Source organism: Odocoileus virginianus, chromosome 9 (genome assembly GCF_023699985.2).
Source record: "Odocoileus virginianus isolate 20LAN1187 ecotype Illinois chromosome 9, Ovbor_1.2, whole genome shotgun sequence".
Classification (NCBI taxonomy): domain Eukaryota; kingdom Metazoa; phylum Chordata; class Mammalia; order Artiodactyla; family Cervidae; genus Odocoileus; species Odocoileus virginianus.
The window spans coordinates 69,487,055-69,728,291 of NC_069682.1; the positions used below are offsets into that span (position 1 = coordinate 69,487,055).

Sequence of the window (241,237 nt, forward strand, 5' to 3'; positions counted from 1 at the left end):
AGTTGGTGATGGACAGGGAGGCCTGGCATGCTGCGATTCATGGGGTTGCAGAGTTGGACACGACTAAGCAACTGAACTGAACTGAACTGAGAGAAATTTGGGATTAGCAAAATTGAGCAGGAGATGGTTTCTACTAAAATGCAGTGAAGAGAGAGAAGGGACGCTGCCAAACATCCCACAAACAGAGCAGACTAAGAGCAGATTAAGGACTTCCCTGGTTGCTCAGTGGTTAAGACTCTGAACTTCCATGGTAAGGGGCCAGGTTCCATCCCAGGTTGGGAAACTAAGATCCCACAGGCCTCGCAGTGTGGCCCAAAAAGAGAGAGAGCAGACTGAATGACCTAAGTTAGCTGATATAACTGACTCCTTTAAAAAGATATGTTTCATCATCCTTTACCCTGAAAGGATCATTGGACTCAGGCTTTCTCCAGTTGCAGTGAGCCAGGGGTTCAGCAGGGGGGTACTCTTCACTGCAGGGTGCAGGCTTCTCATCACAATTCAACTCTTGTTGCAGAGCGCAGGCCACAGGCTCGAAGTGCGTAGCTTCCATATTTGGGGCACACAGGCTCAGGAGCTGCTGTTGGCTTGCAGGCTTCGTTGCTCCAAGACACGTGGGATCTTCTTGGGCCAGGGATAGAACCCATGTCCCCTGCACTGACAGGGGGATTCTTATCCACTGTGCCAACCAGAGAAGTCCAGAAATAGAGTACTTATTAAATCTCATGTCTAGTCCCTCAAATTGGCATCTGATAATGTACATTCTGGATAATGTATATAATGGACAGATAATCATATGACAGTACAAACACTTTTACATTTCTAAGAAGTTAAAATGACCTGGATGTCCTATGAATGATTTTAAGAGCAAGTTTTAAAACTTGAACTGTGGTGTGTTTGGGGTTTTTTTTTTTTCAGTCCTTCTATACTTGCTTCAAGTTGTGGTCTTTGAAACTGTGTTCCTTCACTGCACGTTGGATGAGCCAGGGGAATTATTACACTAACACAGAGGCATTTCATTACGTGTATGTAGCTGTTGCTTTATACTGAGAGAAAACTGAAACTGCGGGGAAAGATTAAATAGTAAGCTCTACAATTTTATTTCGGGAAATAGGAGAAGGTGCATTTTGTCTCTGGGAAAAACAGAACATGGAGCTTCCTACATGGCTCAGCAGTGAAGAATCTGCCTGCCAATGCAGGAGACACTGTTCGATCCCTTGTCCAGGAAGATCCCACATGCTACAGAGCAACTAAACCTGTGAGCTGCAACTACTGAGTCCGTGCGCTATAGCCCGGGAACCACAACTACTGAGCTCACACACCCTAGACCCGTGCTCCCCAACAAGAGAAGCCACTTCAGTGAGAAGCCCCCACACTGCAAAAGGGTAGCCTTCGCTCCCCACAACTAGAGAAGAGCCCTCACAGCAAAGAAAACTCAGCACAGCCAAAAAGAAAGCAAGAAATAAATGAAACTGAGCGTGATTTTTCAGCATTTACCCTTGATTCAAATTACAGTTTCAAAATATGTAGACTAACTGTATCTTTTGTCCAGTGTAGATTTTTTTCCCCTGATACTATGGTTCTTTGATGCCTTTTGCATTTGGACACATAGCATATGCTTTATAGATTGGTATCTTGACAAAATAAGTGTTAACTATGTCTCAAACTTCACCCCCACCACCACCAAAATGCCTTATTTAAAAAAAAAAAAAACTAAAACCATACTTCTAAGTCAGAGTCTATATTTTGGTATAAGACTTGGGATGGTTTTTTTTAGTTTGTTTGGGGTTTCTTTAGGATATTTATTTTTTAATTAATTTGTATTAGAGTTGATTTACAATCCAGGGTTAGTGTCTGTTGTACAGAAAAGTGAATCAGCTATACATATATATATATACACATAGATATCCACTTCTTTATGTATATATATATATATATATATACATAATCCATATAGATAGATAGATATCCAGTAGTCGTGTATGGATGTGAGAGTTGAACCATAAAGAAGGCTGAGCACCAAAGAATTGTTGCTTTTTAACTGTGGTGCTGGAAAACACTCTTAAGAGTCCCTTGGACAGCAAGGAGATCAAACCAGTCAACCCTAAAGGAAATCAACCCTGAATATTCACTAGAAGGACTGATGCTGAAGCTGAAGCTCCAATACTGTGGTCATCTGATGCGAAGAGCTGACTCATTGGAAAAGATCCTGACACTGGGAAAGACTGAGGGCAGGAGGAGAAGGGGACGACAGAGGATGAGATGGTTGGATGGCATCACAACTCAGCGGACATGAGTTTGAGCAAACTCAGGGAGACAGTGAAGGACAGGGAAGCCTGCTTTGCTGCAGTCCACAGGGTCACAAAGAGTTGACACGACTGAGCAACTGAACAACAACAACACTGTGTTTTAGATTCCTTTCCCATATAGGTCATCACAGAGTACTGAGCAGAGTTCCCTGTGCTATATAATAGGTTACCAGTTGTCTATTTTACACATAGCTGTGTGTATATGTCAGTCCCAACCTACCGGTTTATTCCTACCTCTGCCTTGGTAGCCATGAGTTTGTTTTCTATGTCAAGTGACTCTATTTCTGTTTTGTAAACAAGTTCATCTGTACTATTATTTTAGATTCCACATATAAGTAATATCATATATCTTTTTTCCTCTGTGTGACTCATTTCACTCAGTATGACAGTCTCTAGGTTCATCCATGTTACTGCAAATGGCATTATTTCATTCTTTTTTATAGCTGCTGGGTTTTTCTTTGTTTTATTTCACATTGAATATATTGAGATACCCAAGAAGTCTGAAAGCTGCAAATAGGTGACTAGGGCCTGACCCAGCCCATCCTGGGCTTTAGATTTGCAAATAACTTCTTTCTGTGAATTCCTTGCCCAGTTTACAGATCTGAAAACTCATCTGATAGAAGGGTTTATGACTACATCTGAGAAATCATCTTCAATGTAAAACTTGCACAAAATTTGCACTGTAGGAATCAAAAATTTGTGGGAAGAACTTTGTTTGGGGCACTAGCTTATATCATTCACTTTTTCTTTTTTTTGGCTGGTCCAAAGGTGTGTGGGTTCTTAGTACCCCAACCAGGTTTCAAACTTGCACCCCCTGCCTTGGAGCATGGAGGCTTAACCACTGGACTGCCAGCGAAGTCCCTCACCTCTTTCTCTGTGATCCATCTCACTGATTATAGCATATGTAAGTTTTTTTCACACTGAAATTATACAGGACTTCCCTGGTGGACCAATGGCTGGGACCACCATGCTCTCAAAATAGGGGACCTGGTGTTTGACCCGTGGTCAGGGAACTAGATCCCACATACCACAATTAAAGATCCTACATGCTGCAACTGAAAGAGATCCCATCTGCTTCAATGAAATAACAAAGAATCTTTTATTCTTTAGTTGAGCCAAATAAATAATCTTTTTAAAAGAAATTATACAAACATTTGGTATAATAAACCTTGTTACCTTGATATTTTAAGAAATGAAACCCTAGCAAGAGAGGATATTGGTCTCCAGTTTTGTTTTGTTTTGTTTTTTTAACTTATATTGATGAGACTGAAGGAGAGCCATATGTCTACCAGGAAGGAGTGTGCTTTGCCACACCAAACGGAAGAGATTTTTGCAAATTCAATTTCAAATTCTCACCTAAGTTTTAAATTTTTTTCAGATACTTCTGAGTAATAACTTCTCCAAGGAGGTGAGGGGAGGAGTTCTGCAACATAGGGCAGGTAGTTGGAAACACCAAAAGATCACAGACAATTAAAGAAACCAAACATGTCAAGTTAAGGAATTCCTTGCTTTTCTATGTTTGGGAAGATGCATGAGTCTGGGCTCATTAACATCATTCCTTTGATATGCACTTCACCTATCTGGGGCCAGTGTCCTGTGTTTTCCCGCATGAGTTCCCTCGGGGCTTGCTGTGGGGAGTGGCTGCAGTCTGACGGCTGCTAGACGGCAGGTGTTCTTTCCTACCTGAGTTCCTTCAGGGTTCACTAGCTCACCACCCGTGGTGGCTGCAACTGTTGGTTACTGTGACATCCTTGTTTACCAATATGGCAGGAAATACTCCATTTCTCAAACTTGAGAGTGTGAAACTCCTAGAAGAAGACATAAAAAGAAACCACCTTGATGCTAGTTTTTGGCAATCATATTTTGGATATAACATCAAAATTACGAGCAACAAAACCAAAAATAAACAAGTGGGACTACACCATATTAAAGAGCTCTGCACAACAAAGGAAACAATCAACAAAATTGTTACCAGCTCCCAAGCTCACGCTATTGGCCCCACAATGGGCCAACTAACTGAAGGAGGAGGTGTTAAGGCAAGGAACACGGCTTTATCCAGAAAGTCAGCAGTCTCGTGTATCAAAATAACCATCTTGTCTTGGTCTGGATGCTGCTTTCTTTTATAAAACAGAGAGAGAAAGGGAGGGAGGAAGGGAAGTAAAAAACCCATTTATCCTGCAAAATAGGAGGGTATGTGTTAATGTCTTCTTTTCTGCAGCCTGTCACGGGTGGGCTGGCTCAGATTGTCTATCTGTGAGCTGAATAAAGGCACTTTAGTTTAATAGTCAAGCAGACGGGCTAGGTTCCCTGAGACAGGCCATTGTGTATGAATATAATAACAAAAGCAAAGGTTAAAGTCAAAGAAACAGATCCAACATGGAGTAAGAATTGGCTCTTCCCTGCAACAAAACGAAAAGTCAACCTATGGAATGAGAAAAAATATTTGTAAACCATATATCTGGTAAAGAGTTTATATTCAAAATATATAAGGAAATCATACAATGCATTAAGGAGGAAAAGCCAAAACATCTTATTTTAAAAAGGACGAAGTCCTGACTAGACATTCATCCAAGAAGACAGAAGAATGAACATAAGTATAAGTGTATGATGTAAGTATATGGAAAGATCACCAACATCACTACTCATTAAGGAAATGTTTATGCTGGACACAAGATTAATGTATAATATGAATAACATTTTGTACATCAGAAACAGGAAAAATGCATCATTTAAAGGTAACTTTTACAATAATATCAAAAATATAATTAAGACTGCAAGACCTGTATGGTAAATACCATAAACCGTTCTTGGCAGGTAATAATGAAAACCTGTATAGATGAACTGTATACTGAAGATTATATTGTAAGGATATCATTCTCTTCAAAGTGGTCTGTAAATTCAATGCAATTCAAAACAATATCCAAGATGGGTCTTTTGAAGTACTTAACAGACTCTAAAACGTATATGAGTAAATCCACCTGCCAATGCAGCAGACACATCCTGGTCCTGGAAGATGCCACATGCCACAAAAGCAGCTGAAACCTGTGTGCTGAAACTACTAAAGCCATGCTCTAAGGCTCATGAACCACAATTACTGAGCCCATATGCTGCAACTACTGAAGCCCTTGCAACTGCAGCCTGTGCTAGAAGCCACTGCAATGAGGAGTAGCCCCCACTTACCACAACTATAGAAAGCCCATGCATAGCAACAAAGAGTGCAATCAAAAATTAAAAAAATAAAATAAAATGTATATGAACAGATTCAAACATGTGCTAATCAGGGAAGGGAAGTGATGCAGAAACAAGGTAGGAGCAGTCAAGAAAAATAGTGCAAACTTGGGACAGAGTCCTGGTTCCTCCTTGAGGAACATGTACAGTATCTTTGAGTTCTTCTTTCGGAACTAAGGCCTACACTCAGGCAGATGATGGTAACTTCAGGATGAGCACAAGATTCCTGGAGGACAACCCACATAACCTCACCACCAACCAATCAGAAGGAAGTCACATACCCTGCAGCCCTCACCCCAAATGTTGCCTATGAAAACTTCTCCTCTCCTCAGAACCTTTGGGGAGTTTGGGGTTTTTGAGCATGAGCTACCAGTTCTCCTTGTTTGGCCCCACAATAAACTTTTCTCTAATCCAAAATAAATAAATAAAATGTGTATGAAAATGCAAAACCCTAAAATAATACAAAATGCAAGCAATTAAGCATGATTTTGGAGCAGGAATATACAGCAGAGTAAAATAAATAGTTCAGGAACTGGACAAAAGAGGAAGTCACCAATAAACGGGTCTAGAGGCACTGAAAAAAAGAAACTGTACCTTTATTTTATACTTTACCAAAAATAATAAATTTTAGGTAAAATGAAGATCATGGCATCCAGTCCTATCATTTCATGGCAAATCAGTTCAGTTCAGTTCAGTTCATTCACTCAGTTTTGTCCGACTCTTTGTGACCCCATGGACCAGAGCATACCAGGCTTCCCTGTTCTACACCAACTCCCGGAGCTTACACAAACTTTGAGTTTTCTCAGATTCATGTCCATTAAGTTCGTGATGCCATCCAACCATCTCATCCTCTGTCATCCCCTTCTCCTCCTGCCCTCAATCTTTCCCAGCATCAGGGTCTTTTCAAATGAGTCAGCTCTTTGCATCAGGTGGCCAAAGTATTGAAGTTCCAGCTGCAATATCAGTCCTTCCAATGAACACCCAGGACTGATCTCCTTGAGGATGGACTGGTTGGATCTCCTTGCAGTCCAAGGGACTCTCAAGAGTCTTCTCCAACACCACAGTTCAAAAGCATCAATTCTGTGCTCAGCTTTCTTCACAGTCCAACTCTCACATCCATACATGACTACTGGAAAAACCATAGCCTTGACTAGACGGACCTTTGTTGGCAAAGTAATGTCTTTGCTTTTTAATAAGCTGTCTAGGTTGGTCATAACTTTCCTTCCAAGGAGTAAGCATCTTTTAATTTGATGACTGCAGTCACCATCTGCAGTGATTTTGGAGCCCAAAAAAATAAAGTCTGACACTGTTTCCACTGCTTCCCCACCTATTTGCCATGAAGCGATGGGACCAATTGCCATGATCTTAGTTTTCTGAATGTTGAGCTTTAGCCAACTTTTTCACTCTCCTCTTTCACTTTCATCAAGAAGCTCTTCAGTTCTTCTTCACTTTCTGACGTAATGGTGGTGTCATCTGCATATCTGAGGTTATTGATATTTCTCACAGCAATCTTGATTCCAGCTTGTGCTTCATCCAGCCCAGCGTTTCTCATAATGTACTCTGCATATAAGTTAAATAAGCAGGGTGACAGTATACAGCTTTGACATACTCCTTTTCCTATTTGGAACCAGTCTGTTGTTTCATGTCCAGTTCCAATTGTTGCTTCCTGACCTGCATACAGGTTTCTCAAGAGGCAGATCAGGTGGTCTGGTATTCCCATCTCTTTCAGAATTTTTCACAGTCTATTGTGATCTACACAGTCAAAGGATTTGGCATAGTCAATAAAGCAAAAATAGATGTTTTTCTGGAACACTCTTGCTTTTTTGATGATCCAGCAGATGTTGGCAATTTGATCTCTGGTGCCTCTGCCTTTTCTAAAACCAGCTTGAACATCTGGAAGTTCACGGTTCACGTATTGCTGAAGCCTGGCTTGGAGAATTTTGAGCATTACTTCTATTGTTTTCCTCTATTTCTTTGCACTGATCACTGAGAAAGGCTTTCTCATCTCTCCTTGCTATTCTTTGGTACTCTGCGTTCAAATGGGTATATGTTTCCTTTTCTCCCTTCCTTTTCTCTTCTCTTCTTTTCACAGCTGTTTGTAAGACCTCCTCAGACAGCCATTTTACTTTTTTGCATTTCTTTTTCTTGGGGATGGTCTTGATCCCTGTCTCCTGTACAATGTCACGAACCTCCATCCATAGTTCATCAGGCACTCTGTCTATCAGATCTAGTCCCTTAAGTCTATTTCTCACTTCCACTGTATAATCATAAGGGATTTGATTTAGGTCATACCTGAATGGTCTAGTGGTTTCCCCTACTTTCTTCAATATAAGTCTGAATTTGGCAATAAGGAGTTCATGATCTGAGCCAGTCAGCTCCCGGTCTTGTTTTTGCTGACTGTATAGAGTTTCTCCATCTTTGGCTGCAAAGAATATAATCTGATTTTGGTGTTGACCATCTAGTGATGTCCATGTGTAGAGTCTTCTCTTGTGTTGTTGGAAGAGGGTGTTTGCTATGACCAGTGCATTCTCTTGGCAAAACTCTTTGCGCAGCACTGGAGCAGCAAGCAGCCGAGAGGAGATACCCCATGTCCAAGGTCATGGCAAATAGGTGGAGATAAAGTGGAAACAATGACAGATTTTAATTTCTCAGGTTCCAAAATCGCTGTGGACTGTGACTGCAGCCACGAAATCAAAAGACGCTTGTTCCTTGGAAGAAAAACTATGACAAACTTAGAGTAATTTTGCCATCAAAGGTCTGTATAGTCAAAGCTATGGCTTTTCCAGTAGTTACGTATGGATGTGAGAGTTGGGCCATAAAGAGGGTTGAGCACTAAAGAATTGTTGCTTTTGAACTGTGGTGCTGAAGAAGACTCTTGAGAGTCCCTTGGACAGCAAGGAGATCAAACCAGTCAATCCTAAAGGAAATCAACCCTGAATATTCATTGGCAGGATTGATGATGAAGCTGAAGCTCCAATACTTTGGCCACCTGATTCAAAGGGCTGACTCATTGGAAGAGATCCTGATGCTGGAAATGGTTGAGGGCAAGAGGAGAGGGGGACAACAGAGGATGAGATGGCTGGATGTCATCACTGATTTAATGGACACGAGTTTGAGAGAGACAGTGAAGGACAGGGAAGGCTTGTATGCTGCAGCTCAGGGGGTCACAAAGAGTCAGACACAACTTAGCAACTGAACAACAGCAACAGGTGGCTTAGAGGTGCAAATGTGAAGGTCAAAATTTCTAAAGTCTTACAAGAATCGCTTCTTGGCCTTTTGGCTAAGATCAAGTGTAAAAGTCTTACAAGAAAACAGAACCAATATGTCCCACATTCCTAGGTAATAGAGTGTTGTGAGTTCAAATCTTGTGTTCACTACATAATGGCCATGTGACTTTGTACATATAACTTAACCTCAGCCTGTATCTTCATCTGTAAATGATGATCACAAGTGCACCTAATTCATGGGGTGCATGTGATTATTTAATGAGATAGAAATAGATGTAGATACAGACTTAGATATAACGTTTCAATTAAGCAGTGCTTTTCTTGAAGAAATTGCTATCAAGTTTAGTTACTGTTGGGTTGCACCCAGCAGGCCTGCAAGGCCTGTACTTGTCCAGCTTCAAGACCAAAAAAGAGCCCAAAGTCATCAACAGAGACATCAAAGTTTTAATGGATGGGAGAATCTGTAGGACACTTCACTGTGTGCAGCAGACAGTGGACAGGACATGGCAGCAGACTTCATTCTGGAGGCCAGCAAGATTGAGGGGGCAGAGATCAGTAGTAGTTAAAGGGGAACTTGACATCAGGTTGTCTCATCAGTCACCAGGGAAACTAGTAAAAGGACATGCCTCTCACCACCCTTTTGATAACAATCATTAGCTGAATACTGAGGCAAGTACATAGGAAAGTCAGTCATGTGAGTAGGAGAAGCAGCACTGGTCAAATAGGGGATGTACAGAGAACAATAGAACAGCCATCTTGAGTAACCTGATCATACAGCTACTATCATTACTGTTGTATTTATTACATTCTTTCTGTTGCACCAGGATAAGTCTCTTCTTTGCTGTAGAAGGTTAAGGTGAGGAAAGGAAGTAATCTCTTTAATTCAGTGTTCTGATGGTTCTACCCTCCATGGTTAAACATACATAGAAGCCCTGCATTCTAGATAAACTTGTGACTCACTATCAGGGGTCTAAATCAGCTTGGGACCTTCAGCTTCATGGCTGGATACCCAAGCACTCACTGTCCAACTTGTCACTAGGAAATGCCCAGTCCTGGCCCTTGGGGTAAATGGGCCCAGCCCTCTCAAGTATCAGGCCCAGAATATAACATCAGTTGATACCAAAACTCTCCTACTTGCTACTGGCTGCACCATGAAATTGATCGAGCTGGGATTTCTTCTGGGGCTCTTCACCTTCTCCTTGCTGACTACTCCATTAATGGGTGGTATGACTAGGATTACTGACATGATATGTGGAAAATTCAAAGGTATGAAATTGAAGCAGAAAATAAATCCAAGGACCAATTAAGAATGAGGAAGAAAGAATTAGAAAAAAAAATTGATATGCAGATGGTCCAAGAAGGTCCTCCTTTAGTATCAATACCCATAAATTCTGACTACCTTGAGCTGGGGCATCTACTCTAGGCATCCTGTGGATGTTTGATGAGAAAAAACAAACTGTGATGCAAATAAGTCCTTTCCAAATGGGATTCTCTTTTGTAGGAAGTGCAAAGGACTAAAAGTATTCTGAACTATGGGTTTCACGGTAAATTTCAAAAATTCCAGACCATTCAAGGGCATGCAGGGGGAAGAACTGGAGGAAGGGATAGTTAGGAAGTTTGGGATAGACATGTCCACACGGCTATATTTAAAATGATGACCAACAAGGACCTATGGTCCAGCACAGGGAACTCTGCTCAATGTTATGTGGCAGCCTAGATGGGAGGGGAGTTTGGGGGAGAATGGATACACGTGTATGTATGGCTGAGCTCCTTCACTGTTCACCTGAAACTATCACAGCACTGTGAATCAGCTATCTATGCTGTGCCTAGTTGCTCAGTCATGTCCAACTCTTTGCGATCCCATGGACTGTAGCCTGCCAGGCTCCTCTGTCCATCGGATTCTCCAGGCAAGAATACTGGAGTGGGTTGCCATGCCCTCCTCCAAGGGATCTTCCCCACCCAGGGATCGAACCCAGGTCTTCTGCCTTGCAGGCAGATTATTTATCATCTGAGTTACCAGGGAAGCCCAAGAATACTGGAGTGGGTATCCTATCCCTTCTCCAGGGGAACTTCCCAACTCAGGAATTGAACCTGGGTCTCCTGCATTGCACCAGAAATCAAACCAGGCTTCCCCGGTGGCTCAGATGGTAAGGAATCCGCCTGCAATGCAGGAGACCTGGGTTTAATCCCTGGATTGGAAAGAGGCCCTGGAGAAGGGAAAGGCTACCCACTCTGGTATTCTGGCCTGGAGAATTCCATGTACAGAGGAGACTGGTAGGCTACAGTTCATGGGGTAACAAAGAGTTGGACGTGACTGAAGCGACTTAGCACCACCACAGGCTCTGGGGAAGTAGAGAATACTTGAACATATGGTTACTGTTTAGAGAAGCTTACAATGTAGACATAAAAGACAATGAAGTTTTCTTTCGCAGGTACTATGTACAGGCTCAAGTGCTTCCAGAACATAGGGGGAAAGTAACACTGTAAGTGTAAGGAAAAGTCTACACTGTAAGTCAGACACCCCAAATTCCAGCTTTGTCATTTAACAAATATGCACACTAGTCCACACTCAATCCCATACCATCCCTTAGCTTCAGTTTCACTTGTATAAAATGTGGATCAGAAGAATGCCTGTATCAGAGGATGTATGTATAAAATAAGCTTGTGCATGTCACTACATTTAAATAGGTACTTTTACCAAGGAATAAATTCCAGTCTGGTTGCTTGAGTAGAATGAACAACAATCTCTGGGTTGCCAGTACAACCATGTTGTAGCTGCTTGGACCACTTACTATGTGATTCTTTTTTTTTTTTTTTTTGGTATTTTTGTATTAAATTTATTTATCTCTAATTGGAGGATAATTGCTTTAAAATGTCATGTTGGCTTCTGCCACGCATCTACATGAATGAACCATAGTATACATATGTCCCCTCGCTCTTGAACCTGCCTCCCACCTCCTACCCCATCCCACCCCTCTAGTTTGTCACAGAGCACCTAGCTGAGCTCCCTATGCAATACAGCAACTTCCCATTGGCTATCTGTTTTACCTATGGTAATGTATATATTTCAGTGCTATTCTCTCAATTCATCCCACCCTCTCCTTCCCCTGCTGTGGCCACAAGTGTTATTCTTATCACTAAGAGCAGAAGGTTTGCCTCTGGGAAGGGGACAAGGGGAGAGATGACAGGGTGTGAGGGTGAAAGAGTATTACCTCCAAGATTATGTATCTTGGTATGTATCCTGTTTGAGAAGCAGGCACAGTTAACTTAAATTGGGGACATGGTTAGTATAGTGAGTCTATGAAAACTGGAAGGTAAGCATTGTATGTCCTGTCCAGGCAGTTAACAGGTGAGAAAGATGAGAAGGAGATTGTGCTTTAATATAATGTAAGATGTGAAAGGTGAACATCATTACTTTGCACAAGATAATGGTAAAGGGTTTCATAGGAGGTTCAGTGTTATAGAATCCACCTGCCAAGCAGGAGATGCAGGTTCAATCCCTGGGTTGGGAAAACCCCATGGAGAAGGAAATGGCAACCCACTCCAGTATTCTTGCCTGAGAAATCCCATGGACAGAGGAGCCTAGCAGGCTACAGTCCATGAGGTTGCAAAGAGTCAGACAGACTTAGTGACTCAGTCACCACTACCACCACTGGTAGAACCTCCTTTTTCATGGCTCACCATCTCTCCAAATCACCGCTGAAGACCAGAAACTGGCGTTTTAATCAATTTGCATGCCCAAGGGCAAACTTGTCAGGTGATCTTAATTCCAAGAGAAACCCAAATGTCTTTCAGTGACCTTGAATAGGGTATTTCCAGACTACCGTGGCAAATGTGTAAAGGCCTGTGAAGACAAGCTCTTTAATTCCCCCTAATTCAATGTGAACCTCTCACGCAGATCCCTGCTCGATGTCGATCAAATTTGGCAGCTGCTATGAAGTTCACTTCAGATATTTCTACAACAAAACCTCCAAATTATGTGAAAGTTTTGTCTACTCTGGCTGTGATGGCAATCTTAACAACTACAAACTTAAAATAGAATGTCAACTAGCCTGTGAGAAAGATTTCAAAATGTAAGGAATTTAATGTTATCCTTGGTTATTGGGGAGTGGAAAAGGAGAGGCTCTGAGATCCCAGGACAAATCCTGGCTGGGGAGGGGAGGTGGAATGGTTGTCATAATCAAAACATTTAACAGTTGGGTTGGATCTCATAATCACTTGTCAGTTTCCAGTTAGGAAATCAAAAGTCCAGAGAGAAAATTACAGCCATCCTTTACCACCAGTGCTGGGTACTACACTAAGTAATTACATATATTGATAGAATTTAAAATTAAAATCACCCTAAGATAGGTGTGTATCATTATTTTTATATGGCAGATGAGGAAACAAAGTCCAATAGAGGTAACTAACTGGCCCAAGATCACATTAATAAATGGCATGGCAAGGTTTCTAACCAAATCTGATCATCCAGGGCTGAATCATCTTACATGCACAGAATCACCTAGACCCAAACCTTGAACTCCAACACCTGTGAACTTCCCATAGCAACATGCTGTTTTATAGAGCTAAGCTCCCAGCCCACACCTCACCATTGCCCAGTCATAAAACTAGAAGGAGGTCCTCAGAGCTAACAGGGCTACGGTGTGGGTGATCTCTAGGAAAGTGAGATGGAACATGGCCTTATGAATACTTCAAAAGCAGAAAATTTGTTTTATTTATTCATTTAATATCCCTAGTGACTCTTTGTAGCACTCTTTGTAGAAGACAATGGCTAAGTTTTGAGGGAATGAAAGAGAGATTAATGAAGAATGAAAGTTTAATCAGTGGAAGTAGAGGGACACTGAAAGAGATGCCATCCTCTGGGCTTTCCCTGAGATAAAAACGACCCAACGTAGTACAGGGAGACTTTGCAAGACCTATAACCTGTTTCTTTGTTTGTTTTGCTTAAACAGGTTTGCTGAGGAAGAATAAAAAATTCTGGAGCTTATTGATACACCGTCTGAAGCAAAGCTGTGGGGAAAATCAGACCAGTTTTAAGATCTTTGTAAACTCCATAATCCTTGAAATATGCATCCGTTTACTGTTTTCCTAATGTTAGTGTTGTGTTTCCTGAGAAATAACTGTATGATCATTAAAATGAAAGAATGTTGTGTGTGAGCCCTTCTTCCTCTCTGCATATCCCACCCTACCCCCCACCACTTTATCCAGAGCTGGAATGTGAGCTGGTTGTAATCTATTACTCCCCACTCCTTCCTGAACCATTCCTCATGCATATAGTCAATGCTCACACTGTTGGAGATGTGATGAGCCAAATCTGGATAGGTTTGTATCACTTCACCTCTCAGGTTGAGTAGTTAGTAGAACCAAAGTACCAAATCTACACTACTCTTTGTCCTTGAAATCAAACCAAGCAGTGACCCTGAAACTCAAATGAAATGTTCTTGCACTCATAACAAATTTTTCTTCGCAGTGTCTTCTGATTCATATTCACCAAGCCAGGAGTCCCAATTTGTTTAACTATCTTCCTGATATCATCTCTATTTATCACGGTTATTGAATACTTGGACATTTTTCAGTGCCTCCATCACTGACATTTGACTTGGCTATTCTCAGTCCTAAGAAAAGAACTCTCAGCTTCAGTTCAGTGAGTGTGCTTTAGCTCCCAAGAGAGTGACCATCCTGACACTGTTTGCCAAGTCTTCTGAACACAATGCTACAAGGTTCCACATGACCATGATCTTCCCAGCTGCAGGACACTCAGCTTAGCCATCTCATTTCTGAATTTCTTTAGGCATCCCTTCTGTGAACCCCTTCCCTGTCTGTCTTATTGATGGAGTCCAATCCTTCAACTGTGAATCACATCCTGTAGCACCAGTTGCTCGTGCCAATGTCGGGGGCATTATGAACCAGCGAAATCTTGTCACTAGACATGCAAGTTTGGGTCTCTGCTCAGTCTTAAGAATAAGAAAACAAGTCCGCTAAACTGAGACCATTTTCTGCAAAACTTCTGATTACTTCAAGATGAGACTCTCATCCAGACAGGGTTTACTCTGAATATATGCACATTCCAACTTAGGTAAAGACTCTAGAATTACAAATCATTCTTGAACCCCATCAGCTATAGGAGACATGCTATGGAGCCTGAAATATAGGCACTGGGCTAATCTGATTGGTCCACATAAATGAGAGTTCTGAGATTTTCCTATTGTGAGACATGAAACTGGGTGTCCCAGAGTAGAAGGTTTGTTGGGTACAAAAATGTACAACATATTCCCTTAGACTGTCTGCTTCCTCTTCCAGTCAACTCCTGGAAAAGCCAGAGAAGTGGGGGGGGGGGGGGGGGGGAAGGTGTGTAAATATTAATAACTAAACTCAAGACTAAGAATCCTTTGAGGAAAGAGGGCAGTTATACCTTGGGGAGGAAAGGATATTTTGATGCCCAAGACATGGGCACCAAAAGTGGAAGAATTACTTGGATGACGGCTTTTAACTTGTGTTATTCTCAACACAAAAATCTGAGTCTGTCAGTGTTTCCCTTGTCTCCTTGGCAAAGCAGTAACAGCGCCAAGATACTACAAGGGCAACTGAGATAACATGTGTGGCCCCAGCGCCCAGCTAGAGTAAGGTGTGTATAAAAACAAGTGCAATTGGACTTCCCTGGTGGTCAGCGGTTAAGAATCTGCCCGCCAATGCAAAGGACACAGGCTCAGATCCCTGGTCCAGGAAGAGCTCACATGCTAGAGAGCAACAAAGCCCATGTTTCCGCAACTGCTGAGCCCATGCACCCTAGAGCCAACGTTCCACAAGAGAAATCACTGCAGTGAGAGGCCCACACACCACAACTAGAGAATAGCCCCAGCTTGCTTCAACTAGAGAAAGTCCTCATGCAGCAGCGAAGAACAAGTGCAGCCATAAATAAATAAATAAAATAAAAAACTGATGCAATTGGACTAACCAGACACAGAGTTTATTGTTTTGTCTTCTTCCTATACGCACCAAAGGTCCAACTGTCACGTACATATGTGACTACTGGAACAACTATAGCTTTGACTAGACAGACCTTTGTTGGCAAAGTGATGTCTCTGCTTTTTAATACACTGTCTAGGTCAAAGTTTTTCTTCCAGGGAGCAAGTGTCTTTTGATTTCATGGCTGCATTCACCATCCAAAGTGATCTGGGAGCCCAAGAAAAGAATATCTGTCACCATTTCCACTTTTTCCCCATCTATTTTCCATGAAGTGATGAGACCAGAAGCCATGATTTTAGTGTTTTGAATGTTGAGTTTTAAGCCAGCTTTTTCACTCTCCTCTTTCACTTTCATCAAGAGGCTCTTTAGTTCCTCTTCACTTTCTGCCATAAGGGTGGTGTCATCTACATATCTGAGGTTATTGATATTTCTCCTGGCAATCTTGAGTCCAGCATGTGGTTCATCCAGTCCAGCATTTCACATAATGTACTCTGCATATAAGTTAAATAAGCAGGGTGACAATATACAGCCTTGATGTACTTCTTTCTCAATTTTGAACCAATTTTCTGTTCCATGTGGAGGCTGAGCCAAAGTGGAAAAAACACCCAGTTGTGGATGTGTCTGGTGGTGAAAGTAAAGTCCAATGTTGTAAAGAACAATATTGCATAGGAACCTGGAATGTTAGGTCCATGAATCAAGGCAAATTGGATGTGGTCAAATAGAAGATGGCAAGACCTAACATTAACATTTTAGGAATCAGTGAACTAAAATGGACAGGAATGGGTGAATTTAATTCAGATGACCACTATATCTACTACTGTGGTAAGAATCCCTTAGAAGAAATGAAGCAGCCTTCATAGTCAACAAAAGAGTCTGAAATGCAGTATCTGGGTGCAGTCTCAAAAATGACAGAATGATTTCGGTTTGTTTCCAAGACAAACCATTCAGCCTCACAGTAATCCAAGTCTATGCCCCAACCACTAATGCCAAAGACGCTGAAGTCAAATGCTTCCATGAAGAACTCCAAGTCTTTCTAGAACTAACACCAAAAAAAGATGTTTTTCTCATCACAGAGGACTGGAATGCAAAAACAGGAAATCAAGAGATACCTGGAGTAACAGGTAAGTTTGGCATTGGAGTACTAAATAAGGCAGGGCAAAAAACAGGGGAGGATAATAGTTGTAATTAATTTCAGTCAATTTCAGCCCTTAGGGGAGTAGCACCTATGTATTCTCCACCCCCAGCCACATGACAGACAACTGTGCACGTGTTCCTGGAGAAGTTTAAACACAGCTGTGGCAGCTGACTTGGGCAAAAAGAATTCTGTTCTCCAAATATCAGGGATCTATGCTCTGCCTGGCAATTCTCATCTCATAAAGAAGCACCTCCTCTCATTGTTACAAGCCCTTCCCCCTCTGGTCAAAGTGACTTCGAGGGCCAGTGCCCTTTTCCCTACACTTCATTTCTCTCTTTCTGGGAGCCAGACATGTAAAAAATAACTACGTATATAGGAAAAGTTAGAAAGTGAGAATGCATGTCCGGAAAGGGCTCAGAAAAAATGTGAAAATATTGTAAGTTTTCATTTCAGACTGATCCTCAACATAGGGACAGACTAAAGCAATCAAAAACAAACAAAAACAAAACAGCACTCACAAAAACAGCAACAAAATAAAATCACTCCCTAGGGAAGGTAGAGATATGGATTTCCAGAGTTACCACATTATTAGATTCAAATGTCCAATTTTTGTAAAAAAAAAAAAAAAAAGAAAAAAGTCACAAGGCATACAAAGAAATATGAAAGCTTTTTTAATAAATCAATAATAATTGTCCCTGAAGAAGATCTGATGGAAGATCTTCTAGAGAAAGATTGTTTGAGACAACTGTCTTAAAGATGCTCAAAGAGCTTTCTGGACCTGGCTAAGGAGGAGGCGCCATCATGGGAGTTGACATTCGCCACAACAAGGACCAAACGGTTCCACGCAAGGAGCCCAAGAGCCAGGACATTTTCTTGGGGCTGTTGGTCAAACTGTACGGGTTTCTGGCCGGAGGAACCAACTCCACCTTCAATTAGGTCGTCCTGAGGAGACTGTTCACAAGCCACACCCACTGGCCACCATGGTTACCCGGATGATCCGGAAGATGAAACTTCCTGGCCGGGAAGGCAAAACAGCTGTGGCCGTGGGGACTGTAACCGACGATGTTCATGTCCAGTTCAGCCCAGTTCAGTTCAGTCGCTCAGTCGTGTCCGACTCTTTGTGACCCCGTGAACCGCAGCACGCCAGGCCTCCCTGTCCATCACCAACTCCCGGGGTCCACCCAAACCCATGTCCATTGAGTCGGTGATGCCATCCAACCATCTCATCCTATTTCGTCCCCTTCTCCTCCTGCCCTCAATCTTTCCCAGTATCAGGGTCTTTTCATTGAGTCAGCTCTTCGCATCAGGTTTGTGTCCAGGAGATGCCCAAACTGAAGGTTGTGTGCTCTGCGAGTGAGCAGCCGCGCCCAGAGTCACATCCTCAAGGCAGGGGACAAGATCCTCACCTCTGACCAGCTGGCCCTGGCCTCTCCCAAGGGCTGTGGCACTGTCCTCCTCTCTGGTCCTCACAAGGGCCGAGAGGTGTAGAAGGCATTTTGGCAAGGCCCCAGTAACCAGGCATAGCCACCCCAAACCCTATGTCCGCTCCAAGGGCCGGAAGTTCGAGCGCGCCAGAGGCCGACGAGCCAGACTTGGCTGCAAAAACTAACCCAAGAGTCTACCTTGTTATTAAAAAGATTTTGGATGCAAAAAATAAATAAGTTCAAGGAACTAACTTGAAGAAAGTCAATACAATGAATGAATAAAATGGAAATATCGATAAAGAGATTTTTTTTAACTAAAAACAAACAGAAAAGAAATTCTGGAACTGAAAAATACAGGAACTGAAATGAAAAAGTCATTAGAGGGATTCAAAGGCAGATTTAAGCAGGCAGAATAAAAAAGCAGTGAACTTGAATGATGATAGAAATTATCAAGTCTGAAGAACAGAAACAAAAAAATATCTGTGGTACATTATAAAAATATATCAAAATACTCATTGCGGGAGTCCCAGAAGGAGAAGTGAGAGAGAAAAGGGAGAGAGAGTTTTTTAAGAAATATGACAGAAAACTTACAAAATTTGGTGAAAGATATGAATATAAATATCCAAAAAGTACAATAAACTGCAAGATGAACAAGATACATATCTCTTATAGATAAACAGATTTTCTTCTCTTAGCCAAATTTTGAGTTCATGAGTGATGAGACCATGTCATCTGAGTCTTCTGTGTCTCTCTACCCTTTCTCTTTTCCTCTAGACCTAGGACATACATAGCCCGTCAAGATTAAATCATAACAATCAGCATGTCTGGAAGGAATTACTCAATGTTCTGAGGTTGATAAATAAAAAAAAAAACAAGGAAATATGTCCTCAATTGCAAAGACTTTCAGCTAGTGAAACCATCATCATTTCTCAAAGTTCCATTCTAGTAGATGAGATCGAATCAAATAATTAGTTAGTGATATTAGCCATACTACTAACTATAGTGTTATGGTATATTATAGTATTATAACTATAGTTACAATAGTATAACAATCAAGTAGTATATAAATAATAAACATAAATAAAAGTACAGCTTTTATAAGTGTTACCAATGACAGGTACATATTGCTATAAAATTATAGAAAAGAGGGCTTGCCCTGATCAGTGAAGCCATGGAAAGGTTAACAGAAGGAATCACAACTGAGCCAAAACCTAATGGATGACACAGAGGAATGATGAGATAATAGAAGAGACAATACCATCTCTAAAAATGTCATGATTGAGAAAGTGACAGGTTTAACAGACTAAAAAACAAATTCCATAAGTTAGGGGAAGAAAGAGTAAGAAGAAGTTTTAAGAAGACAAGATGCCTCTAGAGATGGGAAAACATAAAGTAAATAAATTGACAGGCATTATTATATTTCATTACTTCTTGTATTGGGATATAAATTCCTAAAATAGTCAGGAACAATGTAATATTACTTACTAGGAAAACTATAAAGCTTTCACTAAGTCCATTAAGGTTGGTATTGACAAAAATATAATGGACAAAAAAAAAATCAAATCTAACGGGATGATGAAACCGTTTTGGAGATGGATAGTAATGATAACTGCACAGCAACATGAGGGTACTTAATTCACAAAACTGTACACTTAAAAGTGGTTAGAATGGTAAATTTTATGGTACATATGTTTTACCATAATTTAAAAAATCTAAGTTCATTATAGCAGTATACTTATGTCCCAAAATGATCTAGTATTTGATCCTATTGTAAGAATCATAAGAGATTAATATCATAGCAAATGGGACACAGGGAAATTGGATGTCTCTTTGGTTAAATTTATGCGTAGCTTCTATATCTATTCACTGGAAAAGACCCTGATGGTGGGAAAGATTGAAGGCAAAAGGAGAAGGGGGCAGCAGAGAATGAGATGGTTAGATGGCATCACTAATTCAATGGACATTAATTTGAGCAAACTCCAGAAGATAGTGAAGGACAGAAGAACCTGGTGTGCTGTAGTCCATGGTATCACAAAGAGTAGGACACAACTTAGCAACTGAACAACAACAAAGCTTCTACATCTAAAATTACAGCTGTGATTATTGTGAGTCTATTAACCAGGTGATGGGCTACTCAAGCAAGAGGATCATGATATTTACAAAGTGACATATCTGGTCCACTTGACTATTAGGAATCTCTTCCATATTGATGATCTGTAATGAGTATGAATGGTCTCACATTATGGGTTCATTTATTTCATAAGTTACTCTTGAGCAACAATTATGTGTCATAATAAAATTTCTGTTCACATTTCCTTCTCTAAAATTTTTTCTTAGATTTTTCACCACTGTGCCATGAGGCATGTGAGATCTTAGTTGCCCAATCAGGGACCAAATCTGTGCCCCTGCGTTGAGAACACGGAGTTCCCCTGCCAGGGAAGTCCCAGTTCTCACCAATTTTTAATCTTACTTATTCCACTACCCTTGCAATAAAGAAAGACCATTATCATTTCCCATAAATCCATGAATTAGGTTGTCTTTGCTTCCAGGTAAAGTGGACAAGGACAGATATTTCCTCAAGATCTGCCCACTCAGAAAATTTTCATTCCTCACTGTTCTTTTTTTTTTTTCCATTTATTTTTCTTAGTTGGAGGCTAATTACTTTACATCATTGCAGTAGTTTTTGTCATACATTGAAATGAATTAGCCATCATTCCTCACTGTTCTTCAGGGTAATGAAGTTATAAATGCTGAAGCAGTTGTTTTCAATCAGTCCTAACACACATCCATGGAAGGATTGTGCAAATCAGACAATTTTTTCACCATTAGTTATCCCTGAAGAAACCTCAAGTGTGGATTTCAAATACTGTAACAGCACAACACAACAGGAAGAGGATATTCCATAGGTTAAGAGTGTAAATTGCTTGCTCATAAAATTTACTTGTGCCTTGGGACCATGTCATAATTGGTCTAATATAGACTCCTTCCTTATTTAAAAGGACTTTCAATGGGTTTACCAAGTACTCCAAGCTTTTCTCAAACACCCTTCTTTTGCAAGCCTTTTTCCAGGCAAAGCAAGGAGTTAATGACCCCCACTGTTTTCCACCCTACAAATTTACACCCACTATCTTAGATCCCCACACACTGAAATGGAAAGTTTCATCTTCTCTCCCTGAGGACCTAAAGTTCAGAACATTCACACTTGCACATGACCATATGGGAACTTTCTGTTCAGTTCAGTTGCTCAGTCATGTCCGACTCTTTGCAACCCCATGAATCGCAGCATGCCAGGCCTCCCTGTCTATCACCAACTCCCAGAGTTTACACAAAATCATGTCCATTGAGTCAGTGATGCCATCCAACCATCTCATCCTCTGCCACAACCTTCTCCTCCCGACTTCAATCTTTCCCAGCATTAGGGTCTTTTCAAATGAGTCAGCTCTTCACATCAGGTGGCCAAAGTATTGGAGTTTCAGCTTCAACATCAGTCCTTCCAATGAACACCCAGGACTCATCTCCTTTAGCATGGACTGGTTAGATCTCCTTGCAGTCCAAGGGACTCTCAAGGGTCTTCAACACCACAGTTCAAAAGCATCAATTTTTTGGTGCTCAGCTTTCTTCACAGTCCAACTCTCACATCCATACATGACCACTGGAAAAACCATAGCCTTGACTAGATGGACCTTTGTTGGGAAAGTAATGTCTCTGCTTTTTAATATGCTATCTAGGTTGGTCATAACTTTCCTTCCAAGGGACTAAACATCTTTTATTTTATTTTTTTTTTTCTATTTATTTTTATTAGTTGGAGGCTAATTACTTTACATCATTGCAGTGGTTTTTGTCATACATTGAAATGAATTAGCCATGGATTTACATGTATTCCCCATCCCGGTCCCCCCTCCCACCTCCCTCTCCACCCGATCCCTCTGGGTCTTCCCAGTGCACCAGGCCCGGGCACTTGTCTCATGCATACAACCTGGGCTGGTGATCTGTTTCACCCTAGATAACATACATGTTTCGATGCTGTTCTCTTGAAACATCCCACCCTCGCCTTCTCCCAGAGTCCACAAGTCTGTTCTATACATCTGAGTCTCTTTTTCTGTTTTGCATATAGGGTTATCATTACCATCTTTCTAAATTCCATATATATGTGTTAGTATACTGTAATGGTCTTTATGTTTCTGGCTTACTTCGCTCTGTATAATGGGCTCCAGTTTCATCCATCTCATTAGAACTGATTCAAATGAATTCTTTTTAATGGCTGAGTAATATTCCATGGTGTATATGTACCACAGCTTCCTCATCCATTCATCTGCTGATGGGCATCTAGGTTGCTTCCATGTCCTGCCTATTATAAACAGTGCTGCGATGAACATTGGGGTGCACGTGTCTCTTTCAGATCTGGTTTCCTCGGTGTGTATGCCCAGAAGTGGGATTGCTGGGTCATATGGCAGATCTATTTCCAGCTTTTTAAGGAGTCTCCACACTGTTTTCCATAGTGGCTGTACTAATTTGCATTCCCACCAACAGTGTAAGAGGGTTCCCTTTTCTCCACACCCTCTCCAGAATTTATTGTTTGTAGACTTTTGGATAGTAGCCATCCTGACTGGCATGTAATGGTACCTCATTGTGGTTTTGATTTGCATTTCTCTGATAATGAGTGATGTTGAGCGTCTTTTCATGTGTTTGTTAGCCATCTGTATGTCTTCCTTGGAGAAATGTCTGTTTAGTTCTTTGGCCCATTTTTTGATTGGGTCATTTATTTTTCTGGAGTTGAGCTGGAGGAGTTGCTTGTATATTTTTGCGATTAATCCTTTGTCTGTTGCTTCGTTTGCTATTATTTTCTCCCAATCTGAGGGCTGTCTTTTCACCTTGCTTATAGTTTCCTTTGTTGTGCAAAAGCTTTTAAGTTTCATTAGGTCCCACTTGTTTATTTTTGCTTTTATTTCTAAAATTCTGGGATGTGGGTCATAGAGGATCCTGCTGTGATTTATGTCGGAGAGTGTTTTGCCTATGTTCTCCTCTAGGAGTTTTATAGTTTCTGGTCTTACGTTTAGATCTTTAATCCATTTGGAGTTTATTTTTGTGTATGGTGTTAGAAAGTGTTCTAGTTTCTTTTACAGGTGGTTGACCAGTTTCCCCAGCACCACTTGTTAAAGAGGTTGTCTTTTTTCCATTGTATATCCTTGCCTCCTTTGTCGAAGATAAGGTGACCATAGGTTCATGGATTTATTTCTGGGCTTTCTATTCTGTTCCATTGATCTATATTTCTGTCTTTGTGCCAGTACCGTACTGTCTTGATGACTGTGGCTTTGTAGTATAGTCTGAAGTCAGGCAGGTTGATTTCTCCAGTTCCATTCTTCTTTCTCAGGATTACTTTGGCTATTCAAGGTTTTTTGTATTTCCATACAAATTGTGAAATTATTTGTTCTAGTTCTGTGAAAAATACCGTTGGTAGTTTGATAGGGATTGCATTGAATCTATAGATTGCTTTGGGTAGTATAGCCATTTTTACAATATTGATTCTTCCAATCCATGAACACGGTATATTTCTCCATCTGTTTGTGTCTTCTTTGATTTCTTTCATCAGTGTTTTATAGTTTTCTATGTATAGGTCTTTTGTTTCTTTAGGTAGATATACTCCTAAGTATTTTATTCTTTTTGTTGCAATGATGAATGGTATCATTTCCTTAATTTCTCTGTCTGTTTTCTCATTGTTAGTGTATAGGAATGCAAGAGATTTCTGTGTGTTAATTTTATATCCTGCAACTTTACTGTATTCGTTGATTAGCTTTAGTAATTTTCTGGTAGAGTCTTTAGGGTTTTCTATGTAGAGGATCATGTCATCTGCAAACAGAGAGAGTTTCACTTCTTCTTTTCCTATCTGGATTCCTTTTACTTCTTTTTCTGCCCTGATTGCTGTGGCCAACACTTCCAAAACTATGTTGAATAGTAGTGGTGAGAGTGGGCACCCTTGTCTTGTTCCTGATTTCAGGGGAAATGCTTTCAATTTTTCAGCATTGAGGGTGATGCTTGCTGTGGGTTTGTCATATGTAGCTTTTATTATGTTGAGGTATGTTCCTTCTATTCCTGCTTTCTGGAGAGTTTTAATCATAAATGGATGTTGAATTTTGTCAAAGGCTTTTTCTGCATCTATTGAGATAATCATATGGTTTTTATCTTTCAATTTGTTAATGTGGTGTATTACATTGGTTGATTTGCAGATATTAAAGAATCCTTGCATTCCTGGGATAAGGCCCACTTGGTCACGGTGTATGATTTTTTTTAATATGTTGTTGGATTCTGTTTGCTAGAATTTTGTTAAGGATTTTTGCATCTATGTTTATCAGTGATATTGGCCTGTAGTTTTCTTTTTTTGTGGCATCTTTGTCTGGTTTTGGAATTCGGGTGATGGTGGCCTCATAGAATGAGTTTGGAAGTTTACCTTCTTCTGCAATTTTCTGGAAGAGTTTGTGTAAGATAGGTGTTAGCTCTTCTCTAAATTTTTGGTAGAATTCAGCTGTGAAGCCATCTGGTCCTGGGCTTTTGTTTGCTGGAAGATTTCTGATTACAGTTTCGATTTCCTTGCTTGTGATGGTTTTGTTAAGATCTTCTATTTCTTCCTGGTTCAGTTTTGGAACGTTATACTTCTCTAAGAACTTGTCCATTTCTTCCAAGTTGTCCATTTTATTGGCATAGAGCTGCTGGTAGTAGTCTCTTATGATCCTTTGTATTTCAGTGTTGTCTGTTGTGATCTCTCCATTTTTGTTTCTAATTTTATTAATTTGGTTCTTCTCCCTTTGTTTCTTAATGAGTCTTGCTAATGGTTTGTCAATTTTGTTTATTTTTTCAAAAAACCAGCTTTTAGCTTTGTTAATTTTTGCTATGATCTCTTTAGTTTCTTTTGCATTTATTTCTGCCCTAATTTTTAAGATTTCTTTCCTTCTACTAACCCTGGGATTCTTCATTTCTTCCTCCTCTAGTTGCTTTAGGTGTAGAGTTAGGTTATTTATTTGACTTTTTTCTTGTTTCTTGAGGTAGGCCTGTAATGCTATGAATCTTCCCCTTAGCACTGCTTTTACAGTGTCCCATAGGTTTTGGGTTGTTGTGTTTTCATTTTCATTCATTTCTATGCATATTTTGATTTCTTTTTTGATTTCTTCTATGATTTGTTGGTTATTCAGAAGCATGTTGTTTAGCCTCCATATGTTTGAATTTTTAATAATTTTTTTCCTGTAATTCAGATCTAATCTTACTGCACTGTGGTCAGAAAAGATGACTGGAATGATTTCAATCTTTTTGAATTTACCAAGACTAGATTTATGGCCCAGGATGTGATCTATTCTGGAGAAGGTTCCGTGTGCACTTGAGAAAAAGGTGAAGTTGATTGTTTTGGGGTGAAACGTCCTATAGATGTCAATTAGGTCTAGCTGGTCCATTGTGTCCTTTAAAGTTTGTGTTTCCTTGTTCATTTTCTGTTTAGTTGATCTATCCGTAGTTGTGAGTGGGGTATTAAACTCTCCTACTGTTATTGTGTTACTATTAATTTCCTCTTTCATACTCGTTAGCGTTTGCCTTACATATTGCAGTGCTCCTATGTTGGGTGCATATATATTTATAATTGTTATATCTTCTTCTTGGATTGATCCTTTGATCATTATGTAGTGTCCATCTTTGTTTCTTTTCACAGCCTTTATTTGAAAGTCTATTTTATCTGATATGAGTATTGCGACTCCTGCTTTCTTTTGGTCTCCGTTTGTGTGGAATATTTTTTTCCAGCCCTTCACTTTTAGTCTGTATGTGTCCCTTGCTTTGAGGTGGGTCTCTTGTAGACAGCATATATAGGGGTCTTGCTTTTGTATCCATTCAGCCAGCCTTTGTCTTTTGGTTGGGGCATTCAACCCATTTACATTTAAGGTAATTATTGATAGGTATGGTCCCGTTGCCATTTAATTTGTTGTTTGGGGTTCACGTTTATACCACCTTTCTGTGTTTCTTGTCTAGAGAAGATCCTTTAGCATTTGTTGAAGAGCTGGTTTGGTGTTGCTGAATTCTCTCAGCTTTTGCTTGTCTGTAAAGCTTTTGAGTTCTCCTTCATATCTGAATGAGATCCTTGTGGGGTAGAGTAATCTAGCTTGTAGGTTATTCTCTTTCATTACTCTAAGTATGTCCTGCCATTCCCTTCTGGCCTGAAGGGTTTCTATTGATAGATCAGCTGTTATCCTTATGGGAATCCCTTTGTGTGTTATTTGTTGTTTCTCCCTTGCTGCTTTTAATATTTGTTCTTTGTGTTTGATCTTTGTTAATTTGATTAATATGTGTCTTGGGGTGTTTCGCCTTGGGTTTATCCTGTTTGGGACTCTCTGGGTTTCTTGGACCTGGGTGGCTATTTCCTTCCCCATTTTAGGGAAGTTTTCAGCTATTATCTCCTCGAGTATCTTCTCATGGCCTTTCTTTTTGTCTTCTTCTTCTGGGACTCCTATGATTCGAATGTTGGGGCAAGTAAACGTCTTTTAATTTCATGGCTGCAATCACCATCTGCAGCGATTTAGGAACCCAATATTTAAATAACAGTGCCAATACGTCGCCTGTCTACTGAGCACATTGGGGGGAAATACAAGGCATTCAGCACTCTGGAGCATATTTATTCCTTCATCATAGCCTAGGGCCTCTCCTTCCCAGCCCAGCCACTATTCAGCCTTGTCCTACTAAGGACAATAGAGCTGGTGACCAGGCCAAGCAAAGATGTTGGTCTTGTTGAAACTATAGAACCAAAGCTTTCACATTCCTTTTACTGCAGCTGCTGGCCCTGATCTTACTCCATGCTGTGGAGAATGTACTCCAGCCAACACAAGACAGTTAGCCTCTACCCATGGACTATTAAATTAGATGCCAAGTCTTTTATACCATTTAATTGTACATGCTCAGTCACTCAGTTATGTCCCCTTTGCGACCCCTCCCTTCTTTTTGCGACTCTTTGTGACCCCATGAACTGCAATCTACCAGGCTCTTCCGTCTAAGGAATTTTCCAGGCAAGAATACTGGTGTAGGTTGCCATTTCCTACTCTAGAGGATCTTCCTCATCCAAGGATAGAACCTGAGTCTCTTGTGTCTCCTGCATTGGCAAGAGGATTCTTTACCACTTCATCACCTGGGCAGCCCCATACAATTTAGTTATGAAAGCCTTAAAGAAAGGAATTTTGTCTCATTTGGCTTCCTCAAACAGTATATGACCTAGAAGAGCAGAGAAACTATGTAATTGTATATTGATTACATTATCAGCACAGGGCTGGATTATAATGACACATTAGAACTCAAGTATGCAAAAATATTTAAAGGCTACCGAAAAATTTAAAATGTAAGTTTAACATTTTTCAAAAATAGCATCCTACCTAGATCTAAATCAAGGTTGCTTATATTTGTTGCCACACAAAATATATATTATTAATCACATGGAGATATGGAGTCATAATATGTAACAGAATTTATATAGTCTATGCATTATAAGCGAAAACATTTTAATCCTTTCTTACTCAAGTCCAAGTCCAAAAAAAAGTTAATGCCCTTAGCAAAAAGAAAAATCCTGGCACCAATAAGATTATAGATAAAGATTTGCTCAGTATGAACAAAAATCCCTGAACGTTAAAAGCTTGGATTCTCTAATGGTGGTGGTTTAGTCACTAAGTCGTGTTTGACTCTTGCAACCCCATGGACTGTAATCCCCAGGTTCCTCTGTCCATGGGATTTCCCAGGCAAGAATACTGACATGGGTTGCCATTTCCTTCTCCAGTGGATCTTCCTGACCCAGGGATCAAACCTGGGTCTCCTGCACGGAAGATTCTTTACCACTGAGCCACCAGGGAAGCTCTGACTCTTAACCAGATACTCACAGATCCCAATTCTCCCATTCATGAGCTGCTTCTGCCCACACTTTTAGAAAAGACATCATGACTGAGAGTCCAGCATGTGGAGGGAAAGTTCTGCAAAGAAAACTTGGGATGCTGTTACCAAGTGGAGGATAGCAAGCAAAACCAAAAATATTCACTACATCCCATCCCTTGACTTTTCAACTCATATGTACTGTTTTCCAATCACAAACTTTTTAAGGTTTATGATTAACAAACATAAAGAAACATTTAACAAAACCCAAAAAGAGACTTTTGGCAGTCTCATTCCCTACCTCAACTAACTTCAGGGCTAGGGTTTTACAGGTAAAGTCTCTTATCTTTTAGCATGACCTGAATCCTGCCAGGAAATTCTGCAACCAGTGTATCAAATGGCAAGTTTCAACATCAACCAACAAACCTTAAATAAAATAATAGGTAAAATGGAAAAGAGACCATGTCTGTGCTATGTGTATGCTCAGTCGTGTCCAACTCTTTGCAACCTTGTGGACTAAAACTCGCCAGGCTCCTCTGTCCGTGGGATTCTCCAGGCAAGAATACTGGTAGTGGGTTGCCATTTCCTCCTCCCAGGGATCTTCCCGACCCAGGGATCGAACCCTCTTCCATCTCCTGCATTGGCAGGTGGATTCTTTACCACTGTGCCACCTGGGAAGCCTGTTTGTACTGTAGCTAGGTTTTTTATATATATGTAATTTCATCTATTTTATTTTTGGCTGTGCTGGGTCTTTATCACTGCATGGGATTTTCTCTAGATGCAGCGAGCAGGGGCTCCTCTCTAGTTGTGGTGCCTGGGCTTCTCACCGCAGTGGCTTCTCTTCTTCCAGGGCACATGAGCTCCACAGTTGTGGTTCCCGGACTCTAGAGCACAGGCTCAGTAGCTGAGGCTCACAGATTTAGCAGCTTCACAGCACGTTGGATCTTCCTGGACCAGGGATCGAACTAATGTCCCCTGCATGGGCAGTCGGATTCTTTACCACTTTACCATCACACTCTTGCTGTAGCTAGTTTTAATAATATTCTTCCTCCAAATACGTTCCATGTTGCCCCACCTTTGTCCAGAAACTCTGTTTAACTGAGCTCTTTACAAATTGGGTAGCCCAAATTAACATTCTAGACAGAAGAAATGTGAGCTCATGGTGGGACTTTCTGGACAGTTTTTAATCTTTCCCTCTTTCAGGCTTTCAGGCTTTCTAATTTCATGATCACCTCAATACAATAATGCTCTAGGGCTTCAGAGTCCTTTAAGTGAAGCATTAACCATATCCCCCCTTGATAGTCAGGCTCATTCACTTTAGGTAAAAATATAATCCTCCTTTTCTTGCTTTGCCAAGTGCAAGAGAATTCCAATTGAAGCCATAAATGTGGGTTAAGGAAGCTGTTAGACCACAGAAAAATGAGGCATAGCCAGAAGTGAAATATACATCCAATGAAATTGTCTGGCCAAATACAAACTCTTTCTTCTCTCTAATGGAATGCTACTGGATGCGTGAGTCCCTCAAGCATTTCTCAAGAAACTTCCATTATTAGTTTTCTACTAGACAGAGCAGAAAATGAAATGCCAAAAAATAAATACAGGAAATTTAATGACCCTTCTTGTTTTCTGCCTCTTATCTCTTTCATCTGAAATGTTGCACTATATGACTTCCACTGAAATGGAACATCTCACTTTCTTCCCCCCTGTGACATGCAGTACATGACGTTCACCACACATGACTAGAGAGATACTTCATGCAAAACACCAAGTTATCCAGCATCCTGGAGATATTTTTTCAACTCATTATAGCCTAGTGAAAGTGAAAGTCACTCAGTCATGTCCGACTCTTTTCGACCCCATGGACTATACAGTTCATGGAATTCTATAGGCCAGAATGCTGGAGTGGGTAGCCATTCCCTTCTCCAGGGGATCTTCACAAGCCAGGGATCGAACCCAGGACTCCCGCATTGCAGGCGGATTCTTTACCAACTGAGCCACCACGGGTCCTATTCCAATTAGTTTTGCCATCACCCAGGCTTCTTTTTATTGAAAGCTGGGTTAGTTAGCGAGTTAAGCAAAAATGTTGACTCTGTTGCAATCATGGAGCAAGGCACCTTCAGACTCCTGACCCAACAATGAGGGATAGACATCAAGAATTTAGCTTTGGGAACTTCCCTGGTGCCCAGTGAAGGGGCTTCACCTTCCAATGAAGGGGGTGGAGGTTAGATCCCTGGTCGGGAACCTTGATCCCACATGCCTCCTGGCCAAAAAAAACCAAAACATAAAACAAAAATAATATTGTAGCAAATTCAGAAAAGTCTTTAAAAATGGTTCATACAAAAAAAAAAAAAAAATAGAATCTAGCTTCCACTAGGTAGATCTTAGTTGGAGAAGGAAATGGCGACCCGCTCCAGTATTCTTGCCTGGAGAATCCCAGGGACGGGGGAGCCTGGTGGGCTGCTGTCTATGGGGTCACACAGAGTCGGACATGACTGAAGCAACTTAGCAGCAGCAGCAGGTAGATCTTAAATGTTCTCACCACACACACACATACATGGTAATTATATGAAGTGATCAATATATTAATTTGCTATCGCTTTGAAGTGAAAGTGAAAGTCCCTCAGTTATGTCCAACTCTTTGTGACCCGATGGGGTGTAGCCCGCCAAGCTCCTCTGGGATTCTCCAGGCAAGAATACTGGAGTGAGTTGCCATGTCCTCCTCCAGGGGATCTTTCCAACCCAGAGTATACATCTATCAAAACATCATGCTGTGCACCTTAAATATAATTTTTTAATTATCAACTGAACTTTGATAAAGCTGAAGGGTGGGATAGGCCTGATTAGTTACCTCATGTTTCTATATTTCCAGTTTTTTATCTTCTATTAAACTTTACTGCATAATACAGTGGTACAATTCAGTGTTTCAGAAACCCCATTCATATGCTTCACTCGCCCTATTGTGACAACGTTAACTCTATTTTCTCCTGATAGACTCAGTTGAATGAAATTGAGAAGCCAGAAATAAATTCTTGCATTTTCGATCAACTGATTTCCAACAAAGGGGCCAAGACAGTTTAATGGGGAATTCAATAGTTTTTTTCAACAAGTGGTGCTGGAACAGTTGGACATACACATGCAAAAGAGGGACATTGGACCCCTGCCTCACATCATATACAATAACTATCACAAAATGGATCAAAGACCTAAATATAAGAGTTAAAACCTTACAACTCTTAGAAGAAAACAGAGGCAAATTTTAGTCACCTTGGGTTAGGCAATGACTCCTTAAACTGACACTAAAAGCACAAGTAACAAAAGAAAACATGAAGAACTTGCCTGGTGATTCAGGCAATTCAGGTAATTCAGTTAAGAATCATCTTAACTTGCCTGGTTAAGATTCTACACTTCCAATGCAGGGGGCACAGATTCAATCCCTGGTCAAGGAACTAAGGTCCTACCAGCTATGTGGCCATAAAATAAATAAAATAAAACATTTTTTAAAGTTTTGTGAAATAAAACAAATAGATACACTCAGTTCAGTTCAGTTCAGTCGCTCAGTTGTGTCCGACTCTTTGCAATCCCATGGACTGCAGCACACCAGGCCTCCCTGTCCATCACCAACTCCTGGAGTTTACACAAAATCATGTCCATTGAGTCAGTGATGCCATCCAACCATCTCATCTTCTGTTTCCCTTTCTCCTCCCGACTTCAATCTTTCCCAGCATTAGGGTCTTTTCCAATGAGTCAGCTCTTCACATCAGGTGGCCAAAGTATTGGAATTTCAGCTTCAACATCAGTTCTTCCAATGAACACCCAGGACTGATCTCCTTTAGGATGGACTGGTTGGATCTCCTTGCAGTCCAAGGGACTCTCAGAGTCTTCTCCAACACCACAGTTCAAAAGCATCAATTCTTCGGTGCTCAGTGTTCTTTATAGTCCAACTCTCACATCCATACATGACCACTGGAAAAACCATAGCCTTGACTAGATGGACCTTTGTTGGGAAAGTAATGTCTCTGCTTTTTAATATGCTGTCTAGGTTGGTCATAACTTTCCTTCCAAGGAGTAAGCGTCTTTTAATTTCATGGCTGCAATCACCATCTGCAGTGATTTTGGAGCCCAAAAAAATGAAGTCAGCCACTGTTTCCACTGTTTTACCATCCATTTGCCATGAAGTGATGAGACCAGTTGCCATGATCTTAGTTTTCTGAATGTTGAGCTTTAGCCAACTTTTTCACTCTCTTCTTTCACTTTCATCAAGAGGCTCTTCAGTTCTTCTTCACTTTCTGCCATAAGGATGGTGTCATCTGCATATCTGAGGTTATTGATATTTCTCCCGGCAATCTTGATTCCAGCTTGTGCTTCATCCAGCCCAGCATTTCTCACAATGTACTCTGCATATAAGTGTAAAAAGCAGGGTAACAACATACAGCCTTGGCGTACTCCTTTTCCTATTTGGAACCAGTCTGTTGTTCCATATCCTGTTCTAACTGTTGCTTCCTGACCAGCATACAGGTTTCTCAAGAGGCAGATCAGGTGGTCTGGTATTCTCATCTCTTTCAGAATTTTCCACAGTCTATTGTGATCCACACAGTCAAAGGCTTTGGCATGGTCAAGAAAGCAAAAATAGATGTTTTTCTGGAACTCTCTGACTTTTTCAATGATCCAGCAGATGTTTGGTAATTTGATATCTGGTTCCTCTGCCTTTTCTAAAACCAGCTTGGGCAGGAGAGGGGATCGGGATGGGGAACACATGTAAATCCATGGCTGATTCATGTCAATGTATGGCAAAAACCACTACAATATTGTAAGGTAATTAGCTTCCCACTAATAAAAATAAATGAAAAAAATAAATAAATAAAACCAGCTTGAACATCTGGAAGTTCACGGTTCACATATTGTTGAAGCCTGGCTTGGAGAATTTTGAGCATTATTTTACTAGCGTGTTAGGTGAGTGCAATTGTGCAGTAGTTTGAGCATTCTTTGGCACTGCCTTTCTTAGGGATTGGAATGAAAACTGACATTTTCCAGTCCTGTGGCCACTGCTGAGTTTTCCAAATTTGCTGGCATATTGAGTGAAGCACTTTCACAGCATCATCTTTTAGGATTTGAAGTAGTTCAACTGGAATTCCATCACCTCCACTAGCTTATATTTCATCAAAGCTTTAAAAATTGAACTTTGAAGGGCACTCTCAAGAATGTTGAGAGAATTCCCTAGTGGTCCAAAGATTAGGAGCTCTATGCTTCACTGCAGGAGGCACAGGCTCGATCCCTAGCCAGGGAACTAAGATCCCACAGGTCACACAGTGTGGCCAAAAAAAAAAAAAAATAGAAAGTGGAAAGACAGCCCACAGAATGGGAGAAAATTTTGCAAATCACATATCTGATAAAGGACTAGTAGCCAGAATAGAGGCTTCCCTGGTAGCTCAAACAGTAAAGAATCTGTCTGCAACATGGGAGACCCAGGTTTGATCCCTGGGTCGGGAAGATACCCTGGAGGAGGGCATGACTACCTCTTCTGTACTCTTGCCTGGAGAATTCCATGGACAGAGGAGCCTGGTGGGCTACAGTGGGACACAACTGAGCAACTGACACTTTCAATTTTATTTCAGCCAGAATGTATACAGAATTCTTATAACTCAAAAGTAAAAATGAAAAGACAATAATTAAAACAACCTAATCTTAAAATGCATATAAGTTAAATAAGCAGAAGAACTAAAAAGCCTCTTGATGAAAGTGAAAGAGGAGAGTGAAAAAGTTGGCTTAAAGCTCAACATTCAGAAAACTAAGATCATGGCATCCGGTCCCGTCACTTCATGGCAAATGGATGGTAGAACAGTGGAAACAGTGGTTGACTTTATTTTTTGCGGCTCCAAAATCACTGCAGATGGTGATTGCAGCCATGAAATTAAAAGACGTTTACTCATTGGAAGGAAAGTTATGACCAACCTAGACAGCATATTGAAAAGCAGAGACATTACTTTCCCAACAAATGTCCATCTAGTCAAGACTATGGTTTTTCCAGTGGTCATGTATGGATGTGAGAGATGGACTATAAAGAAAGCTGAGCACCGAAGAATTGATACTTTTGAACTGTGGTGTTGGAGAAGACTCTTGAGAGTTCCTTGGACTGCAAGGAGATCCAACCAGGCCATCCTAAAGGAGATCAGTCCTGGGTGTTCATTGGAAGGACTGATGTTGAAGCTGAAACTCCAATACTTTGGCCACCTGATGCAAAGAGGTGACTTATTGGAAAAGACCCTGATGTTGGGAAATATTGAGGGCAGGAGGAGAAGGGGATGGCAGAGGATGAGATGGTTGGATGGCATCACCAACACAATGGACATGGGTTTGGGTGGACTCTGGGAGTTGGTGATGGACAGGGAGGCCTGGCATGCTGCAGTTCATGGGGTTGCAAAGAGTCAGACATGACTGAGTGACTGAACTGAACTTATATGCAGAGTCCATCATGAGAAATGCTGGGCTGGATGAAGCACAAGCTGGAATCAAGACTGCCGGGAGAAATATCAATAACCTCAGATATGCAGATGACACCATCCTTATGGCAGAAAGTGAAGAAGAACTGAAGAGCCTCTTGGTGAAAGTGAAAGAAGAGAGTGAAAAAGTTGGCTAAAGCTCAACATTCAGAAAACAAAGATCATGGCATCTGGTCCCATCACTTCATGGAAAATAGGTGGAGAAACACTGAAAACATTTTTCAGTGTTGACTGACTTCATCTTTTTGGGCTCCAAAATCACTGCAGATGGTGACTGAAGCCATCAAATTAAAAGACATTTACTCCTTGGAAGGAAAGTTATGACCAACCTAGACAGCATATTAAAAAGCTGCAGCCCATGGGGTCACAGAGAGTCAGACACGACTGAGCGACTGAACTGAACTGAATCTTAAAATTGGCAAAGGGTTTCAGTAAACATTTCCTCAAAGATATACAGACAATAAATACATGAAAAGATGCCCAGCACCCTTGGTCATTACAGAAATGCAAATCAAAATCACAATGAGGGCTTCCTTGGGGGCCCAGTAGTAAAGAATCTGCGTCCCGATGAAGGAGACACGGGTTGAATTCCTGGTCCAGGAAGGGAGCAACTAAATCCACATGCCACAGCTGCTGAAGCCCTCACGCTCTAGAGCCTGTACTCTGCAATAAGAGAAGCCACCACAGTGAGAAGCCTGCACACCACAACAAAGAGAAAGCCCCACTTGCCACACTGAAGAGAAAAAAAGCCCAAGCAGCAACAAAGACCCAGAACAGCCATAAATAAATAAACAAAATTATTTTTTCAAAAAATCACAATGACATACCATTTCACATCCACTAGGATGGCTATAATTTTTTAAAAAGTTAGGCAATAACAAGGGTTGAAAGAATGGAGAAATTGGAACCCTCATATGTTGCTGACAGGATTGTCAAGTGGAGAAACTGCTCTAGAGAGCAGTTTGACATTTCCTTAAAAACTTAAACACGCAGTTACTATGCTGTTGTAATTCAGTCACTAAGTCATGTCTGACTCTTTGCAGCCTCATGAACTGCAGCACACCAGGCTTCCCTGTCTTTCACCATATCCCAGAGTTTACTCAAACTCATGTCCATTGACTCGGTGATGCGATCCAACCATCTCATCCTCTGTTACCCCATTCTCCTGCCTTCAATCTTTCCCAGCATCAGGGTCTTTTCCAATGAGCTGGTTGTTTGCATCAGGGGGCCAAATTATTGGAGCTTCAGCTTCAGCGTCAGTCCTTCCAATGAATATTCAGGGTTGATTTCCTTTACAATCCAGCAATTCCACTCCAGAGTGTACATTCAAAAGAAATGAAAACATGTGTCTACACAAAAACTTATATATAAATTGTTCAAATAAGTATTATTCAGGGAATTTCCTGGCAATTCAATTCAGTGGTTAGGACTCCATGCTTCCACTGCCTGGGGGCAAAGGTTTGTTTCCCCTTTGGGGAACTAAGATCCCACAAACTGTGTGGCCAAGTCAAAAAGAGAAAAAAGGATTATTCATAATAGCAAAAAAATGGAAGTAACCCAAATGTTCATCAGTTGATGAATGGGTAAACAAATGTGCTGTATTCATATATCATAATATTATTTAGCATAGAAAACATTGAAGTATTGATACATGCTACAACATGGATGAACCTTTAAAATGTTGAGGGGGAATAAATATATATATTCTGGAAGAATTCTTCTGGGAGAAATATATATATTCTTTTATATTTATGTTTATTTTAAAAACTGAGTCACTTTGTTGTACAACAGAAATTAACACAACTTTGAAAATCAACTGTATTTCAATAAAATTAAAAAACTATTTAATTGGCTATTAATACCAAAAATTTAAGTAAATTATGATACTTCAATGATGTAATTATTTTGTAAATGTTACCATAAATGTAATATATAAAGACATATGTAAATACATAATTATGTAAATTATGATGCTTAAATGATGTAAATTATGATGTAATCCATGTAGTTATTTTAAAAGCTCAGCAATATAATGTTAAGGATAAAAGTAAGTCCCAGATGCATCTGTGTAGTATGATTTCAATTATGTCTTTATTTTTCTTTTAAATAAGATAGAAGCTCTCTTAGAACAGCATTGAAACATGTATATTATCTAGGGTGAAACAGATAACCAGCCCAGGTTGGGTACATGAGATAAGTGCCCGGGCCTGGTGCACTGGGAAGACCCAGAGGGATCGGGTGGAGAGGGAGGTGGGAGGGGGGACTGGGATGGGGAATACATGTAAATCCATGGCTAATTCATTTCAATGTATAACAAAAACTACTGTAATGATGTAAAGTAATTAGCCTCCAACTAATAAAAAAAAAAAGAAAAAAAAAGAAGCTCTCTTAATGAAACACACTTAATTAATTAAGTGGCATTCTATTTCCTATATAAAGTAAACTGAATAATTTGTTCCCACCTTGGGAGGCACAAGTAGCAGAAGGTTAAAAATATAATTTACCCTCAGAAGGATGATTCTGGCATTTGGAGGAGCAAAGAATGCTAAAACCAAGTAATAGGTTTCTAAGCATATGGGGGAAAGTTGGAGATTGGATGGAGGGGCGGAGAGAAGTGACTTACTTTCTTCAGGTCAGTAAAGAAATTGATCAGGATAGAAATCTTTTCATTTCATCTGTAAATTTTAAATATTCTTCTATTAAAGTTTTTCAAATTTTATTTATATATTTATTTTTTGGCTGTACTAGATGGTCGCTGCTCAGCAGGCTTTTCTCTAGTTTCAGCAAGCAGGGGCTACTCTCTAGTTGTGGTGCTCGAGTTTCTCACTGCAGGGACTTCCGTCACGTTGGAGGCTCTAGGGTGTGTGGGCTTCAGTAGTTGTGGCACATGGACTCGGTAACTGTGCTTCTCATTCTCTAGAGCACAAGCTCAACAGTTGTGGTGCACAAGCTTAGCTGTCCTGCAGCATGTGGGATCCTCCCGGACCAGGGATCAAACCTGTGTCTCCTGCATTGGCAGGCAGACTCTTTACCACTGAGCCACCAGGGAAACCCCTCTAGTAAGGTTTAAAAGGCATGGAAAATGGTTAACAGATGTTTCACCAAACTTACCAGTATAATCATCTCACCAATTAAGTCAGCATTTATGTAAATTGCGTGTATGTTTATTAATGACCTCAGGCATGTTGCAACATACAGTCTGTTTGATATTTCCATTTTATGGAGATTTTTATACTTTTAACCATAAAAATGAGGCTTCCCTGGTGGCTCAGTGATAAAGAATGCATCTGCCAATGCAGGAGATAGGGGTTTGATCTCCGAATTGGGAAAATCCCCTGGAGAAGGAAATAACAACCCACTCCAGTATTCTTGCCTGGGAAATCCCTGGCAGGCCACAGTTCATGGGGTCACAAGGAGTCAGACACAGCTGAGCGACTAAGCAACAACAAACCATAAAAACACATAAACTTTTCCTAGTGAATTTTCATCTCCTCCATGTTTGAGTTCTATACTTTTCACATTCTTTTTTATTGAAGACACTTATTTATTCTCTTTTTCTTAACCATGCTTGCCAAAGTTTTGTCATCTTAATGGCGTTTTAGAGTAGAAACTTCTCATGTTATTTGGCAGTTTTAGTGATTCCATTTTTAATTTGTTCTTTTCCATCACTACCCTCATCTACTATCTATTTTGTCTACTTTATTTTATATTTATTTTGCTATTTTGGTTCCAGTTTAAGTTCAGGGCTACATTAACTGATTTCTCCAATGTTTGTATGTGTTAGTCACTCAGTTGTGTCTGATTCTTTGTGACTGCATGGACTGCAGCCTGCCAAGCTCCTCTGTCCATAGAATTCTCCAGGCAAGAAAACTGGAGTGGGTTGTCATTTCTTCCTCCAGGGGCTCTCTGGACCCAGGGATCAAACCTAGGTCTCCGGCATTGCGGGCAGATTCTTTACCATCCAAGCCACCAGCGAAGATTCCCAATGGTTACATTTATATATTAAAGCACTGATAACAATTCATTTACAGCTGTTCATTATGAAGATGTTGATGTGATGCCGATATCCTGAAATAGATATGACCTCTAGACGTGGATGAGAAATGGTTAAGCTGGAGTTCACCACCGGGCTTTGACAAAACAGGACCTTGCAAGCTTCATGGCTGGGTAGCCAAGAATCTACTGTCCTACACACTAGGCTGATTCTGATTGCACCAAAACCCTGCCCTGACATGGGGCCTAGGGAGATGGAATCAGAGATGGATCAATTCCCCTTGAGAGAAGGAGCTTCACCCCCAGTATATAACACCAGCCCCATCCAGGACTCTTCCTATCTGCTATCTGCAGCACCATGAAGTCTGGATGGATTCACTTTTTTCTGGGCCTCATCTTTTCCATGCCCCTCCACACACGTTCCGGTTTCGTGTTTTCTCCAGCTCTCAAAAGAACCTTGTGTGAAATCGGATATCTTGGAGGTAATGCAAGATAGAAGGGGTAACCTAGGAGTGCACTGTGAAAAGGGGATCTAGCCAGCATCCAGGAAGACATTGCTGGCAATAAGCAGGAATCAAGCCCTCCTTCCGTCTCAAACAGCATGGCTCTTAGAGTATCAAAGGTTGGGCTTTCCATTACGTTCTGCCTGAGGATGAGAGAAGGAGGGAGACAGAAAGTACAGTCGAGTTAAGTTTTTTCCAAGAGATTTCAGTGTGAGAAGAATGGGGACTATGAACATCGGATCGATATCAGGAGTGTCCAGGAAATTCTTTCATTGGTGTGAATATATGTGTGCATGAATGTGTGTGTGTCAGGTGAACTCAATTCTATTTAACACATACATCCAGGACCACTGTGTTACATTCCACAGATACAGGGATGCAGAAGTCATCATTCACAGATTTAGGGCACTCACATTCTACTTATTTAAATTAATTTGCTCAATTCACATTCCTTTTTTTTTTTTTTTTAATTTTTTGGCTGTGCTAAGTCTTCATTGCCGCATGCGGGCTTTTTTCTAGCTGTGGCAAGCAGGGGCTACTCCGTGGCTGCCGCGTGCGCAGGCTTCTCATTGCAGTGGCTTCTCTGGTTGTGGAGCCTGGGCTCTAGGCGCGCCGGCCTCAGTAGTTGCAGCACATGGGCTCGGTGGTCGCGGCACACAGGTTTAGTGGCTCCACGGCACATGGGATCTTCCGGGGCCAGGGATCGAACTCATATCTCCTGCTTTGGCAGGCAGATTAACTATACCGCTGGGGAAGCCCTCAATTCACATTCTAATGGACGTGTATTAAAAATACTTGGAGTAAACAGAGCAAATTCCCCATTGTGGGTAAGGGCTGTGGTTGAACTTCAAGAAGACTGACATTAACTCCTCCTTTGTCTCCAATATGGTCATCATTTCTCCTGCTCTAACCACCGATCTCCATGGTCTCAGTGAGGCCAAGTAAGTCTGAATGGCTAGGCCCAAAGGCGGGTGGCGGGGGTGGGTGGGGAAGTGGGGGGGGGGGTGGTGAGGGGGTGGGAGCGGGGTGTGCAGGATGGGAGAGGACCCAGACTCTGGTGAGGGTGCCAGGGAGCACTTTAAGCCTATCCTTCAGGAGGAGATGTAGAGAGCCAAAGGCCTTTTTAGCTTATGTGTCTGCACTCTATGGAGGGGATACTCAGTGCTCTGACCCGTGTCCCTGTGCGAACAGATGAGATGTTGACCTCTGGTGACATGGAGAGTCAGGAAATGGGATAGATTTAAAATCCGGAAGGAGTACTGGGGTAAATTCAGGGAGCCTCAGGTCTCTCCTTCTTTCCTCTCTAAGGTAGCAGAACTCCCTTACTGTCCTTCTCCAGCTGTGGATCTGGGTCACAGACCCAGGCTACAGACTAGAATCCTTGCTCTGTATCAATACATAGTGAAATTCAGGCTCAAGGGACTCTCCCAGTGTTACAGGGTCAGGCAGATTCACACGGGCTGATGGGCATCAGTAGGCTGAGCCTGTGAGGAGGAGGATGCCAACTTGGCCCCGGAAAAGAAAACCTGACTCCCGGACTCTCCTGCAGACTACTGCAACTACCCTCCTGTGTCGGGCACCTGTAAATTAGCTTTGACCAGATACTACTACGACACTTTGACCTTTAACTGTGAGCCCTTCATCTTCAGTGGCTGTGGAAGCAACAGAAACAACTTTAAACAAAAATATATCTGTGAAAAATTCTGTCTTCCTGAAAGGTAAATCTCTCAGCCCCCTCTCCTCCACTTCCAGTGACACCAAATATTAGTGAACCATGGTTTTTCCAGAAAAATCAAGGAAGAGGTCAGGAGAAATGGAGCAAGGGTGACGAGATATTTTACTTGGGTTGGGAAAAGTCAGTCACAGGCACCAATTTCCAACATCTCAAGTCATTTAGTCCTGATGAAACTTTCAAAATTGTGAAAATTGACGGACTTTCCTAGTGGTCCAGTGGTTAAGAATCTATGCCTCCACTGGAGGGGGCCTGGTTTCCATCCCCACTCGGGGAATTAAGATTCTGCATGCCACTTTTATGGCCAAAAAACAAAACTGTGGAAATTGATGCCCAGGGAGGCTAACAACTTGGAAGAAGGACATAGATCCAGACCCTCTGACTTCCAGCCCCAGTGTGTCTCTACTACCATGATGGCCTCAGATCTTGGAGATTCTGTCCAACTCCTTATGTTTGCACAGCTAGAAGAGAAGTTAATGGGAGTGTCAGAAGAGTAGGTGGTTCAGTATCCATAGTGAATGTCCAAACACTAGACTTGCGCTCAAGAGCAGAGCCATCACTTCATTAATTTGTCTATCCTCAGGGTCTAGCACTTTAGTTGCTCATTAATATTTTATGAATAGATACATGGATCAGGAGAGATAGGAGCATTTTAAGAATAGCTATGAAGTTCTGCTAACATTCGAAAGATTCATGGATTCTTCCAATGTCTGTATGAATCACTAAATTTGTTTATTTTTTTTTAACAGAGACAGAGAAAAAGAAAACACTAACGAGGAGCAAGCAAGTTAACACAACAGAAGGAAGAAACAAGGGAAAAGAAATATTCCTTATGAAGAATTATGCCCAAATTATTCTGAGTAAATAAATTAGGCTATATTGCAAGAAGGTTTTCCGATTTCTTACTAATTTCTTTGCCCAGATTTGCCCTTCACACTGCAGGGAGGGAAGACTCCCTGTTGATGGGCATTCTCATTTCACAAATTGTTGTTTGTTATTCAGTTGCTAAGTCATGTCTGACTCTTTGTGACTCCATGGACTGCAGCACACCAGGCTCCTCTGTCCTTCACTATTTCCTGAAGTTTACTCAAATTCATGTCCATTGATTCAGTGATGCCATGCAACCATCTCATCCTCTGCCACCCCCTTCTCCTCTTGCCCTCAGTCTTTCCCAGCATCAAGGTCTTTTCCAGTGAGTCAACTTTTCACATCAAGTGGCCAAAGGATTGGAGCTCCAGCATCAGTCCTTCTAATGAATGTTCAGTGATGATTTCCTTTAGGATTGACTGGTTTGATCTCCTTGTAGTCCAGAAACTCTCAAGAATCTTCTCCAGCACCACAATTTGAAAACATCAGTTCTTTAGCGTTCAAACTTCCTTATGGTCCAACTCTCACATCAGTACATGACTACGGGAAAAATGATAGCTTTGATTAGGTGGACTTTTGTCAGCAAAGTGATGTCTCTGCTTTTTAATATGCTGTCTAGGTTTGTTATAGCTCCTCTTCCAAGGAGAAAGCATCTTTTAATCTTAAGGCTGGAGCCACTGTCTGCAGTAACTTCAGAGCCCAAGAAAATAAAATCTAGCACTGCTTCTACTTTTTCCCCTTCTATTTGCCATGAAGTGAGGGGATCAGATGCCATGATCTTAGTTTTTTGAATGTTGAATTTCAAGACAGCTTTTTCACTATTCTCTTGCACTCTCATCAAAAGGCTCCCTAAGTTCCTCTTCACTTTCTGCCATTAGAGTGGTATCATCTGCATATCTGAGGTTGTTGATATTTCCCCTCGCAATCTTGATTCCAGCTTGTGACTCATCTAGTCTGGCATTGTAGGATGCAATCTACATTTAAGGTAAAGAAGCAGGGTGACAATATACAGCCTTGTCATGTTCCTTTTCTGGCTTTGAACTAGTCAGTTGTCTGGTTCTAACTGTTCTGGTTCTAACCATCTCTGGTTCTAACTGTTGCTTCCTGCCCCCCATACAGGTTTCTCAGGAGGCAGATAAGGTGGTCTGGTATTCCCATCTTTTTAAGAATTTTCCAGTTTGTTGTGATCCACACAGTCAAAGGCTTAAGCACAGTCAATGAAGCAGAATTGACTTTTTTTAAGGGACCTTTTTAAAATTGTTTTAAAGAGTGACTTCCCCAGCAGTCCAGTGGTTGGGACTCTGCCTTCCAATGCGGGGGATGTGGGTTCGATCCTCAACTGGGGACCTAGGCTACCACATGCCATGATGTACAACCAAACATTTTTTTTAAAAAGAGATAAGTAATAGATGGCTAATTATTTTTTAATTTAAAAAGAAAAGTAAAAAAATTTAAACTGGGAGAACACTAAAAATGGAAACACATAAACTCCATATGAAATGGATCATGATAGAGCAAAAGAACCTTAACCCTGAAATCACAAACACTCATTATCAAGAAAAATCAATAGCAATCTATCTGAAAGCTCGAGAAGTATTGAAAAAAGATAGAAGCTTTGTCATCTAAAACACTTGCTGGCTTTGTTGAAATAAAATTGAAAGTAAAAGCCTTTGAAACCATTGGAAATAGAACAAAAGCCTTGCTAAATAAAAAAAAAATTAATTGATTATTTAAAAAACAGAATAGCAATAAAAAAAATATGTATCTGTGACATACTGTTGAATGACAAAAGAATCACAGGCACTTTGGCTGATTGCTACCCATATCAACACCAGCAAAGATTATCTACGGGCCAGGAGAGATTCCTCTTTGAAATTTTCGGTATGTTTGGGTATCTTAACAGTGATTATGCAGCTTTTTTAAGAGATAACAACCTGGAGATGTGGTACATATATACAAAGGAGTATCACTTGGCCATTAAAAAGAATGAAATAATGCCATTTGCAGCAACATGGATGGACCTACAGACTCTCTACTGAGTGAAGTAAGTCAGAGAAGAAGAAATATCGTATGACAGCCCTTACCTGTGGACTCTAAAGAGACGTGATACAAATGAACTTACTTACAAAACAGAAAGAGACTCACAGACTTAGAAAATAAACTTAAGGTTGCCAGTGGGAGGAGATAGTTAGAGAGTTTGGGAAGGTCACGTACATACTGCTGTATTCAAAATGAATAACCAACAAGGACCTATTGTACAGCACATGGAACTCTATGCAGCGCTATTGTTGCAGGAGCAGGGACCCCTCCCAGGGCCCAAAACCGGGCTCTTGTCTAACACTCAGAAAGGAATTGTCCGAGGAGACACATGCTGACAAAGCAAGAGATTTTTATCGGGAAAGGGCACCCGTGGGGAGAGCAGGAGGGTAAGGGAGCCCAGGAGAACGGCTCTGTCACATGGCTTGCGGTCTCGGGTTTTATGGTGATGGGATTAGTTTCCGGGTGGTCTTTAGCCAATCATTCTGACTCAGAGTCCTTCCTGGTGGTGCACGCCTTGTTATGCCAAAATGGATGCCAGAGAGAAGGATTCTGGGAGGTGGTCGGACAGGTGGTGTCTCCTTTTGACCTTTCCTGAACTCTTCCGGTTGGTGGAGGCTTATTAGTTCCCTGTTCCTTACCAGGACCTCCTGTCCTAAAACAACTCATGCAGATGGTTACTATGGTACCTGGCCCGGGTGGGCGGTTTCAATCAGCGTGCTTCCCCTGACATTATGTGACAGACTGGAAGGGAGAGGGGCTTAGGGGAGAATGGATACATGTTTATGTATGGCTGAGTTCTTTCACTGTTCACCTAAAACTATCACAAGGTTGTTAAGAGGCTATATCCCAATATATAATAAAACGTTTAAAGTTTGAAGAAAATAAAAAGATAATAAACCAGGAAAGGAAGAGGAGATGGAAGAAGGGGAGGAGAGAAAGGAGAAAAGTAAAAACAGAAAGACTGGGTGATCCCAAGTATATAAACAGCTCTGAAAGTATGGGCAACCTGAAGAAGAAAAACAAGAGAGGGACTTCCCTGACGGTCCAATGGTGAAGACTGAACTCTGAATGCAGGGAATGTTGCTGGCCAAAACCTTGGCCTTCCCTGCCCACCAAAGTCGAATGAAAAATACGGAGACAGAGTGTTGAGGAAATAGATAGATGACCTTTATTCTCAGCCCGAGGAGAGAGGCACACAGTAGGCTCACACCTCAAGGACTGTGCCCCGCCCCCCACCTCCATGAGGAACCTAGGGGCTTATGTAAGTCACCGGCTCGCTGATGAGGAGCAAAGGTGATAGGATCTTGATTTCTTCCTCTTGCATTGTTTCAAAGACAGTCATCAACTGGCATCCGTAACCCAGTCATTGAGTCTGGCAGTTCAGGGGGCTCTGTAGCCTCCTTTCTGATATGTTAACTACAAGGGAAAGAGTGTTGTAAGAGTGAGCATCAGATAAGGGATGTATTTAGCGTGGAGTCAAAGGAAAATAAGTGTGAAGTGTGAAGTGGACAGAAAGGCAAATTTAGTTACAGACATGCAGAGTTAAGAGCAGTTAAAGTAAAAAAAAAAAAAAAAAAAAGGGATGTTCAGGCCTGCTCACTGTTCTCTTTAAATTCTTTGTTCTTAGGAAAGGGAAACAGAAAAACTCATTCCTCTTCTTTCCTTTTCACTGCAACAGGGACACGGGTTCAATCCCTGATGGGAAACTAAGATCCCACACGCTGCACTCTGAGTGGTCAAAAAACAAAGAAAGAAAAGAAAAACAAGAGAATAGTAAAGGCCGGATGAACATTTAAGATTACTGAATTAGGCTCACAGACCCTTGAGGCTGAGAGGGGATTTTGATGCTGACAACTCAGCCCTGTGCCAAATGGAATTGCAAGATAAGAGTTTTGGGGGAAGTAGAAAAAAACAGCTTTAGGGAATTCTGGGGTGGTCCAGTGGTTAGGACTCTTTGGTTTCACTGCCGAGAGTACAAGTTTGATCCCTGGTTGGAGAACTAAGATCCTGCAAGCCATGTGACACTGCCAAGAAAAAAAAAAAAGGAATAGCTTTATTATTTTGCCAGCGGAGTTTTATAGCAATGGTTCAAGGGTCAGGATGCTGATAAGGATCAGGTTTTACAGAGGTCCTGCCTTCCTTTAATCCAGCCTCAAGTGGTTTCCTGATGAACTTTTGTAGTTGTCAAAGTTATCAAGCTATGACCTTCTCTCTGGAATGAAAAATGCTTCATTAAATAGTTCGTCTTCCATTTCCTGAAGATTTTAGTTCTGCAGAAGAGCTCTCAGTTCAGTTCAGTTCAGTCCCTCAGTCGTGTCCGACTCTTTGCAACCCCATGAACCAGGCTTCCCTGTCCATCACCAACTCCCCGAGTTCACCCAAACCCATGTCCATTGAGTCGGTGACGCCATCCAACCATCTCATCCTCTGTCGTCCCCTTCTCCTCCTGCCCCCAATCTTTCCCAGCATCAGGGTCTTTTCAAATGAGTCAGCTCTTTGCATCAGGTGGCCAAAGTATTGGAGTTTCAGCTTCAACACCAGTCCCAATGAACACCCAGGACTGATCTCCTTGAGGATGGACTGGTTGGATCTCCTTGCAGAAAACTGCCCCAAGGCTACACTATTGTTTCTTGATGCTTCTCCCTTGTTTCTGCATCCCCTCCTTCCTTGATTCAGTTCAGTTCAGTTGCTCAGTCTTGTTCAACTCTTTGCAACCCCATGGGCTGCAGCACACCAGGCTTCCCTGTCCATCACCAACTCCCAGAGCTTGCTCAAACTCATGTCCATCAAGTCGGTGGTGCCATAAAACCATCTCTTCTTCTGTTCTCCCCTTCTCCTCCTGACTTCAATCTTTTCCAGCATCAGGATCTTTTCCAATGAGTGGGATCTTCACATCAGGTGGCCAAAATATTGGAGATTCAGCTTCAGCATCAGTCCTTCCAGTGAATATTCAGGACTGATTTCCTTTAAGATGGACTGGTTGGATCTCCTTGCAGTCCAAGGGACTCTCAAGAGTCTTCTCCAACACCACAGTTCAAAAGCATCAATTCTTCAGTGCTCAGTTTTATTTTTTTAACAATATTCTTTCAATTTTAATTGGAGGCTAATTACTTTACAACATTATGGTGGTTTTGCCATACATTCACATGAATCAGCCATGAGTGTACATGTGTTCCCCAGCCTGAACCCCCCTCCCACCTCCCTACCCCTCCTATCCCTCAGGGTCATCCCAGTGCACCAGCCCTGATCACCCTGTCTCATGCATCAAACCTGGACTGGCAATCTATTTCACATATGATAATATACATGTTTTGATGCTATTCTATCAAATTATCCCACCCTCGCCTCCCCCCACAGAGTCCAAAAGTCTGTTCTTTACATCTGTGTCTCTTTTGCTGTCTCTCATATAGGGTCATCATTACCATCTTTCTAAATTCCATATATATGCGTTAATATACTATATTGGTGTTTTTCTTTCTGACTTACTTCACTCTGTATAATAGGCTCCAGTTTCATCCACCTCATTAGAACTGATTCAAATGCATTCTTTTTAATAGCTGAGTAATATTCCATTGTGTATATGTACTACAACTTTCTTGCCCATTCATCTGCTGATGGACATCTAGGTTGCTTCCATATCCTGGCTATTGTAAACAGTGCTGTGATGAACATTGGTGTGCACGTGTCTCTTTCAATTCTGGTTTCCTCGGTGTGTATGCCCAGCAGTGGGATTGCTGGGTTGTATAGCAGTTCTATTTCCAGGTCTTTAAGGAATCTCCACACTGTTCTCCATAGTGGTTGTACTAGTTCACATTTCCACCAACAGTGTAAGAGGGTTTCCTTTTCTCTGCACCCTCTCCAGCATTTATTGTTTGTAGACTTTTTGATAGCAGCCATTCTGACTGGCGTGAGATGGTACCTCATTGTGGTTTTGATTTGCATTTCTCTGATGAGTGATGTTGAGCATCTTTTCAAGTGTTTGTTAGTCATCTGTATGTCTTCTTTGGAGAAATGTCTGTTTAGTTCTTTGGCCCGTTTTCTTTATAGTCCAATTCTCATATCCATACATGACTGGTGAAAAGACCATAGCTTTGACTGGACGGACCTTTGTCAACAAAGTAATGTCTCTGCTTTTTAATATGCTGTCTAGGTTGGTCATAGCTTTTTGTCCAAGGAGCAAGTGTCTTTTAATTTCATGGCTGTAGTCACCATCTGCAGTGATTTTGGAACCCAAGAAAATAAATTCTGTCACTGTTTCCACTGTTTCCCCATCTATTTGCCATGAAGGGATGGGACCAGATGCCATGATCTTAGTTTTCTGAATGTTGGGTTTTAAGCCAACTTATTCACTCTCCTCTTTCACTTTCATCAAGAGGCTCTTTAGTTCCTCTTCACTTAGCAACTGTTTGAATCTGCCCTTTGGAACCCAGGGAAGGTCTTGGAGGCAGGAGCCTACTCCCAAGAAACACTTCCGTGCCCGAAGCCCCACATGGTCCTGCTCAGTTTAATTTTCACAAAATTCTAATTCAGAGATCCCCAAACTAGATCACCTATTAGAATCCCCTGGGGAGCTTTTTTAAAATACCTACTAATAAATACAGGCCTCTCTGGTGGTTCAGTGGTAAAGAACCCACCTGCCAACACAGAGATGTACATTGGATCCCTGGGTCAAGAAGATCTTCTAGAACAGGAAATGGCAACCCACTCCAGTATTCTTGACTGGAAAATCCCAAGGACAGAGAAGCCTAGTGGGCTACAGTCTAAAGGGTCACAAACAACAACAACTAACAAATAAACAACAGCTTCTTCAGGTCTGCCCTAGCTTTGACCTACTGAATAAAATATCTGGGATGAGATTTGGAAATCTGCACATTAGAAAGCTCACCTGAGTACCGATGACCCTAGAATCAGGCCAGTGTTAGGGGAACCAATCCTCCACACAGTTGAAAATTTGAATATAACTTATAGTCGGTCTTCCCTATCCTTAGATCCTCTGTATCCACATTTCCTCTCAATCCATAGTACAATATCCTTTGATTCAACCAACCAGCAATGCAGTATTTTGTATCGGAAAAAAATCCAGGGAAACTTCCCTGGAGGTCTAGTAGTTAAGACTCCGCCTTCCAATGCAGACGGTGCAGGTTTGACCCGCTGGTCAGAGAACAGAGATCTCAAATGCCTCATAGCCAAAAAACAAAACACAGAACAGGAACAGTGTTGTAACAAGTTAAAGACTGTGAAAATGGTCCACATCCAAAAAAGAAAGAAGGAAGGAAACATCAATACAACATAACGGATAATGTCCCCAAGATAAATGTTACCAGAAGTTTGGAAGCATTCCATATCATATGAAAAGGAAATTCATAAGGTTAAGCCTTACTTTATTACATGTAATTCAGTAAGGATCTGGAGTATAGATTCAGCTATGTAAGTTTTCTCAAAGTCAATTGAAAAAGGTGGGACTAACTCTGACTTTAGTCTTAACTAGGCTTCAGAAGCTGATGCTGAAGCTGAAGCTACAGTATTTTGGTCATCTGATGTGGACAGACAACTCATTGGAAAAGCCCCTGATGCTGGGAAAGATTCAGGGCAGAAGGAGAAGGGGACGGCAGAGAAAGAGATGGCTGGATGGCATCACTGATCAATGGACATGAACTTGGGCAAACTCTGGGAGGTGATGAGAGACAGGGAGGCCTAAGGTGCTGCAGTCCTTGGAGTCCCAAGGAGTCAAACGCTGCGGGAGATGGAACGAGGCTTCAGAAGTGGTCTATGGCAGACCTCTGCTGCCCTCTGGTGGCCCCGAGCATAAAAGCACCAGCAAAGAATTCTTAGCACTCAACACTTCCACACCCCAAAGCACAGCTAAGCCTGGGGTCCCAGGGGAGGAGCTGAACCTCACCACCACTCTAAATAGGTTTTGACCCCTCACTGAACACACCCTCTTCATCTCCAGTCTGGATAATCACCCTCACAAACTGCTTCAAGAGCTGTTACCTGAGAGTCTGATGGTCAAAGCATAAGAATGTGATGGTAGAGTACAAATGAGGAAGTATGAAAGGGAGAATATGATGCAGAGTTACCCTTGCCTGTCCCTCTTTTTCTTACTTCCCAGACTATCACAGTGGATCCCAAGCCACTAGCCTTTCTCTAGTTTATAATGAGAGAGATCAGAATATCAAAATTAGAATTTTGAGGTCAAACAGACCAAGGTTTGAACTAGCCCTCCGACTTACTCTGGGACCTCTGGGCAAGTTATATAAACATTCTGACCCTCCAGGAAGAGAAAAACAGATACCAGATGATATCATGTATTTGGAATCTAAAAAATGACACAAATGAACACATCTATGAAACACAGATTCACAGACAGAGGGAACAAATGTGTGGTTGCCAGCGGGGGAAAGGATGGAGGCGGGATGGATTGGGAGTATGGGGTTAGCAGAGGCAAACTATTACATAGAGAATGGATAAACAGCAAGGTCCTACTGTAGAGCCCAGGGAACTATATTCAATATCCTGTGATAAAACATAATGAAAAAGAGTTTGAAAAAAAAAGTATACATGTGTGTACCTGAGTCACTGAGCTAGTCACAATAGAAACTAACATACTGTCAATCAATAAAACAAATTTTTTTTTAAATTTAAAAAATTAACTTTCTGACTCTGTTTCCCCATCAGAAAAACACAGCCCACTGTGAGGATTCAATGAGATGGTGCATGGGAAGTTCTTAGCTCAGTGCCTGAATGGGATGAAGTCAGCACTCAAAGTGTTACCTGTTAACTCCTATGGTGGGGGCAGGGGGGTGGGGGGGCTTCTTCATTCTTTGTTGATGCTGGTGAATCTAGATGAGGCTGTCCTCTGCACTGATTCACTTGTCAGAAGGGTCCCTTGCCCACGGGCATGGGTTCAGCCTCCTGCCCCTCTCACCCCATGTACCCCGCTCACCGAAGACATTGCGCCTTACGGGACAGTAGTGAAATCCAGAAGGATGACAAGGAGAGGATGCAGAGGTCCACGTGCTCTCGGGTCACCTGTGGAGCCACGGATTTCTAACACCTGATGGTCAGGAAATGGATGGGAGAAGGAAGACTCACAAGACACACTGGGTCTGGTCAAAGAACGGGTATTGCTTGACCCACACTGGAGGACTGGCAAGTGTCAAAGCCTCAGGAAATCCTGCTCAGCACGAATTTTTAGGGGAGGTCATCGAAAGGATGTGACTGCTGATTGACACGTGCGTTGAACCCAGGCAATCAGAGGCTCCTCCAGCCCTCCCCTGTCTTTGGAATAGACCAGGTGCCCACTGTCCCCACAGCAGGAGTTCTAACGATACAGCCTTAAGAGAGGGATGCTGTTAGGTGCATCTGTACTGTATATGCAGCTGAACCCAGCTAAGACCTCCTAATAAACCTTTTCAGTTTCTGAAGCCTGGTGCAGAGATCTGCTGGCCTTGGGGCCACCCCAGACAAACATGTAAGTTGCCTTACATGTTAGAACTCCCACCTACCAATCCAAGTGGCCGCCTCTTTTTCTCTCCCTCCGAGTGCCCTCTACAAGGGGTTGGTTTCAGATTTCACCTAAAGTGCTCAAGGTGAGCCAGGTGGAAGTTTGAGGGTTAGGGAGTGGGAAGTGTGTGGCTTTTCTACCTGGTCAGATGCTAATTTCAGGGTACAAGTTTACGAAATGGGACCAGGGTCCACGGAGGCCTTCAACCCTCAGAAAGGAATAGTTCTGATGACTTCTTTGGTTTTATAACATGGGAAATAAAGCCCACCGGCCCAAACCCAAGGAATGAACTTGGAGACACGAGGTGCAGTGAGAAGTGCAATATCTGGCGTCTGGTGGGCAGGCACACCCAGGTTCATCATAATGGGGTTTTTATTCTCTCGGCTCCCAAGTCCCTCCCCCAGTTCCTCCTTGGCTGAGTACTACGGGGTTAACAATCTTCCCGAGGAAGTCACCTGGGTTTATTACTTTCCCTTTGCCTGGATTTTCCCATAAGCATCCTAAGGGCTATTACACATTAGCAGGCTGTCACTAGGCTAGTTGTCCTTGAAAATGGGCCAGTTTTAGTTTTTATTTCTTCCAACAATAGGAAAAGCTGCCTAGAAAGGTCTTGGGGGAAGGGGCAGGCAGGTAGGGTGCAAGATGTGAAATTTGGCCTCAATTTCAAAAATGAAATTTGGTCTCAGTTGTTGACCGCCAATGGTTGAGCCCCAACACAACCCCAGTTCAAATTCAGCCCTTCAGCCCTTTCCCCCTCCCCTCTCCCCCTCCTGTCTGCCTCTGCTTCCCCCTTCCCCCGCCCCCTCCCCGCCATTCCAGGCAGACCGGAGGGGCTGGCCCAGATGCAGAGGACGGAAGGTCTGGAAGGCCTCCTCTTCCAGTGCTCCGCCTGAGCTGCACCTGGAGCTCACACCTCCCTCTCCAGTCCTGCTCCCCACCTGGCAGAAAACCATCCTACAGTATTTTAAGACCCTTTTTTTTTTACCACACTGAGCAGCAAGCAGGATCTTTGCTTCCCAACCAGGGATCTAACCTGTGCCCCCTTAAGTGGAAGCATGGAGCCCTAACCACTGAACTACCAGGGAATTCTCTGCAAATATATTAACATCCAACAAGGGATAACTGGTTAGTTATTTTTATGGAGCTCTATTAAAAGAATGTATATGATGGCATAAAAGATCTACAAGATATAGAATCTGATCCATAAAAATAGAATTTTTAAAAAATTATCTTGGTCCAAAGAACCTAAAGAATGTCCAACAAGAGATAATTGGTTAGTTATTTTAATGTGTGTGTGTGAGTCGCTCAGCTGTGTCCAACTCTTTGTGACCCCATGAACTGTAGCTAGCCAGGCTCCTCTGCCCATGGAATTCTCCAGGCAAGAATACTAAAGTGGGTGGCCATTCCTTTCTCCTGGGGATCTTCCTGACCCAGGGATTGAACCTGGGTCTCCAGGCACTGCGGGCAGATTCTTTACCATCTGAGCCACCAGGGAACCCCAGTTATTTTTATGGAGCTCTATTAGAAGAATGCATGTGATGGCATAAAAGATCTCCAAGATACAGAATCTGATCCATAAAATATATAGCAAATTTTCCTGGAGGGGACAAAACACTTGTCTTGAAGCCAAGGGCTGGCCCCCAAGTAAGGTGGGCCATGGTGGGATCATCCAAGCGACTCAGGAAACTAGCCATTCAGCCCAGTTCCACCCCAACCCTCATTCTCCAGCCAAAGAAAAGTCAGCAAGTCCAAAAAGAGGCCTGACTGTCCCTCTCCTGGAGCTGAGACACATGGCTATGGCAAGTCACCCTGGGTTTGGCATCCACCCATCTCCCCCTTGGCTGCACCCAACCAGCCTCCATTTTTTGGTGTTCTCAGAATAGATCGCTTATCCCTCCTAAACAAGTCAATCCCAGAACCCACAGGCACACTCGGACCCCTTTGCTCTCTTTCCTCAACTTAGCCCTCAAAAAGCACAGACAAGAGGGTCAGCACCAGCCTTTACTGGGGAAAAGAAGCGCCACACACCCACTGCCCAGGCCCAGGGTCGGGTTTCCCACAGTCAAGGCAGCCATCGGAACAGAAACAGTGCCGAGGGCAATGAGAGTGCCCAGGGGTGTCACAAGCCCCAGGACAATAGCCTCTCCTGGCTGCCAGGACAAGCCCCCTCGATGTTCAGGACACATCAGATCGACAAGGGCACCGGGGCCTCTGCAAGAAGAAGAAACATCAGGTCATAATTGCACCCTCCTGGCTCCAGCTCCCCAGCATGTTTTTTTCCCCTTCTACACTGGAGAAGTTAGGCAAAGATTGCTCTCACAGGCCTTAAATGGCTACCTGCTTTTCAAACAATCCGGGCTAAACTGGCATTGAAGAGTCTTTATCACGCAGTGACCAACCTTATATTTCCTGTTGTAAAAACAGCCTATCTGGCCCCTTACCCACTCTCTCATATCACCCCCATCTCAGTTTCCCAAACATGTCACATACAACCCACCCTCTGTGTCTTTGGTCACCAGGCCACCCGTCCAGCTTGTTCTCTTGCTCTCCTCGCTGGGTCACATCTAGCCTAGCCTTCAGGGCCCAGATCAAATCCTACTTCTAGGAGAAGGACCCTCCCAAGGAACCACACTTATCTGCTCACCTGTATGCCCATTCGGCCTATACAGGGTCCTGACCTGTGAAACAGAATCTAACTAGACTCTCCAGGGTGAATACTGCCTTGCCCTTCTGGAGTTCCCACCCAGCATGCTAAGCATCACAGCAGTGAAGACTGTTATTATTGATAACAAGGGACTGTACTCACCTAATTCAGAGTCAGACCTAATGGTCCAGGTGGGGTTCGGGGCCCGCTGGGGTGATGGGACTGGATGGGACACAGAAGCGGCCACAGCCTGACTTGCAGCACTTTTCCCCCGGTTGGCAGTTCTCATCGATCATGCAGTTGACAATGCACAGGCCCACTAAGACTTTTGGACAGTCACCGCCCCACCCTGGGGGATAAACAGGCAAAGGTATAGAGACAGGACGGTTAAGTTCCAGTGACTCCAGGTGGGATCCCATCTGGGACTTAGACACAGAGGCTCAGATGAATCCATCCCTGATTCTGACTGGATCTTAATCAAACATCTGGCTGGGACACCTTGAAGCTAGAGGATCTGAGCCCCCGCAGGGCCCTAAGAGAGCATCTGGATTAATGATTTCCAAATAGTATCTCACAAGGAGTTCCCTAGAGGTACCTCACTGGTGGCTCAGATGGTAAAGAATCTGCCTGCAAATGCGGGAGACCTGGGTTCAATCCCTGGGTTGGGAAAGCTCCCCTGGAGAAGGGAATGGATACCCACTCCAGTACTCTTGTCTAAAGAATTTCACGGATGGAGGAGCCTGACGGGCTACAGTCTGGGGTCGCAGAGTCAAATACGACTGAGCAATGAATACTCACTTTTTTCTTTTTTCACTTCAGGACTTGATATCACTGTGGGTTTGGGGTGGGCCTAGGTGGGGTGCAGAAGCAGGGCTCCCACACCACTACCCTCTCCCCTGGTGCCTGGGCTTCCTACTCTCCACCCCCTGCCATGGCCTTCCTCTAGTTCTTTCAATGCCAACATGGGCCCCTTGATCCAGGAGAAGGGTTGCCGTGGCTTGGAGGGGGGCGGGGTATGAGGACTGGAAGGATAAGGATTCTGACTCCCCCAACAAACAAAGAGAAGACCACAGATGGCTCCCTGCCTAACCAGCTCTGGGAGCCCAGGAGCCCAGGATTTCTTCCCCAAAGAGCTGACATACCTCCCTTAATGTCTCCGAAGCAGGCATGGCCACAGCCGGTGCTGCAGCACTTATGTCCCTGGGGACAGGATGTGTCCCCATCACACAGCTCTTCACACGGAAGGGGGTCAGCCGGACATTCACCGCCAGACTCTGCCACAGAAACAGAACACTGGGGCTCAGAGGTACCCCAGCCCAGTGTTGCCAGTTATTTTCATTGGGACTCCAGCACAAAATGTACAAACAAAAATGTAACGGAAAACGACATATTTTCCATTGTGTCCTGTGTGTATATCATAAATATTCATGATTAACGTGTGTATATTTATGTGCATTCATGTATATTCAATGATGATACTTCTTATTCTATGTCTTCTTTTTTTTAATGCTGGCCACAAAATACGAAGTTGATATCCAGATTCAGTTTGAAAAGCACGGTTGAGGTCTAACACACTGTGACAAACACACCAGTTGCCACCCCCATATTCGTCCTCCCTCCGTGCTTACTGTCGTTGACACCAGCACTGCTGGCTGCTGAACGCATGCCCACGGGTAGCCCCCTCCCCACTGTCTCTGGGCTTGACTGGGTGACGCTTTGACCGACAAGACACCAGCAAGTACGACGCCAGCAGCGCGTGTGCATGCATGCATGCTCAGTTGCTTCAGTCATGTCTGCCTCTTTGGGACCCCATGGACTGCAGCTCGCCAGGCTCCTCGGTCCATGGGATTCTCTAGGCAAGAATACTGGAGTGGCTGCTATGCCCTTCTCCAGGGGACATGTTCACAGCCCCTAGACAGACACTGAAACTCCGAGAAGAGAAGCTGTTGGCCCAGAACCGCAGAGTGAGTCAGCGGCAAAGCAGGACGAAACTCAGCCTCTCAGTGTGTAGTGAAGCACTCTTCCTACTACACCACCCCTGAGACAGGTGGGCAACGGGCCAGGTCCACAGGGCAGGCACACCCAAGACGTCACATCCAAACCACACCCACTCAACCGTGACTCACTCCTCTCGGTGTTCAAGTTTTCTAAATGGAGGGGAGATACAGGCCATTTAAGGCTTTGTAGAAAACCAAGACAGGACTGGCCCAGTGCCTCTGAGAAAGAACATATACATATGATTGGACACAGCTGGCTCTGGGCAGCCTGACATGATGGGAAAAGCACGTGCTGGACTCCGAGAGAATGCGTGCAGCTAAACATGTGCACATGCTCAGTCGCTCAGTCGTGTCTGACTCTTTGCAACCCTATGGACCACAGCCCTCCAGGCTTCTCTGCCCATGATATTTCTCAGGCAAGAATACTGGAGCAGGTTGCCATTTCCTCCTCTAGGGGATCTTCCCCAGCCAGAGATCAAACTCCAGTCTCCTGCATCTCCTGCATTAGCAGGCAGATTCTTTGCCACTGAGCCATCTGGGAAACCTCGTACAGCTGAACAATCCAAGGTATAATAACCTAGTATCCTTAGATTTTCTAAATAGCCCCTATTTCACGCCATTTCAGTCCATATTACAACTATGTGTCTTGGTTTTTTTATTCAGAAAATATGATCACTGTTCATCACCACATGTCTCTCCCCACACCTCCCCACCTGTTTGACAAACACCAAAATCCGTCTGACAAGGAACAAAGTCTTTTATCCCCAAGGCTGAGAAGACTGAGCATAAAAACAATCTCCCCAAAAGAGAAAAAAAACAGCAACATAAACGTCTCACCAAATTATACCTTGTACCCTAGAGAGTGGAGGCCTAGAGTCTCAAACTTCCCAAATTTCACCATTTTGCTGGGCCTGACTCTGAAGTAGCTTCCCAGGTGGCCCAGGGGTAAAGAACCTGCCTGCCAATGCAGGAGACAGAGGAGATACGGGTTCAATCCCTGGGCCAGGAAGATCCCTGGAGGAGGAAATGGCAACCCACTCCAGTGTTCTTGCCTGGAGAATCCCACGGACAGAGGAGCCTGGGAGGCTACAGTCCATGGGGTCACAAACAGTCGGACATGACTTAGCGACTGAGCGCACACCCATGACTCTGAAGTAACCAATGCCAGGAGCACCGGGCTACCACTGCTTTCTTCCCCAGGACCAGGCATAGACACCAAAGCTCTACTGTCTCCCAGGCCAGACTTCCTTGAGTTCCCTGGGGATTTATCAACTGTCAGAAGCAACAAAGGGACCCTTGGAGGATAGGCTGGAGTCCTGAGGCTCAGAATATATCCCTTCGGACCAGCGCCCAGTAGGGCCATCCAGTCCAACACCCTATCTGATGCCTGAATCCCTGCCAAGCAATCCCCATCCTTAGCTAGGAGAGCTGGAATTAAGGGAGCCTTACTACCTCCAAGCCCGACTACAGCCAGCCATCCTTATATTTAAGCTAGACAGCCTTAAAGATAAGAAAGTCTTTCTTTATACTCAACTGAAGTCTATTTCTCTCCATTGGCCCTTTACCTATCCCCAGACACCTGGTAAGATCACAGCTTGTGTCACCTCTGTAGACATCCTCTGCCTTTCACTGTCTCAGCTTTGCCAGGCTAGCTGAGCTCAGTTCCTCCTATCACATGGTTTCTAGTCACCTCAGTTATCTTAGCAGGAATCAGGGTGAGAAATACAAATGACAGCCAGAACAGGGATGGTCAATCTAGCCTCTGGATACGCCCAATCCCAAGATCCCAAGCTATCACCAGAAAGGCAGAATAGAAAGCTGAAGCCCAGAAACACTCACTCACTGAGTCTCCACCGCTGCTCCAGCTCCAACCTTCCACTAGGGAAAGACGCCAGCTGCTGGCAGGAAAGTGACATGTCAAAACTTCTTAAGCCAAGAAGGGCCCTGAGTCCTCAAACCTACTCCTTTCTTCTCCTGTAAATAGACAGACAGACATCCAGAAGGGGGAGAGACCAGCCTGAAGTCAATGGTCCCAGAACTGAGCCCCAAACCCCCAGCTTTGACACTCGGTCCAATGCCCTTTAACCCACATCATTACAATCCCCTACACTCTGCAAGGATCACCTAAAAACAAATCAACAAGCACTAGGACTCAGCTCATTTCTGCCAAAAGACCGAGCAGTAGACAGCTTTAGGGGTTAGGAAAACTTACAAATAAACTAGTGTGTGCCTGGAGCTCCCGAAACCAGTCCTAGTTTTGGCAATCCACCGGGACTCAGCATACAGGTGTACACACGGCCATGATTTACAACAGCACAAAAATACAAAGCAAAACCACCAACGGGAAGAGGCATATGACGCGAAGTCCAGAGGAAGCCAGGGGCAAGCTTCCAGGAGCCCCCTCCAGGAGAGTCGCACAGGATGGGCTTCATTCCTCTGGCATGAAGCTGTGACAACGCGGGTGAAGTGGCGTTCTACTGGGGAACCCACTGCAGACTCAAGAGTTTTCCTGGGGACTGGTCACACGGCACTCTCTGCCGAGCCCATACCTCTGTTAATAGTTAGGGTGGCACGAACTCTCTCGAAAATCCAAATTCCCAGAAGTCAGCCAAGGCCAATCTTGTGAGCAGGCCTTTCTGGGAATGTTAACCTTGGACCTGCTGTGTTAGCTCTCTCAGCTATACAAACAGTGTGGAGGTTTCAGGAAAGGGGGGCCCAAACACCCATGGAGCCCACGCCCCTGATCCACACAAAAGGACATGATGCATATGTCCTAATAAGCAAAACAGAGGCTCAGGGGGGATCGGGAGGGGCCAACCTTCACGCAGTGGGAGAGGGGAAATAAGGGACCCAAGACAGACAGAGATTGGCTCAGTCGTGTCCAAATCTTGGCGACCCCACATACTGTAGTCCACCAGGCTCCTCTGTCCATGGAATTCTCCAGGCAAGGATATTGGAAAGGTCTGCCATTCTCTTTTCCAGGGGGTCTTCCCAACCCAGGCATTGAAACTGGGTCTCCCACATTGCAGGCAGATTCTTTACCCTCTGAGCTACCAGGGAAGCCTCTGGGACAACATTAAGGGAGCCAAAAGGGACAGCATTAAGGCCATTATCTGGATCTTCGCTCCAAAACCTTCTCCTCCCAAAGTTGTCCCCTTCTCAGTAAAGAGTACGGCCATCACCCAAAGGCACCAGCCAGACACTCAGCATTCTTCTTGACACTTCCTCTTCCTCATCACCCACATCTGCTAACCAGGCCTGTCAGCTCCATCTTCAGGAGAATTTCAAGGACCTCCCTGGTGGTCCAGTGGAATCTGCCTGCCAATACAGTGGACCCGGGTTCAATCCCTGGTCCAGGAAGATCTCACATGCCCTGGGGCAACTAAGCCCATGAGCCACAACTGCTGAGGCCCTCTGCCGCAACTACTGGAGCCTGCTTGCCATGAGCTGGTGCCCCACAAAAAAGAAGCCCGAGCGCCAAAACTAGAGTGGCTCCCCCTTGCCGCAGCCAGAGAAAGCCCATACACAGCAATGAAGACCCAGCACAGCCAAAAAGAGTAAATAAATTTTTTTCCCCCAGAAAGTACTTCGACTCTGCCACTTTTCCAGGTCTGAGCCATGGTCACTCCCTGCCCAGCCTGCCACAGGGGCCTCTCAACTGGCCTACCACCTTCTACATTTTCCTCAGCCATTCTTCACACACCAGCAGAAAGGTCTTTTTAAAATGAAAACCCAACCAGGTCTCTCCTGCTTTAAAGGCCTCCTGTTGCACTTATAATAAAGCCTTAGACAGAGGCCCTGGAGGTTCCCGGAAAGCCTAGACCTGAACTGGAACTACCCTCCTTCCCCATCCCTCATCTCCAACCACACTGACCTTTCACCTCCTGAAAAAAGCAAGCCCAGCCCCGCCCCACAGGCCTTGCCCTGGCAGTTCCCTCTTCCTAGCATTGCACCCAACAGCCAGCTGCTGCTTCTCAGTTCTCCAACTTAAAATGACACCTCCTCTTTCCCTCGCTTTTCATTCCTTTCGTAGCACTCACTGTGACTGGTGCTTATTATTGTCCACTTATGATTATTTCCTGTGTCTCATATCAGGGGCTGAGCTCCATGAGACCAAGGGCCGTGACTGCCCTGCTCACCCCTGGATGCCCAAATGCCAGATAGTATAGACTGACTCAATGTGTACTGAATCTATTTATAAGCGAACAAGTGACATCTACCAGACATCAGAGAGGTGGGAGGGAATCTGATCAGCAAGGTGCTGGGCATAACACTATAAGCTGCTGGGCATTATTTGGCAGGTTTTGTACAAGCTTTTTATATACATTTCTTCTCAACTACATGACTGGAGAAGGCAATGGCAACCCACTCCAGTACTCTTGCCTGGAAAATCCCATGGATAGAGGAGCCTGGTAGGCTGCAGTCCATGGGGACAGGAAGAGTCAGACACGACTGAGCAACTTCACTTTCACTTTTCACTTTCATGCATTAGAGAAGAAAATTGGCAACCTCCTCCAGTGTTCTTGCCTGATGAATCCCAGGGACAGGGGAGCCTGGTGGGCTGCCGTCTACGGGGTTGCACAGAGTTGGACATGACTGAAGCAACTTGGCATCGGCATCAACTACACGGGATAGACTGAATACTTATACTCTCCGAAAATTCTTATGTTGAAACCAAATACCCAAAGTGAGAGTATTTGGAAGTGGGGTCTTTGGGAAGTGATTAGGTCAAGAGACTGGAGCCCTCTTAAGGGCAAGTAGCCCTTGTTGGCCTTCTGTCACATGAGGTCACAGCAAAAAGAGAGCAGTCTACAAACCAGGAAGCAAGCCCTCACCAGACACTCAATCTTCTGGCACCTTGATCTCGGATGTCCCCATTTCCAGAACTGTGAGAAATAAATGTCTGTAGTTTATAAGCCACCCAGTCTGCAGTATTCTGTTACAGTACCGAGAAAGGACACTGCCTTATCACTCTACGAAATAAATGTCCTTGCATGCATGTGTTTAGTCGATCGTTCATTTCCGAGTCTTTGCAACTCTTTGGAGCCCCCCAGGCTCTTCTTTCCATGGGTTTCTCCAGACAAGAATACTGCAGCAGGTTGCCATTTCCTCCTCCAGGGGATCTTCCTGACCCAAGGATCAAACCCAGGCATCCCTGTGTCTCCTGCGTTGCAGGCAGATTCTGACCTGCTGAGCCATCAGAGAAGCCCTGATAAGAGATAAAGACACTTACCTCCATTGTAAGGATGATAAAAAGAGGCCACAGAGGAGCCAGGCTTCCTATCCATGTTCAAACCCTAACTGCCTCAGGAGAGCAGGTCCAGGGTTCAGCCTGGACCCTCAGGCACCCCAATGTGCCCCTACCTTACCAAACAGACAGCCCAGGAAGCCTCTGGCAAACCAGGGCTTACTGAACGCAGAAGTGGTTCACAGCCCAGAATGCGCTCCCACTGCCGGTCACTGGGTGTAGCAACGAGTCCCACTGGGTGTGTGGGCCAGCCCTGCTCTAGGACTGGAACTGTAGAGAAGCAGTTAACTGATAACCCCGTGGCCAATATCACTTCCCACCAGAGGAGGGACCCCACACAGCCAGTGGGCTCTGGGAGATCTGCAGAGATCACTGTTCTAACCTGCTGAGCTCCCAGGAAAAAAAGCAGCCCCAGCTGGGCTGGCCAGGGCCCAGAGCAGCTCACAGAGGTGCCCGGCTGGGCTGCCAGCCTCACCCTCAGCTGCTACAATTCAGTCATCACCTTCAAACATGGGCAAGGCTGTACCAGGCCCGACAAGCTGCCAGGGAGTGACCCGTGGGAGACAGACGCCCAGCCCTGGTTCCAGACAGGGGCCTCAAGAGTCCTGGCAAGGAGTACAACCCTCTATTCTCTTTTATGGGCATGCTGCCCAAGGGAGCTGCCAAAGCCAGGTGCAGACGATCCCAGTGGGTACAGGGAAGGGGCCTGCTACATGGGGAGATTTGGCTGGCAGGTCAGCCTTCACAAGAACCCTAAGTTCAAAGTAAAAGAAGCACAGATAATAAACAGTCTATTATTTCCTGACAGAAAGCAAAGAACTGGGGCCTCTAGTGATTAAAGGAGAAGAGACAGCTCCCCCACCAAAAAAGGGGAGGGGGCGGCAGGGAAGAGGTGCTCTAGGTAAGCTAGATTCCAAGAGCCAACCTTGAAGACAGAAAGCTGGCTGGGTCTATGTAGCCCAGAGGCAAGATCGGAAAGGAGACATGGATTTTGCCTCTCGAGACATCCTTAGGGACGCCTCCCCAGCAGAGCCAACCACAGCATGCACCGCGGAACATCTGCCCAGCCAGCCAGAATTCATTCCCCTGGCATGGCTCTTGGCACAGGTTCTTATTGGAAGGATATTTTCCTTCTTTCACTGCAAAAGGTATCACCTGAGTTGGGGGTAACTGATAAGGCCTCAATAAATGGGGAATGGAAGCCAAATGCACTTCGGGGACTTTTAGCCTTTCCCAAATTCTTATCTAAAATATTTCTGCAGCCACTTTCCCCTCCTCCCACACCCCCACCATCCACTAACATGCACCCAGCACCACTCAAGGACCAGCCATTCTGCAGAGAGAGAGAAAGGTTGGGCAAACCCAGAACCTCTAGTAAGCCAGACTGGAAGTACTATCTCCTTGTCCAGAGAGGACAGAAAAAGCCAGGAAGACCTATCCTGGCTGCTGCCAGAATCAATCCATCCAGGTCCGTTGTACAGAGGAGACCATCATCTCCCCAAATGAGGAGCCTCACTCTTGGGGGAGGCCAGGGGTGATTTCTCCTCTAGTCATTTTCAGTTACTCTTAGTCAGGGGTCCCAAAGGGTAACTCACCACGCTCTCCTACAGTCACCCTGGATGTCTCGGACCCAAGAGCCATTATTGTCTTCAGGAGGAAGAGGCAGCCCAACATGACAATGATGCTGAGAGCTGAGATGAAAACTCCAATCCGGCCAGACATGTACATCTTGCCCAGAATATCAACCGTGGGAAGGGCAAGGCAAGGGGACTGGCCTAAGCCCAGCCCCAGATCCTTCCTTTTCGCAATAGTTCCCAAGGATGTCTTCTCCTGACAAGAAGAAAAGTGATTGGTTGCTTGTGTGTGGGAACATTCCTGGTGCTACCAAAAGACACATGTGATCAGAATGATCAAACTCTGTACAATGGACAATGATGAGGAATCTAGGGGGAGCTGAGAAAACAGAGGGATAGCCACTGGATCAAAGAGAGCCCTAGAGGGTTTTTCAGGGACATGGCTACAGCTGAAATGAGAGAGGAAAGGACTAAAGACACCACTAAAGAAAAGAACCAAAGCTAATAAAATGCACTGTGGCTCCTGTCCATCATTGCAACCTAGAAAGCAGAGACTAGAACCAACTGCGTACAAACTATTCAAAAACTATAGAAAAGCAGTGTTTGAATTTCTTCAGAACTAACATAAATGCACCAAAAACCTACATCTTGGTCCCTCTGGCATATATGGGACATTTTTGGACTATATGAAGGCTGGTTGACAAAACCCAAAAGAACAGTTGCTGACTCAAGTAATAACGTAGGTCATATAGATTCCCTTTCCCTGACACAGGGATCGAACGGATGTCTCCTGCATCTCCTGTGTTGCAGGAGGATTCTTTAACCACTAAGCCAGTTGGGAAGCCCAGAACAAAGGTAAGCAGTCCAATTCCATAGCCGGTGTTCTTTTATCATATCATAATGAATTTGAACTCAGATCTTTCTAACTGCAAAACTCATGCACCTTCTACTACCCCATATTATGACCTCGTACAAGTAACTTTTGCTACCACATATAAGTAGATCCAATTCTATTCCGGGATGTCTTACCTCTAATGCAGAGCAAAAGGGGATCTGGGGAACTCTACAGCTGTGAAACCCCTGCATCCTCAACCTATCCCAGAATCAACCATCTGAGGAGAGAAGCCCAGGATCTTCATTAGATGCCTTCCGACGCCAAGAGGCAACCCCTGGGGTAAAGGCCTGGAGGGACCGCTGAGTGAGTGTTTACAACGCCAAGGGCCAGACCCCCTCCCCCTCTTGTTGGGTTTTGGGGTCCTCGCATGAGGCCCATCCAATTCTGGGAGCTGAGTGCCGGGCATATTAAAATCTAGTTTTCCAAAGACAACCAAAGACGCCCCTGTACCAAACGCTCCCCTCCGCTCCCCAACTCCAGCCCCGGGAAATCTGCTCCCTTCTTCCCGCCCCACACTTCTCCACGGGCCCTCGCCCTGCCAGAGAACGACCCTGACTGAACACCCCCAGTCACACCCGAAGCGAGACCACCCCCGAAAGGCAGCCGGGCGACCCGACACGCAACGCCTCTAAGCAGCAGCAATCGGACGGGAACTAGCGGTTCGGTTTCCCTGGCAACCCCGCCGCTCGCCGCGTCGCGCTTCCGGAACCTGCGGGCGGCGCGCTCCAATGACGTCACGGGGCCACTTTCCGGCCGGTGGCAGAGTCGGGCTGAAGTTGTGGGGGCCCGGGGCGCCATGGGGGCCACTGGCGACGTTGAGCAGCCGCGGGGACCCGGCGGGGCAGAGCGGGGTGGCCCCGAGCTGGGAGACGCGGGCGCAGCGGGGCAGCTGGTTCTCACGGTGAGGGCGCCCCCGGGGAGGCCCCGACCGGGCCTGGGCTCGGGCCGGGCAGGGCCTCGGGCTCCCGGGACCCTGGCCCGCGGGGGAGAGAACGCGGCGGCTGATCTACCGAGGGGGTTGGCTTTGTCGCAGTCCGACGATCTGGCTTCAAATTCTGTGCCGCCCTCCTCGCTAGGTGACGTGGGCCGGCCCTGTCAAGCCCCTGAGCCCCAGTTTTATCTTCGGGAAGATGAAGATGCTTAGCCCCTGCCTCGTAAAGTTGTCGGGGGGAGGGATAATAAATGCGGGTAAAGCGCCCAGCGCATCATCTGGCAGAGTAGACCCTCGGTAAACACTGGTCCCCTTCCTCCACCCTGTCCTGAAAAGTAGGGTTGGGACTTTGGAGGCAGGAAACTTTCCCTCGGTTCCTCTTCCTCCGCCCCACCCTACCCCAGGGTGGCAGAATCGGTGAAAGCACCCGAGAAGCAGGGATGTCTGAGGTGTAACTTAATACGCACGCTCCACCTCCACGCCAGTGTCACGGACCTCGGTGACATCTGCTCCCTTGGTCCCCACAGAACCCTTGGAACATAATGATCAAGCACCGGCAGGTGCAGCGGAGGGGCCGTCGCTCACAGATGACCACAAGGTAAGGCTAGCCCTGGATGGGACGTCTCTCCCAGGCACTGGCGTGGAAGGCAGCTTTGCGGTCCCCACTGCACAGGGCTAAGAAAGAGTTCATCAGCCAGTAGAAAGAGGAGATTCAGATTCGGTAACTCTGTGTGACCTTGAGCAAGTCATTTCCCCTCCGAACTCAAAACGAGGGGGAGGCGTGTTGGTTAGACAATGCCCAAGGTCCCTAACATTCAATGGCTCTTGTGTTTGAAGCTGCCAAAGAGGCAGAATCACATGGAGGTTATGAGAAACATGGGCCTGATAGTCTCCATCTCAGGGAAGGGAGGGAGCACAAGATGGGTCTTTGGGATGCTGGTTGTGTATGTTTCTTCACCTGTATGTGTGTATGTATGCTAATTCACTTCAGTCGTGTCCAGGTCTTTGCAACCCTATGGACTATAGCCCACCATGGGATTCTCCAGCCAAGAATACTGGAGTGGGTAGCCATGCCCTCCTCCAGGGGGATCTTCAGACCCAGGGATCAAACCCTCATCTCCTGCGTCTCAGGCGCCTTCTTTACATCTAGCACTACCTGGGAAGTCTTGACCTGAGTAGTGATTAAATGGATGTTCACTAAAACTGTTACAGTGTATAGACTTTTACTGTATTAAGTATTATTCTTCTAAAACACTTTAAAAATAATGCCCATTTCATAGAGTTATGAGTATGAAATAAAGTCCTACATCTGTGTGGTTTGCACAGAACTTGGACACATAGCTAGTTTTCAGTAAAAGTCATCTAATTGATTGTTTGGGGGTGGTTTGTTTTTTTCTTTTTCCAGCCACACTACATGGCATGCGCGATCTTAGTTCCCTGACCAGGGATCAAACCCGTGCTTCCTATAGTGGAAGCATAGAGTTTTAACCACTGGGCTGCCAGGGAAGTCCCAAAGCCATCTGTTTTTGTTGTTAAAGGATCTTATGTCAGTAATTGGCTGGGCAGACTGGGAAAGAAAATGTTTGGGACATGCCTCCTGACTGTGGCTTCTTCCCCTCCCTCCCTCTGCAGTTTCACAGATCCTGCCATCTCCATGGACCTCCTCCGAGCTGTCCTGCAGCCCAGCATCAACGAGGAGATCCAGACAGTCTTCAACAAGTACATGAAGGTGAGAAGGATGCAGAGACAAAAAAAAATAGGAATTAAGACTCATGGGTGATCCTTCCCTGCATCACAGTCTCCCTAGCTCTTTCTAGTACCTCCACATGCCTAAAGTTTTCCAATTTGGAATCCCCACTCCAAGAATGTAAGTTTCTCTTACTGTTACCAAAGCAAATTTGGGTCTGCTCACACATGTGTGTGCTAAGTCGCTTCAGTCGTGTGCAACTCTGTGACCCTATGGACTGTAGCCCGCCAGGCTCCTCTGTCCATGGGATTCTCCAGGCAAGAAGACTGGAGTGGGTTGCCATGTCCTTCTCCAAAGGATCTTCCTAACCCAAGGATCAAACCTGCATCTCTTAAGTGTTCTGCATTGGCAAGTGGGTTCTTTACCTCTAGCGCCACCTGGGAAGCCAAAGCAAGTTTGGGTCTGCTCGCCCACATGCAGTAAAACCAGTCTACTGACACAGGTAGTGGTGAAGGAAAGTGCAGCATTTCCTGCTGGGCAGCACCAAGCAAGGAGGCTGGGGGCTACTTTGTTTCTGTTATTGTTATTTAGTCACTGTATCATGTCCAACTCTTTGCAACCCCATGGACTGTAGCCCACCAGGCTCCTGTGTCCATGGAATTTCCCAAGCAAGACTACTGGAGTGGGTTGCTATTTCCTTCTCCACGGGATCTTCAAACCCTCATCTCCTGCATTGGCAGGTGGGTTCTTTACCACTGAGCCACCAGGGAAGCCCTCTGGGGACTAGACTAGTGCTTGAAACACCCAAACTCCCTAATGAGTTTCAGCAAAGCATTTTGAAAGGCAAAGTGAGGGAGGGGCATCCCAGGGTATGTGCTCAGCTCGTGCACAATTCTCTGGTTGGTTGGTGGTGAGGTGGCCATGTAGTAGCTCAGGGATTAACATTATTAACCCTTGGGCTCTGCCCATGTTCATCAAGTAATTCATTTATTCCGCTTGGTGGTGGTTTTAACATCTATTAGACAACTCAGGAAATGTGCATCGGATGCTGTTATTGAGGAGCTTTAAAGCAGAAGATATGGGAGAGGAGTCTGCTCCCTGTCCTCCAAGGCCCCATAGGGTCAGCTCCATTAGTTTTGCCAAGCTGTTGTGAGGATGAAATGACTTAAGTGTAATGTGCTCAGCCTGTGCTTGGAATGCAAGTGTTTTTATTACTTGTTTAATAGATAACCATTGTTACTGTTTAAAATTCATTTTAATATCTATTAATAATCTACACGGCTCTACCTGAATTTCCCACAGATGCTTCAGTCCCAGCATATTAAGGACTGACCTCTTTTGTTTTTCTTCCTAAATCTCCTCTTGTATTTATTCTTTCATTCGAGAAATAGTTACTAAGCGCTTACCATAATGCAGGCACTGTTCTAGGCACTTAAGGATGTAACAGGGAACAAAATGGGCAGCGTCCTTGCCCTCTTTAAATAAATGTGTCCTTTGTCAGGGAGTGCCAGAGAGAAGGGGGAAGACAGTGGCCTGTAGGGAACAGAGGTGCTCTTTCATATTCATAGATTGTGTCTAGACAAGACATTTGAGCAGAGACCCAAAAGAGTGAGGAAGGAACAAGTCATGCATATACCTGGAGGGAAAGCAATCCAGGCAGAGGGAACAAGGGCAAAGGCCCTGTGCCAGGAGCATGCGTGACATGTTCAAAGCACCAGAGTGGCCAGTGTGGTGGGAGCCAACCAAACCAGGAAAGAAGTAGGAGAGATGACCAGACAGGTAGCAGACTCAGCTCAGGCAGAACTGTGAAGCCGAGGTGAGAACGTGAATGAAAATATTACCTGCCACATCAGAAAACAAAAGATGCTGCAGCCATCAAGCCATCTCTTTACAGCCACCCTGCCTGGAGCCCCGAGGGAACTCAGGATAGAAGTAGGATGCCCGCCATCTAGCGGTCAGCTGCTGCAACCACCACCGACAGTGCACCCCGAGGGGACTCAGGCCTGAGAAAGCACAGGATTCTGGCCTCAGGAAGCTAAGGCACACATCAAAAGAATGGTTTCAGTGAGCCCAGACTCCTGCACCTTTCCATACATAGGAAAGCACTAAATTCCTTAACTGGAGATACCTGGTTTTCTTTATTTAACAGTAATCTTTTGATATTCCGACTACCTGCTCTTTGTTGCAAAAACTCCTGTGTCGATATCCTGGCTCCTCACCTTGCCTTCTTGGAGCAGTCTCTCAAAGCTGTCTTAGATGCTGTGTTCCAGACTTAAGTCCTCAGTTTTGTCCACCAAATAAAACGTAACTCAACTTTTAGGTTGTGCTTTTTTTTTTTTCCCCAGTTGACAGAACTTTGGGTTTTATTACAAGTAAAATAGAGGCTCTTGGAGAGTTTTGAGCAGAGTTCATGATCTGAACATTTTTAAAGAGTCTCTCTGATGGTCATAGAGTCGACTTCAGGAGGAGCAGTTAGAGGCTTGAGATGATAGTGGCTTGGGTATTAGCAGTAAGGGTGCCAGGAAAGAGTTGGATTCTGTATGTTTTCAAGGTAGCAAACAGGATTTGCCAGTAATTCAGAAGTGCTGGGTAAAAGAAAAAGAGAAGTAAATAACTCCCAAGTTATTTGCCAGAGGCAGCTATAAAGGTAGAATCACCACTGACTTGCTATGAAGAAGATGGAAACAAGCAGAGGAATCAGGAGCTCAGTTATGAACAAGTTTAAGTGAGATCATCATTCACTTAAAAACCAGAGTCCAGTGGGCTCTGCCTTCCTCCACCTTCCATATTCAGTCCTGGGGTCTTGTGCATTCCACCCCACGCTCTGACCGGCCTGTCCTTCTGCCTTGCCTCTGCCTTGGTTCAGGCCTTCGTTGTTTCTCCCACTGTAATCCTTAACTGCCTCTGTTCTTTCCCTCTTTCAGCCCACCCTCCATAAATCCGGTGATCTCTAAAATGTAAATCCCTTAAAATCCCTCCACGACTTTCCATTTTTCCTGGGTGAAATCCAAATTCCTTTCTGTGGCATATATGGCCCCCTGAGATCAGACCACAGCCACCCCTTGCTGTATACCTAGTTATTCCTGCCCCTGACTTCTGCACTTCGCAGGATGCCCCAAGTATTCTTGTACCTCTGCACCTTTACATATGTAGAAATAAAGAGGTTAAGCCACTAGGTAAAGGCTAAACCAGGATTGTCTACCTCTAAAGCACTTTACTGTTGCTTGTTCTAATGGTGGATACCATGATTCAGGAACTTTCTTTCCTGGACAAATGCTGAATAAACACAATTTGTGGCTTCACATTGTCTGCAAAGATACCTCCTTGCCACGCTTGTTTTTAGAACAAGGTACAAATGACTTGATTACATCACAGCTTCGGATTAAGTCCAGGTTCTTGATCAGCCTCATCAGATCACTTTGTTTAATGGTGTTCCCAAATCTCAGCTACCCGTTTTCTTAAGAATGTTTAGAATAATAACTTCTATAAATGGCTGATCTTGTCCAAGAAATGTTTAATTTTATCAATTTATTCTTGTTATTACTAAATGCACACCCCTTTAAAAAATATTCTAATAAAAAAATATTCTAATAATATAGCTTAGAAAATGGAGAGATGGATGGATAAATGGGATGGGTAGATGGCTTTGTGATAGCAAATATACCTAGTAGACTAGGTGGAAGGTATTAGTATTCACTGATTGAATAAAATTAAAAACCAAAAGTCACTAAAACTCACCTTATAGAATACCAGACTGTTAATAATGACCATGTAGTCTCCTGTATTTATTTGTGTGTGTGCATGTGTATGCATGTTTTAAAAAATACAGGATCATTTTACACAGTTCTGCAATTTGTTTTTTTCATTTAACAATATATTTTGGTCATGTTTCTAGGTCAGTATGTAATAGCTCACACTGATTGTTTTGTAATAGTTGCAGAGTAATCTAGTGTGTGGATGTACTGCAGTTTAGTTTGCTAGTTCCTAGAACACTTGGATTATTTACATTTTTCTCTATTACAAATAGTTCTACATTGAACACTTTGAATGTATATCTTTGTTCACCTGTGAGAGTATTTCTGGAGGATAAAGTTGTAACGATGGAATTGGTGGGTAAAGGAGGAAACATTTTTCCCTCAAGAAGATTTCTCTCCAGAAATTTTGTGCCATTTTGCATTTCTACCAATAGTGCTTGAGAATTCCTTGTTTATTCTCATCCAAAGGTGGCTTACATTTAGCCTACTTAACTCCTTCTACTGCCCACCGCACAGGGCAGTTGTAAAGTACCCACGTCATTTCATTTAGCTTTCACTTAGTCGTTAGTCAGCATTGAGCGCCAGCATTAATCTCCAGGTGTTAGTTTTTTGTTTTAAAGTCAGACTCATCTGACCATTTCACTTAATTTTGCCTGCAGAATTTTCCTCCTAAACTCTTGAGCTCTCTAATCCAGTGCTTTCACACTCTTCTCCTTGGCCTGATGTAAACAATAAAGACATATATATATATATAATGCTAAATATAGGAGACCTCCCTGGTAGTCTAGTGGCTAAAACTCTGAGCTCCCAATGCAGGGGGCCAGGGTTCAATCCCTGGACAGGGAACTAGATCCCACATGCCACAACTAAAACCTGGCACAGCCAAATAAATTTTTTTTTTAATGCTCAATATAAAGTGTACTTCCTCATGGTTGTCTCCCTTGGGAGGTGCATGGGTTTTAAGTTTCAGAATTGTTCTATTTACTGAAGAGAACCGATACTTTATTCTAGAGACATGGACTCTCTTTTAGATGTATTCCCAGTGTCAGTTTGGACCTCACGTCACCTTGTCCCTTGATGTTTTCAAGCTCAAGCTCTCCCTCGTACCTGGTGGAGGAACCTTCTGCCTTTCCTTTCCCCAGCCAGCTGGGGCTGCTGATATCCGGGGACCTGGCCAAGTCTTACCCCTCCCAGCCTACAGATGTTTCTTTCAGATTGGGTAAAGTCAGGATTCAAGTAGGCTTTTCTGCCCACTGGGTCTTTTCTGGCTTCCCTGACCTGTTCATCTCAGGCACTGGCCTTTTTTTTTTTTCTTCTATGGAAGTAAAACATGTACATTATAGAAATAGAGAAGATTTATTGTTGAACAAAAAAAAGAGAAAACAATCATGATATCACCACTTTAATATAGTGTATTCTCACAGTTCTTTTGTCTGTGTTTGCTTTTTGCTATTTTAGGCTCACGCTATCCCAAACTGTTTAATAACTTCCTTTCTTCACTTGACTATATATCATGAATACCTTTTTGTGTCAAAAATATATTCTCCTGTACCTTCCTTACTGTGATTTTTGATACTTGTCTATTTCTTCATGGTATAGATAGCCCATAATTTACTTCAGTTGTACTTGGACATTTAGGTTATCCTTTGATTTTGTACTGTCTACACGTTACTGCTGTGAAGACTCTCCTTTGAGTACCTCCATGATGGTTCTCCTCTGTCAGAGAAGATAAAGAGGGGAAGTAGAGCCAGGGACCTGAATCTAAGTCTGGCTGATCCTGAGGCATGGTCATGATTGCCTTTCCCTTCTTTATGCGTACGTGTGTACTTAGTCGCTCAGTTATGTCTGACTCTTTGCAACTCCATGGACACTAGGCTCCTCTGTCCATGGAATTTTCCAGGCAAGAATACCTGAACGGGTTGCCATTTCCTACTCCAGAGGATCTTCCTTGAACCTGTGTCTTGTGTGTCTCCTGCGTTGGCAGGCAGATTCTTTACCACTGCGCCACCTGGGAAGCCCCTTCTCTTCTTTATAAGGGTAGATTTTATGTACCATTCCCTTCACGTTGATGCAAATCAGCAGGACTTCTGGCCCTGTCTTCTACTGTACTTCTCCCTAGTTCTTCCAGAAGGCAGCACTGAACGTACGGGACAACGTTGGGGAAGAAGTGGATGCTGAGCAGCTGATCCAGGAGGCCTGTCGGAGCTGCCTGGAGCAGGTGAGATCAAAGGGGAAGAGAGATGTAGGCACAGAGGTTAGCCCTCTGGGCTCGGCAAAGACATACGGTCTCATCATCAGTGGTATATGGAAGGAAACCCAGTGAGCTTAGCCAGGGCTTGGAGCTTTGCAGACAGAGGGAAGGGAGGTAGCTACTAGATGCCAAGTACTATGGTAGACGCTTTCATCTGCATGAGTTCATTTCCATCTCAGAAGAAACCTGTACAGAAGGCACATTTCAATTCCTAGTTTACAGATGAAGAAATCGTGACTTAGAACAAGCAGGAGGTAGAAGAGCTAAGATCTGGCTCACCTCTGTAAGTGCGTGGTGACTTGACCCTTCATGTAGTCACAGCCCCTTTTGGTGTCACGAGCACCCCCCCCCCCCCCCCCCCCCCCCCCCCCCCCGCCGCTTTCTGCCTCCTTGCCTCCCAAGGTGTGGTCAGGAGGCATGACGTCATGCCTAGAAATGGCTGTATGCTCAAGATAGTCGTGAACCTGTTTGCATGTGTCAGCTGCTGTTATTAATAGGAACTGTCAACATCACCCAGATTCTGTGCTTGACTGTGAAACCATTAGCTGTCAGAGATGGAATTTGCTTCATGACGATAGCCACAAGGGCAGGCTGGAGTTCAGTCCTTTGGGGTTGGTTATCATGTTGTTTAGTCGATAAGTCATGTCTGACTTGGTGACCCCACGGTCTGCAGCACACCAGGCTTCCCCTGTCCCTCACCGTCATGAGTTGAGAGAATAATGTCTTCTGGGAGGTTGGCTGGCAAGCTGCTCAGGCACAGCCTCAGAAAAGAGCAAGACCAGGGCCTCGAATCTGAGGTTGTTGCCATTCATTCCCCCTGAAATACACATCTTATCTGCCTCAGGACCTGTTTATCCAGAGCACAGAGTGCCTCTTTTTCGTCTCGAGTTCCTCTCGGGGTGCAGTCTGCTTGCAGTGGGTTACAGCTTAACCCTCGTAGAGCTGAGCAATGCTCTTTGTTTTGTTTTGTTCATAAATCCCATCTCATCTCTGGCTCCCTGTCCTTCCGGGTGATTTTATCTACTCCTATGGCTTTGAAGCCAGTGTAGCTGTTGATGATTCTAAACATACAGCTCAGCCCTGAGCTACTTCCCCATTTGCCTTCCTCCACTCTGTCCTCAGAGCAGCCAGCCCCAGGTTTTTAAAGATGAATCGGATTGTGTCTGATCATGGTCCCAAATCCTCTTTTCTATGTGTTTGTTTATTTGCTTGCCATCCAAATCCAGCACTTACATACTAGGCACTCAATATTTATTTAAAAAAAAAAAAAACAGCAGCTTACTGAGGAACATGTTTAACATCAGTACATTTACTTACAGAAAAATATTTAGCATATGTTTACATGGAAAAAGTGAGGAAGAGTCTTACATTGAAATGATAATAGTATTCTGTGGGAACTGAGGTTTCAGATTTTTTTTTTTTAATTTTGCTTATTTACATTTTTGTAACTTTTTAGTAATGATCCTTCATTATTCAGGGTTTTCAAAAAAGGTGTTTATTTGTATGACTATTTCAGGATCCCTTTGTACTGACCGTGAAAAAGTTTTAACAGAGTTTGAAGTTGTATCTAATGGAGGTAGATAGGTTTACCCACCAAAAGAGTGACTGATAACACTTTTTTTGTCTTTTCCCTTCAGGCTAAACTACTGTTTTCAGATGGAGAAAAAGTTATACCCAGATTGACTCATGAGCTTCCAGGGATAAAGGTCAGAGTCCCTGTGTGCTGGTGTTTTGCAGGCAGGACTGACCAGACTGGGAGGCTGCATGGACCACCCCGTTTGTGGGACCAGGTCTGAACAGCATCCTGCCAGGAGGGCTGCTGAGTCCTGGCTCAGGGAGGTGCCAGAGGGTGTGGTCCAGGGCTTCTGTCTTCTGCAGCCCCGGGGACCTGCAGCTCCCGGGCAGCGGCCTCCATCTGACTCCCTTCCCTTCCCCACCCCCAGCGTGGCCGGCAGGCAGAAGAGGAGTGTGCCCTCCGGGGAAGCCCCATTCCCAAAAAGGTGAGCCATCTCCTCATTTTCTGGCTGGGTAAAAGCCCTGCAGCTCCAGAAGAGGGTGGGCTTCCTCAGCGCCCCTTTGGGTCTTTCTAGCATGAGAGGCAGGAGTCTAGGCACAGTCACCCTCCCTGTTCACCCCCGAGCGTCATCTGGCCTCGCAGGGAAACCTCCTCCTTCAAGCGACCCTGGTCCTGCCAGCGGGCTGGGGGCTCCCCCCAGGGCCAGGCCTCTGACGGCCATTCTGTTCTCTGTGGCAGCGGAAGGGACGGCCTCCGGGACACATCCTGTCAAACGACCGGGCCACCGCGGGCATGGTGTGAGTAGAGGCCCGCAGAGCCGCGGGGAGGAGCAGGCGGGGGGCGGGCCTGGAGGAGAGGAAGCTGGAGTTAGCCGCCAGCAGCCTGGCAGACGCAGACTCATCTGTGCAAGAACCCAGGGAGAAGAGTTCTCTAGTCTGAGGGCTGAGGGAAGAAGGCAGCGAGGAGGAGGGTGTTGTATCCTGCTTTTACCCCAGAACAGTTCAGCCCAGCTTCATTGAACACTAGAGTTTTTCTTTAAACACCAGAATTTTGTTTTATTAGTATGTACTGAATGTTTGTGGGGCTTCCCCAGTGGCTGAGCGGCAAAGAAACCTCCTGCAATGCAAGAGGCACAGGAGATGCAGGTTTGATGCATGGGTCTAGAAGATCCCCTGGAGGAGGGCGTGGCAACCCACTCCAGTCTTCTTGCCTGGAGAATTCCATGGACAGAGGAGCCTGGCATGGGCTACACAGTCAGGCACGACTGAAGTGACTTAGCACACACACATGAATGCTTGTAATGTGCCATCACTGGTCTAAACACCTAATACATACTTTTCCTTTTAATCCTTCCAACCACCCTCTGACAAAGGTATAATTAATTCTACAAGTAAGGAAACAGACTCACAGTTACTTGCCCAAAGTCAGACAGCTGATAAAAGGCAAAACTGTACCACATTGCCTCCAGAATGGTCATTTTCAAAGACTATTGAAGGAACAGAATCTTTTTCAAACAGCTTTATGTGGAAGCCTAATACTGATATGTAAAAAAGATAAAGCCTCCCTGGTCAGGGAACTGAGATCCTGCAAGCTGCAGGGCATGGCTGAGGTTTAGGGGTAGGGTGAGGAGAAGCCACACTGATCTGGTTTGAAACCACCAGTTTAGGAGATGGATTAGTGTAATCCTCACACCTTAGACTTGTCTCCTGCCTTAAGCAAATTCATTCCTCACTTACACAAGACTGGAAGTTGCTACTGTTACCTCTTCTGACAGATGAGAAACTGCATCCCAGAGAGGTTCCCGGATTTGCCCACGTGGCTAGATGGTGTCAGATCGAGTCCTAGAGTGGACTAGGACCCATTCTTTTTCCCTTTGCACCTCCTCTCATGGGCACCAGGCAGCAGTCCCCTTGAGGGTGGAGTGAGCGTGTTTGAGGAGCTCCCACCAGTAGCAGCAAGCTTTCTTGCAGTCCTAGGCCCTGTCTCGGAGAATTCACCTTTCCTCTTTGCCTCCAAGCAGATGGAAACCAAAATCCTGTGAACCAATTCGCCGGGAAGGCCCTAAGGTATGATGCTGTGAGCATGGCAGTGACCGCTGTCCCAGGGAGACCCCCATCCAAGCTCTGGGCTCCCCCTTGAGGGAAAGGGGCTGGGGTTGGTGAAGGATGTGTGCACCAGAGCCATTTTATGCGCCCACCTACCTCCCAACTCTAGCTTCCAGAAGGATCCCAAGTAAGGATTGAAATTAGGGGCAAAACAAAGAGTAGACTTGGTCTTTGCCACACCCTTCTCCCTGTAAAAGCTCGATGTCACCAAGACTTATCCAGTGCCTATATGTCATAGGCACTGCCCTACATCTTTGGTATGGATTGCCTCATTTAATCTTTATCACAACCTGTTGAGAGAGATTCTGTTACCTTTCTATGGTTTATGAGCTTCCTTTCCTACCTCATGGCAGAAATTATTTTATCTGTTATCCTACACATTTGATACGCTTGAAGATTCTAAGGACTACAGAGTTGCCCAGAGTCACATACCGAGTAAGTGGCAGAGCTGTGTCAAACCCAAGGTCCAGGGACATCAGTCTGGGTTCTTAAAACTGTTAGGTTCTGTTGCCTCCAGAACAGTTGTTTGCAGACTTTTTTTTTTTTTTTTTTTTTAATATTTTTAACACCAAAAACATTTTGTTTTGGGGTATGCCAGTTAACAATGTTGTGACAGTTTTAGGTGAACAGTGAAGGAACGCAGCCACACACATGCATGTATCCATTCTCCCCCAAACCCCCCTCCCCTCCAGGCTGCCACGTAACACTGAGCAGACTTCCACATGCTTGCATTAGGTGTGTGTTTGTTATCCATTTTAAATAGAGCAGAGTGTGCATGACATTCCCAAAGTCCCTAACTGTCCCTTCCCTTCTCTTCCCACCTCCACTGGCAGCCATGAGTTCATTTTCTAAGTCTGGGAGTCTCTTTCTGTTTTGTAAGTTCATTTGTATCTTTTTTTTAGATTCCACATAAAAGCGATGTCATATGATATTTCTCCTTCTCTCTGACTTACTTCTCTCAGTGTGACACTCTCTAGGTCTATCCATGTTGCTGCAGATAACCTTATTTCATTCTTGTTAATGGCTGAATAATATTCCATTGTGTATATGCACCACAGTTTCTTTATCCATGCCTCTGTTGACGGACACTTCGGTTGTTTCTATGTCTTGGCCATTATAAGCAGTGCTGCAGTGAACACTGAGATGCATGTATCTTTTGGGGTCAGTTTTTTTCTCTGGATATATGCCCAGGAGTGGGATTGCAGGATCGTATGATAGCTCTGTTTTTAAAGGAGCCTCCATACTATTCTCTATAGTGGCTGTTCCAGTTTATATTGCCATCAACAATTCAGGAAGGTTCCTTTCTCTCCACACCCTCTCCAGCATTTGTTGTTTATAGATTTTTTGATAATGGCCATTCTGATGGATGTAAGAATAGAATCTTTTCTTCAACTAAAATCATACGTGCAAGCTCACCATCCAGTCACACATGATAGGTGAAAGCTCCACCATCCAGATTGAGGCTGTGTCCAGCAGAAATGGTCCCCCCATTGTTGTACTGGCCCACTGCCTCCACCAGTGCCCATGCCTGCCTTCTTCACCTCTGCTCCCCTAGAGCAGGTGATCCCACAGCCCCCTAGAGCTCTGTCTTCTTTTCCAGACACCCCTTCTCTCTCTCCAGTGAGTCCTTCCTCCGCAGTGGCCTGTATAAGTGGGCATTCCCCAGAATTCTCTCCATTGCCCACTTCTCCACCTCAGCTTTCTCTCCGGATGACCTAAACGTCTACGCTTATTAGATTTTGGGGACTAGTACTTGCCGAAGTTGCCTTACCTCTTTGTTTGTACCCCACCTTTCCCTCTAGCTTAAAACCTGTATATCCTACTGTCTGCTGGAGCTCTCGGCCTGGAATCTCCGTAGAATTTCAAACTCAGCGTATCCAGAGTTGAAATCAGAATCTTTCTCCCACCCACTTCGACCTTCTCTCCTTGAATCATTGCCTTTTCCTTCCCTTCCCCTCCCTACATCCAGTCCCGGCTGATTCTGCCTCCCAAATACATTCCCTAAAGAGGTCCCTATTCCCTCTTCCTTCATCCTATTACTGCAGCCGTCATCCCTTTTTTTGGCCAAACCGGCATGCAGGATCTTAAGTTCCCCAAGCGGGATCGAACCCATCCCCCCTGCAGTGGAAGCAGAGAGTCCTAACCACTGGGCTGCCAGGGAATTCCCCTTCATTTTCCAAACTGCTCTGTTACAACTACCGCTAAACTGTCCACCCCTCCTGTAGTCGAGCCACTTCACGCCCGTTAGCCGAGTTACAGAAGAGCAAGCCATCATGAGCGCAAATCCAGCTCTCCCTGTCTGGAGGCCTTCAGTGGCTCTCCATGACCTCCAGCATAAACATAAAAAGCCGTCCACATAGTGAACGGGCGCCCCCAGCCCCGCCCGCTGCCACTCTCCGAATGCTCACTCTTTGAGCCGCGCAGGGCTGCTGTAGTTTCTGCAACGAGCCCCCCACCTGTCACCTGCCTGTTTGCGCCACCCCTCCTGCCTCGCCTCTTGCTGGTGTCACCGCCCACCTTGTAATGGTATCATTATCCACACGTGTCTGTGACCCTGTGGAGAACAGAGACTGTCCCTGATTCATCCCCTCGCCCCCAAGCCCCCCATGGCCCACACTGCAGTTTATAGCACAGTGCCCAGTATACTAAAGTATTCAGTTTCTTAAATCAGCTGTTGTTCAGTAATGGCCAAGGATGAGGGTAGGAGAGGGTGGGAAAGAGTTTCTGTCCTGCCCACCAGATAAACCTCCACCTCACCAGCCTCTCTGTCTTTTGCACAGTGGGACCCAGCTCGGCTGAACGAATCTACCACCTTTGTGCTGGGATCTCGAGCCAACAAGTAAGTCTGTAAGGAGTTGGTGCTGAGGGAGGGGGCCCTGAGGGGTCCCCCTGAGCACCACGCCTGCTGGGATCCTCACCACTCATCTGTTGCCTTGCAGGGCCCTGGGCATGGGGGGCACCCGAGGGAGAATCTACATCAAGCACCCACACCTCTTTAAGGTAGGTGAGTGCCAGGAGTCGGGCCGACCCTAGCTGTGGAGTAGGCAGCACTGGGAACTCTCCATGGCCCAGAGGAACCTGGAGTAAAACCTGACCCAGGAGCCAGGGCAGCGGGGTTCTAGTGGCCCCTCTGCCCTTAACCGCTGTGTCTCATAACCTGGCTCCAGTCCTCGTCTATTTGCTGTGTGTCAAACATGGTTTTAAGTGCTACACTTACACTACCTCTTGGACGTGAGTCGGGATTCTGTCTTCTGCAAATCCTTAACCACTGCTGTATTCAGTTGTCTGCGAAATAAAGAGATTGCAGCGGAGCAGCAGTTCTGACATTTCCAAAGAGGGGACTCCTCGCCTGAGCTATGCTTTGGTCTCCACTATTCGAGAAAATAATGAAGCGGGGAGGGCATGAATTCACGCTCTTAAATAAGTTTGTATTTTATCAGTCACAGAAGCATCCAAATGTATTAGAAAAAAGGTAACACGCACGTGGTTCAGGTTAATGGTTTTTGCACCTATGTGCAAGACTCGGTGCCCCTTGTCAGAACAGCTCCTTGGGGTCTCAGAATCATGGGCTCTGGCCTCTACATTCGGTGCAAGTTCAAGTTCTTTAAAGGGCAAACCTACTTGTAGCTTATCAGTTCTATGTTTTGGGATTTTCAACCTATGTTTTGGCCCACGTGCTACTGCTTCATTTTCTTCCCTTGGTGTCTTCAATCCTGCTGTTCCCTTTGATGACCTTCCCCCGCCCCGCCCCCCGACCCCTTTGTCTGCCTGACTGTTCTGTGGGATCCACCTTATCCAAGACCCTTGCTGGCATCATTGCCAAATGGATATGCTCTTGGACCTACTTCCAGTTCCTTTTGTGCAACGGTTAAGAGTATCATCTCAGTCCCGATTCCAGTACTTACTAGCATGTGACCTTGGGCAAGTGGCTCCACATTTCTGAGCCTGTTTTGTCCCCTGTAAAATGAGAAGGATGCAGACTAGCCTTTTGTGGTTGGTAGAATTAAGAAAGAATGCAGTAAAATATAGCCTTTTTTTGTAGTAACTTTTCTTTTTAGTACTTATTTGGCTGCATTGGGTCTTAGTTGCGACTCAGGCTTAGTTCCTTGACCAGGGATCAAACCCGCATCCCCTGCATTGGAAGGCAGATTCTTAACCATTGGACCACCAGGGAAGTCAGTAGTAATAACTTTAAAAGGAATATAGTCTATAAAAACACTGAATCATTGTGTTGTACACCTGAACTTAATATAATATCATGAATCAGCTATACTTCAAAAAAAAAAACAGACCTCCTCTATTAAAAGAGAGAGAGAAACAGAGAGAGATAAAGCACAGTAAAACCCCAGACGATACCAGCCTAGCAAGGGCTCGGTAAATCGTCAGCATTACCAGCGTACTTCCCCAGTTCTTAGACCCATCGTTGGTAACAAACTCATGGCCAGTGGATACTCTCTCTTACTTTAATCTTTTCAGAATAATAAATACAGGGGAAAAAATTTTTGTTTTTTTTACTTTTAATTCTTACTAGTGATGATAAGCATCTTTCCATTCATTTAGAGTTTTTGTGTTCCTTCTGTAAACTGCCCGTTATACTTTTGCCCATTCTTCTGTCCTTCTAAAGGCATTTTGCAAATTTCCTTTTTGTTTTTAACTTTTTTAAATTATAGAAATAATATATAAACCCATTCTTATAAAAGGATTCAAACAATACACTGAAGCTAATAGGGAGCAAGGCACCAAACTCCACTTCACCCTCGACTCTGACTCTTCTCTGCTAGAGGTTACCCCCAGCAACATGGTAGCATTTTTCAGTCCTCTGTGTGTGTGTGTGTGTGTGTGTGTGTGTGTCCTTGTCCTTTAATGATGTTTTGTTTATGTTATTGGTCTTACACTATATATATTGCTCTGATTTTTTTTCACCCCAAAATTCATTCATTCATTCAAATATCTATTGAGTACTGAGCAGTCTCAGACTGCAGAGATACAGCAGTGGGCAAAAGAGACACACACAACTCCTTGCCCTCACAGAGCTTACAGTCTATTGTAGAGCAAGCTGTGTAGCCTGGAGCCAAATCCAACCTGTAGCCTGTTTTTGTCCAATGCAGAGTGATGACATTTTAAAGGGTAATTTAAAAAGAAAGAAAAAAATAAAGATTATGTGACCAGCAAAGCCTAAAGTATTTATAGAAAAAGTGTGCTGACCACTATAAATCTAGGGAATAATACCTTAAGAGATTTGTCCATGTTATTAAGTCCCCCTCATTTTACTTTTTTTTTCAAGATTTATTTTTGACTGTGCTGGGTCTTTGTTGCTGCACAGGCTTTTCTCTGTTTTCGGAGAGCGGGGTCTACTCTCTAGTTGCGATGCACTAACTTCTCATTCCATTGGCTTCTCTTGTTGCAGAGCTCAGGCTCTAGGACACACGGCTTCAGTAGTTGAGGCTCCCAGGCTTTAGAACACAAGCTCAATAGTTGTGGTGCATGGGCTTAGTCGCTCCTCGGCATGTGAGGTCTTCCCAGATCAGGGATGGGACCTGCATCCCTTGCATTGACAGGCGGACTCTTCACCACAGAGCCACCAGGGAAGCCCTTCTTTTTTTTTCATTTTATTTATTTTTGGCTCCACTGGGTCTGTGTCCACCCTTCTCTAGTTGCGGCAAGCAGGGTCTGCTCTAGCTGTGGGCCACGGGCTGCTCATCACAGTGGCCCCCTTGTTGTGGGGCACAGGCTCTAGGTGCCCGGTCTTCTGGGCTCAGTAGTTGTGGCACACAGGTTTAGTTTCTCCCCGGCATGTAGGATCTTCACCGACCAGGACTGAACCCATGTCCTCTGCGTTGGCAGGCAGATTCTAATCCGCTGGACCACCAGGGATGTGCTGACTCCTTTAATTTTAACAACAAGCCTATAAGTGTTAATACTGTCTGTTTTACAAATGAAGAAACTGAGTCTCAGAGAAATCATTGCCTCGATTTACACCACCTAATAAGTAGAAGAAACCGAGATTTATGAACCAAGTTTTTTTTCTTTTCTTTCTTGCTGTTTTAACCTGCCGCCCCCTGGAAGCCCACCAGGCCAAACTAGCCACCTCATATGCTCATCTCCAGCTCTCCCCGCCACATGCGCTCCCCGTGGGCTGAGTTCTGAACCCCACAGTTAACTTCTTACCCATGATGCTCTTCTGCCTCCAGGGCATGAAGTGTCCTGACTTTTGTTTTAGAAAATTTGGTCACTTTAATAGCCACATATGTTGTAAGCCATCTCCAATCACTTCTTCAAAGAGGAGTATAGCTCTCAGATATAGTCACCAGTCTGACCAGTTGCCAGAGGTGCTGTGTTTTAAGGAAGGAAAGGGAGGATACTCTGGTTTCTCTTGAAATAGAATAAATCTTTGCCATTTACTAAAGATTTCTGTAGAGAGAAACAACTCTGAATGTTCACTCTGTGCCCTGGGCAGGGCTCATCTTTAATGTTATGGTGGTGGTTTAGTCGCTAAATCATGTCCAACTCTTGGCAAACGGCCACTGTAGCCTGCCAGGCTCCTCTGTCCATGGGATTTCCCAGACAAGAATATGGGAGTAGGTTGCCATTTCCTTCTCCAGGGGATCTTCCCCACTCAAGGATTGAACCTGGGTCTCCTGCATTGCAGGCGGATTCTTTACCAACTGAGTTACCAGGGAAGCCCCTTGATGTTATAATAAAAGATAAAAAAGGAAACGAAAGCAAAGGGAGGAGTTCCTTGGTGGTCTAGTGGTTAGGACTCCATTCTTTCACTGCCATGCCCCAGGTTCAGTCCCTAGCTGGGGAACTGAGATCCCACAAGCCTTGAGTCTTGGCCAAAAAAAAAAAAAAAAGAAAGAAAAATTTTTTAAGGGAAAGGAATTAGAAGTATATTAAATCTCTGGGGATTGGGCCCCCTTCCCTGGCCTCCTGGGCTCAGCCCTGTTTGCTCTGAAGAGGTCAGTGAGCCCTCTCCAGCCACCAGAGGTCTTGTTGGTAAGAAGGCCTCAAAGGCTAAGTGTATATTCTGAACCAAATGAAAAATGCCCATCACACCAGGCTAATGTCTCCCCGTGTGGTTTCATCCCTCACAGTATGCAGCTGACCCCCAGGACAAGCACTGGCTGGCCGAGCAGCATCATATGCGGGCAACTGGGGGAAAGATGGTAAGCACTGTTCACACGTGCCACTGCCAGGGACCCACCCAGCCCAGAGACCAGGGCTGTTGGTGACAGCTTACCTTCAAACCTAAGAGACTCCATGCCCAACAAATGAGAAAGGAGACTTGTAGGAGTAGAGAGGGCCCATTCCTTCGTGCTGAAGACCTCCCTGTAAGCGCTGCCTTTCCTCTCCTGTGCCCGGGTCTCCCACACACTGCCCCCCGCTCTGTGGCCCCCTCATACGTAGTTCATAGTAGCTGATGTAAGAGTGGCAAGTACAAGACACACCTAACACCGCCATCACGCACTGCCTGTTGATAGATCTCACCCTCCATCACAACTCTGCCACCAGACACAGCTTTGGGATCTCTTCTCAGCACTGCCCCAGGCAGCACCCCTTGTCAGAAAAAATTGGCACATGCAGTGAAACTTGTTTGCCACACCTGGCAACCCCTTCCAGAATCACTTCTACTTGAAGAGTTCTCAGCGCAAATCAAGCAACATCCTTAGGAAAATCATCGTCACGTGTATTCTAAAACTGTCATGGAGGGATGTGTCCATCACATGCACTGTCTCTCACCTGAAGATGCACTTAGTCCCACTGCTGGGACTGCTCCTGTTAGAATTTAGTGGCCTTGCAAGCCACTACACCATCCCCTACCTGGATTCCTTTTATTTTCTACTATATTTATGTTACACTCGCTTTCAAAAAGGATTTTAGGAAGCTTACTGTGAACACATAACATAAATAAGAAATAGAGAGGAAAAAAGGAAAGGCAAAATCGAAAATTGAGGCAGGAGCAAGACTAGTTATAAAAAAGGATTGTTGTGTGTTTTGTTTTTTTTAAAAAGGGCAAGGGAATTTTAAGTTACCAGCCTGGGAGACCAGTGCATGTCTATAGGTTTTCACAAATTCAGTTCCTGTGCCCCTAAGATGAAGACAGTCAAATGACTCAAGGGACACACAGTTATTTCTGACCCTAAGACTGGAAAGAAATGCCTCCCACAGAAGACTCTCATGTGATGAACATCATCACCCACGTGGTAAGTTCACAAGAGGGCTCTCCCAAGGCAGATCGTGGCATTGTGCCAAAGCAGTTCTACAGGCCCCGAACCACACAGCCCAGCTTCTGGACAGCAGTGCAGTTTATCGTTGTTTGCCCTTTTGCCTCAGAGTTCAGAACCAGCTTATCTTAGTTCTGGGGTTCACACATGGCTTCCTTCTGATTTCCTGTTTCCATGTGTACTTTGCTGGCTCTCTGGCTCTTTCATTTTTTTTTAATTTACTTTTGATTGAAGGATAATTACAACATTGTGTTGGTTTCTGCCATGCATCAACATGGATCACCCATGGGTACATATGTCCCCTCCCTCTTGAGCCCGCTTCCCACTTCCTACCCCGTCCTATCCCACTAGGCTGTCCCAGAGCCCCAGTTTGAGTTCTGTGAGTCATACAGCAAAGTCCCATATCTGTCTTACATATGTTAATGTATATGTTTCCGTGCCACTCTCTTCATTTGTCCCACCATCTCTTCCTTACCCCGCCCCCCTCCACGTCAATAAGTCTGTTCTCTATGTCTGCACCTCCATTACTGCCCAGCAAATAGGATCATCAGGACCATCTTTCTAGATTCCATATATATGGGTTAATATACAGTGTTTATTTATCTCTTTCCAACTTACTTCACTCTGTATAATAGGCTCTAGGTTCACCCACCTCATTAGCACTGACTCAGGTGTGTTCCTTTTTATTGGCCCTTTCATTTTAAAACACCTCAGGGTCCCTTTTTACAAGAGATGGCAGCTATAGATAAATTAGTCACCATTGCCCACTCCCACCCAGAAAGTTTCAACTTAAGTGAAAGATGTCTCAAGGAACTGTTCCCCAGACAGTCTCTCCTTACTGTCTCCATTGCTAAATTATAAACTGTGACTACTGGCCCCTCCCTTCCAGCCCTTACTTTAAGCAGACATTTAATAAAGTGTTAATCGAGTTGGACTGAAATGAACCAGAGGCAATGATGACTCTCCTTTGCTCCTACCCTAGGCCTACCTCCTCATTGAGGAGGACATCCGGGACCTCGCTGCCAGCGATGACTACAGGTAAAACCATTAGTCTCTGCTCTCCCCTCCCCACTGGGATGAGCTTGGACCTACATCCTCCCTTGCTTCAACACTCCTCCTCAATGTCTGTTCTAGAGGATGCCTGGACCTGAAGTTAGAGGAGCTGAAATCCTTTGTCCTGCCCTCCTGGATGGTTGAGAAGATGCGGAAGTACATGGAGACACTCCGGACAGAGAATGAGCATCGTGCTGTCGAAGCGCCTCCACAGACCTGAAACCAGGTCCCCTGGTTACACTTGGCAGCCCTCCTCCAAGGCCCTTGTACCCACATGGCTGAGGCCACTGCTGGGACTGCTCCTAGATGGATCTCAGCAGCATTAAGCTATGCCTGGTCTAGTTTGTAGTGACTCACTGCAGAGCGCCCCCAGACTGGCATGTGGTTCTATATTTGTAAAGTTATTGGGATAAGAAGCAATTAAACAGTTTGTAATAAACACAGATGGTGAGCCTGCTGTGAGGTCTGCAAGTGGGGGCTGACAAAATATCAAGGGCTCTATAGGAAGTGGGTGTAGGAAAAAAGGACCAGGCACCCTCACCACAGCAAGCCCAGTGACCCGCGAATATCTGCTTTGTGAGATGAAGCTGGGGACACCATGGATTTTGCCAGTCTTCCCTGTCCCTCTGTTTCTGTTTCCTCACCCAACTAAAGCGTGGAATAGCAGAATGTGATGGCTGGCACCATGGGAGGTTGATGACAAATCAGAAGAAAAATGTAAGGTGGCTTTTATTACCCCCATTTTATAGGTTAAAACTAAATTTTGTGCCCAGGGTAACGCAGCAAACTGTTGGAGAGGCAGCCAATGAAGCTGTTTTCCAATAAGGACTCTCTCACTCTAACCATCAGCTTCTAGTTTTTTCCCTCACCTGAGTGTTCAGACACCTAAGGCCCCAACCAAAGTGCCTAGGACATTAATAACAGGTGGAGGAGCTGGGGTTTCCGGTTTTAGGGACGAGTGTGGCTTCCCAGGTGGCATACAGGTAAAGAATCCTCCTGCCAATGCAGTAGACAGCAAGAGACACTGCTTTGATCCTTGAATTGGGAAAATCCCCAGGAGTAGGAAATGGAAACATACTCCAGTATTGCCTGGAAAGTTCCATGGACAGAGGAGCCTGGCAGGCTACAGTCCGTGGGGTCGCAGAGTTAGGACTGAGAAGCGCGCACACAAACAAGATTGGAGACCCTCGGTAGTGGAGTGCCGGGTGTTGCCGACTGTAGCCAAGTATTTGACCTACAGGGATTCATCCCACGTGGACGTCTTCTAGGCCCTTTAATGGTCGGCGTTTTCCAGAGGCGGCCAATCCATTATAGGTTCGTTAATCAATGACAGCGTCTTCTGCCAATCGCCAGTGAGAAGCCCGATTCTGTCGCCCAATAGTAGTACGCTGGTAGGTGGGTCTAGCGGTTGCGCGGTGACATAGCACTCTGGAGTGCCCCATTGGCTGGATCAAACCCAAGCGAGCCACTGATTGGTTAGCGCTGCCGAAGGGTTACAATTCAAACGCGGGCGGGCGGGCCCGCAGCACTGCAGTTGCAACTGTGAGTTCTTGCAACTGTGAGTTCCGCAGTACCGCTTATCTCCGTCTCATCGCCGCCCGGATGGCTTCCCAGAATCGCGACCCAGCCTCCGCCAGCGTCGCCGCCGCCCGTAAAGGAGCCGAGCCCAGCGGGGGTGCCGCCCGGGGCCCCGTGGGCAAGAGGTGAGTGGTGTGGAGGTAACACCCGCCGGGCCTGGCACGCCCTGCGCATTTGGGGCCGAGAAGGAAGACTTCCGGGCCCCCCCCCCCCCCCCCGCCTCCTGGAACGGGTAAGATACGGGAGTTAGAGAGACACGCCAGAAGCTCTCCTGCTCTTAAGAGACACTCCCGAAAGAGGACGGAAGGGGTAGGATCGCTGCCAGGGTCCTCTGTCAGTGAGCCGAGATGAAGATACTCCGGCGATCCTCGGTGTTTAGGCCGGAGGGCGGCGGGGGAGCGGGGTCGGGGAGGAAGAAGGGGAGAAATTGAGATCCGGAGAGAGACGCCAGAGAAGTAGATGGGGTTAAGAGTAAGCCAGATCCTCGAATTAGGAAGGGTGAGGGCTCAGTAGTACCCTCCTATGGAAATGGAGGTGACTGTTCCCCCAGGTGAGTCCGACTTCAGGGTGGAGGAAAGCCTCCGTGACAGCTGCCCCAGAGACTGGGATGGGAGGAGGTACCGGGAGTCCTGGCCCATCCAGACCCCCAGGTGACTCCAAGTACTCTTTTTGCAGGCTGCAACAGGAGCTGATGACTCTCATGGTGAGTGACTGGTGCCCAGATCCCCAACCAACTGGTCTACCCTCCCACCTCCTGTCACTTATCAGTGGCTTCCTTTCCTACATCAGGCTCTTTGGTAGTCGTGGGGATAAAAAGATGAGTCCACCTTTCTCTCTTCTGGAAAGAAGTTAATCCACCCCACCTACACACCTTTTCTTCTGCAATCTCTACTCCCCAGTACCATCCCCCCACAGTGAAGCTGTACCTAAAATACAGCTCTTGTACAAGGCCCTCTCCCTGTCCTGCCTGGCCCTACTTCCCTGCCCTAAGGTTTGAAACAAGTGAAAGTGTTAGTAGCTCAGTGGTGTCCCCCTCTTTGCAACCCCATGTACTGTAGCCTGGTAGTCTCCTCTGTCCAGGGAATTCTCCAGGCAAGAATACTGGAGTGGGTAGCCATTTCCTTCTCCAGGGGATCTTCCCACATTGTGGGCAGATTCTTTACCCCCTGAGCCACCAGGGAAGCCCTCAGGTTTATCCACACCTGTCTCTCCATCCTTCTTAATATTCCTAATCCTGTCATACTTTGGAACACTTCCTTCCTGGACTATGTTTTCTACATTAACCCTAGATACTCAACTCACATCCTTCAATGACCATATTGTTCCTCTTCCCAGTCTGTGAATAGCTTCTGGGCTTCATCTATAACCAGCACTCAATAGCATGTTGAGGGAATTCCCTGGTGGTCCAGTGGTTAGGACTCAAAGCTTTCACTGCCTTGGACCAGGTTCCATCCCTGGTCAGGGAACGAAGATCCCACAAGCCAAAGAACAGCCAAATAAAATAGCATGTTGAACTGAATTCCCACAGCATTAAAGGTACAGAGCTGCCTTCTGCTTCCCTACATAACATCTCCTTTCTTAGCCTGGCGATGAAACTCCACAATCCCAGTACTCCCCTCAGGAAAGCATTTCGGTTTGGCCAGGTTGCTTTTATTTTGGATCAAAATGTGAGGTTAAGAGAAAGGGGTTCACTGACTGGCCCCCCCCCAGGAGCGAACTCTTCCAGCCCAGCATGTGTTGTGTTTGCTCCCCAGATGTCTGGCGATAAAGGAATTTCTGCCTTCCCTGAGTCGGACAACCTCTTCAAATGGGTGGGGACCATCCATGGAGCCGCTGGCACAGTAAGTGCAGGGTTGGGGGAGGTGAGTGTGACTCAGCTGAGTCTGGGGAGAGGTGGGAGGTGAAATCCAAGTGCCAGGTCTGCTTCACCTTTTGCCCGGCAGGACACTCCCCTGTGTCTGCTGGGGTGCCCTGAGCCTGTGGCCCTGGTCTCCCGGACTACAGTGAGAGGCTGGGTGTAAGGCAGCGCTCTCCATCTGAGATGGCTTACAGAGGACCAGACAGCAAAGACAATTGAGCACTTAGGCTGGTGGGCCTTAGACCAAAGGATCACTGAGGACCCCACCAGATACGAGAGAAAGCACCAGACTAGTTTCATGCTTCGTCTTTTGTCGAGTCTCAGATGAACTTAGGGGTCCTGGCAAGTCCCTTATGTGGGGCTTGGGCTGGGAACTGAGGCTCGGGGCGGGAGGGTTACCCTGCGAATCTCTTTCTCCAGGTATATGAAGACCTGAGGTATAAACTGTCCCTGGAGTTCCCCAGTGGCTACCCTTACAACGCGCCCACGGTGAAGTTCCTCACACCCTGCTATCATCCCAATGTGGACACCCAGGGTAACATCTGCCTGGACATCCTGAAAGACAAGTGGTCCGCCCTGTATGATGTCAGGACCATCCTGCTCTCCATCCAGAGTCTGCTCGGAGGTGACTGCCCAGGCCGGCCCCTCCCCCAGAACCTGGGGACCTGTCAGGACTCCCCTGGGCTGCCTCTCCTAGCCACACCTGATCCTTCTTTTCCTCCACCCACAGAGCCCAACATTGATAGCCCTTTGAACACACATGCCGCCGAGCTCTGGAAAAACCCCACAGGTGGGTCCTTCATCCTGAGGGCACCGGACTATCCCTTCCCAACCTTCAGAAGCTCCTTCAAACAACAGGAGGACTCCAGTGACTTGAGAATGTGTCCTGATGTCTTAAGGGGGCCAGGCAGGGAGTGGCAGGGTGGGGGGCCGGGGAGGGGGTAACCCACTTCCACCTCTTCCTTGATGTGTCTGGTTCTCCTATTTGCTATAAAATCAGAAAAACCAACCCATTCCACATTAATGGAGCTTGGGGAGATTTTCAGTAGAAGGCAAAGCTTTGTGCAAATGTCTCTCAGGGCCCCTAGTTGCCTCCCCTGTCCCTGGGAGCAGAGCTACCCTCTAGAAGCAGAGTCCATCCAGGAGACCTGTCTGGGTGACCAGCAGAGGGTCAAACTGTTGTGCTGGGAAACCCCTCCCAGCTCCCCAAACTCCTCCCACGTGTGTATTCTTGCTGCTGTCTTGCCCACCTTACCCCTGCCCCCATCACTCACCGAGACCTGCCTGTTCTCTTCCAGCCTTTAAGAAGTACCTGCAAGAAACCTACTCAAAGCAAGTCTCCAGCCAAGACCCCTGACCTGGGATGTCCAGCTCTCCTTGTGTTGTCTTTTTTTTCTTTTTTTTCCTTAGGCGGTCTGTCCATGCCTCGATTTCTGTACAGGACTCTGTCTTATCTGTGGTGTCATTTTTGTTTTGTTTCTGTTTTTTAAATTAAGTGTGGTTAAACCCTTGTGATGAATATATTAAATAAATACATTTTGGGGTTTTTATAGCAAGTTGCTGTTTTGTCATTACCCAAGGGTTGGAAGTGCCCAGGGTTAGCAGAGATCAGGTTTAGGGTTTGGGTTCTCTGCTCCACAGCCCAGGGAGTAGAAACAGCTGATAGGCTGTAGGGCTGAGCAAGGGAGTGACAGGATTCCCTCCCTTGCAACCTGAGTTATTTTATGATTCTGCATCTGTTTCCTCATCTATAAAACGGGTATCACAAAATGCTAGTTTCTGGGAGTTCCCTGGCAGTCTAGTGGTGAGGAGTCAACGCTTTCACTACTGCAGCCCAGGTCCAATGCCTGGGAATAGATCCCAGAAGCCACACAGCGTGGCAATAAATAAATACTAATTTAAAAAAGAAAAGCACCTCCAACTAATAAAAATTAAAAAAAAAAAAAAATTAAAAAAAAAAAAATTAAAAAAAAAAAATATTTTCACTGATTTAGACATATAAATATTATTCAAAGATGAACAACAATAATGTTATATCTTGATATTTTTTCTTTTCTTGTATAATAGCTTTCTCTGGAATTAAATAATTGCATTGCCCTTTCAAAAAAATAAAAAAAATAAAAAAAATAATAAAAAAGAAAAGCAAAATGCTGATCCTATGGAGTGGTGACACAGACCAGGAATACAGGTGTTGTCCCAGTTATGTTGCAGATGAAGCTGAGCCAGATCTTAAGACTGAAACAGATTACAGTGTGTATGTGTGTGTTGGAGGGGATTGGAAAGAGGACCAGACACCCACTTTATGACAGTAGATTTTTTTGACCCTGAAGAAGGAGCAAGAGGACATTCAGGTGACCCTACAGCCGGCCCAGGCTCTCAGGAGGCAGCCAGGGGAAGTTTTCTGGATCGAGGTTGCAAGTCACCCCCTGCCCCAGGTCCTCCACTGATGGCTCCATCTCCACTGGGGCACATTCACCTGCTCCATCTCCCAGCATTTCCTCTGCTGTACCACTGGTCCAGACCCCCAGGCCCTTGGGCCATCTTTCCACTGACCCACCACAGGCCTTTGGGCCCCTAGGAGGAAACCCCTGTGTTGACCAGCTGGGTCGCAGCAGGCTGAGGTGCTGGGCCCCGCCCAGGTCCCGCAGGAAGATCTCCGTGAGAAGCTCAGGTGCGCTCCAACAAGGCCCGAGTGTTGCCCTGCTCACGCAGCCTGGTCAACTGTGTCTGCAGCTGCTTGTGCAGGCCTGGGGTAGGGTAGGAGGAGGAGACAGCAGGAGACAATCAGGAAGGTTCTCACCCACCTTTTCCTCTTAATCCAGCTAGCCCACATCCCTGTGCCCTGACCAAGCTGTCACATGTGGAAAGAAATGTGGTTGGAACTTAGATGTCCTCTGATCAATTTCTTCATCTCAGATTGTGCTGTTGGCTCTCTTCTTGGAGCTTAAACTCCTGTTGCTCAATCTACCTGCTAGTAAACCTGCCCAGGATTTTATTCAAATACAAATTTTGATTCAGTCGGTCTGGGTGGGGCCTGAGGCTCTGCAGTTCCAATCAGCTCCCAGGGGGTATCATTGCCATTTAGTTAAAGGTACAGAGCAGTCTTCTCATGGTGTGTTCCTTCCACTTGTCACCGGGATCTGGCTAGAAATGCAAGTTCTAGCCCCAGTAATCTGTCCAGATGATTCTGACACTCTCAAATTGAAAATCACCAAAAAAATAAAAAGAAAATCGCCAGACCAGGCTTCCCTGGTGGTCCAGTGGTTCAGAATCTGTCTGCCAATGCAGGGGACACAGGTTCGACCCCTGGTCCAGGAAGATCCCATATGCTACAAGGCAACTGAGCTCGGTACGCCACAACTACTGAGCCTACATTCTATAGAGTCCGCCAGTCACAACCTCTGAGCCCACGCATGCCCTAGAGGCCATGACCTGCAACAAGAGAAGTCACTGCAATAAGAACTCCACGCACTGCAACCAAGAGTAGCCCCGCTTGCTGCAACTAGAGAAAGCCCGTGCGCAGCAACAAAGACCCAGTGCAGCCAGAAATAAATAAAATTAAAAAAAAAAAAAAATCACCAGGCCGGGAGACGTCTGAGAAGAGCAGAGCTCAGAATCTGACACTGGTTCTTAAGTGCTGGCCAAGGTGGATGCGTCTTTGCCTGCCTTAGGAAGCCTCTTTATGTGCTTTCATAGATCGTGGTGTCTGACCCGCCCCCCACCCCAGATGGTCACGTGGCCTACAAGTGTCAGTCACAGAGACCCAACTCTACATTATCATTCAGAACTAATCCCTCCAAGAAAGTAAAACTGCTTTCTTGAACACTACTAGGGCTGCTAAAAGAGGAGGGAGTCAGTCTGGGCTGCTGGTGGAGACAGCTGCAGATGGAAGAATGCCAAGCGGAGACAAATAGCTGAGCGATGACACTGAAACTCTGGCCTCCACTTCACGCCTTGGCATCCCAGTGTCACAAGTCAACAAATCTCTTTTTGGTGTAAGTTAGTTTGACCTCGGCTTCTGACACTAGAGCAGGAAGTATGAGAAGGTGGTCGTGGCTGCTAAATCGCTAAGTCACGCCTGACTCTTGTGAACCCATGGACTGTAGCCTGCTAGGCTCCTGTGATGATCGTCATTCACATTCATTCAGTACAGCGGTTGAGTGCCTACAAGGTAAAGACCCCAGGTTGGGGGCTGGGGATAAGGCAGGGAAGAGGACACAGTGCTGTCCTCAAGGAGAATGAAATTTAGGGAACAGACAGACATATCAGTGGGGCTTCCCAGGTGGCTCAGTGGTAAAGCCTCCACCTGCCAATCCCTGGATTGGGAAGATCCCCTGGAGAAGGAAACAGCAACCCACTCCAGTATTCTTGCCTGGGAAATCACATGGACAGAGGAGCCTGGCAGGCTACAGTCCATGGGGTCACAAAAAGGCAAACACGATTGAGTGACTGAATCCGTACACAAGCAAAGGCATGTCAGTAGCAGGAATAAGTGGTGGTTAAAGTAGAACTGTGTTAGAATTCCTGATCCACTCCCATATTACCTGTACACACTTGGGAACTTAGAGCAAACCTCTCTGTAAAATGGAAATAAGGGCATCTGTCCCAGGGGTTGTGTGGATAAATGAGACAGTGAGCAGCACACAGTAGGCACTCATAGGGATGATTACTAAACTCCAGCACAGCTCCTGGCTGGAAATACCATCCAGGAAACATGAATGAGTCAGAAAGGGGAGAAGAAAACACAGAGTTGGAGAGAGAGGGCTAGAGTGATGAATAAGAGTTCAATGTTTCAAGATGATAACATTACTAAAAGGATTGACTGTATGCTGACTGTGCTAGGCTCTATTCTAAGCACTTGGTACACATTAACTAGTCCTTCCAAACCTCTGAAAGTCGCTCAGTCATGTCTGACTCTTTCGGACCCCATGGACTGTACAAATGCATAGAATTCTCCAGGCCAGAATATTGGAGTGGGTAGCCTTCTCCTTCTCTAGGGCATCTTCCCAACCCAGGGATCAAACCCAGATCTCCAACATTGCAGGCGGATTCTTTACCAGCTGAGCCACGAGGTAAGCCCAAAGATAAGTCTGTCATTGTCCCCATTTTACAGATTAGGATAGGGAGCAGAGAGTGGTTTGTCACCAGCAATGAGGATTCAAACTCAGCCTGACCAAAGCCAAACTACCACTGCACTTAATTAGCTTCGTCCCGACTCTCACTATCCTTGAGTTGTTTCCAAAAGAGCTCTGGACGCCAGAGTGCAGCCAGTCACCGCACGGATCAAGGAAGGACGTGATGGTATCTGAGCTGGGTCTTGGTATCTTGGAGATGGCATCTGAGCTGGGCTGCAGGATTTGCCAAGGCAAAGGAAGAAGGGCAGTCCAAGGAGAGAGAACAACGTGTGCACAGGCCCGAGGGCTTAAAAGTGCACCCACCTCCAGAGCAAAAGAGAGAGGCCGGAGCCTCTCGAGGGGAGGGGCAACGGTGAGAGGAGGGGACTGAATCTGAATTTGATTCTAGAAGCAGAGGGGGCCCTGGAAGCGCCAGGCGCCGCACGGCCCCTCGGCTAAGCTGTCACGCACGCTCCATCGCGAAACTTCTGAGGGCACGGATCGCCACCTCGGGTTCCCGAGTCCCGCTGCGCTCGGACCCGAGGACGCTCAGGCGGCTCCAGCCTTGCCGGCGCCCTGGACGGTGGCCCAACCAGGCGGCCCGGGACACTCGATCCGTCCCCGTCCTCCCCTCTACTCAGGCCACGCGCTTTGCAATGTTTCCTTTTATTCCTTCCAGACACATCCCCAGACGGGGCCGCGCCTCCCTCCCGGGGCGGGGAAACTGGAGCGGCCCGGGGGGCAGTGCCGCCCACGCCCGAGGGCCGCGCGGTGTCGGTGGCTGCAAGGGCCAACTTCTTACTGCACGCCCTCCATCATCTTCAGGAACTCTGCGGGAAAGGAGACAGAGGGGCGCTCACGAGTCTCCCCGCGGCGGACGAGGCCGGGCAGCTCCGGCCTCTTAGACGTGGCGCCCGGCTATCACGGCTGCATTGCACAAACTGGCCCCGCCCCGCCCCGCCCCGCCCTCAAGGCGGAGGACGCCAGCCTGGGCGCGAAGCTGCGGGGGCTCTCGTCCCCGCGGCCCCAGACCCTCACCGTCGAAGTCAATGCGGCCGTCGTTGTTCTTGTCCCCGTCCTTCATCAGGGATTCGAGCTCCTCGTCTGTCACGTGCTCTCCGGAGGCCCGGAAAATCTCCGCCAGCTCCTCGGCGTCGATGTAGCCGTCCGCGTTCCTGCGGGCGGGTAGGGCCGGGGGGGGGAGCTCAGGGCTCGCAGGGGCGAGCCGCTCGCGCCACGCTCCCCGCCCTCTCCTGCACCCCTCCCCCGCCCCCCCAGAACCTTCGGGCCCTGCGGGCCAGATTCAGACTGCTGGGCGCTTGGCTGCTCCCAGGGCCCCCGACGCACCTGTCGAAGATGCGGAAACACTCAGCCAACTCCTCCTCGCTCTTGCCCTTGGCGTCCTCTTTCATCTGGCGCACCATCATGACCAAGAACTCCTCGAAGTCGATGGTGCCGCTGCCTGAGGGGAGCGGGTGGTGAGCGGGCCAAGCCCTCGCTGCCACCCTCTCCCCGCCGCCCACCCTCCCACCCCCCAAGGGCCACCCGCTCACCATCCTCATCCACCTCCTCGATGATGGCGTCCAGCTCCTCTTTGGTGGGTGTCTGGCCCAGCATCCTCATCACGGTGCCCAGCTCCTTGACGCTGATGTCCCCGCCGCCATCCGCGTCGAACATGTCGAAGGCGGCTTTGAACTCTGCCAGGGCGAGGAGGGCAGAGGGCCGCGGTGAGCCTGGCGAGACTGTCAGCCTCACATCCACACACTCTCTCCCTGCCTGCCCAGACACCCCAGGTTCGCCCGCACCCCGCTTCCCAGCAGCCAGCCCTCCCACCCCCACTCACCAGCGATCATCTCCTCGCTGAGGTAGGACCGGGCCTCAGCCTGCTGGTCCGTCTGCAGAAGACACGGGCCATCAAAGAGCCGAAGGGGCAGCCCGGAGTACATTCCTGCCTTCACCCCGTTCTCCTGCACCCCAATTTCTGTACATGCCCCCTAAGTGCCTGCGAGCAACAGCTCCCAGTTGCCCCACTCTGGGCATGCCCCCACAGCACCCAGCCCCACTTTTGAAGAACTGGGGATTATGTCTCGCTTGTCAATCAGAGATCAAGTTAGGACCGCCCCCCCTCCCCCACCTTCCGCGAATCATTAAATGTGGCCTCATCTCTTCTCAGCAGCTTTTGGGGGATCAGCTGGAATCAGCCGAGTGAGAAGGCTTTGTAAAGTGCCAGCACGATTCCAGCATGGTTTTCCAGTTTCCCCTACCTACTCATCACGCCTGGTACTTTAATAGGTGCTCAATAAATGTTTGTGGTCACACAAATAATAATGTGACGGAAAGTTACTGAGTACTGACCAAGGGTCAGGCCATAGACCTGGTACCACCAAGGAGTCAGGCACATTCCCTCCCTCTGAGAACTTACAGAGACAGAGGGTGTAAGCTTCCTTCCGACGACTCAGTCATCGGAGTAAATACCACTCGGTGCTGGGCAGAGTGGGATGTTGGCCTTGTGGGGGTGACAGATGGCTCTGGAGAGTTCCAGTCACATCCAAGTCCAGCCACCCAGCCAGGGCTCTGGACTGAGGCTGGCCGTGAGGGAAGTAGCTGAAGCATCCTAGGAGTCCTTTAGCTGGCTGGCGGGGCCTGTCCTCCTGTCTCCCTCCTCCCCTCCCCCTCCCCAGTCCTGAGCCAGAAGGGCAGACTATTTTTAGTCAGGCATGGGCAACAGCAGCTGCCCTCCGGGTCTAGTTACTCCTTGAAGAGAAGCGGGGAGGGCTCTGGGTGGAGAAGCACAGCCTCAAATCCCAGCCCCTCTCAGGGAGGCTGACATCTCTCTAATCCTGCTGTATCATCTTTGGCCCCTTGGAGCTCTGGGGTCCTGCTCCTGAGCAGGCCTCCTGTCTTCCAGAGCGGGGCTTTAGCAAGGCTTCCAGCCCATTCTTCTACCACCACTCACTGCCTTGCTGGATTACCCCCTCTCCACCATGAGCGAGACAAGCTGAGGCCCCTCACAATCCTCTGATCCACACTGCTAGAAGCCTCAGAAGATCTCAGGGAACCAGGATGCCTGGAGGATGGACCCCTGGAACGTCCTCACTAGCCCTCCCCTTCTAATACAAGTCCAAGGCCGTCTTCCAGCCTTCCTCCCAGACACCGGGGTTCCAGGAGCCTTCTGATTCCATCTTCACACATCCAAGTGACTGCCCCACCAAGCACCCAGATCTGAAAGATGCCCAGAAGAGCTCCAGTGAGGGCAGAAAGGAAGTCCCTTCTGGTCCTTACCATTTTGCGTGCCAACCTGGACTCCACCACTGCAGGTCACCTCCGTACACCACCACTCAAAGATGCCCTGGCCCTCTCTAGCCCCTCAGATTTGTAGGGGCACCCTCTCCTCCCACCTCCCTGCTCCCCAGGACCGATGCCCTGGCCAATCAGATCCTGGGGTCAGCGAGCCACCCCCTCCCAGAGTCCTAGCCCATTACCTAATTTAGCCAAGGGCCCTTGCAGAGAAATTTAAGCCTCCGAGCAGGTGGCAGGCCTTGACGTCCTAGATTCTTGTGAGGAGAACCCGCCCTGCTCTGCCGCTCCTAGTGAGCCCCCTACCCTGCCCCCAAGAAGCACACTGGCTCCAAGATGGGTGAGGAAGATCAGGGTAGAGGGAAGTGAGGCAGCATAGTAGCATGGAAGAGCACAGGCCTTGACGTTCAAAACCCAAGATCCAAGTCCTGTCCCTACAAGCTGTGCATACGTGGGCAGGTGGCAATGCCACTCTGAGCTTCAGTGTCCTTGTGTGTGAGATAGGGACAGTCATAACCTCCCTCCCAGAGAAACCGTGGTAAACAGGAGCCTGGGTTTAAGTCACCAGGCTTGTGCCAACTACTTAAAGTCAGTGCTTTGCAAGTGGAGTGTTTTGTCTTTGAATCAGAGACCAGAGGGGGACGGGACAGGAGGAGGGAAAATTGACAGCCTCTGCGACATGCTGCACATGTGCTAAGCGTTTTAATCATCTGATCTCACCCAATACTCATCCTGTGAGGTAGCAACTATGGTTATTCCCCTTTTTACCGGAGAGCTTTGTAAATCATAAAGCTCTATAGTCACGTTGGGGATTCTTATTCATCCTGACTGAGGGGAAGTTGGGGCAGACAGTCCTCCAGGGACCTGTCTGGAAGGAAAAATGAATAGAGGGGCCCAGGAAATGGGGTATGCACTTGGAAGAGAAAGAAACATCGAAAGTAAATTCTTATGTCAAGCTTACCTTGTCCAGGAAAGGAGGTTTGGGGACTCACTTTTTTAAGGGGGAAGGGGAACCAGAGGAGGTTTCCCTAAGTAAATGCAGGTATAGCTGGCCCTTTGCTGGAGCTCAAGGAAGAAGTCTGGAGGAGCTCAGCTGGCCTTCTGGAGAGTGAAGGGGTGGGTGGATCAAGTCAAATACGAAGGGAGACCACCCTGAGAATCCATGGGTCCACCAGGGTGTTGGGATGGGCAACATTCATGGACTCTCATCAAGTAACAGAAAGAGCACGATGATGACTAAACACAGGGTCTGGGGCCAGGGAAAGGGGGCTGGACACCAAGGAAGGTAGATGGACAGTGGCAGCTGGGCTGTCTTCTTGCCCTACATAGATATTCCCAAGGAAAGCTCAGTGGAGCCAGGCCAGGCTAAATAAGGCCTCCCCCAGGCAGGCCCAGGGCCAAGGGGCGATGCTTGTGTCCAAATGTGCCTATTTGGACACAAACATTGGAATCACTTGATCCTTTAGGAACAGAGTATAGAGAGTATAGAACTCCCAGGAGTCCTTTGTTCATTAGTTTGTTCTTTAATTTATTCAGGGAAATAGATGACGTCCAAACTCAGTGTGGCCAAGCAAGGTCCCACTGACCCTTCCATCCTCATTCCCCACCTTGCATGTGGTTCTGCTCTGGTTCAAGCTAAAATGCAGCTCCAAACACCACCCTTTATAGCCCTCCAAGCCCTTGCCCATGTAGGTTTGTTGGTTTTTTTTGTTGTTTTTTTTTTTAATATTTACTTATTTGACTGTGCCGGGTCTTAGTTGAGGCATGTGGTATGTTCGATCTTCATTGAGGCATGCAGGATCTTTAGTTGTGGCCTGTGAACTCTTGGTTGCAGCCTGTGGGATCCAGTTCCCTGACCAGGGATTGAACTTGGGGCCCCCGCTCTGGGAGCGCAGAGTCTTAGCCCCTGGACCAGGAGTGAAGTCCCTCGTTTTCTTCGTTTTAAAAATGGATCATTCTTGTCCACTAACAGCCTGTTCCCCAGGAGGTTGTAAGGGTTAGATATGACCCCTTTTCAAGTGCCTAGAACCGGGTGGAGGATACCGTGAAACGTCAGGAAATGAGAGCCCTGCCTCTTCTGCACCAAGGGATGGCAGGGAGTGTGTGTTCCATTCAAAGCCACCCCCCCACCCTGCTCTCCTGCACCATTTAAAAAGGGCAGGAGTGGACTTCCCTGGTGACGTGGAGGATAAGAATCTGCCTGCCAATGCAGGGAATGTGGGTTCAATCCCTGGTCTGGGAAGATTCCACATGCTGCAGAGCAAACAAGCCCATGCTCCACAACTACTGAGCCCTCGCTCCAGAGCCCGCGAGCTGCAGCTTCCAAGCCCAAGCGCTGCAGCTACTGAAGCCCAGGTGCCTGGAGCCCGTGCTCTGCAACAAGAGAAGCCACTGCAATGAAACGAAGAGTCGCCCCTACTCGCCACAACTAGAGAAGGCCAGGCGCAGCCAAAAGTTAAATAAAAAATAAAAAAAAATTTTTTTTTCCATAAATTAAAAAAAAAATTTAAAGGAGGAGCTACCATCAGAGATTTTATTTGATCATATGATATAACTAGCAGTATCTGCCCTGCTAGGGACTGATAGCTAGGCCTTCTGACAGGAAGGGACAATAAATTCTTGACCTACAGCTGCCTTCTGGATAAAAGATAAAAACACAGCTCGTTAGAGGAATTGCTGAGATTGCAACTGACATCGTGAGATAAAAAACAGGATGTGGAACTCAGGAGACCTGGGCTGCAAGGCCCCACTCTCAGAAACCTCTGGCAAGCTGTGTGACTTCAGGCAAGTAACTCAGTCTCTCTGGGTCTGTTTCCTCATTTGTCTATGTGCTATGTGTGAGGCAAGCTCAAATGAGATTGTAAGAGCGTGTGAACATTGGAGAAACAATAATCATTGTGTAACTGATGATCCTCTTAGCCCCTGCTCTGAGCTAAGCCCTGGACTAGGGTCCTTTCCGAGAGTTGCAAAATTCGTGCTTCAGCTCTTATTCTTGTTTTACGTATGAGAAAACCTAGGCCACTCGAGTTTAGATTCCATCTCAGATCACATGGCTTCTCCTGGCCTCGGCTTCCTCCCAGGAGAGATAGGTTTCTGACTGCCGCGCAGTGACTTTGGAAAGTTAAAGAGTGCTGGGTGGAAATGAGAGGACAGTCTGCGGCCAGCAGACTGGGTCTCCGGGAGGGGTGGGCGGATTTAAGGAGGGCGTAGGCCCCTCCGGATTGGGGACGATCCCGGAGGAGGCCTGGCCTATCCAGGATTCCCACAGCCCTCCTGGAGCAAAGGGCCCGGGATTCCCGGGCGGCTCCGGGAGCGGGCGGGGCGGGAGGCGGGCCAGCGGCAGGAAGGGGCCGGAGCGGCGCTTGGAGCGGACTGGGCCGGGTCCGTGGAACCCGGTCGGCCTCGGCCAGCCTCCGGGAGCTGCAACCGGGAGCGGGGCGCCCGGGAGTGCGCCGCGGGGGGGCAGGAGGCAGAGCCGCGGGGACAGCCCCCGGTCCCCGCAACGGGCAGGGGCGGGACCTCCCCGGCGTCCCGCCCTCCCCGGCCCCAGGCCCCGCCCCCTCCCGGCGCGGGGCTGGGGTCCGCCTCTCGCCCCGGCCCGCGACGCGGCGTCGCGCGCTCCCCCCGGGGTGCCATGGCCTCGCGGCTCCTGCACCGGCTGCGGCACGCCCTGACCGGCGACGGCCCCGGGGAGGCGGCGGCCGGCCCCGAGGCTGAGCAGTTCCCGGAGAGCTCGGAACTGGAGGACGACGATGCCGAGGGCCTGTCGTCCCGCCTCAGCGGCACCCTGAGCTTCACCAGCGCCGAGGACGACGACGAGGAGGACGGCGAGGACGACGACGACGGTGACCCCGACCCGGTGTCCGCTGGCGACCGGGTGGCGGGAGAAGACGCAGGCGAGTGCGGGAGGATGGAGGCGGGAACCCTGGGCTCGGTTAGGCCTCCACCCCAGCCGCGTTCCCGAGTTGATCCAGCCGAAACTCAAGACACTTCTTTTAAGTGCGTCCAGCTGCCTCTTGGCTGTGTGACCTTGAGAGAGTCACAACACCTCTCTGGGCCAAGTTCCCTTGTGTCAAATCACTCCCATCTCAGGGTTGTTTAGGGCATGAAATGTACAGTCTGGGATACAAACGGTAGTACTGTGCTAGGGATGTTTTGGGTGTGGAAATGTTTATTTAACGCCTCCTGTCTGCCCGGCAGGTGTTTGGCTCCGGGTCCCTCTCTGGCCCTCCGTTTCCATTTATGTCAGTTAGGGATAAAGCCTTTGTCATTCTTTGGGAGGAGTATGAATGAGGTCAGGGCACCTAATTTACATCGTATGTGGCCCCAGGCCCATCCTGTGCTCAAGCAGAAAGGAGTCCCCCACCTGATGGGCAGCGGGGCAGTCAGCTCCTGACCCGGCAGTTGCAAGATTTCTGGAAGAAGTCCAGGAACACCCTGGTACCCCAGCGGCTGCTCTTTGAGGTGACCAACGCCACCGTGGTTAAGGACCCGCCCTCCAAGTACGTGGTGAGTGAGGGTCCAGGACCCTGAGCTATGAATCTTAGAAGACCCTGGCTTAGAGAAAGTAGGGGAAACTTCAGCATCCTGGGTGATCTGGCTGTGTAGTTATAAATGGCTGCCCCATTTGACAAATGGGGAAACTGAGGCCAGAAAAGGGCTGTAACTTGAACAGATCCTCAGGCAAATGAACCTATCCTATCCCGGTTTTGAGACTAAGAACTACTGTGCATGTCCTCTGCCCCCCGGACTTTTGCAAACTGTCAGAAGATGCAAGATATATGGGGAAGAATATCATCTGAGTCAGACTTGAGACCAAGTTGGCATTGGTTGGAAAAATGGGTTTGGGATCCAGATCTTGATTCAGATCCCAGTTATTACCAGTTGTTTGACTTCAGGTGAGTTGTGAAACCTTGACTAACCCGTTTTCTCACCTGAACAATGGGAATAATGCAGGAGTTAAATGAGACAGTACACAGAAAGCCCTTAGCATTGTGCCTGGCATCTTGAAGTGCTCGATAAATGATAGTTCTGTTATTACTATTTTACTTTGGGTTGAAAATGTCAGGCATCTAGGGCCTGTTGTGGCCTCTCTGCAACCACGAAGAGTCAGTTCTCCAGCACCCACGCCTGTACATAATAAGCTTGTCTGAAGGACTGGATTTAGGGGATTGGTATGTGTGTGTATGTTCAGTCGTGTCCGACTCTTTGCAGCCCCATGGACCATAGCCCACCAGGCTCCTCTGTCCATAGGATTTTCCAGGCAAGGATACTGGAGTGGGTTGCCATTTCCTTCACCAGGGGATTGGTGGATTGGGGTAAAGATCAATCAGTGGGGGGGGCTGGGGGGGTGCGGGCTGATTTCCTGACTGTGGAAAGGAGAAACACATGGAGGATGCGGTTGGCCTGGTCCTGAAACCCAGCCTAACCTGGCTGGTCATGGCGGCAGCAGCTCCCTGCCTCTCACTTCCCTCCTCTTCCCCACCCTCCTCCATTTCTGACTCAGCAGGAAGGGGGCCTGGAGCCCTGTCCCACATCTGGACTTCTCCACCCCTCTCTGAGGCTCTTAGTGAAAAACGGGCCACGCCCACGGGGCAGCTGCTCCAGTTTCAGTGGGGATTGACTGATGATGGAGTCTTGAGTCGCAGAAGTCCTGGCTGGGGGTCATGCGCAGGAAGGGGGCGCAAGGAGCAGCTGAGAGACAGGGAAGTTGGGAGCAGCTCTGGGAAGAGAATGACAAGATAGAGCTAAGCCTGGCCTGGGAGAATCCCACAGGAATCAGGAGCCTCTTGGGCTACAGTCCATGGGGTCACAGAGTCAGACATGACTGAGTGACTAGGCAACAAATCCTGCTTCAATATCTCCTGGAGGTTAAGAGCACAGGCTTTGGAATTGGGTCGGCCTGGGTTTGAGTCCCAGCTGGGTCATTTACCAGCTGTGTGACTTGGAGGAGGTCTTTAAGCCCTTGGCCTTCTCTGGGAGCCTGCTTCCTCAACTGACAGAGGTACAGACACTTTCCTCGCAGTGAGGTTGTGATGGTGAAATAGTGGCTGTGAAGAACTCGGCAGGGTAGTGCTCAGTTAATGATCCTCACTATTACCTGTCAATAGGACAACAGAAGGATCAGATAATGGATCCAAAATGGGTTTTTGTCCAAAAACGACAAATGAAAATAAAAGCTAGATGAGCATAAGGGGTCACTATAAATGAGGGCTTCCTGAAATGTGTTCTGCAGAAAATTGGTTCCCTGGAATATTAATAACTGTCCCTTTAAAGAAAAAACAAAAGCTTTACAGTCAATATGTAATGTTTTGGGAATGCAGTTGAAGTAGAGTAAAATAAGTTTCTTTATTGTTAAACTTTCTAATCCTGAATACTAATGTAGACTGAATCTTCCAGAGTGAGCAGGCAAACCTGACTGAGCAGGGGTGGCTAAGATTTTGGCAATTTCACAGAAAGTAAACTCTGGGTTTGGTGTTAGTACACTTTTAACATCTGTGTGTGTGTGTGTGTGTGTGTGTGTGTGTGCGTGCTCAGTTGCGACTGATTCTTTTTAACATCCAATGCTTGCTAATCCCCTTTTTAGACCTGTTAGCTCAGCATTGTTATATATTAAGCCATATTTGGGTTCTCAGACCTGGTGGGAAGCTTAATGGTCATCTTGTTCAGCGTTTCGCAAACCTCCATCACCCTCACAATTTTTGTCCTATCTAAATGCTACTTTGACCATTTGATGCTTATCATTTTTCTTCAAATAAACTATTTTTTTTTAAATAACTTTAAAAGACAACTTTACAACACAACTGTATATGGGAAGCCTGACTCACTTACCATAAAGAGAAGATAACTATAAAAATGAAAGCAGTGAAAGTGTCATTAAAGTCTGGCTGGATGCTGCTGCCTGGAGGTGGCACTGACAGATTCTTTCTGGCTCTTTTCTAAAAATGGAGCTGAGAAGGGCTTTTACGAACCAAACTGAGAGCTTCTCAATTTGTAGTCAGAAAGATTCAGAGAGAATGAGAGGGGGTATCACCTTCTGCCTCTATTGAAGTGTTATCCACTCCAGTACTTAACACCTAAACATCCCAGGGACCGACGTTTATGCCCGGCCCACACCTGAGTAAACAGTGAGCTGGGCCAGCGCTCCATTCACTAGAGTGGAAGTGGACCCAAGAAGGGGACCACCCTGCCTGATTCCCATAGTGAGGGAGCATCTGACCCAAGAGTAGAACCTGGCTCCCAGTCCACTGTGCTTTTCACACTGGTCCCTACTGGGGCTGTCTGAAGACCTGTGTTGAGGGTCTGGATTGGAATAACCCGGCCATGTGGAGCCATGTGTCCAGAATGGAACAAAGCTACAAGCTGGTCCCAAAGGTTGGCCTGGATTTCAACGCACCACTAGTTTTCCAGAGGGGCTGTCAGAAGAGCTCGCTTTCCAATGGGAGGGGCTTCCCAGGTGGCACTAGTGGTAAAGAGCCCTCCCGCCCAGGTAGGAGACATAAGAGACCTGGGTTCGATCCCTGGGTGGGTAAGATCCCTTGGAGGAGGGCATGGCAACCCACTCCAGTATTCTTGCCTGGAGAATCCCATGGACAGTGGAGCCTGGTGGGCTACAGTCCATAGGGTCACAGAGAGTCCGACAGGACTGAAGCAACTTAGCACGCACTCCCTGAAAGGGGGTGAAGGGGGGCAGCCGTCCAGACACTGAAGCTCATCTCTGTCTTTTTCTCTCTGTGCTGCCTTGGGCCTGGGTCATTTCAGACGAGCCTCAGGTAAGATGAGACTGGGCTCCCCGGCTGCAGCCCCGGCAGCTCCCACCCTCCGGGCTGGCTCGATCTCCAGGGTGAAGGGAAGGGGTGGAGGAAGAGAGTTGAAAGTGGGGGTGGGGGGTAGGAAGAGAAGGGGCCCGGGGATACCGTGCCTCTGCCCTGACCCCTGCCCTCCCTGCAGCTCTACACCCTCGCCGTGATGGGCCCGGGGCCACCGGATAGCCCGCCGGCCCAGATCTCCCGCCGCTACTCGGACTTTGAGCGGTTGCACCGAAACCTGCAGCGGCAGTTCCGCGGCCCCATGGCTGGTATCTCCTTCCCCCGCAAGCGCCTGCGCCGGAACTTTACCGCCGAGACCATCGCCCGCCGCAGCCGGGCCTTCGAGCAGTTTCTGGGCCATCTCCAGGCTGTGCCCGAGCTGCGGCAGGCCGCGGACCTGCAGGACTTCTTCGTGCTGCCCGAGCTGCGGCGGGCACAGAGCCTCACCTGCACCGGCCTCTACCGCGAGGCCCTGGCGCTCTGGGCCAACGCCTGGCAGCTACAGGCCCAGCTGGGCATCCCCTGTGGTCCAGACCGACGTCTGCTGACCTTGGCGGGGCTGGCCGTGTGCCACCAGGAGCTGGAGGACGCTGGGGAGGCCCGGGCATGCTGTGAGAAGGCCCTGCAGCTGCTGGGGGCCAAGAACCCGCACCCTCTGCTGGCCCCCTTTCTGGAGGCCCACGTGCGGCTCTCCTGGCGCCTGGGCCTGGACAAACGCCACTCTGAGGCCCGGCTCCAGGCCCTGCAGGAGGCAGGCCTGACCCCCACACCACCCCCCAGTCTTAAAGAGTTACTCATCAAGGAGGTGCTGGACTAGCGTCACCTAGACTTAAGGCCACTGTGGGAGAGGCGCTGCCCCTGGATGGGGGGTGCGTTGGGGGGTGGGTGAGAACACGGACAACTGCTGAGAGGCTCCCTGGGGTGCTGGGAACCCCGAGAAGGTCCACAGAGAATTTGCAGCAGACCAAGTAAACGCGCTGCTTCTGTTGAGCTGCACTCAGGACAAGCTGGGATGGTGCAGGGAGAAAGTCTGATGCTGCCTCTCCAGCTTATGAATACCTGGGGGCCGTGACCCAGGTCAGGGTCGATGGTCTGTCTTCCCACAGGCCAGCCTGGCTGAAGGGCTAGGGATTCTGGCCCTGGAGTCCTGGGGTTGATGGCTGGAGGGAGGGCTGCGATCCTGGCCCAGGGGGATTAAAGGGCAGCAGCTCCAGTGGTTCGAGTCTCTTTATTTGGATGTCCCGGACAGAAGGCCCAGCCCTGGATGGTAATCCTGTCTCAGGAGTAGGGGGAGAACAGAGATCCTTGAAGCCCCAGGCCCAGCTGGCACCTCTGGCTACAGATTGCTCTTTGGGTCCTGGGGCTTAACTCGGATCACGCCCTCCTGGGCACAGGACACAGCCAGGACCCCATCCTGACGCCACAGCCGCCCGTGAACCAGGCCCCGGGAGCCACCTGCAGATGAAGAGAAGAGTCTCAATGGCCTTCTGTCTCCTGCTGCCCAGCCAAATGCGCTCCTTTGCAAGAGGTGCAACTCAGGTTGGGCCACCCCATGCCAGAGCCACGCTTGATGGTGTGGTCACTCCCAATCTCCAAGCACCCCTTTTGAAGCCTATTATGGTTGCTCAAGGGTGTAACTCCTCCCAAGGGAGCCCCACCTGATGGTTTAAAAGCACTTTCATGTATCTGCTGACTTCCTCAAGAAAAAAAATCCCAAGGGGAGAAGTTCTGCGAACAGTCTGGTTCAGTAGTTCAGCTAGGTGGATCTGTCCAACCTCTGGCCACTTGTGTAAGGAAACCTATCAGTTCCCTTTCTAATAAACCTGGTCCTCCCGGCCAGTCATTCATATTTAAAAAAAAAAAAAAATCTTCCACAATCACAGGGACAAAGTGGCTCAGGGGAGAGGATATGAAGCCATGAGGAGCCTAGGCAATCCCCTCCACATGTGGAGATTCTCCCTTGCTACCTAGGGCCAAAGTCTGATGTTTAGGAAGGGAACTGCTGGTTTCTTTTAAACACAGTACAGCCCACTTAGTTCTCACGGTAGCCAAGTAAAGCAGGCCTTGTCCTTTGTTCCAGATGATGACACTCAAGCCCAGAGAGGCTTGGGAAGTTGGCCTTAAGGACCAGGTCAAAGCTGAACCCAAGAGACCTACCATCAAGGTGTCTGTTCTGTGCTGTGATGCTGTTGATTCCTGAGAGTCCCTCTTCCCTGAGTATAAAGAGTCCCTTAAGTTTTGTCCCTGTTTCACAAAACAAGGCTTCTCTTCATTTGAAATGCACTTCCTTGGAAAGTAACCCAGGGCTCTGAGACCAGGCACTGATGAACGAGTCTGGGTTTCTTGCTTCACAATAGAAGGAGGGTCCAAGCAGTGGGGCCCCTACACGGCCGAGGGCCCCAACCCCCAGCCAGGCTAACTATCAGAATCACTTAGGGAATCTTCGTAAAAATACTTTCCTGGACCTCATCCAAGCCTTGCAGTCAGAATCTTGGGGATCAAATCTGGGAATGTTTTGAAAAAGCTCTCCCGAGAGGTGGAAGGATAGGCCCCCAGCTTTGGATCCGTCTGCTCTGGTGCAACCCTATGTGTGTAGATGAGAAAACTGAGCCTCAGAGCGGAGGTGGGACTTGCCCAGCATCACACAGAGCATCTGAGGTGGTTCTGGGACGAGCACTGAGCCTCAGATAAAGTGACTCATGTCCCCCACATGTCACAAAAATGAAGAGCTGAGCAGGTGTCCTGCCCTCAGGCCGCACCCTGTCATTTTGAAGACAAGGATGATGCAGCCTGCGCAAGCAGGAGAGGAAGTAATCTGTGCGGCACTCCACAGAAAGAGGGTGGGACAGCATCACCCAAGAAAGCAGGCTCCCTGCCCTCCCCACCAAAGGCGCCAAGGTCAGCACCCTCGTTCCGCTTGACCCCAATACTCACCGGCCCAGGGGCTCTCACACTCATACAGCATCCAGTGGTCAGCTCGGAAAGGGGCATGGAACCACATGGTGTGGTCCAGGGAGACCATGAAGTCGACCTCGTACTGCCAGTGGTGGGGCAGCACTGCTGTGCCCAGGAAGGCATAGTCCGAGATATAGGCCGCCACGCAGCAGTGCATCTTCATGTCGCCCTCGCCTGCAACAGGTTCCGGTCCCATCAGCCCTGGACTCCTGGGCTTTACAGCTCAGGATCTGCAGGGAGGTAGGTAGAAAGGGGCTGCCGTGCACAGATGTGCATACTCTTCACAAGGGCACCTGGCCCAAGGGCGTGTGTATGTGATGGAGGCCAAGGGAGACAGAGACTGGAGGAGGGCAGGGGTGGGTGAGGACTGAAATCCTCCCCCCGTCTCCCACCCTGAACCTTGAAAGTATCTTCTTCCAGCTTTGCACAAAGGCACCTTATGCTTAGCAGGGGACCTGGAGAAGAATTTCAGCCAGGTGCCTTGCCTTCCCCAGGAAGGGCCCACTTGAGGATTTCCGTCACCTCCCCATTCTCCCCCTGCAAAAGGCTGAGCTCACTTCTCCATCAGTCAGATAAGGAAACGCCCACAGTGTGGGAGGACCATGCCCAAGGCCACCCAGGGCAGAGAAGGTGCAGGTCTAGACCCCTGAAGAGAGTTTCCTTTCAGGCCATGGGGTCCCACTTACCAATATAGCCCTGGGCTCGCACCCAGAACATCTGTCTGGGTTCCATTTCCTTCAGCTGGCCTAGAGTGGGTGGGTTTACCACCTTGATCTCAATGGGCACCTCCTGGGCAGCAATTTGGTTCAGCCCCACTCTGTACTTCTCCTGGAGCTTCGGGTCCCTGAAAGTAAAGGGGAGAGGGGTGCGGAGAACCCGGAAGATAGGGAGCCTGTCTGAGCTGCCTCTTCTGACCCCACTCATTCCTCCACAGGAACTCCTGACATCCCCAGACCTCCCCTCCTCTCCAGCAGGCAGGATAGGACAGTATCTGCATCCCTTCTTTGCCACTGAGGAGCCCCATGGCCTGCTGCAAGTTAGTCATCATCAGCCTTTTTTTCCCATCTGCAAAATGTGGATGATGACAGTCACCTACCTCATAGTTAACACTGGGGAGGAGACAAGATAATGCATGAAAAGCCAACATATCATCGAGCCATGGGGCTACCCTGTAATGGGCCCAGCTCCAGGCAATTCACACCCATGAACTCAGATGCTATCATCCCTGCCCTCTGAGAAGTGGAGTAAACACAGAGGGTGCAGATAGCCAGCTCAGGAAGTTCATGGGGGCAGGAGTTAGACCCAGGCAGTTCTGGCTCCTCCTCGGTTCCCGTTCTTAACCGCTTCTCTATTCTAACCCTCAGGAAACAGGCTGCCCTACTTGGACTGACTTACCTAACCTGAGCCACTGGGGACATTGTCTTCGGGGCAAGGAGCCCAATTCCAGGGAAGCCCCTTTGCCGCAGGGACCACCACCCCTCATGCCCCTAGCGCTCTTCCCCAGTATTTCATTTCCTCCCCTTTCCCCTTGAGTCCTGTCTGATGGTACCTTCTGTGATGATGGCACATTCTAGTCCACTGTGGTGGCCACTAGCCACATGGGGCTGCTGAGGGCTTGACATGTGGCCAGTGTGACCAAGGTACAGATCTGAATTAATTCTGTTTATTGTTAATAAACTCAACACAGCCCGCTGTGGTTAGTGGTTTCCTTATGGGAGACATGGTTCTAGATTCAGGGACCTTTAAGAACAATGTCCTCCTTTCATTCTCAAAGTTTTTTATTTAATTTATTTTTGTCCGCGGCATGTGGGATCTTAATTCCCCTAACAGGGACTGAACCCAAGTCCCCTGTCGTGAAAGTTAACCACTGAGCCTCCAGGGAGAAAAGAAGAGAAAGTGAAAGTCGCTCAGTCATGTCCAACTCTTTGCGACCCCATGGACTACACAGTCCATGAAATTCTCCAGGCCAGAATACTGGAGTGGGTAGCCGTTCCCTTCTCCAGGGGATCTTCCTGACTCAGGGATTGAACCCAGGTCTCCTCCTCAAATATTTTGGAGCTCTGACCACACACCAGGCTCCATGTTTATTCCTCTCTGTCAAGAGTGGCGTAACTACAATTTACTGAGCACTCACTGAGCGCCTTGTTATCACTTATCTCTGTCATCCTCACAGCAGCCTTACGAGGGATTTTATAGGGATTTCAATGGATTTTATAACTGATCACAAGCTCAGAGTGGGAAAGCAACTTGCCAGACTCACACAGCGGTCAGTGACAGAGTCCAGATCTGAGCCTAGGCCTTTCCCAGGTTCAGAAGCACACCTGCTCCGTCACACTGGGCTGACTCCCCTGCACGGAGCACTAGGCAGTGGAGCTCTCCTTACTACTCAGCTGTGAAGCAAGCGGGGCAGAAACAATGACCCCATTTTTCTTTTCTTTTTTTTTTTATGAAGAAGAGGAGAGGGAGGAGGGAGATAGAGATGAGCAAGAGGAGAAAAAGGGGGACTCAAGAGGAGATAGACAGATCTACGCAGTTATCTGTTCCCAAAGTGTTCTCCGTAGCCCAGACACCCACAGAGATTCACAGGATTGGATTGGGAAGAGAAGGGGGAGGGAGGAAATAGAGGTGATCTGAGGGAGAAAACAGAGAGTCAAAAGTGGGAGAGAGTAATCAACACACTCCTGAGTAAAAATGGGTACTGAATATTGGATTCCTAAATGTCCAGTATTGATATCAAATACTGAAAAGCAAAGATTAAAAATCTAAAGTGGAGGTTAGACTCTTCAAAATACAACATTAAAAATAAAAACAAAAAATTTTAGAAATATATATGAAGTTCGGTTTAAAAATAGGGCCTCTTTTTTTTTTTTGCAAAGTTATAGTGAAATGAAAATGAAAATTAAGGAGTAATAGAGGACTTTAAAAGAAAACAAGAGAAAAAAATTTTTTTTCTAATTAAAAAAATAGTAAAAATATGTGAAAATGAAAATGAAAGTTAAGGAGTAATGGAGGAGTAATAGGGAATTTTAAAAGAAAATAAAAGAGAAAAAATTTTTTAAAAAGAAATTTTTTTTTCTTTTTAATTAAAAAAAAAAAGTAAAAATGTATCTAGGAATTTCTCTGGAGCTGTTGCAGTCAGTGTGGGTTTGGTTCCAATGACCCCCATTTTTCATATGAAGAAGCAGGCTCTGAGAGGCTGGAGACTTGGGCAAAGCTACACAGCAGGTGGACACCAAGAGAGGTGGAGCCTTGGCAGGAACCTGTGGGCACCTCTGTCAAGTTTATGATTAACCTCCATATCTGAACCTTTATTCCTTTTCTTGTTCAGAACGTGTTCTCCTCAAGACTGAAGAGTGTCGAGAGAAAGGTGGGAACTGTAACTGAGCAGGACCCTGTGGGGCCTTCCGGGGACAGGTCTTCTCCACTTCCTTGGCTTTCACTCCTCTCTGGGGTACCCAGGTAACCAGCATTTGATTCACATTTCCTGAGTTGTTTTTACAGCTGTGAAAACTCCTCACGAAATGAAGATGTTAACTACTAAAGATTGTGAGCACACAGCCCCAGGAACCTAGGGACTGATGAGGTTCACCCCTGAGACACTGCCCTGTTACATCACCATCAGCCAATCAAAGAACTGTGCATGAGCTGATCACGCCCTGCAGCCTGCCCCCATCACAACATCTAGCTTTTTTCTTCCTTTAATATATATCTATTTATTTTTATTTGGCTGTGCTGTGTCTTAGTTGTGACAGGGGGGTTCTTCCATCTTCTTTGCAGTACTCGGGATCTTTTTGTTGTGGTATGGGGATCTAGTCCCCCAAGCGGGGATTGAACCAGGCTCCCTGCGCTGGCAGCATGAAGTCTTAACCACTGAACCACCAGGGAAGCCCCGAGCTTTTTTTTTAATTGGAGGATAACTGCTCTTCAGTCATTTTAGTTTCTGCTGTACAACAACATGTATCTGATAGGGACAGAGTTAAGGGGCAAAACAGGTGATTCTATAGTGAATCCCACTAGGGGACTGTGGGCTTCCCTGGTAGCTCAGCTGGTAAAGCATCCACCTGCAATGCAGGAGACCCTGGTTCGATTCCTGGGTTGGGAAGATCCCCTGGAGAAGGGATAGGCTACCCACTCCAGTATTCATGGGCTTCCCTGGTGGCTTAGCTGGTAAAGAATCCACCTGCAATGCAGAAGACTAGGGATTGATACCTGAGTTGGGAAGATCCCCTGTAGGAGGGCATGGCAACCCACTCCAGTATTCTTGCGTGGAGAATTCCCATGGACAGAGGAGCCTGGTGGGCTACAGTCCATGAGGCTGCAAAGAGTCAGATATGACTGAGCCCCTGCAACTAAGCACTAAGGGATTGTTAAGTAGAATAAGTATGGGAAACCCTGATAAGTTAACGATTACTCAAGAAAGCAGGTTTGCTTAGCAACAAAGCCATGCAACAGAAGCATGAGACCTGCCCCCCAAACAATGAGACCCATATCCTGCCCAGTGAGCTCAGTGAGTTAATGATCCCTGGGACATACTCTGTGTACCCGTGAAAAACAGTCATTTGTGGATCTAGCTTGACCACGCAGGGACAAGAAAACTTCCCTGCTCAAGCTGAAGGAGGAGCTGATGTTGGAAGCATGACACCTACTCAAGAAAGACAAAGACGTTCTTCTCTTCCTTCCCACTTTTCCTTCGATTATAAAACTGTAGCCCAGTAAGTTCTCAGCGTGCGGCATCTCTCCCACCCACTTATAAGCCTCACAAGTGTCCTCTTCTAATATATCACTTATCAATCACTTTGCCTCTTGCTGAATTATTTTCTGTGCTGAGCCATAAAGGACTATGGTACCGAAGCTCCTCAGAGCCCCTGAAATGACACCAAACGGTTTCAAATCAGCTGTAAGTATACCTATATTCCTTCCCTTCCACTCCCCCCAAGTCCCAGTCTTGCTTTTTAAAATGCTAGTTGGGATCCACTGAAGGACCCTGTGACCCGCCAATGGGTGGCAACTGCGGTTTGAACACTGTCCTGGAGCCTCCAGGTCTCTCACCTTAAATACTGTTCAATGAGGGCCTCGTGGCTAAGCAGCTCCTCCGGCGGGGACACAGCAGGCATGGAGAACTGGTGCTGCATGGGGCTGGGCTGGGCTTTCTGGAAGGAAGCCTGGCAGATGAAGATGGGCCTGCCATGTTGCACGGCCTTCACGAAGCGCACAGAGAAGCTCGCCCCTGTCCGCGTCCGCTCCACCTGGTATAGCACCGGCACCTTCGGGTCCCCTGCAGCGGACACGATGCTCACAGTGAGCCCCAGCGAGCCCTGCAGGCCTGCTTACCTGATGGTTCTCCATTTCTTTTCTGCTCAATAGCTACTGACTGCGGCCCACTGGGTCCCAGCTACTGGGAATACAGAGAGGAACCCTAGACCCTGTCATCAAGATGCTCCTGGTGCAGGCAGAGCTCCTGTCCATCAATAGCACGGGACAGAAGGGACGCTGACAGATTCCGTGCATTTGAAGCCTGGCTCCGCCACTCACCAGCTGCAGCTGTGTGACCTTGAGGAAATCACTTAACCTCTCTGAGCAGTTAACCCATCTGTGAAATAGGAACATCATAGTGTTCATACCTCTCAGGGTTTCTTTTTTTTTTTTTTTCTCTCAGGGTTTCAATGAGGGTAAATTAGTTCAGAGTTGTAAGGTGTTCAGAATAATATCTGGCACACAGTAAGTTCTCTGTGTTTACATAAAATACTCTCAGCCTTTGTCTTGTTCCACCTGTGACTGGGATCTTGTCATGAGCACAGTACCATTCTTCTAGATCAGGGGTCAGCAAATCTGGTCTGCTGCCTGTTTTCTTTCTTTAAAACACTTTTATTTATTTATTTTTGGCTGCACTGGGTCTTCGTTGCTTTGTGAGGGCTTTCTCTAACTGCTGCGAGGGGCTACTCTCTAGTTATGGTCCTCGGGCTTCTCACTGCGGTGACCTGTCTCGCTCCCGAGCACGGGAACTAGGCGCTGGGCTTCGTTAGTTGTAGCACTCAGGCTCAGTGGTTGCAGCGTGTGGTCTCAGTTGCCCCTCGGAACGTGGGATCTTCCCAGAGCAGGAATTGAACCCATGCCCCATGCAATGGCAGGTGGATTATTATCCATTGCACCACCAGGGAAGTCCCTGCTGCCTGTTTTCTTTTTGTTTTTCTTTTCTACCTTCCGTTTTTTTTTTAGAACAGGCAAAGGTTCTTTATTCAGAATTTAGTATATCAAGGGAATCAGCCACAGTTACGTCTGTTTGGCAGAGACTCAAAGGCAGACAGAGCGGGAAAGCTTTATAGTTGGGGGGAGAAAAAGGCTTCTGGTGTGCCCTGCTTGGACACCGCTGGCAAGGGGAAGCTACAGGCAGGCTAACCAGAGGTGGGAGAGCCTATGTAACTGGTGCAGGGCGCATGTTTGGCTTTCCCTGGTTAGTCCTAAGTTGGAAACAGGGGTAAAAAGTAGGGAAGCTCTCGGTTATTCACCAACTCCTGGCCATTAGGGGCTGATCCTTACAGGGACTATGGTTTGGCTTCCTAGACTGACTGCTAGACATGTCTGACTTCCTCCAAGCCTGACTTGTAGATAGTAGGCTGGCTTCCTGCGCTAGATGCTACCAGTTGTGGCTCAGAGTACTTTTTTTATATACGGTTTGGCCATTGTCTGATAGTCATTCTCCCAGGAAAGGCCTGCTGTTAAGTCAGTTCCTTCATTCTTAATGCAAATGGAAGTCACCTGGTCCTTCTCCTTCTATCCGCTCTCTCAGTGCAGGAGGGGAAACACTTGCCCCAGGGTAAGGACTACTAACTCTCAACAAACAGGCTGGGAAGGGTTTTTAGAGGGAGAGCGTCTTCCTGGTGTCCCTGAAGTCCTTTGGTCTGAGTCAGATGACCTTGGAGAACACTAACTTCTAGGTGGAAAAATGCCTTGGGGATGATTTTCAACTTTGAGATGAAAGAAGCAGATCTAGAGAAGTGTTGTTTCCCCCACCTTGTCCAGGTGGGAAGCCCCCGCCAAGCACCAGGGCTCATTCAACAGCCATAAACATGCCTGTAACACCTTGAAGCCCAGCAGGTTTGCTCAGGTCTGCTAGCCGGCAATGCTAAAGGGCATTTTTATCAGAATGGGGGCTCCTCAAGGCCTTAGTGGAGTGAGAAGTGGCAACCCACTCTGGTATTCTTGCCTAGAGAATCCCATGGACAGAGGAACCTGGTGAGCTACAGTACATGGGGTCACAAAGAGTCAGACACAGTTGAGCAACAGAGCATGCACACAAGGCCAAAGGCCTTTGAGAAGGGTTTCCCAAGAGTCCAGAAACTGTAGATAGCTACATGAGCAGTCTGATTTCAGGGGTTTGGAAAGAGGCCTCCCTTCCCTACCAAAAAAGGTTTTTCATCCAGTCCTTGGGCTGCAGCTAAAATGCAGTATTTTCTGCTACTAGTGATTTACCTTTCAGTATGAATGAGTTCTAGACCTGTTCTCTAAAATTTGTATTGGAACAGAGCAGGTAGGCTCTGCTGTATATTGAAGGAAGAGAGATAATGAGTTATGGAGTTGAGTGCATTTGTTACATTAACCTGAAACAGATAGCCAGATATTTCGCCAGAGAAGATATGTTTCTTCAGGATCAGCAGAGAATTGCAATTCAAGGTCTGCAACCATAGCGAGCCAGGTACAAGCCCCCTCCGAGCAAGGGAAGGAGACCGCTTTTATAGAGGGGGGATAGGAGGGGCTACAGTACAATGTAATTGGGAGGGTCCTAGTAAACAAGGAGCCTGTGGTTTTCCATTGGCTGATGCCTTGCCAGAAAGGAGTCTTTCTTCCTCTTTGGCTCCGTTGTCACAGGGCACGAGAGCACCCTCTTCTCTTCCAACTCTCCTGAATGGAGGTTTCCATTTAATTTTTTACAGTTAAACTATGGGATCTTCTCATGTTGGTTTCACATTAACTATGCCAAGTGGGTCTTATCCCAAATGTATAGATGGGGAAATTGATGCCATAAATAACAGTTTTGGAGAATACAGCCAAGCCCATTTGTTTATGTATTTTGACTATTGTTTTGCCCATAAAATCGAAAATATTTATGATCTGATTTTATAGAATGTTTTTTGAATCCTGCTGTAGAATCTTCAAGCTCTAAACCTATACCAGGGCTTCCCTGGTGGCTCAGCTGGTAAAGTAATCCACCTGCAATGTGGAAGACCTGGGTTCCATCCCTGGGTTGGGAAGCTCTCCTGGAAAAGGGAAAGGCTACCCACTCCAGCATCCTGGCCTGGAGAATTCCATGGACTCTACCAAGCCAGATGACAGCTATCTAGAGAAATACGTTAAAAATATATATATATATACAAACAAAAACCCAAACTCACATTCTCTCCTAGGCTTCAAGAAAAAGAATTGATACGATAAATGGCAAAGAACCAGACCCCAACCTCACAGTATCTTTTAATTAAAAATATCACTGGAGGACTTCCCTGGTAGTCCAGTGGTTAAGACTCTGTCCTTCCAATGCAGAGAACAAGGGTTTGATCCCTGGTCAGGGAACTAAGGTCTAAGATCATTGGAGCAACGTCACTGTTTATAAATCTTGATGTACCTGGTAGAGGGGGCTTCCCTGGTGGCTTAGCAGTAAAGAATCCAAGTGCAATCCAGGAGACTCCAGTTCATCCCTGGGTCGGGAAGATACCATGGAGCAGGAAATGGCAACTTACTCCAGTATGCTTGCCTAGGAAATCCCACGGTCAGAGGAGCGTGGCTGGCTAAAGTCCATAGGGTCACAAAGAGTTGGACATGACTTAGCGACTAAACAACACCCTGGTAGTGGGTCACGTCAGAAACTGAGAGCTTCCCTTTCTGCCTTGCTGCCAGGAAGCTTGGAGCTAACTTTTGTATAAAACTGTGATGATATGCCTTAGCCTAGTATTCTGACACAATCATTTCCCCCCCAAATCCCAGTCTCCTGGCCCTTTAATTTATTACTTTTAAAACTTTTGCCCCAAATGTTTTATTTTATTTTATTTTTCAAATGTTTTATTTTATTTTATTTTTCAAATGTTTTCTTTTTTCCCCACACTTTATTTTCTTGCAGACTATATTCCATTACAGGTTATTAAGATACTGAATTCTCTATGTCTACAGTAAATCCTGTTGCAGATCTATTTTATGTATTATAGTTTGTATCTGTTAACCCCATACTCCTAATCTGCCTCAACTTGTATTTTATTTTTTAAATTAAAGAATTTATTTTTGGCCACATCACATGGTTTGCAGGATCTTAGTTTCCTGACCAGGGATCAAACCTAGGCCCTCCACAGTGAAACCATGGAGTCTTAACCACTAGGCCGATAGGGAATTCTGACTTTTAACAGCCAATTATTTTAAGCTGTCTTCTTTCAAGAAGTAGAAAGGGGATACAAATAACTGGTGATTATTAGGATATAGCAGTGTTGGCACCATTCATTTCATGCTGCTCCTGGATGGAGAATTTCCAAGGAAGTGGATGCCTCCCCAGAACCTGAGATGGGCTCTACCATGGTTTGGAATTATTTCCCAAGAGTGAAAGAGCACGGAAGGAGAACAAAGCACAGAGCTTGGAGTCACCCAGCCTCATGTTCAAATCCTGGCCTTGCCTCTCTGAGCATTATGGAAGCTGCTTACATAACCTCGTTGGGTCCAAGGTTCCTTACACATAGAATAAACACCCCTCAGGTTTACTGAAGAGGATCAAACAAGATAATGTAAACAGTTGTGCACTGTAACATGCAAATTGTAACCACTCCCATAAATTCATCATCAAAAAATAATGGTAAGTACTATTTGTGGAAGACTCACAACTTGCCAGGCCCTGCACTATATACTTCACCTACAAAGATTAAGAATTGTTTTCAGAAACCGGATAATGAAACTGGTTCAAAGGGATCAGGTAATGCCCCCACTTTCACAAAGTGAAACAAAACTGTCTCACTGAGCGAGGAGGATTACAGTAACAAAAGGCCAGTATTTCTGGAGTTAAGCTGAGGGAACCAAGGGCACACAGGCATGTCTGCTTCCAACTGGAATAAAGGTTAAGGGCAGGGCTTATAAGCATTCAAATACTTTATAGCAATGACTGTCAGGAAAGGCCAGGAAATCTAAAGGGGTGGGGAGTGACGGAGAGGGGAATATAGTATGAAAAGGTATATTTACTATTATACTATTCTATATTTGTATATATGCTGGGAAAGACTGAAGGCAAAAGGAGAAGTGGGTGACAGAGGATGAAATGGTTAGATAGCATCACTGACTCAATGGACATGAATTTGAGCAAACTCTGGAAGATAGTGAAGGACAGGGAAGCCTGGCAGGCTGCAGTCCTTGCGGACACGACTTACTGAGTGAACAACAATTCCATGTTTGTAAAATGAAGGGGGGAAACCCACTGTCTTTTTTTAATACAGGTCACATTTCATAAAATTGCATAAATTCTTCTCAGTTGATGGGACCACGCAGTAGGCAGAGAGTCTTAAAACTGGGAGCATCTGCTTAGGAGTGAGATTTTTATGTTTCTCAAAAGAGCATGGGCTTTAAAAGATTATGATCTTTCTTTGATTTGATCCCAGAGTTGTAAGCTAGAACAATCTCACTTGGCCCAGGCCCTCCTGCATTTTTCAGGTGGAAAGAAGGAGGGGGTGAGGAAGAGTGCTCATCCAGCACCCAGCACTCAAGGGCACCCAGCAAATCAGTGACAAAGCTCCACCTAGACCAGAGGTCTCTTGATTCCCAGGCTGGTCTCTTTTCCAAACTCCCAGCAGAGATTCCAAGACTTCTCTGAGGAACCAGCACCAGGACTGACACCAGACGGTGTGTAAAGGATAAAGGGCAAAAGACCCACTGGGAACGTTAAGCACCAACAATTACCTAGTATGTCAACAGCTACTGGGTCTAAGGTTCTTCCCGATCCCTGCCCTTCTTCCTCTAGGCTCCCCTGAGGGTGATCAACTAACCTCACCATCCCTCTCCCCTCCCCTTCTCTCCTTCCTTCTCCTCAGTCACCACCCCCATCCCTCAAGGCCAGAATTCTTCTGCTGGGCCACCTGGGCTGGGGTGGGGTAGGGAGGAGTTGGTTTACCTTTCCGTACAAAGTAGCAATGCAGGGAATGCACATGGACATCTTCACTCACAGACTTGGCTGCAGCCACCAGGGCCTGGCCCACGATCTGACCCCCAAACAGACGCTGGGTTGAGGGTACCCAGTAATGCCTTCCTCTGTGGGGAGAGGGGGACAAGAGGAAAGACTTGGGGGCTGAGCCAAATCCTACGGCCTTCAATGAGCCTCCAGTGCAGGAGTTCTTAACCCGATTGGGGTTTGTGATGCTTTGAGAATCCGGCGAAAGCTTTTCCCTAGACAAATATCCTAACATCACTCTACCTACAAATCCAAGGCCTTATCTGTGGACTTAAGTTAAGGGTCATGAACCAATCCTCATATTTTACACTAGGAGAACAGGGATCAGAGAGGGACACTGACGTGAGCAAGGTCACAAAGTTCAAAAATTGCCATCCTGAGCAATATCTGGGTCTTTTGATCCCAAGTCCAATATGTCTTCCATTGCCCATATGTGGGTAAGACACAAACTTGTCTCAAGGCCTTGCGTAGACCAAGATGAACCCCACAACCTGCAGGTGGACTGCATTAGGTCTGCCACTTACACCCCTCAACTTTGCTAGACCAGTTCTTAAAAGAACTAAATTTAGAGCTTGGAGGCCCTCAGACCTCACGTCTAACCCATTCAGTGCACAGATGAGGAAACGCAGCCCCTAGAGGTAAAAAGCCTCCCCAGTGAAAGATTAAGAATTAATATTAAGTCTCAAGCTTCCCACTGCCCGGCCCAGCATTTTTCGTATCAGTTCAGTTCAGTTTTGTCACTCAGTCGTGTCTGACTCTTTGTGACCCCAAGAATCGCAGCATGCCAGGCCTCCCTGTCCATCACATACTCCCGGAGTTTACTCAAACTCATGCCCATCGAGTCGGTGATGCCATCCAGCCATCTCATCCTCTGTCGTCCCATTCTCCTCCTGCCCCCAATCCCTCCCAGCATCAGGGTCTTTTCCAGTGAGTCAACTCTTCACATGAGATGGCCAAAGTATTGGAGTTTCAGCTTCAACATCAGTCCTTCCAATGAACACCCAGGACTGATCTCCTTTGGATGGACTGGTTGAATCTCCTTGCAGTCCAAGGGACTCTCAAGAGTCTTCTCCAACACCATAGTTCAAAAGCATCAATTTTTCGGCGCTCAGCTTTCTTCACAGTCCAACTCTCACATCCATACATGACCACTGGAAAAACCAGTCTTGACTAGACAGACCTTTGTTGGCAAAGTAATGTCTCTGCTTTTTAACATGCTGTCTAGGTTGGTCATAACTTTCCTTCCAAGGAGTAAGCGTCTTTTAATTTTATGGTTGCAGTCACCATCTGCAGTGATTTTGGAGACCCAAAAAATAAAGTCTGACACTGTTTCCACTGTCTCCCCATCTATTTCCCATGAGGTAATGGGACCAGATGCCATGATCTTAGTTTTCTGAATGTTAAGCTTTAAGCCAACTTTTTCACTCTCATCATGTAAGGTACTGCAAAATTCCAGGCAGTTATTTGCAGTTGGTTAAACGGGGGTGTGTGTGGGGGATTAAGTTAGTGCCTAAAACAGCTTCCAATAAGCCAGGAGGAGCCTTGGAAGCTTGAACTGTTACATCCCCAGTTACAGTCAAGAAATATAAGTGACATCAGGAAGGAAACTGGCTCAGGACTCAGAATGAATAAGGAGCTACTAGACCCCACCTAGTGGTGGTGGGGATGGAGTATGTAAAATGAAAAGATAGTGACTATGCAACTAGCTGCGGATAAGTTTGTCCCCGCGGATAAGTTTGTCCCCTCGGACAAATCACAGCCCTTTCTGGGCTGGCTCTCCCAGGGACCTGACCCTTCCTGGGGAGGCTGCTGAGAAGTATACCTCGGATCACCACTTTATCTGACCAGATTGCCAGGACCTCCCAGGGATGAGGTGGCACAGAGCCCCGTGCCGAGGAGGAAGCTGGGGCAGCTTCTTCAGGCACAAGTTCCCTCCCAATTACGGCAGAGGCATCGCGCACAGAGCCCCCTCTCCTCCCGAGGGGTACGAGCAGGGGTAGTGGGGCTGCAGCAATCAAGACCAAGAGACTCTGACCCGATGCGGGGGTGCGGGCCAGATGCGGCCGGCTACCTGTAGAGATCCTCATCCAGCGGCTCGAGGTTGAGCACGCTGGTGACCAGGACGCTGCGGAGGTCCCCGGGTGGATCGCCGCCGCCCTGTTCGTCTTCCAGGTCCTGAGGGGGCGACATGTAGTTCACCAGCTGCCGGCCCGGGTCCTTGCGCTGGCGGGGCACACGCGGACACCTGAACAGAACGCGCAGCCTTGAGAGGACTCTTAAGTGACCGGAAGTCTCCCCCAGGCCCTAAGAAAGAAGGAAAGCCTGAATCCTGTTTATGGTTGGTCGGTGCTTCTGTCATTCTTCGGATGGGCGAGCCCATCTGCTCTCTAGCAATTGGGGGAAATGAGTGCCAGTCCGGTGAACCCCTGCTTGATTGGATATGACGGTGAGGGGGCGGAGCCTAGAGACGATAATTAGGGCTCAGTGTCATTTCCCCTCTTGTCTGAGAGCAAACCCACCTAACCCATGGTAACCCCCTCAGGCCGAGGGATTCTCCTGAGCTCCGTAACAAGGCACCCAATAGAGGCCCGCTCTTAAGGCATCCTGGAGACCGCCAGCCTGTAGACCTTCCTAGGTGACCTCTGATCCCCGGTGTTGATCTTAGTGCAGCCCCTGGGTGGGCCGAGGGGGCGGCCATGGAGCTAGGGAGCTGCTTCAAGACCTACGAGGACTTCAAGGAGTGCTTCAGCGCCTACAAAAAGCAGAATAAGTGTTCCTTCATTCTCAGGGACTGCGTCTCCGTCCGGTACCACAACCTCAACCATGGCACCTCAATCCGCGAGGACATTCTGTAAGGGCGTGGCGGGGGCGGGTCAGGAGGGTGGGGAGGAGGCCGGACAGTCCCCAAAAGGAGGGCGGCCTGGAGGAGGGAGTGCACCTGGGCGCCCCCCACCCCCACCCCGCCCCGTCTCTAAACAATTCCACATTAAGCACCTGCTAGGTGCCTGGGAAAAGCGCAAAACCTCCACAGGCATCGCCTTTTGACCACCCACGTCACCTCCACTCATTCACTCCTTCATTCCCAGCTTTTCTGGAATTCATGACGACTGCAGTTTATCCCATTTTTTGAGCACCTGCCATATCCCAGACACAAAGTATGGCCTTCACAATGTATAAAAATGCCTTGGCGAGAATTTTAATCAGGTCTTCTCTTTACAAAGCAGTAGCACTGATTGGTTGTTAGATTGGTCATTCATTCTTTCATTCTTTCCTTAGTTCTGTAAATGGTTCTCGGGTTTTCAAACACTTCCCATGCCCCAGGAGCGTCCTCTATTCTAGGTACAATTTCACCCACAGGGGTTTATTGAAAATCACAGGCAAATGTTATTTTTTCCCATTTGGCAGATGAGAAAAGGCGCTTGGAGACTAAGTTAAGGGTTGAAAAACTCAATTGCCTTCCGGACTCAGGTGAAACAGCCCCGTGTAAGAAAACTGAGCTTTTAATTTAACTGTAGGAAAAGGAATGATGAAATAATCAACACCAGGTCTTTGTGCTAGGGAGAATAGATGTGGAGAATAGTCGTGTGAACTGGGCAAAATGGAGAGCAGGCCAATTAACTCCAGCTGATGGCCTCCATGTGAGAGTGAAGATCCAGTGTTTCCAGATATGGGGCAAATGGAGTTAGCAGTCCAGGCTTTATGTGAATGTGTCCACTTTTTAAAAATTGGAAATCAATTCACATGTGAACATGCACTCTATGGGCCAACTCTGAGAGTCAAACTGTATCTGAGTTTGAGACCTCCAGGTTGAGACATTTGGCCAAAGCTCACTCTCTCGCCAGGCAGGCGGTGTTTTTTCCCCTGCTCTGAAGTCCAGTGCTGTGCTGGGTACAGATAAATATGAATAAGTAACTAAAATTGCCCTCAAAGAGCTTGAGATGGCATAGTACCTGGACTAGTGTGTGATAAATGCTTTATTAGATATGTGCAGAGGAAGAAGTGACAAGTGTCTGGGAAGACAGGAGGGGCTTCACACTGGAAGTAATGGTTTCTGCTGGGCTGTGAATGAAAGCAGAAGGCTAGTGCACAAGTACAGTGGTTAACATCAAGTATCACGGAGGGGTTTGACTAAAAGGAGCTGTGGAGTGAAGACACAAATACATGAAAGGATGTGGCGTGTGTGAGAAACAGTATAGGATGCCGTACCTGGCAGGCGGTCGTGTCAGTTGCAGTTCACCCATCAATCAAAGCTTCCCTGGTGGCTTCACTGTAAAGAATCCGCCTGCAACGTGGGAGACCTGGGTTCGACCCCTGGGTTGGGAAGATCCCCTGGAGAAGGGAAAGGCTACCCACTCCAGTATTCTGGCCTGGAGAATCCATGGACTTCGTATAGTCCTCGCGGTTGCAAAGAGTCGGACGCGACCGAGAGACTTTCATAAATAAAAGGTCTTCGAGCTTCCCTGGTGGTTCAGATGGTAGAGAATCTGCCTGCAATGCAGGAGAGTGGGGTTCGATCCCTGAATCGGGAAGATGCCCTGGAGAAGGTCATGGCTACCCAATCCAGTACTTTATGGAGAATCCCATAAAGTATGACTGTGAGGTGTTTGGACTTTGATCTATGCCTGTAGCATCTTTCTAAGCAGTGAAAGAATGCAAAAAAAAAAAAAAAAAAAAAAACCCTGCTTCAAACTGCTTAACAGTATAGGCCAGATAAAGTGCAATAGCCTTCCCGTTGCCCTCTTGATTAAGTCCAGGACTATTATTAACCCGGCTTGCCAGACCATCTAACCCTTTTGACCTCCCCATCTTGCACTGCATGTTCCATCCTCACCAACTCTTACTCCATCCATGATCAGCCCCTGTCCCAAGCCCATAGCTTCCTAGTCCTTGCACTTAACCACTTCTACTGGTTAGAATAACCTTGTCCATCACTTATCTTAGCACTCTCTTCCTTAAACATCAGTTGTGTTGTATACTATCCTCTCTGTTCTGTATATCCTGAACTAAGATACCTAACATTTTTCTTTAAATTGTTCTAGTATTCAAAGAAACTTTAGAACCAATCTAAGTAATAGTATATAAGAAGTAACAGTATGGTGGCCAAAAAATAGTGTATCTTTTATAAGTAGCTACTAAACATTCTTGTGTTATCTGCAGTCATTTTGGACCATTTGTGGAAAACTCTGTCTTAGCTAGTTGTTACTTTTCCTTCAGATACTAGCATAATTTCCAAAAACCCTTTCTTAACTCCCTGAAGGTTAGGTTCAGTGCTCCTATTCTGTGTTCTGACAGTGTTTGTTATAGCTCTTTGCACATCCTTTTGGATTATAGTTTACAGAAGTTTCCCTGGTTTGCTGAGCTCTTTGAGGGAGGGACTCTGGTTTACTATTTTTTGCATTCTCACTGATTGACACCATGATGCTTGCTTAGAATCAAGTCCAAACACCTCATAAATGCACCTAGACACCCTTCAGGTGGATCACCTCCAGGGTCTAGCACCGGGATTGTCTCACAGCAGGCCTTCAGTAACCGTCGAATGAATGAGTCAAGTGTTAAGTGTATAACTCATCAAAACTGGTGCTGCAGGGACTCAGAGAAAAGCCACAGTGGGCTGGGGAAGTAAGAGAGAAGGAGGCTTGAGCTGGGCCCTCAGAGACAGGGAGGTGTCAGGAGGTGTATTTTCTGTCTGCTGCTGTAACGAATTACCACAAACAGCGATGAAAGCAACATAAATTTAGAAGCTTACCGTTCTGTAGGTTAGAAGTCAGGCACAGATCTGACTGGGCTAAAACCAAGGCATCAGCAGAGTTGTATTTCTTTCTGGAGTCCCTGTGCATGCGTGCTAAGTCACTTCAGTTGTGTCTGACTCTTCACAACTCAATGGACTGTAGCCCTCCAGGCAAGAATACTGGAGTGGGTTGTCATGTCCTACAGGGGCTCTTCCTGACCCAGGGATCTAACCCAAGTCTCCTGAGGCTCCTGTGTTGCAGTTAGCTTCTTTACCTCTGAGCCACTGGGGGAGCCCCTGGAGTCCCTATAAGAGAGTCCATTTTCAAGCCTTCCAGCTTCTAGAAGCTATCCACATTCCTTGACTCATGGTCCCCTTCCTCCATCTTCAAACCAGTAATGGCTCATGTAGTCCTTGCATCATATCACTCTGACCCTGCTTTGTTCCATCTCCTTCTCCGGCGCCCTTTCTGCCTCCTCTTCCATTTTTTAGGATCCTGTGATTATATTAGGCCTGCCCAGATAATCTAGGATAATTTTCCTTTTAAAAAAATCAGGTAATTAGTAACCTTGATTCCACCTGCAATCTTAATTCCCCTTTGCCATGTAACCCAACATATTGACAGATTTTAGAGATGAGGCAGTTGGCATCTTCAGGGGCCCATCTGCCTATCACAAGAGGGTTAACATCCTGGAGGGAGAAGTGGTGTGTGAGCTAGTGCATTTGTTAACACGCTGTCCTTGGAAGGCAGTGAGGAGACATACTTGACTAGAAGGAAGATTTATGCTGGAGCAGTACCAAAAAGAATGGCAGGGACTTAGCTAACAGAGGTGCAGATTGGTTTTATTTATTTTTGCAGGTTGAACAGTTTGTAAAATGAATTTGTTTTCGAGTGGTCAATATAGTCATTTAATTTTTTAAAAATTTCAAATTACATCAAAGTTTGCAAAAGGCAGTGTCCCTTCCAGTATGTTATCTAGAGACAACCATTCTTATCTTCCTGACATACTCTGAGCTTGAAAAAATATATCTTGTGTGTACATATGCACCTTTAAAAAAAAAACCACAGGTGACTGGCTCTTTTTTTTTTTTTTTTTTTTTTTTTTGGCAGCAATGCACCACATGTGGGATCTTAGTTCCCTAACCAGGGATCAAACTCAGGCCCCCTGCATTGGAGTCTTAACCGCTGGACCACTGGGGAAGTCCCTTGCATACTACTTTTACATATCATTCTGCACCTTGCTTTTCTCACTTATCAATGTATTTTGGAGATTATTCCACATCACTCCATTGTATGAACCATTTAATTCATTGATTTTGGAGATTGTTAACTGAAAACTTACTCCATGCTAGTGTCTGGAAACAGTGTTGAAAAACATAAGTTGAGTCCCTGCCTTCATAGAGCTTGCCCTCAGTCAGGGAGACAAATATTAAACTCTAATTGCAGAAATAATGATTTCCTTAGAATAGTAATAAGAGGGAATTCCCTGGCAGTCCAGTGGTTAGGACTCTGCAGTTTCACTGCCAAGGGCCCAGGTTCCATCTCTGATCAGCCTCAAAGCCAGTCAGTCAATCAATCAATAAAATAGTAGTAAGAGTCTAGGAAAGAAGTAGTAAGAGCCAAAGGAAAGTCTAAGGTGCCAGGTGGGGAATGACAAGGAACTTTAATCTTGTACGTAGTGTGGGTGTTAGCTGACACTTGATACCAGTGCAGGCTCTTGGGGAGGAAAAAACAGCCATCCCTGATGTTTTGTGGAGATAAGTCTACAAAGCACATTCACCTCCTTACCTGACTTGGCCCTCTGAATCTGCTTGTCAGAAGTAGGTTTCACTCCCATTAAATGAGTTAATACATGTAAAGTGTTTACCACAAGGCCCACTACACAGAAAATATTCCATAAATATTATTGCCTTTATAATAATGTTATTGTGCAGGTGGGGGAAACGGCCAGGAGAAGCTGAGTGTTAAGAGGACTAAAAGTTCTACCTCTCTGCTTTACATTAAGGCTCCTAGTTCCGTTGTGTAACTCTTTGAAAGCGGTTAGCCCCTAGCTCCTGTGTTCTTAGGCAAAAGGGCGGAGAGAAGGTAGATAGTCAAGGCAGGCAAGGAGCAGAGGCCCAGGTAGTCAAGACTTGGAAGAGGCCAATAAGAGAGCCTGCGACAAAAACCATCCTCAGCCCCCAAAATCACCTGGTGGGAGCCGGGGAAGTCTGAGTTTGGGGTACAGTTACAGTCAAGGAAAATAAGAATGTGCAGAAAGGAGTGAGCAAGTCGGAGCAGGGAGTGGGGTAAGATTTCTTTCTTTTTTCTATTTTGGCCACACCACGAAGCATGTGGGATCTTAGTTCCCCAACTGGGAGTTGAACCTGCGCCTCCTGCATTGGAAGCGCAGAGCCTTAACTACTGGATTGCCAGAGAAGTCACAAGATTTCCAGAAGTTGTAAGAAAACATCAAGGTGTTACCTGAAGATCAGACCCATCCTGTTTATTGCCACAGCTTGAGGTTCCCTCCTCAACCACTGGGTTGTAACAGCATCCTGGTATTGATTCATTCAACAAATTTCTAGTGAGAGGTAAAAAGGTTTACCCCTCCAGGCTTGAGCTAGGGTTAAAAAGATTGAGTGAATTGTGGCCTCTACCCTTGAGGATAATCATATGCCAGAGCTAGTTTGGGAGGAGGTGAATTCTGAGCAGCTCAGGCTTTCAGCAGAGCGGGACTGTCTGCTTGTTGGGGTATTGTAAAGGGTGTTCTTGGAGCTTGTGTTGGATACTGGCTCTGTGCCAGAGTGCACTGTGTTAGGCTTTTTGAGTGATGTATGGATGTGTGGGATGAGCACTTCTCTTGTGGGACTGGAGGGCAGGTGGGGGAAATGTTTTCAGGGAGTAATTTAGCAGAGCAGTGTTTCCTGCAACCAGGCAGGCGAGATGATTTTCAGTGTTTATGTTAATATCTAAACATAAAGATCCTTATTAAATAAAGTGAGCTGACTCAAAGAAAACCATTTGAAAATACTAATACAAAGGTTATAGGAATGGCTATGGCAGATGGAAAGAGGGTCGGTGATTCCTTGAAGTTCAGGAAAAACTGGCATATCTGTTAAAAGTGAGAGCTCTGAAGTCAGAAAGACAGGCTTTAACTCTGACCAGGAGCAAGACTTAATTTCCATGACACCGTTTCATCCTCTGCAAAATGAGGAGGATGTGGTGAAGGTTACATAAAATACATGTAGTGGTTTAAGCACAGTAATATTTGCCAAAGTCATAGCTATAGTACATGACAGAAAATGGTAGGTATTTTTAAAAGAGTCAGAGAATCATGTCATGGGAGTTACTACTAAATGACCCAAAATCCCAATCAACTGGGAGATTCTGTGATTTTTATGCTCAGTTTCCCTTCCCCTATTTTTATGTATGGCTGTTACTGTGTTTTTCTTTTTGTTATGTCTTTGGGGGATTGATAGTCTTCAAACAGTCCATGAAGTAGTCTTTTGTCTCTCTCCATTACTATTCAGTCTGGAACACGTTCCCAAAAATAGTGTTCAAAAATGGTAGCTATTAGACTGAAGACTGTCGACCTCAACATGAATCTGTCATAGGTATACATATACATATATCCCCTCCCTTTTGAACCTACCTCCTCTGCTAAGGATTTTACAGACATCTTTTATTTAATCCTCATCACACCCTTTGAACTAAGCTTTTGTTATCTGAGTTTTCATTTTCCACATATCCCTGATGGCTCAGACGGTAAAACATCTGCCTACAATGCGGGAGACCCGGGTTCCATCCCTGGGTCGGGAAGTTCCCCTGGAGAAGGAAATGGCAACCCACTCCAGTACTGTTGCCTGGAAAATTCCATGGGCAGAGGAGCCTGGTAGGCTACAGTCCATGGGATCGCAAAGAGTCAGACACTAATGAGCGACTTCACTTTCTTTCTTTTCTAGTCACTAGGCTGTGTAGGAAAGCAAAAATCATACCAACAAACTAGCCACTTTTGAAATTAGTTACTACTTAGTCATTCCTTCTTGCTTGTCTCCACCAATTCCATCAACATCTTTGGTAGTCAGTTTCTGGCTAATGAATAGATGGGGTAAACCTCAGGATAATACAGTGCAAATAAAATTGATTGCAGACTGAAATAGCACGTCTTCCAAGAGCTGTGGTACTTGGTGAAGTCCCTGAGAGTCATGATAGAGATATCTTTACATTCCCCACAGCCTTATGCCAGCTGACAGATGGAGAAGGGAAATCAAGGACAGTGATATGATACAGACTTGAAAAGCAAAGGATTTTCAGAACAAAAAACTAAATTAGGCCCTTAGGAAACATGATAAAGCACAGAAATATTTTGGTAAAATTGACCTTTACATATGGCAAAAGTGAGCCAGGAAATAAAGTATAAGAATGTTTGGGGAAAATATATCAGGAAAAAAAAAAAGTTGACTCTTCAAGTGGTTCTTTGATTATTTTAAGAATTGGCAGACAGCCACCGTTATAGCTTGTTGTTCAGTTGCCAAGTTGTGTCCAACTCTTTGCAACCCCATGGACTATAGCACATCAGGCTTCCCTGTCCTTCACTATCTCCCAGAGTTTGCTCAAATTCATGTCCATTGAGTTGGGGATGCTATCAAACCATCTCATCTTCTGCCACCCTCTTCTCCTTTTGCCTTCAATATTTCCCAGCATCAGGTCTTTTCCAATAAGTCAGCTCTTCGCATCAGGTGGCCAAAGTATTAGAGCTTCAACTTAAGCATCAGTCCTTCCAATGAGTATTCAGGGTTGATTTCCTTTAGGATTGACTGGTTGGATCTCCTTGCAGTCCAAGGGACTCTCAAGAGTCTTCTCCACCACCACAGTTTGAAAGCATCAGTTCTTCAGTGCTCAGCCTTCTTTATAGTACAACTCTCACATCTCTACATGACTTAAATTTCATTACATATAATATTTTCATAATTTTCATTTCATTTTTTAAAGATCTGCTCAAATCTTTTTTTCTACTATTTTCTATAAAACATGGATTCTGAAAATGCCTTTTGGGCTGCAATTAACTGAAAATCCTGACTCAAAATGCCTTATTTCTTAGCCCAAAGAAGGTGATTGTTTCAGCGACTCAGGCTTTTCCTTTCTTTCCACTCTGCCATCTTCAGGTCTCAGTTTTGTCCTCAGGTTGTCTCGCCAAATGGCACATATGTAGGAGTCACATTCAGAAGAAAAAGCCTGCCTTGATTTCCTACAGACTTCCTATCACGTTTCTTTGCAGAATTGGGCCAGTATCCATGGCCGTTCTTAATGAGATTACCTTAACTGGCTTAGACCATCCCTGAAGCACTTGGCTGTGTGGGAAGGAATGACAACCTGAATGAAACTGGCTTGAAGGAGGGAAGGAGGGGGGTGGGGGATGTTGGATTAACTACCAACTGATCCTGCCTTTTTTTTTTTTAATTGAAGAATAGTTGAGGAACTCCCTGGTGGTCCAGTGGCTAAAATGGTTAGGACATGGGCTTTCATCACCACGGACCCGGGATTGATCCCTAGTCAGAGAACTAAGATCCCACGAGCCTCGAGACGTGGCCAAAAAAAAAAGAAAGAAAGAAAAAAATAGTCATTGTACAATATTACCTAAGTTACAGGTGTACAATATAGTGATTCACAATTTTCAAAGATTTCACCCCATTTTTGTTATAAAATATTGGCTATATTTCCCATGTTGTACAGCATATCCTTATAGCTTATTTTATACCTAATAGTTTGTACCTCTTAGTCCCCTCCCCCCTTGCCTCTTCCCACTGTTAACCATTAGCTTGTTCCCTGTATCTGTGAGTCCACTTCTTTTTTGTTATATTCTCTAGTTTGTTATATTTTTTAGATCCCACATATAGGTGATATCATATTGTAAATCATCTTTCTCTGCCACAGCCTTTTAAACAAATTCACTTTTGTGCATGCTAAGTCACTTCAGTCGTGTCTGACTCTGTGTGACCCTATGGGTTATGTAGCCCACCAGGCTCCTTTGTCCATGGGATTCTCCAGGCAAGAATACTGGAGTGGGTTGCCATGCCCTCCTCCAGGGGATCTTCCCAACCCAGGGATCAAACTTGAGTCTCTGACATCTCCTGCATTGGCAGGTGGGTTCTTTACCACTAGCGCCACTTGGAAGCCTGAACTCACTTTTAATCGTGGCGACTATTCTTGAATCAGGTACTGATTATTCAGAAACCAGTGCTTTGTTATTTCTGTATTTATAGATAAGATTTGGAGGCTGAGAGGAAATGAAGTGACTTGTTCACTTTCATACAGCTAAGTGGTAAAGCTGGAAATTAAACTCAGATCTTGAGTCTTGTTCCTAACTCAGATTATATTGTCTAAAATGGCTTGACTTCACCTGTAAAAATTCTGTTCATTGCTTGAGGTGCAGTTTACATGCAGCAAGGACACAAATTTCATGTGAAATTAATCAAAAGCTTTAGATCTGTTCCAATCCCCATAGTCAGGGGGAATTACTCTTTATTCAGTTATAAGTGTATTGCTTGTATCTCTGTTTAACCTTTCACTTAGTTCTGACTTTACTGATCATCTGTGTACTAATGTCCCTGCTCAACAGACTTTGACAGAAGAGCCTAATTTGTCTCTATTACCTTCTGAGCAACTAGTATAGTGTTTGGTACATAATAGACTTAGTATATGTTTGAAAATAAACAAAGGACTTGTCCAAAGTTACAGTTAATAACAGTGCCAGGATAGAAGCCAAGTCACCCGGCAGGACTCTCCTGGGGATCTTCCTAATGTGCGCTCATGCTGTAAGATGAATTTTCTGTCATGCAATCACTCATTTAACGTGTGTATTCTGAGCACCTACTCTGTGTCGGGTGCAGTACTGGGCACTGGGAGTACACTGCGGGCACATTCCAGTTAGAGTAGATCTAACTACCTACAGAGTAGATTGGCTGACTTCCTCGCTTCAGGTCCTGGCTGAGCATGCTGGGCTAGAAGCACTAAGGGGGATTCAGAAGTATAAAACCCTATCCCTGTCTTAAAGAGAGTCTGTGCCTTCACTTGGGAAATAGAAATAAATATAGATTAAAATGACTACAGTGCTCCAAGAATTCTTCTTAAAGACTTGTGTATTTCACTGTGTGTAAATTACAGCTCAGTACCAAAGATTAAGGGAAGCAGGAAAAAATGACAGAGGCTTTAACCTAGTGCCCCTGAAGTTTGAAGTGCTTGATGCCAACAAGCGCAGTATGTTTGGAGATCTTTAAGGACACTATTGAACCTGAACAAAGTATTGAGGGTCAAGTTGAGAAAGATAAAAATGAGAATTCAGAAGGAGAAGTATTTTGGAAGAAGACAGGTAACATAATGGTTAACTACATAGACGGTAGCCAAGCAGGCTCAGTTCAAATCCCAGATCCTCCAGTTTTAGCCAGAGGATTAAATCCCAGATTCTCATGCTCGAGAACCTCTTTTTTTTTTTTTTTTTTTCTGAGAACCTCTTTAAGGCTGTTGTCCCATCTGTAAAATGTGGTTGGTAGAATCCTTTTATTAGTATGAAATGATGCATGTAAGGGGTTTACATGGAGCCTGGTATATAGTAATCCTTAATATATGCAAAAGTGGGAGAAATGAATTTAAAAGACTTAACATATTGGATGGAGAAGGAAGAATTAAAAGAATGTTGATGTCTCCACCCTAAGATGTGCCGTCGTTAATGAACCAGGAAAAGGGGGATGATCTTTATGGTTGGCACTCACCAGTGTCTTTGTTTTTTCTTTTTTTTTTTTTTTGACTAGGTTAACAAGCATGGATTATGAGCACATAAAGTCAATACAATGTGATGAGCTAAGATCTATGCCAAGATGTTGAGCCAGCGGAAGGGTAGGGCCCATCCTGAGGGCTTGGGGGAGGCCTCCTAGGAAAGAAGGTAGTTGCACATAGTCCTGAGGATGAGTAAGCTCTGAGATGAGGACAGGTGGGTAGGGCATTCCAGACAGAGAGACAACACGAGCAAAGGCACAGAGATGAGACACAGTATAGGGAAGCCGGGGAGCAGTTGGTCTTTCTAGGGTACAATAAAACAAGGTGGTGGGGGCAGTGGAAAACAGGTGGGAGAGTCAGAAGGAGGCTGTCCCGTGGTCATACCTTGCTGGCCTTGCCATACCACCCGGCTGCTCCCTGAGCCAGGGATGACATGGCTGTCCCCTGCAGTGCACACAGCAGGTGCAGGCATTTTCAGCCTCAGGCCCCTCCGCTGTGTTATTTCAGGCCAGACATCCTGTTTCTTTAAGCTTGCCCCCACAGGGTGAGCAAACAGGTCCAGCTGGATTAGAGTGTTTGAGAAGGGTTGTTGAGATACCAAGGTTGTGTCATGTCATGCCAGGGGCTGAGATTTTTTTTTTCCTCTCCACTAATCTTTGGGTTGGGACCTCTCTGAAGAGGCAGGGGTGTGACCTGTCTCACCCACCTGTGGTTCCTGAGTCACTCAGCCAGCCCATCTTTGACAAGCATCTGCTGAAAGAATAGCATTTGTGCTAGGTGCTTAGAATATGCTGAGGATTGATTTACTCTTGCCACTTGAAAACAGCCCCATCCAATTGGAAAAGTACTGCATAAATGCCCAAGAATAGGTCACAAGGCTTAGGAGCTGTAATAACAGTAGATGACTCCTATTTAGAATAAATAAAAGGCTGAGCCAGGCCCCGGGCTAAATATTATGTCTGTGACTTATTTAAATCTTGTAACAACCCCATTTAGTTTTATTTTATGATGTTAAGGAAACTGCTTACAGAGAGGTGAAGTAAGTTGCCCAAGGTCAAACAGCTTCTGAGTGGTAGAGCCTGTATTCAAATCCAGAGAGCCAGCCTCCAGCCTCCCCACTGTGTAACCACTACTGCTACCCAGAAAATCTACTAAGCCTTTTGTTTCAAATAAATTCTATGAATCTTAAGTAAGGAGCAATTTCTGTGGCTCTAGGGCATCCATAAAGGTTTCCTGGAGAAGGTAGGACCTGATTTGGGCCTCGAAGATAGAAAGCGGGGAGAGAACAGATATTCAGTTTAATTACTGTTCTCCTTTGAGTAGGCACGTTCAGCCTAGAACAGCAAAGCTCCAGAATCCCAGGGATTATCTAGCCTCAGGGTTCTCACTCTCAGGATGTAGATGTTTTTCTTTAAGTCAAAGACGAACCCAGATCTTTCCTCTTAGAGAGGAAGCCCAGATTCACCCTAACCGGAGACTTCTTTTATTTTTGCTGCCTGGAGGAGAAGGCAGAGAAAGCAATGGCTCCCTGAAGGCAGGAATGAAAGGACACTTTAGACAGCAGGTAACCAGTTCTGCTGTTGCGGCTTATCTATTTCCCCTTGTATGGTTGCCTCAGATTGACAACTACAGATGGGAAAATGAGAGTAAATAAAAGGAGTTGGAGCTTAGAATTTATGTAGATGCAAATGAAGGGTGTTTTAATTGGATGGGGTCTTGAAGAAAGACTTGAATACTTTGGGACTGGAGAGTAAACGTAAATCTCTCTCTCCCATATCCTATACCACACTGTGGTCTCCAGGAAATGTATCAGGCACTGTGAGTCCCTACACGGCCTTGACTTGTAAGAGAAAAATGGGTGGTCAGCACCTGTTTCATTGTTATTTCTGCCTTCCCTAGATATGTGCAGGTGAAATTTGTCTGTATTCGGACCCAGTCAAACAGGAAGAGAGCAACAGAGGCAGACATGTGCCCGGCATACTTGCTCCTGCGGTATAATGAGAAACTGGATAGACTAGTTGTCAGTGAACTCAACACACAGCATATACACATTGACTCCAAAGCCATGGGTCCTAGAGGAGATGCCCCTGGCAAATCTCAGAAGAAACTCCAGTCTGCACAGCCCGCGATCAACAAAGACCTCGGCACAGCTGCGAAGTCCCCGAGTGAACCATCGTTTTGCTTAGACGAGGTCCAAATACCCACCAAGCCAGAGAAGGAGGGCATCACTCCTTCTGACCTGACCAAGATAGCCAAAGTGATGAAGAACTTTCTTAAGGTGGATGTGGGTTCCATGGCCTCCTTCAGCGTGGGCAGCAGCCAAGACCTGGACCGGCTCAGCTTCCAGAGCAGCAAGATGAGTGATCTGTTTGTCCGCTTCCCAGAGAATCTCTTGCTGCACCGGGTGGAGAACGTCCAGGGCCACATCCTCTATGCTTTCCTGGTGGAGAGCAAGGAACGAGAGGGGCGGGTGGTGCACTTTGCGGTGCTCAAGGCCGAGACAGCCACCTCCGTGGCCAAGATGCTGAGCATCTTTACAGAGTTCAACTCAGATTGGCCCAAGGTCAAGGTGGTCTTCGTGGACCCGTCCTTCCCTCACCGAGCCGTCCTACAGGAGGTCTTCCCTGGTGCCCGCACCCTCCTCTCCATCTATCACACGACCCGGCTCTTGGAGAAGAAGCTGCATCGTAGTTCCGCAGATCCATCCTTTAAACGGCTCATGAAGGAAGCCCTGCGGGAGGCCGTGTTTGTCACCTCCGAGACCAGCCTGCAAAATCTCTGCCAGATGTCTCGGGCCCTGCTCGATGAGCAGCTCTTCAGCTTCCTGCAGGCCCACTGGTTCTCCTGTGAACTGCTGTGGTACATGCACGTCAGGAAGGGCCTGCACGCCTGCAGCACCTACATGGACAGCCTGGACATCGTCACCAGCAAGGTGTCGAGCCTCTTCCGGGAGCAGCAGTCCCTGCTGGACTGCATCCTCCGCTTCATGGATTACATAGACTTCTTTAACACCAAAGGCGTGAAGAACTTGCCCACCGCTCCCCCCAAGTTAAAGAGAGCCCGGTCAGCAAGCACGGCCCCCAAGTCCAAGAAGCCTTCCGGCGTCTGCAGAGGGAGCCTCAGCAGGCCCCCCGTGCAGGAGGCCAAGCCAGAGCAGGTGCAGGGGCCACCGCGGCAGCCTCCCCCGGGGCAGCCCTCGCAGGGCGGCATGCTGGCTTCCTTACGCCAGAGCAGCTCTGACCTGGCCTACAAGCTGTGCCACAACGAGTGGGCGGTGGTGCAGAGCTCCACGCACCTGGTGGACGTGGCCGGCTACGCCGTGGATGTGCAGCTGCTCGAGGACTCCCACCAGGTGAGCAAAGACGGCCGCAGCTGCAGCTGCTCCTTCCAGCAGCGGTACCACCTGCCGTGCCGGCACATCCTGGCGCTGCTACACACCAGCCAGAGGCCGGTGAGTGAAGCCATGGTGTGCCGCCGGTGGCAGAAGAGGTACCAGCACCTCCTCGGGCCCAGCGGGGAGCTCCGGGACCCCATTCTGATCCCGGAGGACGCAGGCCAGCCAGGGGAGCCAGGACGGAACGACATGATTCAGGACCTAAGCAGGGAACTCGCAAACCTGCTGATGCAGAGTGAGGGACCAGAGCTGGAGGAGCGCTGCTCCACGCTGCGCAAGATCGTGGACATCTGGGCGGCCCCCCGCCAACCTCCTGAGCCCAGTCACCAGCCGGGGGACCTCAGGGATGTGGGCCGCCTCCCTTTCCTCTGGGGAAAGCAGGAGGAAGGGGAGGGGCTGGATCCCGCTGCCACCACCATCCACGGTTGAAGCACTTGCCCTGGCACACTAGGCCGCCAGCCCCTCTCCCTAGCAGTCTGAGAGCTCAAAGCAGGCAGGACATGCTCGGGATCAGCGTTTTAACCAACGTCTTTCTAGGTAGGGTTAGGAAAATGGTTACAAAAGGAAGAAGAGGAACCCTACTGTGTGACAGTCCTTTGAATCTGCCCCATTTCTGCCCTGGCTTTGGTTTTCCTTGGGAGCCTCATTCATTGTTCAAGGCCAAAGTTATCTCCATGCAGAAAGGTCATTCCTCTTTCTCCCTCAACCCCTGAGATCAGATCTTATTCACTTTACAGAGATGAAACCCAGCCCCAGGATAGGGGGAGATAAAACGGACCTGGTTTCAGGGACTAAAGGGAAGGAGGGTGCTACTTGGCTGTTGCTGCTCTTTACAAAGAATTTATTTGTACCTATTTTTATTCATATTAAAGTTTTGTTTTGTTTCTGTTCTTTAAATAAAAGCAAATAAGCAAGAGAAATATGTTCTGCCTGAACAGGGAAGGAATCTGATGGGGGTTGTGCAGCCAAATAGAGTCCGATGTCTCAAATTCAATGATGAGCGTTCCACCCCTTGCTTCATCCTCTTCCTGCAACCAAGTCTTCAACATGGACTTCAGGCTGCCTCATATTCTAGCCCAAAGAAGCCAAATAGATTGGGAGGGAAGAAACCTGGGTCCAAGACTTGATTGCCCTCAACTTGCTGGGGGACTGTGGGCAAGTCTTTAATTTCTTTGACCCCAGTTTCCTCATCTGCAAAAACTAATCTGTTGGCCTGTTCCAATTCCAGTTTCCCTTCTAGATTCAATGGAGGTTTAAGCACCAACACAGACTTTTGTTGTTGTTGCTAGTTTGTAATCTTAGTCACCTAAAGCCTGGTAGCTTCCCAGTTTTCCAAGAACCATCTTCAATGGAACCGAGGGTCAAAAGATGGTAGTCAATCCTGCTTCTTGCAGTAGTTCGCCGTGATCTTAACAGTCACAACACTATTCTGGATCTTGCCTGTAAAATACTGGAGGGGTTGGGCTGAGCAACACCCAAGTTCAGCTCTCTCAAGAAGATCTCGATCTCCTCAATTCCGAGAGTTGGGCCCCTCGACCCTTGTTGGAGAAGCAAAATTTGAGACCCGGGCCTCAGCTTCCCGGTAAGACAGAAGACACAGTACAATCACACAGGCACCACTTCCTACCCTCCTGGGGCTTTGGAATTTGACCAGAAAAGAAAAAAAAAAAAATCTTGAAACACTGCTATTTATTTTCTTTTTGCTTGTTGGCCTCTGTGGGAGTTTCCATAGTAACCCGCCCCTCCAGCCCTCTTCCCAGACGTGTGGTTCTGCAGCTTCAGCTCCAGGGCTCAGACTCCAAAGGATGCTGGTGTCTTCAGGCTTACATTGGTTGCCGCCAGCCGAGCCCCTCGTAACCCTGGTAACAGCGCCCGCCCACAAATCGCTGGGCTATGATTGGTCGTTGCCACAAAGTCCGAAAGCGAATTCTTCAGGCCATTGGCCCGAGTCACGGGAAGCTGGCGCCGCGGTTGGTGAGCCTAGAGGTCAGTCAGAGTCAGAGGCAGGGTCAAATAGGGAGAAATGGCGACCGAGCCAAGCTGTGGGTGAGTAATTCCTTCAGGGGTGGAGGTGTGAGGCAGCTGGTGACCGCAGTCACCATGACACAGCCCCCAAAAGGGTGGAGGTTGACTTCTCTTCTGGCTCTGGCCAGACCCCGAATGCGAACATCAGACATCCACATCCTGCCACCTGGGTTAGAGGTGAGAGGTCAGAGGCCGCATCCCCTCTCTGTCTCTGGTTTTCTACTGTGGCAAGCAGTCAGAATCCCGAGCCAAAGACTCAGCTTCCAGCCACTTACTGAATGACGGTAGGCAAGTCACTTAACTTCTTTGAGCCTCAGTTTCTCATCTGTAAAATGGGGACAGTAACCCGGGTTGAGGGGCTAAATAGAGGAAACATTTGAACAAAGTATTGCAGTTAATAGAGGGATTTACGTAGAGGGAGGAAAGACTTATGAACACTTGTTAACCCCGTTTTCGGTTGAAGGGATTGAGGCTAAGAGGGAATCACTGGCTTGCCCAAGATCACACAGTAAGTCTGGGGCAGTTGCAGTTCTCATGTATATACCAGGACCAATGAAAGAATGGAGGCCAAGAAGTAAATACAAAGTGCTGTACAAATGTTTTAAATATTTAAGGAGAAAAAAGGCAGCTCCGCCCTTGACACTCACTTAAATCTCTGGCACCAAATCCTTCCATGCTGACTTCTTACCAATTATGTCTCAGCTCCAAGTCATCCTCCCACCACCCAGAGACAGCTTCCTTGGCTGCCTTGGCTAAGGCATCCCTCCCTCCTCCAGCCTACCCTTACCCCATTTTAGGGTCTTTGTAAATTTCATTATCTGATACATCCTTGTTTGTTTACATGTTTATTGCATATCCCCAGAACAGTGCTGATACATAGTTAAGGAATAAAATATTGTCTGGATGAATAATTGAAGAGCCAAGCCCCTACTGTCTTCTTATATCTCTTTTCTTCTCCATAGGCCCATCTTTGGATTAAGATCTGGGGTCTACAGCCCAGCCTCAAGCCTTGACTTAGTTGGAGCTTTAGAGAGTGGGAGCCCTCTGTTTGGCAGCTGCACAGAGCAAGTATTTTGACCTTGGCATTGAGACATTTCCCATCTCCCCCATGGCGCTGACAGTGCTGAATGAGCTCCTGATTGAGGACCCAAGCCCACCTCTGCTGTTCTACCAGGTTAATAAGACTGCCCAGTTAGAGACCCTCAACTATCAGAGCTGCTTTATGCAGAGGGTCTTTACCCATTTTCCCGAGATCTTATTTATCCACCGGACCTATAACCCGAGGGGCGAGGTGTTATACACCTTCCTGGTGGATGGACCCCGGGTGCCGCTGGAGGGTCATCTTTCCCGGGCAGTCTACTTCGCCATTCTTGCCAAGGAGGATGCCGAAGCCTTGGCCCAGATGTGCCAGGTGTTCAAGAAGTTTAACCCAGCATGGGAGAGAGTCTGTACCATTCTCGTGGATCCCTACTTCCTCCTGCTGCCCACCCTTGCTATGGAGTTCCCGGCAGCTGAGGTCCTGCTCTCGGCCTTCCACATCTGTAAGTTCCTCCAGGGCAAGTTCTGTCAACTGGCCCTGGAGCAGCCGGTGGAGAGGCTGCTCCTGACCGCCCTGCGGAGCACCATGTGCTCAGCCACGGCCGGGAACCTGCAGAAGCTGTACACGCTGCTGAGCACCTGCATCCCACCGGCCCAGCTGCCCGCGCTCCACTCACACTGGCTGCTCAATGACCGCATCTGGTTGGCCCACCGCTGGAGGAGCCGAGCCGAGAGCAGCCGCTATTTTCAGGGCCTGGAGGTCACCACTCGCCTCCTCAGCCAGTTCTTTGGAACCACCCCAGTGGTGGAAAAAGGCATGAGCGCCCTGCTCCGGTACCTTCGGCAGAACTCGGGAGACAAGGTGAGTTTCAACCTGGGCCTGAGTCCCCCGAACCGTTACACCCCCTTGGAGGGCAGTCCCGAAAGCCCCAAAGTGGAGCAGTTGGTGGAAGCCCGCATCCAGCAATCACTTAATGCCATCTGCACGGGGCCAGCCGCCCAGCTCTGCCTGGGCGAGCTTGCTGTGGTCCAGAAATCCATGCACCTCATTGGCTCGGGTTCCGAAAAGGTGAACATACAGATCCTGGAGGACACCCACAGGGTGCAGCCCCAGCCCCCGGCCAGCTGCAGCTGCTACTTCAACCAGGCCTTCCGCCTGCCCTGCCGCCACATCCTGGCCATGCTCAGCGCCCACCGCCAGGAGCTCCAGCCCGACATGCTGCCTGCTGAGTGGACAGCAGGCTGTGCCCCCAATCTCGGTGACATCCTGGGCAGCATGTGGAGCGAGACCCTGGAGAAGCGCTTGGCTGTAGCTCTCCTCACGGAGGAGGTGAGTCAGCTCCTGCTGCATTGCAGCCAGGAGGAGTTTGAACGGCGGTACAGCACCCTGCGGGAGCTGGCCGACAGCTGGATCGGCCCTTATGAGCAGGTCCAACTCTGATTACCTGTGGTGCTCATCCTTCTGTATCACTCACATCCCCCTCCCACACCTTCCCCCCAACACTCACACTGCTGTCCTTCCTCGGACCCTCCTTCCAGAGAAGAAGCACGAGGGTCTTCTCTTCTGCAGCCTGCTACCCACAACGTGTCTAGATTCCTAAAACAGGAGGCAGCGAAGCTGTCCCGTAAAGGGCCCGATAGTCAGTATCCTGGACTTTGCTGGGCGCTTACAGCCTGCTGTATGTTCCTGGTTCTTTGTCTTTGCTGTGTGGGTTGTTTTTGTTGTTTTTTTCCCCCAACAACCTTTTCAAAAAGTAGAACCCGTTCTTAGCTCAAGGGCCTTCACAGGTAATACCTGCTCTAGGATAAGAGATAAGACAGTGAAGATCAAGACTGGGACTTGGTAAGAGCTTCCACAGTCATGAGGTGACACCCTACCCACAGAGGAGAAGGCCCCCCAGAGGCTGAGAGCCAGGCTGTCAGCCTCACCACCCGCCACGCCCCCCGATCCTGAGGTCATTAAAGTGAATGCTGTCTGTTTTAGCACTTGTCCAGTTTTTTGTCTCGTAGAAGGAAGTTTAGGAGATACTGGGTTGGCCAAAATGTTTGGGTTTTTCTGTAAGATGTTAGGAAAAACCCGAACGACCTTTTTGGCCACCCCAATACTATAGAACGACTAGATTTTATAGTCTGACATTACATTGCAAACCCTGGTTTCTTCCCTGTCTGCTTTCTGAGGCCGGGTGCTGCCTTTTACTTGCTCTGGGACTTGAGGCAAGCCTCAATTCATTCACCTGTAAAAATGGAGCTTTCCCGGAGCACTGGTAGGATGAGAGGAGACTGGGCATGTGATGGGCTGACACCCAGTGGGTGCTCAGAGTTAGTGTTAATAAGAGTCAGTGTTCCTTCCTTGTCTGTGGTCTCATCACCTGCCCTCAGCAGAGTGAGAAACAAAAGGCAGGAGAAAAGTGCACGTTGCCTAGGGCTTTGCGCAAGAATTCTGATGGGAGTACCAGAATGGTACGAAAGAAGCTTCCACTCTCCAAGCAGGGCCGCCTACCTCGGTAATTCTCATTGTAACTACTCTGACCAAAGACCCATCTCCCAGCTTAATGGTTTCTGGGAACTTCCTGGGGTCTGGGCCCTGAATGGGCCGGTGTTTGTCAGAGTGGCTCAGACCACCACCTTATTCCAGTCCCTGCCATAGGCACCACCACCCCTGCCTGCCCAAAAACCATACGGAGAAGCCACCCTATGAGTCTGGTGCTATTTCATCCAGCTACAAGTAGGAGCCAGGAGGCTGGCCCCTCCGGGATCTTGCTAAGGCCATTGGCCCAGAGGCTTTGTGGGCCTGCGCCTGTGCCCACTGGGCCCTCTCCACAGCCCCCTCCGGCTCCAGATGGGCCATCATGAAAGCTTGAGCTGCCCGGATCAGGTCCTCCTCCCGCAGGCCCGGGACGGGCACAGTGGGGATGCCAGCGATCATCATGGCCAAGGTCAGGATGCAGATGTCGGGCTGGGAGCTGGCCTCCTTCCCCCCTACTTCGACAGGCATCGGCGGAGCCCCAGGTGTAAGCCCACACAGCAGCAGGGGCGCAGGCATGCTGGGGCCGCCCAGCTGAGGGGCTCTGCTTCTGGAGTAGCCATCCTCCCGGCCCAGGCTCTCCGGCTGCCTCGCGGCGGGGAATTTGTGGCAGTACCAGTTGTACTCCTGCCTCGGTGGCTCCCAGCCAGCGCCCCCAGGGGCCGGGCCCCAGGCCTGGGCAACAGGTGTCACCTGCTCAGCTTTCTGGCTCAGTGGGCCTTGTCCGCCAGAGGCCACCACCCCTGGCTCTATAAGACTATCGAGGCCGAGAGATGAGCCCGGAGAAGCGGCCCCACCTGCAGAGACAGGAATGGGATGGAGTGTTATTCTTGGTCTCGAAGGAGGAGGCCCTGAGGGGCAGGGCACAGGAGCAGAGCCCTGGGATCGGGAGCAATTAAGACCAGCCCAAGAGGGCAGTCTGGTGGTTGGGAACTGGGTTTTGCTCATATCCACACCCCAAATCAGTCCCTAATGCAGGTAGGTGATGGAGCCATGTTTGTTGAATGAATGAATGAACAAGTGGGTGGCTCTTGGCAAGGACTTTGGGAATGGCTTTCTTCAAAGAGAACTGACTCCAGGGCAAGCCCAACAATGCCCAGCAGAACCGCCACCTCCCCAGAGCCAGGACTCAGGTTCTCAGGAACTTGTACACCCTCCAGTTCACGGGCCCCCTCACCTTGGCCAGAAGACGGAAGACCTGGCTGAGTCTGTGGAGACATGAAATAGGACATGGCTGCCCCAAAGCCCCTATTTGTGAGGGAACAGTCATCTGCCTCCTGTCCTACCTTCTCCACCCTTCTAGAATGTCACCTCATAGTCCTTCCCTTTTACACCTGGAACCCACCTCACAGGATTGACCTGTTCATTCTAGAACCTGTGTATGACAATGGATGGTGCTGAAAGAGTGCTGGACCAGGAACTGGGCATTCTAGGTTCTTGCCTTTACCTTGGACAAGTCACCTGGACAGTTCTGTTCCTCGACATCTTTATCTGTAAGATGGGGAAATGACTGCCCACTACTTCACCAGAAGTTATGAAGGATCAAATGAGATCATCTGTATGAAAGAAGTGATCAGAGATACAAATAAAGGAATCGGGTGCTTTGTGCCCTGCAGTGTGTGCAGAGGAAACACCCTGTATTCATTCATTTGCTGTGTGTCCTTGGACAAACACATTCCCATCTCTGGGCTTCCACTTTCCATCTGCGAAATGATGTAGTTGGTCTAGGGCATTGGTTCTCACCCCAGGCTGCACGTTAGATTCTCTTGGAAGCTTTTAGAAATCCTGATGCTCAGCCTTATCCCAGGGTTAACTAAATCAGAATCCCAGGGTGAGACCCAGTTAGCAGTATTTTTCTAAGTTTCTCAAGTGGTTACACCATGTGCCAAAGTTGAGACCTCTGCTTGAGGGAAATGCCTCTCAACCCTGGCTATTCCTTAGTATCTCGAGGGGAACTTTTGCAAAAACAATGTCCTTTGACAAATCAAATGAGAATCTCTGGTATCAGGGCCCAGAGCGCTGGCAGTCTGTCTTAGATCACGAGTAGTCAGGCTAGGAGTCACAGGTCTAGGTGATGTCAAAATGCTCCCTTTCTCTCACCTGCCCTGCTGACCCCCAGTGATTCTAAAAGAAATGCCCCTCACAGACTTCAGGGGCAAGGAGACCCTCCAAGGATCGGTGGCAACATCGGCTGTGTTTATTTCCATCCTGGCTGGCAACAGCGTGGCCAACTTCAGGGCAGGCATGCCTCTGGGGCCAGGATGCACTCTCATGGCCCTGCTCCAGGGCGGTGCAGGCCTTCACTCATACTTGCAGAAATCCTTAAGTCCTTTGGGCAGATGGAGCCCATCAATGGCCAACCGGTGCACCACGCTCCTCTGGATCACCAGGCGGCACAGGGTCTGCAGGGACGGCACTGTGGAGAGAAGGCTGTCTAAGGCAAAAGCAACGGTGGGGGGTGGGGGTGCCGAGACCCAGACCTAGGTCTTGGTCCCTTCACTCTCAGGCCCAGGCTGGCTCGGGGCCGTTTAGGTGATTGAGATAAGCACCTCTTGTGCAGCACTTTCCCAACAGCTCTGTCTCCTTGCTAGCATCACCCTGCTCCCTTCCCCTCCCTTAGCAGCTTCTGAGGGCAGGGGTAGCATCTGATAAACCTGGGCAACCCCAGCCTCCAGCACAGATCTGGCACAGAGAGGGTTCTCGCCTACTAAATTCATAAAATGTGAATTCAGATGTATGGCTTCCCAGGCGGTTCAGTGGTAAAGAATCCACTTGCCAACACAGGAGCTGCAGCATCTGTGGGTTCGATCTCTGGGTCAGGAAGACCCCCTGGAGGAGGGCATGGCAACCCACTCCAGTATTCTTGCCTGGAAAATCCCATGGACAGAGAAGCCTGGTGGGCTGTGGTCCATAGGGTCGCAAAGAGTCAGAGGCGACTGAGTGACTGAGCCCGCATGCAAGCTCAGATGTATAAATAAAGGGCTTAATGGTGCTATCATGAACCAGACCTCAGGATTCAGAAGCTCTCACCTGGGGTTTAGAGGTGATGCCTTTAAACTCTGTACACTCAAATCGATAAGTATTTGTCTAATACACATAATTCTCAGAGGACCAAAATCTAAAATTGGTTTCGAATTCATGCCCTAGGTTAATACAGGAAATATTGGCAAAGTCAGAAAGGGGATTTAGAGGACATCCTAATCGATCACAGCCAAGGTGGATAAATCGAGGCCCAAAGCCAAGGGAACTGACTTGTCCAAGGCCACAGGCAGAGGCAGAATCTGAAGTCAGACTCACCCCTCCACCTTTTTTTTTTTTTTAATATTTATGTATTTATTTGGCTGTGCCAGCTCTTAGTTGCAGCATGCAAACTCCTAGCTGTGGCATGTGGGATCCAGTTCCCTGACCAGGGATGGGACCCCAGGCCCCTGCATTGGGCGCACAGAGTCCTAGCCACTGGTCCACCAGGGAAGTCCCAGGTTCCCCAACTTCTAAAGCAACGCTGGACAGACCAAGGCCTTGCCAGCTGGTTCAGAAGTCCTAGCAGGTTCCTGTCCCCCCTGGGGGCCAGGAGGGGTCGCTGCCCAGGGGGTGGGATACCTACAGCCATACTCCAGTTGGACCAAGCGCACGCTCTTGGTGGAGGCGAAGACGTCCACCACCGCGTAGAGGGGCTGGGCGGCTGGCAGCCCCCGGGCGCTGGGGCCCATGTCCTCGCCGTTGATGACGATATGCATGTCAGCCGTGCCGTCCGGGCGCGGGCAGAAGAGAACGCCCAGGCGGCTGCGGCGCGCGGTCGGAGGCAGCACATTCAGCTCATAGAGCTGATCCAAGAGGTGGCTGTACAAACCCGGCCGGCTGCGGCCGACCAGGCGGTCGCGGGGAATGCGAAACTGCTCGATGCAGAGATACGGTTCCACGAGGAGGGCTGGGGGACGACTGGGGGCCAGGGCCTCTGCCTCTGGGCGGCCCTCCCGGGGCACGCGGTTGTGATGGCGCGTGATGGCGAAGACCCAGGTGTGCCCGAGGCTGACCAGGTCGGGTAGCGAAAACTCGGGTACGGCGGCCAGACTGGCGGGGTCCAGCGCTGTCAGGCCGAGGCGCAGGTGCCCGCACCAGCCCAGCTCTTTCTCCTCGATCTCAACCAAGAATACCTGGCCGGGGGCCAGCGGCTCGCGACTGAAGCACACGCCGTGGGCGAAGCTCTCCACGCGTGTGGCCCGCGTCCCGGAGAGGTCCACGCGGATGTTGGCACCGTGCACTGGGTGGAAGCGGGTGGGAGGGGGCTCGGGGCGCGCCGGTCCCCACGGCGCACCCAGCCCCACGGGGTCGGAGACAGCAGCCATCTCCGGGCCGTGGGACAGACCGGCGGGCGCCGGGGGCTATTTTGGGCAGCGGACTCAGATGGTGAGCGCGGGAGGGGGCAGGTGCACCATGTAAGGTATTGCCCCCCGCCGACTCCCTTCCCCGAGGCTCTGCCCAGGGGTCCTAGCGCCGCTGGCTCAGCCATCCCGCCTCGAAGCGGGTCCCGGGATGCTCGGGGTTCCCGGCCGTCCAAGCTTGGGTCATCTGACCGCCGGCGCCCGGGATGAGACCTGCCTGAACCAGCTGACCTTCGCCCGGGTAGAACCTCCGCCGCCCTCGTCCTGCCCCCCGCCCCCACCCCAGGTCCCTAGAGGCCAGAAGTGGGCAGGAGGCGGTCCGTCACGTGACGCTTGGGCACACGTGACTCGCAGTACACATGACTTCCCGTCGCCGGGCCGGCCCCTCCAGAAGAGCAAAGACGCGAGGGAGCGGAGGTGAGAGGGATCCCGGGGCTGGAAGGGATCCTGGAGCGCCCCGGGCGGGACGCGACGGAGGAGGCACGGCGGGTGGGAGCTGGGGCAGGGAAGGGGCTTCCCTGGAGGGTGCGCCGCCAGCTCCCCGCCAGGGGCGGCCGAGCAGCGAGCGGGCGAGGCAACAGCCGGCACCCGCTTCCTGCCGCAGATGTTCCGAGCCGCGCTGTGGCCGCCGGTCCTCCTCCTGCTGCAGCTGCTGCTGCTCGCCTGCGCGCCCGGGGGCGAGGCGGCCCCCGACCAGGACGAGATCCGCTTCCTGCCCGGGCTGGCCAAGCAGCCTTCTTTCCGCCAGTACTCCGGCTACCTCAAAGGCTCCGGCTCCAAGCGCCTCCACTACTGGTCTGCAGCCCTGTCTCCCAGGACGGGGTTGGGAGGCGGGCACTGCAATGCCCACCGTGGGGGGAGATGATGGTGGGGGGGGGAGGGTGTCCTTAAGACCCCTGAGGGATCGGACTTCCCTGGGGGTCCGGTGGTTAAGGCTTCAGTGCTTCCAGCTGCAGGGGACCAGGTTTCCATCCCTGGTTGGGGGACTAAGAGCTCGCATGCTCTGCCGTCAGATTAAGAAGGAAAAAAAAAAAAAAAGATCCCTGAGGAAATCCAGGAGTAGGGAAGGCTGGAAGACTGAGCCGCATGCAGTCCCCCGCACCAGCACCCATGCTAGCCTGACTCGCCCCCAGGTTTGTGGAGTCCCAGAAGGATCCCAAGAGCAGACCTGTGGTTCTGTGGCTCAATGGAGGGCCAGGCTGTAGCTCCCTTGACGGCCTCCTGACAGAGCACGGCCCTTTCCTGGTGAGTGGAGAGCAGTGGGGTCACCCCCTGGTCAGGGGCAGGGAGGGAACAGTTCCCAAAGGAAAAGGCCGGGGAAGAGGGAGAAAAGGACTTTGTGGTCTTTCAAAAAACATGTCCCTTTCCTGAGCCTCGGTGTCTTCATCCATACCTCTGACTTGACAGTTTCATATCTCTCGGGGGTTTTGCCTGGTTGTGCAATACCCAGCAGGGTGACCTTCCCCCACCCCCCCACCCAGCCGACTCTTGGAATTTACCATCTCTTTCCTCCACAGATCCAGCCAGATGGTGTCACCCTGGAGTACAACCCCTACTCCTGGAACCTGGTATTGCCTCCCTTTTGGGTCCTGGGTAGGTGTCTGGGCAGTTGGATGGGGAAGGGAACAGCCCTCCTCAGCCCATTTCCACTTCCCCTCTAGATTGCCAACATGTTATACCTCGAGTCCCCAGCTGGAGTGGGCTTCTCCTACTCCGATGACAAGTCTTATGCCACCAATGACACAGAGGTAAGTCCAGTGTCTGCCCACGTGTCCCAGTCTCCCTGGTTGGCATGATGCAAGGAGAAAAAGAGCATGTTCTTGGAGTCCATTTGTGGCTCTGTCACCAGCTTTGTGGTGTGGTCTGTGACAAGTCACAGGCTCTTGCACAAACAGGGTGGGTGGGTGTTATTATCTCTGAGATTGTAGCTCAAGCACCACCACTTTCTGATTCTCTCTATCCTGCCATCTCCAGGTCGCCCAGAGCAATTTTGAAGCCCTTAAAGATTTCTTCTGCCTGTTTCCGGAATACAAGGGCAATGAGCTTTTCCTGACGGGCGAGAGCTATGCCGGCATCTACATCCCAACCCTGGCAGTGCTGGTCATGCAGGACCCCAGCATGAACCTTCAGGTGCAGGGAGGCTGCAGGAGGGGAGGGAGGCCTAGCCTTGTGGTTTGCAAGGTCAAACAGGTCCGCTCCTCCATCCACCTCTTGGGCAATCCCCTGTGGCAGGTCTTGGGACCTCAGGTCTGTCCTCCAGGCACGTGATATCCCAGGTCCTAACTCCACTGCTCTCTGAGCAGAGGGTCAACTCCTCCGTCCAACTCTTTCTTCATGAAACCCCTTGCCACTCTCTGGCCCCTCTGGGCTGTGTGCCTCCCCTGACCGGAAGCTCACTCATCAAGCTACCAGCTCCATTCTTTACACTGAGTGGCCTCCCCCGCCCAACCACTCCCACAAACCACCCTGGATTTCAGCTTCTAGACTGCTGAAGGTTTGGGTGGAGGTCAAAGGAGGCTCTTCTGCCTCACGTCCAGATGAGCTGAACACCCTGGGTGTTTCACAGGGGCTGGCGGTGGGCAATGGACTCTCTTCCTATGAGCAGAATGACAACTCCCTGGTCTATTTTGCCTACTACCATGGCCTTCTGGGGAACAGGTATGGGCGAGGACCCCTGGGCAATCCCTGGGGCATGGCGGGTCACAGGGTCTCAGGTCTGTCCTCCAGGTACAGGCTATCTCGGGTCCTGCTGTGGTTTATGAGCAGAAGTTGGGGGGCCGGGGGGGGGGGTGGATGGGGCTGGGGTTGCTAGAAGGGTTTTGGTGCAAAAAGATGAAAGGATCTTTCATGTAAAGATCAGAATGTAAAGGAATGAAGGAGGGCTGGCAGGATGGCCCCAGGGCAGCCAGGTTTGGGAGCTACATACCATGCCTTCTGATGTCTTTGTCCCCAGGAAACAGGTCCCTTGGGTCCAGGCCCTGACGGGAGGTTGAGAAGGTGGGGTACTTGCCTTCTTTGGCCCACCATGGGCCTAAGCAATTATCATTCATCTCTTACAGGCTCTGGTCTTCCCTGCAGAAGCACTGCTGCTCTCAAAACAAGTGTAACTTCCACGACAACAAACAGCCAGAATGCGTGACCAATGTGCGGTTCTGCCCCGGCCCTGCGTCACCCCCCACAGCCCCCAACCCCCAGCTCCCTTTGTTTTATATCCTGCTTGGTGGTGTTTAGTCGGTTGTGTCCAACTCTTTGTGACCCCATGGACTGTAGCCCACCAGGCTCCTCTGTCCATGGGATTCTCCAGGCAAGGATACTGGGGTGGGGTGCCATTTCCTTCTCCAGGAGATCTTCCCAACTAAGGGATTAACCCATTTCTCCTGCATTGGCAGGCAGATGCTTTGGAGTGCGGGTGCGGTCCCACACCACTGCCTGTGACCTCCCTATGAGGGGAAAGGGCGTCTCCCTCATCAGCGTCTGATGTGCCATGGCTGTGCTCAGCAATGGCGACGCAGATTGTTCCTCCTCCAAGAGTCCCTCTCGAGGGAGATCGTATTATCCACATTTTCCAGATAAGGAAGCTGAGGCCAAGCATGTGGAAGTCACAGTGCTAGGAAGTAGAGGCGCAAGGATTCGGACCCTGGACTAGCAGATTCCTTTCCCTGAGGCTCAGTTTCCGGGGCGTGGGGGAAGGATAATGACCAGGCCAAGCAGAAGAGCAGTAAACCCTGGGATGTGGTCCTTCCCTGGTGGTCCAGTGGTTAAGACTCCTTACTCCCAAGACAGGGCATGCGGGTTTGATCCCTGGTCCATCAGGGAATTTAAGATCTCATGTGTCGCATGATAGGGCCAAAGAAAGAAAAAAAAAGTCTTGGGGCGCTGTTGAGGAAGTGGTGGGAGGCCAGGATTCTGTAAAGCATGGCAGCTTGGGGGTGTCATTGCAGCTTCAGGAAGTGTCCCACATCGTGTCCAGCTCCGGCCTCAACATCTACAACCTCTACGCTCCATGTGCTGGGGGGGTGCCCAGCCAAGTAAGGTAGGCCCTGCCAGGTGCCCCGCGTGCCAACCCCAACCCCATCTGGGGGCCCAGGCGCCCATTCCCCCCACTGCACTTGCAGGTATGAGCAGGACACTGTCACGGTCCAGGATCTGGGCAACATCTTCACCCGCCTGCCACTCAAGCGGGTGTGGCATCAGGTGTGCAAGGGCCAGGCTTCCTCCCAGCAGGGACGGGGAGGGACGGCAGGGCAGGGAAGCCAAGATCCTGACCCTCTGTGCCCCCCTCCCAGATGCTGCTGCGTTCTGGGGAGAAGGTGCGCCTGGACCCCCCCTGCACCAATGCCACGGCCCCCTCCAACTACCTCAACGACCCTCAAGTGAGGAAGGCGCTCCACATCCCCGAGCAGCTGCCCCGCTGGGACTTGTGCAAGTGGGTTTCTGTGGGCGCTCGTGGCCCGAGAGGTGGCAGACTACTGGGGCTTGCGGGCATCAGAGAGGTCCCCAGGCATCCTGTGCCTAGGGTTTCTCATCGAGGACACCATGGGCGTTCGGGTTGTGACCATGAATTGTTCTAATAGGGAGGTTCAAGGTCCCTGACCCCCGGACTGACTGATTTTCAGCCACTTAACTCTTTGACAGCCACACTGGTTGTTAAAATGTCAGTTGCTCACACTGATCTTTAGCAGACAGTCCCATCTCCTGCCCCTCCCTGACTTCAGTACCACCCCAGCTGCCCGCAACTGTCTCCTGTGACACCTCCAAGGGGGAAGGTGACCACGGCAGGGGCCAGTCAGGTCCGTTCTCATTGGCGAGCACGAGCCCTTATGCCTTAATGCCAGAGGCACCCCAGCCACGGTAACAAAGCGTCCCTGTGTGTTTCTAAATGGGGGTGAGTTGGGGTCCTCTGGATTCCAGCCCCACCTCCCCTCATCTAGGTGAGTCCCAGAGAGGTTACATGCCCACGGAGGGGCTGGATCTCAGCTGTCTGTCTCTTTTGGGCTGGAGCTTGGGAACAGGAGTGGGTAGGGGATGAGGTCTGATCTGTGGTCTCTTTTTCTTCCCCACCCTGGACCTGGCCTTCTTGCCCATGTGGCCCTGCAGCTTCCTGGTGAATATCCAGTACCAACGTCTCTACCAAAGCATGTGTTCCCAGTACCTGAAGCTGCTCACTGCACAGGTGAGTGGGCGGCAGCCACAGCTGGGTCCATCAGCAGCCTCAGGACCCTGGAGCAGCGTGGCAAGGCGGGGGCTTCCTTAGGGCGCCGCTCGGGGCAGAGGAAGCTGAAACTCCCCAAAAAAGTAACGTCACTTGCCCGAGAGCCTGTGGTCAGCAGGGTCAGGATTTGAACCTGGCTCTGTCCCCACCTGATGCTGCTCTGTGGGAAGAGTCTGAGGGGTCTCCATCAGTCAAGGAGCCTTTAAGGTGAGAAGAACTAGTCAGATCTTGTTACAGAAAGGCAAACAGAGGTCTGATCTGGGAGAGAACCTTGTCCAAGGTCACCTAGAAGATATAGTAGGTTACCTAGGAGATGCTGGCTGAGCCAGGACAGGACCAAGTTCTGCAGAGCACAGTGGGCAGTGTGGGCTCTGGAAGCACTAGCCAGGTGACCCTGGGCGTTTCTCACATATCTGAGGCTTGATTTTCCCATCTGTAAAATGGGGTTACTAATGGTATCATGGTAAAAGGCTTCATAGGTAAAGCATTCAGTAGGGCTCTTGCCCTGTAGGAAGTGGTCAGAAAACACAAGGGTTTCCTGGTTTATGCAGTTTAGCTGGATTCTTTGAATTTCCCAGTGGGTAGGGCTTGAACCAGGGGAGGGCTGGCATCTGGGCTTATTCCAAACCCCTCATTTTGCCCCTTGTGCTGCTTCAGAAATACCGGATTCTGCTGTACAACGGCGATGTGGACATGGCCTGCAACTTCATGGGAGATGAGTGGTTTGTGGATTCCCTCAACCAGAAGGTGAGGCAGGGGTCCCAGCCCCAGGGTCGAGTGGGTGCGGGGGAGGGCAGACTGGCTGGGACAGACAGAGAGAGCAAACCTGGAGGCGTTCCCGGCCCCTGAGGCCTGGCCAGTGGCTGCGAGCAGAGGCAAGGGGGCAGCTGCAGGCCGCTAAGTCTTTTCCTGGCGGGGCAGATGGAAGTCCAGCGCCGGCCCTGGTTGGTGGACTATGGGGAGAGCGGGGAGCAGATTGCTGGCTTCGTGAAGGAGTTCTCCCACATCGCCTTCCTTACCATCAAGGTAGGAACTTGATGAGGACCAGGGGGCAGGGAGAGGGTGCAGCAGGACCTGCTTGTCCTTTTCTTCCGAACTTTTATGCTGGGTTACCATGTGGCCCCTGGAAGGGCAAGTTCTGGGCAGGGATGGGATAAAGGGAGGGATCAGAGGAGGAAGGTCATGGGCTGGAGGGATCCTGTAGGATGAAGGAAGCACCCAGGGGCAGGGGTCGTCCAGGGAGGGAAATCTCACAAAGCTTTGCCCTTCAGGGCGCCGGACACATGGTCCCCACCGACAAGCCCCAGGCTGCCCTGACCATGTTCTCCCGCTTCCTGAATAAGCAGCCATACTGAGAACCCGGGGACCCGCCCCCGCTGCCTGATCTAGCCCTTTCCAGCCTCTCCTGCCAGAAGAGAGGGCCCCTTTTATGCAGAATGCCCCTGTGGGGCAGATCCCTGCTTCCAGAACGGCTCCCACCCCCCTCCATTGCCCTGTGCATCCCAGATCTGGCCCCAGTGCCTCACTTAGACAGTCTGGGGGGAGCTTGCACTTTATAACTCACCGGGGTGGGGCCTAAGCCCCTCCCCGCTGAAAGAATTGCCCTCACTGCACTGATCGCATCCCACAATCAAAGCTCTGAACAGCCCCATGGGGAGAGTGGACGGACTATAATTGATGGATTGACTGTGATTATGGAATTAAATTTGGTACAGTTTAAAACCCCGTCTTCTCTGTGGCACTGGGGGTTATAGAGGACACTAGAGGCTGTGATGGGGCGAGGGAGGGGATGAGAGGTGGCGGAGTCCTGAATGCAGCTGCCTGGGTAGGGGCTGAGGGCTCAGACAGCTGCCGTGGAGGGTGGCGGGGCACTGGATGTTCGGGGGTCCCTGGTGTCAGCAGGCCGGTTCTTCTCAATCACCTCTCGCAGCCCTTTGGCAAAGTGGAGGTCAGCCCCGATGGTGAGGAAGCCCTGTGTGGGGGGCGGGCAGAGAGAGGGGTCTCTATTCCATTCCTGAGAATAGAGTTTAGAGACACAGACAAGAATCCCTGGTCTCAATCTAGTGGGAGAGGCAGAGCACCAAAGCAGTTCTTACAACTCTCTGTGATGGGTGCTGAAGTAGAGGCTGCAGGCGCACAGCCTGTGGGGGTCCAGGAGGACTTCCTGGAGGAGGCAAGCTCTTAGTTAAGACCTGAAAGATTAGTAGGCATTGGGGATGGAATCAGGGAACAGTGTTCCAAGGTGAGGATGCAGCCTGTGCAAAGGCTGGAGGAATCTGATGTAAGGTTGAGATGAGAAGAGATCATTGAAAAAAATAATTAATAAATTAATTTTTAAAAAGATGCCGTTGATGAGGGAGAAACTGGGATGAGGTCATGGAGGGCAGAGGAGAGCTGTAGAGGGAGGGGAAGGCTCTGCCCTCCTTCCCCACGGTGCCCCTACTCACCGCGTGGTTTGTCACCACCTCACGCACAAAGTCAATTCCCTCAGGGAGTGGGATCTGCACTCCACGCCAGGTCCGCTCTGCGGGTGGGAACAGTCAGCTCAGTCTGAACCCACCCAGCTCCTCCCCTAACCTCTTCCCCACCCTCCTCACAGCCCCCCGACCCTACCATTGAGCATGGGCATCACTGCAATCTGCAGCAGGGTCTTCAAAGGGGTCTGCAGTGGTATCAGCTGGGAGTGGGGAGACAGGAAGTCAGGGCAGTGAGGAGGGATGGGCTGGCCTTCACTGCCCTCCCCAGACCCCAGCCTTGTGCTCATGCCCCCCGTTCCCAACTCACTGCCAGTGACTCCAGTGCAGATTGGTTTGAGTAGATTCGGAACCTATGGGGGAGAAAGAAGGGTCCCGTGGGCAGGGGCCCTTCCCCAGGCCATCCAGGCCTACCTACCCAAAGCCCTTGAGCTTCCGTCTTGGATGTTCTTCCACCCACACACCTTTCCAGGGGCTTCTAGAACTTTCCAGGTGTGCATCCTTGGGTGAGTCGTTGCTCCCTCTTCAGGTCTCCTTTCTCCAGGTCTGCTACCTTTTTGTTTTGTTTTGTTTTGAATCTCAAGTCTACTACTTTTTATTTGTAGAGCACCTCCTATAGCCAGACTTTTGCTGATGACTTTCCATGTGTTGGGGCTTCCCTGGTAGCTCAGACGGTAAAGTGTCTACCTACAATGCGGTTCAATCCCTGGGTTGGGAAGATCCCCTAGAGAAGGAAGTGGCAACCTACTCCAGTATCCATGCCTGGAAAATCCCATGGACCGAGGAGCCTGGTAGGCTACAGTCCATGGGGTTGCAAAGAGTCAGACACGACTGAGCAACTTCACTTTCACTTGCGTGTGTTGTTTACTTTTATTTAGCAAAACTGTCAGTGCTTGCTTCCTGCCAGATACCAGGCATGTTAAAAAGCTAAATACTGAACTATTTTTAAATGCCACATGACTTAATCCTCATAACAACCCTAAGGAATAGGCACTATTAAACTTTGCATTTATAGAGGCAGCACATGAGGCCCAGAGAGACTGATTTGCATAAGGTCACACACCTGGCAAATTCCAGAACCTGCCTCTAGAATCTAGGCTCTTAAGCACTACACTGCGGTATCTCACTGGAGCCCCTAGAACAACGCTGGTCCAATAGAACTTTCTGTAAAGGGTTCTACACCAGCCACACAGTAGCTACTAGCTACCGTGGTTATAGAAATAAGCAAGTGAGGAACTATTTCATTATAATTAAATGTATACAGCCACCAGTGGCTAGCGCCTGCTACACTGAACAGCACAGCCTTAGACAGTAGATGCTGCTGTTTTCTATATTTAATACATGAAGAAAACGAAGCTTAGAAAGATAAAAGGACTTGTTTCAAGATCACAAAGCTAAGTTGTGCCAAAATCTATGTTCTTACGCGCTTTGCTGTGTGACAGTGGGTGTGTCATTTAACCTTGCTGGGCCAGCTGGATCATCTCTCATCATACCTGCTCTGCCTGCTTCTGGGTGGTTGAGGTTGCAGAGAAATCACACTGTAATGAAACACTTGATGCGTTAACAAGACCCTGGCTCTCGGGTGGCTGATAGCTGTGACTGAACTTTAGCTCCCCAGTATCACTGGGCAGGTATGCCTATCCTGAAGGCACTGATGCTCAGAGAGGTTACGGGCTCACCCAAGACCCTCAGACACCTGCCCACCTGCGCAGGTCCAGCCGGGTGCGCAGCGCCTTCCCCCAGAGGGCCATCTTGGCGCTGAGTCGGGCATCCTGGGCGGGAAAGCGGGGAAGGTGGTGTTACCGCCTGAAAGGGGGCAGCGGCCCCCCTCTCTGGCCCTCTGCATCCCCTGCCCTGGTGTCCACACCATGATCATGCTGGACAGCTGGACCTCGGGCTGGTTGGGTGGCACCAGGGCGATGGTGACACTGGCAGTGACAGAGACAGTGGTGCCCGAGGGCTTGATGGTGCAGCGAGGGGGCTCCATGACCCGCAGCTCCAGCTTCAGCGGAGAGTCGATCACCGCCGGGCTCTGGGGACACAGCAGGGAGGGCCGGTCAGGTCCTCCCTGATGAGTCCCTGGCGAGGAGTGGGGAGTTTCTACCCTCTGGGAGCACACAGATACAAATGGGAAGAAGCGATGGCTTCCGGAACCCTCCAGGACTGTGGCCAGCCTCTGCTCAGACAAGGGAATGTCTCATTCCAGGAATGCCTCCTTCCTTCTCTTTCTGTTTTCCCATGTTCTCAATATTCAGGACCCGATCCAGACTCCTCCAGAGCAGTCTCTGCATTAAATACCCCAGGGAATTCCCTGGTGGTCCAGTGGTTAGGACTGCCTCCAAGCAGGAGGCGCAGGTTCAATCCCTGGGTCAGGAAGATCCCATGGGGAAGGAAATGGCAACCCACTCCAGTATTCTTGCCTGGAGAATCCCATGGACAGAGGAGCCTGGCTGGCTGCAGTCCATGGGGTCGCAAAGAGTCGGACACAACTTAGCGACTAAACCACCAGCACCAGCAGTGGTTAGGACTCCGTGCTTTCACTGCCGGGCCTGGGTACAATCCCTGTTCAGGGAACTAAGATCCCACAAGCCACATGACTTAACAAAATTAATAAATAAACAAACTCAGCCCCCTGCTGTAACTCTTTTCTTGAAACTTACGGCACTATTTCTTCTGCAGGCAGTGTAGTGACCAACTGCTTACTTTTCCCCAAACACTTCACATGTGTTCGCTCATTTAAACCTCACAGTAACTGTGAAGCAGGTATTAACTTATACCCACTTTTGAGATGGGAAAATTGAAGCACAGGGAGGTTACGTAGGCTGTCCAGGTTGTGTTACTCAGTTGAAGAACTGGAACTGAGACCCAGGCAATCATGTCAACAGTCCATGCTCTTAACAGTGCTTGGCCACGGCGATGATGCCAGTGATGACGACAAGGATAGCATTCATAGCAGCTGGTGTTGTAATTATAAGTATTAACACATTCAATCCTCATGACAACTCTGGGAGGTGGCGTAGTCGGGTAAACTTGAATCACCGAGATTCATACCCAGGTTCAAATCCCAGCTCCGTCATTTTATAAGCTAGAACCAAGGGCAAGTCCTTTAATGATCACTGAAGTAATGGACATGGGTTTGGGTGGACTCCGGGAGTTAGTGATAGACAGGGAGGTCTGGTATGCTGCAATCCATGGGGTCTCAAAGAGTGGGACACGACTGAGCGACTGAACTGAACTGAAATATTTCTTTAAAAATTTTAACTCTCCATTAAACAAGGGAAAAGAAGCAAAAAGGATAATACCCAGGTCTCCCACATTGCAGGCAGATTACCATCTGAGCCAGCAGGGAGGCCCAGATTAATATTTCAGTTGCTGTTAAAGCCCCTACACTGACCTGCCTTGGGTTCTCAGCCCACCTTCATCCTGGTTTCATGAAAGAGACAAAGCAAGAGTAGACCTTCCTTGCAGACCTGGGACCCTTCATAGACTCTGGCCACGTGGCTGTGGCCACCGGCGGGAGGCCGGGCCTTCTGTCCACTCAGTGGCCGCCGCTGGGGGCCCTGCTCGCCTTGCCAGTCGCCTCGTGGGTGTACACTTGGTGCGCCCACCCGCCTGGCCAGGCTCCCACCTCCCACCCACACTCACCATCAGGATGATGCTCCCGAAGTAGGAGGCCCTCAACACCATATCCAGGTCATGAGGCACCTGCGCAGGGGAATCGGGGGTAAGGCAGAAGCCCGATCACAGGCCCCCACCCCACAAACAGATCCCGGCTTACCTTGTCCCCCACCAGTGAGAGCGTCAGAGCTCCTGCCCGGAAGTAGCTCTCCAAGGCAGAGTCGAAGAAGAACTCGGAGAAGGCCACGTACACCATCCGCTCTTCCTCCTGCAGCTGGGGCTCCACCGCCCGGTTGGGCAGACTCCAGTTGGCCTCAGTCAGGGGATAGAAGGCCCCCTGGGGTTGGAGGATCAAGGTCAGGGCCAGGCAGGCTGGTCTAGCACCCAGATGTCTCCAGCCCTGAGGGCATGGTGGAGGATTGGACCTTGTTGTTGACCTTGAGGGGACTCAACAGGTACTTTTCTTAAAAAGCATGGAAGGGAGGATAGCTGGAGTGCTCCAAGGGCGCAGTCCCATCCGACTGAAGGAGGGACCCAAGAAAGGGTTCAAGGGGGAGGTGGCCCGAGTGGGCCTTGAAAACTAGATGGTAATAATGATGGCAACTACTGCCTACATGTGTGGAGTACTTCTGTGCTGCTTACCTGAACCAACTCCTTTAATCCACGTGACATCCCATGAAATGATCTTTTCTTACTGTGTTATTTCCATTTCCATTTGAGGAAACGAGCACAGAAATGTTCAGCCACTGGCTTAAGATCACACAGCTAGTAAGTGGCAGAGCTGAGAGCCGACCTTCAGGCATTCTAACTGGACTCTGCTCTGAAACTCTGCAACACTCCATTAGGAAAAGCAATGGCCGTGGCCACAGACTAGTTGAGTGGCCTTGGACAAGGGACATGGCCTCCCTGAGCAAGTCTCCACATCCCTAAAATGAATAAAACATTAGGACCTGGTTTACAGGGTTGTGAGAGGAGGGAATGAGATTGTGTATGTTAAAGCAGAATGTTCAGTTTCTTCTGGGAGAAAAGGGGGAAGACAGTACATGAGCAAAGGCCCTGAGATAGGAAGCGAAGGGCATCCTTGGGAAAGAGTAGCAGTTTCCCAGGTGGCGCTTGTGGTAAAGAACTCGCCTGCAATGCAAGAGATGTAAGAGACATGGGTTCAATCTCTGGGTCGGGAAGATCCCCTGGAGGAGGGCATGGCAACCCACTCCATTATTCTTGCCTGGAGAATCCCATAGACAGAGGAGCCTGGAGGACTACAGTCCACAGGGTCGCAAAGACTTGGACACGACTGAAGTGACTTAGCACACGCGTGCACACACACACCCCTGCAAAGGTTGATGTTGGAAAGGTGGGACCAGACACACACACACACACACACACACACACACACACACCCCTGCAAAGGTTGATGTTGGAAAGGTGGGACCACACACACACACACACACACACACACACACACACCTGCAAAGGCTGACGGTGGAAAGGTGGGACCAGACACACACACACACACACACCCCTGCAAAGGCTGACGTTGGAAAGGTGGGACCACACACACACACACACACACCCCTGCAAAGGTTGATGTTGGAAAGGTGGGACCACACACACACACACACACACACACACATACACACCCCTGCAAAGGCTGATGTTGGAAAGGTGGGACCAGACACACACACACACACACACACACCTGCAAAGGCTGACGTTGGAAAGGTGGGACCAGACACACACACACACACCCCTGCAAAGGTTGATGTTGGAAAGGTGGGACCACACACACACACACACACACACCCCTGCAAAGGCTGACGGTGGAAAGGTGGGACCAGACACACACACACACACACACACACACCCCTGCAAAGGTTGATGTTGGAAAGGTGGGACCACACACACACACACACACACACACCTGCAAAGGCTGACGGTGGAAAGGTGGGACCAGACACACACACACACACACACACACACACACACACACACACACCCCTGCAAAGGCTGACGGTGGAAAGGTGGGACCAGACACACACACACACACACACACACACACACACACCCCTGCAAAGGTTGATGTTGGAAAGGTGGGACCACACACACACACACACACACACACACACACACACACCTGCAAAGGCTGACGGTGGAAAGGTGGGACCAGACAAGATTGACAAAGCTCTAGTGTCAGACCCAGGAGTTGAGCCTGAGGCCATAGCATCTCCACCAGTGGAGTGGCCACATCAGAGCTGTGCTTTAGGGGAGAAGGAGGGGTCCAGCTACACACAGCAGCTGGGCAACTCACCCGGAATTCCATGTCCAGGTTGCTGGTGGAGGCCACGGGGTCCTTCAGGAGGGAGTAGTCGATGCCCACGAGCTCGTCCACAGCACCGCGCACTGCGGGGAGGGGCTGGAGTCATGCAGGGCCGTGTGGTGCTGGGCTGGGTGCTGAGGCTCCCTGGGCCTCAGCTGCTTCCCATAGAAGGGGGATTAGAATACTTCCCTCGTAGGGTGCTTATGAAGCTCAAATCAGTTTGACTAAGAGTGGAAAGTATTTAGTGCCTGGCGTGCAGTGGTCAACAGTGTTAGCTATTATTATTGTGGTCTTTGTTGTTCTATTGGTTTGTTTTTGGCCGCACTGCTCAACTTGCTGCATTTTAGTTCCCCAACCAGGAATGGAACCTGGGGCCATGGCAGTGAAAGCGCTGGGTTCTAACCACTGGACCACCAGAGACCCGCCCCCCTCCCCCGATTATTATTATTGTTGTTGTTGTTTGTTGCTACTACTACATAGGTTTCATCAAGTCACTAAATAATATGGCAAGGGAGAGACTTCCCTGGTGGTCCAGTGGCTAAGACTCTGTGCTCCCAATGCAGGGGCCTGGGTTCGATCCCTGGTCAGGGAACTAAGATCCCACATGCTGCAATTAAGAGTATGCATGCTGTAACTAAAGATCCCGCATCCCACAATTAAGACCCAGCATAGCCACATAAATAAATAAAAAGAAATTTAAGAAATACTCTAAGATGGCAAAGGATTCCCTTCTCTCATTGGTTTGGTTTCCCTACCCTCTCCTTCCCATCCTGTGCCCCATGCATGTGACATGATGATCTCATCGCTTAGGGAAAGGGAAGTTATGTTAATTGAGCTCCTATTGAGTGCCAGTGTTGAATACAAATGAGGCCCCCACAGCAGACACGTATTAAAGATCATGACAGCCATGCCCTCAGTCAACCCTCACAGCAAGCCCTGAGGAAGTGTCATCAGCCAAGCAAGGGAACCGAGGAGGGAGAGAAGTGAGTACTGACCACAGGAAGTCAGTGGCAGAAGCCACCTTTGAACCCAGGGCTGTTCTGTCACAGGGCGGGGAAGGGGCCTCCTCGCGTGCTACCAGACAGCTGTCCACCGAGCCTGCTCCCCACCCCAGTGCCAGGGCGGAGCCCAGAGCTCCCCACCCCATCTGCACCAGCTCACCAGGCACAGTGTCCAGCAGCGAGTTGAGAAGCACAGTCCCTGCGTGGTAGAGCACGGGGCAGATCTGGGAGGTGGTGGCCAGAGTCAAGATCTTGGCAAGAGAGGGCACACCCACCCACCCCCACCCCCCACCCCCACCCCTGTTGTCCTCCCAACACGCCCCCTCCATCTGCCACTGCCCCCACCTGCTGGTTGAGGAGGAAGCGCATCCCTGAGGTGATGAACGTGGAGAGGAATTCATACACCTTCCTGTGAGGAGAGGAGAGGCCAAGTGAGTCCAGACTCTGCCCTCACTCCAACCCAGTTCTGGGAGAAATCACAGTGATCAGAGAATGTGGGGGGCGGGGGGTGGGCAGAATACCTCTACTTCAACTTAATTTACCACCTCTTTATTGGAGTTTTCATTAAAGATATGGGCTCAAATTCCTTCTCCAGACTTGTTCTCAAGACCTCTTCTCTCACCCCATGCCCCCACCAATCAAATGAATGGACCCAGAGTTCTTCAAACCTCTGAGCATCCTCAGCTCCATATCCTTACTCCTGTCTTCCCTAAGCCTCAATGCTCCCACCCTGTATTTTCCCGTCTGGGCACAGATGCTTCCTCTTCTAGACAGTCCTCCTAGATTGTTCTTCTCTGAAATCCTCCTCCCAGAATACTTTCTTGGTCCCTCTCTCAAGGCCCCGATGACAAATGTTTCGTCCCTCCAGCCAGGCTCTGTGTCCTTTCTGAATCCTCAGGGCCTGGCCTACACTTCATTTGTTGAATGAACAAAAAAATTGTGTACCAACACCGGATAATAAATCCACCATTTTCTCTCCCCCACCTTCTTTCAGAACCAGCACAAATTCCCCTTCTCAACCCCAACCGTGGAACTATGTTATTATTTTTGTTATTAGTAGTAAGAGCTACTGATTGTTGAGAACCCAGTACATGCCCACTGTATACACTAGGTCCTCACAGTGGTTCTTACCTAAGTGGTGAGCCCATATTATACGTGAGGTACTGTTATAAATATTTTTACATAGATTAAGATGAACAGTCCTCACATCTCATAGAATAGGTCCTATTACCATCCCCATCTTAGAAAGCTTCAGCAACTTGCTCAAGTTCATAGCCAGGAAGTGGTGGGGCTGAGATCTGGACCCAGTTGATCTGATTCCCAAGCCGGTGCATTGTGCATTGCACTAGGCAAATGGGCTGTGGGGCTGAAACAGGGGGCACTAGGATTGGGGACAGGGCTTACTTGAAGGTTCCCCCAAAGGCTGCGTGCATTCTGGAGACAGAGGCCTGGCAGGAGACATTTGACACTTTGATCCGGCCAGTAGGATCCCGGGAGAGTTGCAGAGCGGTGTGGATGGATACGCCCTCGGCAGAGGCATTGATATAGCCCCCATCATAGCTGTGGCGGGGGTGGGAGTGTTAATGGTCACTCCAGCGTGGAGCTTAACCCACTCTTTACTGCCCTCCTCCTCAACCCCCACCACCACCATGACCGCTCTTAATAAGGCTTATGTACTTGTGCACAGTTCACCCGACTGTGAAATGGGTATGATTGCCGCTTTTGTGCAGATGGAGAAACTGAGGCTCAGAAAGGCTAAGGGAGTGCCCACAGCTCCACAGTTCCCCCCGGCTTCCCAGTCCACTCTCCACTCCCCCAGGGGCGCCAGGTCCTCACAAGAACCAGTAGAGGAGCTGTCTCCGGAAGCGCAGCCCCCAGGAGGCATTGTTGATTTGCAGCGCCAGCTCCTGGTCTGGCTGGAAATTGAGCTCAGAGAATGTCAGCTGCAGCTCTGTGACCTTCACCCTGTGTGGGAGGTCTCAGGGTCAGATTTGGGACCAAGAAAAGGGCATCCCACCCAACAGTAGTGAATTCATTTGCTCCTCTTCTGTTCCAGGTCGAGGGAAGCTGGGGTGAGTGGAATGAGTTCTTCCATTGCCCGTCACGTGCCCAACCTGGACCTGGGTGGCTAAAACTTGTACTTGAGTGGTTCAGAGACTAGCTACTCCCAATAAGTGCACTTCGCCCTATCTAAGAGAAGTCCTGGTGCACTTCCCTCCCCCACTCTGGGATCGCTAGACCCTGTCCCCACTATCCCAGACCATGGGCCTTTATCTCCTGTTCCTCTGACCTCCCCTATTAGCTCCACCAGGGTACCCTACACCCTACTCTCATCCATGGCCAAGTTTCTTGACTCCGCCTCTAGGGCCAGCCTCAATTTCACAGGTTTGGCTTCGCTTTTCTTGGTCCCGCCTACTTATAGGCCACGCCCATCGGCTTGGTCCCGCCTCCGTAGGCGGGCTAGGCTTTATCTTTTCCGGCCTCATCCTGTTTCTTAAGTCCTGCCTAGGAGATCGGGCCACGCCCCCAACCCACTCCCCCCTCCCGTCTCCAGAGACTCCGTAGGTATTTCCTAAGCCTCCGCCCCTGCCCAGGCCCCGCCCCTTGACCCCCACTTACTCAGAGATGTTGTAGAAGAAGTGGCCCTCTCGGCCCCGCAGGTCCGGGATGGTCACGGTCTCCAGCTCTTGTTCCAGAAAGCGCAGCCCCTCCTGCTTCACTGAAGCCGCAGTGAGGTCCTTAGCTCCTGCACACACACACACACCCCTCCCCTCCTCCCCCCACCCCGCACCCCCGCGCCTTACCCAGCTCCAGCGCCTTGGAGGTGATGCGGATCTTGCAGCCGGGGAGCTCGGCGTGAGCGCCGGCCAGCAGCACTAGGATCAGAGTCCCGAAGAGGGCCATGGCGAGCGGGCCTGGGGATGGGGTGGGGATCGCAGGAGTCATCCAGGCCGCTAAAACCCACTCCTCGGATGGCCAACCAGAGGAGGGGGATGGCCCGGCCCGGTAAGCTTGAGATCACTCTTCGGGGAACTTGCAACCAGTAACACTGCCTCCATTTGACAGATGCGAAAACTGAGGCTTAGGCGACGTGCCCTCTGACGCTCGGAGGATTTGGGGCAGCGGGTGAGAGCAAGGGCACCTTCTCGGTTCCCTCGTGCAACCGCCGCGTGACGGGTCTGGATCTCCCGGGGATCAAGCCCCCACCCCCCACAGCAACCTCCCCTTTTCCTCGGTGGAGGGCGGGTGCGACTTGCACGTTACCGTGGGAACGGCTGCACGCGCATTCCTGCGGGGTGGCTTGCGGTCTCCTAGGCCGCGAGTCGGAGGAGCCGAGGGAGCGAGCGGCCGACCCGACCTCCGGCTCCCGGGGCTCCCAGCTCCTCCAGGTCCTAAATCCCTGTCGTCGGGCTTCTGCCTAATGTCCCCCACCCCAATCTCAGCGCTCTCCTTCGGAGGCCCTCTTCCCCAGCCCGGGTTCAGTAGATCAGGGGGCTAGGCGAGGGTCTGAGGGCGGATGGGGGCGCGCCCCCAACTCACTCGCGGTGGAGCTGGTGGTCGGCGCGGTCACGTGGGGCGGCGGGCAGCGCAGGGGATCCGGGCGGCGGGGTCTGGCGGGCAGCGCAGGTCCAGCCGCCTTTATAAAGACGAGCCTTCCCGAGCCCCCCTCCTCTCTCCCACTCTCCCCTCCTCCCTCGGGGATTGGGAGGGGATGGGGCGGGACGCTGGCAACCGGGAGGGTGGAGAGGGCTGTACGGAGCCCCGTGACAAGCCTGGCCTTGTCGAGACAAGTGGGGGACCCAAGCGGGGCAAGAGGGAGGGAAGTGCAGAAGTCAGTCCGCCCAGCGCCAGCAGCCCCTGCTTTGCGGGGCCCTTGGTTCCGTCCCCCTGCCCATCTCTTCCTGTGCGATCCTAGGCAAGTCCCTTCCCTTGGCTGCCTGAGCCTCAGTGTCCTCATCCAGTAAAATGTGTGTGATAATAGGAACCACCTTTTGGGTCCCGGCACGCCTCAAAGTCAATGCCCAAGGCGCGTACTTCCCTTTCCTTCCACAGCATCATCTCAAGACCTCTCTTTGCCAGGCTTCACTGTGGGGAGCCCCCGCCGCCACCCCACCCCCAACTGTCTCTGTGTCAGCAACCTGTGGATCTTCAGGGCCCAGAGACCTCTCCGACTGGGGTTCAAGCAAACACTGCCAGTCCAGGAGGACACACACAAGCTGCTGGAATCACCCTCAGGGAGGCTGGCATTTCCCCAAGGGCTGTGGGTTTCTGGTGAGCCTCTGAAGCTAGGTCCTCTGCACGTGTACTGCCTACAGATGTCCCCAGCTCCCAGGACAGGCTCAGGGCATGCAACCTTTTTGTTGTCAAATGTGTGAAAGTGGGAAAGAGAAATAATGATGGTTCATGTGCATTGAACATGTATTTAAGCACAAAACACTAGTCCAGATATGATGACCAACTCCTCCTATTTTCCCCAGAACTTTCCCAGATTTTGAAACTCCAAGTCTCCCTACCTGGGACCCCCCACCCCCACCCCACAGTCCCAGGGAAACCAGAATGGTCTTTCACCCTGGATCTAGATTAACTTGTTTAATCTTCTGACAACCTGTGAGGTTGGCATTATTATGAACACTCTTTAGCAGGAAACTAGAGGTAAAGACAATTCTTGGCTGCTCTGGGAGCCCATAAACTGTTCATGGCAAGGTGGGAGGTCGGAGGTAGGTGCCTACAGCCCAGTAGTTGTGTCCAGACTCTGTGTCTAACAGATCAGGGTTAAAATTCTAGACTTGCAGCAACATGGATGAATCTAGAGAGTGTCATACTGAGTGAAGTGAGTCAGACAGAGAAGGAGAAATATCGTATGACAGCCCTTATATGAGGAATCTAAAAAGAAATGATACGCAGGGACTTCCCTGGTGGTCCAGTGGTACGACTCTGTGCTCCCAATGCAGGGGCTCTGGGTTCGATCCCTGGTCAGGGAACTAGATCCCATATGCCACAATTAAGAGTTTGGAAAAAGAGAAGAGTTTGCATGCCAAGACCTAAGAACCCACATGCCAAAACTAAGAGCCAATGCAGCCAGATAAATACATATTTTTAAAAATAAAAAATGATACAAATAAACTTACATACAAAATAGAAACAGACTCAGACTTCAAAAACGAGATTATGGTTGCCAGGGGAAGAAAGATCGGGGGAAGGGAGAATTAGGGAGTTTGGGATGAACATGTACACACTGTTATATTTCAATGGATTAAACAACAAGGATCTACTGCATAGCAAGTGGGACTCTGCTCAATGTTATGTGGCAGCCTGGATGGGAGGGGAGTTTGGGGGAGACAGGATACATGAATATGTATGGCTGAGTCCCTTCTGTGTTCACCTGAAACTGTCATCACATTGTTAATTAGCTATACCCCAATACAAAATAAAAGATTAAAAAAAAAAAATCCTAGGCTATCAATTCTTAGGTGTATGACCTTTACTTTAGCAACTCTCAGCCTCAGTTTCTAAAATGGAGACAATTAGATTATTGCAAGAATAAATTAAATAGGCATAGTGCATGTGCTGGGCATGATACATGACACACCATTAATGCCAAATAAATGCTAGCTATTGTGATTAGGGTCAAAGATTACAAACAAGACAGAAGGAGTGTAGGAGGGGAACAGAGAAAGTGCTAAGGATATCCAGAGGAGGAAGTGCCTGAACGCCTTTAAACTCTAGTAACCCTGGCTCTTCCCGGAGTCTGGCTGGAGAGAAAAACCTGACAGATGTTAGTTTTTCTTTCCTCAAACTTTCTTAACTGGAATGCAAATGTCTTTTGTATCATTGTTATCTTTTACAGGGTTGAGCATGCCTGCTAAGTCACTTCAGTCAAGTCTGACTCTTTGCGACCCCAGGGATTGTAGCCTGCCAGCTCCTCTGTCCAGGGGGATTCTCCAGGCAAGAACACGGGAGTGGGTTTGCCATGCCCTCCTCCAGGGGTTCTTCCTGACCCAGGGATTGAACCCCTGTCTCTTATGTCTCCTACATTGGCAGGTGGGTTCTTTACCACTAACGCCACCTGGGAAGCCCCTTACAGGGTCTTGCCACTATAATTCACTGTCCCCAGAGAACCCCAATGAACTTTACATTTTTAAAATGATTTATTTATGTATTATTTAGGGCTGTGCTGGGTCTTCATTGCTGCGCACTAGCGTCTCATTGCGGTGGCTTCTCTTGTAGAGTATGGACTCTAGAGTACGTGGGTTTCAGCAGTTGCAGATTGTGGGTTCAGTAACTGTGGCCCTGCAGCGTGTGCAATCTTCCCAGATCGGGGATCAAATCCGTGTCCCCTGTGTTGGCAGGTGGATTATTAACCACTGGACCACCAGGGAAGTCCCTGGCTGGGGCCCCAGTGAACTTTAAATGTAGCAGTGTGACCCTGGGCCAGTGGTTTAATCTCTCTGTGCCTTTGTTTCCTCATCTATAAAATGAGGACAAAGCACCTCCTTCTTAGGGTTGCTTGTGAGGATTAAATGAGTTAATTAATAAAAAGGACTTAATAAGCACCTGGCATTTAGTAAGGGCTCAAAAACTAGCTACAATTATTAGTGTCATTCAGTTCAGTTCAGTTCAGTCGCTCAGTCGTGTCCGACTCTTTGCGACCCCATGAATCGCAGCAGCCAGGCCTCCCTGTCCATCACCAGCTCCCAGAGTTTACTCAAACTCATGCCCATCGAGTCGGTGATGCCATCCAGCCATCTCACCCTCTGTCTTCCCCTTCTCCTCCGCCTTCAGTCTTTCCCAGCATCAGGGTCTTTTCCAGTGAGTCACTCTGCATCTCCTGCATTGGCAGGCACCATTGCCAATTGGCAGGCACCTGAGCCACCTGGGAAGCCCACAGATTAGGTACTGAGTGGGTACTTGCTGAGTAACTGGACTGGTTTGGGAGCGCTTGAGTATCCCTGGGGAGCAGGCGATACCTGTGCTGCCCCATGTGAGTCACAGTCTAACTGACTCTAAACATAGCCTTGACCTGGGCTGGGGGACATGAAGGTCACCTCTGACCTTGATTCCAGGGACTTGCCTACTCAGCCTGATCCTCTCCATCACATGGGTTCCCCCTTTCTCCCACAATTTGTGACCCCAACCTTCTCACTGGAGAATGAAGTTGGCAAACATCCAGCCAAAATGGAGTCCTTTTTACGTTTCTGTTTTTGTTTTTTTAATTAATTTATTTTGCTACACTGTATCTTAGTTGTGGCATGCAGGATCTCCTTCCCTGACTAGGGATCAAACCCAGGGCCCCCCTGCCCTGCGAGCACAGAGTCTTAGCCGCTAGATCACCAGGGAAGTCCCCCACGCAGAGTTCTGGCAGCCTCCCCAAGTCCTCCCCACTTGGCTTGAGAGATGGAGCGATCAGAATGCCCAATCCCTTTCTTCTTTCACTTCTGTCTTTGAGATGATAAGAAAAGCCTTCCCAGCATTCAAAGTGATAGGAAAGAAATGCTTTTCTAGACTTTATTTTACATCCAGCACACTGATAGGGCAAAAAAACAGTGCTTTGGATCCAGGCCAACCTGGTTCAAATCCTGCTTCTGCCTCTTTCTAAAGCAGAGGTCAGCAAGCCTTTCCTGTAAAGGGCCAGACAGTACATATTTCAGACTTTGTAGGCCCTTTAATCTCTGTTATAGCTCCACTCTGCTACTGTAGCATGAGAGGAGCCTACACAGTCCTTTAAGGAAGAGGCTGCTGTTGGACTGGGCCCACGGGCTGTAGTATGCCTACTCCTGTTCTAGAGTAAAAATTAAAAAGTAAATCTCTTGGGACTTTCCTGGTGGTCCAGTGGTTGAGATTTTGTTTTCCAATACTGGGGTTATGGGTTTGATCCCGGGTTGGGAAGCTAAGATCTCACATGCCTCATGGCCATAAGAACCCAAAACACGAAACAGAAGCCACACTGCAACAAATTTAATAGACTTTTAAGAAATGGTTCATATTTTAAAAAATCTTCAAAGAAAAAAATTAAGCTTTTCTCGTGCCTCAGCTTCCACATCTGTAAAATGGGGATGATTTAGTACCTGCCTCCCCGCCCTGCCGGGTGGCAGTGAGATTTTAATATCATAAAGTATATCAAGTGCTAAATCTAGTACTTGACCTACCAAAGGGCTGAATAAATGTCTCTGGTTATTAGTATTAAGCAATTGTTTAACAAACAAAAAGTGCTTTGCAAATAGGTGCTCAGTTGAACCTTAAAACATCCTACAGAAGAGCTATCATCATACCCCCTTAACAGAAGTGGAAACGGACATCTAGAGAGGTGAAGTAATTAGCTCAAGTCAGTTTGGCTCCAGAGCCCACGCTCTTCACCCCTTCAGTCTGTCATCTTTATTTTTTTAAATATTTATTTATTTGGCTGCTCTGGGTCTTAGTTGTGGCACGCAGGCTCTTTAATTTCAGCACGCAAACTCCTAGTTGTGGCATGTGGGATCTAACTTCCTGACCAGGGATCAGACCCCGGGCCCCTTGCATTGGGAGAGTGTCGTCCTAGCTCCTGGACCGCCAGGGAAGCCCCTGTCCTCTTTCTTTTTGAATGATCCCCTTTAATCCTCACAGCCACCCCTCGAGTTAGCCACTGTCCCTGTTTAGCAGACTGAGATACTGAGGTACAGCAGGAGGAAGTAACTGGTCTTAGTCAATGAACACAGGCTCCACTGACCACAGGATACCAAGTTGGATTTCTGCCCAAGAAGTCAACAGGAGGGTAGCCAGGCTCCCCCCTCCCTCTCCCTGTCTCCAGCTGTGTTTTCTTTGGATCCTTGTGTGGCTTGGAGAAGCTGCAGTCAGTTCATCTCCCTTTCTGACCTTTCCCCTACTCCCCAGTGCCCACCCAAGTGACCCCCCAGGCAATCATCCGCCTCTCTCTCATGAACCCTGCAGGCTCTGTGCCCCCGCTGCTCCGCGAGGCTGTGCCTGGGACCGTGTGATGGGGGCCAGTTGGAATGAGGGGAGGGGTGCGTGGTGGGCGGTGGGGGGGGTCACAGATGTCAAATCAGGAAACCCTGATTACATCTCTCCAAACCACCTGTTTCCAGAATGTAGCTGGACGGAACTGCCCCCATGGGGGCCAGACATTTACCAAATGGACAGAGAGACAGGATGGACCCGGGCTTTCAGGGTTCGGCCAGGGTGGAGCTGTTGACTGCTTCTGTGGCTTCTAAAGTTGGAAGACCTGGTCTTTCGATTGTTCCTTTTCTGTCCCATTTCCTCCTTTTTTGGGTTAAGGAGCCGGCTACATGGTCCTCAGAGGCCCTCTCAGGTTTGAAAGTCAAGGATTCCAAGGCTTCTTTCGGGGTGCTGCAGCCCGGCTCCGGGGTCCTCTGCAAGGGGGCCGGGGTTCGATCTCGGTCAGGGGACTAAGATCCCGCAAGCTGTGCAGTGCAGCCAAAATATATATAAGCATCATCCAAGCCCTCACGTTTCTCCTGATACCTCTCCAGCTCAGCTCCAGCGTTGACCTCGGGCAGTTCACTCATTCCCTCTGAGTTCTTCTTTGTTTTCTTCATGCTCTGCCCTCCTTCCCAGGTTCTACGCCTCTTGTGGCCTGTGAACTGACTGACTCACGGGGCCTCTCTCTGACTGTCCTCTAAGCCTCCTGCCCTTGCTTGTGCTCGTCACCTAGCATGGGCTTTCCAGCCTGTAGGTGATTTAAGGACAGGGTGGAGGGTTTGCAGCAGTGCTATTTAGATGCTTGGCGTTTGTAAGTCAGTAATAAAATTTCAAAGTACCTGAAATTCAGTTCAGTTTAGTCGCTCAGTCATGTCTGACTCTTTGCAACCCCATGGACTGCAGCACGCCAGGCTTCCCTGTCCATCACCAACTCCCCGAGCTTGCTCAAACTCATGTCCATCGAGTTGTTGATGGCATCCAACCATCTCATCTGTCATCCCCTTCTCCTCCTGCCTTCAATCTTTCTCAGCATCAGGGTCTTTTCCAATGAATCAGCTCTTCACATCAGGTGGCCAAAGTATTGGACTTTCAGCTTCAGCATCAGTCCTTCCAATGAATATTCATGATTGATTTCCTCTAGGATTGACTGGTTTGATCTCCTTGCAGTCCAAGGGACTCTCAAGAGTCTTCTCCAACACCACAGTTCAAAAGCATCAATTCTTCTGCATTCAGCTTTCTTTATAGTCCAACTCTCACATCCATACATGACCACTGGAAAAACCATAGCTTTGACTAGATGTACCTTTGTTGGCAAAGTAACGTCTCTGCTTTTCCATATGCTGTCTAGGTTGGTCATAACTTTCATTCCAAGGAGCAAGCGTCTTTTAATTTCATGGCTGTAGTCACCATCTGCGGTGATTCTGGAGCCCCCGAAAAATAAAGTCTGTCTCTGTTTCCCCATCTATTTGCCATGAGGTAATGGGACCAGATGCCATGATCTTAGTTTTCTGAATGTTGAGTTGTAAGCCTACTTTTTCACTCTCCTCTTTCACTTTCATCAAGAGGCTTTTTAGTTTTTCTTCACTTTCTGCCATAAGGGTGGTGTCATCTGCATATCTGAGGTTATTGATATTTCTCCCAGCAATCTTGATTCCAGCTGTGCTTCATCCAGCCCAGCATTTTGCATGATGTACTCTGCATATAAGTTAAATAAGCAGGGTGACAATATACAGCCTTGACATACTCTTTTCCCAATTTGGAACCAGTCTGTTGTTTCATGTCCAGTTCCAACTGTTGCTTCCTGACCTGCATACAGGTTTCTCAAGAGGCAGGTCAGGTGGTCTGGTATTCCCATCTCATTGAGAATTTTCCACAACAGTCTTGTGATCCACACAATCAAAGGCTTTGTTGTAGTCAATAAACAGAAGTAGACGTACCTGAAGAGAAGGGACAAAAAAAGATAGTGACTTTTCATTTTGATAATAAAGATGGGCCACCTCTTTGGCTAAACTTGTCTCTAATACTTCAGGGACCTCCTAAAGGTTGCAAGAAACATCCTGAATATTCCAGCATCTTAACATTTTCTGAGATGCTCTAATACTCCAGTCTCAGGGGCCCACCCCTGGCGGCTCAGGTGGTAAAGAATCCACCTGTGGTACAGGAGACCCAGGTTTGATCCCTGGGCCAGAAAGATCCCCTGGAGAATGGAATGGCAACCCACTCCAGTGTTCTTGCCTGCGAAATCCAGTGGACAGAGGAGTCTGATGGGTTAGAGTCCCTGGAGTCACAAAAGAGTCAGACATGGGTTAGTGAATAAACTACCATAAGGACCCAACATACACAGGCTTTGATCTGATGAGGATGGCCAGCCCCTTAGCTGGGAATCACAAGGACATCACAGTCCCTGGCCTCCCTCCTCTCTTCCACTGAGCTAGATCTCTTTTAGTATCCCCACCTCTGGTTCCAATTCTGCTCCTCTCCCAGTGTTCTCCATCTCATTTCACAGCACCATCCTGGCACCCAGATGCTCAAGTCAGAAACACAGGCCTCAGGATTTCCCGGCCAGCACAGTGATGAGGATGCTGTACTTCCACTGCCAGGAGCCAGGGTTCAATCTCTGGTCAGGGAACTTAAGAGGGCTTCCCCTGGTGGCTCAGTGGAAAGGAATCCACTTGCCATGAAGGAGCTTCGGGAGACTCGGGTTCAGTCCCTGGGTTGGGAAGATCCCCTGGAGGAAAGCATGGCAACCCACTCCACTGTTCTTTCCTGGAGAATCCCATGGACAGAGGAGCCTGGCGAGCCAGTCTATAGTGTGGCAAAGAGTCAGACACGACTTAGCACGCACACACACTGGGAACTAAGATCTTGCAAGCTGCGCAGTGCATCAAAAAAAAAAAAAAGGCACCATCCTTGCCCCCCTTTTCTCCCCTCCTACTCCATGTCAGCAAATCCTGGTGTCTCTCACTCCAGAATACAACCCATATCTACATACATCTCTCCATTTGCACCAACACTGGTCCAAGCCATTTTCCTCGTCTATCTGGACAACTTGATTCATCTCCCTTCATCACTCTCGGGCCTTTCAGTCTAGTTTCCCTGTACCAACCAAAATGATCTTTAAAAAGGAGAAATCCTATCATGCTACTACACTGCCCCCATCCCTTCAAGTGCTCCCCATTGCTCCCAGCATAAAACCTGGACTCTGGTCATGACTCCTGGGAGACGCTAGGTGATCTAACCCTTGTCTACCTTCCTCTCCATCTCCACCATTCACCACTCTCAGGAACGCACCAAACCCACTCAGTCTCAAGCTTTCCGCAAACTCTTCTCTCTACCTGAAACATCTTTACACACAGATCTTTGCATAATCGACTTCCTTCCCTGACTCAGATCTCATGCCACCCCCACTGAGAGGCCCCCTCCCCATCATTACCCGTAATTCTGTTTAATTCTTTATTGTCTGTTTCTTCCAGTAAACTGTTAGCTCCATGGGAGTAAGGAGTCTGACACTTAGTCATGGCTGTAACTGCCATGCCCAGGGTCTGGGACATGGAAAGTGGGCGGTGGTTATCATCTGCAGACCCTCCAAGAGGAGGAGATCTTATCACAGACTGTGTGGCCCTGGCCTAATTCCTTCCCAAGCCTCTCAGCTCCCTTGCTCTTCCTGCTGGCACCACCTAGCTCCTTCATTTCCCCAGACTTATCTGGAGCTGGTCTGCAGCCAGGAATGTCATACTTTCCTAATCTTTTGAGAGGCCTGAACAATCCCTAAAGTGTGGGAGGTGCCCCCTGCCTTGAGATCTCAACAGGTTGTGCAGAATTCAGGACCCCTGAACCCAACCCACTCCCTGGTCCCTTCACCTCACCTTCCAACAAGCCCATCTGCTGTGAGATTGCATGTACCTTTTTGGGAAGTTTCTCGTTTCTTGTCCCCAAGCCCATGTGTCTTCTGGGAGAGGCTGCCGGCCAGCTTAAGCTCCCCCTTGGTGAAGTTGGACAGAACTTCAAGCCGAAAGTTAGATCACTGGTTCTCAACCCATCTGCATGTTAATAATGGCTTTTTAAGCAGGGAGGTTTCTGCTTTGCTTTGTTATGTTTTGAATACCTATGCCTGGGCCCCCACTCCCAAGAGTCTGATTTAACTGGTTTGAGATGAAGCCCGGGCATCTTTAGGTGTTTTTAAAAAGTTCCTCAGCAGGATATAACATAAAAGACGGACAATAATAAGTAATCACAAAAAAAAATAAAAATAATAATAAGTAATCGCAAGGACACAGAGAAACCAGAACCGTCATACTTTGCTGCTAGGAATGTAAAATGGTGCAGCTGCTTTGGAAAACATTTTGGCGGTTTCTTAGACAGTTAAACACAAATGTACTCTATATACAACAATTCCCCTTCTAGCTGTCCACTCAACAAGGAGGAAAACATATGTTCATACAACATTGTACATGAATGTTCATAGACGCCAATTTGTAATAGCCAAAAAGTGGAAACAATCCAAACGTCCATCAGCTGGTGAACAGATAAACAAAATGTGGTCTATCTATAGAAGAGATAAACAAGAATGAGCTACTGATCAATGCTAAAACCTGGATGAACCTCAGAAACATTCTGCAAGACATCTCTGGTGGTCCAGTGGTTAAGAATCAACCTGCCACTGCAGGGGACATGAGTTCGATCCCTGGTCTGGGAAGATTCCCCATGCTGAGAAGCAACTAAACCTGTGCACCACAACTACTGAAGCCTCCGTGCCTAGAGCCTGTGCTCCGCAACAAGAGAAGGGACCACAAGGTACCCCAACAAAGAGTAGCTCTGGCTCGCCTCAGCCTCAGAAAGTCCACACGGAGCAACAAAGACCCAGTCATGTTGTTATGTGTTAAGTCACTTCCGTCGTGTCCAACTCTGTGCAACCCTATGAACTGTGGCTCACCAGGCTCCCCTCTCCATGGGATTCTCCAGGAAAGAATACTGGAGTGGATCGCCATTCCCTTCTCCAGGGGATCTTCCTGACCCAGGGATCAAACCAGCATCTCTTACACCTAACCTGCATTAGCAGGCAGGTTCTTTACCACCAGTGCCACCTGGGAAGCCCAAAGACCCAGTGCAGCCAAAAAAAAAAAAAAAAAAAATTCTGCAAAGCAAAAGAACCAAGACATAAAGACTACAATTCTTTTTTCTTTAAAGACTACATTTTGTATGAATTTTTTTTTTTTTTCTGCCATGCCACACAGCCACGTGGAGATCTTAGTTCCCAGACCAGGGATGGAACCCGTCTCCCCGGCAGTGGAGGCTCGGAGTCCCAACCACTGGACCATCAGGGAAGCCCCTGTGTGATTTCATATGAAAGGGCCAGAGAAGGCAAGTCCATAGTGACAGAAAACAGATGAGCGGCAACCCGGAACTGGGGCATTTGAAGAGGGGTTGACTGCAAATAGGAACAAGAGATCTTTTGGGGGAGAAATGTTCTAAAGACTGAGCTGTGATGGTTGCACAATTGTGTAAATTTACCAAAAATCACCGAATTGCTATTTGAAACCAGTAAATCTCGTGTTATGTAAATTATACCCAAGTAAAGGGTTGCAATCTCTAGATGAGAAGGCAAGTGTTCTAGACACCCCTCAGCTGGGGCCCAGGATCCCTCGGAGTCCTTCCCCTCCTCTGTCTAGGTCAGTGTTTCCTCTGATCTCAGACTTTCAGGAAGCTGCCAGCTGACGCTCTGGCTTCTTTTTTGGAGAAGTCTGGGGTTTAATTCTGCAGACTCAGCTCACAAGGGTGTAAACATCTGGCTCCTGGCTACGCTGCCTGAAGGAGAACAATGAGCATCGGAGGGGATAGGTTGGATGGTGGGGGAGACCACCGCAGGTGCCCTCCATCCTCTCCCTAGATGTCTGTAACACCACCTGGGGATGCTGGGCCCTAAACCAGAACTGGGATTGGATTTGGGTTCCAAGGCCCTGGTACCCATTCCCCGGCAGCACTCAAACTGGACTAATTCTCCAAACATAACACATTTTTTCATACCTCCAGGCCTGGCCATACCCTCCCCTACCTGAAAAATTGTTCTTCCCACCAAACCCATCTCATTGTTATTTCTTCTGAAGGCTTCTTCTTTGCAGCCCATTCCCCTGATTGTCCCAACAGAACCCTTATCTTCCTGTAGTAGAGGGTTTATTCATGTGTCTGCCTCCCCACTGCTCCGTGGGCTCCTGAAGACAAAGAGCCTGTCTTACTTATCGCTGGTGCTCAAGTTTCTGGGGCAGGCCTCAACATGTATCGGGTAGTGGAGAAATGGAAGGGCGGCTCACACCACATCAGACACTCGCTGGGCCACGGAGACCAGAGGAGACGCCCCATTGCCCTCATCTATTCTTGGCCTAAATGGCTTCTCTCATCCGGCCCAGAATGGCCGGAGAGCCACTCCCTGGAAAACCACAGCTCAGGGTGGCAGCCTCTTCTGCAGCTTTCCTACTGCCAGGCCCACTCGCCTTGGAAACTGCCTTAGTGTTTGGGGGGTTTTATTTTTTAATTAATTAATTAATTTCACTGTGCTGAGTCTGAGTTGCAGCATGTGATATCTTTGATCTTCACTGCGGCATGTGAGATCCAGTGCCCTGGCCAGCGATCGAAACCAGGCCCCCTGCATTGGGAGCTCGGAATCTTAGCTACTGGACCACCAGGGAAGTCCAAAACTGCCTTATTGTTACTTCAACTAAAAAACAAGGTCTTGGGGTAGCTGTGGCTTGGCCTTGGTGGGGAGAAAAGCAACCTGGAATAGGGTTGGAACCTCCCTTCCCCAGCTGAACAGGAGGAAAGGCGGGAAAGTACAGCCTTTAGAAAAATGACGTAGCCATAGAACGGGTGACGTAAACTGGTTACAACCAACTAAGTCCAAGATGGTGGACCAGACTTCCACTTGACCTGGAGCCTCACTGACCTTGAGTATTTGTTCATTGTCACACATCTGCATACTAAATGACACACCCACTTGCGCCAGGACTGTTTCAAGGCAGACCATAAAAGGTCAACAAGGGGCAGTGGCCCAATTCCTGGAAATATCCTCATCCCCTTCCCCAAAATAGCTGGACTACTCATCCCACTCATTAGCCTATGAAATTCAGTTCAGTTCAGTTGCTCAGTATGTCCAGCTGTTTGTGACCCCATGGGCTGCAACATACCAGGCTTCCCTGCCCATCACCAACTCTCAGAGCTTGCTCAAACTCATGTCCATCAAATTGTTGATGGCATCCAACCATCTCATCTTCTGTCATCCCCTTCTCCTCCTGTCTTCAATCTTTCCCAGCATCAGAGTCTTTTCTAAAGAGTCAGTTCTTTGTATCAGGTGGCCAAAGTATTGGAGTTTCAGCTTCAGGATCAGTCCTTCCAGTGAATGCTCAGGACTGATTTCCTTAAGGACTGACTGGTTGGATCTCCTTGCAGTCCAAGGGACTCTCAAGAGTCTTCTCCAACACCACAGTTCAAAAGCATCAATTCTTCGGCACTCAGTTTTCTTTATAGTCCAACTCTCAAATCCATACATGACTACTGGAAAAAATCATATCTTTGACTAGACGGACCTTTGTTGGCAAAGTAATGAAACTATCCACCCCTATAAAAACTGACAGCCTGCACCTTGGTGCCGCTTTTGCTTTCTGAGATGGCCCCGCACTGTCTGTGAAGTATATTTCTCTCCAAATAAATCCACTTCTTACCTATCACTTTGTCTCACTGATTTTTTTCTGTGATGGGACATCAAGAACCTGAATTTCATCAAGTACTAAGACTGGGTGTGATCTCAGTTAAAAGACCATGTGTCTGAGGCCACAGTCTGAGTTACACGGTTTCATAACTGCCAGGACCTTGGGGCTTGAAATGTGTGGTTCTCTCTCAGCAGCTTCTTGCTGTAGTGGGAAAGAACAAGGACGTGAAGATATGTGGCACCCTCAGCCTGTATGTTATGTCTTGACTTTAACGTGTAGATGGATTTGTCCTGACTTGAGGCTGGGGTCCTCAGAGGCCCTGATAGCAGGCTCCTGGCTGATACTGAACACTTGACCTCTGTGCACTGGTGCCAAATTGAATCTCAGAGAGTTTGGGTGGAGTAGAAAATAATAAATAACTTTATTGCTTTGCCAAGCAAAGTGAAAGTGAAGTCCCTCAGTCATGTCCGACTCTTTGGGACCCCATGGACCATAACCTACCAGGCTCCTCTGCCCATGGGATTTTCCAGGCAAGAGTTCTGGAGTGGCTTGCCATTTCCTTCTCCAGGGGATCTTCCCCACCCAGCGATCGAACCCGGGTCTTCCGCACTGCGGGCAGACGCTTTACTGCCTGAGTCACCAGGGAAGCCCTTTGCCAAGCAAAGGGGGACACGAGCTGGTGCCCCTCAAAACTGCGTCTCAGAGGGGAGGAGTTTTGAGGAGTTTTATAGCAGTGGTTGAAGGGTCAGATTGCTGATAAAGATTAGGGTGTTTGCTGGGCCTGTACTCCTTTAATCTGGCCTCAGGTAGTCTGCTCGTAATAAGCCTCTCTGGTTCCTTTGATCTGAAATGAAGAATGCTAACATCTTCCATTTGTTGGGGGTTTCAGTTCTGTAAAGACTTCAAAGATATTGTTATGTGTATCCCTTGAGGCGGAAACAGGACTCTGACTTATGGCTGCACTATTGTTTCTTTTTTAAAAAATATTTTACTTATTTGGCTGCATCAGGTCTTAGATGAGACACGCAAGATCTCCGTTCCATCATGCAGGAGCTTTCCTTGAGGCACATGGATTCTTTAGTTGTGATGCATAGGCACGGGCTTAGTTGGTCCCCAGCACATATGATGTTAAGTTTCCCAAGTAATGTAAAGTGAAAGTGTTAGTCACTCAGTTGTGTTTGACCCTTTGCGATCCCATGGACTGTAGCCCTCCAGGCTCTTCTGTCCATGGAATTCTCCAGGCAAGAATACTGGGGTGGGTTGTCATTCCCTTCTCCAGGGGATCTTCCCGACCCAGGGATCGGACCCGGGTCTCCTGCATTGCACGCAGACTCTTTTACCTCTGACCACCAGGGAAGCCCCAACCAGGGATCAAGTCCACGTCGCTTTCATTGCAAGACGAATTCTTAACCACTGGACCACCAGGGAAGTCCCTGCAATATTTTTTCTTGACTGCTCCTCCCTTGTCCCTGCATTGTCTGCCTTCCCTGATTAGAAACTGCTCAAAAGGGCTTCCACACCCAGGGTTCTGCTTGGTTTCCCAGCCAGGACTGGCTATTATCTGGAGGAGCTCTGCTTAGCCTAACCACCTCTCATACCCCAGACCTGCTGTCTATTGAGGCTTCTACAGAGAAGTTGTTGGAGTGCTTGAAAGTCCTAAGATCTTTACTCACCCTGCTCCTCCCCATCTTGGGAGTAAAGGATTCCAGGCTGCTGGCAGTGACTCTGCCACATCGGGCAGCTCATGTTTTTTTTTTGGTGTCCCAAAGGGTGCTGCCTTGGTGTTCCCACCACAGAAACCAGAGCCTGGAATAGAGATGGGGACACCTGAAAAAGTCACCAAGACTTTAACTCGGTGTGGTCTGTTTGTGGTCAGCAAATATTCATAGGCTTGGGCACAGTGCTGGGCCTGGGGAACTGCAGGAGTGACGAGCCCTTGCCCTGCCCTTCAGCAGTCCACAGCCTCGTGGTCGGAGAAAATGAACAAACCCTGAGCACAGGCTGTTAGGGGAATACAGAAGAGGTGACCTTCTGTTTTCTAGGTGCAAGCAAAATTCAGGGGAGACTGCCTGGTGGGGATGACATCTCAGTTAAGATGAAGGCCAAATGAGGCAAAGAAGGGAGGAGAAGTGAGAGCAAACAGCATATGCAAAGGACCAGGGTCAAGAGAGAATTTGGCACAATTAGGTGAATCACGGAGATCCCTGGGACCAAATGCAAGACAGCTGGTTTGAAGGTCCAGGCTGTGAATAACACAAATACATGTGAAGTGCTTGGCTCAGCCCCTAGCAAATGCCCTGCCATAGTAGCTCTCCTTCTATCATCTTGGAAGCCAGGGTAGGAGTTTGAGAATTTATTGTGCAGTCAATGGGGAGACATTCCAGGGTTTTAAGGCAAGGGTGACTTGGTCAGATTTGCCATATGACCAAGCTTAAATAGATTCCTGTGACTGTCTGGTGGATTATGTACCACCAGAAGGACAGATGGATGATCAGACTAGTTTGGGAGCTGATCTCCAAACCAATAGTAACTGAGAAAAGAGGTACACGGTGGGGGAGCTTCAAATATACCCCAAGTGGAAAAGAAAAATATACAGTGGAAGACAGGATACAGCAATGAAAATTAACTATAGCTACACACAACTTAGATGGGTCTTACAAGCGCAATGTTGAACAAAAGAAGGAAACACATATATAATTCCATTTATACAAAGTTCGAAGAACAGGTGAAATGAAAGGATACTCTTTAGGGATGTGTGCTTAGGTGGTAAAACTATAAAAGCAACGAAGTGAATATCGCAAAAGTAGTGGCAACAGTGATTATCCTGTGCTTTGCAATATCTTGACCTGAGTTATATTTAGCAGGTTCACTCAGTGACAAATCATTTCTCTTTCTGTTTTACCATGTAGTCCTCTGCAAGATTTTCCCAGGTGGTGGTGCAGTGGTAAAGAACGTGCCTGTCAACGCAGGAGACGAAAGAGACAGGGGTTCCGGTTTGAAGGACCAAGTTGCGAATAACATGAATGTATGTAAAGTGCTTGTTGCAGCCCCTAGAAAACACCAAATACACTAGAAAAAAGGTTTTAAACTGCTTTAGGTAGTAGAAATGAGGATGGAGAGAAGGGATGAGGAACAAGTTTGGGGAGGTGAAAAGCAGTGTTTAACACTCTTGAGTTAGAAGACCCTCCAAGATATTGAAGTGGAAATGTCCAGGATCACTGTGTGAGCTCAGATAAGACACTTGTCCCAAGACCAAATTTCCTTCTCTGTGAGAGCGAGAAGCAGTATGATTTTAAGGAATCAGCCTTAAGAAGTTTTAGTGTTGAGAACCCTGAGCTTAAAATCCCAGTTCTCTCACTTCATGGCTTTGAACCTAGACAATCACTTCACCCCCTACCCCCACCCCCACCCCCAGCTTCAGTTTCCTCAGGTGTAGGTTTGATATAATCATTTCCACTCTCAGGGTAGAAAGCCATATTAATAACTATACCAGGACAACAGATATAAATCAACTGTCCCAGACAAAGCAGGGTACGTGGTTCCCTTGTGTCTGTCTGACATGAGGCTCTTGCCTGTCAAGCCTCCCAAGTGAACAGCAGGCACTGTGAGGGCAGGATCACTGCACCTACTGTGCCTACAAGGAGCCGGTTTATTTCCAGAGGGCTCAGATCTACTTCGGAGAAGGCAATGGCAACTCACTCCAGTACTCTTGCCTGGAAAATCTCATAGACGGAGGAGCCTGGTAGGCTGCAGTCCATAGGGTCGCAAAGAGTCGGACACAACTGAACGACTTCACTTTCGCTTTTCACTTTCACGCATTGGAGAAGGAAATGGCAACCCACTCGTGTTCTTGCCTGGAGAATCCCAGGGACGGCGGAGCCTGGTGGGCTGCCATCTATGGGGTCGCACAGAGTCGGACACGACTGAAGCGACTTAGCAGCAGCGGATCTACTTGGAGAATCCTCAAACCCCTTGAGGTGATAATAGCTAACATCTATTAGTGCCTCCTTGTAGCTCAGCTGGTAAAGAATCCGCCTGCAATGTGGGAGGCCTGAGTTAGATCCCTGGGTTGGGAAGAGCCCCTGGAGGAGAGAATGGCAACCCACTCCAGTATTCTTGCCTGCAGAATCCCCAAAGACAGAGGAGCCTGATGCGCTACTGTCCATGGGATCACAAAGAGTTGGACACGACTGAGCGACTAAGCACAGCAGAGTTTGTACCATATGCTGTACTGAGTACTTCCACAGGCACCATCCCAGTTAATTTTCACCAAATCTTGATGATATAGACAGCCTTACTGTCATTAGAGAAAACTAAAGCTTAGGAGGTTAAGCTATTCCTTCAAGGCCATACATCTAGAACGGATGAGGAGTTTGGACCCACACTGATGGGAAGCCTAGTTCTTAATTACTCGTTTCAGTACTGCCTCTGGTTTGTGGGCACTCCCAGGTGGCGCTAGTGGTCAAAGGAAAAAAAAAAAAAAAAAAACCCGCCCGACAGTGCAGAAGACGTAAAAGGGCGTTCGATCCCTGGGCCGGGAAGATCCCCTGGAAGAGGGGACAGTAACCACTCCAGTATTCTTGCCTAGAGAATCCCAGGGGCAGAGGGACGCTGGCGGGCTACAGTCCATGCAGTCGCAGTCATACACGACTGAAGCGACTTGGCATGCCCCAATCCCACCGAGCTGCTGGGACCAGGTACCACCGACACGGCTCAGGCTGAGGCTCCACGTGGGACGTGCAAGTCGCGGCAGGTGGTAAGTCCATCTTCCTCAACTACGACTGGAAGATCAGTTTCCAGAAGAGGCCAGAGGGAGGTGGAGCTAGTGTCTTCTGCCCGCCCCTACCCAAGAACCCTGCAGGCAGCCAGCCTTGGGCACCTAGCGATTGCCAGCCTTCTGCTGGGCTAACTTTCGTGGCAGGATTGAGTTCTCTGTGAGGTTTTGCACTGCAACTAGCAACCACCGATATCCAGTGTTGGAAAGTCCTCTGATGGATTTAGTTGACAATTTTCCAACTTTGGCGAAAGCCATCTTTATTCTCTCTCAGGGATATTTTTAATTTCTTCTACTTTCTTAGAACTTGTGCAGCCTCGTTAGGGAAGAAAGTTCGATGTGCATGCAGCCTGCATACGAGAAGTGGTTGGAAAACATCCTGGACTCATGTCCAGAGAGGACAATCGACTGCCGAAATGTGGCAGAACCGCCCCGGAGCTAGGACCCAGGTCCTCCGTGCTTCCAGAAGTTACGTCACCAGGACTCCGCCTCCGGGTAGGCGTCTGAGCCGAGCGCCCGCAGGTTTCAAACCCGGCCCGCGCCCCCTGGTGCGCATACTCTGTTAGACCTTGTAGCCGCACCGCCCACCCAAATCCTAGGGGAACCCCCGCCCCTTACTCCCGGCGGGTGTGCTCGAGGGGGAAACTGAGGCAGGGAGCGTGCTTGTGGGTTCGTTCCTCAGTCCACACCCCAGGGCCTGCAAAGCTGCCTCTTGCCCCTTAGACCCGTCTGAACAGCAGGGAAGGATGAGGGGGAAAGGGAGGGGTCCCAAAGCAAGCGGGGTCTAAGGAGCCAGCCGGTCCTGCCACACTCAAGATGGCGGCGCGGTAGCGGCGAGGTCCCTCAGAGGCGGAACCAGCGCATGCGCAGCGCGGAGTCCCGGCCCGGGACACAAGATGGCGGCAGCGGCGTTGGGGAGGGCGAGGCGGAGGCGGCAAAACGGGCGGTCGAGCAGAACGTGTAACCGCGTCCCCTCGAGTCCGCTGCGGGCAGGTAAGAGCCCCAGGAAGCCATGGTCCCGCCGCGAGCCGCGCCAGGGTCCGAGGTTCCGAAGCCAGGCGGCGGTGGCCCCTCCGGCGCTTTCCGCTTCGGGCTGCCGCTTGCCCCGTCTTTGCCGCCGCCGCCATCTTAGGCCCACGGATGGGCGGCCGAGCCGGTGGCCTGGATGAGCGAGTTGGGTCCGGAGAGCGCGGGCGGAGCGGCCTCTAGGGCCTCTCCGCTGCTGCCGCCGCCACCGCCTTTGTGTCGGGCTCCGACTCTGAGTCGCCTCAGCCCGGGGGCGGGAGCGCGCGGCGGGGCGGGGGGCGGAGCCCGGGAGATGGGCCGGCGCGCGCGCGCCAAACAGCCCGCCCCCGCTGGAGGGTAGGGGGAAGGTGTGCACGCGCTGGGAGTCGGCCCACCCCCCTCTTTCGCGCTACCCTCGCGCCTGCGCACTTCGGGAGCCCTGTGACTCCTCCCTACTGGGTCGGAGGAGTCTGATTGGTGCGTTACTGAATGATCCCGCCCCATCCTCCTCCAATCCTGGAGTCGGAGTCTTTTTTCCTTCTGGTGGGTTCCTCTGGTTGCGCAGATTCAGTTGTTTATCCTTAAGCTGCTGGCACTGTTGAATTGCGGTATGCGTGGGGGTCGGGAAGCCACAGGATAAATAAAAACGTTCTCTTAGTAAGAGCAGTTATTTCCTACTGCGAGTGTACAATGTGCTGGGCTCTACGCATTGAGACCGTAGAGGCCGAATGATTCTTGTTAGAAGTCTTAAAATGGCAGAAGCGTGTGGAACCGGGGTCTGTCCAAACCCAGAGCTGGTTTTTAGCCACGGACCTGCTGTATCCAGATCACCTGGGGAATTAAAAAGCTTTTTCATCATAACAGAATTGGTGAAGATTTGAAGTGGTGTAAAGTGGGAAAATTAGTGATCCGGTTTCCCAGCCCCACTCTTGGGGGGGCGGTGCGTGTGAAAAATAGATATTTGTATACCGTCCCTCCCCGTTTCTCTACGATGTGGAGTGAGGGACAGGAATCTGAGGGTGTTTTAAACAAGTTCCCTGGTGTTTCTGATGCACAGCTGGTTTCGGAAACACTGCTGTGTCATGGTTTGACCTCACTAAACGTTGAGGCCACTAAACTGCTTGCTCATTCTCTGCATAGTTGACCTACTTGGTGCACCAATATCATACAGTATTGCTTGGAGAAAAATATTTCAATAAAGGTGAACACGCTCTGTTGTTTAATGCATTTGCATGTTTTATTGTCTTTAAAATTAAAGACCTGATTCAAAGAAATGTGTTTTTTCACTCACTGTAGGTGGCTTGGGGCCATGCCCACCCCTGATCTGCGATATGTTTGTTCACTTTTGTCTTATTACTGTGGTTGGCCAGACCAGCTTACAATTTGTGGCATCAAATGTCCACATGAAAGCGCAGGCCCTTTGTTAAATATTTATTAAAACTGACAACCGTCAGAGCAGAGCATTAAAGCATGCTCGGGGCTCTCCTCAGCTCGGCCCTGGGGAACTGTGTGGGCTGCAAGTCCGTGAAGGTGAACCTGTTGGTTGTTGAGAAACGTGAGAAGTGCTGTTTTCATCCCCTGAATCCCCATGTCTCCTACAGTGTGTCCTGCCCTGTCCTGGGGGCTCCCAACGTGCTCTCTCCTTGCCTCTCGTGCCGTTGTCCCCGTTCCACAGCATTTCGTAGGTCTGCGATTCTTTTCTTCTCTTTGCTCTGCAGTTGCTGATGCAAGGAATCCCCTGGGCCCCCGTCCACTCCACTGCTGACCAGCCCATCCTCCTGCGCTGTGCTTTCCTGCAGGCCCCCCCACCCACTGCCTCTGCGGGACCCGGTGACGTGGGGGTCCATCTGGCCGGAGAAGAAAACCCTCTCATGCTAGCGTTGCAGACCCCAGAGGGTGAGAGAAAGAGGGACCTTGTTCAGCCTTGAGACCTGGGGGTCTGCCCTAAGGCACAGGGCATCCTTTTCCCCAGAGAACCAAGGAAGCTTCCCTTGGTCGGTAGTTCCAAACCTTTTTGTTATCCAGGCCCCCTTTTGTTGTGTATTCCCTTGCTCCCTGCATTTTTATCTGTCAAACCGTACAGACTAAGTGACCACTTTGCCTTTTCCAAATTAACAATGATGTCTATGACTGAATGTACAATAAAAACCACCACCCAATGATTGCTATGCTATTGTCAACAACATCAGAGCTTCTGATCATCATGAAATAATCAATGCGACCACAATGAGTTGATAAAATTTCAGCAGCAGAGAAAAACCAATGTTTAACTATGCCTTTGTGGTCTTTTTGTGGGTAAACGTTTGGTTTCTTTTGGGTGTAATGACACTGAAACAACTTTAGGAGCATCAGCCTGATCTCAGCTGCCCCCCAGGAGTCTGACAGCGGGTTGGGAACCACTTTGGCCACTGAGGCTTGTGGCAGGTGTGCTTTGGGTGGGGTAATAGGGAATGCTGATCGGAAGGAGCTGACCCTCCTGTAGGTGTTTAAAGTAAGTTTTCACCTGGGGATTATGAAGGACTGAACTCTATTCCTTCTCAGCCTTACTGGTTCTTTTAGCAACAGATTTCTTCCTGCTTTGTAGTTAGGAGGAGGCATCTAATTCAAGGCCATACTCCTTCCTGGGCTGTGCTGTGTTCCAGTTAGATTTTACTGGGTAGGAAAACGGAAGAGGAGCAGCTGCTGCTGCTGCTTATGGGAACAGCTTTCTCAAGCGCAGACTGTATTTCGTCTTGTCTGCCACTTTTGGTGCTCTCTAAACATTTGCAGAATGAATGCTGGTCCCTGGTACCATGCTGAGCGCCAGAGAGTGCCAAACTGGACCCACTTCTGAGGCCTGGGAGTTCTGACAGTCTAATGGGGTGGGGGCAAACTGAGTTGTTGGACCAGAGGATTTGAGTGCTACAATCCTAGGGGGGGGACTCTGACCACCTAGCCTGGGGAAGGGAGGGAAGGAAGGGTTCCTGGAGGATGGAGGACCTAGTGGTAAGCCAGGCAGAGACATGGGGAGAGTATTCCAGGCCAAAAGAGCAACAGAAACGCCCCCATTTGACAGTTGAGGGAACAGTAACTTAGACCTGAGGCTCCTGTGGCAGCAAACTGGCCCTCCAGTATGGGACTAGATCGGCTTCACACGTGTAGGTGGTCACTGGGGCCCTTGGTGGATTGTAATTTGGGTGCAGTTGTGGGGAGCCGGGTGGGGCGGGGTTGACCTCCACACCCTGCTGGCCCTGACACCTTTCAGTCCTCTGTGTGGCAGGTCCGGTGTGGGTGCTGAGATGGCCAATGAGAATCACGGCAGCCCCCGGGAGGAAGCATCCTTGTTGAGTCACTCCCCTGGCACCTCCAGTCAGAGCCAGCCCTGTTCTCCAAAGCCCATCCGCTTGGTGCAGGACCTCCCAGGTACTGGCGAGGGGCCGTGGCGGGGCAGTGGGGTCGGCAGGGTGCCCAGGAGCAGCCGTGACCCTGGCTGGATTCCATGCTTGTTTGCAGAGGAGCTGGTGCACGCAGGCTGGGAGAAGTGCTGGAGCCGAAGGGAGAACCGGCCCTACTACTTCAACCGATTCACCAACCAGTCCCTGTGGGAGATGCCCGTGCTCGGCCAGCACGACGTGATTGTGAGTGCAAGCCTCGGAACAGGGCGGGGGATGTCTCAGCAGCTTCTGGCATCTGGGCCTTCCCCAAATGTACCCTGAGCAGCTGTTAACTCACCTGGCACTGTGTCAAGGCCAGGGGACACAGTGCCCAGCAAGACAGACACACAGTCCTGCCCGCCTGGAAGCTGTCCTCCAGTAGCAGAGACTGTCTGACACAGGAAGATGATTCTATGAGTGGGTGGTGTTGAACTTGTGTTGCATGTTGGGCACTGTGCCTGGGATGCAGTCGTGAGCAAGGTAGATCTGCTCCTGCCCTCGCCTGCTGGGGGCGCCCAGGGACTGCACGAAGAACAGGGTCAGAGCCCAGCAGGGATGCCGAGCGGGTCTGGGGAAGCGGGGTGGACAGGGAAGGCTCCCTCAAGAACCAGCGTGTAAGGTGAGGTTAGTGAGTGAAAGTGGGAAGCGGTGAGCAGTACTGTCTGGGAGCCCGTGAGGACGTGACGGGGACGTGTGGGTGCAGGCCGTCTGTCTGGGTCCCTGTCACTTGGAGCAGACTTTCTTTTCTGGGCACAGTCCACCCCCATTTTGCAGATGAAGACACTGAGGCTCAGAGAGGGGAAGGGACTAGCCCAAGACCTCAAAGCAGTAAGACGCAGAGCAGGACTTGCACCCTGCCCACCGTCACACTCATACTCTCGGTGTCACCACAGGAGTTCCAAGTGTTCAAGTTTCCCCTTTCTTCCTGTTCTGCTTCTTTCTTTTTGGCTGTGCTGTTCAACTTGCGGGACTGTCTTCCCCTTTTAGTTCCCCGACTGAGGCTCAAACCCTCGCCCTCGGCAGTGAAAGCACAGAGTTCTAGCCACTGGACCGCCAGGGAATGCCCCCATTCTGGTTCTTATGCCAGGTGTCCTTTTAAATGGGTCACATGCGTTGACTCCTTAAATCACGCTTTCAGAGGTGAGGTAGAGCTCAGCAGGGCCCACCTTGGAGGGGAAGGCCCTGGCCTGGGGCGCACGGTTGCAGACGCGGAGCCCAGTGTTATCTGCGCCCCAGGCTCTGTGCTCTTCTCCAAGGAGTAGAGGTAGGGGCAGGAGGGGGGCTGGACTCGCAGTACTGGGGCTCTGAAGCCGCCGGCCCCGGTTGCAACTCTGCTGGTCTCGCTCCACCAGTCGGACCCTTTAGGGCTGAATGCAACCCCCCTGCCCCAAGACTCAAGCTTGGTGGAAACCCCCCTGGCTGAGAACAAGCCCCGAAAGCGGCAGCTCTCGGAAGAGCAGCCCAGCGGCAATGGCGTGAAGAAGCCCAAGGTGAGTGTGGGCGGGCCGGGGTGGGCGGGCAGCTGGCAGGCAGTCAGGAGGTGGGGCTCGCAGCGGTGCAGCCCGGCCAGCTCCCCTGACCTCAGACCTTGGATTCTTGCTCCAGATTGAAATCCCCATGACGCCTACGGGCCCGTCAGTCCCCAGCTCCCCCAGCATCCCAGGAACCCCAACACTGAAGATCTGGGGCACGTCCCCTGAAGATAAACAGCAGGCAGCTCTCCTCCGACCCACAGAGTGAGTCCCTGCTGCTGCCCATCCTGGATGGCTGGCCTGCCCAGGACCGTGTGTGTGCATGTGGCGGGGTGGGTGGCGGGCAGGGCGTCCGTCTCCTCACTGCTCTGTCTGTGCCCCCAGGGTGTACTGGGATCTGGACATTCAGACCAACGCGGTCATTAAGCACCGGGGGCCTTCGGAGGTGCTGCCTCCGCACCCCGAGGTGGAGCTGCTCCGCTCACAGCTCATCCTGAAGCTCCGGCAGCACTACCGGGAGCTGTGCCAGCAGCGAGAAGGTACTGCCCCACGTGCCTGCCCCGCGAGCTGGGGCCGGGCCACCAGCGGGAGCCGGGACCCGGCCAGTGGGAGTGGGGGCTCAGCCCGCGGGGACCCGGGGGCTGAGCGTGTGCGCTGGAGGGGCTCAGCTCCAGTAACTGCTGCTCTGTGACTCTGGCCTTATTGACCAACCTCTCTGCACTGGAGTTTTGCCATCTGTAAGACAGCAGTAGTAACAGTGCCTGTGTGAGGGTGCCCGCCTAGCATCCGCAACACCCAAACAACAAACAGTCGTCACCACTCGGCAGTGCTCGCTGTCTGCCAGGCACCGTTCACAGCGTTTCTGTGTACCTGTTACAGGGCATAAAAAGGCGAGCACCTACCCCTCACACAATTACTCCAGGGAGTAAGCGCTTAGTAAACTGTAGCTTTTATTAATAGATAAGCCTGCTTAAACTTGGCTGAGATAGAGAATCCCTCCGTCCCCTCGTTACCCCGTGTTCCCTTTATGAACTGGCAGTTCACAGGACACACTTCAGGAGCTGTTGCCTGGGACAGCTCCTGACATGGCAGGGGCGGCCCCTTGTTTACTGTGGCATTTCCAGCGCCCACACCATGCCTCCGGTGCCGCCCCGTGGAGCCTGCTGACTGAATCCGGACTTTGACACGGTGTCCTGTCCCACAGGCATTGAGCCCCCCCGGGAATCCTTCAACCGCTGGATGCTGGAGCGCAAGGTTGTGGACAAAGGCTCTGACCCCCTATTGCCAAGCAATTGTGACCCGGTGGTGTCACCTTCCATGTTTCGCGAAATCATGAATGACATTCCCATCAGGTACGCGCCCTCCCCCCCCCCGGCCAGGCCAGCCAACCCCGGCCTTGTGGTGTGTGTGCCCAGGCCAGGGTGGGCAGGCTCGCTCTACCTGCTCTCTGACCCAGGTTATCCCGAATCAAGTTCCGGGAGGAGGCCAAGCGTCTGCTCTTCAAGTACGCAGAGGCGGCCAGGCGGCTCATCGAGTCCAGGTTTGGCTCTTTTCTCCTGACCCAGCATGACGGGGCTCCGGCCAGCGCGAGGGGAGGGCCTGGGCCTTTGGGCCTGCCCCCGGGGCCCAGTCATGCCACTTTGTGGCCGGATGGGGCCTGCTCCCTCAGACAGCAAGGGTTGCTCTGTCAGCCTGGGTGTTGATGCCCAAACGCCAGTGGCAGCGGAACGGGAGAAGGAAGGAAGGGGCAGCGGGTACTTAACAGGCGGCCCCTTTATGCGCCCTCAACTGGCAGGAGCGCATCTCCTGACAGCAGGAAGGTGGTCAAGTGGAACGTAGAGGACACCTTCAGCTGGCTGCGGAAGGACCACTCCGCCTCCAAGGAGGACTACATGGTGAGTGGCCCTGGGCAGAAGGCCACTGCCTCCGAGAAGCCCACTCTGCCTGCCGAGGCCGGGCAGGCCCCCACGGCAGCCGCCTCCTGTGCATTTGGCCGACCTTTGACACTCATCAGTCCCCCAACTCATGTCTGTGGAGCTGTTCCTCTCAGCTCCTGGCTTTCTCCCAAAGAACACTTCCATTACGGTTCTTACTAGAATCCTGTGCTTGGCCACACACCATAAGTAGCTGCCTTTTCAACTTAATGAATGTTCAAGGACCTCCCTTTAGATTTTTGGAAAACAGATGGACAGACTGCCTTTGCTTGGTGTGTGTGGCCCTACTGCAGTTCAGGGCTACCACCAGATTCAACCGCCCACTTTAACAAGTCCAAAACAATTCTGTTTTCTGGCCTAAACCCATCACTCTTCAACTCTCCACCAGCACTAGCAATGGGCTTTCTTTTCAGGACCATTTTTCACAAGAGACAAGGTTTCGCACTTCACGATAGTAACTGTGTACTTGACACGTAGAGAGTGATAAAGGTAGGTGACCTCACTAGCAAGAGTGACTCATTTTCACCCATCACTTTGACATGTGCAATTCAGCATAATTACAAAGGCCTACAGTTAACCTTACAAATCGCTGAAGGCTCAAATCCAAATCTGCAGTGGCCAAAGAGCCTCTGTTCTACAGCAGCCTATCTCCGCATAGACTGCAGATGCCTTGTAAGCAGGGATTATGCCTGGTTTGTCTGTTTCCCCAGCAAGTATCGAGATTTGCCCTAGTGTAACCCCGGCAGTAAGTGCTGGCTTTTGTTAGATACGTAACTGTGTACCAAGGGCTTGGCAGATCCTTAATGGGAGTGACTGCATTTAATATTCAAACTGCCTTGTTAGGTAAGTATTTTGTGTTCCCTTAACTGTTGAGGAATAAGATTCAGTGATGCCAAGGGATTTGTCTAAGTGACACAGCTAGTAGGTAGCAGAACCTGTTTCAGGACGAGGACAGTTGGGATCTGACAGCCCTCCCGCGCCAGCCCCCAGAGCCTGACCAGGAGTCTCTCTCCCCCAGGATCGCCTGGAACACCTGCGGAGGCAGTGTGGCCCCCATGTCTCGGCCGCAGCCAAGGACTCTGTGGAAGGCATCTGCAGCAAAATCTACCACATCTCCCTTGAGTACGTCAAACGGATCCGAGAGAAGCACCTTGCCATCCTCAAGGAAAACAACATCCCAGGTAGGGCGCCAGGTGGTACAGAAGGGACAAGTAAGGCTGAGTTTCAAGGCCACGGACTGGCTCGGGGAGGCCCGTTTCTCCGAGCAGTGGGACCTGCTGTGTGACCTTCGGCTCGGGGGTTTCCGCGCCCTCTAGGAAACAGAAGTGATGAGAGAGGGAGGGCTGGAGGTGTGAGAGAGAGATGGGGAGGTAGTTAGGCTGACCTGCTCTTATGTTGCTCTGCAAGCCTCACTGAGGGGTGACACCTAGCTACATGAGCGTGTGAGGATTTGGGGACCTCCAAGTGCTGGGCCCCAGAAGAGCCCTGCGCACGCTATCATGACTGTTAGCAGGCGGGCAGCAAGCCCACAGCTTGCCCACCAGGCCCCAAGGCACGGTGGCCTGAGTCCGCTCAGAGCGTGCTGGCGTGGGCCCCCACTGCTTGCTCCCGCCGGTTGCCCAGCTGTCTCCTTAGTTACCGAACCGTCTGAGCTACGGTTGGGCTTCCCTTGTGGCTCAGCTGGTAAAGAGTCCGCTGCAATGCGGGAGACCTGGGTTCGATCCCTGGGTTGGGAAGATCCCCTGGAGAAGGGAAAGGCGACCCATTTTGGTATTGTGGCCTGGAGAATTCCATGGACTGTATAGTCCGTGGGGTCGCAAAGAGTCGGACACGACTGAGCGACTTTATGTTCACGTCACTTCCCTGAGCTGCAGTTCGCTCCTCCCCGGGATGGGACTTACCTCCCCTGGTCCCTGGGACGCACGTGGGAAGCGCCTGGCCCTGGGCGGGCCGGGGCTGTCCGTGGGTGAGCCCGCGCGCTCCTGCCCGCAGAGGAGGTGGAGGCGCCCGAGGTGGAGCCCCGCCTGGTGTACTGCTACCCGGTGCGGCTGGCCGTGCCCGCGCCCCCGGTGCCTAGCGTGGAGATGCATGTGGAGAACAGCGTGGTCTGCATCCGGTACAAGGGCGAGATGGTCAAGGTCAGCCGCAACTACTTCAGCAAGCTGGTAAGAGCCCCGGCGGGCAGGCGGCCCGCGAGGGAGGCGGGGCCTGGAGCCGGCCGCGGGGCGGCGGCGGCAGCGGCGGCGGCTGAAGCCACTGCTTTCTGCCCCGCAGTGGCTCCTTTACCGCTACAGCTGCATCGACGACTCCGCCTTCGAGAGGTTCCTGCCCCGGGTCTGGTGTCTGCTCCGCCGGTACCAGGTACTGGCCGGGGTGGCCGGGGGCGGGCTGACCCGGAGTGGGGGGAGGCGGCACAAGGCTGAGCCAGCTGCCCCGCAGATGATGTTCGGCGTGGGTCTCTACGAGGGCACGGGCCTGCAGGGCTCCCTGCCGGTACACGTCTTCGAGGCCCTGCACCGGCTCTTCGGCGTCAGCTTTGAGTGTTTCGCCTCGCCCCTCAACTGCTACTTCCGCCAGTACTGTTCCGCCTTCCCCGACACAGACGGCTACTTCGGCTCCCGCGGGTGAGCACCCCGTGCTGCTGGGCCTCCTGCCGGGCAGCGTCCTCCAGGGCACAGAGCCCACTGAGTCAGCTGCTTCCGGATGCTGGAGAGCTAGGGGCCTGGGTGGTGTCGGGTGGCATCCCTGCCTCCCCCCAACCAGGCCTGTGGCCATGGACACGCTGCTGCAGGCCTGGGAACCTATGCCAGCCCGACCCAGCGGGTGGCTCTCAGTAGACTATCCCGGGTTGGGAGGCGGAGCACCTGGTCCCTCAGTGAGCGGATGGGCGTTGTGGCGGGTGGGCACAGAGGCGGCCAGGCCAGCGGGAGGGTGAGCCCGGCCGCCTGGTGGTCACTGGGTTTGGGCTCCACCTCCTCCCCTAACCAGCTCCATGGACTTGGGCCCCAAGCCTGAGCCTCTCTGTCCTCAGCCATTCAACAGAGCTGGCCATCTCTTGTCCCAGTACAAATCATGGGTGACCCTTGGCCCTTGGCCTGACCAGAGCCCTCTCTTCAAAGGGCTGCCTGTGGTGGGGGTGGCAGCTGTTCTTGGTGGAGGGGCTGGGTCCTGGTGGGACCTACATGCTCGCCTCTGCCCCCAGGCCCTGCCTGGACTTCTCCCCGCTGAGCGGTTCTTTTGAGGCCAACCCTCCCTTCTGCGAGGAGCTCATGGACGCCATGGTCTCTCACTTCGAGGTGGGTGTGTGACAGTGTGGGGGGTTGGCCAGCAAGCCCGAGGACCAGTGGCCTGGAGTGCAAGCCCCTGATATTCTCCCTGGGGGCCCTCCCACAGAAACTGCTTGAGAGCTCGCCAGAGCCCCTGTCCTTCATCGTGTTCATCCCTGAGTGGCGGGAACCCCCAACCCCAGCGCTCACCCGCATGGAGCAGAGCCACTTCAAGCGCCACCAGCTGGTTCTGCCTGCCTTCGAGCACGAGTACCGCAGCGGCTCCCAGCACGTCTGCAAGAAGTGGGTGCTGGGCGGGCGGGCGGGCGGGCTGGGCGGGAGGGCCCGTCTGGGCTCACCTGGCCAGGCCCTGCTTTGAGCCACCGCCTTTCCCACAGGGAGGAAATGCACTACAAGGCCGTCCACAACACGGCCGTGCTCTTCCTGCAGAACGAGCCCGGCTTCGCCAAGTGGGGGCCCACGCCCGAGCGGCTGCAGGAGCTGAGCGCCGCCTGCCGGCAGTCTGGCCGCAGCCATGGCTCCAGCGGCTCCGCATCCTCGGAGGCCAAGGACCGGGACTCAGGCCGGGAGCAGGGCCCAAGCCGAGAGCCGCACTCCACTTAACACAGCCTGTGGGGAGGAGGAGCCCCTGGGTGCTGCTGTGGACTGCTGGGGCTCTGGGGGTGGGGTGGACCCCAGGACCCGCCTCCTGGGGCCGCCGCCGATGACATAGGAAGACGTGGCTCTGCCAGGGTGTCCCCTCCCTGCCCACGTCCCCCCAACTCCCCACCTCACACTCACTCCAGGCCCCCTGTAAATAGGCCCCGTCCTTCCCTCCCTCCCTTCACCCCATCCTGTTGCCACCTTGTTTCATTTGTAAAAGGAAATACAGAAACCCCCCCGAGAACGTGTGAGGGTCTTGAGGGCAGAGCAGGCTGAGGAAGCTGAAGCCACTCGCAGGACCACAGCCCTCCACTGCACGTCCAGGTGCACCTTCTCATGACCCCTGGGCCTGCACACTCAGCCCTGGGCTCCAGTATCTAAATTCTCATCCTGCTGTCCCCACCACTGGTCCCTGGTGGCCTCTGCTTGTGCCCAGGAACCGTGAAGGGTCCAGAGGCCAGCGTCAACCATTTGCAAGCCCCGAGCTCCCACAGCCAGCAGCAGCTTCACTGACACCTCGGGAGTGGAGGGCAGGTAGAAACCTAGATGCCTGGTGCCACCAGCGTGGGCAGCTGGCTGTGTTTTACAGTCGAGGGCCAGGAGGAAGTGCAGCTTTGGCCTCGGTGCAGGTACCTGGCTGTGCACCGAGGACCTCGAGGCATGGGCCAGTGCTCCCCTGGGGCTGGGGAGGATGCAGCATCCGAAGGTGCTGTCCGCTTTCCCCAGCCTAGCAGTCTCTCTGGGTGCCAGGCTGCTGCCCCGCGGGTCTGCGCTCCTGGGCCACTGTACTTACAAAGGCAGGGCAGGGTACACCTCAGTCCCACCCTCGTGGGCTCTAACAGCTCCTCTTCCTGCTTCCTAAGGCCTTGCCTGGTTCTAGCTGTAGCAGCACATGGACAAAGGGAGCGGACCAAGGCTGGACTCTGGTCCTTTTATTGAGCCCGAGACCAGTGGGTACATACCAACAAAAATAAATTTCTCTCCCGAAGCCTGCCTGCAGGCTGGGGCCCCCAGCGTGTCCTGGCTGGTGCCCATGGCTGTCCCCCAACCCCAGCAGCACAGGTCTGGCTCCCCAGGAGTGACAGGATGCTGGCTGCTCAGTATCTGGAGATCCCAGGTGCAGCAGGAAGGGAGTCCCCGTGGGCCTCCACCCCCAGCAGGGCAGGCCCCATCAACATCCACAGTTGGCGCTGGGCTCCTGGGGCTCAGTCATCGCTCAGGGTGATGACGTCGTATTCGATGCCCTGGTGCTGCAGCTGTTGGATGTGTTCAGGCACCGCCTCCTCCGTGCCAAAGAGGCCCTGGGCTTGGGCCATGGCAGCGTCGGCCACCGCTACCGGGGAGGGGAGAGGACGGTGACCTAAGGCCCAGGAACGAGGCCTGGCTCCCAGGCCCCCAAGGCCTAGCCCCATACCTGTGACAGCCGAGTGTGCCGCAGCCTCAAGCTGGGCCTGGGTGACCAGCTGCTGGCCCGGGGACACAGGCACATACTGGATCTGGAGGAGAGAAGCCGATGAGACACGGCTCTACGGGCCCCTGCCCAGGCCTCTGCTCCCCTGGCTCCCCAGGGGCTCTACCTGGGACTCCTGAAGGAACGGGGCCCCTTGCTCATACTGGATGTGTGTGATCTGGCCCTCCTGTACCTGGAGAGAGGAAGCCTGTGTAGTGACCCTGGGAGGGGGTGTCGGCCCCTCTGTCCCGCTCCCCCAGCCTTTTTCCAGGCCTGGCCTACCTGGATGTGATGGCCCTCGGGCACCACCACATATTCCTGGGGAAGGAGCTGCTGCACTCCGTCCGGAGAAATGATGTACTGTACCTGAGAAGGGAGGAGAAGCAGGTGCTGGCAGCCTGCCCCCCAGGAGCTCCAAGAGGAAGGCAGAGCAGGGTGGCCACGGACACCTGCCCCCCCCCCCCCCCCCATCAGCAATGGCAACTGCAAGGATGGACCCCCAGAGGGACTGTGCAAAGTGTTGTCCTCCCTCCTCCTGGGAGCAGGGCGTGGGGTGGGGAGGGTGGGCACCCCTGGCCCAGGTGGTCAGCAGCAGCAGCTCACCTGGTTATCAGATGTCACCAGGTGCTGGACCATCTGGCCATCTGCTGTGGTGATCTCTTGGATGTAAGCGGCTTCCTCCTGTCATGGCCAAGCCAGCTCTAGCTTCAGATTTCTAGGGGCCCTCACCCCTGTCCCCAGCCTGCCAGTGGAGCCCCCAAACTCAGGCTCTCACCTGACTGCTCACTGTCTGTTCCTGGGCCACGAAGATGTGTTCCTGACCCAGTGCCTGTTGGAGCCGCTCAGGACCCAGGACCCCATGACTAGACTGGAAGGCAGCTGAGCAGAGAGGAGGGGGAACGTCGCTCAGGTTGCAGGGCAACATGACATGGCCCGGCTCCACCCCAGCCCGAGGGTGTGCGCTGGGGCAGTGGCTCCAGGCCCGGGTCCATCCTGGAGTGCCGCTCACTGTGCAATGTGGCCAGCGTCTCATCATCACTGTTGAGGATGATGGTCTGGGTGGGGGGCCGGGCTGGAGCCCGTGCAGGGGGGGCTGCCGTCTTCCTCCCGTCAGGGCTGTGGAGCCGTTGGATGTGGAACTTGAGGTGCCCGTTGCGGTTGAAGCTGAGGGGGGAGGATGCTGGCTCAGGGGCGGTGCCCCCCACCCCCCGCAGGCCCGGCAGCCCCGGAGGGCCTCGCCCAGCCTCACCGCTGCCCGCAGAGCTGGCACTCGAAGGGCTTCTCGTTGGTGTGGGTCAGCATGTGCCGCCGCAGGTCCTTCTTGTTCTTGGAGGCAAAGCTGCACTGGCTGCACTGGTGGGGCCGCAGACTCGAGTGCTGTGCCATGTGGGCCTGCGGGTGGGGTGGAGGCAGCGCTGCTCAGGGCCAGCGGCTCCCCGCGCACCAGCCCGGTGCCCACGGTCTCCTGCCGCTCTGCAGGCGCTGGGGGGGACCCCGCTGGCTCCATCGTGAGGCCACTCAGAGAGCCCAGCCCCTGCTCACCCTCAGGTCACCCCTGTGAAATGTACGGGCTCAAAGAGGGGCCTCTGAAGGTCGCTCCCAGCCCCAACACTCTGGGTTCTGGGCCCCCCTCCCCTCATGGAGCTGTGTGAGAATTCAGCAGGCAGTCAGATCTAAGAATTCGTCCTTCTAGGGAACGGAGTCCCAGGAACCTCCCTGGGATTGATAACTCTCAGTCTTCTGGAAAACTCGTGTCTCCCCGGCCACCTCACGTTACCACCCCTCTGCTCCTGCCGGCCCAGCTCAGCCATCACCTCCAGGAAGTTCCCCCAGCACCCCAAGTCCATGTGACTCATTCCCTGAGTGTGTGTGCTGAGTTCACCCTGGGGACAGTCAGGTGTTAGTCCCCGCCTGGTGTGTCTCCCCCCCGACTCAGCCCCTGAGAGCTGGGGCCTTGCTGAGTCACCTCAGCCCAGTGGGGAGTGGAAGATCCGGCCTGGAGGGTGCTCAGTCAAGCTTTGTTACACAGACGGGGCCAGCAGAGGAATGGGGCACCTACCCGGACCTCGGGCCACTGGCGAGCGCTGAAGGGGCAGTCAGGGCACTTGAAGGCTCCCGGCCCGGCGTGGGCCCGTTTGTGACTCTCCATCTCTGCTCGGCCAGTGAAGGCCTCGGCACAGATCTTGCAGGAAAACTTCTTTGATGAGGCAGTAGCTGCAGATGGCGGCGAGGGGGGCACTACGAGGCCCAGGGGTTTGTTGGCTGCAGGAGGTGGGGAGGCAGAGCCCTGAGGGTCCCTTGGCCGGTGGGTCCTGGCTGGAGCCGGAGGCTCAGGGCCATCTCTGGGCAGCCCCCCGTACTGCAGGAGGGGCCACTTGGTGCCGGAAGCCAAGGCGTCGGTACTTGGGAAGGAGATGGAGCCGTCTGCAGTCAGCTGTGGAGAGGGGGCGGGGCATGAGGGGAAAGGGCGGAGCGGAGGGGCGGGGGCGGGGAGAAGAGGGGGCGGGGCGGGGCCGGGCCCCCTCCAGCCTCACCTGGATGTGGTGCAGTTGGGTCCCGTCGGCTGCCATGATGAAGTGCGTGCCAGCTTCTTTCAGGGTGTCACCCACGACCACGGCCTGGGCTGCCTCCCCCGGGGGCTCCTCGCTGTGGGCACAGATGCCAGGACTGGGAAGCTGGGTTCCAGCGGAGAATGGCGGGCCACGGGAGCCCCTTCTTGGGACAGCCCTCCTTGCACGGTGGGCCACGGCCGCCACAGACTGGCCCCGGGCTCCTCCCTCTACCAGCGGGACCTCTGCTGCCTCTTTCACAAGCAGGGACCCAGTGTCCACTGTACCAGCCAGCTCAGCAGTGGTCATCCCCACCCCCTCACGGGCATGCAGTGATGAGACGAAGGGCTCCAGGGATCAAACCCGTCTGACCAAGTGGGGCAGGAGAAGAGGGTGAGCAGGGGAGGCAGGGCTCCTGGCTCCCATCCCGGCTGAACCATCCGGTACTGGAATTCAGGGCTTCCTCCGATGGCCCAGGGATTCAGTGAACATGGAAAACGAACATTTCTGCCCTAGACTCGCTCAGCCTAGAAGAACCCAAGTGCAGCGGTGGGGCCTCTGATGTCGCTGAGGAGCCCAAGCGTGTGACGAAGGTCAGAACTGGCCAGACCCCAGGGATCCAGAACCAGGAGCACGTGGCCCATAGGCCAGGCTCAGACCCACAGCGCTCTGACTTTCGGGGAACTACTGCACTCCCTCCTCACGTGTAAACTGAGGGAAACACGCATCCCACAGGAGTAGTTAGCTGAGTCCACGACTATCAAGTGCCTGCAATTTCTGAAGTAGCCCTTGACCCGAGAGGGGCACCATTCCCTTACAGCCCAATCGTTTTACCTCCTGTGAACTAGGCGTGGGTGGGCGGGGTGCTCCCCCACTCCCCTCAGCACACCTATAAACGGCCGCAGGGCTCACCTGTAAGGCGTGCCGGGAGTCGACGTGCCCTCCTCCACGGTGGGGGCCGTAATGACGCTGTAGCCAGCCCCGCCGAACGGCCCAGGCGCCAGGGTGATCTGCGGCAGGTCAGGGGGGCCGAGCTGGCTCTCGGCGGCCACACTGCCTCCTGGCTCTGCCATGTGGAGGGTGACCACTTGGGGAGTGGCGCCTGCTGGGGAGGGCTGCCCCTCTGAGGACGCTAACCCTGCTTCCATGTCCTCTGACTTCACCACGGCCACCTGCAACAGCATGACAGGTGGGGTTGGTGGCAGGAGCTGGCGTTCAAGGCGCTTTTCTATCTCCCGGCCTCAAAGCTTGCCCACGCTCCAGCCAGACCCAGTGCCGCCACCACTCACGGACACAATCCCAGTTTTGTGCTCCTGGCAACTGGAGAGAGACTTAACAAGGATGGAATAGAGCGTTACTGCCCCCTAGGGTCACCGGACAGACTTAACAAGGACAGAACAGAGCGTTACTGCCCCTAGGGGCACTAGAGAGACTTAACAAGTATGGGATGGAGCACTCCTGCCCCCTAGGGACACTGGAGAGCCTTAACAAGGACAAGATAGAGCGTTTTGCTCCCTGGGGCATTGCGTCATGTCTAGAGACAGTTTTGACTGTCATAATTGGGCGGGGGTGGTGGGTGGATATTGGCCCCTGGCTGGTAGAAGCCAAAGATGCTGCTAAACATCCCATGATGACCAGGACAGCCTCCTCAACATGGAATTATCTAGCCCAAAGCGCCATGGTTAACAAACCCTGAGGTAGAAGAACAAGTGACAAACCATTAAGAAAAAATAAACTTCAGAGCTCTACCTCACATCTTATTCCAAAGTCTGCTTCAAATGGATTAAAGACTGAAACGTAAGAAATAAAACTCAAGATCGATTAGAAGAAAATATGGGTATTTCTATAATCCTTGGGGTGAGAAGATTTTCCTAATCATGACAGATGTTAAAACTTACAGCAACACGAATCAGAAAATGAGACCAGAAAACAAACAAAGATACTTGGGGTGGGGGAGATGGTATTTAACAATGCCTATCAGAGATAAAAGGTAGAGTTCCCGTACATACAAACAGCCCTTGCAAAGTGGTAAGAATTAATAATTTACAAGCAGGTAAGTGAGAGAAGAAATAAAGTGGTCTATGAACATACAGAAACTCGATCTCTCTTGTGATGACAAAGTTATCAGTTAAGACCCTGATATACATGTCTGTGACATGGAAGAGATTGATAAAGACTGATGGGCAGCACTGGTGAGGCAGTGGGGAAGCACACTCTAGTGGCAGTCATGTAATGACATATGTTTTTGTTTTTTAATTTTTATTTATTTGGCTGCACCAGACACCAGATCTTAGTTGCAGCACGTCCCTGACCAGGGATCAAACCTGGCCCCTGTGCAATGGAAGCAAGGAGTCTAAGCCACCAGACCACCAGGGAAGTCCCGACACATCATTTCAGAAGGAGTCATGCTTGGGGTGGGACCCACGGATTCTGTTTCTAGGAGGCTTCTTTTAACCCCACAACTAAAATACATGTTTATGAACACCTGAAAATACATGTTCACAGAAGCACTGCCTTAAGTTCCTCAAAGACTGGAAAGCATGCACACATAAAGGACGGACGAGATAAGCTTCAGAACACCCCTATGACGGACTGAGGTGGAGACGCCAGTAAGAAGTGCACACGTGTGTGGCCAGGCTGCAGAGGAAGCAGAGCTAGGCTGTCCACAGCGCAGATGCCATGACCCACTTTTTAAAGATCCAAAGGTCTCTGTGTTACCGAGCACCTGGACACACCTCTGCAGAAATGCTTATTAACCTGTTAACAGTGGAAATGAAGGGGAGGGGAGGAAACTTAAAAGATTTTCACCCTCTGAAAAGAACATTTCTTAACACTCATTTTGGGTTTCACAAGCATATGTTTTTGTAATCAGAAAAACAAAGCAAAATGCATGATACTGGCATGAGAATGGCAAACAGATCAAAAGAAAAGACCTTGTCTAGAAACACAGGAAAATCTACTGCATGATAAAGGGGATGTTTCAAATGATTAGGGAAGTTAGAGGATTCGATCTACTGTACTGGACAACTTTTGGGGAAAAAATAAAGTTAGTCTCCTACCTTTACGCATATACCAAAAATAAATCCCAGGTGGAGTAAAGATTTAAGTGTAAAAAATGAGACTGTATGAAGAAAATACCAATTAATGTTTATATGATCTTGAGGTGAAGAGGCTTTTCTAAGGATGATACCACAAGCAAAAACTATAAAAGCTTGATACATTGAACTATCTAAAAATCTAAAACTTCTCCCTACCCCCAAATGCTACAAACTAAACCCTATGAAGATTTCCAGGTTCAAAACAGGCTCCCTCCTCCATGGAGCTCTGTCCCCCTGGCAGCATGTTACTCTTCCAAGTTCTCAGAATTTATCATCTCAAACACAGTTTCCATCCTTCCAGGAGGCTGAGACAGGAGGTGCTGACAGACGTTTCCCTGCCTTAGAGAAGCATGGAGCAGTGCGGGGAGGCAGCTGGGCGCAGCAAGAAGTAAAGATGATGAACTTGGGGGAGGATATGCTGGGTTTAAGGTGCATGAACCCCGTGAGAAGTTAGAGCTGGAGAAAGCTGTGGGAGCCTTTGGCCTGTGGAAGGTGGCATGGAGTGAGGGCGCTGGGCTGGCTGGGAAGCCTGTTCAGAGACCCGAGCAGAGTGTGGTGCTTACTGCTCAGTGCACTGGATGTCGCTGGTGACTCCGGAGTGTGCAGTGGGAGACCACCTGCCCTCCCTGGTCTCCTGGGGCCTCCCTGGCACAGCGGCCCCCCTCCCCTGCACCCACCCATTGGGGTCCAGTGGATCTGTCTTCCAACACCTGCGAGCTCCCTGAGGGCAGGACATGTCTCCTTCACCACTTGCCTCCGCTCCCAGTGTCCAGCGCAGAGCTGACACCCAGGGTGAAGCCAGGCTGAGAAGGAGCTCACCTGCAGGGCTGCGCCACCCAGTTCCCGCTGAGTGCTCATGTTCAGCAGCAGGTCCAAGGCTGTCTGCGTGGCCATAGCTGTCGACTCCGCAGTCCCTGGGTCAGGTGGAACCTGAGCCTTAGAAAGGGCTGGAAAACTGGCACCCAAGCCCCCTCCCCACCAGCTTCCAGCCCCCATCAGCATGAGCCCTGTCCCTGCTCCCGCTCTCCCGCAGAACTCACCTGGCTGATAGATGATGGTGGCGCCACCCAGGGTGTCAGAACAGAGCAGTGGGGGGGTCTCAGGGGACTGGAAAGGTGCAGTCTCTGGGGGGATCTGTGGGGTAGGAATATGGCCAAGGGTGACAGGGGGCAGCTCAGATTCAAGTGTGTTCCCCAAGCACCTCCTACGTGTCAGATGCTTCACTTCACATCTATTGGCTGGTTTGATCTTTACTCTCTTCAAGATATTTACCAGCTCCACGCTACAATGAGCTGATTAAGGTTAAAGATCCCGACTGGTAAGGAGGAGAACTGGGGCTTGAACACGAGGCTGGCTGACTCCAGAGCCCCTCTATGCTCTACCAGCACATCGTGCTGGTCCATCTTTAGGGGCAAGGAGGAGGCAGGCAACAAACTCAGCCAAGAGACTGTATTTCTCAGCCTCCTTTGCAGCTGGATAAAGTGTGGCCGTGTGGCTAAGCAGGAGCTTCTGGTAAAGTTCATGAGGAAGCTAAAATGGATAGATGGCAGGCATCCTTTTTCCTCTTCCCCCATCCCTTCCTCCTGCTTCTTGTCTGGGATGGTGAAGGCTGGAGCTCCTGCAGCTATACTGGACAATGAGGCAACCACAAAAATGGGAATCGTATTCGTAGGAAGATATACCGAGAGAGGCTGGTCCTTGATGACTGACCAGGGAACTGCCACATCAGCCCTGGGTTGCTCCCCTTTGGACTCCTTTTGTGTGAGAGAATAACAAACTATCACCACGACCTGGCTACTGATCCTTCCGTTCTCTATTACTAGCACTGGAAAGCCCAGCCCTCCTCGGAGCTTAGGGAAGGCACCTCTGTGCCCTCAGCCATCCTTCAGCCCCGTCCATTTCGTTGTATCCGACGGGCCGACAGAGACCCTGGGGCTGGGGGAGGCGGTGTCACGCGGCCTCGCGGCCCCCTCCCCCACCCCTCTCCCCGCTGCCTGTGCTCACCTCAGGAGGTCCTGGGGAGCTGGCGGGGGGCGTGGGGGCCGTGCTGTGCTGCTGCTTCAGCTCCTCAATCTGCTGCAGAGAGAAGAAGGGGCGGCGGCGGGACGGGGGCTCCTCAGGGTGGCGCCGCCCCCACTCCTCGAAGCTGCTGGCGTGCCGGCACCGCACGTGTAGCCGCAGGTTCTTCTTGTGCCGCGTGCTGAAGTGGCAGTACTCGCAGGCGAAGGGCTTGGCCCCTGCAGACACGGCCGGAGGCGTCCTTGGAATCACCCGCCCCCTCAGGGAACCCTTCTGTGACCCAAGGGCCTCTCCAGCTGGCTGACCCCCAGCACCCCGCTCCCCAGCGCAGGGGAAGCACGCTCTGTCCTTGCCGGTGGGCTGGGCAGAAACCGGCCAGGGCTCCCTCCGCGCTCACGGCCTTCCTCCGAGGGACCGGTTCAGGGTCACATGGCCACACACCTCTCTCCTGACTTGCCTCCCCACAGGGAGCCGGGAATCCAGCTAAGGGCACCCTGGCTCCCCTTCTGTAGACTTCCCTCGTGTGCCTGCCAGAGGGCCAGGCACCAAGAAGAGGAGGCAATTTCTGCCGTCCATCTTCTATGGCTTCCTCTGGTGAGGGCAGGGCTACGGGAAAAAATGGTTTTATAACCACCACACCGTTGGTACTTTGGATTCTCTCGTTTCACAGCTAAGAAAGGCCCAGAGAGGGCAAAGACTGACCCCAGGTCATACAGAGAAGAGCTGGCTGAGCTGGGATCTGAGATCAGGTGAGCGACAGTCCCGGGTCGGGTAGGGGATGGGGGGGTGGCTAAGAAGACAGAGGCGAGCCTCCACCACAGGGCCCTGCTGTGTTGAGGGGTGGGGCCGGCTGGACCTGTATGCTTGACGGCCACATGGGATAGCAGGAAGTCCTCTCGGAAGGTGCGATAGGGGCAAAAGCTACACTTGAAGGGCTTGTCGCTGACGTGGGACAGCTGGTGGTTGAGCAGCGCCTTCTTATCCTCGCAAACAAACTCGCAGAACTCGCACTTGAACCTGGAGGTAGTCGGGGCAGGGAAAGCTCAGCAGTGGGGCACGGCGGGGCCCTGCAGCCCCAGGGGCTCTGCCGGGGGGTACCTGCGGTTGGCGACAGCCTGGATATGCGTGAGCAGGTGCATCTTGAAGGTGTAGCGCTTCTTAAAGGACTTTCCACACTGTAGGGGGTAGGGTGGGTTAGATGACACAGCCACCCCCCCAGCAGGCCCCCCTCACGCCCCAGCCCTGCACTCAGCCTCACCCACCTTGTCGCACATGTGGGGCTTCTCCGTACTGTGTGTCTTCATGTGCTGAGTGAGTCTCTTTTGCATGGGGTAGACACGGCCACACACGGGGCAGGGGAAGGAGCTCAGCTTTGGGGTCTGGGAAGGGGCAGAAGGGGCCGGGTGGACACAGAAGGCAAGCAGGGAGGGTGAGCCCATGCCTGAGCCTCCCGCCCCCGCCCCTCCACCCCACGGGCAGCCTGCAGGCAGGGGCCCTTCCCAGGCCTGAGCCGCCGACTCACTGGGTCTGGCCTCTTCTTCCTAGGGGAGAAAGACGCAGGAGTCAGACCATCACGGGCCCAAGCCCACCCCAGACCCTCTCCCATTGACCAGACCCGGTCTCAGCCCTGATCCTAGCCCCCTTCTGTGAGAACGGGATTCCTTCACTGGAGCTCACTGGAGAAAATGTGAAGAGGTGTGCGGTAAGTTCTGCCACTTAGCTTTAGGAACAAGCCATTCTGTGTCACAAAACACATTTGTGTTTTAAAGACTGAGAAAGTATGCAGCGGTGGAGAGCTGCTGAACCAAGTGCTTGTTCAACCTGGTGTCCCTAACTTCATGTGGACAAAGGACTCCTCCTCCTTTTTTATTTATATTTTGAAAGAAAAATCTATAAGAGGGAATCCCCTGATGGTCCAATGGTTAGGACTCGACATTTCCATTGCTGGGGCCTGGGTTCAATCCCTGGTCAGGAAACTAAGAACCTGCAAGTTGTGCCAAAGAGAAAGAAAGAAACAGGTGTAACAGAGAACTGGCTTTAGATCCTTTTCTGAGCCCCTTTAGGTACAAGATTTCCTTTAACCACCTCGACAATGACAGTCCCCAATTTACAAAGCTCGAAGCAGGAAAGAGACTGAATAAGAGACCTCTAGGGGCCCCCACTGCCCTGCTCTGAGCCAAGTGATCTGGGATGAATTATCCTGCCGTTCCCATGTCTGTCGTGTGCTACAAAGGGGCTAACCCAGAGCAGGGGCTCAGTACGTGGGAACTGGGGTCACCCTGGGTCTCTGCCTCCCCAGCCCTACTGACCGATCCCGGCTGTGCACGGCGGCATGCCTGATGACATCCTTCCGGTAGACGCTGGTGTAGCTGCATTTGTCACACTTGTAGGGCTTACTGCCCACGTGGTTGAACATGTGCTCCTAGGAGACAGGCAGAAAGGACAGGACTGGGGCACAACCTCCCTTCCTGCCCACCAGCTCTGTGCCTAGAGCCTTAGAGTTGTCCCTCCCCACTGCACCCCGGAACAATCCCTGCTCCCCGCCCTTCCTGCCGGGGTCCAGAGAACAACCTCTAGGCCCGGTCTGAAGGAGGAAGCACCGTGTACGCAGAAAGCCCAGAACTCGGGCCATCAGAGCTGGAGGTGGAGCACTGGCCCCAGCCCCCACGACGGCCAGTGCTGCCTCACTCTGGCCAAGTTGTAGCTTCCTGGGTCAGTAAAATGGGACCCTTGGACTCTCCTGGTGGCACAGTGGAATAAGAATCTGCCTGCCAATGCAGGGGACACAGATTCAGTGCCTGGCCCAGGAAGGTTCTACATGCCTTAGAGCAACTAAGCCTGTGTGCTGTACCTATGAAGCTCGATGCCTAGAGCCTGGGCCCCACAATGAAGAGTAGACCCCGTTCACCACAACTAGAGAAGGCCTACACAAAGCAACGAAGACCCAGGGCAGCCAAAAATAAAAATAATAATAATTAAAAAATGGGACTCTTGACACTTATGACCTCATTGGGCTACATGAGGATGACATCAGAGCATCTACAAGGTACAAGACAGGCTCGGGCTGCTGCAGGCCCACAGGCACCTCTAGGTAGATGATGAAAAGGACCTGCTGGAGACTTTCTAACACAGTGAAGGAGATTAAAGCGGTTTTCCGGCCACCTGCCAGGTGTGCTGGTGGTTAGGCAAGTCTAAGACATGATGCGACTCTGCAAGATGTAGCCTGTGAAAGGACATCCTTGGCCTGGAGACGAGGCAGGAAGGTGCCCGTCACCTCCACTCCCCTTCAGGGTCTTCTCCCATCCAGCGTCCCTTCCATTCCTGGTCCCTCTGTCACACCTTGAGTGAGGACCAGCGGCGGGAGCGGTAGCTGCACTGCAGGCACTTAAAGAGTTGGGGGTTGCCGGCCTCGTGGGAGTTGACGTGGAAGCGCAGGTCCTCGTGGGACAGGAAGCGGGAGCCACAGATGCGGCAGAGGAAGGGCCGCAGGAGCGGTTTGGGTGACTTGTAATAGTACCTGCCAGGAGGATGTTGGAGGTCTGGAGGGGCCGGGCTGCCACCCCCCACCCTCAGCTCTCATCTCGGCGCCCGTACTTGCGGTATTTCTTGCCAAGGAAGCGCCTGGAGGGCCGACCACGGCGGCGGGGCAGGGCGTCAGCCTCATCCTGGTAGGACGATGCCGAATTCCTCGCATCTGACTGGCTCACACCGGGTTCCACGGGGGCCCGGTTGGCCTTGCCCAGGGCCACCAGGCGTCCCCGCCCCGAGGAGCTGGGTGCCTCGGGGTCTTGTGGCTCCAGAGGGCTCTGTCCACTTTGTGAACTCACTAGAGGCTCTCCGTCCACACCTGCCACAGACACACCAGGACAGATGTGGACAGGTGTGCCAGAGGCCAGCCAAGATACACCCCCATACACACTGTCCCAGCCCACTGATGGGCACAGCAGGTTGTGGGACAGATGCAGGCCGCTGTGATTAGACAGCAGTGTGGACACACGTGCCCTCCTGTAGCTGTCAGCACTGCACGCCTCAAACGGGAGAGTCTGGAGCAGCACTGGGAGAGCTGGGGCCTCCTGGCCAGAAGACCTGCCTGTAGGCTGAACTCAGTCACCAGCAAGTGCCACACTTGCTGTGTGTCCTCAGGCAAAGCCCCGCCCCTCTCTGAGTCTCCTTTTCCCCCAGCTGTCAAAGGGAGGTAACTGTTGCTCTTAGTGACCTCACAGAGACATTCTAAGCCTGGGGAGCAACAGCAACACTTAATCACTGGTTTTCCCAAGGGAGGCTGAGAGGCTGAAGAGCATGTGGGAGAGAGGCAGGAGACATCACGGCACACAGTTGCAAAGCCTCTGCCGTCAAAACGTCCGAATCCATTGCCTATTCAAAGACACTAACAGTATTCACTGTAATGTTTTACAAATTCAAAACATGTTAGAAAAATTCAAAATATGTTATGGGAAATGCGGGTAACATCTCGCTTCTGACAGGATGTTCAGGTGTATTCACTTGTAGAAATTCACCGAGCTGGAGAAAGAACCTGGCTGCCAATGCAAGGCACACAGGCTAGATCCTCGATCTCAGAAGATCCCACATGGTGTGGAGCAACTAAATCCGTGCGCCACAACTACTAAGCCTGTGCTCTAGAGCCCAGGAGCCACAATGACTGTGCCTGCATGCGGCAAGTACTGAAGACCGTGAGCCCCAGAGCCTGTGCTCCAAAATAAGAGAAGCCACCGCAATGAGAAGGCTGTGCACTGCAACTGGAGAAAAACCCTTGGAGCAACAAAGACTCAGCACAGCCAAAAATACATACATACAGAAAATCTTTAAAAAATTCACTGAGCTGTGCAGTTAGCACACCATTGCTTTCCTGCACATATACCTCAGTAAAAAATTACTTTACAAAGAAGACTAGGGACTTCCCTGGCGGTCCACATGTTCAAACATGGTGCTTCCAGGTCTGGGGGTGTGGGTTTGATCCCTGGTTGGGTAACTAAAGTCTCACATGCCATGAGGTGTAGCCAAAAATGAAAAAGAAAAAAAAAGAACACTAAAAAAAAATATAACCACTCCTCCACACACACAACTTCATGTACAAAAACCACTACCTTGTATTCCTGGCATATCCATTTAAGCTACAACCCTAAGAGGCAGGTACTATCTATCACCTGCATTCACAATAAGGGAAGGGGAGATTCAAGAGGCAAAGCGACTCGCTCCAGATCCAGCTGGTAGGAGGCAGAGCTGGCATTCTGTCCATGGGGTCTTCCCTGTCCCGAGCCTGTCACCCTCCAAGTCTGTGCTCCTCTGACATCGTCTCAGACCTCAGACTTACTCTCGTTTTAGTAATAATTAGCTCAGTTGTAAATACTCCAACTTCCATGCTGTGACAGCTTCCCACCAAAAAGCTTTATCGGACAGCTGGTGAACCTTAACCCTCGAGCTTGGTAGGGGAGGGCTTTCCCCATCACCAGGAGGCCGGCAGGTCATCCTGGTGGGTCTGAGACTTGCTCTTTTGCATGGCACGCTCCATCCCCAGGCTCCATGGAAGCAAGCAGGGAATGAGGCCACCCGAGCCCCACCCGCACCCCTGGGCTCCACTCTCACCATCTGGGAGATCCAAGGTCTCCAGGCGAGGCAGCTTCCGGGGCCGGCCAGGTCTCCTGCGGGGTCTCAGGGTACTGGGAGTGGGGCGCTGGGGCCGCAGCTGCCGGCCCCGGGGCTCGTCATCTGCAGGGTTATAGTCGCTGTCTTCTGTGGGGATAGCAAGAGGAGGAGGGCCACAGCCTTGACCTTTCAGCCTTGACCCCTTGCCAGCTTCCCTGGAAAGAGGCCCACTTCCCCTTCCTTGCCTGCTCCTCCTTCCAAACCCACCAGTGATGACACCTCCAGGAAGCCCTCCTGATGTTCCCCTTGCTGACTGCCAGTACTCGTCTTTGAGGTCCTGCAGTCCTTTCTCTGGACCATTCTTAACACCTACCATTAGCTCATATGTACCTTAATGTGAATCAGAAAAAAAGTGCCCCTTCCTCAATACACTTTATAGTCATTGTTTAGGAAAAAAGTGTCTAGTCATTCAAGTCTACAAAGTATGACTATGCTACCCATTAAAGGAGCTGCTCACCATATGTGACTCTTGAGCATTCAAAATGTACCTAGTCTAAACTGAGGCATAATTAAGTATAAAATACACTTCAGATTTCCAAAAATTAGACTGAAAAAAAGTAAAAATAATTTGTTAATAATTTTTTATAATGATTGCATACTGAAGTTAGATTTTAGACATAATAGGTAAATAAAATATATAATTGACTTTAAATTCATCCTTTTACTTTTAATACAGCTACTAAAAAAGTACACACAAGGCTTGCATTCTGTTTCTGCTGGACAAACAGACATGACCCTTTGACACAGTGCTGGTTTTCAGTGCACAGTCTGGACGACTGCACATGAAGCTCCTGGTCCCAAAGCCCCAACTCCTCTTATCTTATGCTGGAGGCGCTCCTGGCTGCTCCTGTGCCAATTCCTCTTTCCTGGCCCTTCACGTGGGCCAGAGGGAGCTCAGTATATGCAGATGTGGGGGGGCAGCAGGTCTGGGAGCCTACCCTCCAGGTCATCAATGGCACCAGCATCTATGATGTCATCGTCGTCTTCCTCCTCTGGGCCCTCTTCTTCCTGGGGCTGGGCCAAGCTGCCCCACTTGCGCGGACGCCCCTTCTTACCAGCTGCTGCTGCTGGGGGTGGGGGAGCAGGGTACAACGAGCATGTCAAGTCTGACTCTTGGCACCCCATGTGTGCAGGCGGGCAGGCCAGCCGCTATCAACGCACCTGGGCGGAAGTGCCGCTCCCGCATGTGGCGCAGCAGCGTGGCCTTGGTGCTGCTCCGGTACTGGCACATCTTGCACTTGAACTGCTGCACCACCACCACCTCCATCATGGCCTCCAGGCTCTGCAAGTCCGGCTCCTCGGTGCCAGAACCCAGGGGCGGCTGCGCCGGGGAGCTGGGCCCACCCTGCGCTTCCTCCGGTGGCTCCAGGCATGTGGATGTGGATGTGGGGCCATCAGCCAGGGCCTCGATGGCTGCCAGGCTATGGGCCAGGGTGGAACTGGACATCGGTGATGCCATGGGGGCACCTGGAGAGGTGCGGGTGGTGAGGGAATCAGAGGGAAGTGGAGAGGGAGGCTGGCCACGAGCTACTGCTGCCCCTCCCAGGCAAGCCCAGGGGTCCTAGAACACACGCCCCACCATAGTAACCATGGGGAAACTGAGAGGCCAGGGGCAGCAGATAACCTGCCAAGATCACACAGTGAGTCTGCGGCAGAGCCTACCTGTCCTGCCCCCACACACGGCAGGGCTCCCTGGGCCTGGTGCTGGGCCCTTACCATCGTCTGGTCCCTGCAGGATCAGGTACCGTGTGGCCTCAGCCCCGCTGCCCTCCGCACTGGTCACGGTGATGCAGCCTAAGCAGAGACAAGGAGGAGGGGATGCCCAGCTGATAAGGATAACCATCAGGCCAACACTCAGTCCGATTCACCCATGCGACTGTGAAATCGGCTGCCCCGTGACCCACCTCCCGTCCAGGGCTGGGCTGTTGGGAGGTCTGGGATGTGTGACATGCTGGCCCCACAGCCAGTCCACAGCTGTCCGCCTTTAACCACTACACCTGGAAGGTCTCCCTGGTTTCCTCTCCAACCTTCTCCAAGGTTAAGCCCCAGATGCTGCACCACTTTCTTAGACTGGCTTTCAAGACCATCCCAGGGCCTTTCCAAGTGCTACGACCCTTACACAGGTCACTGATAGTAGAAAGTAGTCTGGCAAATCATGAGCACCAACTCTGGAGTCAGACTGAGCTTATGGCCCAACACTTGCTGATGACAGCGGCTATGCTGGTTTACATCCTCTGTGCCCCGGCTTCCTCATCTAGGCTGTGAGAACAATAATAGCATGTACTTTTAGGGTTACCAAGATGATCAATGACCTACTACTGCAGGTAGTGTTTAGAACAGACTCCAGTGCAAAGTCAGGTATCCTGTGCTTAATCATTCAGTTGTGTCTGACCCTTTGCGACCCCATGGACTATAGCCCACCAGGCTCCCCTGTCCATGGGATTCTCCAGGCAAGAATACTGGAGTGGGTAGCTATGTCCTTCTCCACAGGATATTCCTGACCTAGGGATCAAACCTGGGTCTCCTGCACTGCAGGAGGACTCTCTACCATCTAAGCCACCAGGAAAGCCCCAAAGTCAGATAACTCCTCATGTCATTTAGCACTATGAGATGGGGTTACTGCTTTCACATTACAAACTCAGAGTGATAAGGTTATCTGCCTGAGTCTGCACAGCTGGTTCTGTAGGGAAACCCTTGAGGGGCAACTCTTGCCCACCATGGTCTGACTCACTCCGGATGAGGTCGGGCCCGATGGTGGACTCAATGATCTTGTCAATGGCCGAGCCCAGGTCCGAGGAAGAAGCCGTGCAGTCGGACACCAGCATGTTGGGGTCTGGCAGTGCACTGGAGTGCACCAGGGCTGGGGGGCCGCCCGTCACCCCTGCCACTGGCCCACGGGAAACAGAAGATGAGTCAGGGAGGTAGCCATGGGGCAGCGGGTCTGTGCTGGAGCTGCTCTCAGATACCTCCTCCTGGGGGTCAGGAAACAGGGAGAGAGGAAGCTTAGGAGATAGGGATGGGGCTCCTTAGGGGCCCAAGGACATGGTGAGTGGAGCCACCCAACGCCCTCATCCACACAGAAGACCGGTGGGAGAAACCCTCTAGTCACAGAGCCTCCCCAAAAACAAGCCCCAGGGTCCCTGGGTCTGATCAGGTATAAGGCCCCACATCTGCCCCCACACAATAGTCAGGTGAAGCTGGTTTCACCATGCTGTCAAATAAGCTGTTCCCTCTGCCTGAAACGCTTCGTAGCATCACACCATGGCTAATTCCTACTCAGACACGCAGCTGGTACCTCTCCTGGGAAGCTGACCCTGACCCCCAAGGCCAAGTTAGGACCTCTCTATCCTCAGCATTTTAGTTGCCTGTGTCACCCCCCCCCCCCCCCATCACTTGATGGTTCACTCTGCAGTATTATGGCTCCCAAGTCAGATTCCATTAGGGCCAGAACCACACCTCTCTTGTCTCTTGCTGTAACTCCAGGGTTGAGCACTAGCTGGGCACATGCTAAGTCCATCTCTGCTGAACCAATGAAACCCCTGGACCCGCAAAGTGGAGGCTGTTATTGTGTACCTCTATGATGTGATGTCCTGAAAACGATCACTATCTAGCAAATAATGACAATGCTGAGGGTCTGGATATATACTGACTGTTTACCACGTGTTGAGCCCCGTGTTAATTGCTTTGCACATATTCATTTAACCTTCAAAAAAAAAAAACAACCTTACTGGCACAGACATTTATTATTCCCACTTTACACATGAGAAAACTAACAGCTAAAGCCTGGGGAGCTTATCTAAGACCACAGAGCTAGGAGGTGGCAGAGCCATAAGACTATTTTATAAAGCGTTTCCAAGAAAACATCTGGTGGCAGCTCACAACACAGCACCCTCAGGGGTAGGTATTTCTGCTCCATTTTACAGACAGAAGACTGAGGCTCCACGAGATCTCCCAGTGAATCAGCAGAAGAGCCAAGATGTGAACCAGGGCAACAGTGGAGAGCGCAGCCCACAGCCTAGATCTGAATCCTGACTCTGTGCCCGTTTGCTTCTCTGTAAGATGTGGAAAGAGTGGTATGTGCCTTACAAGGTACGAGGTTTAAATGAGAAAACCCATGCTAGGGACCTGGCATGGGGCCTGGGTCACAGTTAACCATAAACCAATTATTAGTTACAAGCAAGCCTGCTGGCTGCTACCCCCTGACTGCCAAGCACTGCTGCCTGCGGTCGCGGCCTCCACCCAAGCGCGGTCCATACCAGCGAGCTGCTGCCGCGGTCCGAGCTCTGCCCCACGCCGGAATCGTCGGCCTCCGCTGGCCGCGGGGCGGCCGCGGCGTCGCTGCTGTCGGCCGACACGGCTTCCGAGGTGCCCACACCCAACCCGCTCTCCGAGGGCTCCTCGGGCCGGCCAGGCCTAGGGGCCGCGTCGCTACTGCTCTCCACCTCGTTTTCCTCCATCGGCTCGGGGGGCTGCCTGACAGGGGGGCCCAAGGTCCGGGGCCTTCACTCTGTGAGAGGATGTGACCGGGGATGGAACCGGTGGGCCTCATTCCCGGTCCCCGCAGCCCACTCAGCCGCCACAAGATGCCACTCAGCTGCGCCCATGTGCCCATTTCGCAGAGGCAAACACTAAGTCGCCGACGGGGCGGGGCTTTCTATGGTACGGCGAGGGGTTGCTTCGGGAAAACAGGACCAGGAAGCCTTGCCTCCCAGTCTTCGGCCCTTCCCTCATCCTCGGGAGGGTGGTCGGTGGCGGGGAATCTTGACCCTTCTCTCCTCCCCTCCATGATTCCCGCAGAGTTGTTCCCTCTATGGGCCCCGTGTGGCCTCAGTGGTTCAGCCCTCGGGCCCCCCGAGTCCCCCCGGGTGGAGGGTCGGTGGTACCGCCCGCAGGCCCCCCTGGGTCAGCGGCTTGCTCCCCCCTCCCCTGGCGCCCGTGCGGAGGGGGCTGACAGAGACGGTCCCGGGGCCTGGCGACTCGGGGCTGTCCCCGGCGCTGCCTGCGCTCCAGGCCCGACGCCATCTTGTGGCGGCGCCGGGTTTCCGCTCAGGCAAGTGCGAGAGCGACTAAAGGGCCTGGGACCCCGGGGCCCTGTTCGGACAGCCCCGCCGGCCCGGGACCTCTCCGCCGGGTCTCCCCGCAGTGTGGCCCTACTTCCTGGCAGGGTGCGGTCTGGTGATCTGACTCTCCCCGAAGCTCACCTGACGCTTTCGTAGCGGTGTTCCTCTCCGACTCCGGCATCGACGAGGTCGCCATCCTCTTTCCCCCCGCGGCGGAGGGACCCATCGGCCTCACCGTGGCCGGGACTACTTCTTACGCCGGTCCGGAGAAAGACAGGCTTCCAATGTGCTGGAAGGTGGCCCTGAGGCCTGAAAATCAAAATAGAGTCGTAAGATAATCTGAGATTTTATATGTCACTTAGTATCAGTGGCAGAATCCGCTATGGTTAGGGGCTACTTTATCTCAGGGCGGAGGAACACAGAGGAGTGGCTATGTGACGTCACTGCTGGTCCCTTCCCTGGGCCGCAAGCCGGGGCGCGGCAGAGTGTGGCCCCACTTCCGGAGGCGTGGCTCCCGGTGGCCTGGCCACGCCCTTCCCGGAACAGCTGAGAAAAACGTGAAACGGAGTGTTTGGTTGGTGAGAGAGAAATAAGTGTTATCGGTCTTTTCGCCTGCCTTTTAAGCGTTACTTTACGCTTTTCATCGAACCCAGTCAGATCCTTCCCGATTAGGTCTGACGTGTCCTGGGAAGAGAGAAGCATATAATCCTTGTTTTACAGATGGGGAAACTGAGGCCCCGAAATGGGAGGTGGCCGGTCCAACCTCACGTCAAGTAGAGGGACTTGGGATACAAGCCCCAATTACTGGAGTTGGAGAAACGGAGAGGAGTCAATGCCCAGCCCTTGCTGAGCTTTGTACACGTATTTGTTATATAGTGGAGCCGGAAGTGAAGACGTTCTCCATATTCTGTTCAGTGTAGATGGTGTAGATGTACTTAAAGGTCTGCCACCTTTCAGAAAGGTATGATTGCCTTTCTGATGCCCGAAATGCCACTTTTGGCAATACCCTCTGTTCAAGCCTTTTTAGCATTTTGCGCGGAAACCTGCCGCCGGGGTTTGCCCTAGCGCAACTTGTGTTGCATAAGTTGCTTTCGTCAATTGAAAAATACAAATTTGCCAGGGGGATGGGGAGGGGGAGGAAATTTAAAAAAACTCCTGCATAAAGTTTAAAAAGACAGGGTGCTTTGAGCTGTTACGATCTGTTACCCGAGTGTGAGGGCGTTTCCCTGGTTCTTTCCTAGGAACAGGTTTTGTTAAGGGGAATAGAGCATGAGGTCTCTGGATTGGCTATGCCCCCTCATTCCCTCTCATCCCCATTCAGCAGGACCAGGCTCCTAGAGCAGCCCTGGAGAGCTGGGTAAACATGGGCATGGCAGCAGGTTGGTTTTGTACCCATTAGGCAGTTTTCCAACGTGGACCTGATTCCTCAGCCCTGCAAAGCCACCGCCAACCCTCCCCCCACCCCATCACATGTGAGTAGGATGTATCTTGCCTCCAAACAAGTCACCTCCCTCAAGGATGTTGGAGGACTCAGGAGGACGCCGTCCATTCTCATCCCCAGCTGGACTAAGTCTTCATCCTAACCTTGGCCTTTGCCACCAGATAACAAGATTACAGAATGTCGTGATACAGAAAGTAATAGCTTCCTTATGGAGCTCAAGACCCGAAGGAAAGCAAGGTCATGACTCTGTTTAGCCAAAAGTGTTACTATCATTTTAGGTTCAAAGTATTCATTAACAAAAGAAACTACTTGCCACACACAATAAGTAATATCAATATTTTATAAAAGACTATTTGACTTAATTTCAGCATCCAGTCATTAAAAGAAATAGAAACAATAGAATAACAGCATGTTCATCAACAAATTGGGCCAACCAACTTCCAGACTTAGTGCTGGCAAGTCCCTCATTAATAGCAATCTGGAGTCACAGTTGGAAAAAGGTGGTGCATCCACCCCCTGGGAGAGACTTCAAACTGCAGTTTCAGGGGTTCTCCCTTATAATCCCAGGCTGCAAACTGATAGCATCATCCATTTGCGTGGAAAAATGCAGCTCTGGTTTTACTTTAACCTTTTTTACAATGCTGTTTGTTTCACCTTTTGAGTCATAGGATTTTGTTAGACCCCAGGGTGATTGGCCAGACCTCCAGGGGCTCAATTGACAGACCCACTCCTTTTCTTATCTTAAGTCCCGCCTGACCTGCTGTGCTTTCAGGCAGGCAAGGAATCTGAGCAGGGTCCAGGCAGGTCAGAAGCAGGTCAGAGGCCTGCTCTCTAACTTCTGAAGCCTGAACAAGACTTCCTCCACTTTAATTTTCCTAACAGACTCCTTGAAACAACATATCAGAATTCTTCCATTGCAAAGACAAAGAAGCCAACCTGGTTTTCTGACTACTAATCGAGAGTTCTTCGCACCAGAACATGCAGTGTGTAGTTATGGCCTCAGCTTTGATGGGACGATTTCTAGGAGCAGTGATGGGGTTCTGGGTCAGGACATTCAAGTAGACCATTGAGAAAAGTGCTGAGGAGAGGAGCCAAGAGGAAAAGAAGAGGGAAAGCACTTTGCATGTGCATCTAACTCAAGACAGGCAGTGTGCGTCTGCTTTGCTGCATCACAGTACCTTAAAGAAGCTGGGCTTGTTCTAGTGTTCCATTGTAGAGAGGAGGAAGCTGAAGCTCTGAGAGGGAAAGTGACTTGTCCGAGGTCATACAGCCTAGAGGATAGAACTGGCATATAGGTGCAGGTCTCTCTGATTCCAAAGCCCCAAGCAATTTAGGTACCATGTGAGGTATGACAAAGCTATGACAAACCTAGACAGCGTTTTAAAGAGCAGAGACATTACTTTGCCAACAAAGGTCTGTATAGTCAAAGCAATGGTTTTCCCAGTAGCCATGTATGGATGTGAGAGTTGGACCATAAAGAAGGCTGAGCACCAAAGAATTGATGCTTTTGAACTGTGGTGTTGGAGATGACTCTTGAGAGTCCCTTGGACTGCAAGGAGATCAAACCTGTCAATCCTAAAGGAAATCAACCCTGAATATTCATTGGAAGGACTGGATGCTGAAGCTGAAGCTCCAATACTTTTGTCACCTGATGAGAAGAACTGACTCATTGGAAAAGACCCTGATGCTGGGAAAGACTGAAGGCAGGAGGAGAAGGGGATGACAGAGGATGAGATGGTTGGATGGCATCACTGACTCAATGAGCATGAGTTTGAGCAAGCTCCAGGAGATGGTGAAGGACAGGGAGGCTGGCGTGCTCCAAAGTTCATGGAGTGTGAAAGAGTCAGACATGACTGAGCAACTGAACTGAACTGATGAAGTACGGCTAGTACTTCATAATGCTTGAGAAACTCAGTGCCAGTGATTGTATTAAGCACTTTACCTATATTTATTTATCATCACAACTACTCTATGAAGTAGTTGCCATCATTATTTCCATTTTAGATATGAGAAAACAGGCACAGGACAATACAGGAATAGAAGTAAGGGTGGAACTGGGATTGAAAATCAGGCAGTCTGGCTCTAACCTCTGTACTTTTTTTTTTGGCAGCACTGCACAGCTTTTGGGATCTAACCCAGGCACCCTGCAGTGGAAGCATGCAGTCCTAACCATCGGGCCACCAGGGAATCCCCTACCTGGTTCTTAGACGATCCTTGAACTCTCTTTTCCTGAGCCAGGTAGTGTAGTTACTATTTTCCTGTTTTACAGAGGAAAAAACTGAAGCCCAGACAGCAAATAACTTGCTCAGGATCAATCACACGGAAAGTTTCCTGGTCTAATGGAGAGAGCTGGGATTCTAGGCCAGACTTCCTGCAGCAAGTAACAATCATATTAGCAAATGTTTACTGAGCACTTACCAAATACCAAGTGCTTCACATGCATTTTATTTATATATATATATTTTTTTTCTTTTGCATTTTAAACTTGTAATCACCACAACCAGAGATCCTCAGTATTCTCAGCTTTCCCAGGTTGCAGAGGAAGACACAGGCTTGGGAGCAGTCAAACGACTCGTCCAAGGTCATGCACTTGGTGGTCAGTAGAGCTGGGGTTCAAAGCCTGGTCTCCTGACTCCCAGCCCAATCCAGGGTTCCTTCCACTGTGCTGGGTGCCCCAGGAGGGGCAGGCGGTCAGCAGGTGAGTGCCCCGGGGCACCTCTCTGCCTTCTCTCTCTCTCATTGCCGTCTATGGGTTTAGTGAAACCTGTTCTTGAAAGATCTATTTATAGCTTAAAACCGTACCACCACTCGGGATAATAAGTCTCTTAAGTTGACTCCCCATGGTATAGTTTAAAGATTCATTTTATTTGTCCCAAATCTTTCTCTGTCAGGATTAGAGGGGGAGAGGAGGAAGTAGGAAAAGGCCCCAGGCCCGGAACACTTAGAAAACAGGCTCTAGTCCAAGTAGTGTTTGCCTGTTGCTGGCAATTCCTGAGACCCAGGCAGCAGGTGACATTTATGCACACAGCTCATCTGATCAGTACAGAGACATGAGGGGTAGGCAGTGCCTAGATTTTCATGTCTTTTAACCTGCCTTGTTTCCTGTGAGCTTCCCAACACTTAGCACAGTTTTCTGTGCTAAGGCATCTACTAGATACTTATTTGTGAAATGATCGAATGAACCTCCGTTTTATGGACAAGGAGACAGAATATCAGAAGTCTGGCTAGGAAAACAAGATGGGAGCCAGACAATTCTAAAGAGGGAATCTGGGACTTCCTTGGTGATCCAGTGGCTGGGACTCCACGCTCCCAATTCAGGGAGCCTAGGTTCAATCCCTGATCAGGGAACTAAACTAGATCCCACATGCTGCAACTAAGAGTTCACATATGACAACTAAAAAGAACCCAGCTAAGACCCAGCCCAGGCCTTCCCTGGTGGCTCAGGGGTAAAGAATCCGCCTGCCAATGGAGGAGACACAGGTTCGATCCCTGATCTGGGAAGGTCCCACAGGCTTCAGAGCCACTAAACCCATGAGCCACAATTATTGAGCCTGTGCTCTAGAACCCGGGAGCTGAATCTACTGAGCCCACGCACCACGACTACTGAAGCCTGCGTGCCCCAGAGCCCGTGTTCCGCAACAAGAGAAGCCACCACAGTGAGAAGCAGCTAGAGAGTAAGCCTTGCTTGCCGCACTGGAGAAAAGCCAGAGATAAATAAATAGAATTTTTAAAAAGAGACCCGGTTCAGTCAAACAGATAAATTTTTGAAAATAAATATTTTTAAAAAGAGGGACTCTGATCTGGAGGATTTAGAAACATAGTTGTTAGAAGGGCTGAAGGAGTGACTAAGGGAAATGGAAAACCTGAGATTAGCAACACAGGAAGGCCATGCCCTCCCCGAGGGCCAGCACTGAAAGACAGGAGCTGGCACACCTAGACCAGGAACTGAGGGCCACCCGGAGGAGAGCTGGGACCTCAGGCCTTTCTAGCAGGTTCTGCAGACATGGAGGAGAGACTCTAGCTTCTGAAGTCATCCCCTCCTTTCCCTCGAGGCTGAGAGAGATGGGATTAGACACTCTCACTTTTCCCTTCATCTTATTCTCTGATCTCTCGCCAAAGCTTCTCGTTGGCTGAACGGAGTCAGAAGCTAATTAGCAAGGGAGCCCAGGAAACATGGTTTGCCATATGAAGTGGAACAGGAGAAGGGCAGAGAATGAATTTGAAATAAACAGAAAAATTGACTAAATAGTCCCATACCTAGGATGAGGCCGTGATGTATGTGTTGTCAGACAACCTCCCTCCCAACAACTCCAAATGATTCTCCTCGGTTCTTCATCTTTCTACTTCCAGCTTAAGTATCACCGACTCCAGGAAGCCTTCCAGGACTCCTTGCCCATAGTTACTATCTCTGTAGTGTCAGTTCTCTTAACACACTCTATGTGTCACTGTCATAACATATATCACAGTGGGAGGTGGTCAGTTACTCACTGCCCTCCTCAGTAGATTGAGCCTCTCAAGGCCAGACCTGAGTCTGGTTTCTTTCTCTGTTGGGAAGAAAAGGGAAAGAAAGTGAAGCAGCTCAGTCATGTCCGACTCTTTGTGACCCCATGGACTGTAACTTACCAGGCTCTTCTGTCCATGGGATTTTGCAGGCAAAAATACTGGAGTGAGCTGCCGTTTCCTTCAGGAGATCTTCCCGACCCAGGGATCGAACCCGGGTCTCCGGCATCGTAGGCAGATGTTTTTACTGTCTAAGCCACCAGGGAAGTCTGTTGGGAAGAAAATGGTTGTCAAATGAGTCAGCTCTCTGTAGGGGAGAAGTGGGATCTGGAGTCAGACCAAACCTAGGCTCCAGATAATCCCAGAACCTACATTTATATGTTGTATGACCTTGGACAGCATTCATTCCCTCTGAGTCTCAGTTTCCTCACCTGTAAACTGAGGACAACATTAGAAACTTGGAGGAAGGAGTAAGAGGTAGACTCCATGGCAGCCCAGTGAAGCTCAGGCTCTGGGATCAGACTGTCTATAGTCAGCCCCCATCTCCTCTCTTTTTAAAAAATTAATTTATTTTTAATTGGGGGATAATTGCTTTACAATATCGCGTTGGTTTCTGCCATACATCAGCATGAATCAGCCGTAGATATACATCTGTCCTCTCCCTCGCGAACTCCCCTCCCACTTCCCACCACATCCCACCCCCTAGGTGGTCACAGCACCGGGCTGAGCTCTGTGTATCATACAGCCAGTTCCCACCAGGTATCTGTTTCACGTATGGCGATGTATATCCCCTGCTCTTCTTTATGTTGCTTAACTTTCCACATCTCTGTTCCCTCACTTTTAAGTTAGAGATGATGTTCATACTTGAGGTGGAATCTCTGAGGATCACATGAAGCTGTGAGTGGGAAGAGTGTGGGTGCTCAGGAAGTGGGCACAGTAGCATCAGGGTTGGTCCATAGCCCCGGGGACTGAACACTGATGAGGTAGGTTCTCAGTGATACACTTCAAACAGGGCTCTTGTCTTGTGAACCACTGCTGCCCCATTACCAAGAACAGTTTCTGGGAACCTTCCCTGGTGGTCCAGTGGTTAAGACTCTGTCTTGCAATGCAGGGTACGTAGGTTCAATCCCTGGTCAGGGAACTAAGATCCCACCTGCTGTGGGGCAATCCCTCACACCACAATGAAAGATCCTTGCAAGAGGCAGTGAAGATCCCACATGCTGCAACTAAGACCCAATACACCCAAATAAATCAATAAAGTTTTTTTTTTTAAAGAAGATTCCTGGCACATGTGTGTGTGTTGCTTCAGTTATGTCCAACTCTTTGCGACTGGAAGCTCCTCTGTCCATGGGATTCTCCAGGCAAGAATTCTGAAGTGGGCTGCCATGCCCTCCTCCAGGGGATCTTCCCGACCCAGGGATCAAACCCCAAACCCGAGTATCTTATGACTCTCACATTGGCAGGTGGATTCTTCACCACCAGCGCTACCTGGGAAGTCCTACCTGGCACATAGTAGGTGCTCAGTCCATCTCTGATGGACCACTGAACAGTGGCTGAGTTACATATGGTGATGTTATTCTGACTGTGAACCAGCGCCCCAGGAAACACAAAGGATGTGGCTTCTACACCAGCCCAACCCTGGCTCGAAGACATCTTGGAAGAGGTGGGGACTCTGGGCCTGTGAGGAGGGGACATAAGCAGCAGGGGACAAAGGTCTAGAGCAAAGGGATCTAATATTTCTTGTGCACCTACTGTGTACCAGGTGCTGTACACTATTGCATTTCATCCTGACAGGAGTCTGCAAAGCACTGACCGTTACCCCATTTTAGAGGTGATGAAATAGGAATGCAGGGAGGTGATGAAACTCCCCCAAGGTCATGTAGAAAGGAAGGGACACAGTGGGATTAGAACCCTGGACTATCTGACTCCAAACTCCAGTCCCTTCTACGGTACCAGCTGCCTCCCAGAGGGCAAGGGGATGGAATCTGAGCCCCTAGCCCTACAGGAAGCCCAGGAGCCAATGCTGAGGCCAGGCTCAGGCTGAGTGACAGCTTAAGAGCACAGCTTTGACAGCTGTGCTGAGGCTGGCTGGAAGCAAGTGGTGCCAGACTCAGGTGCCTGGGAAGAAGAACTGTGATTATAAAGACAAGAGCTGTCCAGGGGCTGCGGCAGGGGAGCCACAGAGGTGCTAGGCCCTTGAATAGAATACCCTTGGGTCCCACCTCCCAACAGAAAAGGCTCCGTACTGACTCTGTGACCTTGAGCAAGTCACTTAGCTGTCTTAGTTCAGCATCCTCATTTGTCACACAGGGTCACCACACCTGCTGGCTTGCCACAGAACTACACAAGACAATGCAAAGAGACAGAACTGGGGCAAGTCCAGGCCAGGGCTCCAGTGCTAATTAGTTGTGTGATGTGAGGCAAGTCGCTTCACTTCCTGAGCCTCAGTGTCCCCAGCTGTATAATGGGCATAGTACATGCCTCCCCAGATTGCCATGCATGTGTGCTAAGTTGCTTCAGTCGTGTCCGACTCTTTGCAACCCCATTGGACTGTAGCCCGCTAGGCTCCTCTGTCCATGGGATTCTCCAGGAAAGAATACTGGAGTGGGGTTGCCATGTCCTCCTCCAGGGGAATCTTCCCAACCCAGGGATCGAACCTGCATCTCTTATGTCTCCTGCATTGCAGGCAGGTTCTTTACCACTAGCACCACCTGGGAAGCCCACCGCCCCCCACCCCCCACCCCGTTGCCATGACAATGTAGCAATAAGGTACTGTGCTGTAGACTACAGCTGCCTGTGTTCAAATAACACTCCACCAACGGGTAAGTTGTGAGCCTTCAGGCAAGTTGCTTGATTTCTCCATGCCTCAGTTTCCTTCTCTGTAAAGTGGAGGTGAATATAAGTGCACTCACTGCATGGAGTTGTGATGGTTAAAGGATATAATCAACGGACAGAACACAGAGCAGCTGCTGATACACGTAAGCTCTGTGTCACCGTGAGAAACCATCAGCTTTGATTCGGCGTAAGGAGTAAGGAGTAAGGAGTCCTTGAGAATCCCAGGGGTGGGGGAGCCTGATGGGCTTCCGTCTATGGGGTCACACAGAGTCGGACACGACTGAAGCGATTTAGCAGCAGCAGCAGCAGCTGCATGTCAGGCACCACTTTAATCCTCAAAGCAATGCTATGAGGTAGGTGACATTCCTGTCCCATTTTATTCACGAGGAATCTCAGAGCTATTCAGAGGTCCAATGACTTGCCAGAGGTCACACAGAGATCAGAGGATAAACCAGGGTTTGAGCCCCACAGATACTCAAAGGCACTGCTTTATCGCTAATAAAGACTCCACGAAAGGGAGCTATTAGAATGTCTGTTTTATGTGTGAACGTTTCTGGAAAGCAAAGCGATGGCTGTTATAAGCGGTGTTGGCCCTAAATGAGCGCTAGAGGTTGGGGGGAAAGGCTGGGGAAGGGGCGGGGGCGGGGAGCACGGAGGGCTGGGGAGCCGGTTGGCGCAGCTTGCGCTCATTTCCAGCAGGGGGCGCCCGCTGTCTCCCTCTCGGCTCCCAGACCAGACCCAGGCCCTTGGGCTGGTTGGTGGCTTGTGCGGCAGCCGGTCCAGGCCGACCTTGGGACCACAAAGAAGGGCAGCAGGTGACAGTGTAGCCTGTGCAAAGCCAGGGACATGCCGAGAGTGGCTTGCCTCCCCCTGGTCCCCAAACCGGACTGCCAAGCGGCGACGCCTAGAGCTTCTGAAAGATGCTTTAGCCCATGAAGCAGCTCTCCTCTGTCAGAATCTTCTCCATTAGGGGCCAGGGGTCTGAAACTTTTAAAACTTCAAAGAAATACTGTGTGAGAGTGAAAATAAACTGGAGCTATAGATATTAACACAGATAACGCTCAAAAATGTAATGTTGAGTAGCAAAGCAAGTTGCCAAAGGCACAGAGGTTAATGAGTTAGACAGGTGAGCCCAAGGCAAGAATACTAATCCCCATTTGCATCCCACCTCACCTCCTCTTTTGTATGTGGGCACGCTGGCTCCGGTTCAGCTCCATTTACTTCCTACCCCATCCCTCCCCAACAGCCGGTTCTTGGTCACACTGGCCTGGGGTACCCTCCTAGGTAGATGGCCCACCCTCAGGAGACTGGACCTTGGAAAGAGTCCTGCACCGGCTCTGGAGGCAGGCGCCTTGCGGTTGGGCTGGAAGTTCTGGGGTCCCCAGTACCCTTAGTGCGACCTCGAAGAGGCTCACAGGCCTCAGGTGTGCATATTCCCTTGGACTCCTTGCCCCATGGAAAGAAGCAGAGACAGAGAAGGGTCGGAAGGAGACCCCTTCTCTAAAGCTGGGGACCAAGACTGGACTTGCTGGGTCTAACAGCCACACTACATAAATTCACACTTTTTATATAAAGGAAAGACATGCAAAACAAGATGTTGCTTATTGGTAGATATGGAAGTTATAAAAGATTTTTTTAATGGAATAAAAACATGTATGTCTGATATTATCAAACTTAGAATGGTGTTATCTCTAAGGGAGGGAGGAGGGGAGTGGATCATAGAAAGGTACACGGAGGTCTTCAAATTGCATCCATCATGTTAAATTACTTAATCTAGGTGGTGGGAACCTGAGTTTGTTTCATTATTTTCTATAATCTGCCTATGCCTCAACGATTTCATAATTTAAAAATTAACCTTAAAAAAGTAATATATATAATAATTAACCTATGTTCATTGTTAAAAAAAAATTTGAGAAGTACAAAAAGATGAAGTTTAGGTAGAAATCGCTCTCCATGTCAACCCATCTCAGTGTGACTTCCTGTAACCACTGTCGTCGGGTCCTTTTGTACCATCCAGAAATGTTTTAAGAATCTGCACAGAGATTTCCCTGGTGGTCCAGTGCTTAAGACTCTAAACTTCCACTGCAGGAGGTATGGGTTCAATCCTTGGTCAGGGAACTAAGATCCTACATGCTGCATGGTGCAAAAAAATAATAATAATAAATAAGAAATAAAGGCTCTGCACACACTGTGTATATAATACTCATTGTAGACATTGCTCCCCTGTCCCAACACACACAGTAGTTCTTGTCTTGAATAGTTTTCCATAAGCACACATAGGCATATCTCATTCTTTTTTAATGACTGGGTAGGATTCCACTTTATCAATATACCATGTATAATCAGTTTCCTAGTAATGGGTACTTCTGTTCCTTGTTTGCTATTATAAGCAGTTTGGCAATAAATATCTTTGACCCTATATTTGCTTTGAGTTGCAAAATACAATGTATACATGTGTAAAGTACAATGAATACATGAGTAAGTATACTTGTAAGAAAAAAATCTTAGCCGTAAAATTACTGAGTCAAAAGTTACGTGCATTTAAATTATTTCCAAATTACATTCTCAAAAGCTCCCATTCTATTTACATTCTTAGCATTGATATAAGATGTTGTCTGTTGCTCCATGCCCCTATTGATTTGTAGGTACTCTTTGTATATGAATTCTCTGTCTCCTCTTTGTGTTGCAAATTTTTTCCCATTCAAGCATTTGGGTTTTTTTTTTTTTTAGTTGAATTTAAAAATTATATTCTTATTTCTCTTTATGGAGGTAAAATTCACATAAAATGAATCATCATAAAGTTTGCAATTCAGTAGCATTTCATACATTCATAACATTGTGCAACCACCATATCTATCTAGTTTCAAAACATTTTTTTATCACCTCAAAAGAAAATCTGATATTCATTAAGCAATCTAGCTCCATTCTCCCCTCCCACTAGGGCCATTTTGAGTTTTGGCTATTTATTTTTCTATATTAAAATTCATTAATCTTTTTTGTTTCTGACCACACCATATGGCTTGCAGGACCTTAGTTTCCCAACCAGGGATCAAATCCTTGCCCCCTTGTAGTGGAAGGTCAGATTCCTAACCACTGAACCACCAGCGAATACCCAAAATGTATTAGTTTTTCCATAACAGTTTTGTGATTTTCTCTCATGCATAGAAATAAATGCTTTCCCCACTAGAAGATTATTAAAAAGCAAATAATTAAAAAATTACCGCCAATGGTTAGTGAAATCTGAGGACCTGGAAACCACTATTCTGAACCACCTGCTTTAGTGTGAGTTCCCTGAGAGCAAGGGTCTCCCCTGGTCCCCTTCTCTAGCACCGAGCATGAAGTTAGAGAATAAATATTCAGCAAATGTTTGTTAAAGGCAATTCCTACCTCAAGATTATAAAAAGGAAATGTCTCACATTCTCTTGCAGTCCTTTTAGAGTGTTTTTTTCTTAATTAAAATTTTTATCCATCTGGAATTTATTTTGGTGATTGGAAGGAGGTAGAGATACAGCTTTATTTTTTTCCCAAATGGCTAGCCAGTTGAACCAACACCATATTGAATAATCTGTCTTCCTCCACTAATTTGAAATGCCACCTTTAGCAGATACTACGTTCCCACATGTCTTCAGCTCTATTTCTGGCCTCCCTCTCCCATCCCGGTGACCTCTCTGTCTGGGATGCTGTCTTTCAAAGCTCCCTAGGTGATTCGGGTACAACCCATCTGCAGCTGGGGCTTATTTGCCATGAGATATGTTTTCAGATTCTTAGTAAAATGAAGGGAAAACGTGTCATTAAGTTAAATGTTATTTGATGGGCCCATCTTCTATTTTGAGATTATGCCTTTATGAAACTGTTTCTTTAACATTTTTCTAACAAACGAATGCCTAGGAAATTCCCTGGTGGTCCAGTGGTTAGGTCTTTGCAATCCCACTGCAGGGGCACAGTAGAGAGTCATCCTGGTTTCTTTGTTTTTAAGTACATTTGAAAGGAGTTTAATGTACATAGAGAAACTACACATAAATCTTAAGTGTACAGCTTGATGAGTTCCCTTTAAGTAAAACACACCTCTGTGTGTGCCTTAGGGCTGCTGTGACAAATGACCACAAACCTAGTGGCTTAAAACAACAGAAATTTATTCTCTCAGTTCTGGTGGCTGGAAGTCTGAGATCAAGGTGCTCCCAGGCAGCGCTTAGCTCTGAGGGCTCCAGGGGAGGATCCTTCCTTTTGCCTCTTCCAGCTTCTGGTGGTTCCAAGAGTTATCAGCTCTGGCAGCATTGCTCTGATCCCTCCGCCTCTACCTTCATGTGGCCTTCTTACCTGGGTCTCTGGTTCCAAAATTTCCCTCTGCCTTTCTCTCACAAGGACAGCAGTCATTGGATTTAGTGCCCACTCTGATCCAGAATGATCTCATTTCTAACTCCCTCACTTAGTTAACCTGCAAAGACCTTTCCAAATAAGGTTTCATTTACAGATGCCAGAATACTGGAGTGGGTAGCCTTCCCTTCTCCAGGGGATCTTCCCAACCCAGGAATCGAACTGGGGTCTCCTGCATTGCAGGAGAATTCTTTACCGTCTGGGCCATCACGGAAGCCCCACAGGTGCCAGGAGGACGTATCTCTTTGGCAGGGGGTGGGGGTGATGGAGGGGGATGAGGAACAAGGCAACCCACTCTACCATCATGTAACCAACATCCCATATCAAGAACTAGAACATCAGCACAGCCCCCCAACACCCATCATCTCTGCCTGGCAGGCGGGTAAACCGCCATCATGACTTATTTTCCCCTCAACTTTTTATTTTGAAAAACTTTCAAGCTTTCAGAAAAGTTACAGGAATAGTACATGAACAATTCTCTAAGCTTCGGCTAGATTCACACATTCAACTGTTAACACATCAACACACTTGTTTTCCCTTTGTCTCTCTCTCTCTCTCTCTATATATATATATATATATACATACATATATATATATATACATATTTATATAATACATTTTTTCTGAGCCACAAGGAAGTTAGTTGCAGATGTCATCATAGTTTATCCTTAAATCCTCCACTCCCTAATCTCCAAAAAACAAGGGCAGTCTCCTACCCGAAGTGAAGTGAAGTGTTAGTTGCCCAGTCATATCTGACTCTTTGGGACCCCATGGACTGCAGCCCACCAGGCTCCTCTGTCCATGGAATTCTCCGGGCAAGAATACTGGAGAGGGTTGCCATCTCCTTCTCCAGGGGATCTTCCTGACCCAGTGATTGAACCTGTCTCCTGCATTGCAGGCAGATTCTTTACCATCTGAGCCACCAGGGAAGCCCAGTCTCCTACATACAACTATCCAATATGTAATCTATTTTCAAATTTTTCCAGTTGTCCCATGAATATCCCTTAATGTAGATTTTTTTTATTTTTATTTTTTGCTTATTTGGCTGCACTGGGTCTTCGATCTTCATTGCCATACACAGGATCTTTGTGGCCTACAAATTCTTAGTCGCAGCATGCAGGATCTAGTCCCTCCAGTCAGGATCGAATCTGGGCCCCCTGCATTGGGAGCAGAGAGTCCAACCACTAGGCCGCCAGGGAAGTCCATTTAATGTGGGCTTTTTTTAAATTGAGAATCCAATCGAGAGTTTCACATCACTCTTAGCATTCATGTTCTGTTTTTAAAATCATTGTTATTGCTTTTGTAATTTTCTGGCAAGACGGAGAGTTGGCAATTTTATGTCAATTCCCAAACACTTTGGGAAAAGTACTGGTCCTGGGAGTCCCTGCTCTTGGCCAGCAGACAGTCCAAAGGACATTTGTGGTGATGATCTATAGTTTGTGCTGTTCAGTATGATTGCAATCAGCCACGTGTGGCTTTTGAGCATCAGAAATGTGGCTAATGAAACCAGGGAATGGATTTTCAAATTTTATTTAATTTTTATTAAAACAGCCACATGAGCCCTACGGCCATCAGTTCGGAAGGCTTGGTTCTAGACCAACTTGAGCGCAAAGTTCAGGCAGACTGTGGTCTGAATTCTCTTGTCCATCCCCATGGAGGTGCTGAATGATGGGAGGAGGGGAGAGGGAGGGGCCCTGAGGTCTAAGGTGGTCTTCCCATCTTGCCGGCCCAGCATCCTCATGTCATTCCTTCCTCAGTGCTCCATGCATATTTACTGAGGACCTACTATGTGCTAGGTCTGAGAATAAGGTTTGAACAGTCTCTGATGTGGTTTTGTCAGAAAGTGAAAGTGTTAGTCAGGCAGTCATGTCCAACTTTTTGTGACCCCAAGGACTGTAACCCACCAGGCTCCTCTGTCCCTGGAATTCTCCAGGCAAGAATACTGGAGAGGGTTGCCATTTCCTTCTCCAGGGGATCTTCCCAACCCAGGGATTGAACCTGGGTCTCCCACATGGCAGGCAGACTCTTTACCGACTGAGCCATCAGGAAAGAATTGGTTTTGTCAGAATGGATGATAAATGTCTGGGGACATGTTTGTCTCACACACATTTGCCTCTTCCTGAGGTCAGGGGCCTGGCTTGGCTCAGTGTCCAGTTAAATAGTTTTTGGAATGAATGAATGAACGGGATGAATGAAAGTGGAGGATAGAGGTTGGGGGTTAGAGGCTTCCAGATCTCATCTGAGAGGCCTGGACAGGATGGACAGGAGAGATAATGCTGTTTATCGAGAAAGGGCTGGCTCAGCTCAGGAGACCGTACTTCCTGTCCAGGTGCTGGCCCTGACTTGCTCTGTATTCTTGGCAAAACTCTTCCCTCCTCCAGGCCTCAGTTTTCTCAGCAGTAAAAAAGAGGTGGTTGGGCTAAGATGAGAGCTCAGGGCTCCTCTTGGAGTCAAGGTCAGGATCAGCAGAGATGGGGAACTGCCCAGCACTTCCTCTTAATCTTTGGTTAGGCTGTGGTGTCCTTGAAATTAGTTCCTTGAAAGGGTTCAGGGGCTTTAAAAGTTGGGGAACCCCTGAGCCAGAAGAGGCTCCCAGAGTTTGTAAGGTCAGACTCAGGACAGCCTGAGTGGGGTTTTGGGGAAACTCCCAGGCTCTCTGTTCTGGGGCTGCACCTGCCGGAAGGTGTGCTTGCCAGGACCTTTCCTCTGAGATGACGATACAGCCTCTGCAAAGCGTGGGGGTGCGGTTTGGGAAGTGAGCCTTGAATCGGGGGGTAAAAGGGGAGGGGTGTGTACATCTCACCCACACAGGGACTGAAGAACTGGAGCCTCAGGGTTTGTGCAACTTGCCTCGCCCACCCATGGGTGACTCAGGCTGAAACTGGATGCTGTGTAAGGCACACACTCTGTCTAAGCCTCCTTGGACAGTATCTAGAGAGTTCTTAATTGTCTTCCACCAATGCTGCCACTCTGACAGGTGGGCCCAAACTGGAGGTTGTCAAAGCTGCAAAACCCTGCTCCTTTTTCACATGGCAAACTCCTATTCACTCCTCAAAACCCAGCTTGGGTATTGTTCCTGCTGAAGACTTCCTGACCTCTGTCCTCTCTCCCATACTGTTAATCACACTGTTTTCCAATGTGCACACTCTGGGCCCAGACTGCCTGGCTTTGAATCTCTACTCTGCCACCTAATAGCTGTGATATCTTAGAAAAGTTACTTAACTTTTCTGTGTCTCTATTTCTTCCTCTGTGAAATGGGAAAAATAATAGTACTCACCACATTGTATAGTCATAGGATTAAATTAATTCATACATAGACATATTTAGGAAAGTACCTGAGCTCAATAAAAAGCTGACCACTATTACTGTTTTTTTTTTAATGTTTAAGAAATACCTGTGAATATAGTGAACACAGCAAATAAGGGTCCTGCCCTCATAATGATCTCAGCCTGTGGGGAGAGATAGATGAATAAACAGGAAATTCACTCTGAATTATGAAAAAAGCCACAATAAGGGAAGTGGTGAGTTGAGGGGAATCATGGGAGCATGGAAGGGCCCCCCTTCCCGGGTCTGGCTGGTCAGCAGCAATTTTTTTTGGAAGAAATGACATCTCAGCTGAAATCTAAAGGATGAATAAGAGTTGCCCAGCATAGGGGGAGGGTAGAGAGGGGAGATGTGGGAAGGGTTTGAGGTGGGGGGCGAGTGGAAAGTGCAAACACGCAGAAGCCAGAGGATGAGTTTGGAGGGATAGAGCAATAGAGTGGGTGGGCGGGCGCCCTTGGCTTGTACTTGTTGAATTATTGAATGCAGGTCTTTGTGACTGGTCTCCATCCTGGTTTGTGAGCTCCTTCAGAACAAAGCTCATGTCCTCTTTCATTCCATCTGCCCGACTCCCAGCACCCAGCCTGGCACTCAGCAGGGCTTCCATAAATGTTTGCCAAATGGAAATGAGAGATGAGAACCTTGCCTTTCCCATCAGGGAGCCACCTCCGGCAACCTTTTCCTTTGTTTATACTTGTGAGTTAGGCATTCTTAATAGCTGTGCAGAGTCAAGTTCATTTGTGTGTTCAGAATTGTCATCTGCTGTACACCCCAGACTCCTGTGAGTAGGATGCTTGTGTCAGGACAAAGTCAAGTTTCTGACCCAACAAGGGGACCACAGCCCCCACTCCTATGAGGCTCTCTCCCTACACCTTTGGTGTCTGTAAGCTATCAAGCTTCAGTGTGAATACAGATGGCCTGGGGTCCATGCAGGTGATGCAGATTCTGACTCAGCAGGTCTGGGGCTCAGCCTGAGAGTCTGCATTTCTTTTTTTTTTTTTTTACAAGCTATGAGAACTTACTTTATTCTTGGTTACTGGTAAAATCTCTTTCAACATTGGACAGTAGTCTCCAGTATATGAAACAAATGAACTCATTAGCCTAGAAGCACCAATTATTCACAGCAAATCGGGAGATCTAGGAGCTTCTCTTAAGAGATTTATCAGTCGCCCACACACTGTTGGGTGATTCTGATGCTTATCCTATGTCACCTCATAAAATTTCATAAGACTTTCTGAAACAACTGTTAATCTACACAGCTCTGCTTCTGTGTATTTCTCATCTACTTCCCCTAAATCCACTCCACCCTGCCTTTCTAATTCCTAGTAGTCTGAGAAGCTGAGGTCCTCTGATATGCACCTAGAAGACAAAGCAAATACCTCAGATGTGTCCAGAGGATGTAACACATAATTCAGTTTGGCTTCAAGCTACAGGCCATTTAACCAGTCCTGAGGAGACTTTAGCAACAGCTCATATTTAGATTTAATTTCAGGGATTACACTTGGGAGTTGACAAAACTGCTCACCTTTAGGACAGAAGCTAAGCTGGTCATGTGCTCATTGAGGGCACCCTCGGACTCTTTGTAGGTCAAGCAGGTGAACTGGTATTCCTCAGGATCGAAGGAGTCGGCCCCCTGCTGCTCCACATCGCTGGCCACTCCCACGTAATAGTCCTCTATGTCACCAGGGTCCTCGTCCTCTTCCTCCTCCTCACAATTTGGGTCATAGTCCTCTTCATTGCTGTCAGACCCCTGGCTATTCATGTCCACAGACATCTTAACATCCAGTCAAGTTGCAGATCAGGAAAGCAGTTTTTTTCCCTCCCCCCAAACTTCACCACTTTTTCAAACTCATTAGTGTTTTTGTCTTCTGTAATTCTTGAAGATCTTGCAGGAAGATGTCACCTAAATAGTCATTCATATAATTTCATTCATATAATTTCCATCGGGAGCCGCGGCCCCGCGGCCGCTGAACCCGGGCGGGCCAGACCGGGTCGGCCAGGCCAGAAGAACCGGACCCAGGCGCGGCGGCGGCGGAGGCGGCGGGCCAACGCCGGTCAAGGCCCGCGCTGCTTCCTCCGGCGGAGCCGTCGCCGCAGCTCCCGAGTCTGCATTTCTGACAAGCTCCCAGGTGATGCAGATGCTGTAGGTCCATGAATTATACTTTGAATAGCATGATGCTAGACAACAACTCGGAGAAGGCAATGGCAGCCCACTCCAGTACTCTTGCCTGGAAAATCCCATGGACGGAGGAGCCTGGTAGGCTGCAGTCCATGGAGTCGCTGAGAGTCAGACACTACTGAGCGACTTCACTTTCACTTTTATGCATTGGAGAAGGTAATGGCAACCTACCCCAGTGTTCTTGCCTGGAGAATCCCAGGGACAGGGGAGCCTGGTGGGTGCTGTCTCTGGGGTCACACAGAGTCGGACACAACTGAAGCAACTTAGCAGCAGCAGCAGCAGACAACAGCTGGGGCTTCCCAGGTGGCTTAGTGGTAAAGAATCCACCTGCCCAGCAGAAGAGGTGTGCACATGGATGCACAGAGGGAAGACCATAAGAAGACCCAGGGAGAAGATGACCATTTACAAGCCAGAGACCTCAGAAAAAACCAACCCTGTCAACACCTTGATCTTGAACTTCCAGCCTCCGGGACTGTGAGAAAATAAATCTCTGTTGTTTAAGACCCCAGTCTGTGCTACTTTGTTTTGGCAGCCCTAGCAGACTGATTGATACAGAAGGAATGGATTTAAGAGGATTACACAGGTTGTCAACTGTTTGGATGACATGGGAGTGGGAGAGCACATAGGATTACAAGCAGATGGTTTAGAAATTGGGATGCTCAGGGCAGAGAGAGTGCCGTGGATAGAAGCAGGAGGGGGAGCCTGGTTTCTGGAGCCTCCCAGCAGTAATGGGAGGCCAGACTAGGAAAGTGAGCTGGAGGTAAAGGGAGCTGGTCCGCTGTGGGCAGGGATAGCCATGGGGAACTCTCAGGGCCGCTGGGCCGGCAATAGCACCTGCACTCAGCAGATTCCTTCTCTGCCTCAGCTGGGGCCTAAGAATGACTGTCCATTATCGGGTAACCAAATAAAGACATAACTCCCACCACCATGTAATGAGCTCACTGTTGCTGTTTAGTCACTAAGTCATGTCTGACTCTTTGAGACCCCATGGACTGTAGCCCACCAGGCTCCTCTGTCCATGGGATTCTCCAGGCAAGAACACTGGAGTGAATCATTCCCTTCTCCAGGGGATCTTCCCAACCTAATGATCCAGCTCGCTTCTCCTGCACTGGAAGGCAGATTCTTTTTTTTTTCTAATCCCTAAGTCTCCTGTCTCCATAGAGGGATGCTAGAGAAGGATACTGGGTCAGGTTTGCTGGAAGGCAGATTCTTTACTACTGAGCCACCAGGGAAGCCCCCAATGAGCTTACTACTCCCATTCTAAAGATGATGAAACTGAGGCTCAGAGAGGGAAGGTCATTTACACCCAATTCAAGTCCAGGGCTGTCAGATTCCAGCCCCTTCCACTGCACCAGTTGTCACATGGCAGGCTTTTCATGGAGCGTGTGGTTGGAGCTGGAAGAGCCTTGGTGGTGGTCTCCAAGCCAGGTCCCTTCTGAGGCCAGGAAGGAGTCTCATCAGTCCTCTGAAAAGCGGAGCTCTCTCGCCCTGTCTTCTGGGCTCCCTGTCTTTTCCCGCTGGAGAAATCCCGCATCTCCTCTCCTCGGGGGCTAGGCTATGGTTCCAGACCTCAGGAGGCTTCCAACACTTGCTCTCCGCCGGCCCTCCCGCTGCATCCGCGCCGAGCCGGGGCCATCTTCCCGCATCCCTGCGCCCGAGTTTCAGGCTTATCCAAGTCCCAGCGCTGCGTGAGGCTCGGACACATCTCGGCGGGCTTTGTGAATACATTAGTTTTATTTTCCCCTAAAAGGCCACGGGAGGGTGGGGCAGGGGGAAGAGGGGTGGAGCACTGGAGGTCGATATGCAAATACATGCAGATCGCATCCAAATAAAGGTGTCCCGGGATTAATGGGATTCTAAGGCATTCAGCCGGCCCAGGGCCCTGCTGCGGAGCAGCCAGAAAACGGCTCTCTCGGGAGGGCTTCTCGGGCTCCGTTTCAGAGCGTGTGCTTTGAAGCAACGTCTCCGCAGCACAGGGGAAGGAAGAGCTGCGGAAATAGGTTCTGGATACTTCCTGGCAAAATGTTCTCCATTGCTTCAACGATGTTGGGGGTGGGCCAGGGGTGGGGAGGGGTGGAATCTCTGAGCCTCTCTCAGTTACCACAGCCTGCGGGGGTCACTGATTTAGAAACCTGGGGAGCTTGCTAACATCCAATTCCGGGCCCCACTGATTACTGAATCAGAGTCTCTTAAGAATCTGTTTTCGGTGGTTTTTTTTTTTAAGTCCTCAGCCTTGGGAAATACTGATGCAAACTACAGGCTCTTAATCCGGAGTCTCTTACAGGTTTCAGGGGCTCTGTAGGGGTTGCTCTAATTCCTAGCTGCATATGAGAATCATGGAGGGCTTTAAAAAAAAAATCCCAGTGCCCAGGCCGAACCCCAGACCAATTAAGTCAGAATCTCTGGAGGTGAAACCCAAGCATCGCTGTTCAAAAGAAAATCCCGAGAGACTCCAATGTGCAGCCAAATTTAAGAAGCACTGCTGAATGGATATTCTCAGGAGACATTTGTTACACCTGTGTTCTCTTCGGGGCTAAATTTAGCTCCAGGGCCTCTGCCCTGGTGGTAAAGAAGGAGCCTCTCCTTCTAGGAAGGGGACTGTAGTTAGGGCTGATGTTCAGCAGGTAAGCACCTGTTAAAATATTGAAATATTTCCCTACCTGTTGGTAACAGATGTTACATGGAATCCTTTAAGTGCCCCCAGAGCCTTTAGCCCTCTCCTCCAGACCCCAAGGCCTACAGATCCAGGAATGAAAGGGTTTATACTGGTCATACATGCATATCCACTCTCTGTAGGGCCTCCTGGGGTTCCTTGGCTGGAGTCACTTCTGACTGGTGTGGGGTGGCAGTGGCAGTGGTTGTTAAACATTTGAACATCAATCCTAGTTATCATACTGGGGTGAGGATTATCAGTTTTGCAGTCATAAAGGGCTAGATTCCCACCTAATTTGGGTGTGACCTTGGGCAAGCAGCTTCATCTCTCTGAGCCTCAGTTTCCTCATCTGCAAATAGGGTCAAAAACTCTCCCTCTCACCCTTAATTTATTTGGCTGTGCTGGATCTTCACTGCTGTGTGGGCTTTTCTCTAATTGTGGCCAACAAGTCTACTCTCTAGTTGGGGTGCCAGCACTTCTCATTGAGGAGGCTTCTCTTGCTTCTGAGCACTCAGGCTTCAGCAGTTGCAGTTCCTGGGCTCTAGAGCATAGGCTCAATAATTGTGGATCACGGGTTTAGTTGCTCCACAGCATGTGGGATCTTCCCGGATCAGGGATTGAACTCATGTCTCCTGCATTGGCAGACAGATTCTTTGCCACTGAAGGCCCTCAGGCCTTCCCTGCGGGCCACCAGGGAAGCCCCTCCCCTTCCTCCTTCGGGTGAAGCTCAAGTAAAGCTGAGGTCTCAAACTTGAGCGCACCTTGGAATCGCTTGGCGGATTTGTTAAAACAAATTGCTGGGCCCCACCCAGAGGTGCTGATTCAGTAGTCCTGGGGGTAGGCGGTGGCAGGTGAGGGTCTGCATTTCTAACTAATTTCCAGATGGTGCTGATGCTGCTGGTCCCATGAGTACTTTGAGAACCGGGGAACTAAAAGACATGTGAGAAAGTGTGCCCGGCCAAGAGTAGTGATGCAACCCAGGCATGTGAAAGGGCCAAAGCGGCTGCCAGTTGCCCTGTGTGCTGTCTGGGTTTTTCTCTCCTGCTCTGTTCCCCAGGGTTCTGCATGTATCTGGCCAGGACAGCTAAGCGACCATTGAATGTTTAACCTGGGGTTTCCTGAGAGTTAGCGCCCCCCGCCCCACACACAGACACACATTGTGAACAGCACCAGATTTAGACCTTTCAAGGCTGTGAACACTGAGAGTATGGTTCCCCTCCCCCATGTCATCCAAAGAAAAACAACACTAAAGCCTAAAATGACTATATAAGGAAGTCCACCAAAGATCTGACTTTTCCCATGCAGGCTACTTTAAGGTTTGTTTTTGTTTTTTTTCTTTCAAATGTCAAAAACAATCTTTGTGGCAGGAAGGGATGAATAAGTGGAGTGCAGAGGATTTTTAGGGTAGTGAAACTACTCTGTATGATAACATAATGATGGATGCATGTCATTGCATCTTTGACCAGACCCATAGAATGAGCACCATCAAGAGTGAGCCGGAAACTCTGGACTTTGGGTGATGGTGATGTGTCAATGAAGTTTCATCAATTGTAACAAAAATACCCATCTAGTAGCGGATGCTGACGACAGAGGAGGCTGTGACTGGGTGAGGGTAGGGGTATGCGGTAAAATGTCTATACTTCCCCTTCAATTTTCCTGTGAGCCTGAAGTTGCTTGTGCTCACTCAGCCATATCCACTCTTTGTGACTATATGGACTGCAGCCTGCCAGGCTCCTCAGTCCATGGGATTCTCCAGGCAAGAATACTGGAATGGGTTGCCATTTCCTCCTCCAGGGGAATCTTCTCGACCCAGGGATTGAACCCTGGTCTGCTCTAAAAAGATTAGTCTTAATTAAACAAATACAAAAAATCTTTAAAAATACAAGCAACCTTTTAAATGTGTATTTAGGGGCTGCACCTGCTCTGCTGGGACCCCAAGCAAAGTGTTACTTGCCCGTGGGTAATCCCATGCCAAAGGAACTGGTTCCAGGTGCATCCTGTTTCCCCCTCAATTCACACACCTCTCTCTCCAGAGTATCATCACTTCTCAAGGTCATGAACTCACCTTAAGGGAAACTCTGCTCGACTCTGCCTCTGCCTCTTCAAGCTACCTTGATCTTTTCTTTACCCTCTTTTATTCACCCCCTCCTCCATTTTTTTTCCCTACAGAGCCCAAATAACCCACACCTGTCTTCTCTGTTGGTTCCTAGGCTTTAACCCCCTTCAGCCTGTCTTCTGGGCATCTTCCACCCCCCAGGTTGCTTCCCCCATTGACTTCCTTCTTGCAAGATCCAGTGACCGGTTCTTAGCACGAGATGTGGAGTCAGAAGGTCTAGGCAGGAGCTCCGTCACTCATCAGCTGTGTGACAGTGAGCAACATGAAGCGCTTCTCTGGGCCTTGGGTCCATCACCTTAAAAATGGCTTCCAATTTCTGCCTCCCACAAATGCCAAGGGATTCTGCAAGCCCAAACTCAAATAGGACGTTGAGAAGATCAGCCATGAGGCACTTGGATACGCTGTCAAGTGCCCCACTCCAGCGTTGACAGAACCATCGAACTGAGGTGGCGGGGGGACGCGTGCACAGCAAGGAACAGGGTGCTGTGTCAGATGTGGGTTGAGTCCCAGGCCAGCTCCTTGCTAACTGTGCAGGCAACTCCTTGAGCCTCACAGATTCTTCGCCTGTAAAATGGGCTCATGAGTCCTAATTTGTGAAGTTAACTGGCATTGTGAGTCCTCATTGTACAGGGGAGAGCACTAGAGTGACAGATCCTAAGAGCTAATTTTCTTCCCACCTCCATACCCATTGTGTACTGAAAACTTGCAGTGTCTAATCTCACTTAATCCTTCCACAACGCTTTGAAGTAAGGACTGTTTTCTTTCCCATTTTACAGATGAGGAAATGGAGGCAGAGAGAGACAACGTAACTTGCTTAAGGTGGCCCAGCCTGAAGGAGTAGAAGCTGGAACTTGAGTCCAGGAGGGCTGATTACAAAGTCTATACTCTGTGACTTCCTATGTTGTTGTTGCTCAGTTGCTCAGCCGTGTCCGACCCCATGAACTGCAGCACATCAGGTTTCCCTGTCCTTCACTATCTCCCTGAGCTTGCTCAAACTCATGTCCATTGAACCGGTGATGCCATCCAACCATCCCATACTCTATCGCCCCCTTCTCCTCCTGCCCTCAATCTTTCCTAGAATCAGGGTCTTTTCCAATGAGTTGGCTCTTACACATCAGGCAGCCAAAGTATTGCAGCTTCAGCTCTAGCATCCAGTCCTTCCAATGAATATTGAGGGTTGATTTCCTTTAGAATTGACTGGTTTGATCAGAGTCTTCTCTAGCACCACAGTTTGAAAGCATCCATTCTTTGGCACTCAGCCTTTTTTATGGTCCAACTCTCACATTCATACGTGACTACTGGGAAAACCATAGCTTTGACTATATGGACCTTTGTCGGCAAAGGGATGTCTGCTTTTTTAACATGCTGTCCAGGTTTGACTTCCTATAGAAGGAGCTCAACGCCGATAGGTGGTAGGCACAATAGTATTGTTATTATTATTAGCGTCTCTTCGAGTCAGCAAGGGAATTGCCAACGCCCCGGAGCTAGAATGGTAGGTGCGTTTGTTGGGGGGGGGCGGGGCAGGCACTGGAATGATGCTCTCCCTTCGGGGCAGGTGGTGTCTTGCAGTCCACACACCTTCCCGCTTGGTCCCAGACAACAGTGTCTTCCTCATATCCTGCCAGGGCCTCTCAGGGCTGCCCCTCCCCTCTTGGGAATGTTTGGGAGAAACAGGCTTGGAGTTCCCCCTGCCTGGAAGCGGGGAGCGAAGCCTCATCTCGTGAGGCTGACCTCGGTCTGGGGGCCTGGAGTTATTAATAGCAGCCTGCAGGGCTGTGTCATCTAGCTGCTGACTCAGGGCTCCAGGATCAGCCCCCTCCCCAGCCTGATGGGGCCTCCTGGTTGAGGGGCTTCGAATCCAAGTTCTGACTCCAGACAGGGTTGGGGGGCTGCTCCACTGGGGGTGGACCCTGCTCTCCCAGGGTCTTGGCTAAATTCTGTTGTGGTATTGGGGAAGGAGGGGCTGGGGGAAGTGGGGAAGGGATGTGGTGACAGAACCACTTCCTGCCACTGCTGTGTTGAAGGCCAAGCTCCCTCAAGTTCCCCTTGGTGGGGGTTGGGGAGCCCAGAGGTAAAGGAGGAAGTTGGGAGGAGTGAGGAAAGAAGGGTTGGATTGACTCCAGGAATCAAATTCTGGGCTTCCTGGCGGGGTTCCCTCTCTCTGTTCCCCAGTTGGTAAAAACAGCCAGCTGGCCTGGAGGGAGTCATAATTAGAACAGCAGCAAGCACTTGTTACCATGGGTCAGGCTCTTTATCTCTGTGAACTCATTTGGTTCCCACAGCCCCATGAGGTAGGCGCTGTTATTGCCCCCATTTTACAGATGGGAAAATCAAGGCACCAGCAGGTTATGTCAATGACTTACAGTAAATTGGTGCCAGAGCAGAGACTTGAACTTCTCAGCTGATTTCCAGAGCAAGCCTCTTAGCTACCACTCCTTTTTGCCCTCCCTCCCACTCTGTCCCTGGCTTGCTCTGTGACCTAAGGGAGGGAAATTCCCCACTCTGGGCCTCAGTTTCCTCATCTGTATGATATTGGAGTAGATAAATATGCCTCCTTCTTGTGAGATATGTCTCTCCAGTACTAATGACTCATTCAGTTTTTCCCCTACTGGACTTTCAGCTCCATGAGCTTGGGGACAAAGCCTATTTTGGCCACTGCTATATGCCCCAATCTTAGCACGATGCCTGGCCCATAAAAACTCAACAAATATTTCTTGAGTAAATGGTCCTTAAAGGTTTGAGGATTGTCATCAATGGCTTGAATATGTGACAAAAGTTCTGGACCCTTTACATAAAAAAATCAACATATATCAATAGTTCTCAGCTGAGGGTGTCTGTGCCCTTCCTACCCACCCAGAGGACATTTGGTAATGTTTGGCAACATTTCTGGTTGTCACAACTGGCAGGGGGGAGGTGCTACCAGCATGGCGTAGAAGCTGGGGGTGCTACTCAATATCCTACACTGCAAAGCAGAGTCTCTCGAAACAAAGAATTATCTGGCCTCAAACATCAATACCATTAAATCTGAGAAATGTGACATATATACACAGATAATGGCATTTTGCACAACTGATGGCAAGTTGGGAGTGGTTCATGGATTCTCTTAAAGCCTATGTCTGCTACCAGCTGAAGATCCCCTGGATTGGAGGGTGTCTATGTTTCCGTCTCTAAGGTCATGGAGTCATTCTGTTGGACTTCCCTGGTGACCAGTGGTTAGGACTCTACCTGCCAATGCAGGGGACACAGCTTTGATCCATGATCTGGGAAGATCTCCCATGCTGTGGAGCAACTAAACCCGTGTGCCGTAACTACTGAGCCCACGCGCTTTAACTACGGAAGCCCGTCTCTAGAGACTATGCTGCATAAAAAGAAGTCACTGCAATGGGAAGCCTGCTCGTGGTAACTAGAGAAAGCCCACGGGCAGACACACAGACCTAGCGCAGCCAGAAACAAGTTAATTACTAAAAATAAAATCAAACTATATTGCTGGATGATTCCATACTCTCAAGTCTGGAATATAGTTCCCCTGAGGCCCCTGTTGCAATCTCTGATCCCCAAAGACCCGAGCCTCCTCTCTGATCTTCAGTGGGTGCCAGGGATTAGGAAAGAAGTGTCCTGGTTTTTTCTCCCCTCCCCCATTCCATCTCCCACAACTCCCCTCTAACCCCTGGTCATCTCAGTTCCTATAAATGGTAAAGATGAAAATTTTCAGAACCAAATAGCCCTGGGCTTGAGTCCCGATTTCATGTATTAACTCACTGTGTGGTCATAGCCAAGTTCCTTAACCACTCTGAACCTCAGCGTCCTCCTCTAAAAATGGGAGGGGTACTCATTAAACTTACCTCACAGAGTGGTGGGGATGAAACGAGATGCTTATGGGGAACTTAACAGAGTACTCGACATGGTAAATCTCTAAAAACTGCATTATTATTATGGTTCGGAACTGAAATGACTTGCCCAGGGTCACACAGCCAGGAGATGGCAGAGCTGGGCCTTAAAACTAGAACAGGGTGACTCCAAAGCAGGTGCTCATTCACTGTGAACTCCAGGGCTTCAGTTTTCCTATAAAGGAAGTTAACTGTCTCCATCTCAGAGACTGATTTATGAGATAAGCCTATAAAGTGCCTGGCATGTAGTAAGTCCCTTAAATCAGCAACTTGTCAGATTGTTGCTGTCATCCTTCTCAAATAATGCTTTGAAGAAGGCAAATATAGATCTCGCCGCACACTGGCTGGCTGGGAAGAAGGGAGGGAAGGAGTCTGCTGGTTATTGGCATAAGGGGTGATAACTGGGGCTGGAGTTTCTGCCAACTTCCCTCTACTGACAATCAAGAACTTTACAGGCTGAGGGAGGGGCTACACGCAGAAA

General features: G+C 49.2%; 15 protein-coding genes, 1 long non-coding RNA gene and 2 pseudogenes across 32 annotated transcripts; 10 read left to right on the forward strand and 8 right to left on the reverse strand.

The window, feature by feature from the left end:
• The first annotated feature begins 17,663 nt into the window (after positions 1–17,663).
• LOC110139245 (large ribosomal subunit protein eL18-like) lies at positions 17,664–18,514 on the forward strand (annotated as a pseudogene).
• A 34,777-nt stretch (positions 18,515–53,291) lies between these two features.
• WFDC3 (WAP four-disulfide core domain 3) lies at positions 53,292–64,326 on the reverse strand. 3 transcript variants are annotated; one of them, XM_020896880.2, is made up of 6 exons: positions 64,238–64,326; positions 63,797–63,879; positions 62,789–63,023; positions 55,091–55,222; positions 54,111–54,297; positions 53,292–53,515 (listed from the first exon to the last, which is right to left on the reverse strand). In XM_020896880.2, exons 2-5 carry the CDS (start codon positions 63,851–63,853, stop codon positions 54,128–54,130), a joined length of 594 nt encoding a protein of 197 aa, XP_020752539.2. In that variant the 5' UTR covers positions 63,854–63,879; positions 64,238–64,326; the 3' UTR covers positions 53,292–53,515; positions 54,111–54,127. The 3 variants fall into 3 exon arrangements, with proteins under 3 accessions (XP_020752539.2, XP_070328796.1, XP_070328797.1); XM_070472695.1 differs by having other exon boundaries at positions 64,213–64,316; XM_070472696.1 differs by having other exon boundaries at positions 64,287–64,310.
• Positions 64,327–64,388: 62 nt separating this feature from the next.
• Positions 64,389–85,628, forward strand: DNTTIP1 (deoxynucleotidyltransferase terminal interacting protein 1). 3 transcript variants are annotated; one of them, XM_020896881.2, is made up of 13 exons: positions 64,389–64,563; positions 65,121–65,191; positions 66,226–66,322; positions 72,155–72,253; positions 73,924–73,992; positions 74,230–74,286; positions 74,541–74,599; positions 75,820–75,868; positions 78,688–78,746; positions 78,847–78,907; positions 83,002–83,073; positions 85,115–85,170; positions 85,267–85,628. In XM_020896881.2, exons 1-13 carry the CDS (start codon positions 64,459–64,461, stop codon positions 85,403–85,405), a joined length of 993 nt encoding a protein of 330 aa, XP_020752540.1. In that variant the 5' UTR covers positions 64,389–64,458; the 3' UTR covers positions 85,406–85,628. The 3 variants fall into 3 exon arrangements, with proteins under 3 accessions (XP_020752540.1, XP_020752541.1, XP_020752542.1); XM_020896882.2 differs by having other exon boundaries at positions 64,390–64,563; positions 75,823–75,868; XM_020896883.2 differs by lacking the exon at positions 64,389–64,563 and adding an exon at positions 64,718–64,738.
• LOC139036877 (U5 spliceosomal RNA) lies at positions 82,266–82,368 on the forward strand (annotated as a pseudogene).
• Positions 85,629–86,741: 1,113 nt separating the features above from the next.
• Positions 86,742–90,177, forward strand: UBE2C (ubiquitin conjugating enzyme E2 C). The gene is made up of 6 exons (XM_020896884.2): positions 86,742–86,888; positions 87,439–87,466; positions 88,518–88,604; positions 89,042–89,246; positions 89,352–89,411; positions 89,920–90,177. Exons 1-6 carry the CDS (start codon positions 86,788–86,790, stop codon positions 89,976–89,978), a joined length of 540 nt encoding a protein of 179 aa, XP_020752543.1. The 5' UTR covers positions 86,742–86,787; the 3' UTR covers positions 89,979–90,177.
• Positions 90,178–94,385: 4,208 nt separating this feature from the next.
• On the reverse strand, positions 94,386–97,128 carry TNNC2 (troponin C2, fast skeletal type). Its single transcript, XM_020896885.2, has 6 exons — positions 97,018–97,128; positions 95,579–95,630; positions 95,289–95,432; positions 95,083–95,197; positions 94,774–94,910; positions 94,386–94,565 (listed from the first exon to the last, which is right to left on the reverse strand). Exons 1-6 carry the CDS (start codon positions 97,018–97,020, stop codon positions 94,534–94,536), a joined length of 483 nt encoding a protein of 160 aa, XP_020752544.1. The 5' UTR covers positions 97,021–97,128; the 3' UTR covers positions 94,386–94,533.
• A 3,447-nt stretch (positions 97,129–100,575) lies between these two features.
• SNX21 (sorting nexin family member 21) lies at positions 100,576–106,053 on the forward strand. The gene is made up of 3 exons (XM_020887153.2): positions 100,576–100,928; positions 101,363–101,541; positions 104,983–106,053. Exons 1-3 carry the CDS (start codon positions 100,667–100,669, stop codon positions 105,655–105,657), a joined length of 1,116 nt encoding a protein of 371 aa, XP_020742812.2. The 5' UTR covers positions 100,576–100,666; the 3' UTR covers positions 105,658–106,053.
• ACOT8 (acyl-CoA thioesterase 8) lies at positions 106,050–121,295 on the reverse strand. Its single transcript, XM_020887161.2, has 6 exons — positions 121,052–121,295; positions 118,924–119,060; positions 112,845–113,070; positions 108,482–108,639; positions 107,775–107,969; positions 106,050–106,295 (listed from the first exon to the last, which is right to left on the reverse strand). The coding sequence occupies exons 1-6, from the start codon at positions 121,168–121,170 to the stop codon at positions 106,177–106,179; spliced, it is 954 nt and encodes a 317-aa protein (XP_020742820.1). The 5' UTR covers positions 121,171–121,295; the 3' UTR covers positions 106,050–106,176.
• An 8-nt stretch (positions 121,296–121,303) lies between these two features.
• ZSWIM3 (zinc finger SWIM-type containing 3) lies at positions 121,304–136,768 on the forward strand. Of its 3 annotated transcripts, none has more exons than XM_020887155.2 (3): positions 121,743–121,831; positions 132,500–132,584; positions 134,364–136,768. In XM_020887155.2, the coding sequence occupies exon 3, from the start codon at positions 134,431–134,433 to the stop codon at positions 136,285–136,287; it is 1,857 nt and encodes a 618-aa protein (XP_020742814.2). In that variant the 5' UTR covers positions 121,743–121,831; positions 132,500–132,584; positions 134,364–134,430; the 3' UTR covers positions 136,288–136,768. The 3 variants fall into 3 exon arrangements, with proteins under 3 accessions (XP_020742813.2, XP_020742814.2, XP_070328798.1); XM_070472697.1 differs by lacking the exon at positions 132,500–132,584 and adding an exon at positions 133,967–134,028 and having other exon boundaries at positions 121,747–121,831; XM_020887154.2 differs by lacking the exon at positions 132,500–132,584 and having other exon boundaries at positions 121,304–121,831.
• Positions 136,769–137,830: 1,062 nt separating this feature from the next.
• Positions 137,831–143,093, forward strand: ZSWIM1 (zinc finger SWIM-type containing 1). Of its 4 annotated transcripts, none has more exons than XM_020887157.2 (3): positions 137,831–137,904; positions 138,846–140,251; positions 142,818–143,093. In XM_020887157.2, exons 2-3 carry the CDS (start codon positions 138,992–138,994, stop codon positions 142,953–142,955), a joined length of 1,398 nt encoding a protein of 465 aa, XP_020742816.1. In that variant the 5' UTR covers positions 137,831–137,904; positions 138,846–138,991; the 3' UTR covers positions 142,956–143,093. The 4 variants fall into 4 exon arrangements, with proteins under 4 accessions (XP_020742816.1, XP_020742818.1, XP_020742817.1 ...); XM_020887159.2 differs by lacking the exon at positions 137,831–137,904 and adding an exon at positions 137,911–138,060; XM_020887158.2 differs by lacking the exon at positions 137,831–137,904 and adding an exon at positions 138,067–138,167.
• Positions 138,713–142,826, reverse strand: SPATA25 (spermatogenesis associated 25). Its single transcript, XM_020887165.2, has 2 exons — positions 142,623–142,826; positions 138,713–142,242 (listed from the first exon to the last, which is right to left on the reverse strand). The coding sequence occupies exons 1-2, from the start codon at positions 142,675–142,677 to the stop codon at positions 141,641–141,643; spliced, it is 657 nt and encodes a 218-aa protein (XP_020742824.1). The 5' UTR covers positions 142,678–142,826; the 3' UTR covers positions 138,713–141,640.
• On the reverse strand, positions 143,026–146,090 carry NEURL2 (neuralized E3 ubiquitin protein ligase 2). Its single transcript, XM_020887163.2, has 2 exons — positions 145,050–146,090; positions 143,026–143,861 (listed from the first exon to the last, which is right to left on the reverse strand). Exons 1-2 carry the CDS (start codon positions 145,789–145,791, stop codon positions 143,746–143,748), a joined length of 858 nt encoding a protein of 285 aa, XP_020742822.2. The 5' UTR covers positions 145,792–146,090; the 3' UTR covers positions 143,026–143,745.
• Positions 146,091–146,151: 61 nt separating this feature from the next.
• On the forward strand, positions 146,152–152,761 carry CTSA (cathepsin A). The gene is made up of 15 exons (XM_020887168.2): positions 146,152–146,244; positions 146,432–146,622; positions 146,961–147,072; positions 147,345–147,395; positions 147,489–147,575; positions 147,802–147,957; positions 148,394–148,485; positions 148,887–148,971; positions 149,769–149,860; positions 149,943–150,021; positions 150,114–150,253; positions 150,925–151,000; positions 151,697–151,786; positions 151,961–152,065; positions 152,311–152,761. The coding sequence occupies exons 2-15, from the start codon at positions 146,432–146,434 to the stop codon at positions 152,392–152,394; spliced, it is 1,440 nt and encodes a 479-aa protein (XP_020742827.1). The 5' UTR covers positions 146,152–146,244; the 3' UTR covers positions 152,395–152,761.
• PLTP (phospholipid transfer protein) lies at positions 152,695–164,129 on the reverse strand. Of its 2 annotated transcripts, XM_020887167.2 has the most exons (16): positions 163,990–164,129; positions 163,254–163,364; positions 163,069–163,168; positions 162,286–162,414; positions 161,854–162,009; positions 160,795–160,858; positions 160,610–160,673; positions 159,440–159,531; positions 157,292–157,468; positions 157,159–157,218; positions 155,381–155,545; positions 155,218–155,285; positions 153,824–153,866; positions 153,653–153,716; positions 153,487–153,563; positions 152,695–153,011 (listed from the first exon to the last, which is right to left on the reverse strand). In XM_020887167.2, exons 2-16 carry the CDS (start codon positions 163,351–163,353, stop codon positions 152,880–152,882), a joined length of 1,491 nt encoding a protein of 496 aa, XP_020742826.2. In that variant the 5' UTR covers positions 163,354–163,364; positions 163,990–164,129; the 3' UTR covers positions 152,695–152,879. The 2 variants fall into 2 exon arrangements, with proteins under 2 accessions (XP_020742826.2, XP_020742825.2); XM_020887166.2 differs by lacking the exon at positions 163,990–164,129 and having other exon boundaries at positions 163,254–163,656.
• An 89-nt stretch (positions 164,130–164,218) lies between these two features.
• Positions 164,219–166,612, forward strand: LOC139036790 (uncharacterized). Its single transcript, XR_011489648.1, has 2 exons — positions 164,219–164,721; positions 166,298–166,612. It is a non-coding gene; the product is annotated as an uncharacterized lncRNA (long non-coding RNA).
• A 15,513-nt stretch (positions 166,613–182,125) lies between these two features.
• Positions 182,126–193,854, forward strand: PCIF1 (phosphorylated CTD interacting factor 1). Of its 2 annotated transcripts, none has more exons than XM_020887173.2 (17): positions 182,126–182,850; positions 184,581–184,758; positions 186,122–186,264; positions 186,355–186,479; positions 187,628–187,765; positions 187,881–188,011; positions 188,132–188,286; positions 188,952–189,099; positions 189,204–189,287; positions 189,543–189,642; positions 190,700–190,862; positions 191,674–191,846; positions 191,956–192,042; positions 192,121–192,305; positions 192,884–192,977; positions 193,075–193,250; positions 193,346–193,854. In XM_020887173.2, the coding sequence occupies exons 3-17, from the start codon at positions 186,141–186,143 to the stop codon at positions 193,569–193,571; spliced, it is 2,109 nt and encodes a 702-aa protein (XP_020742832.1). In that variant the 5' UTR covers positions 182,126–182,850; positions 184,581–184,758; positions 186,122–186,140; the 3' UTR covers positions 193,572–193,854. The 2 variants fall into 2 exon arrangements, with proteins under 2 accessions (XP_020742832.1, XP_020742834.1); XM_020887175.2 differs by lacking the exon at positions 182,126–182,850 and adding an exon at positions 183,368–183,470.
• Positions 193,855–194,527: 673 nt separating this feature from the next.
• ZNF335 (zinc finger protein 335) lies at positions 194,528–213,867 on the reverse strand. 5 transcript variants are annotated; one of them, XM_070472700.1, is made up of 28 exons: positions 213,592–213,867; positions 212,647–212,897; positions 211,107–211,362; positions 210,053–210,184; positions 209,552–209,857; positions 209,329–209,454; positions 208,331–208,477; positions 206,321–206,573; positions 206,066–206,243; positions 205,036–205,148; positions 204,249–204,267; positions 203,989–204,105; positions 203,825–203,901; positions 203,583–203,743; positions 202,712–202,944; positions 201,748–201,841; positions 201,527–201,621; positions 198,522–198,781; positions 197,595–197,706; positions 197,120–197,494; positions 196,310–196,452; positions 196,070–196,224; positions 195,836–195,939; positions 195,664–195,741; positions 195,343–195,426; positions 195,188–195,253; positions 195,025–195,106; positions 194,528–194,943 (listed from the first exon to the last, which is right to left on the reverse strand). In XM_070472700.1, the coding sequence occupies exons 2-28, from the start codon at positions 212,845–212,847 to the stop codon at positions 194,816–194,818; spliced, it is 4,095 nt and encodes a 1,364-aa protein (XP_070328801.1). In that variant the 5' UTR covers positions 212,848–212,897; positions 213,592–213,867; the 3' UTR covers positions 194,528–194,815. The 5 variants fall into 5 exon arrangements, with proteins under 5 accessions (XP_070328801.1, XP_070328800.1, XP_070328802.1 ...); XM_070472699.1 differs by having other exon boundaries at positions 209,329–209,457; XM_070472701.1 differs by having other exon boundaries at positions 209,329–209,457; positions 211,122–211,362; positions 213,592–213,866.
• Positions 213,868–215,217: 1,350 nt separating this feature from the next.
• On the reverse strand, positions 215,218–232,195 carry LOC110133370 (E3 ubiquitin-protein ligase ARIH2-like). Of its 2 annotated transcripts, XR_011489649.1 has the most exons (3): positions 231,447–232,195; positions 219,515–219,660; positions 215,218–219,435 (listed from the first exon to the last, which is right to left on the reverse strand). XR_011489649.1 is itself a non-coding variant. In XM_070472705.1 (2 exons), exons 1-2 carry the CDS (start codon positions 231,693–231,695, stop codon positions 219,643–219,645), a joined length of 267 nt encoding a protein of 88 aa, XP_070328806.1. In that variant the 5' UTR covers positions 231,696–232,006; the 3' UTR covers positions 219,547–219,642. The 2 variants fall into 2 exon arrangements, 1 of the variants encoding a protein (XP_070328806.1); XM_070472705.1 differs by lacking the exon at positions 215,218–219,435 and having other exon boundaries at positions 219,547–219,660; positions 231,447–232,006.
• Between the last annotated feature and the right edge of the window lie 9,042 nt (positions 232,196–241,237).

Bases quoted from the DNA above. Each gene is read 5' to 3' on its own strand.
- WFDC3 (XM_020896880.2), bottom strand. From the start codon at position 63,853: ATGCAGGGGTTTCACAGCTGTAGAGTTCCCCAGATCCCCTTTTGCTCT. The intron at 63,024-63,796 runs GTAAGACATCCC...TCTTCTTGTCAG, and splicing joins CCTTTTGCTCTGCATTAGAG to GAGAAGACATCCTTGGGAAC. The intron at 54,298-55,090 runs GTATGTCAGCTC...TTTATCCCCCAG, and splicing joins CTTCGGAGACATTAAGGGAG to GGTGGGGCGGTGACTGTCCA.
- DNTTIP1 (XM_020896881.2), top strand. From the start codon at position 64,459: ATGGGGGCCACTGGCGACGTTGAGCAGCCGCGGGGACCCGGCGGGGCA. The intron at 64,564-65,120 runs GTGAGGGCGCCC...TGGTCCCCACAG, and splicing joins CGGGGCAGCTGGTTCTCACG to AACCCTTGGAACATAATGAT. The intron at 74,600-75,819 runs GTGAGTAGAGGC...TTTGCCTCCAAG, and splicing joins CGGGCCACCGCGGGCATGGT to CAGATGGAAACCAAAATCCT.
- ZSWIM1 (XM_020887157.2), top strand. From the start codon at position 138,992: ATGGCGCTGACAGTGCTGAATGAGCTCCTGATTGAGGACCCAAGCCCA. The intron at 140,252-142,817 runs GTGAGTCAGCTC...TGTTCATTCTAG, and splicing joins TAGCTCTCCTCACGGAGGAG to AACCTGTGTATGACAATGGA.
- PCIF1 (XM_020887173.2), top strand. From the start codon at position 186,141: ATGGCCAATGAGAATCACGGCAGCCCCCGGGAGGAAGCATCCTTGTTG. The intron at 190,863-191,673 runs GTAGGGCGCCAG...TCCTGCCCGCAG, and splicing joins CAAGGAAAACAACATCCCAG to AGGAGGTGGAGGCGCCCGAG. The intron at 192,978-193,074 runs GTGGGTGTGTGA...GCCCTCCCACAG, and splicing joins CCATGGTCTCTCACTTCGAG to AAACTGCTTGAGAGCTCGCC.
- SPATA25 (XM_020887165.2), bottom strand. From the start codon at position 142,677: ATGTCCTATTTCATGTCTCCACAGACTCAGCCAGGTCTTCCGTCTTCT. The intron at 142,243-142,622 runs GTGAGGGGGCCC...CTGTCTCTGCAG, and splicing joins TCTTCCGTCTTCTGGCCAAG to GTGGGGCCGCTTCTCCGGGC.
- NEURL2 (XM_020887163.2), bottom strand. From the start codon at position 145,791: ATGGCTGCTGTCTCCGACCCCGTGGGGCTGGGTGCGCCGTGGGGACCG. The intron at 143,862-145,049 runs GTAGGTATCCCA...TTCTCTCCACAG, and splicing joins GGTCCAACTGGAGTATGGCT to TGCCGTCCCTGCAGACCCTG.
- TNNC2 (XM_020896885.2), bottom strand. The intron at 95,433-95,578 runs GTGAGTGGGGGT...TCGCCCTGGCAG, and splicing joins CAGCGAGGAGATGATCGCTG to AGTTCAAAGCCGCCTTCGAC. The intron at 94,566-94,773 runs GTGAGGGTCTGG...CCTTTCCCGCAG, and splicing joins CGGCCGCATTGACTTCGACG to AGTTCCTGAAGATGATGGAG.
- ACOT8 (XM_020887161.2), bottom strand. From the start codon at position 121,170: ATGTCGCCCCCTCAGGACCTGGAAGACGAACAGGGCGGCGGCGATCCA. The intron at 119,061-121,051 runs GTAGCCGGCCGC...CTCTCCCCACAG, and splicing joins CTGGATGAGGATCTCTACAG to AGGAAGGCATTACTGGGTAC. The intron at 113,071-118,923 runs GTAAACCAACTC...TGTCCGCTGCAG, and splicing joins TTGCTACTTTGTACGGAAAG to GGGACCCGAAGGTGCCGGTG.
- CTSA (XM_020887168.2), top strand. From the start codon at position 146,432: ATGTTCCGAGCCGCGCTGTGGCCGCCGGTCCTCCTCCTGCTGCAGCTG. The intron at 147,958-148,393 runs GTGCAGGGAGGC...GGTGTTTCACAG, and splicing joins ACCCCAGCATGAACCTTCAG to GGGCTGGCGGTGGGCAATGG. The intron at 148,972-149,768 runs GTGCGGTTCTGC...GTGTCATTGCAG, and splicing joins AGCCAGAATGCGTGACCAAT to CTTCAGGAAGTGTCCCACAT.
- SNX21 (XM_020887153.2), top strand. From the start codon at position 100,667: ATGGCCTCGCGGCTCCTGCACCGGCTGCGGCACGCCCTGACCGGCGAC. The intron at 100,929-101,362 runs GCGAGTGCGGGA...ATGTGGCCCCAG, and splicing joins GGTGGCGGGAGAAGACGCAG to GCCCATCCTGTGCTCAAGCA. The intron at 101,542-104,982 runs GTGAGTGAGGGT...CCCTCCCTGCAG, and splicing joins ACCCGCCCTCCAAGTACGTG to CTCTACACCCTCGCCGTGAT.
- ZSWIM3 (XM_020887154.2), top strand. From the start codon at position 121,677: ATGGAGCTAGGGAGCTGCTTCAAGACCTACGAGGACTTCAAGGAGTGC. The intron at 121,832-134,363 runs GTAAGGGCGTGG...TGCCTTCCCTAG, and splicing joins TCAATCCGCGAGGACATTCT to ATATGTGCAGGTGAAATTTG.
- PLTP (XM_020887166.2), bottom strand. From the start codon at position 163,395: ATGACTCCTGCGATCCCCACCCCATCCCCAGGCCCGCTCGCCATGGCC. The intron at 155,286-155,380 runs GTGTGGACACCA...TTTCCCGCCCAG, and splicing joins AGCTGTCCAGCATGATCATG to GATGCCCGACTCAGCGCCAA. The intron at 153,867-155,217 runs GTGGGCAGGTGT...TCTCCCCCATAG, and splicing joins ACCCGGCTGGACCTGCGCAG to GTTCCGAATCTACTCAAACC.
- LOC110133370 (XM_070472705.1), bottom strand. From the start codon at position 231,695: ATGTCTGTGGACATGAATAGCCAGGGGTCTGACAGCAATGAAGAGGAC.
- ZNF335 (XM_070472699.1), bottom strand. From the start codon at position 212,847: ATGGAGGAAAACGAGGTGGAGAGCAGTAGCGACGCGGCCCCTAGGCCT. The intron at 211,363-212,646 runs GTATGGACCGCG...CCTGACCCCCAG, and splicing joins ACCGCGGCAGCAGCTCGCTG to GAGGAGGTATCTGAGAGCAG. The intron at 195,940-196,069 runs GTGAGCGGCACT...CTCTCTGCTCAG, and splicing joins GACGCTGGCCACATTGCACA to CTGCCTTCCAGTCTAGTCAT.
- UBE2C (XM_020896884.2), top strand. From the start codon at position 86,788: ATGGCTTCCCAGAATCGCGACCCAGCCTCCGCCAGCGTCGCCGCCGCC. The intron at 87,467-88,517 runs GTGAGTGACTGG...TTTGCTCCCCAG, and splicing joins AGGAGCTGATGACTCTCATG to ATGTCTGGCGATAAAGGAAT. The intron at 88,605-89,041 runs GTAAGTGCAGGG...CTCTTTCTCCAG, and splicing joins TCCATGGAGCCGCTGGCACA to GTATATGAAGACCTGAGGTA.